Raw genomic sequence first — 246817 nt, 5'->3', positions numbered from 1 at the left:
GTGGCCCTGGAGCTTGCAAGATACAACATTGACCTAGCAGCTCTCAGCGAGACAAGACTACATGGAGAGGACTCCCTGTCAGAGGTTGGTGCTGGGTACACCTTCTTCTGGAAGTGAGTCCCCGAAGGCACTTGCTGTAATCATGGAGTTGGCTTTGCTGTGAGGTCTAAACTGCTGCAGGGCATTCCGGAATCCCCCGTTGGCATGAATGAACTGATGACATGGCGCATTCCCCTGGCAAAGGAACGCTTTGCCACCCTCATCAGTGCATATGCACCCACGCTTGATGCCGAGCATAACATCAAAGAGGATTTCTACAGAGCTCTTGAAACCGTATTACAGAAAACCCCGGCTACGGACAGGCTCATACTCATGGGAGATTTCAATGCTAGAGTGGGCACGGAGCACCTGGTATGGAGTAAAGTCATTGGCCAGCATGGAGTGGGGAAGATGAACCACAACGGGCTCAGACTCCTCTCCCTCTGTGCAGAGCACCAGCTGGTCATTACCAACACCATCTTCCAGATGAAGAACAGGCTTAAGACCACCTGGCAGCACCCCAGCTCAAAACATTGGTATCTCCTCGACTATGTGATTGTCCGTCAAAAGGACAGAAAAGATGTCCTCACCACCCGTGTCATTCGCGGATCTGAGTGCTGGACTGACCACCTCATGGTCAGATCCAAACTACTTAATAGCATTCAACCCCGGGGCCCGAGGACATCTCCAATCAAGATACTCAACCGTACAGCGCTGAACAGCCCCACCACCAAAGACAACCTTCGACGGCTCCTTACTGAAAACCTCTATAAGATCCCGGAGGAATCAGCCGACTGGCCAGCCCTGCGCCAGGTTATTCATAGCGCAGCTATAGAGGTGCTCGGTCAGTCAAGGAAACGTCACCAGGACTGGTTTGACTGTACCTCAACTGAGATACAGTCACTTCTAATAACCAAGCATGAGGCCCACAAAGCTCTCCTGTCCTGCCCTGGATCTCCCACCCTTAAAACCACCTTTACTGCTGCAAGAACAGCAACCCAGCGAGCCCTCCGGAATATGGAGGACACCTGGTGGGTGCAAAAGTTGCAAGAGATCCAGAACCTGGCAGATTGCAACAACATTCAAGGCTTTTACAATTCCATAAAAACATTGTACGGCCCCAGGAAGCGGGCGACCCAGTCCGATCAGCTGATGGACCCAGTCCGATCAGCTGATGGGTCCACACTCTTCAAGGACCGCCACGAGATTCTTGCCCGTTGGGCAAATCATTTTGAGAGTCTCCTCAACCACACCAACCCTGTCGATCCACATATTCTGGATAATCTCCCAGACCTCCCGCCAACCACGCACCTGGACACCCCAACACTGTACTCAGAAATCCAGCGAGCCATTGCAGGGCTGAAGAACAATAAAAGCGCTGGACCCGATGGAATCCCTGCAGAGGTTTTCAAAAACGGAGGATACATCCTCACGCGTCGCCTGCACCTCCTTATCCAGAACATCTGGGAACATGGGACCCTCCCACAGTACTGGAAGAATGCTAACATCGTGGTCATTTATAAACAGAGAGGAGGCAGAGCAGTATGCGGCAACAACCGCAGAATATCTCTCCTCTCCATCGCAGGGAAAGTCCTGGCCAAGATCAAGCTCAGCCGATTGGTTGAGCACATCTCAGAAGTTGTGATTCCGGAAACACAGTGTGGTTTCCGGACGACCAGATCCACAACAGATATGGTTTTTGTCTTGAGGCAGCTGCTGGAGAAGAGCCAAGAGCATCACAAAGACCTTTACATAGCCTTCATCAACCTCATCAAAGCTTTTGACACCGTCAACCGTGAGTTGCTCTGGAAATACCTCCGCAAACTTGGGGTACCACCCAAGTTTCTTAGCATCCTACAGCAGCTGCATGATGGGATGCAAGCCAGAGTGCTCACAGGAGAACTCCAGTCAGAGTTTTTCAAGGTAAACGTTGGGGTGTCTTGGCTCCGGTGCTCTTTAACATCCTCCTCTCTGCTATTACCTGCCTCTTTCACAGTGTCATGGGACATGAAGACGGTGTCCATGTGGAATACCGCCTTGATGGAAGCCTCTTCAACATCCGTCGGCTCCAGGCCCACCCAAAGACAAAGACCCGCCAAATCTGTGAGCTTCAGTATGCTGATGACAGCCCGGACTCTATGCAGCACGCCCTCAACACAATATCCAGTCTGTACCAATCCTTTGGCCTACAGGTTAACATTCAAAAAACCGAGGTCATGTCCCATCTCAACACCCCCGCCCCCATCCCCCCCGGTTTACACATACATGGTGTTCCAATTAAAACAGTGGTTCACTTCACTTAACTTGGCTCCACTTTGTCCTCATGCTGCTCCCTTGACACAGAAATACACACCCGGATCAATAAAGCCTCATCATCTTTTTCTTTTTCGACGCCTGCGCAGCAGGGTTTTTGAAAACCGCAACCTGAAGGTCAGTACCAAGGTCGCTGTATACAACGCGCTATGTTTCTCCACTCTGCTTCATGGGGCAGAGTCATGGACCCCATACCGCCGACACATCAGCAACCTAGAGGCCTTCCATATCCGCTGCCTACAGAAGATCCTCGTCTGTCCTGGGAAGATCGAATCCCCCATACAGACATCCTCAGCAACACCGGCTCAATCTGTATGGAAGCAGCTTTGGCCAAAAAACATCTGCGCTGGTTAGGGCACACCATACGCATGCCTGAGCACCGCCTGCCCTGCCAAGTCCTCTACAGCCAACTAATGGGCGCAAAGCGCTCCGCTGGAGGGCAAAAGCGGCGCTTTAAGGACTACACCAGGGACCTCCTAAAGCGCGCAAACATCCCCCTCACACAGCTTGAAACTCTGGCACTCAACAGACCAGCCTGGCAGGTAACTTGTGTCACTGCAGTTTGTCAAATTCACCAAACTAACCAAGACTGACGTTCCGAGAGGCGCATCCAGAGACACCAGCGGGCGGCTGGTACCTTTCTGGCATCTGGTTTCCCTTGCTCCATCTGCGGACGAATGTGTGGCTCAAGGATCGGACTCTACGCCCATGAGAAGTGGCACCAGCGGTCAATGTCATTGAACCCCCCCCCCCTCCCCCACCCCCATCCCGGGAGCAAGCGTCATCATCGGACACGATGGACAGCTAAGGGTGTGTGTGTGTGTGTGTGTATGTGTGTATGTGTGTGTGTGTGTGTGTTTTGTGAGAGAGGAATTATAGCCCAGGACTCAAGCAATGCCAGACTCAGAAAATAAAACAGCTGTCAGACAATGAATTACTGTTCTGTGAACCGTCCAGTACTTTTTTGAGGAGGGGATGAGGACGTTCTGGGAGGGCGTCAACAACCACCCACGCGCAAACATACATACGCACACACATTACACACATGCAAACACACGCACGCGCACGCACACACACACACACACACATATGTACACACACACAAACCACACAACCAAGTGGACGCACACACACACATGTGTGAATGGGGGGGGGGGGGGTCTTAGCCCTCCTCCACTGAGATTCTGTTGCTAAATAACCTGAGTTTGATTTGAGCATAATGTCATCTTGGACAGCGATACAGCTGATGATCCCGGTGCCTCCAGCACAGTGATTCAGGGGCAGATTCTGTGTCGGTAGTCTTCAACCTCTCCCCATCCACAGGAGAATTGTCTTTCATCTCTTCACCGGTGCCTCGTATTACCCTGCTCTTTTGTCAGTGCTGCCATCTGGGCCCTTGCCTGGTCACTGAGGAGCAGGCCGAAACAGGGTTTATTTGTCTCCTAAACAAATGTTGTCGGTTGAGGTTGTTTTCTCTGAGCAAACTATTGTGTCGGCTATACACAAGTCAGGCAAAACACAGTCGCCCGGCTCTTATTCGGTCAAGTCAAATCCCCTCATCCATTTGTAAATATAAAGCAATTTTGAGAGCTCTTTCAGGCATATAGTTGACGATTAAATGGTTGCATGTGGATGAAAATGAACTCTGCATGATGGTCATCCAGATAAGAAACAGACGGCTGAAGTACATTGGGAAGTTGCGGCGAATGTCGTTTATTTAATTATGATTACTTTCCCACATGAACCGTCGCCAAAGATATCCATTAGTAATAGCAGAACACAGTGCGCCGTCCTAATTGCAGTAAAGTGCTTATAAATATATATATATATATATAACTTTTTTTTACGTGCATGGCTTGTGTTATGCATCACGCTAAAGTGTTCCAGACAGTCGCTGAGGTCATTGAAGCGTTGTGTGAGCAGTGACCTCACTCATGACTGTTCCTGACCATTTCACTGCGAGGCTTTTACTTTGTAAGGTCACCGGAGGAACCGCAGCGGTACCTCACCGTCGTAGACTCGACTGGCATGCAGATCCATTAGGATAGGGCAGACAGGACCAGAAAAGAGGAGAACATGGATAGAGGACGCAGCATAATACAACAGTACAGAAAAAAACACACACAATACAATGCAGAATACACCACGACTGATTCCCTAAGCAGCAGAACGATTTAATCACATAAAGACCTTAAGTTTCAGTGTAGGCCTATTGTACCATTTCCATTCCCCGTCTATTTTTCTTCCCACTGCAGAATACAAATTATAGTGTGTCTAAAGGAGATATTGTTCAATGTGCAAATAGGACCCAAACACCGCAATCAGACTGGATCAAGCTGGGAGTCATTCATTCACTTTGATCAGTGTTGTTCTCAAGGCATTTAATGAACCGCGCCAGGACTCTGAGCCGATCAGCATCAGAACAATAACTTTTGAATGAAGTGCTTGAATGATAGGATTAAAGTAATATGAATAAAGTCAGTATATTTTACATACAAAAGCTGGATGAATATAATGGCTACAAATAAGTATTTAAATCACAATAAAACACTCAAAACAAGGAAAGCAAATGCAAACAGCTTGATGTTTGGGAGATCACACGATAAAATCTTGATCTCACACATACACATACACACATGCACACTGATGCAGATTGACTAATGTCATCCCTGACATTTGGAAACACAAGTTGCATTAAGGTTTCTACATGTGGAGGAACTTCGAGGGGCGAAGTGCGGTCAGATATAATGATTTAACTTCTCTCTGTGTGACATACACACACACACACACATACACACACACACACACACACACACACACACACACACACACACACACACACACACACACACACACACACACACACACACACACACACACACACACCCACTAACATGCACACACACACACACTAACACGCACACACACACACACACACACAAACACACACACACACACACACACACACACACACACACACACACACACACACACACACACACACACACACACACACACACACACACACACACACACACACACACACACACACCAACACAATACCCTTACATGTACAGTCTATCATTCATCTCTGGCAAACATTTTCTCTAGTGACGATAATCCTTGTGATTTCGTCCCGGTACAAATCAATAACACGCCCCTCACAACTCATCAGCCAATTACAGGGACTTTAACCTTCTATGGATCCGACCCGCGCTCACCTTTGCCCTCGTCCTTTGAACGACTTTGCTCGGAATTCGTGTTTTCGTGCCTGTTGTGTGTTTTTGTCTGAATTGTTTCCACAAGCATATCGGGGAAATCCACGGGTAGCACATTTGAAGAGTGCACAGCTGTGACACACATACCGCTGTCCTCCTGCATCTTGTATTGGTTTGTTTTTACACATATCGCTACAGAAAAGGAGGCTTGATTGGGATAAATATATACTTTAAAAATATATATGTATTCAACATTTCAAATAATTTCAATGTTTCTAACATTGGTTGATTTATGGGAGGACCACACACAGTGTCGGCGCGCTGTGTCGGGCTGGACTGAGCTGCTGCAGGGGGGAGGGAGAACAGGGATGCGGACAGTGCCACAGTTGGGTCCGGTCAATTGTTAGAGGCTCAGAGTATGAGGCGGGACTTACTTGACCAGAAAAACATAGTGCGGTAGGTCTCTGACCTACCGCACTCCGACAGCCCCCCCCCCCCCGCCCCGCACTGTTAACAACAAACATGATGAATGCTGCTTTGACTGTATAAACTCACCATACTGCAATATGTCCACTCGCTTGACTTGGGTGTTTGTGTATGTTTATGTGTGTGTATGTGTATGTGTATGTGTATGTGTATGTGTGTTTGTGTGTGTGTGTGTGTGTGTGTGTGTGTGTGTGTGTGTGTGTGTGTGTGTGTGTGTGTGTGTGTGTGTGTGTGTGTGTGTGTGTGTGTGTGTGTGTGTGTGTGTGTGTCGCTCTCTTTACGTATGTATAAACGTGTGTGTTTTTCTTGTGTGTTTGGCTGTCCATAAGTGTGAAATACATGTGCTCATTTCTGTTCTTTAACATATTGAAATGAAGTCCAGTTCAGTAGCCCCCAGCACTTCACAGATGAGGCAGAAAATGCAACAACAATGGGCTTTCACTCACCAAAGCCTAAACATAAACCACCAACAATAGCGACCCCCCCCGCCCTCCCCAGTCCTTCATTTGATTTTGCAACCATCAGCAGAATGAAGTAGTCCCAACTAAATGTGCCAAATCCGGGCCGTTTCTTTTCTAAGTGGAAATCATTTGCCAAATGTCCTCACTTATTTCATTAAAAGATTCATGACGAGAAAAATGTCAAAAAAGATGTCTGATCTCACTCGGTTTTCATGCCGCAGAGATGCTATAAGCGGGCAGCCAGGCGCTCAGGATGATGGAAAATTAATATGTTTCCAAGTTATGCAATAGCCCATCTGTAAGAGTCTGTAAACACACCCTTCAAATGGAACGCGGAATTCCCTGTGTTTGCTTGGGATGGCGAGGGCTCTGTATCTGTGGGCGATATTCGAAACATGTAGGATGATGTTTCGGGGTTGTGGTATTCGACTCTGTTGATGTGATTCTTTTCTTATACACATTACTATTAACGGAAATTCTTACACATTTCGTTGTTAATTTGCTCCATCGTTACGCCAGGTTAGATGTGTGAGGGTATGTGGGGGTTCTCTTGTTTACAGCGAATATGTGCTCATTGTAGCTACAATACTGCTGCTGGAATTGCTTTCCAATAACAGTGGCAACACAAGGATTAACAGGCCGTGACAAGGAGCTGATGGAGTGATGCCCTATGTTCGGGTCCAGCTTCACTGCTAAGATGATAGTTCAACCCATAACAACTCTGTTTGGTAAGAGTAGTGGAAACACCATTCAAACCATGAATTTTAAGTAACAATTGTAACAATTTGGAATGGTTGTAAGCTTCCATGTTTGTCTTAAAATGTGTGCACACTGCATACAATGGGTTTCTCTGTGTATAAACCAATAAGTGTGTGTGTGTGTGTGTGTGTGTGTGTGTGTGTGTGTGTGTGTGTGTGTGTGTGTGTGTGTGTGTGTGTGTGTGTGTGTGTGTGTGTGTGTGTGTGTGTGTGTGTGTGTGTGAGTGTGTTTGTGTATGTGTGAGTGTGTATTTGTGTATGGGTGTGAGTATTTTTTGTGCAATTGTGGGAGTGTGTGGTGTATTTGTGTGTGTGTGTGTGTGTGTGTGTGTGTATATGTGAGTTTGTGTTTGTGTATTTGTGTCTGTATTTGTGTGCATTTGTGTGAGTGTGTGTGCGTGTGTGTTTGTCTGTTGGCTGGATCTGCCATGTCATTCATCTTGTGGCCTATATTAATCATCTTAGATGCTTAAGTGACAGTGATAATGACATTACCATTGCTGCTAAATATATCCGTCCCTCACCTCCTCTGCATACATGTTTCTCACTTCACGCCCTGCCCCAAGGCACCCCATAATAAACGGTTCCTTCTGCATCAAAACCCGTTTTATCTCACCTACAGCATAGAAATGCTGAATCTGTTGGGGAGTATTTGAAACTGTCCTAAAAAGAGAGACGTGTGTGTGTCTGTGGGACTTTGTGGTTGTGTTTGTGGGTGTTTGGGCGTGTATTTGTGAGTTTGTGTGTGGGTGTGTGTGTTTATGTGCGTAGGTGTGTGTGTTTGTGTGCCTGGCTGTGTGTGTTTGTGTGTCAATGTGTGCACAACCCGGGGGAGTGTGTGCGAAACGAGGTGTTGTGTGTGCGGGGAAATCGAGAAAATTTGCTGAGCGAGCAAAGATATTCATTAGGCACAAAAAGCGCTTTCAGGCGTTTTCGCTTTTTTGGGAGGACATATGCAGGTCCAACCACTATCACCAGCAGGTCTTTCCCTGCAGTCGTAGCCCAGGGCTTGAGATCTGAATGGGCCTATAAATCCTGTAGGTCCCTGGCATGGGAGGGCCTCTGATTAGTCGACCATCAGAACCCTGCTAAGAGCCGATAAGGAAAAATTAAAGAAATATATATTTCACAGTATGTGTCTCTGTGGTTTGGGTTTTATCAGTCATATCAATGTTGTGTCTTGTCCATTTTATTATTAACCACAAATAAAAAACACTCTTGATTAAAAAGAAAACACACGTATATATGAAAACATAATCCATGCATGTGAAGAAGATGGATCAATTCACAATAAGGTAGTAAACAGCCGGTAGCTTATGTGGCTTTGCATTATGAAGTGCACTCAACGTCATATGTGTGGTACTAAAGTCAGGAAGGGCCAACTCAGGAGGTTAGAACACACGACACAGCGGAGTTTAGTTATCTTTTTTTTTATTGATTGAAATGTTTTTCTCATCAGCAACAAAAAGTATAAGAACTGCAAAAAAAGGAGAAAAAAACGAACAGAAGGCTATTGGGAACTTATCCGTTGCAGTCTGATCACAGATTCAAAAGCGCTGCAATGGCTGCAGTGTCCGATAAATGTTTTTTTAAAAATGACAATCATAAAAAATATACTTACAAGACCGGATTGTTTTCCGTGTATCTTTAAGGTTCATTGTAAAGACTGCATCAGCCGAAAATTGACATTTTAAACAATGCATGTACAAGACAATGCAGAAACCAACAATCTCTAAACCGACAGGCACAGTACTAAAAGACAGGCAGACTAGAGCTAGCTAGAAAGTCAACTCTGTACAGAGCTTTTAAAACGACAACACATTGCCCACACAATCCACAGGTTAGTGTCAAAAATGGATGGTCCTTCGGAAAGAAATCAATAAAGCAGATTATAATCGGGAGTATGTAAGACCGAGCAAACAAAACAGAATTCCTATTGGATGAGAGAACACCACCAGACGCACAGACACACACATGGACGCGCGCACACACACACACGTATATGCAAAATCTGATTCAAGAAAAAAACCGGAGATCACTCTGGTTTCCCCCAAAAAGATGAAGACCTGCAGCATAAACTAAAGTTAGCACCCTTACTTTAAGCGGGACAGCAAGTGCCAAAAAGCAAGGGGGCCTGGGGGTCTGAACCCCAGCACCAGCTGCACCCATCTCTCCAGGCCTCTCTTTCAAACTCTTCCATTGTCCACGCTGTCCTGCGCTCACTCTCCCCCTTCAATCTCTCCCTGCATCTACCCCCTCTCTTTAGCTCAGTCTCAATATCAACATCAAAATGTCTCACTTTTTTTAACCAATGAGATCACATTCAAGCGTACTGTGGCTTATTTGGCACTTTAGTTTCCTGTTCTTTTCCTTCCTTCCTCAATTCAAGGGCCTCCTCTCTCCATATCCAATAAGTGACAGAGACACAGCAGGGCTCAGTCCTACGCCTTGGTCAGCACCTGCGGAATTCCCTGCTTGGGTGCTACAGCAAATACTGTCCCCTCATCTGAGGTGTCTCTGCAAATATGGCTGAGTGAGGGAGTGCATGGGCAGCACACCAGGCTCTCTGTCTACTGATTTCTGTGAACACAGCCATTCTCTCTCTTAACCAATCTAGCTCGGTCTCTCTTTCGGGTACTTCCTTCAAGTTTGGTGGTGAGCGCAATACATGAGATATGTGATTCACGGATACAGACTATACAGGAACTATATATGGAGCTACGCCTGGAGCTTAGCCTACTGTGAACCAATCATATTGAATGATTGGCCCTGTTCACCATTGACCAATGAGTAAGATCCTTCTTGTCTAGGTATATATCTAGTACCGTTCCAGAGGTTTTAGTTTTCTTAAGAGGTGTATTTGCTTGATGGAAAAATATAAACAGACTATTTGTTATAAACAGGATTTTGCAACAACCAATCAATCCCATACTTTGCTGCTCCAAAAAAGTATTATCTGCACCTTTAACTATAAAACAGTAACACAGGGCACCCTATTTTTCTTGGTCTTTGTCCATGGCCACATCGACCACAACTGCGCACGAAATGTAATTTCACACGTACATTCACAGGCCAAGGGTGCTGCTGTTGTGTGTGTGACGGTTAGCAGAGTGTGAGGCTTCACCATACACACGCCCCTTTTAAACCTTTATCTCCTTTTCAGCCTACAGAAAGGCCTTAGGCACTTATTATTAAACACATATGAACATATACAAATACATTTTACATTATATATATATATATATATATAAATATATATAATGTTTCATTCTTCCCATGAAAACCTGGGTATTATCTTTTAGAAATAATCAAAATCTTTGGTCTGTAAACAACCATCATTATATCCAAATGAATAGTAAAGAGGTTTTGCCATTCTGCCTCATAATGACAACCTTTCCTCTGCTCATCTAGAGAGAGAGAGAGAGAGAGAGAGAGAGAGAGAGAGAGAGAGAGAGAGAGAGAGAGAGAGAGAGAGATTAATGAATACATGAATGAAAACACCAAATGAGGCTACAGAGCGACCGTCCACCCCTGAGAAGAAACGGGCCTGTTTGTAGTTGAGTTGTTTGACGAACAAGTGTTGCCTCCAGGTAAGGAGTGTTGGCCCTGCTATGGAGATGTGTTGGCTAATCGCTTTCTGGACAGCATCAGTCCTTCTGGGACAGAGTCAGTGGAAATTCTGCAGCGACTCAGAATTTTAAGCCATCACAGGTTGATTTTTTTCCCCAATTTCGATAATTACTTAAAAATCGCCCCTAGGGCGGCAAATCGGTTATATTCACAGTGACTATTCTGCTTGGAGAGCCAACTGTTCTTCGCTTAGCATTCAAACTCAAAGTATGAACAACAAAAAGACAAGCTTTGATGCAAAACATTAAGATGCAGAGTCATTTTCTTCCTTTCTTCCTTTTAGCTGCTTCTTTTAGCTGCAAAAAATAAAAATAAAAATACGAACAAAAACATCACTGGGGGGAGGGGGGGGGGGGGGGGGGGGGTTCAAGGTTTGGCCGGCACTTCCTCAAAACCAACCGCTCTGACTCTCCCTTGCGTTTTCCCTCGGCCGGAACCGGAGCTCAGTTACACGGCAGCCAGGTGGAGTAGGCGGGCTGCTGGCAGGCGAACATGGGCTGCACCTGCGCTATGTAGTAGTTGCTAAAGTTGCCGTCTGCCACGTAGGGGGCGGGCTGGTAGTAGCAGGTGACGTTGGCCACGTTGGGGATAACGTTCTGCTCGGCCAGCACGCGCACCGCCAGCATGGCGATCAGCCCCAGGGTCTGGCGCCTCTCGTGCCCCATCAGGCACACGGTGCTCTCGTTGACCACGCCGTGCAGCGTCATCAGGTAGTCGTACTTGCGGTCCTCCAGCCCCACAAAGTGGTTCTGCAGGTAGGACTCGAGCTTGCGCTGCTGCTCGCCGATGTCCGAGAAGTCGATGAAGAAGCGGGAGCACATGTAGCGCTGCAGCGACTTCATCTCCGTCTCTGACTCCGCCCGGAAGTCCCTCACCAGCAGGTGGCAGTACTTGAGGAGCCCCCCGCCGCGGATCTCCTCGGGGTTGCGCGTGCAGATAACCTTGTGACACAGGTGGTCCAGGGCCGCGCCGAAGTCGCCGTAAACACTCTCGCCCACGACGGTGGGGTGGAAGGTCTCAGCCATGGGGTTCTCGGAGCACTCGTAGAACTGCAGCAGGGAGTCCAGGCGGATCTGGAAGGAGTCCACGCTGAACTCAAACTGCCGCCGGAGAGAGTCCACGAACTTTAGCTCCACGTTCTTCCCCCGGTTGTTGGAGAGCGAGATGAGGCTCCAACGGTCCGAGTCGTTGCACACTTTCACCATCTTTTGCACATATGCTTCCTGAGTGATTCAGTTTGTGTGTGTGTGTGTGTGTGTGTGTGTGTGTGTGTGTGTGTGTGTGTGTGTGTGTGTGTGTGTGTGTGTGTGTGTGTGTGTGTGTGTGTGTGTGTGTGTGTGTGTGTGTGTGTGTGTCATGGAGAGAAGAAGAGAGAAGAGGAGAGTGAGTACATGATTCCATATGCCATTCAATATTCATTGAATATAAAGACATGTGATTTCCCTAAAAAATCCTGCGACATCTCTGAATTCTGAATGATGCTGTGCGGCCGAAATAAACAGTTTTTATTTGTAATACACTTTAAACACCCTTAATAGGCTATAAACCGAAACCGAATCATGGGATGAGTGAACTGAATAAAGGCAAACAAATTGGAACTATCTTGCGGTCAAGACCCATGTCCGACTTCTACACTTTAACTTTTTATTTATAGCCTATATTTGTACGGTGTTTTTTATTTGATTTGGGACCCAAGATGGCGCCAGTGTGACATGTGTTTACACTGTGACGTCTGCTGCAACTGGGGAATAAAACGACACTTGATCTGCCACACACACAACTGATCTGACAATCATTGCTATTTTGTGCCATTCTCACGTCAGGTTATATTTATTCCCAGTTTGATTGACGCCATTAAAGCCCATAAGGTATACTTGCCCTAGAATGTGGGATCTAGGTGGCTCAAGGCAATTGGTTTAACGTCATCCTCTTAACCACAGAAACCCAACTATAGGCCTATCACTCGGCTAATCTAATTGTAAAGCAAGCCATGCGCACCTTATCGCTGAACGGTGCAGATGGATCGAGTTTCTATAATCGGTTCATTACTGCATTAATTAAACGGACCCATTTAGGGTGGTCGTGTTGGCCTACCTTTAACGTTAACGGCGATATTCTCTCTTTGTTGACGCAGTCGGGCAGAAAATCTAGAAGACAGTCCAAAACAATGTCCTTCACGATCTGGAAATCACTTTCCCCCTTCATGTCTGCGCAGAAGATGAGGTCCAGGTCCTTGTAGCCCAGCCCGCTGTCCTCGTGGAGGACGTGGCTGGCGGCGGAGCCGTTCAGCCGCACGTCGCGGACGTGGATGTGCTTCTCCTCCATCCGACTACGCACCACCTTGACGATCTGCCCTGGCTTCACCTCCAGGGTGGGGAAGTTGCCCCGGCCGTGGATGGGGATGGTCTCCGTGAGGATGGCGTCGAGACGCTGCACTTGCTCCCAGCTCAGGACGCTGACGTTGCTGCTGCTGCTGCTGCTGCTGCTTCTGCTGCCGTCGGGCAGCCCGGGCACCGAGCTGCCGGTGGCGGCGGAGCTGATGTCGTCCTCGGACATCGTGGGAAGATAATTCAAAGTGTACAGTGATATTAAGTGGATCTGGTGGAAGTTTTTCAAGAAGTTAAGGGAGATAGACTGGGAGCGAGTTGTATTAAGTTGACCGCTGCTTGTTGGGCTTCATCAGCGAGACTCGCTACAGTATAATCTAAACCCACCTCGACTAAATCGCTGATTTTTTAAAAATAATTTAGTCAAGTAATTTAAAATGGCACACTACACCAAGAAATTGGGGGTATGGAAGGCTGTCAACGGAACGTATAAAATCCTTGCGAGTGTGTCGCAGAACGAAGGAGGCTCGACTCGATGGTCAAGAAGAGTTGTAGAGAGAAGTGTGCCCGTCTCGTCTTTCCTTTCGCCTTTTTTTAGAACTTGCGAAACATGTCCGAGGTGCTGCTGCTGCTGATGTCAATGTGTCCGAACACTGCACTGTCTGCACATCACAGGCTTTGCAGATCGCTGATGTTCCTCCAAGGGGTATGGTCGTCCGACTGTGACTCCATCGCCCAAAGGCACGCCTATGATGACTTTATGAATTTGCATGAATAAGATAGCAAGTCGCACTTGGTTGGCATGCACCCCAACTATCGCTTCTCCGGTTCTTCCAACGCGTCGATCCTAAATGTTATCTCTCGCTCAATATCAAAAAGATATATATTCCAAATTAAATGGGCTGAATACGTAAAATCAGCACTCTTCCTCCTCTATATTTAAAAAAAATGGTGATAAAGTTAACTGTTATGAGCGCTGGACCTGTTCGCTTTCTTCTGCGTAAAGGGAGCTCTTTGGACTGGATGTCAGCTGTACTTCACCCCGCCCATCTCTTATCCGTCCTCAGAGAGAAAGAGGGGGGGGGGGGGGTGTGAGTCAGAGAGAGAGCGAGTGACACCGATAGAGAGAGGGAGCACCACAGTACTGCATACCACTGTTTCCAACCACTGTACATTTTAACACGATGAGCAACCAACTGCATTTAGAACTTTCTCATGCGCTGCTATTACCAGTAGGCCTATCTATAGCGATCTCAATCACCCTGGTCAACAATGTGCTCATCGGCATTTTCTTTTCTCATAGCTAATAAGGTGTATACATTAAATATGACGTGTTTCAAATGATATTCAGTTCACACAGTTCGTATTAAGGCTGAAACTCTATTTGTATAGGTCTACATGGCTATTGTTTTTATTCAGGTCAATTTTCTATTCGTTCTTTATAAAGCTTGACCAGCGCATCTAGCCCGTACTAAGTTACTGGATGTTGCCGTGTTGCCATATCGCCCTCTGTGGGTCGGATGGGAAAGTTTGGATTTTTTGGGGGGACACACCAGTTACTGCGGTAGCAAAATTATACAGCACGACAGTGGGTGTAGGCCTACACCAATCCTCTTCCCTCACCATAATCCTCCATAATGAAGCATATATATTTTAGACCCCTAAACTCAAAAGGTCATGCACTTAAGATTACTTGAAAGACCACCAGTATTATTGTGATTTACTTGGATGTGTTGTAACCAACCTGTGAAGCAATTTTCCACATTTGTGTACAATAGTTAATCAAATCAACGAATGACATCTCAATATCCTGTCTACTAAGACTGTAGTGTATATTCCATTTTATAGCATCATGCTCTTTTTTTTTTTTTTAAATAGCATTGGTTGACCCTTTTAAGTTGATGTATTTGCAGAAATCTTCCCAGATGCTTTGAGCTATACAGCAACGGATCAAAGACTGTAATAAAAACCGGATCCAAAGATACCCTTCGTATGCTTCTATCCTCATCATGCCAGAAGAGAGAGCACATACTGTTAACAGCTGAGAAGCTTAAATCGAAAGAAAAATAGAAGGACAGACATATAGAGTGAGAGGGAGATTAATGGGAGTGGGCTGTCAAAGAACCATCTTAACACAGTCTCCCCAAGACATGCCTTTGATGATGGAAAAGGGGTTGGAAAATCAGGCATTTTATCATTCTCCAATCGATTACATCATACAAAAGCCGCTGATGGCCATGTCGGTTTAATCAGAGCCCTGAATGCCGTTGTATCTTTATTATGTAGTTAACGTCTTCTCTGGCGGTCGGGAAGGGCCAGGGGTGAGATTTGAATGCAGCGCCCCACAGCTGGCCTAAGGAAGTTGGGCAAGGAAGGCTGTGGTGGTCAGGGAGAGGGCAGGTGTCACTGAGTATCCATTAGGGCAACGTAAAGCCCTGCGTCACCACTCCCAGCTCTTTAAACCCAGATTATCCCATTTACTATATGGCTTGGTCTTAACTTCATGGCCTATTCAGCACGTCTAGCGTCTGAGTGGTGAAGCGCCTCCCCTAGGCTTTTCTGGGGCACTACAACGTATAAAGCAAGTCAAGGCAGATTAAGTGGGTGGTGGTAGTATATGTCTATATGATACAATCACACCGTTGCTCTTGTGGCTTTTCCAAACTTTAGTATGCGCTTTAAACCTGTTAGCACACATTTATCGCACATTGAGTAGCTATTATAGTTGTGTGGTGAACCCTTTTTCCTTTTACTTTTGCTTCTTAGAACTGTCTGTTGATTGGCAGGCGTCATCGAGGTCACATCTCTGTGTAATAGAATTTCACATCTGGAAAAGTGCGTGGAACTATCACTTTGCTCCAATGGACAGAATGCCGGTTTCACCAATGTGTTTCCCAGGTGTGGAATGAAGGTAAGTATGGATTGGCTGGCTCTTGAACTCCAGTGCATTTGTACATGAGCCATCTTAAGTGGTAAATCAGAGATCTAACCATGGACCCATTCGTAATACGATTAAATAGCCATGAAGCCCCAGTGATCAGGTGCCCAGGAGCCATGGTAGCATCACACCCAGCCACCTCAAGGTCAAATTCATTGACCCGTCGTCAATATTTTGTCCGTAGGCTTTTTTTTTCTGCACTTGTGTATCTGTTTTCTCTCAAACTGTCTCTGTGTTTTCTCCTCAATCTCAACAGTTTTTGTTCATACTGTTCCATTTACTATTTTTCGATTGTAATTAATAAGGATCGAGCAAAGTTATCCGGACGACTGCTTCAGAACCCCCCTTCCCCTCTCCCCACCGTCCCAGGAGCAGCTTGTGTGTTCAAGTTGATTTAGGATTTAGGATGGAAACTCCCCAAAGGGCTCTGTCTCCCGTCGTCCCTTACTCTACTGCACCAAAATACTGTTGACATCCTAAAAAAATAGATTAGTTGGGAATATGTCCACTTACAGTTTCCCAGTGCATCGGGTCGAGTGTCCCTACGGGAGCTGCCTATTATCTGGGTCCTGCTGGAAACTTAGAACCCCACAAAAAAATAAACCTGTCTTGCCCTGCTTTGATCATTTACGAGTCTAAGCATCCAATAACCACAAGGTTGATGCACTTAAGTAGGCCTACATCCACTCTGGCCTGCGCGTCCTTTCGCATCTTTCGCCCAGGGCAAAGATGCATCCGCTGTGAGCCTCTTCAGACGAGCTATGCCTCTCACAACACTTCTGCGCTGCTGTTCATTCGAGTAGGGACCCTTCTTTTTATTCAATTAGGGTACTAATGTGTCACATAAGATGCATGGGTAGCCACCGTCTGCCTGGGATTACCCGGAGTAAAAACGTTGGGGTCTGGAAGTACTCCCGGCACCACTTCTTTAATTTCTATCTCATTAGGAGCCAATCAGAGGAGCCCTCTGTTGACCTCACTTTAGAGAGCAGACGATTGCGCTCATTAGGCAGCAGGGATGAGTAACCAGGGGAAAGTGAACGTTGATGAGCTGCAAAGTGGGGACGGAGAAGATCACCCAGGCGAGGCGGAAACATCTGCTGCTGCGGGTGTCTGCGTGTCACAAGATGGAAAGAAAAATAAGAGGAGAAACTCAATTCATTCACAATTGTGTCCCAATAGTGAAAACTGATCAGTCTCCTCAGCTGCTGGATCAGACCTGTCAGCAGAGGCTCAAATTATCTGAATTATGACATGTTATGTTGAGATCCATCTTAAAACTGTGCTCATATATTTAGGCATTATCTCTCCAAACCACTTTCCTGTCAGTTTTAGGGTTGGAAGAAGATGAATCTTCTTGCTGTGTGAAAACTTCGTCCATTGGGCTGGAAAACTGAATGCTGAAAAGAAACACTACCTCAGATAGTTACATTGTGCTCTAATAAATATGGTGGCTTTTTTTTGGGGGGGGGGGGATATTGACTCATAACTGGATGAAATGCATTGAATTAAAATGCATCACAAAACTGCAAATGACAATAAAAATATGTCCAGTGCTATCATCATCTTCTCCATTTCATCTCTGTTCATCGTGGCCTCTAACCTGTCCGTTAGACGGCCTGTCGTCTCTCTGTCGTCTCAACTTTCGCTTGCCTTCACGGCCATCACCAATGAGCTAACTGCATATCCAGGTGGCTTGAGTTAGTTTGCGCTATGGATAAATACTACAGCTGCTGACGGCATAGTTGGTTTTGGATGCGGATCAAGAGCTTGTGGATTGAATTGGATTTCCAGAGTCGGAGTGAGAAAAAAAGGAAGGAACCTGCTTTCTTGCTGCTGCTAGACTAGGAATCTGTCACAATAACGCAGATGTTTTTTTACATGATGTGTTTGTGTGTGTATGCATGTGTGTTTGGTTGTGTTTTATTTATGTGTGTGTGTGTGTGTTTTATTTGTGTCCGTATCTGTGTGTACAATTTGTGTGTGAATATGTGTGCATGTGTGTGTATGCATGTTTGTGCATGGTAACTGCACTGTTTTTTACCCTGCACTCTGTAATCTGAAGTGGTGTCAGGTCCCCTGGGCAGATAGAGTGACGGGCCGGAGAGGCTCCCCCAGGACCCCTTATTATGGGGTGTTTGTGATCCATGACACGCAGAGTTTTTTTTTTAATCCAACGGTAGCCAGAAAAAAGATCAGGAATCTGCTGAAACCATTTAGGGAGCTAATGGCCACTGGAGACTCCACATGGATTGATGAGTGGATGAGTGGGATTGTTAAAACACGACCCTATGGAGTTGTTATCTGCAAAGAAGGATTTTAGTGGGTTTTGTTTTGATAAGCTGTGGTTTACTAACCTTGCAAAGCAGCTGGATTCATGAGGTTACGATCAAGAAAAATAATCTCTCTTGTCAGGCGTCAGTAGTTCGGCCCAATCAGTGTCCTATGAGTAACTAGGTGAACTAGGGAAAACTTGATAAGACAGATGGTTCATCCAATCACCTGCCAAGTATTTTAAGCGCCTTTCCATGTCCAAAAAGTTTCACAATTCTAAGTAGCCTATTCATGCTTGGGGAATGAAGTATTCGGATGGGGCTTTAAACCTGTGTTTCTAAAGTGGACTAAGACGCGTATGAATAACTCTTAAATCAGGAATCATGGGGGTGCATCCTCTGCCAGAGAGTGAGATAAGGGTGATGGGTCAGTTCATTGGTTCTTCTCTGCCAAGGTACTTAGCTGTTTTAAAGAAGTTAACTAGTGTAACCAGTACCTACAACACGAAATGTAACCACAGAGAGCTTGGGGATACAGCTGCCAGATATCCGCTAGTTAATGCAAAGGCAATGTAAGCTGCCTTGCGTACAAGGCCAATTGAAATGGCATGTACTGTCATTTTGCTGCAGTGACGTGACCACATTTCTGCTGAATAGTGTATGCAGTGGCTCTGTTCAAACGGTGCTACTTTTGCCCTATAGGCACTACCTAATAGCCATAATGCACAGCGAAATGATGCACACTTATTCAGCACTGTATACCATGATGCATAATAGCATAGTAATAGGTTTCATAGTTATCGGCTTGTCTATGCGACCAATACACATAGTCCAGATGGATATTCTGGACTATGATAAGATACAATAATAAGATAGAAGTTCTAAGCCAGAGAATAAGGAAATGACGGAAGACGTGTTTCAAAGGTATCCGCTAAAAACAGGAAAGCCACAACTACATGGGAAGCCTGAACAAATTATTATTTTCCAGGAAAAGAAGGATTCATCAATCCAATCTGTTTAGCGAGCCAATAGGAAGAGACCATATCCCGTAGATTTGCATGATGGCTGATGAGATACATCCTGTTCATATGCCCTTTAATTACAGAGTAAGACTCAAGTCAACACAACTTTAGATGTAGTGTTAGTCAAGCTAATCTGCCAGTAAACCAAACCTCACAGGGAACATAATTATTAAAGATCAGCTGATAAAGGTCAAAACACTAAATCAAATAAAAAATCCCAAAAAGTTGTAGCTTTTATAAATCAGAGAAATAGAATACGTCTTTTAACAGCTGCAAGGGTATCATACTGTAAACAGTTAACGATTACAGTAGTTTATCCTGATAATGGATATCCCAGCATTTGCCCCCCAATCAATCAAAAGAGCATCCTCAGCACCACGAAGAATCAAGATGTATTGACAAGGCAGTTGGACTTGTGGGAGGCAGTTCAGAGTTCTACATTAGCCGCTTGGTCCCTTCCCACCTACTCCATAAACAGATATAGGGTGAGTATATTCACTGTTTGTACAACCGCCTCCATGATTTTACCATCTGTCTGGACAGGAATCCAATAAGAAGTCTCTATTCCACTCTACACCAACAGTTTGTAAAATAAAATATGCATTTATTTTCTTTCACACCAATCTCTCTTATGACTTCAGGCTACACTATGCCCCCCAAAATAAGGGCACGTAGAGTAATGGGTTGAACATATCTCATTGCGTGGCGTATCCAAGATGCGGTCTGGAAATTGAAGAGCTCCCTCCATGTTTAAATTCCCTGAGTTGAGGGCAACGGTAGCTGAACGTGCACGGCCAATAGCAAACCACCTCTCTGGAAAAGGGTTTTAGTTGAAGAAGCAAAGGATTCGGTTTGGGTAACTATAATGGTTTCATTTGGGTTAGTAGAAATGATAGACATTATATTATGGTGGTTTAATTAGGGATGATAGACTTGTTTAATTAGGGTTAGTTGAACATTTAATTTGGTTAAGTTAGGGTCAGTAGACAGGTTTAGTTGAAGTCAGTAGACTAGTCGAGTTAGGGTTTGAATTAGGGTTATTACTAGTGGACTGGTTTAGTTGGAGTAAATACTAGTAGACTGGTTTAGTTAGGGATAGAACACTGGTTAAGTTGGCGTTTTTACTAGTAGACTGGTTTAGTTAGTTAGCTGGGTTGACTGGGGCTTCCACACTCTTCGCTCCTAAATCATGAAGTTGATAACGCCCTGATGCATTAATTTGCTTTGACTGATCAATACGTTTTTTTTCACAATTGTCTTGGAAACAGGATTGATATTAAATCTGGAGTCCTGCCATCTCTCACCCACAAGTCTTACATTTTTATGCACTATGAATGAATACATTTTAAGCTATACATTATTACTTGGCTGCCTTTGCGCCATTTCCATTATGAAATACTAGATGTCAACTCTAGGCACCTTTAGTCTTTGATTATGGTGTCATTTAGTGCAAGTATTCTAATGAGTCAAAATTATTATTCACACACAAACCATCTCTGACTTCTAATTTGGTGCTCTTCTAATTACGGCCATAGAGGCCCTAAGTTGTCACACTCACTTCCCAGAGCAAGGTTATTATCTCTAATCAGAGGCTAGGACTTCATAATGACTTCATCATTTGCTCATGCAGAGGAGATGAAGAATCAGTAGATGAATGCAAAATTAAATGTTATCTTTATTAGATGTGATGAAACATTTTTTATATATTATTCGCTTTTTATTCAGCGACATATCGAGTCTCGGGAAACTCGCTGCAATTAAGGAGCTGCCAGAAAAAGGGAAAAAAGTTCAATGTTAAATCTGGTCCATTTTATCCAGTCTGCTGCTCTAAAGCACATCGGTAATCGAATTAAAACAGAGACAAGGGACAGCTTTTCCCTACAAAGGGGCTCTTTTTATTGAATGGTGTTTGCTTTGCACAGCTACCAGTCTTCTGCTCACAAAGTCAACTAGAGTCCTGCAGTAAAGTCATCATGGAATGGAGGGCATGTAACCATGTAGAATGTACTTATCCGGCTGTAGAATCAATTAGCTCCACGAGAATAAACGAATAGGAGCAACCGATGAAATCATGTGGTTATGTCGGGTTTGTTAAATGCTGTACACACACACACACACACACACACACACACACACACACACACACACACACACACACACACACACACACACACACACACACACACACACACACACACACACACACACACACACACACGTCTGTGTACATGCGGTAAAGGCACATAACTTGCTCTTATTAATATAGTAAGTCTACCGTGAGCATCTGCTGGACTTATAACACAAGAGACCAATTCATCAAGATTCAAGCAAACTATGGGCTTTTGGTCCAGCATGACATATTACTACTGTTGACTGTAAAATAAATAGAGCTAAGATTACAAGTTGTATGGGGAGGGGAAAAAACAGACTTTGCTCAATAGTTTGCAGGTGGCACAGTCTCACTCTTGACACATCTGTATATACACATGGCACTCCTCGACTACCTGCACACATCTGGCTGATGTGCTTCTCAATAGACCTAATAGACTCCAGCACTGACAATCTTTGGCAGACCAACATCGCTAAACACTAACAGTGGTAAACTTGACCCCCACCATGTCCTCAAAAACCCCTTTTGCTACAAGTATTATGCATTATATTCTTCTCTTGCATCACATTCCTTTAACAATTGGGGAAAAAGTTAGCGTCTGCATTCTATTACTTGGACCACACACACACACACACACACACACACACACACAACAGCTGATGTCTCAGCTCGGGTCTACAGGGCTTGCAGTTGCAGCGTCGCCATGGAGCCCGTGTGCAATCTAGCGTGAGGTGGGCTGGGGAGGGGTGGGACAGGGGGGGCCCTGCGTTTCACCTGACTGCAGGGTGATCGTCGTCAGTGTTGTTTGTTCCAGGTGGGCGTGGCGATCGGACCCATCGACGACCGCTCCACCACGATCAGCTCGTCTGGGTTGTCCCGCGCTTTGTAGTGGATCAGCAGCTGCTGGATGGCACACTCCTCGATCTAGACGGACAAGAGGAGCGGGGACGCGGGAGGATGAGTCGTGTTTCATGTAGAGACGAGGACGGCTGTGTCAGAAACCCTGGAACCACTATTAAGGACCGCTTTGGTTTTGCAGAGGGGTTACGAAAACTGATGACATTGAATGCAGAATGCTAATCAGAGCTCTGGACATAATCGCTAGCAGAGGCCCCTAAAAGAGGAGGAAGACTTGATTGAATTGGGAGGTTCTCTTTCCCTTGAGGTGTTGACAGTGACACGGAAGTGTTCCAAAGTCGGCGGCCATAAAAACACAAAAGACAAACATCCTAGAGGGGATGTTTGTCGTGCCTCAGACACATTATTTCTGGTGTACGTATTCAGCAATGCTAAATATGGAATCCAATGACGCCCTCCTGGTCCCTTTGCAGTAAAAGTATGAATGAGACAAACTTACACCGAAACACAAGCCTGAGAACACATTAACAGGGTTTCTTCACATTATTCAGTCAATGTTTCCCAGACTTGAATCTAAAGATCTCTTGAAGTGCAGTACATCAGGATATTGATGCATGAATTGCAAATCCATGGAAATGACCATCAAATTCCACAGCTTTCCATACCTGCACTTCTCACACACACGCACACACACACACACACACCTGGATGAGCGCCAGGGGCTTCTCCCGGCTGCGGATCAGAGCGGCCTCCTGCTGCTTCTCCTCCTCCAGGATGGCGGTGAAGGGGACGGTGGAGGCCCGGGGGGGGCTGCCCACCGCTCCCAGCACCCATGGCCTAGGGGGAGAGAGAGGCCGACAGACGTGTTAGCGTGATTCAGTGGCCGTGGTGTGCTTTCCACGCACGGCCATGCCATTTATAGTGGTTGCCGTAACAATGCTACTTCACGCAGTGCTTGCGCTCTGCACACGGACAATAAAAAAATATCAGAGGCTCGTGACACGCAACAAATCGCCGTATAAACCCTGCATGAGACCGGTGATGGCGCACAGTACGTGCACGGCAACTATGGATTTTATTTTGGGCGGCACGCCCTGGGAGACACCGGCACCAGCTTTGAGTAAACCAATGCAGACAGGCGGGTGTGTGTGTTGTTGGCAGTGAATCTAAAAAAAAAGATAGACATTTTTATTTAGGGGAATGGAAAATAGGTGCTTTGATGACTTTCGATTTGGCAACGGTGGCACATTCCGGATGGTTTGGGGTGTGGTAGTGTGGACAGTTTCTCTCTGATAATAATGTTGCTAGGCATGCAGTTCCCTTTCTTTAGTGCCGAACCCGCTAGCCTCCTGAGCTCATCCAGACACACTAGGATCCTGCACATCCTCCTCAGTGATGTGTTGTGACACGCGCCCTTGCCCTTATCGATTGTGATTACCATCACTGTTTTCACCACCACCCCAGCTGCTCTGAGCACTATGGATGTTTTCGGGGTGTAAACTGGGTCGCCTACGGATTCTCACGGAATTGTTGGCATCAACAAAAAAACACAGAAAATGTGTCCATCATCACCAACCCTCGCTTTGAATTTATCTCAATTCCTTCAGCCTCAATATATATATAAATGATACGATCGCTGAATATGAAGCTGGACCAGAGTCAGAAATGAAGAGGGTCTCGGGGCAATAAAAATATAGGAATTGCGAAATTTAAGGGGTTTTACATATCTAAACTACAGTTTTTCCGTATTTAAACATTTATCAATCTCAATTGACATGAAAATATGACTTTGTAGAACAAATACATATTTGGATTTTTGAGACTTTGAGAGATGTGCATGGCGGTATAATAACTTAGTTATACATCAAATGCATATAATCAATTCAAACGCTCAAGAGCTAAAATCTACTTTCAGTTGAGAAGAAGAGTAGTAGGCTAGATTTTATTTTTTTTAGCCCCATCGATAGTACCGCATCTAAAACGATATAGTTTCTACCCTGGTCAACATGCATTCATGCACATGAAAGACAGCAAGTTAAACGGAACGCAGGTCTACAGATCAACAGTCGGCTGCCCTATCCAATTCAGTCATGTGTGGTTCTCCATGGACTGTCCATGGCTCAGGCGTGTTCTTACCGGGGGGGGGGTTGACAACGATGGCCGGAGTGAAAGTCAATTGTCATTGTAATCCCCAACCAGCCCCTAAGACACAAACTATCAGTGTGTGTGCTTGTGCGTGTCCCTTCTGCGTCTATCCAGCATACAGCTCAGAGAATAAAGCGTCACACCAAGCGGATTTTGTTGGATACTAAACTTAAAGTAGAATGTGTGCAGATTAGCTTTTTTAGCGACAACATTTTATTGATTTGCTTTAGAAAAAAATAACGCATTTAAATAAATACAAATCCCCCCATTACATTCTCAACAGCCATATACATTAGTTAACACCTCAACATTGCCATCCAGTGGACAAAAAAGGTCCCCATGTGCTTCAGCTGTCAAGGACTCTCTTTCTGGATCTGTGATTGTTGTTATTATTTAGACATTGAATATAACTATGAAACAATTCTAATGAAAGTTGAAGATATGCAATATTCTAAATACAAAATAAAGTTTGAGTCTGCCCCTCCCCAAAATTCTTAAGTATTTATAGCTAGTTGCTGCAAATGCTGGTTTAATTGTAGCCACAACCGTTTGTATTGTTAAGTTATGGGCCCATGACTACAACTTTGATCGTCTCAGCGCAGATCTCTCCTAGCTAGTCCCTCCAAAACGTGCTGAACAATGCTTTGATTCAGAGTACGCTCATTTTGTAGAGTGTGTGTGTGTTATATAATACACTCCGAATGCGAGAGAATGTGAGAGTGTGAGAATGTGTGTTTGTGTGTGACTGGGTGTGTTTTTTTGTGTGTGTAAGTTTGACTGTGTGTGGTCACCTACCCAGACGTTTTTTCAAGCTCACTTGGTTCAGCACATTTGAAAGTGACCCTTCTCTGGGTCGTCATGGTAACCGGGCTCCCTTGTGTTGCTTGGCCGCCGCTGCCCCCCCTCATCTGCCCCGCTCCACTACCCACAATGCTCTCCTCCTCTGCCAGGAGGTCCCGGAAAGACCGGGAGGCAGGGGGCGACTTCACTGGTGTTGCCCTGGAGACAGGGGTGGGAGAAGATTGGTTTCTGATTACAAGGGAGTTCTAACAAAAAAAAAGTCAGCACACCAATTCACTTCCACGTTAAGTTATGTGCATATTTTATATTTAGGGTGTGTATCCGAACACGACTGATCACGGACAACAGCATCGTACGGCTGCTTTTTAATTGTTTTGTAATGTTTGCAATGTCTCTTTTAATGTTTATTTGGGTCATATATAAATATGTGTAATATATTTGTTTGTTAACGTCAATCCCAATTAAGCAGAGGGCAATTTTCCAGATTGGTTGGGCAATAAAGTGGTATTGTATTAGAAGTCCCTCTCTTCTGTCATATTTCTCTCACCAGGCCATGGCTCCGCCCTTAGAGGGGGTCACCACAGCGACGGCTCTGGACACGCCCGGTTCCCTGGGGGGTTCCTTGGCAGCCTGGGCGATCATCTTTCTCTGCTTCTGGGACAGCTTGGCTGGGACAGGGGACAGCTTACTGCTACCGCCCACACTGGAGCCAAAAAACACACACACACATATTTTATTTTTAGAAGATATTCAAGCTCATGATTTTGGTTCCTAGACAGTAACGACAAAGATAAAGGCCTATAAATAACAAATAAACACCAGCAGAATGAGCCTAGACTGATTAATCCTATTGCATCTTCGGGAGTAATATTACTTTGTTGCCGTATTGTGAAACTGCTGCTTAGTTACTCAAGAAATGACAAGACAAAGAGACAAAAAAGCATGAAATTAAAATATTTCCCCAAACCTTCCAGGGCTTCTGGGCGTGGCTCCAGGTGCGGGAAAAGAGCCAGCCTCCAGGTGCATGATGGTTCTGAGGTCCAAGATCGGTAATGGCCCTGCAGGCCTGGCCAGGGGAGAGAAGCACTCTTCAGGTTTGGGAAAGCATCTATTGTTGTTGGTCCGTGTATCTGTCTCCCCCCCACCCCTCCAGAGGCAGTGTAGTGTAGACAGGAATCTGGACAGAAGCTCCACATCTCCCCGTCAAGTAGTCAATACCGACCCGGCCCAGAGTCAATAGTCCCTTATGAATTTCTCTCGGGATGAGTATTGGAATTAAAATAAAAGGATATAAAAAGGAGGGATCCGCCTTACCAAACCACGCTCATATGTTCCACTGGACCAGGAGTGGGTTTTAGTATCAGTCTCAGAAGGATGGGGATGAGGTCTTACCAAACCCCTGCTCATATGTTCCACTGGATCAAGAGTGGGTTTGAATATTGGTCTCAGCAGGAAGGGGATGAGGTCTTACCTGGCCCGGGTCTTGGGGATGGGTTCTGGTGCTGCGCTACCGGGAGAGCAGTGAAGTCCGTTGTCCAGCGAGGTCGGGGAGCAGGGCACGGTCAGCGCCTTCTGACAGACGGCCTTCTCCACCTGTCACCCGGGGTCAAGCCACGCTGTTATAATACTGGAGCGATATTGAGCAGGATACAGTCCACTCTTTGTATTGACATCGGGAAAGAGCCCCGACACACTTTCTTTCGAAACACCAAATTGATGGATTCATGAAAATGTATTTCTTGGAGGGTGACAACTTTAGCCGTGTCCACACTAAAAGAGATAGATTTTCTGAATGATTGTTGGTTGTCCACACTATCGAAAATATTGTCAATTGAAGAAATTATATGTGTGCGTGTGTGTTGGGGTGGGGGGGGAGTGATCAGACAGTCCTGTGCAGCAGAATAGAGAATGCCTTTACTCAATCATAGAAAACTTAGAGAATAGTGCTGAAAAATAAATTTCACGGAAAAACTTCCGTAGACTAAGAGAATGGATGGCTGGTAATGCCTTCAGAGACCTCGGCCTTGTCGTGGAAGACGGGTGACTGCAGATCTCGGGGGCTGGCGGCCCCGGTAAAGCTGCCGTCTGAGTCAGAGGTCATTAGCTCCTGCAGTGAGTCACTGGAGGTGGCGACGCAGGACGTCACCAGGCACGGGGCGACCACTGAGGACAAAAGACACAAATAGAACCGCACACTTCATTATTGCATGCCATAGGTTTTAGTATTATTTTGTTGTTGTGAATGTATTTGGGGAGGGGGGGGGGGGGGGTTGAGGAGGCTGCAGGCACAAGCAATTGGTTCCCCTGAGAATTAAACCCAAATCCATCTAAAACTGGACGAAAGGAGATAGGAAGGCCATTGCCGAATAATAGCCGGGTTCGGTGGTGTGAAAAATTACCCCGGAGAATGGTTATTAAAATTGAATTTCCGAGAGCGAGAAAATCACACGTGATTCATTGTAATGTCATCGTAGGCCAAATAATTGATTGGATTCATGGTCGAATTTCAATTTAACTTGGGGCTTTTCCGTGAGACGATGATGTACCTGTGGACGAGGCGGGAGAGCAGTGTGAACGGCAGCCTAACAACCAATCTCACTTTAAATGAGATGTGTTAATCATACCTGCCACGGGAGGACACTGGATCCTATCGGAGATGGTGTAACCTCCGGAACTTTCCGATCGTCGTCGTGGTTTCTTCTTAGCCTTCACCTTGGCCTTCTTCAACAGAGTTTCTCTGAGGGGGAAGCATTTCCCTCCGGTGAGCCAACATTTCATTGTTTTTTAACAAAGGAAACCTGGTCTGGGATTAGACTTGGTAACCAAATGAAGATTTTTTGCGGTACAATCAATTAGCGTTTCTAGCGGGGCCAACCTGCAGGAGGGTTCCAATTCGCTTTGTGTTTTGGGACTGAACACAACAGACTCCGAGTCCTCCTCCTCGTATGGGCGGAGGTCTGGGGCATCTGGGTAGGGCGTAATGACTCTCTTCTGCATGGCTGGGATCTGATCACACGCAACAGAGTGAAGAGCTCAGCGGAAGACATCGGCCAACCCGCCGGATAACGGGCTGATTTGACACGCATGAATGCTCCGACGGAATACGACCAACGCACGGACCATTAACCCAAACAGTAACTTCCAGGGGGCAGTGCAGCTGATGAATAGCAGACCAGCAGTACCATCAAGGTGCAATCAGCATAACGCTGAGCCTGCATACTGCACACATCTGAATACATTAAATGGAGCAGTACGCAAGATTTAAGGTGGATTTCAGAAACTGACAAGAATTTGAAAAGAAGAAATCCCCCATCTCTTAGCCACAGCTATTTGGATTTACATTAAGAGTTAACTCCTCGAATGTTAAGAGAAATTTGACTTAATTATTTTACAGAAATATAGCCTACTGCTCCTTTAATAGCCACCGTTCAAAGAATGCCAGTCAAGAGAGAAATCATAACACATTTGAACAAACATTTGATTATCATTATTCAACATAAAACAAACTATTTTTGTTTGTGCAGTTGAACTCCAGAGTCCTAGCAGGGTGTGTGTGGGGTCAACCCGGGAGATGACTCACCATCCGCCTGTAGGATGCAGACAGCTCCAGCAACACTTCATCACTGAGAACATCAAGCGCTCTGAACACACACACACACACACACACACACACACACACACACACACACACACACACACACACACACACACACACACACACACACACACACACACACACACACACACACACACACACACACACACACACACACACATCATTCCCATGATATTCAAACTATGCCAAGAAGTCTTGCTAAGGAGGTGATTGTTATCTATCACGCGGCCAGAAGCAGATTGCCATACCTTTTGTCCCCCCTGACCAATGCATTTCTCCCCACAGCCTGACTTGGCAGAACAAACAAATGACTGCATGAAATTCAGATTCTTCTTGTGGCCACTCACTTGGCTTCTAGGAGTGCGGCCATGTTGAGGACAATGAACTGGAGGCAGGACAGCTTCAGCTGCTCAGCATTGTACATGGCTGCAAACTCCAGCAGCTCTGCAGCATTCTTCAGGGTCACTGACCACAGAAAAACCAAAAAAGGTGAAGAACAAAGCGCAAAACTGACCGATGCAAGACACAAAAAATAGGATAAAAAAGGGCCCCCATTTGTCAACCAGCTGTGATTGAGATTAGCCCTGCCCCGTCTCATCACAAGTAGAAGTTTCCATCTATATGCATGCTCGATAGATCAGTCTTTCAGCCCACCCACTGGACTGTACAGCCTGGAAGGCTAATCTATCCATAACACATCTAGATGGACACCTATGTGTAGCATGGCTGCAGAAAAACAACAAAATATTGTGCTACATTCACACTCCGTGGGCGTTCCTCCTTTTAAATTAATAATTATATCAATGTTTTGGGCATGCTAAAAATATGCAGCGAAACTCGCGCGCTGTTAAAAGACATGATGGTACGATAGGAGAAGCTGATAAAGTGACCTACAGTTCTCTGTGATGGCAGTCTCACTCATCTCCTTGAGACGTGTGATGAGCAGCTGGTCAGCCACCACCAGGACGCTGCACACAAACTCTACATTCAGACACTCTGAGGGACAGAGCAAAGGACATCCAGTGAGAACAAACAAGGCATAACGTTACGGATTGAATATAATGCAATATTAAATAACACACTATTTGAAATGTGCAGCATAGCGCTGAATAACACACCTTTGATGGTGGGGGATTCGTCAGTGTAAACATACTCCAGAATGACCTGCAGAATTTCTGAGCTTGTTGGCATTTCTAGTGCAGTACACGATGTTGCCTGAAGGGGGCACAAGACAAAAGTATTTCTTAGAGTCACTGAGAAGGTAATAATACTGCTATATACACAATGTGTTCAATAAAGTAATCTTCATACCTCAACCCATGGATTTCCAAGCATACTTTGGAAGTATTCTGTAAAATAACAAGACATGGGTTACCCACAATCAACAGAACACCTATAACCATCTCTAAAAGTGCCTTCAAATATTGTAGGGCCCTTGTAGAAACCCAAAACATAAAAAGAGTAATGAAATGAAAACATTGGTTTGTATTCAACATGGATGTTACAGTAGGAGCTGGAATAAGGTACAACAACATTTAAAAGGAAAACCAAACTTTGTTGTTCAAGAAAGTCTGGTTCCACTATCAAAATTTACATTTCTGTTCTGGTTCTCGCCATCTCAGCTCACTACAATCAGATCGGGGGGTTGTCCTAGACCATGTGACTGACATTTCCTCGGAAACTACAACTACTAGTCACAAATAAAGCATTTGCCCCAGGATCAATCCATAGCCCTTCTATGTTACCCACTACATCACTATACATCCAAGAGTAGTCGTCTTAGGGTTTGGTTTTCCTTACAAAATAAGAAAAAAGGGTTTTACCTAGTCGGGCACACAGCACACTCTTGTGACAGCGAAACTCTTTTCCTTCTTCAGACTTCAGAGTGACGTCACATAGGTATGCGCTGGGGGAGGGCGGGGGAAGGAAAAGTAAAGAAATAAAACATTTATTCAGGGTTAAAAATATATTGTTAATGTCACTCACTTTAGTAAACCGACGGTGACCATGCGGTGACATGGATGAAAAATTAAATGCAGAAGTCACACTTGCCACTTTTTCTGGTTGAACTTGAGTTTGTTGCCCGTCTTTTTGTGAACAACGTTGATCCTCCCGTTTTCATACTTGACTCCGTCCAGTCTGCAGGAGCCATGTAAGAAAAGCAAGATTATTGATCTCCATTAACTCAATTATTTTGTAGAAACCCCCCCAGTAGGCAGGTCTTGCTGCTCCCCGCACCTTGCAGACAGACTGGCCAGGCCAAGCTTTTTGGCGATGCCCTGTAAGGCCTTCACAGGGTTGGAGCCTCCCCCGTTGGCTCCGGCCTTGTCGTCGCCTCTGGCCCCCTTGGCCTTCTTGCCAGGCTTGGGGGCCTTCTTCTTGGTCTTGTCGGCGTCTCTTTGGCTGCCGGGGACCAGGGAACGGTAGACGTCCAGGGCCGAGCGACCCCTCAAATCCATCTCCTGCAGACTGCTGATCAGCCTCTCCTGCTCCGTGTCCTGGACCGGGAGATGGGTCACGACTGAATAACCACCACTTCCATTTAATCTAAAAGGTTATCAATGGACATGTTCAATTCAATTAGCTGAAGACATAGCAAAAACATGTATAAATGTTTATTAAGTTAATTTAATGTAAAAAAAAATCTAGTTCATATGCCTACATTATTTTTAGAACAAAAGGATTCAGACATTTAGGATTTGATGATTAACTCGTGCACATGTCTGCTATAATATCGGGACGAAACATTCAGTGCAGTCACTACGTAACAATTAGAAAGATGGCTCCAATTTGAAAAACAATAAAACCCCTTTGAAATCCCTTCTTCCACATCTCCATACCTGGTCCTGGTAGTGGCTGTGGTCCGGCGTGGCCACCGAGCCCGTGGGCCTGGTACCGTGCAGCAGCAGCTCACAGGAGTCGGTGTAGATGAAGCTGAGGGCGTGCTCCAGCATGTCTGCGGGTATCTTCTCCAGGAGGACCAGGTCGCAGCCCACCGCGTCCTCGCTCACCTGCACCTCGCCGTCTGCCTCCGCCTCCTCCATGCCGCCGCCGCCGCCTTCGCACATGAACAGCTTCCGGAAGAACTCGGACCTCATGGACAGGATGTACTTGTGGGCGGGGAAGGTGCGGTCGCCGGCCTGCAGCGTCACGTCGTGGATGCTGTCCGTCTCGTCGGCCTCCTGCAACAGGCAGCCGAAGTGTTGGGAGAAGGAGGACGGGGAGACGATGGGGATCTCAAACAGGCTGCGGAGAAGGAACGAGGAAAACAGTTAGGGATTAAGATGGAGAAGGGATTTGTTTTTCCCCATTCCATCTTTTTCTGATGAGCTGGAGAGCTTTTATTGATCCGCTTTAGAAAAAAAGGCCAGGAGCATATATCTTTCCTCTACAAAATGAGCATCATTGCGAATCATTCTATTTTCACCCCGGTATAGACAGAGACAGACCGTGATTACAGTATCGAATCTTATAGATAGAACATATAGCAGGAATGTCCCAAGATTAGGTGTCATTGATCCAGAAGATGGATGTGTAAAAATAAGAGGAAAAATGGAGACCTGATGCCTACCTTGTTTTTGGGTCCGACTGTAGCACTCCAAAGTTGCTTCCTTTAGAGTCCGACGTGATGCCGACTGCTCGGTGGACATACGGGAGCTTCTCCAGGCGAATGCGTTCGTACACCGTGGCGGCGCTGGAATGGCCGCCGCACACCTCCACACTGCCATCTGGAACAAAACCGAGGTCTGTGAACCTCCAGCTACTCCCATTGCAAAACAGCAGCAGTTCAGTCATTTAAAACTGAATTGGAATCCATTACTCAATTCTATACCATAAGCATATTACCTTTAGCATGAACAACATGTGTTCTGTTTAATGTTATTAAACCGTGTGGCAAGTTATACCAGTTTGAAGACATTGCAGTCATGCCTGTTGGCAATCATTCTACTGTTGTGTAATGTTTGATAGCTCAACCGGTACATATTTAGCGTATTGACTGTGCTTGTTTCCTGGTGTTCTTCGGGCTTCACATAGCAAACAGTTCCTCACCCTTCTTCCCATCAAACTTCTTGTATTCTCCAGCCCAGACGCCGCTAAAGCCCTCTCCCTCCTGGGTGACAAACATCATGTTGTTCTTGCTGAGGGCGATGTCGGACACAAAGACCTGCCGTCCGTACGCCCACCTGCACTGTCGCACTGAGCCGCTGAAGGAACGCCAGCAGAACACCTAGACACACGGGAGGAACGCCACAACAAAAACAGTTTGCACACCAACGCTTCCTTCAACCGCCAAAAATATGATTGGATGATTTTAACTGTTCCTGGTTGGGAGGCGCACTCACCCTTCCAGCTTCATCCAGGGCCAAAATGGCAATCTTCTCTCCCACTCCCTCGTTCAGCGTCTGTGGGGCCACGCGGTGATCCAGGCTGCCTCCACTCACCAGGACCTTCTTGATGTTCAGTTGCCTTTCAGGGACCGCCGCAGTAAATTAAAGCAGGAAGAAAACCCTCAACATCAGCGTGAACATTAATCTATATTGAACTGCTTTTGGATACAGCAGCGCAAAACTGAGCTGCATGGCTGAGGATCAAGCCCTCATCATCGCTCACCTGGACGCTAGCTTCTTGCACTGGTAGTCGGCCAGCAGGTAGAGGTCGCCCTTCTCTGTGGCAACGACGGTGGCGCCGTTACTTGCCGCTACCATGGCGATGGAGACATCCTTGTGGTGCAGGGCAGACACCTGCCTCGGGGCCGTCACACACTTCTCCCCGTTGGGGTCCAGCAGGTAACCTGGTAGGGGTACGACCAGACGTCAAGGCCTTGCTTAACCCCTCGAGCAACCGGGCTCTATGAGCACCGTGGTCAAATCAATGTTAAGCAATACATCAAGTTAATGTTGTAAATACTTTCAAACCTTGCACTTCCTTCATGTGTTAACATCTTTTGCAATCATCTCATGCAACTTTTTCAGATATAAAGACTACATAATCGTACACACTTTATCCTGCTTTCAAGACACAATTTGCAACCCCGCATTTCTTAGCACACAGCGCACAAGAGCAGACCTTGAAATTAGCAACCTTAGGTATTGAACAGAGAATACATTTTGAATCGTGACTCGAATAGTGAGAATAGGGGGGATAGAGAGAATCAGGGGAATAGAGAGAATCGAATAGTGAGATACCGAAAGTTTGAGACACCTGAGGGAAATTCCACAGACAATTTGCAATCGATCTACAGGGGGTCCTTTAACAGGACCTGGCATGTTGACCCTCACCCAAGTGTCCTCCATTGAGGCCCATCGTGTAGACAGCCTCCCTGGTCCACAGTACTGTGTGGAACCTTCCGGCAGCCACACCAATCACAGTCCTGCCTTTCAGGTTCTTTGAGAACACCTGCACACAGCAATTAACAGTTCAAACCACTGAAGCAGGACCCTCCCAAAAGGATGGGCTCAGCGCCAATACTTAACATTTCAGCCAATCGGTTAAATCACATGTTTTGATTGAATAACCCTAAAATGTAAAATAAAACTAAAATGTACTGTATTAAGAAAGTGCTGCGTGGAGGAATGCTTTCAGATGCACCGGGTTGACTGGCTCGAACTTGACCCGGGGGTTATAGTTAAGACACATGGCAGTTCTTGAAATTATCGTAAAACCAGCCTGTTATCAGCATTTCTAAATACATTTTGCTCTCTTTTAAAACATTGAAAATGCTGCTAAAAACATCAATTGTTAACACCATTACCCCACACGCAACCATTAAAAAAAATCCTTAACCCCTCTACGTAATGAACGTCTAATCAATACATCGATCTCATCAAGAGCAATTCCCTTGTGTCAACGGCCGGTTGTAAAGTACGCACTGTGTGTTCTTTCCGAGGTACACTCCTAGAACAGCCTGAATCTCACTGTACAACGTATCTCCCCCCCTGCCCCCCACCGCAACAAACCACCCGCTTCCACTACCTGCTTCGGGACGTAAGCGGAGGCAGGCGGAGGAGAGAGGCCCAGCTGGTGGAAGGTGTTGAGGCCAAATGTGTAGACGTAGCCCCCCTCGGTGAGCACCACCGTGTGGTCTTTGGCCGCGGCCACCTGGGTGCAGTGGTGGGACGTCAAGCCCTCCACCATGCGGGGAACCTGGGGAGGACAAACGGCAGGACTCTCAGGCGCTAAGCATGTATATCGGGGCCAAGGAGTATTAATCGGCCTCCACGGGTTAAGCAGCGGTGCAATTTAATTATAATCCCAAGACCAAAGGTCAGGAGACAATTGGAAAACTCTGGTGGGTACAAGTATTGGCGAAAGTCAAATGCAGAGAACAGATGAAAGGGGAAATACGTCAGAGGATTAGTAGCCCCGCTGAATGGATTCTTTAAGGTGACCTTTGGAGCCATCCATCAGAGTCATTTAAAAGCAGACCCCATCAACATTAATCAACACCACCCTTTTATATTTAGTCCAGTCTGTACCAGGTATGTCTGTTCGTCCCCGTGCCCGAGGCGACCACCTTGACCGTGTCCACAGGTGAACACCTGGCCTTTCTGGGACAGGAACACAGAGTGGAACTTGGACAGCACCACCTGGGGAGACAAAGACACCTGCACATTAGTAAACATGATTCTATCAGCCATCACTTGATATGTTATAATAGAGGGTGGCCCGTTTAACATATTCAACTTCAGGAAAATATTGCTTTTGTTGTTGCTAATGAGGTGGCCATATCTTGCCCCCCCGTCCATCTTTTTCCATGGCCACGGCCAAGCTCACTCGTAGTAATAGTAAAAGGCAGTGCCAACAAAGAGTGCGTCCCAAGTGGAAAAGCAAACATCATTACTAATACATGGCTCCTATCGAGCACTCAAAAGGCCGTAGTGATGTTTCCTTGAGTATCGCATAGAGGGGAACATCCACCCACACAAGGGTGGCTCATTTAATTAAAAACATGTCATTGTGGAATTAATATTTAACCTCCAGCCCCTGCCAGATTGGTGAAGAGGACAAAGGCTCCGAGGCCGTGCACGGAGCACCCCTCGGCTGTCGGGTGGCCGTGAAACGGGATCCACCTGACCCCCAATAAGTATCATGAAGTTGGGGAAGACACCCATCCCCCAATACCCCACCCCCATTCCCATTCCAAAAATAAGCACCAATTCATTGAGTTTTTAGTGTGAAACAACCACATGGCAGCCCATAGCTTAAACTGCTCAATGGATCAACAGAAAACGTTTAAAAAAATGACATTTTATTATGCCATTTATTTTCTATACATACATCATTTGACTGTAACCATTAATAATAATAACTAGCGGTTAATAGTCTATTGAGAGACGCGGGCACGGTGACCGACAGCTTTAATAACCCTTGATAAAGAGCAAGCACAGGACAAGTGGCATGAAATTGTAGCCCTGCTGGCAGGACAGGCTAGTGTGGCATTAGCCAGACGGTGTGGTCTACACACAATGATAGAAATTAACCTTTACATGAGGCACTTGGCCAACCGGCCCCGAAGGTGTATACACCTGCCGTACGCTCCTTCACTTAGGAGAATGAACTTACAGATGGCCTCCAATTTCTCATTAGCCAGCCATGTTCTGTATTGAAAGGCAAACACTGTTGGTGCTTATAAAAGGTTTTAGATTACCTGTAGTGTGACCATATTAGTAATAACCACCTAATTTGCCCTAAGTGCAATGAGTTAACATTAGGTATCCAAGCAAATACCTTTCGGCTACCTTAGTCCTCCTGAAAAGCGCTCTCAATTCCGAGAGCAGACAGTGCTTCGAAGAAAGAAAACAATATCCATTTTCTGGGATAGTCTTTACGCGTCAAGGGGCTTGCTACTAAACAGGCATCAGGGGACGGACTGTTTTGCAGGGTGGCCTGGGTAACACGTTGGATTTACCCGAGGGGCAATTTTTCAAATGTAACACGTTGTTATAGAGTTGATGCAGAGTACAAGGTAGCAGAGCGAGAACACCACAGGAGAACAGATTTGAAGGTGTGAAAGCCATATCCCGTAACCTTATATAGATTGGTAGTTAACAGTTCCTTGCTCCCTGAGGAAAGGAAAAAAAAAATGAACAAACAAAGCTACCTGCTTGACGTAAACTCCACTCCTGGCAAAGAAGTCAACAAGTTCCGGGTGCTGCCTGCTTTCCTGGTTGCCCTGGCCTAGACTGAAGTTAGTGTTGTTGCCCCATGTGTATACCTCCATTGGGTCTGGGAGAGGGAAGAAAATTATATTTACATTCCGAGCCATACCATCATTGGCGCCCCTACCCTCTTAAACTGCTATCAGCATTTTTTGCCCACTCCACTTTGTTTGGATTAAATTGTGTTTTGATTGAGTCTCATGGTTTTCATGCATTTGGCATGAAAAACAAGCACAATATAATCAATGTGGGGGAAGTAAAAATTGCTTATCACTGCTTTACGATGTAATTAAGGCTGCATACATAAGAAAATTAATCGATCAACAGTAAAAGAAAACAGCAAATTAATCTAATCATATATTGATAATCGATTAATCATTTAAATCACTTAATAAGAACATAGGACAAAAATGTGATTCTTAATTGCCTTTCAATTCAAATATTTGGACAATGGATCTTTATAAAAGGAACAGTATCAGATAAAGCAAGCATATTTGAGACTTCACTTCTGCCAATTGTGATCTAACCTCATCATTTATGACATTTTACATCTACCGGTAATTAATTTTACTAGATCATAAATCAAAAAGTAATCTTTACAGTCATCGACTATAAAACTAATTTCATCCCTAGACATAATCACACACAATACCTGTGTTTTTGAAGACCACGTGTTCTGGTCTGTCCTTCACAGTTAAGTCCAAGACGGAGAGACCCTCCCGGTCCTGTGAGGACAGCAGACCTCCATGCTGGAACAGCACAAGGACACACTTCATTATTATTATTTTAAGGTTTAGAGTAGCTTGTGTTTTGCATCTCGTCTCTCGTATCAACGCTACCTTCTTCAAATATACAATATTCAAGACCCTGGATAAACATGTATCTTTGATTGCATTGTAGGGGCCCTTGGCTATTTCTTGCCCTCTACCATTGCCTCAAACCCCATTTAAACAATGAGCACCTACCTTGACTAGAGCCATTAGGCAGTGGATCTGTCCATAGAAGACACTGCGGTGCAAAGGTGTCCATCCAGACTCCTTGTCCTTAGCCAGCAGGTCCGCGTTCTTACTCTCCACCAGCCACTCCAGCAGGGCCTTCTTGCCCGTTGACGCCGCTAGATGCAGGGCGGTGCGTCCGAAGGCGTCCTTCAGGGTGGCTGAGTTGTAGCAGTGTGCGCTCAGAAACGCCTGAAGACGCTTCTCTGAGCAGCAGGTCAGCACCGCCACCACTTCGTCTGCGTGTTGCGTTGAGCGGCACTTCGCTGTGCATTCAGGTATTAGCGGACTCATCCCGGCGGCTCCAGGCACAACACCAAGCTTCCCTTCACTATCAAAGAGCTTTTACCTAGTGACAGCAAGATACCCACCGCCCACAAACTCTATCAACCCTAAGTAATGCCAAGAATACTTTGTGATTATGAAAACCTGAACATTTACCTGAGTCCTTCAACTCAAACTTTCAATAACTTTTTTTTTTTTTTTTTTAAAGCTGCACTCATGAAGAAGTACTAAAATATAAATAATAATAAGGGGTAGGTTGAGATAGTTTTGGGGTGCTAGAATTGTGCTTGTGTTGAAATTTCACTGCACCCTAGCAACCCCAGAGCCTTGTTGGCTCAACTCAGTCTACCATCCTAACAGACAATGAAGTACAACCTAAGGTACTTGTAGTGTAAAACGCCATGTAGTAACCTATATCACTAATTGATATAGGTTTTAATAAAAAAAGTGTACAAACACCTGAATCAGTTACCAAAAAATTACTTGTATTTCAACTCACTTTTTTTTGCATTGTTATTATTTACAAAAGGCAACAATTTTACCAACCCTCTGATATTTACATAACAGGACTACACAGCAGTCCAATCGTCCAACTTGAGGGGAAAGGGCCCTTCCCCCCCAAAATCCAATGTTTTTTTTAGAACTCCATAATTAAATTGAGAACCTAAGAGAAAACAAATAGTGATATTAATATTTATAAAAGAAAGTGGCACACAGATAATAATTGTTTGCATGTTTTAACTTTCTGGGAGAACAGGGTACAACTACCCATAAGTTGTGAGGGAAATCTGCTACTGAAAGTGCAAGGGGTAAAGTAGCAGTAGAGTTTACAGTACTTTGCATTTCGTATGCAAAATACTGTCAGATCTAGAGCTGAATATTTGAGTTTGGAGCCAAGGGTCAAGATTAACGAGATCACCCATTATCCAACAAATAGACTCATTGTCGTCGTTGTTGGGTGGCGTGTTGCGTTTCAGTTTATCAGTCCTTACGCCATACGAGTACATTACATAATCTCATCAAATTTCGTTCAACATTAGGCATCATGCTAATGAGTTAGCACCGGTAGCTAGCCCCAGCAGCCCACTACACGTATAACAACAACCGATATTGATAACTGGGACTGGCTTTAACACTGCTATTCTGCAACCGATCAGATCCATCTGATGATCAAGCGCTCCGGAGCATCAACACAGCATGTGGAATGCACGTGAAAGACAACGTTGTCTGTGTATGGACGAATCTGGACTGGTTCAAACTTGGCTCTCTAGTCTAAACCATACTGAGAGGACCACCAGTATAGTTGCACTGAGGCGTATAAACCACTTCACGGAGGGAGGGTCGTGGTTTTGGTCTATGATGCAACGTTTACTATAAGCAGACAGCTGACACATGAAGCTAGCAGGCACTGGCTATCAGGCTACAGTCCGTCTTATACGTATACATATGCAAATAACAGTTCTCACCTCAAGCTACACAACACAGACACGGGTCATGAGTCTTGCATCCACGCAGAATACGTTCTGTTCCATTACTGAATATACAAAATACTTGTTATATATATATGTATATATAGTGGTCGGAAGAGCCAGTACAAGATGCAGTTGAAAGAGGAAGGTTGGGATTTAAAAGGCGGGGTGATCAGTCCTACGGAGGCTTCTCAGTGGTTGATGGCAGATACGTCCCCAACCGCTATTGGTTGGTTCTGCCGCACCTCGATGCGTCGGAGCTATCGTCGAACGCACCAAACCTCGTTCCAAGCATGGTTCCACGCCGTTCTCGTCTCAAACTCCTGGAACGAGAGCTCTATTGGCAAGAGAGAGGGCGGATCATCCAGTAACATCGGTTTAGCGGCGAGAGAGGGAGGGACTTTCGATATCCGTGTCCTTTACATGTTTCGGATTATGATTTGTCAAATGAGGTGTAAAAAATAAATATATATATTTACTCTACTAACTGTGGTTGTTTTCCCTTTTGTTAATCGTATTGGTCCGTCTGACGCACACAGCTCATAGGAAGGAAGAGACCGGAAATTCTGTAATGGAAGACCGGAATAACGCTTAGGTTCAGGATTCTCTCTCAGTTTAGCACTTTAAGGTATTTTAATAAAGGCCAATCCGTAAAATATTGAAGTTTTCTTTTTGTTTATTTGCCTTTACCCTTTTAATGGTGTGTTTTTAACATGTGTTGGCAAATATTCGAAACTCTTTGATATTGAAATAATAAAAGGCTATACAAGTGAACTTGATTTGACCTGATTTGATTTGTCCTGACTTGACACCATGGCCCACGTCTACTGTCTAAATTATTGGTGGATAATATATAACACAATAAAGGACAGGTAATTGTGTTTTGCCAAATTCAGTATCTAGACAATAAAAAAAGATTACAATTATTAATATTTATTCATTCAATCAATCATTCAATTTAAGAGTGACAGGGTAGTAAAAAAATCGCAATGAAAATCTCACACCTCAAAGCTTCACTTATGAAAGATGACTTTTTCTCAATGCGCTTGTACTTGATGTAATAGGGCCTATTTTGCATCGGGTCAAGAAAGGGCAACAGCAGGGCTTCACTGAGACTAATCCTTCATTAATAAAGAAGTGATAAGTGAATAAGGATTGTCTATTCAACTCTTTGTGCGGTTGTGTATGGGGGGGGGGGGGGGGGTTCTTTGATGAACACATTAATTCTGTATTTAGTCTACTGTATACAGAATTGTGTATTCAAATGATATAACACTAGGTGGGGACAATTCCATCTGATATCTTTGTGAAACCGTAAAGGTCGAAATCACATTTCAACAGGGCCAATGAGCTAGAATTGGATCTTGTGAACACAGGCCCGAGACTTTAGGGACTAAGCATAATCATAAATCTTCTCAGAATAACATTTGGCCATTGGATTAGGTTTGAGTAAGGATTTTGTTGCCATCCTGATAATCGAGTAAATCTTCTGAAAAAGGTCTGCTCCTGAAATGTCATTCATCATTTAAATTAAAGGATATGTCAAAGTCCTATGTGTTTCCAACAGATAATGACAGTAACCAAATACATGTGCAGGCCTAGGTTAGAGCCTAGAGAACTGGTTAGGGTGACAACATTTATAATAGGCCTATATATCAAACTGGTTTACCCATGGGGGGCACAATCTCATATCACCACCACTCGAAAAGTGAAATTGGAGCAAACCAAGATTTCTGTGTGCATCATTCTGGTCCCTTTGGCATGTGTGCTGCTTTTCAAGATAAACGTTATACAGTTAATCAGTTAAACCTATATTAAAGGGTATAAAGGTCTTTCATTGCAAGAGGATTTGAGGTACATAATGAATTTGACTGAAAGTAAAGTTAGTTGTAGCTCCCCCTCGTACGAAAAGAGGTTGGTCCCTTCCTTCTGGTTTGCACCGTGGCATCATATCAGAAGCTCCCCTGGTATCCCACTGTCTTGGAACCGGCGTGCAGAACGAGAAGGCACAAACGATAGCGTCATGTGGATTTAAGGCTTGATTGTTGTTTTTCATCCTTAGAAATAAGTTGTCTTGCAACGACAAAAGCTAAACGAAACGCGCAGTTCGTTTTTAAATGAGACAATATTGTGTCTTGGTATTTATTTCAAGTTTGGGATCAGGAATAGCGTGCTGTAAGTAACTCAAATAATTTACCACGTAGCGGTGATACCATTCAAGGAAATGTAGACTTATATAGTTATGGTTTGGGGCCAATTCTTTGGATCTATCCCATCAAGTTTGATTCGGAACTGAGGACCACAGCTACGCAGAGTCGGGGGCGAACCGCTGAAAAGTTTCCCGTCTCGGCACGGATCGAGGTCGTGACTGAGTCGGGTCCAATCGCAATTTTTACGTGCGGTATTCTTATCAGTTTTGGTCATCCTTGGAGTCAAAATGTGTACTACGCGTGTGAAAAGGGGTGGACAGCCCCAGGACGGACCGACACATCTCGGTCTGATTCGTGTGCTGTTTTTCTTCGCCGTGGTGTCGACCTGTGAAGGTTGCCCAGACATGTGTTTGTGCGCCACACAGACTGTTAAATGCCAAAATCGGGACTTGGACTCAATTCCACAACCATTACCAGACAATACTAAATCCTTGTTTGTTACAGGAAACAACATTACTAACCTCGGCGTGGAGTCGTTTCCTACCCGCCTTGAGCTGTTAACAGATCTCTATCTTAATGGGAACGAGATAAAATCTGTGGATTCAACGGTGTTTGACAATTTGCCAAACCTTTTAAGGCTGGATTTAACCAACAACAAAATCCTGCACTTTAGCGCTAGAGCTTTCCCTGTAAACAATACATTGCAAGTCCTAAACCTCAGCAGTGCTTTCCACAACCGCTCCTCCCTGGATGTACTCCTGAGTGTCCTGCAGAGTGGAATCCTCTCACAGCTCACCAGCCTGGACCTGTCCAACAATGACTTTGTCATCTTCCCGGGGGGCATATTCACCAGCCTCCCCAAGATGACTACCCTGAGCCTGCGAAATGGCTCCCTCATAGCTGTTCTGAACGGAACCCTCACTGGCCCCCCACTACGGGACCTGGACCTGAGGGACAACAGTTTGAGGGAGCTCCCCAACACCACCCTGGCAGAATTCAGCCTCAAGCCCGGCCTACGAGTTCTCCTAGCGGGCAACCCCTGGCGCTGTGACTGCTTCCTGGAGGACCTGGTGGAGTGGCTGAAGGACTCGGAGCTAGTGACTGACCGGCAGAACCTCACCTGCGTGGACCCGGCCAACATGAAGCACGTGCCTCTACTGAAGCTTGACGCTTCGCGGCTAGAGTGCAACTTTTCGGGCGACATGAAGGGGGTCCTGGAGACGTCCTACGTGTTCTTGGGTCTGGTGCTGGCCCTAATCGGGGTCATCTTCTTGCTGGTGCTCTACCTAAACCGCAAGGGCATCAAGCGGTGGATGTACAACATCCGTGACGCGTGCCGGGACCACATGGAGGGCTACCACTACCGGTACGAGATCAACTCGGACCCTCGACTAGCCAATCTCAGCATCAACTCTGATGTTTAAGGGAGGTGGGGACACTGTCTTTGATGCCCTGCAGTGAGCGAAAGGCAATATGTTATTATGGTCTGCATGAGAGGGTGCTTGCTCTTGCTTCTCTTACTCCCTGTGGAAATAACAGAAAACAATTGTCTGCCATGATGGCGCCTTAATCCCACCCCAATAAAGAAGAAGTAAAATAAAAAACACATGACTTCCATTGGAAGAATATACGCATGCTCCCGCATCTGGTAGCTGTGATGTCAATTTGTACTTTTTTATATACTTGAACATTGCATGGACAATGTGTCATTGCATCAACCTTGGGGGTGTAACTATGTTGTTGTGGTTTTCTAACTTAACTTAAAGGAGAACCGGGACAGAAATGACTTTTATGGCTTTTATAGGTAAATGGGTAGGAGTGCAAATAATTTATTGTCATTATTCCTGACTGTACTATACTGCTTGTCTATTAATCTATTGCTTTTATTGTATTTGGAAAGGCCTACTTATTGTGCTAATTACATAGTTTTTTGCATTGAGTAAAGATCTTTTTTTTTTCTGTGAAAAATGTTCCATCCTAAATAAAATGCCTCATCGGTGATTTTTATATTCATCTTTTTTCTCTGGCAAGAGTGAGTAGTTTGAGGAATTTGGGAACACACACACTCGGTTTGAGCTCAATGTTACTTTAAACACATCAGAAGCGCCTTAAGGAATGTTACAACTTGTATGAACCATACCACTAAAAACATCCTTTATTCACACTACACATCATGCTACAAGGTTTTCCAATGTGCTTTTTCTAAATAGGGTTAGAAACAAAAAAAATAAACGTCCAACATTATTACAGCCAAATAAGGTAAAACCATTCCAAAGATGTCAAAGGTACAGCTGATGAAGTGTTTTTTAGATGAATGCAATGCAAATGGCACAATTGAATCCAAATCATATAGGGAAAGAAGCGTAAAAGCCTTTCCTTTGTTGGAATGCTTCCCCCTTTGTTTATATGATCTATCCCCTGGATTGCTAGTGTCGTGTGGATAAATATGCATTTTGCTAAATAAGAATCGTTTTTACTTCAGAGAAAAAAAGCTGGCATTACACTATTACATAGCCCGTATTTTGTATATATATCCGTCACAGATTTAAATGTATGCCAGTTGTCTAGGTACGGAAATTAGCAAATTTCCCCAGGCCTTTTAGAGTCAATCAACGCGAGATGACAATGTGTATCTCTTGTGCATACTCTAACATTTTTAACAATCTCTTTAATGTAGTCTGCAGCAACATGTCGCCTGCAGCAATCCTTGTTTGGACCTGCCCTTGGTGCCCCTAACAGATCTGAGAATTGGAGCAAACCTGTCACCGACCAGAATGTCAAACCTCTCACTATGGTTGCTAAGTGTGGTACTGCCCAGGTTCCTACCACTTCTCTGTGTTTAAAATAAGCTGACGATGTTGCATCATGGCAATAGCTATGAAATGTGGTTCTGTATTATTTTGTATCTGTATTAAGAATACAATGCTGTGGTGTTGTGTACCCCCATGCCGTCTCTCTCCTATGGTTTTAACAGGTCCAACTGCTACGGCATGCCAAAGGCAGTGAGCATAGGCTCTTTGCTGGTGGTAAACCGAGGGCAACCTACAAAGGAGCAATTCTCAGAGGGCTGGCATAGACACCGTTCCCTGAAGGTGAAGTCTGCTTGCTGCTTCATCCCAGGAGCGAGGCCCATGTGCAGTTTGCTCACAATCTAATGTTTCCACAGTTACGGCGTGAGACTGTTCTTGTACGCATGTGGCGCGTGCTGTGAAATGTGTCATAAAAGAGGGGGCTGGGGTGTGGAGGAAGATACAGGTGAAGGAGAAACCCGACTCAGGGTAAGGATTGTTTTTCCAGCTCCTATTATAGATTGCATGGGTCTATTGCCATTGGTAAAACGGGTCCCCTGGACCCGTTTGAAGTTTAAATAGGTAGGATCTGAGCTCTGATGTGGGCTCGGGGCGAGAAGGGCCAGGGTCTGCTTGCCCACCTTCTGCCAAACAGGCATTGATGTTCGTCCTTGCTTAGCCAAGGCCTTGGTCTACTTACATCAGTTCAGTTTTGTTATAATGTCCTCTAAATATTTATTTATTGATGTGTGTGTGTGTTTTTATTTTCTATGGAAGCAATATTTGCACAGCAGGCTAGATTTGCTCTGCCGTTTCTGACCTTTAAGAGAACGCCGTTTTCTAAATTGACAGCATTGTTAAATTCCCCCCAATGTGCACAGCATGTCATACATGCTTCATACAAAATTTGATATAAGGTCTATATATATATATATGTGTGTGTGTGTAGGTGTATGGACCATTTACATAAAATAACTATGAAAAAAATACATAGGCCTTCTAACATGTGTCTATAACCGCTGCCCTACGTCACACTCTGAACTCCCTCTTGTCCACTTCATGAATAAGTTCTCCATTTACTCTACCATGTTTGCTGAATCCCATTCAATATGCCGGGGTTCTTTCCTCGTGTTGAGAGGCAGAGTGGCAGGTTATCAGATGGCCAGAGTGCCGTAATTACATTCACTGTGCTGGTCTGCTGCTCCACAAACACCTGGAGAGCTGCCGGGCCCACCGAGCGGTGCTCATGTAATGGCGCTTTGTGTGCTGACATTCAGGTCAACCGTAGAAATTCCCGACTTTATAACGTCGGCCAATAGATATAATAAAAAAGCAGAAATACCTCAAATGTCCCTATAAACCATGCAATGTTCTTAATGTTCAGTCGTTGGAGGGGGCATTTTATGCTCCGTCGCTCTCAGGTTTCTATGGTAATGTGATGATGGCTATTCGGCATCTGGGTTGGTCAACTGTGACCGACCCTCTGTCCCCCCACCCCCACCCACATACACACATTGTTGGTCGCCTTCCTCTCTAATGTGAATTTATGATGCAAGTGCTGCTGCTGGCGCGATTGCAGCGCGAATACAGTTGCATCACACTGGGCTTGATGTAGAAGCCCACCCTACAGACACACATACACACTCACGAACACACACACAAACGAAGACAGATCTAGACTGACAGCCCCACGGCCCACCCTGTGAGGGATGTCTTTCCACAAGTGCGCTCCAGAGGAAGAATCCAGATAACCACTGGACAGGAAGGAAGCCGCGGCCAGAAGACACTGGCACAGTAACATGCTGGTTGTGGTGGGATGGAGTATCTGGTGCCTTATGCGTGCGTTGTTTAAAATGTAGAAATTAAATTCATAGAGAGAATTACCTTTTCATGAGACTTGGATTGCCAGTGTCGAGGGTCAGGTGAGGTATAGCTGGCGGGTATTACAAACTTTTGAATGAGTCAGGTGCGCGATTGTTGATGATGTATAATGTTAATTACATGCTGACCTTTACTCTGTGACCTTTCCTATAGGACACTCTTGAGAGGGCTTTTTTTAACTTGTAAAAAAAGGAGAAACAACAATGCAACAACACACTACTATTCCCCATGTATGTTTTCTACCTGTGGCCCAACATTGTGTGGGTGTCTGCTCCCACTAACTTGTATGTCCAATGTTACTGGGGGCCCAGCCTTGTGTGTGGGTGTATGCTCACCAACTTGTACGTCCAATGTGCTAAATCCAGATTCATCCGAAGGCCTATCGCTCAAGACCATCAAAAACATCCTCAATCGTATTGTGGTACATATGAATAAATGAACCACCACTGTTGGAATGAGTGAATATCAGCACTTCACATTCACAGACCCATTGAACAAGACGGAAATATACTGTGGCTGTATTTAATCAGTTTCATGACGCCATTACGGGTAAATAATTTATGGTCCATAGGGAGTGGTATTTTATTGGCAGTGGCGACCTAAAAGCTGCCTCAAATCAGTAATATTATTTTTGTAGAGACCATCTAACCAAAACATTGCCTCAGTCTTGTGTGTGTGGGAAGGGGGGGGGATGCTCTGCTTAATTTCAGTTCTCAGGGATTCAGGGAAGTATGGTGTCCCAAAAATGAGTTTTATATAGGTTTAGTATAATAAGAAGTGAAGGTTAAGGAAGTGAATACGGTGATTAAGGAGGAGAGTAAGTCATAATACATTATCAAAGTGCCTGAGGTGTCTTGGTTAGATCATCATTCAAAGAAAAGCCGAAGTGTAACAGTAGAGAGTTTCTTACTCTTAAGGGCTGATGTACACTCTTGCTGGCCATCCTTGTGAAGCTTATTTTGGAGCATTAGTATGTTAAACTTAACGTGAAATAATGCTCAATTAAATACGTTGAAGATCGAGCATAGTACAAGCAAAGCTAACATGATTAAAAGTCTAAGTAGATTAACTTTTTAAGACATTTAAAAACAAATATATTATATATATATATATATATATATATATATATATAGATAAATACATCAATATTTATATTTTGCATTATCTTTTTTAAATAACAAACACATTATTCAATTGTTCAACTTTGTAAATAAGTAATCTGTATTAGTAACTATTGAGGGAGACCATGGCAACATAAGACTACACAAAGTAATTCCTTCTAACAGAGTGTTTGGTTGCTATGATTGTTTGCCGTTCAGCCTTGTTTTTTGCTTGAACATGGTCAGCGAAGAGGCGTTTACCTAAAATAACCTTAAAAATAACCCAACCATAAATCACTTTGCATGCTGGATACGTCATAAGTCCTAATGCAACAACGCTCTGATGGTTCACAGCTGAACTAAAGTCTTCCCTGAGCCATATCTCACCAGTAGACCTACTGCTCTTAAACTGCCTTGTATTTGAGCATTGCAAATCACTCTTCTTGAATGTTTTAATAAAGGCTCTCACTTGCGTTTAGTTAACATGGATCACACAGGTCCTGGGTTCCCACAAGTCTTTAATATAAAATAATAAACTGGGTGTATGTGTGTGTGCCATTTACCTTTCTTTGGTAATGATCACAACCCACCTTAGCCAATTGTGCCCACACCCTTGTCAACATGTTTTATTCACTTTAAAAGGAGACGAGTCCTAAATGCCAGCGAGGCGGGTAACAGAGGTGATGAGGATAATAGGTAAACAACCTCACTGCGCCCGACACACACACACACACACACACACACACACACACACACACACACACACACACACACACACACACACACACACACACACACACACACACAGACACACAGCAGAATGGAATACAATATTCTAAATGCCCTGTGTAACATGACCTCCATGGTTAGCAATCAGATAGTACTTGCAGATACCGTTATTAGCAAGCATAAGCCAACGCATCGGGCAATTAGGCTCTCTCCAGTTACCCTTCGGTACATGAGCCAGGTCGGGAGATAAGACGGATAAAAGCTCATTTAGCGATAGCTTATTCGAACTCTACCCAGCCGCCGGCTCGCATGCTCCACACACCACGGCGCGGTAGAAATACTCTTTGAATCTTTATTTTTACGATCCATTGTATCTGATGAGGCGTCACAAGCTAACGCAACGTTAAGGCTTTGAAATAGTCATCCCTCAAAGGCCAATTAAAGGCCAAATTCCAGCAATGCGCTCAAGTACACAGAAGCACTAGGCCTACATGCCAGGGGAGGATTAATCTAATCTATCTGACTCGCCCCAAATCCCTTGAACAGTGTAGAAGGGGAGAAAAGCATGAATAAAGCCCTGCATGTTGGAAGGGTAATTCACTGCTTCTGGTCAGGGGTGGTCATGATGTACACGAGACAGCAGGCCCTGTAAGATTATGTCCTACAGCGGCTTTTACATATGAAATACTCAAAGATTGCTTACTAGTCACATCCATGCAGGGTAGCTAGCTCTGGTTGCTTATGGTTTAACGAAAGCGGCAGTCCCCCTCTCATGTAGAACTCTGAGTGCGGGGTTGGGTACATCCGATTTATCATAATTGTGTTGTGTAATTGTGTTGCAGACGTATCATTCTGTCATTCCTGAGTCTCCATGGAATAGTCATTTACAGTGGAGTTACTCAAAAGTCATTTAAATGGAACACAAAATGTGTGTTCTCTGCTGCAAAATCATATCGCACAATGTTACAAATCATTTACTATTTCTCTGTGACACATTCCATTGTTTTTCCCCTGTCCTCAACAACACATTATGCTGATTTCAAGTAGACTTGTTAATGAGGAATATCCAAGCCACTTCCAGGGCTGAAAAACAGAAAATATCCCTGCAGGGCCTTATCGTTTAATGTAGATTTCCGGGGAAAATGTGAAGGTTAAAGGGAAATAAGCAAGGCTTACTTCACTGCCCATTGGCCTTCTGTTCTTTGGCCTTGTGTTTTATACATGGAGTGCTTTCAAGTTACTTGAGTTGAATTATAAAGCTGCATACAGTCTCCTCATTTAGCCTCACAATAAAGAGCCAACCTGAATCAGCGAGAGAGAGAACAAATATTTGATATGTACGACATGTGTAAGTATGCGTGTAAAATAAGGAGAAAGGTCGAGGAAAATCATGATCATTTAGAAATTTCACTTGGGACAAAGTTTGTCATCTGGTATGAAAAGAAACACGGTTTATTTTTCCCTACATCTGCTCATTAACTTAATATTATGACATCCCATCATCAACAAGGGTTTTGTGTATAGCACTGCACAGTGGGGTGGGGTATCTGTCTACTATGTGTGCACGCACGGACGCACACAGATGCAGACACACATCAAATGGTCTCTATGTTTTCTTGTGTATCTTTTGTGTAAAGAAGTAAATGTCTATTGTGATGAAGTGTTGATGACAGTCTGGATAACGCGTTGCCCCTTCTTTTATGGTCGATGGCAGCAAGCGCAGTCACAAGACGGTGCTTAAAACAATGTCTGTTGCTGAAGCCCATGGATCTTTTTGTGTCGCTTCCCTCTGAGGTGCTGTTTGTGAAGATTGGTGCTTGTGCTAGATCAAGCAGATTCTGGATAACAAGCAGGGAGCCAGGCAGAAGGGGCGGATTTGTCGCCCCTTTTCAATGGGCTTCTCAAGGGACACAGACAAGCCTTATGAGAAGCCTGTGACTGGGGTGTGTGTGTGTTTGGGTGTGTGTGTGTGTGTTTGTGTGTGTGTGTGTGTGTTTGTGTGTGTCTGTGTCTGTTTTTGTGTGTGTGTGTGTGTGTGTGTATGTGTTTTTGTGTGTGTGTCTGTATGTGTGTGTGTTTGTGTGTGTGTGTGTGTATGTGTGTGTGTGTGTGTGTGTGTGTGTGTGTGTGTGTGTGTGTGTGTGTGTGTGTGTGTGTGTGTGTGTGTGTGTGTGTGAATGACGGTCAGACATTAATGGCCGGTAGCCAAAAGGTAAATTAGGTTCTGTGAGTGAGGAATGGCTCGCTGCCAAAAGTGCGTCCTCAGGTCACTGTATGGTAATGTAAAGTAGAGCCCAGAGTCAAACCTTGGAGATAATGCCACGCTATTGGATGACTGCTTGGCTATCCCATTGCCACCCTGGGTGATCTAGATTAAAAAGTAATTGATAGTTCACACCATGATACATACAGTGCAGAGGACAAAATAATGGGATTGTCAATCACTTCTGTAGTACACCGTTTCCTGCTAGTTTTCCTTGCATGAGGAATACCACAGTACACCACAAATCTCTGACTTAAGTGAAATGAACAGAGGAAACCAGAGCACACGTTGAGATGGACTTTCTGGCCACAAGGCAATTACATGGAAGAAATGCATATGGATGGAAAACAATAAGACAACACCTACCCAGCATGCACACGCCTACCAAGTGAGGCTGCAGGGACACGCATGCACGCACGCACGCACGCACGCACACACGCACGCACGCACGCACGCACGCACGCACGCACGCACGCACGCACGCACGCACGCACGCACACACGCACCCTCCCACCCTCCCTCCCTCCCTCCCTCCCTCCCTCCCTCCCTCACTCACTCACTCACTCACTCACTCACTCACTCACTCACTCACTGACTCACTCACTCACTCACTCACTCACTCACTCACTCACTCCCTCCCTCCCTCCCTCCCTCCCTCCCTCCCTCCCTCCCTCCTACCTGGAGCCATTGCCCCAAACTATACTTCCCTTTACCCATTCCTTCCTCCCCGCGCTGCCACGCAAGTCAAGGTTTTATTTTTCTTTATATCAACAAGCTACACAAGTTTAATTAAACAAGCTACACTTGACACATTAGGTGGTAAACAGTCATTTAGGATGAGGTAGCGGGAGCGGAACCTTTCGTGTTTATGCCTCGGGTGCTCATCGTGTTACTGAGCGGCAGGATTTAAAAAAGTTAGAGACTGTCTGGCTGAGCACATCCACACCACTGCACACATACAGACACACACACACACACACACACACACACATACACACACACACACACATACACACACACACACACACAAATGCATACAAGGACACAAACACACACACGCACGCACGCACGCACGCACGCACGCACGCACGCACGCACGCACGCACGCACGCACGCACGCACGCACGCACGCACGCACGCACGCACGCACGCACGCACGCACGCACACACACACACACACGCACACACACACAACAGCTGTCAGCCAACACGGTTGTTCCGAGGTAATAAGGTGAAGATACGTATATTGCTGGGGAGTCCTAGGGACCGGGATGCCTACACAAACACAAGGCCCTTTCGCCGAAGGGCAACACGGTTTGAAAACCATGAAGGAAGGGAAGGAAAAGACAAGGGAAAAATGAGCATGGCAGAGGTTTGATAAACTGCTCACGTGGCAACAAATATTTTGCACATATTGTTGATAGCAACTGCAAACACTCAAGTTGAAAGTAGAAACCGTCGACACACAGAAACCTATTTAAGTCAACAAAGGCTTTTGAGTCATTTGTTAGTTGGAGATAGATCTCTCATCAGGAGCATTGACAAATGATTAAACGTTTCTGGACCATTGCAATTGCAGTGTCAAATCATACTCTAAACATATTTTTGGGTTTGTGTTTAATCCTACAGTGTATAGTCAGCTTTGCAGCTCCTGCTACAAGTATGCTTGGCATTACCTTGATCTTGCCTATAGGTAACACAGATGCTCTCTGACACCAATAGGCGAACTAATGAGTCCCAGAAGGCTTTCACTGATATACCCTAGTGGGCTTGTTAGAAAATAGTCAGGGAGAAGAGGGCATTGTACGGGTACATAGAGCGAGACTGAGTTACAGATCTGAGTGGTTTGCTTCAGTGTTTGATATGAGGAGAGAAAGGACCTATGGAAGAGAAAGAGGAGAGACGCTTTCCTTTGACCACAAACACATTCCTGGGGATCAACGGAGACGAGAGATTGAGAGAGTAGGATTGTGTGGTTCTTGGGGAACTTTGTTCCCCGCTAAGCCATGTTTAGTTGCAATATTAAACACTTGAAGCCTTTTAAATCTATCATGCCAACCAGTTCCACTTAAATTGGAGCAAGTATTTTTCTATGATTGCATTTAACAAATAAGTAGAATATACAATTAGGCATGTTTCAAACAAAGGCAGGTCACATGTTTTGTTTAATGAGCTTGTTATTCAAGCTTGGTGCACTCGCATATAAAAAATAACAACAGTGTTTGTATTAGTAAAAAAGGTTGACCGTTAATTATTGCAAATCTAGATTAAAAACATTGAATAGTATCTATTTCTGGTCCACGTAATTAATTCAGTTAGCAAAGCCACTGTAGTCATCAACTCAAACTCAAATACGCTGATCCTCTGCATATTTATTTTTATCCCCACTGCCGAGATTGTCATCGAGCTCCATACACTAACAATTTTATAGATGCTTTATTAATGAACTGTTGTGATCCCCAGCCGAGGACTATATATACTAGACTCAATTTGTTTGTACACGGCAACAAATCACTTAAAAATAGAAGGCGTTCTGGCAGTCACTCTTTCGCTGCATTGACCCAGAGGACTCGGAGACAGATGACCCATTAGGATTGGGTGACCAAAACGGGAACTCAATCTAATGGCTCATTTACCTTCAGAGATGAGCCCGGCTTTATAGCACGACCTCTCCCAAAGAACCCTCTGCCACATGTAATCTCACACATCACTGTCCAGCTCAATCACAAAATAATATCATACACATTAGCGTAGGCAAAGACCATGAAAATCCCATTTTAAATGTGTGCCGTTATTCTCTGTGGCGATTTCGTGATTGGGAAGCTGAAACTTCAGCTGATGAGAGGAAGTGGAAAAAGTTGTTGAAGGTAAAAGGGCCACATTCATTTCAACTTCTAATGGAGGTATTTTCTTTTCATTTAATTGTAAACTCTTGGAAATAGATTAAAACCACATCATTAAATTGTAATGTATTCAGTCCTGGTGACCCTAGTCTCCAGCAGCAGCTATAGTTAACAGTGGGCCTATATGAACGGCTCCACTGGGCTTTTTTCTCAGCTTATTTTATATTTCTGTTCATGAATTAATTAAGATGAAATTTTGTCACACAACTTTCCATGCCAACTAAGATGATCCATAAAGGCAAATTAAGCAATTATGGCATTGTCTTATTGATGCCTGACTCATATATATAAATATGGATTGCTTTTAAAACCCTCTTGCCCTACTTGTTGTGTGTGTGTGTGTGTGTGTGTGTGTGTGTGTGTGTGTGTGTGTGTGTGTGTGTGTGTGTGTGTGTGTGTGTGTGTGTGTGTGTGTGTGTGTGTGTGTGTGTGTGTGTGTGAAAGAATGGGGAGTTGGAGCAGAGAACATGGGTAAAGCAGGGAGAATATAAGGTGCAGTCCTCTTAAGGCAATTACCGCCGGATCTCGTCTCCATCTCCCTCCATACCTATAGCTATTATATGCACGCAGAATATATAAACGGGAGGCAAGAAAAGAAACTGTCAAGCAAATCCTCCAACTCCAACCATAATTACAATGGCTCAATATGGACACGCTCCTTTGTTCAGACAGATAGCTCTCCCCAAGATAACTTGGGTAAGAAAAGGCTAATGAGCCCCACACACCGTCAACAGAACTGCCCCCCCTTATCCCCAAGCTCCCCTCCCCAGCATCAAACAGAGAAAAGCAAAGACATCTGGCAACTCTTAACAAGCATTTCCTTACTGACAAGTGTCTGTCAGCGCCTTCAAAGTACCACAGGCAGCAGCATCAGGTACCATACCACGCCTTCCTCTGCTCAGCAGGCGAGAGGCAAATGGGTTATTAGAGCCTACTCCATTTACACTTGTTGGGAAAGGATGGAGAAGAAATGCAAGGCCCCCCCCCCCCCCCTTTTATGCTTTAGTTCTGGTTGTATTTAATTAGCCAATTCACTGGCTGCTTCGCCGCCTCAGCGGGCACAATGCTTCCTTGTATATTTGAAAGGAATTTGTCAGTTGCTGCATCGGCATCGCAGCGTATCCAGGCATGCAGACTGAAATGGTACATAAAAAGTCCCCCTTCCTTCTTCTCTGGCAAGAGCTGGTGGAAAGCAGATCACGTTGGCAGGCGGATTCTGGTATTTTGTTGGTCCAAGATAACCTTTACAGAATGGATGTTTGGGTTTCTATGCATAAATTGATGTTGAGCTCAGCCTTTAAACCGTCGGTGAGGAATGCTTCGGATAGATCAGCTTTGAAGTCCTTTTCCGTAGCAAAACAGTAATGATAAGAAATCTGATGAATCAATATACTAGTCCATTTGATATTCCACCTAGCCTAAATTTAAACATAATGTTAATGTTATCCCTCCATTAACTTCCAAATGGTGGTTTAAATTTTATATCTTGTTTTCCACAGTTACTGTTTGCCGTCGGTTTCACACACTGGTGCGATTATTATAGTGAAGTGGATTGGCCCTTCTCTTTTCAAGTAAGCCTACTTAATTTATCAACTGGCACAAGGACACAATACTGCAATTCAATTAGGTTTATTTATTTGAAGATTGGCAAAATATAAAAATACACCGTATTCACAATAGATGAAAACATTTGTTTTAGGCATTGGAATGATGTTTCATACACATCTGTACATGAACAAATATTGGAGATGGAACTTTTTACTAGCTTGGTAGTGAAAGATGGTTTGCTCATTGGCCACAACCAAGTAGAAAAACAAAAAAACGAAATCAACCAGCTTAACTGTGTTAGGGAGTTTCAAACGGCCCCTCAAGAAACAAAAAATATCCACAAAAAAACTAAAAATAGTAACGCAGCATCCCAACGGTAGGTTCCAGGCGTCAACATTATGCCATGCAATTGACGACATGATCTCCAAATGCAGATCGACGTGGGGTGGCACTTCCTCACAGCCTCAGATAGGACACCTGCAGAGAAGGGTCAGTACATTTAGGAGATTGGTTTTGAATTTAAGGTAAAAGCATGAAGGACAAAGAGAAATTAAAAAAACACAAGGACATGGTTTTATTGTGATTTCACATCAAAAGCCAAAAAGTGATAGAAGTCACTTATTTCTGCTGCATTGTAACCATTACAATTTATGCCATTTTAGCATTTCATTCCATCACACAGGAGGGAGCAATTAAGGCAAATGCTGCCTCACAAAGAAACAAAGAAATACAACATAGGGATGGGAAAGAGAAAAACATTTGATGATAATGTTTCTTTATGTATGTGCGACCCGACCCCGGATAAGTGGTTTTGAAGATGAGGATGATTCTTTGATGTGCCTTTCTCAATAAAAGGTGATGAAAAAAAGACTTAAAAACACATACAGACTCCCTTCCTCCCTCCCATTAGCCCTCCCTCCCCAGACCATCTGCTAATCCTGGGCGCTCGCCGGCTACAGCCTCTGCTGCTGCTCCACCGAGAGCTCTATATCGGGATGATGGATGAGGGCATTTGCCACTCTCAAGGCCTTGTCTACGCTGTCCCAGTGCCCCTGTCTGCTCAGCAGCCAGGCGCAACAGTGGTAATTCATCCAAATGATAACAAACTGCGTCCGGGGGTGAGTCACCGCAGGCATACATCACCGGGACGCCCGGGCCAACATCAAAAGGGGGAATCAGGGGAGAATGTTAGCAGTCATTAAGATTCACTCAAATTCAGCTTCTACACGCCGTGTATAAAACTGTTATGTAGAGGCCCGTAGAGAATGTTAGCAGTCATTATGATTCACTCAAATTCAGCTTCTACACGCCGTGTATAAAAGTGTTATGTAGAGGCCCGTAGAGGCAGACACACCCCTCCTATCAGCGGATTGGCTGGAGTCTGTGTCCCTCCTCCATCCCATTGACATATATTAGCTCTATTTGAGATTAGTCTCACCAATCTGAGTTTAGATTTATATCTTAAGCCTGCCAAGCTAAAATCTCAAATCTCTGTGAACTTTACTTTCTTTTGCGTCACACTTGTTTCGCCCAATCATGTTGCTGGATCTTTAAGCGTGTAATTGGCAAACACAAACTCGGAATTGTCAACTGTAAAACGGTGTCTAAAGATGTCAAATCACGGCGCGCAGAGTGCAGACTGGCAACTCTAGAGAAACTAATTAAAATGCCCCTTTGAAAGGTTCATCCACTCACCAAATTAGTTTCCTTTGGTGGAATATCTCTAAAAATAAAAACGGGAATCACCCGTCACCTGCAGTTTTTGGTTTGCGGCCCAGTTCTGTTACAACAAAGTAGGACTGGGACAGGGACCACAATGGAAATAAACTTTCGGGCTTCAATGTGTCATCCCAGACTATTAATGAATTTTAATGCATGACACAGAGTGCTTGTTCATATTTTAAATCAAAATGGTCAAATAAAATCAATGAATCACTGCTGGATCCAAGATGAATTCATAATAGACGTTGAACCATTGAGACGGGAGAGGCCCGAGGACAGTGCCACTGGTCCCTGCTAACCCATGACCAGCTCTGCTCTTCAGAACTCACCGCCGACAGCCGTTTATCTTTTCAATCGGATCCGGGCGAGGGTGCAGGGAGAATATTTCTGAACTTAAGGAGAGCGATTGAGATCAAGTACAACCCTGGGGAACGGTGGTGATGTTGGTGGAGGTGGGGGCAGGATGATCATTATGGGGATACAACCTGAACATTTAGGACGTGATGGAATCACAGGATTAGCACTTAAGGGATTTGGTTAATTGGTGACGTTAACTGTGTCCAGATTTAAATCAGCCATGAATTTTGTTCATCTCACTTTTTGGGCAGCTTGTGCGACATTGACAATTATATTTCAAAGGAGCGTTTAACAGCTCTCCTAGCCTCTTACCTTCTTTCTTTTCGTCCAACCCACTAAAGCACACACAAACTGCCCTGGCTACGCTGCTTTCTCCGATAGTAACCACAAACAAACAATTCTCCAAGTTACAATTCTGTGTTTACGTGCCACGGCGCATGCTCACAAATGTACAATTCTGAGCGAAGACAGTGGCTTAGGGAACTGAATGCTTAGGCCACGTTCCAAACAGTTGAACTCACTTCCTTCGCCTACCCTCACAACTTATTGAAATGTTGCTCTGCACTCATGCAATTATCAGATACAGGGTGCTGCTAAACACTCGTTTGGAATATCATGCATGTCAATTGCTCACCATCTGCCCAATTTCAGAACTCGAGGCTTGAGCGTGAGGGGGTGAGTAAACAAAAATCATGGCTGATTTACATCTAGGCATAGACAATGACTCGTAAAGACCTAAGCCCAGGGTCTTTACACACCGGCCAAAACCTTAACGTCTTTGCTGACATTATATGGTTTACCAGAAATAAACAGAGACAAAGGAGTCTTCGTAGCTACACTGATATGGCAGACTATTTCCGCCAAACAAAGAAGAACTAATGGATGTTTGAATAAATATTCAAACAGTGTTATCTTAGATAAAACAATATTTAAATATTTTTTGTGACTTCAAGAATGTGCCGTGTCAATTGCTGACAAAACTCAGGACGCCCTAGCCAGAAGAATGTGATCTTTACAGCGAGGTTGTCCTGCCAATGTTAGGCTTGGGCTTAAGGGAAGGATTAGCTACACAAATGGCATTGTACTGTCCAAGCAGAGGTGTTTAAGAAGAGGGAATCACCATTGGGAGCCATTCGCAGAGAAAACCTGGGCTGTTTTGTCAGTCGGTGGTGTGCATGTAAAACACTGAATCTTGAGTGACTCTGATTTGCCTTTCCCAGTGTTCCATCAAACAGGCACAAGGGCTCCAATAAGGGCACCGTGATTAAAAACGTCTCTCTTGACTCTCCTTCTGGAATCTGGCGCAAACACACGCATGCAGGCTCAGCCTCAGAACCTCGCCGTCACTTTCTCCCATTGTTATGGCGAGCGTTCTGCCTGCACCCTCTCACATTTAATGAATCCAGCGGGCATGTTGGGTGAGGCATCGAGTTTCCACAATGTGCGGTGGTGTGATGCGCAGATGGGACCGTGGTTATGCATCAATCACATTCCAACGCCGTTCTAACGGCTGGAAACCATTTCTGGCCGCGGATTAACGTGTGAAAGTGTGTGAAAAGCATTGTGCGGGTGTCGTCTGTCCTCCAGTAAGAGGGTTGCACTTAAGAGCCTGAAAATACTCTCATTACACTGGCGAGGAATAGGGCAATGGGTGGGCAGGGGGAAGGGTCAGGAACAGTAGCAGAACATTCTACGTAATAGCAGAGAACATAATAACCAGGGGGTGGGGGGGAAGAGGGAGAGCAAGCTTTGATCAAGTTACGGAGCACAGATGCCCCAAGCCTGCAAGCGCAACAAGACCCCACACACACACACACACACACACACACACACACACACACACACACACACACACACACACACACACACACACACACACACACACACACACACACACACACACACACACAGGTCTACAACTGTGGTGCCCCCTGGAGTCGCCTAAGGCCCTCTGGCCGTCCCCGTCTTTTCCATTTCCAGCACGACCCTCACCCCCATCCTCCAGCGGATGAAGCCCACCCTCTCAGATCCTTATCGCAGCCTCGCACAGCGCCATCACTCTGAATGCACCAGCCCAGCCCTCGCCCTGCTGTCCCTGGCGCGGCTCTCTCAGACCATCTCTGGTAACACGGGATGACTTCGTGATCGCATTACCCCCCCCCCCCCCCCCCCCCCTGTGGTCTGTGGTTGCGGGGAGTTCTGCTCCCTGGGAACCAGAGAGTATGGTCTGTTTATTAGCAATGTTTTACGGCCCCAACGCTGCATATGTTCAGGATAAACCCACAAGGGTTCCTTTGTGTAACCGCAGAGTTGTCCTTCTTGCGGTCTCCCTGATGAACCACAGTGTGTGCAGAGGGCTTCAGGTCCTCGGTGTGAGGGGGAAGCTTTGGGTAACAGCGGAGCTCGCTGTGGAAGTGTGCGTTGCGCCGCAGTGAGACGGCACCAAGCCTGGAAATTGAATTACGACACCATCCTGGGGGTGGGGGTGGGGGGTTGGTATGAGGAAAGGAAACCAGTAGTAATTGTCTGCCCAGAGCATTCTACCTTTATGATACGAGCCAGGCGGCAGCAGTGGAAACAGGTATATAGCATTCTGCACGCCTCACCCAATGCACAGAAACCTTACTATGTTTTGAGAGAATCTGATTCCACAGAGAAAAGGACTTTAGGGGGGTGGTTTGGGATGTGGGTTTGAGAGATCTGTTCAGATTGACCGACGTTAGAGCTGCAAACACACATGAACACACCCAGATATATACTGAACATCAATACATATTTGAATCCGCGCAGTTTCAAGGATATAACATTATTTCGGGGGATCGACAATTGTTGGATTGCGGCATTGCTTACCACATGAGAATCATCTTGGGGCCGCAACTTTTTGGAGAGTAAGCACAAGCAAATAAGTCCAAGCATGTGTGTGTGTGTGAACGCTTTCTTATGCAATGTACTTTTATTTCTTCAAGCGACAGTGCCGGATGAAATCCAACAAAAGATAAAAGAACAGCAGGACCAGCATGTGCTAGCTGTACATTATTCTGCAAGGAGTCTCATTCAATTAAAGGCAAAAAAAAAGGGCCTGGAGTCTCCTCTCCAAGACGTTCTTCAACAGGTAATGATGATAATTACTTGGTAACTGTCGGAAGGAGAAAAACAGCCCAGGCACAGCTAGGCAGCGCTTATTTTCGAGTCAAACGGTTTCTTAAGGCAGTTCCCGCTAATTATACTCTCGGTATCCCCACAGGTGCATAGAGTTGAAATCCTGACAAAAGTACAAACTCAAAACCATACCCAGCAAATTCAGTATGTTTTTTTTTTTTATCCACTAACGGCTCTGAATCCTGAAATTAATAAATTCCACAGCAGTAAGCCGTCGACGGGCAAGTCTTTATCACGGCGAGACATTCCAGCTATATGAACTAAATGATCTCTGGCAGCTGGACGAGTGTCTGAAGGCCCACTAATGGGCTGCGTTTTGTCCTGCTCAACCAGGGAGCTGTCAGAAACCTGCTAATTACATATGATAACCCAATATATGCCATTTTACGAGCACACTTCCTTGCTAGGAGCAAAACATAATTAGGGCTGCCTAGTAGCTCACAATGCATAGGAAACCAAGGTGTGCGTGCCTAGGATGGAACCTGCAGTACTCGCCTGATAAGACTGTGTGTGTGTGTGTGTGTGTGTGTGTGTGTGTGTGTGTGTGTGTGTGTGTGTGTGTGTGTGTGTGTGTGTGTGTGTGTGTGTGTGTGTGTGTGTGTGTGTGTGTGTGTGTGTGTGTGTGTGTGTGTGTGTCCTCACCTGGTAGGACCTCATGTGTCGCAGCACGGACGGCAGCAGGGCGTTGGTGTCCTCCATGGCCTGCAGCAGCTCCTCACACACCGTCAGTGGCAGGATGAGGGGGTGGCCGATGGCGTTGGTCTCCCAGCTCCCAACGATTCTGAAACCCAAAACACAATGCATGTTATGCACTGCCGTGTAATCTCGCAGATGCTGCTTTACTTGAAGGCAGACGAGGTGAAATCTTTGTGAATGCGGCGTTTCACTTCTTATTTGTTTTCGACCAATCATGTTGCTGGAGGCGCTTGATTGGAAAACACAAACCTGGCCAGCACTAGTAGTAAAATGCAAAAAAGAAAAAGAAAGAAATCTCCAGATTTCTTTGGGAGAAAAGCTTTGTAACGAAACATGGTGTCCCCACCCCATGCCTTGCCTCATCTCCCCCAAGAAAGCAAAGTAGGACTGCTGGATGCCAGAGGAGCACTGATGTACCCAGCCTCATGGTGACTGGTACCTCTACAGCAGCAGCCAGTGGCTAGAACCAGACATTATATCACCGTTGCAGTTCTCATCCAAATGACGTACAAGCCTTCCCCAGTGGAGGTTTACCAGTGCTGCATTAAAACAGGACTGATGTTGTGTGATAATGTCAGCCCTGCTGAGTGTACGAGTCAGATAAGAGGAAGACAGCAGGGGGCGGCGGGGCGGGGGGGTCAAGGATGGATGCCTTGTCAGAATATGTGGCAGGCTCTGGGTTTCATTGAGGTGACATTTAACCATGTGTGCGTTGTTATCCTGAAAGGACCTGGCCCTGCCAGATAAAGGCCCCGGCAATATCTCACACAGTCCTCTAATAAGGCCCACCGCAACACGGCCCTTAATCACGACCCCACACACCACCGCTGTACACACACACACACACACACACACACACACACACACACACACACACACACACACACACACACACACACACACACACACACACACACACACACACACACACACACACACGAAAATAGATTTTTTACGACCTATCATTTGGTTTCAGGGATCTTTCATCCTATAGGCTCAGGTTAAGCACTAAATACCACCAGCGATTATCATGAAAACAAAATCTTGCATTATCAGAAACACTTTCTCCCCCCCCACCCATTTGGTGTATACTACCTTCAGTACAGATGCAGAGAGAATCATGTATATAAAGTGCACATTCTAAGGTTACTGCAATACATAGCACTGCCCAAACGGTTGACTGATTCTCTGGATTAGTTGGCTGACATAACAATGTTGGTGTTGCTCACGAGACTTTCAGCTTTGGCAAGTTTTAACAGGTATTTTTAGCAATGAAATTTTACAGACAGATTAATTTGATTAAGACTACTATTAAGACTAGAGGAATTAGAGGAATTGTTCGCTAGAGCTCTGCAATACACAGTATTCTAGAAAGGTGCTAAAACTACTTCCTGGGGAAGTACAAAGCTGGTCAGTCTACTGAACCCACAGCAGAATCGTAAATGTCAGCACCAAGTGCCCTATTGTGAAGCTACGTGGTACAGTACCTCAAGAGGAGTCTCATCATGCTCAAATGAGCAATGCTTTTAATAGGGTCGGAAGAAAAGCTCAAACCTATCCTCTGAGCATCGTCCCAGCGGGGGATTCTGGCTGCCAATCTTTAGAGCATTCCCATTAACAACACTAATTTGCCAGAAGTGGAGCAGCTCTGCACTGGGAGCACTACCTACCTACGAGCAGACTCTTAATTCTGCAGTCACATCAAGGGACGTACGGCTTTCAAGCGAGTAGTAAAAGTAACTGACAAGCTGAGTTTACTTAAAACGGAGCCATTGATCCTCGAGCCAAATCCTTTAAAAAACGCAGCCGGTTCCCTTATGTCGCTCACGTGGGATTTGCATTTTTCCTCAGCTGTCACACACATTGCCGACTTTGTGCCAGGAAAAAGAGTTGAATGATATCAAAGTTTCTCAGCATTAAAGCCTGTCAAGCCTATAAATAAAACACTTAGAAAACAAGCAAGAAAATGCGTCCTTTTCTTTGCCATCAGCCTTGGAACAAATAATGGCACACCGGCCTCTAGGTACTGCCAGTTTTTTTCCCCCGGATATCCCTTTGAACAACTAATGGGATTTTAATTATTCATCAACTTTACGTCATTATTCATCCTTATTTAGCAGTTGGGCTCCTCTGCGTGTCCCCTCGTTCTGGATGGGACCGGCCTATCTTTCAAAGAACATGTTAGCCCTAATGAACCCCTGTCTGCTCGGAGGGCCTGACGTAGACCGAGGGGAGCTTGTCAGGAGGCTGCGGGGAAACGCCGATTTCCCCCCCCCCATCCCTTCCCCACCGCCCCCCGCCCGTCCTCAACGTCCGCTGTGGGACGAGGGGGTGGAGGGCCGGATAAGCAAGCGAGTGAACGTCGGGTCGGAGTAATGAGGATGGAGCGTTATTTTGGAACCGCGTTGGCACCGCGAGGCGGCAGGACATCCAATCCCTCCCACACTCTCTCCTCTGGTGGATCACCGCAGTCGTACGGCGACTCCCCCCTGTTTGTTGTAGTGGCGGGCTGGGGACAGGCGGTGCCGGTGGGGGGGGGGGCTTACTTGTGTGATGGCCCGGAAAAGGCAGTAAATACCCACTTGATGGCGGCCTGAGTCTCCAAAGTAATGAGGCGGTTGGGTCAGAAGAGAACGGTTGCAAAAAAGAAAAGAAAAGGAGTGTGGGCTATGGAGTCGTCTTTCATCCTTTGTCGGGAGGGGGTCGTAACGAGACGGCGGCTGATGGAGTAGCTCACGCGCCCGGGGAGAGATGGCAGGACGAGATTAAGGAGAGCCAATCGGAGACGGATGGTGTTGGCGGGGGAGGGGAGGCGGGATGATTCCGGACTTACTCTCTCTGAGCAAATCCCTCGTCGGAGCATACGATCCAGAGGAGTTTGAGGGCCGGACGGGCCTGGCTCGACAGACACTCCCCGTCAGCCTCTTCGGGCCCCGGGGAGACGGAGCCATCAACCTGGCGGACAGACGCCTCCGCCACCGACACCATGACGGAGTCTGTGTTCAGCAACCAGATCTGGGAGAAGACGGGGGTGTGGGAACTACCGTGAGTTTCTAGTTGGAGGAAAGCATGCAACTGCAGGGTAATGAGAACCAAACCAACTTGCATATGGGTATAAATACACAGATACACTTGCAAATATAAAGCGACACCCCTCCACTTTAACATAATGACTAAGGTTGGAACGTTAAAACGAGTGCTGGCCGGTAGTTTTTCCAGGCAAAAAGACATTCGACATTTAAAAAGTGAATTGTGGACCCTGACTCCACTTTTATAGAGCACTCAGCACGAGGAGTTCAGAGTGGTTGCAGCCAATTCCCATGTTAGCGTGGGCCCACACGCAGCACTCAGATACCGTGCGGTGAGGGACCGAAGAAGGGTGCGCACAGACGACTCAATCCCGTCTCCCTGATCACGCGGCGGCCCTACCAGTAAGAAGGGCTTTTCATCAGGGGTCTGGATGGCGAAGTGGAAGACACTCAGTGTGTTGGAGAGCTCCAGCATCCTGGCCGCGACGCTCTGCTCCAGGAACAGAGATCTGGGATGATGGGATGGAGAGAACCAGACAGTGGTGAGCGGGGGAACGAAAGTAAGAACATCCAATATGCACTGACAGGAGAGTAAAAAGTAAGGATGCGTTCATTTTTAAAAAATGTATCCGTCATCAGCCGAGACAAAGCCTAGTGCTATCCCGGTTAGACTCCCCGGTCCCCCACCCTTCAGCATAAGACAGGCCTTTGTGAGCCACCCACCTGCTGACAGCGGCCTCTACCTGGCTCCCGCCCACGGTGAGATCCACCACCACCTGGGTGATGTAAAACTTCAGGCTGTCTGCGGAGGGAACGACCGGGACACAGCGGTGGACGGGGAGGAAGAGAGGTCCGTTAGGTTAGCACACATTGACTTCATGCAGCCCGTGGTCATGGATGTTATTGGAAACCCGACACACTATGAGGACTGGGAGGGGAAAATCTGGGGTAGAAAAAAAAAAAAAAAAGAAACTAAACAAATCTTCTATGTACCGTGTATATTTTCTGCGTGGGTGTATATGAGAAAAGAGTGGAGCGGTTGCGTTGGAGAGTGGCTGACTGTACCTGGAGCGAGGGCCTCTCCCAGCACCGCTGAACAACTCTGGCAGGAGATGCTCACCAGTCTGCGGCAGGATTTCTAAATACAGACACAAAGCAAAGGAATTATATAAATATCTCTCTCTCCAACACACACACACACACACACACACACACACACACAAATCAATAATTTCTGTCTCATTGTTGGAGACAGGGCAGTCATCTTCTATTCCCCTCTCAGTCGTGCACTCATGTCACTTATGGAGAAAGTGAATAATGGAGAAGGGGACATATCAATCCTCCCTTTGCAGACTGCCAGAGAGTTTGACTTTGAAGATGGCAATTAGAAAAATGATGGTCACCGTGGCGACGTGCTTGCGTCACACCAGGCCACGTGTGAGTGTTAGATAAGTGTTTCTGAATTGGGTGGTTAGCACAGGATTGCAAATAGTGGTACAACACATTTTCAAAATCACATTTGTTTCATCTGCAGTACTTATTTTAAACACATGGGGGTTGACCGTTTCTACCAATAGACACTCAGGAATCAGGATTGGATCCTGGGAACCAGACGGACCTCGTGAGGTCATGTTTGGCTCTGTGGATAAGGTCAGGCTCCCCTCCCTTCCATACAAAAGACTTCTGCCTGGTACGAGGCAGATCGACCAATCCAAAACCTTAGATCTATTCATCCGTCGGTCTATCTCGTACCCCGCAGAGATCTTTTGGTATGAGAGAAAAGCCCGACCTTATCTGCATAGCAAAAGACACTTGAGCTCTCGAGATCAGGATTGCCGCTGCACTCTTCTTCAGCCAAAATCTCCCTGGCTTACAACGTTATGTTTATGCCTTACAATATTATACAATTGATTCTTAATACGCTAAAAATATTAATATATATTAAATGTGCTGCTATGATTATTATTATAAAATTAATCCAACATTAATGCTGGATGCTACAGGCTCAATTTAGTTTGTTGTACTTATTATGAAAAATGTGAGCCTGAAATCTGATAACTTAATGCCTTTATTTAAGTATGAAGATTTTTGATTTTGTTCACCTAAAGTGCAATACATTAATTAATCAAAGGAATTACTCTGTGACATGCGCAGCTCATCAATTCAGTAGGTCTGTAATTCAATAAGCCCAGTATAAAGTGATGGGTAAATGGCACTGATAAATGTCAAAGTTACATCATGTGCAACGTGTCACTTCTCATCGCTAGGCCTATTGTGAATTGGGTCGCGATGATGGGCCCTCTCTAAAAAGTGTGTCTCGAGAAATAAATGTTGGGAAACACTGTCGGGTCGCTGACACGTTGTTAAATCACCTTTGGATCCTGGCTGGCATCGGTTCCGGCACAGGTCACTTCCTCCACCAGAGTGTCCTGGCAACTGGCGTCTCTGGTGAGGAGGAAGAAGGTGTCGCCCAGCAGGCAGTCCTGGGCCCGGGGCAGCAGCTTCAGGTTGGCGAAGGGGTCCGGGTGGCAGCACCAGTCGTCCACGATGGCGTTCCAGTTGCCGTTGGGGAGGGGGAGCACGCGCTGGAACACCCTAAGATGGACGAGGTTAAGGAACGCCAGAACAGGCAGTGTGTCAAGAGAAGAGGCGCCATTGTGCTTTTCAATAATAGTCTGGTGGAGTTATTTCAACCGCAACTCCCGTTGTGCAGGAGTCTTTTCAAAGAGAGATCGAGAGAAGAGAAACAAAACGGGGAACTTGGCAGCAATACAAAGATATTTGAAGGCTATCTGGAAAGTACATTCAGGATGAAAGGACATATTTCATATTACGTTCCTTTGGGGAAATGTAGACAGCTTGCCATTTTTAGACGCCTATTTTATAATCACTTAGCCAGTGGAAGCGTCTCGATGGAGCCAGCGCAAGTGACATTCAGAGAAAATACAACGTAGCCTTTTTAACTACGCCCACTAATCACCCACTAAATCCAGCTTCGCCCGACCTATTCGGGACAAAGTCATCACAGACTCTTCTCTAGCTTGTCTTCACTTTATGAATCTCTTGCTCCCTGCAGCTGGGTCACAACTATCAATAAGTGCTCCTCTTCTCAAAGACAAGGTCATTAATAAATCAGGGTTTCCCGGAACACACCCACCCCAACCCCCCATCTCACCTGTCATCCAGCAGCCGGGTCCTGCAGCCCTGACAGTGGAAGCAGTAACTATCCTTGGTCTGGAGCCTCTCTATCGGGCTGCCAATGCCCTCTGGTGGGGTGGAGAGGTGAGGTGGGGTCGGCAGGGTGGTGAAGAGAGGGGAAGTGGGGGGGAGGGATGGAGTGGGGGTGGGGTGGGGATGAGTTGGGGTCAGATGGGATGGTGTGGAGAGGTGAGATGGGTTGGAGAGGGAGGGTTGGGTAGGACGGAGAGTTGTGGTGGAGAGATGAGGAGTAGAGGTGGGGTTTGGTGGGCCGAAGAGGAGATGTGAGGGGGGGTTGAGGGAAGGGGGGGGGAAGAGGTGGGATGGAAACATTAGGTGGGATGGAGTGGGGTGGAGATGTGAGGTTTGTGGAGTGGTGATGGGATTAAGGAACATTAGCGGATAAACAAGTTCAAGGTTTTCAAAGTGTGGGCTCATTTTTGTACTACAGAGCACCACAGTCAATAAAACCCTGGGTAGCGATTGCTAGCCCTGGTAGGGTGCTGCCATCAATCTGGCGGGGATTCGATTTGTCACAGCTCTCCAGGCTGTTGTTAACTTCTTTGTGGGGACCTGCTTGGAGCGGAGGATCATATATCTTATTGAACGTTTTTGTTTATTTTCGGGCAAATAGCTGTGACCGTTTTAAATTGTGTAAAGACTTGGCTAGTTATGTACTCAGAATTAATCTTTTCCTTGCATGTTGGCACTCTCAAATAGAGTATACATGATTACAAATAGTACTGGCTAAGATGACCCCCGTTTGTAATCGCACAAAAATAACATTAGGTTACAAATACATCAAGTCATGACACAAGGATTATATATATTGTTTGGTGTGCGCGTGTTGGTGCTTGGGGTCCATTATTGTGAAGATTACCGTCATCTGTGCTTTGGTCTACATTGATACGCATTCTGAAATGCAGCTCCTCGTCGCAGGCTGCGGTCTGCACGCAACTTCCCGGCTCAAGGCTGACACCTGCTGGCAGCGCAAGGCTTAACAGGCCGTGGGCCGTGGAAATATCAAGAGATCCATCGCCTCCTGCCACGCTCACCTCAGTTGGGTCGTTGACAAGATCTTTCCTGGAGGACGCAAGAGACACGAGTTTATTGTATTGTATTGTGTATTTTATGTCTGCAGTGTATTTGCAGTGCAACTCAACCCTAGTTAGTTGCACTGCAAATTCATTTAAAATAAATGCAGTCGTCATGGATTCCACACACCATATTGCAGATGTGTTATTCAATATTGTGGGTGCTACTACCTACTGCCATATACATCCCTAGCGAAATCACCGAGCAAAAATGTAATACCATATTTGTAGTCTCAAAGTGGAAACACTTGATGCAATCATTGCGTTAAACAGGTTAAACACCAATGCCAGGTTTAAGAACGAAGACTTTAAATCTAATAAAAAAAAGGAAAACAACTCATGTACAGTATGATCGACTCGATCGTACAGTATGATCAAAACTCTACCGCCATCTAGTGTCCGTTTGAGCTCATACAACGTGAGATTCATGCAACTTATTGATCCACAAAGACAACTTTACGTTAACGCAAAAAGTCTCCAGGGACTAAATCTTGGGATTTCTATCAACATCTGAAGAAAAAATAACTATTAAATGTTGCATAATGAATGTACATATCTAGGGTAAGACTGTAGCATCCATGGATGGACCAGCTTGCTATTAGCTTAGCTCGCCTGGTCTCCAAGACAAGACTAGGAACAAGACCTCAATGGCAAACGTTTTTTACCCGATAATAAGCATCCCCGTTTTCAGTCTCTTTCTGAGCTCTACGAATAGTCCAACTCTACTTGTTGTTCTTGTTGCTGCCATCCCCACGCTTGTGTTGGGCCTCAGCCACACGATCTGTAACACGCACTACCACTCAATCCGGTGCAAAAAATAACGGAAACACAAACCACCGTCAAAAATTGACTATCCGTAATGGCGTGTTTTGAAAAATAAAACGATCAGAATCACGGTTAAAAACGAAATCACGGACAATGCAAAGTTATCTCCACGCTTGAACGTCCAACCACACAATTCATTCAATGGGACGTAGTATCTACCGACTACCGTCCCTGAAACTAGCCCTGAGAAGATACTGAATTGTAGCGTTATCCCGGGCTAGCGCAATGCTACGTCCGGCCTCTTACAACTTCCGATAAGCTGTGTGCTCCACATAACAATTTTGGGGCAGTTAGGAAGTATACGAGCATGGCAATAAAAACAAGGAGATGACAAATGGACTTCTGGCCATAACATTTAAAATGCAATATCCGAAAGCATAACATGACATGGAATGGAAGCGGATATGATATGATATCCCTTGATCAAAGGTCCCGCCCACTCTCTCACATGCTGCTAAACCAATGGAACGAAAAGGCCCGCCCTCTCTCTCTCCCGCCTCTAAAACAACCAAACTGAAAGTCCCACCCTCTCTGTCTCTCTCACCGATAACGCTCATTGTGAGCATTCCGTTTCAGGCTTTCTTATGTCAGACGAGAACGCCTGGGAACAAGGTAGATACGCCCACTACGTAGCGTACGCGCAACCAATCCGCAATGCAGCCTGGGAGCTGTCAATCGCTTTGTGTTTCTTCCTTCCTGGCCGCTGAACTACGGTGATGTCTAGGGTCGTTTTTTTAATAACCGATAAGGAATCTCTTAAAATGCTGACACTATGTAGAGCACAGTGAGCCATATCTCCACCACGTGACCTGTGAAGTCGTGTTATGCAACACACAGGTAGTTAAATTGAGCGACATTTTAGCCGGGGCCCAGAAGCTGAGCCACCGCAGCATCTTGCGTCTCTTGGATATACTGTCGCTCACATTGGCTAGCTGCCGGATTCAGGCTTTGACAGCCCTTTTTTAAAGTGACGTAGTGTACGTACGAATGCAGGACAGCGCTGGACCGAAATTCAATAGCGGTGAGCTTGAATGCTGGTCGCGTTATGGATGATGAGTGATGTTGGAATCGCTGGTTACAGCATATGTGAGGTAGCTTGGGTGTACCCAGCTAACCGAAAGCAGCGCCTCCCCCTTAGCGTCTCAAATGGCCCTCAATTCACCTGCGTGTAACTTAGTTTGCTCAACCCATTTATTTTCTATCCCGCAGGCGATGAATGTTCTGTCGATGATAACAGGTGATCTGCTGGTACGTCGAACTGCTACTGGTCTCTGAATGTTTGTTTATCTCTGAACTGCCTTTTTTCATAATGTATGTTTCTGAAAACACTGACCCTAACCCTTTACCTAGTAATCCATATTTATTTTTGGTTCACATTTTAAGTGATATCCCAACGTGATTGTCATTGCATTATTTTTTATAAAGTTTTAATTGCATGGTTTGTCATATACTTGTCTGAAGACCGAGCACACGAACACATACCATGATCCAACAACTTTCACTTTTTAATGAGTGTCTACCTGTTAATCTTTGATCTATTTTCTTCGTCATCTTCTTTGCCCTTTACAGGTGTGATGCACAATTGCTTGCTTAGTGTCGTGCAGTATCAGAATCGTCACCCGGGAGAATGAACACAGAGGAAGTGGAGCTGCTCAGCGACTCCAAGTACAGGAACTATGTGGCAGCTGTGGACAAGGCCTTGAAGAACTTTGAGTACTCCAGTGAATGGGCCGATCTCATCTCTGCACTGGGCAAGCTTAACAAGGTACACCTGATCCTTTTTACTTGTGTCTCGTCGCCGTGTAGTTACCCATTCATAAAGGTCTTGATTTCTTTCACTCACAGTTACATGAATGTAATGTGAAAAGGCTTGGCTAATAGTCCATATTTGTGGGGATTGGGTTTCCAAGGTATTGCAGAACAATGCAAAATACCAGGTGGTTCCCAAGAAGCTGACGATTGGCAAACGTCTGGCCCAATGCCTGCACCCGGCCCTGCCCAGCGGGGTCCACCGCAAGGCGCTGGAGACCTACGAGATCATCTTCAAGATCATAGGACCCAAGAGGCTGGCCAAAGATCTCTTTCTTTACAGGTAGGTCACCACCGATACCTGTATCTAAAGACACGCTAAATACAAGGCTGCTCCGATTCCATCAGCCCCCGATTGCGGTTGAGTTCCGTCGTCAGTGTGTACTTAATACCAAATGTTGATAAGAATAGTTAGATGAATAAATAATGCTACACGATATTTTCAGAAGTTAATGCAGTACTTCCCCTTCTGCCACTGTAGTGCCGGGCTGTTCCCTTTACTGTCCAATGCGGCGATGTCCGTGAAACCAGCCCTTCTGGGTCTCTACGAAACCTACTACCTCCCCCTGGGCAAGACGCTGAAACCGGGTCTCCAAGGCCTGCTGACGGGGGTCCTGCCGGGCCTGGAGGAGGGGTCAGAGTACTATGACAGGTGGGCAGAGCAATAACACAATTCATACTCAAATCGAAAAAAGAGTTGAGAAGCGCTGATGGTAGTTTTGATGTATTTTTGTTCTACTGTTGGTGAACAAAAGTAAACTACAAACTAACTAAGCTTGCATACTAATCCTGCTAGGTGCTCACAGAAAGCAGTACGCAAATCATTAATTCTAGTTGGAGTATGTGTTTTACTGTTGAGCCACGCAAAGGAATATGATTGTTACTTGTAGTCGGTGAATATGTGTTTTTTTTTACATCCCTTGCATGCAACTGTTGTATAAAAGTAAGCAGACATCTATCAAGCTCACTGCAGCCAGTTGAGATTGCTCACTATTACAGTAGTCAGTACCGCCCAGTAATTGCTAACCTTGTTTACGTTCAGAAACCAGCTCACTCTGGGCTATTGACTGTATGATATCAATAGCACAACTTGACCACGCCCTAACCGTGTAGATAACAGCCCAGAGCCCTGCCTGAAAAGTACACCAGAATAAACCCTATCAGAAATTCTCAGATAAACCTTTTCTACACACAGACATTTTATGACTTTGCGCATTTTCACAAGTATATCTTTCCACTTCCTGTCCTCCATATCTGATGAACCCCAAGGCAGTCCCAGGGCCCCCAGAGCTCTGTTGTGTCTTGGGTAACAATAGCCTACTATTGTGTTCCCCCACCCTGCCTCTCCCTCCTACAGAACCAACACCCTGCTGGAGAAGGTGGCGGCGGCTGTGGAGCAGTCGGCCTTCTACAGCGCCCTGTGGGGCAGCATCCTGACCAGCCCCGCCGTGCGCCTGCCTGGGGTCACCTTCGTGCTGTTGCACCTCAACCGCAAGCTGACCATGGAGGACCAGCTCTACGTCATGGGCAGCGACATCGAACTCATGGTGCCCACGTCACGTCTTTCTATCATACTTTCGTTTTTGATTTGATTCAACTAATGCTACACGTGTTGACATGCTATAGTTGAAATAGAACATCAATCAAAATAAATAACCAAGCGCAAATAACCAATAATTGACGTCACCATAACCGTCAATGATCACTGACTTTAGGTTTAAATTTATTGAGAAAAACAATGTTGTCTCACTCGATTTCCATTCCATTAACTCTGGACGGGGCTAGCATGTTAATAAGCTGTGCGTGTCTGTACATGTGTGTGCTGTCCCTGATGCGCCCTGCAGGTGGAGGCAGTGAGCACCTCGGTCCAGGACTCCAGTGTGTTGGTGCAGCGCAGCACCCTTGACCTGATCCTCTTCTGCTTCCCCTTCCACATGAGCCAGGTCAGCACTGCTGTGTGTGTCTGTGTGTGTGTGTGTGTGTGTGTGTGTGTGTGTGTGTGTGTGTGTGTGTGTGTGTGTGTGTGTGTGTGTGTGTGTGTGTGTGTGTGTGTGTGTGTGTGTGTGTGTGTGTGTGTGTGTGTGGTTATTTAGCAGATGATCGTTATACTCCGTTGTGTGTGTTTGGTGTTCAGGTGACGAGACCGGACATGATTCGGATCCTGTGTGCTGCTCTGCATGTCGTTCTGAGGAGAGACATGTCGCTTAACCGCAGACTCTACGCGTGGCTGCTGGGTGGGACACACACACACACACACACACACACACACACACACACACACACACACACACACACACACACACACACACACACACACACACACACACACACACACACACACACACACACACTATGTCTGTATATATTGTATGTAATTGCATATTATATGTGTGTGTGTATATATATATATGTGTTTTGCATTAACTAACATTCTTGTAATAGTCACTACTAAAGACTAATGCACACAAATGCCATAGTACACCAAAAGGACAGCCCTGTTATTTAAAATGTAATCCATATACAGGTGGGAGCCTAGTGTATACCTCTGTAACCTGTTCCTGCATCATTCCAAAAACCAATAGTAAAAGTAACCTGTGGTAATTATAAATGAATAGATCTGACCTTAATTGACAATTCGCAATGTCTGTGCATAGGTCTTAACGTGACTTTCATTGTTGTGGTCTCGTGATCATTGTCTTTAACTGTGTTCTCTCTGTGTTGATTTGCAACTTGCTTGCACTGGATAAAAAAATCATAAACAAACGGTAAGTGTCTGCTTGGCTGATCGATTCTAGATTTCAACAACCATTACGAACCACTTAAATGCACTCTCAGATGCACTGCATACCTGGCCTTGGTCCTAACATCTATGATGCCGGTGAACCATGTAAAGAAGCGTGATGTTTTGTACTCTTGTGTTCTTCCACAGGCTTTGACAACAACGGTGTGAGGACAGGACCTCGCAGTACACGGCAGAGCAACCCTGAGGAGCACGCTAGCCACTACTTTAACACCTTCTCCAAAGACATGCTTGTTCAGGTAGAACTCAGACTCGCTCACTTACTCACTCGCACATACACCTACACATGCACACACACCTCGAATCCAGGTCACCGATAAACACAGCTGCTGTCATGTTTGAAATCGGCCTAAAATAAAAAACAAAGTTGAAAATCCCAAATCGTAAGGCTTCAGAGAAATACTTGAATGAAGGAGAGGGAGGTCCTTAATGTGTGTCACACCCACACACACACACACACACACACACACACACACACACACACACACACACACACACACACACACACACACACACACACACACACACACACACACACACACACACACACACACACACACACACACACACACACACAGCGACTCTCTCTGTCCCAGGGGCCTTCCCTTTGAAGCCGTCTGCCCAGTGTGCTTCATGACTGGGTCAGATACACACCACACTCACACCCCCTTATGTAAGTCCCCCGTGGCTACAACAATGGCTCCCCCATCGTGCAGCTGGGGTGTGATGCGTCCCAGGCCCCCAAGGGAAGTGAGTCGGACCGTTGCAGGAAAAAAGAGAGCGATCACCAGGGAGATTTTTTTTTTTTCTATTTTTTTCTGTGTTTTTGTACTTTCACCAACCTATACGTTAATATAGGCTGCGTGTTTTCCAAATATTTTCCCTGCCATCTGGCGTTCCGCATGCCACTTGTTGCAAGCACCCCTGGGGGGGGTGTCTGTGGGTGCTGCCGGGAACGTCTGTTCCCGGGTATGCGGCTCATTTTGTGGCAGACGAAGCGTGAAACATGAGGCGTGCTCACACGGCACAGGTGGATGGGCCCGCACCGATTCCAAACACGCTGGCGCTCCTGTAGAATTTAGCCAGGAATGATCTAATTAGCAATCCTGGGCAACTCTAAATATCGTGTGTGTGTGTGTGTGTGTGTGTGTGTGTGTGTGTGTGTGTGTGTGTGTGTGTGTGTGTGTGTGTGTGTGTGTGTGTGTGTGTGTGTGTGTGTGTGTGTGTGTGTGTGTGTGTGTGTGTGTGTGTGGTCCCCGGTCCCCCAGGCGATGGTGAGGATCCTGCAGGGGAAGGCCCGAGGTGGGGAGGAGGAGAGCGTACTGATGCACGACCTCAAGCCCTTCCGGATCCTCATCAGTCTGCTGGACAAGCCTGAGCTGGGTGAGTCAATTTGTGAAGGTGCCGATATATTCTGTACTGTTTCTCTACTGCAGGGGTTCCAACCTTATTTGGGGGCAAAGACACACCTTGACCCATCCAGAAATTCAAAGAACACCAAATTAAAGTTTTAGGGCATGATGGGCATAAATGTTCCATATATTATTTCCAGGATACTATATATACTAGGTTATTAGCAGTTGGCACTCAATATGTTATACTTTCGACAGACATGCATTACATGGAAGAAGATATTGTAAAGATGACCAATTATAGAGATTCCCTATGTCTGGATGGTGGACTGTACTCCTAGACCAACCTGGTGTGCCCGCCCTGACACCCTCGTTGGGCACCATTGCTCTCGTGTTTAGAGCTGATGACCCACAGATCAATGCTGCTGTGGTTTGATGTGCTGTAGTACGGGCCTGTGAACCCGCTCTGTTCATAACGACCTGTTCCAAACATATTCAGGTCAGATGTCCTCGGCAAGTTCTGCTGCTGGCAATCCCACCCTTTAGAGTCCATTCTGAGTAAATGGATCCAAATAAACAACCGTAAAACTTTTGCAAACTGCCTAGTAGTAGTTGTTGTACAATGAATAACTTCCATGTAATATATTCAACCCAAACCCATTTCCTCTTGTTCCCCCCTCAGGGCCGGCCATCCTGGAAGACGTTCTGATCGAGGTGTTCCGCACGCTGCACACCCAGTGCCGAACAGAGCTGGACCTGCAGAACCAGAGCCCCTTCAGCAAGGATCATTCCCACCTCAGCAGGTTGGCCCTGCCTCATGTTTCAGCCTCCTTAATGTTTTCGGTGCAGCCTGAGCCTGTTGTTAATGCCGGCCTCTCTGATCGATCCCCCCAGTAAGCTCAGGGAGAATAAGAAGACTGCAGAGCTGATCAAAACAGCCAACCTCCTCTTCAACTCCTTCGAGCCCTACTACATGTGGGACTACATCGCCCGCTGGTTTGAGGAGTGCTGCAGGTAGCGTGTTTGCTTGTGGAACGACGTCGATGGCGAGGTTTTGTATGGATGTCAAGTCAATGTAGTTGTTTTTCGTCTTTAGCTATTTGTTTTTTTAGTCCTGGCTTGAGTTATATCTCCAGATATATTTGGTCAATTGTCTTGAGGTATTGACTCGTTGATGTTTGTGTATTATTATTGAGAAACTTTCTATTTAACTTTTCAGTTAAATTTGTTAACCGTGGAAGCAAGCAGACCTGATTATCACATTAATAGATGAATGGACTGCAGGAGGGAACCAAACCTGGGTCGCCACTGGGCACACTCCCTGCTTGGTTAGCGCACTAGCGGGTTTAGCCACAGAGCTGGCCAACCTCATATATCTTTGATGTGGTTGGTGGCTGCGGTAGAAACATGTCATGCTGCGGTCTAACCCACTCTTCCTTGCAGGAGGACGGTGAACGGTGGTGCCAGTGATGTGCCGCGGAACGCCTATAGCATAGATTCCCCATCGCTCTCCTTGCTGGAGTTCTGCCAGCTGGTGGACTTCCTACTGGACATCGTGTCCTTGGTGAGATCCACACGCCTCAGCCCTGAGCTCTGACCTTCTGCGTTTTATTACCGGCGTGTTACCGGTTGTTCCTGATGGGATCTTGTCCACTCCCTTTATTCTTTCAGTTTAAAGAGGCTACTTTGAGTCTTTCTTTTTATGTTGTCCTCCTGCTCTGGGCCCACTTGCAGTGTAATTAAAGCATCACTGCAAGGTTGATCCTAAAGCTGCAAGGATTTTTTACTCCGTATTCTTGCAGAATGCTGGACATTCCTGGCTAAAGGATGTGTGTTTCTCCCCTGTGTGTGTGTGTGTGTGTGTGTGTGTGTGTGTGCGGGCAAAGCCTTTCTGAATGCCAGGTTCAGAAATTAAATCATTTACGTAGCTTGCTGCCAAATTTATTTTTGCTTTCTATTCGAACTATGCAAGCTCCTTCTATAGTGTTTCCAATGAATACAGTTTGGAAATTCCTTACACCACGTGTGTGTGCGTGTGTGTGTGTGTGTGTGTGCGTGTGTGGTCGCGTGGTGTGTGCCCTTTGCTCTGCTTGCTCCTGTCTGTTGAATCTCTCTGCTCTCTCTCTCTCTCTCTCCTTGAAGCCTACTAGAAGCATGAGGGTAATATGCCAGGTAAAGTACTGCTCTTTCCTGCTTCTTCACCTCATCCTGCTTCACTTAAGGCTGCGATAACATTTCCACAAATCCGGCCAAAAACATCCCCCCATAAAAAACACTGCTTTAACATCTCTGTGCTACATTTCAACATTTCATATTCACTTACACTAGAAGTGATAATGACACAATATTTCCACCACCAATTTGATTGGTGGTGGAAAAAGGCCAACGTGGCTATGCCTTTGTGAAAATGAAATCGACGCTCTGTATGTGTGTGTTCTGTCTGTCCGTCATTTATGTGTTAATTTGCTCCCTCATTCCTTCACATATTTAAGAAATATGATCCTTAATTCTATGTTAATTTCCTGACTTTGTTTCCCCAACTCTGAATTCTCATCATTTTCCTGGGCCATTTAGAATTGAACTAGTTTTATTCTCCAACAGATATAGAAAGCAAACCGTATCATATATCCCTCTTAATTCATTATAAAATGTATTAGTATCGAGGTAGAAGAGAGACGGGTGATCTAAATTAAGATCCCAGACTGTACGGTAAGTATCATCTACAACAGTGAGGAATCATCGATCGCAGCATCAGAGTCTGTTTGTCAGTGTGGGACTCCCACATCGCAGTCTCCGCCACCCTTCTCCCCCGAGTCCTCACCCTGCCCTGCTCTGCCCCCCCCCCCCACAGGAGACCTACATCGAGATCCAGACGGAGCACCTCCCCCAGCTGCTGCTCCGCATGGTGGCGGCGCTGACCGGCCACCTCCAGGCGCTGGGGCTGGAGGAGCTCACCCACTGCCTGTGCCTCTGCTCCAAGATCCTCAGCAAGGTGCAGCCGCCCCTGGTGTCCCCTCTGTCCCTTCCCCCCCTCCGCGGCTCGAGGGCCCAGGGCCACGGCGCGCCCGCTAACACCCCCACGACCTCAACCACCCAGGACATGGCCGGCGGCGAGGGGAATGGACAGGTGAGACAGAAAAGAGACAAGATAAGAAAGAGAACGTTTTACTTTTACTCTGACTGATGTAATACTTTGGTGTGTTTGGGGAACTGCGGTTCTCCTTTTGATTCCTCCACAAAGAACGCAACTCCATCGGTCGGCCTGAGTTTACCTTCATGTAGTCGCACTCGTACGCAAGCAGGGCTTGGTGAACGACATGATCAACATGAAAGACACGAGGGGCATCACAGAATTAGTCATTTAGCCCTTGTTCCCCTGCATCACTAAACCTGTTTTATCTTGTCCTCGGCCGAAAACAAGTGCTTCCAAGCACTTGAAGTAGCGTCTGATATTTGGAAGCTGATGACTCATTCCTCTCATCATGTGGGCTTTATAGTCTAACACAACCCTCCCTGCCCCCTGTGGTGCAGCCCCGGTAGGGGCAAGACCCAGTTTGGCCCCTTATGCTCTGATGGCGTCCCCTCTTCCCAGGGCAGGCTCCGGTTGGCACCCTGCACGCCTCTGCTCTGTGTTGCTTTTGGCTTGGTGGTCAAGCGCCTGGGCCTGGCCATCTCCTACTCTCGCTCTTTGTCTCTTTCTCTCTCTCGCTCTCTCTTTCGCTGAGCACAAGGCTTTTGAAGATCCACTCAGAGGATATAACTCTGGGCCTCAGAGGTCCTCCTGGTCCCTGTCCATCTACCTGGCTGTTTCAAGTGCTTTGTGAGCGCACTGAAGCCTCACCAAAAGCTCACACCCAGGGGACAGGACAGATGGACCGCAGGCAGGCCCATTAGAGACCGGGAATTGGTCTCTCATGGATGGTTCAGCAGCACCTGAGTCCCTCTCTTCCTCTCTCTGTCTCTGTGTGTCTCTCTTCCTCTCTCTGTGTCTCTGTGTGGCTAGAGTAATGGAAACAAAAGCAATATACTGGCATATGGTGCCACATAGGTGCGCCGTTTCAAATCACGTTTAGCATTGCCTCCCCCCCCCCCCCCCTCCAAACCCTCATCGTCTCTCTGAACTGCAATCAAAGTCGCTCTAAAGGGACATTAAAGTACTATGGATCGACCATCTGAGTCAAGGCTCTATGACTGGAGTCCTGCCTCAACTCAGATGCGTTTTAGAACGCCTGTAACGGCCACTTGTAGCAAAGCATTGTGGGATTCAACCCGCAAAGACAGTCTGTGGGTCTGTCTGCGGCTGCAGACCTGATTTGCAAATTGCTCCAGATTTAGCTGCAGAGGGAGAACAACCAAACGGCTGTGCTGTACTTATCTAAGTGTTTGTATTCGTCTGTATGATGGGCTCATATCAACTACCTTGAAGCCCAGACATGAGACATGTTCTGCTCCTACAAAGCACTTGTTTCTGAATGCGAGACGCTATAGAGGTGCATCATGTCGAAATGCTCACTCCGCCCTCCCTCCGCTCGGTTGTCCTCTGCCACAGGCCACCTCCCCGGTCTTCCCCGGGAACGGGGAGGTGTTCCAGGACAACAACGCGGAGCCCCCGGCGGGCAGCCGCTCCTCGGAGTGCGGCTTCAGCGACTTTGTGCAGTACCGCGCCGGCGGGTCCGAGGAGGTGGACCCCCCCGTCGGCCCCCCCCCGGCCCGGCCCCAGGAGAGGCCCGTGATGCAGCGCTGCCTGGAGCACTTCCAGCGGTTCCTCTCCCACCTCATCACCCTGTACATCGTCCCCCAGCGGGCGGGCCGCGACCGGCGGGCCGACAGCTGCGAGCCGGAGCCCGCCGCGGTGGGTGGGCCGCAGGGGGCCTGCGTGCGGCCGGGGGGGCAGACGGAGGCGGGGGCCGCTCCCGGGGGGCCGGGGTCCCGGCAGACGGAGTACGTGCGGGCGTTCGCGGCCGGCTGTCAGCTGTTCCTGGAGTGCTCCAGCTTCCCCGTTTACATCGCCGAGGGCAACCTCCAGTCCTCCCCCTCACAGGAGGAGCAGCGAGGTGAGACGGGTTCATTACCTGTTATTGTGGAGGACCACCGATACAGAGGTGGATGCTGGGAATAAAGGATAAGGTCCAAGGGTTTATTTTGCCATTTGTTGAACTACAGGTGCACAGGGGCATTGGAATTTTTGTACTGTTCACTCAGTCAATGAATTTATATTATTAAACACGTAGTAAAACATCCCACAGAGTAAAAAGGTCCACGCTCTAATATATATACTAATATGATAAATATGTAGTGCAAAAGCTGCCATAAAAATCACTTAAATTAGATGATTCATCTCTTTTAAGTATAGGGTAGTATAGTGTCAAATACCAAACGGGCCATTTTCTACTTTATGAACTTTTGAGTATCAATAATACATCGGCAACAGTGGAAACCCTTCAATAATTCAACCCCTACACTGTCTGCTCCTCTCCCTCCTCTTTCTCCCCTCCCCTCCCTCCTCTTCCTCCTCTCCCTCCTCTTCCTGCCCTCCCCTCCCTCCTCTTCCTCTCTCCCCTCCATCTCCTCCCTCCCTCCTCTTCCTCCCCTCCCTCCCCTCCCTCCTCTTCCTCCCCTCCCTCCTCTTCCTCCCTCCCCTCCCTCCTCTTCCTCCCTCCTCCCCTCCCTCCTCTTCCTACCCTCCCTCCTCTTCCTCCCTCCTCCCCTCCCTCCTCTTCCTACCCTCCCTCCTCTTCCTCCCTCCCCTCTCTCCCCTCCCTCCTCTTCCTACCCTCCCTCCTCTTCCTCCCCCTGCAGAGAGCGACCAGGCGGTGCCGCCCGCCTGGCTGCAGACCCTGATGGACGCCTGCTGCCTGGACGTGGACTTCAGCCTGCAGGGCGTGGCCATCTCCCTGCTCATGGACCTGGTGGGGCTCACCCAGTCTGTCGCAATGGTCACGGCCGAGAGCGAGGGCCCCCCGGGCGGCGGGGGCCCCGAGTCGGCCCAGCAGCCCATGAGTCCCAGCCAGGGCCGCGTTGCCGTGGTGATCCGCCCGCCACTCACTCAGGGAATACTCAAGTACATGGCGCACAAGACAGACTTCTTCAAGGTAACCCACCAAGAATCCTATTATAATGTGGACTTGTTCAGGCCACACTCCTGTCAAACTCAGACTTCTAACTTCTTTATAGTGCATAACAAAGCTATTTGAAACAATTTGTGTTTGCTCGAATATCATAGACAGACATGTATATTAATCATTGTTATTATACCACACAATAATATAAATATACAATCAGAAAGCCCACATTAACACTACTACACCACACCTTCCACTTAGTTCCCAGGAGAATCAAGCACTTATTGTTGTAATACGATAATAAGCAGGGTATGATGTTACCGTTTGACTACACTAGTAGCCTTGGTAGAACTATCTTCCCCCAGCCTAGCTTAGCCTAGCCTAGCCTTGCTAATCCTGCCCCCTCCTTGTCCCCCTTGCCAGAGCGTGGCTGTGATCCTGTGGGAGCAGCTAGGCGAGGGCACGCCACAGCACCACCAGCGCAGCGTGGAGCTCTTCTACCAGCTCCACAACCTGGTGCCCTCCTCCAGCATCTGCGAGGACGTCATCAGCCAGCAGCTCATGCACCGGGACAAGGTTCGGCTACGCCCTAACATGATAACCTTCTGACGCATTCTCCCTGCAGTTCAGCATGCTTGACCTCATTGCACGTGTGGCCGTCATGCAACGTACAGGGTAGCCGCATGAGAGATGGATACACAGCCATGTAATAAAGGGAACTGACCTATATATAATATGATTTAACATTGGTCGTCGTGAACAAAACGCACGCAGTCGCCCTTTAAGGAACACTTCCTGGCCATTATTTGTTTGTTGTCTTAATTTGCATTCCTTACAATCATGATGATATTTATAATACTGACAACACAGTCAACTTATATAGCGCTTTTGTAGGTACTGAACGTTGCTTTCTCAGGTTAAAATAATATAATGGTGAACTGGGGGGAATAAAGAGAGGAGAGAGAATTCCGGTCTGCAAATAAAATAACTGCATAAACACAAAGCATACAGAGCCGTGCAGTGTGACACATACATGCGCTCAGCAGAGGATAATATGGCTGTCGTGTGTGTGTGTTCTATTTGCTGTCTAATTGTGATCCTGATCCCTTCACAGAGAATTCGCCTGGAGGCTCACGTCAAGTTCTCGGTGCTGTGGCACCTGACAAGAGACTTGAACATCACAAAGTCTTCCCCTTTCACCCGGACATTTGACCGGTAAAACCCTGTCCCCGATGAAACATGTCTGTCGTTTGGTTCTTACGGCTCATTTAAACCGAGGCTCATTCAAGGTCGTTTAAATGCCAGTTCTGTATTCCATGACATGCGTCACTCTCTCTCTAACTTCACATGTATCTTCCTCTACCCCTCTCCCCCTCTCTCCCTCTATATCTCTCCATCTACCCCTCTCTCTCTCCCTCTATCTTCCTCTACCCCTCTTTCCCTCTACCCCTCTCTTCCTCCATCCCTCTACCCCTCTCTCCATGGACCCCTCTCTCTCCCTCTATCTTCCTCTACCCCTCTCTTCCTCTACCCCTCTCTCTCCATGGACCCCTCTCTCTCCCTCTATCTTCCTCTACCCCTCTCTTCCTCTACCCCTCTCTCTCCATCGACCCCTCTCTCTCCCTCTATCTTCCTCTACCCCTCTCTTCCTCCATCCCTCTACCCCCCCTCTCTACATCTCTCCCTCTCCCACCCTCTCCCCCCTGTCCTCCTCCCCCCAGGTCTCTGTTCATCATGCTGGACAGCCTGAGTTACTGGGACCCGTCGGCCAGCTCGGTGGGCCGGGCCTGGCTCAACCAGGTGCTGCAGAGGCACGACATCGCCCGGGTCCTGGAGCCGCTGCTCCTGCTCCTGCTGCACCCCAAGACCCACCGCGTCTCCATCCAGAGGGTCCAGGCCCAGCGCCACTGGGCCCAGACCCTCCCCACGCCCCCCACCGAGCAGGACACCCCGGAGGACTTCTACATCAGGGATTCTGGCTTCTCCGATGGTAAGCAATGTTCTTGTTGTTATTAACAATGCATTTTAAAAAGTAGCTTTTCTGAATTCTTTAAGACACTTTCTGAATTCTTTGAGACACTAAATACATAACGTAAAAGGGTGAAGATTACAAAAGGACGATAAACATTTTAAGTATTCTTATTTAATTAAAGTTATGTACGTGCTGATCTGTTATCAACACACACCACTGTATATAACATTGATCAATGTAGAGTACAGCAACACTTTTTCTAATTGATTTGTTCTCATCGTAGCGTTCAGCCAAAGGGAGGATCAGCCGCCCGGAAGCCTGCCGCTGGGGGACCTGGAACCCTTCTGTCTGACCGTCAACCCCCTCAGCGACAGCCTGTCTGTTCTCAGCATGAGCCTCGAGAACCTGCAGCTGGCCAGCGAGTATTCCTCGGCCGACCAGCAGGGGGAGCCCAAGAGCTTGGAGTCCTGCGGCTCTCAGTCCTCCGCCGTTGGCAAGGGCAGCTTCAAAGAGCCCGACGCCGGCGGCAGTCACCTGGTCAACGGATCGGACCCCTCGGCAGAGGAGGGGGACCCCATAGAGGAGGTCGTTGCCTGCTTGCTGGAGGAGCTGATCGACCGGGTGGTGAGTTTAGCTGAGGAGGAGGAGGAGGAAGAGGAGGAGGAGGAGGAGGAGGAGTTGGACGAGGAGGAGGAGGAAGCGCCCGCCGAGACCCCGTCCCCGCCCGAAGCCTGGACGCACACGGACTCGGACAGCACCAGCTCCTCCGACACCTCCACGGGGACCCGCCTGGACGCGGCCCCGGCCCCCGACGTGCCCCACCAGAGCCTGCCGGAGATGGTGGCGGGGGGCACCCTGGAGTTCCTGTCGGTGGGCGCGGCGGAGGGCGTCTCGGAGGAGGAGCAGCAGCAGCAGCAGCAGCGGGAGGGCATCACCCGCCACAGCTCGTCGCCCTCCATCGTCACGCTGCCGGACAGCCTGGGCCCCCCGGCGGCGGACCTCCGCCTGCAGGTGGAGGACCCCCAGCAGGCCCGCAAGCGCAGCCACAGCAGCACCCAGCTCAGCCTGAAGGGCAAGATCATGGAGCGGCTGTCGGACAAATCCCCCGGCGCCAAGCCCAAGGTGAAGAAGGCCAAGAGGAAGGAGGAGGAGAGGCTGCGCAAGGCCGCCATCCAGGCTGAGAAGACCCGGCCGCCCAACATCTTCTTCGGCGACAGCCTGGACCTGGAGAACTGGTACAGCTGCGGGGAGGGCGACGTGTCGGAGATCGAGAGCGACACGGGATCGCCCTGTGGCGGGACCGGCGCTAGCGGCGGGGGCGGCGGCGGCGGCAGCGGCGCACCTCTCTCTGCTACGAGCGGCGGGGTCGGCGCAGCGGGAGCGCGCCGGCCATCGCCCGCCCTGCCCCGCTTCAACATCCACCCCCTCTACCAGCACGTCCTGCTCTACCTGCAGCTCTACGACTCGTCGCGCTCGCTCCACGCCCTGTCGGCGGTCGCCGCCATGCTGCGGGCGTCGCCCGCCGGCTTCGTCAGCGCCATCTCCACCACCAGCGTCAACAACACCTACACTCCGCAGCTGTCCCTGCTGCAGAACCTGCTGGCCCGGCACCGGGTGTCGGTCATGGGCAAGGACTTCTACTGCCCCCTGCCGCAGGACTCCCACACGCACTCCTTCCGCAGCGCCATGTACCTGGAGATCGTCATCTCCCTCTGCCTGTACTTCCTGCGCAGCTACTACTCTGCGCACGTGGCGGCGGGCGCCCAGGAGCTGGCGGGCAACCGCGCCATGCAGCTGACCAGCGTGGAGGTGCTCACGCTGCTGTTCGGCGAGCTGGCCAAGGCCACGGGCGGCTCGGCCAAGGGCTTCGCCTCCTTCATCGGCGACGTGCTGTCCAAGTGCAAGGTGCAGAAGGTGGTGCTCCACTGCCTGCTCTCCACCATCTTCAGCGCGCAGAAGTGGCACGAGCAGCGGGCGTCGGGCGCCAGCGCGGCCGCCACGGAGGAGGGCCTGTCGGAGGACAGCGTGATCAACCTGACGGAGGAGCGCATCGACGGCTGCTGCGCCGTGCAGTCGCAGCTGCTGCGGCTGCTGCAGAGCCTGGTGGAGCTGGAGCACCGCGTGCTGCTGCCGCAGGAGGAGGGCGGCGAGGGCGGGCTGGGCGTCGGGGCCGGGGGCGTTGGCGGGGCCGGCGGCGGGGCCGGGGGCGGCGGCGGGATAGGGGCGGCGGCGGGGCCCGGGTTCGAGCTGCTGGGCTGCAGCGAGGTGGAGCACGTGAACCCTCAGCAGCCCATGACCTCGCTGCAGTACCTCCACGGGCAGCCCATCACGGCGCAGGGCATGTTCCTGTGCGCGGTGATCCGGGCACTGCATCAGCACCACGCCTGCAAGATGCACCCGCAGTGGATGGGGCTGATCACGGCCACGCTGCCCTACATGGGGCGCGTGCTGCGCCGCGTGGTGGCCTCGGTCACGCTGCAGCTCTGCCGGAACCTGGACAACCTGCTGCAGCAGTACCGCTACGAGAGCGGCATCACCGACGTCAGGTGAGGCCGGGAGGCTTTGACCTTTTTGACTCCTTTCATAATCAGTAAATGATATTAATACAGTTAGTCTGCAGCGTTGTGGGTATACATATACACATCTTAACTCGCATGGCCCAGGTAGTTGAATTGAGTGCTTGTTTATTGGTACATCAGCATTGGCACATGTGCTTCATAGATGTATGTTCTTCGTAACGATTCTTAAAGATTCTTGAATTATTCATAAAGTCCGTTCCCTGTCGTTGCTTGTTGCTCCAGACCTCAGTGGATGGCTCTGTGCATCCCTCCGGACTTGATTCTGACTGTGCTCGAGGGGGTGACTGCAATCATCCACTACTGTCTCCTGGACCCATCTTCCCAGTACCATCAGGTGGGGGCGCTGTCTACCACCAATGTGCTGATGGCTGACGATGTAACCTTTTCACAGAGGCAACCTCATCACGCGGGGGTTGGCAACTAGCTGCCAGCCGGCTGTAGCCGTCTGGAGGTGACCTCTGGCGTCTCCTCGCTTGAACTATAAAGTACTCCTGTGACGTCGTATTTGCTTATCCATTAGGCCATAAGGCCGACTTATGGTTTGTATCTGATGCGATTTCAGGTTGACGACGTTTGTGGTCTAATTAATCCACTGTCACGCTGGCTTGTGAATAATTAGGAAAGATGATGTGGACTTAATTGTTTTTTATTAGGCTGAGTGTGATGTTGAGTGGTAGGCTATCGGGAGCATGTTAAATTAATCTGGTTGATATTGCAACACGCTCAATTGACATTGCTTATAATTGCAGGAGCGGAAATTTCGCCCTGATATTTGTAGAATCACATCGTTTCAACAGAGCAGAGCACAAGCAGTGCATACCTGGCTGTATTTGGAAGCTCGCTTCAAATATGACTCAAGTCTATTTTGGAATGCATTCATTCATTCAACATTCTGTGTTTGTGATAACAAGGCTGTGTGGTTTGGACTTTACCTTACAATATATTTAAGATACAATCTAAACTTAGAGTTACTAAAAATGCATGTCTGCTTCTTAAATGTAGCGGGGCGCAGTCAGCAGACTAAACTAGAGACGATTACACACATTAAACTTGGACCATGTTTCCTGGTACATTAGAGTATAAGACCCATAGCATCATTAGCAACGCCTGTGTGTGTGTCCTAAGACCTCTGAAAGGGTCTATCGCTCCAGACACGCCCCTTCTCATGTGTGTTTGTGTGTGTCTGTGGTACCTGTGGTGTGTGTGTGTGTGCCCCCTCCTCAGCTGAAGGTCAACGTGGACCAGAAGCACCTTGCGGAGGCGCGGGCCGGCATCCTGTCCATCCTGCACACCATCATGTCCTCGGTCACCCTGCTGTGGAGCGTCCTCCACCAGGCAGACAGCTCCGACAAGCCCGCCGTGGCCTCGGGCTGCTCCACCTCCCTCATCAACCTGGGCTCCACCAAGGTACCGCCCCGCCTCTACAGCACCAACACACAGGTTCAGTCTGGAGCAGGCCAGCACCGAGACGACACTCGAAGCCCTCAAACCGATTGGTCATTTTAGGGCTTTTCTTTACTTTGAAAGTGTAAACTTCTTCCCACCCCTTTTCGAACATGTTACAATTATCAAGTATTTATCATTTATGTATCGAATTATGCTTTCTATTTTGTTTAACATCAATAATTTGTGTATGATATATATTTTTTGTTTTCTTTTACATGTTCGAAATAAATTTCAATCAAATCAAATCAAATCAAATCAAAGTTTGATTAATTGTTAAAAAATATATATTTTCATCGTTTTTTTGTGCCTTTTATGGTCAGGACAGTGAAGCGACAGGAACGTGTGTTAGATAAGACAGTGACTTGTAGGATGGGAACAGGTGGGAGTGGACCCTGGGTCGCCACAAGGTGTTCTGTCTAGCAAATGGTTAGCGTACTAGCGGGTTGGGCCTGCTGCCTTTTTCATGATAAATTAAAAAAATACAACCAACCCAACAAACTGCCCCCTGCTGACAACCGTCTCTCGCCATGATCACTTCTGTGAGAATTGTATCGGGACCACCGTTTGAGCGTTTTACTGTCGTGACATATTATGACTTATTCCTGGCCCTGGACCACTGGACGGCCCTGCTTGTTGAAGCCTGTACACTCTGAGGGAGCGAGGGAGGGAGGCAGTTATTTAACACTGGCAATAAAACCTCAGAATCATCTGGGACTTATCTGTGATGGTTGTACCCTACAGTTGAATCCAGATCAAAGCAAGCACCATTCCTTCACAAAGCCCTATGGAGGTTGTCGGTTAAACGGCTCAATCGTGTGCCCTTATTCAGGCTATAAATCCTTTGACGTACGCCCGCCAGCATGCACACATACACACTCACACACCTGCACACACACACATCGATTGCCTTGCTCTGAGCAACACTCCAGTACTTAACCAGCCATAAGTCTGCTATTTGACAGGTGGAGGTTGTATTTTCAGTCCGTGAAAATACAACCTCATGGTGCCCAATTAATCCATCACTAGCGTCTGTGTCTGTGTCTCTGTTGGTTTAAAATGAGGTACGGTGATGGAAGAAGTGCTGTACGTGCCGTATCTGTTAAGCGCCTGTCTGTGTTCGGTACCGAGCTCTGAGCCCTCTGACGCCTGGACACTCACATCACACCTTTCACAATGAGAATAAACTGGTCCTGACGAGACTGAGTGGTGCAGGCAGCTGCTGTCTTCACTTCCATTCCCCTTCAAAGACTACAGCTGGTTCTTCAACTGAATTGGATCACTCCAACTGAAGCCCTCAGCCCAAAGCACATGGCCGCAATGCATAGCCTCGCCACATTTGCGTGTTCTTTTCGCTGTGAAAAACGATATGACTTTCTTTATGGCTCGCACTGCAAATATGAAGCCAGATTCCTGCTCTGCGTTCGAGACTTGAGATGTTAGGTCCTTCTAGGTATTCCTACCAACATGTGGATCCATCTCTTCACTGTATGTCCCTCCCCCCCTCCAGAATCTCCGGCAGCAGGTCCTGGAGCTGCTCGGGCCCATCTCCATGAACCACGGGGCCCACTTCATGGCCGCTATTGCCTATGTTTGGAACGAGAGGAAACACACCAAGGCCCCAGTCAGGAATAAGGTCAGTAAATGTGTGTTGGCCTCACCGGTGCAGAAGACCTTCCTGTTCTTATTGAAGGATTTTACTCTTGGTTACTTTAACATCCACTTGACTTTATTCATTTAGGTTGCAGTGTTTCCCCTCGATTTTTTTTTTGTAGCAGTGGTGCTGTGAGTTGGTAACCTAGCAACTCTAGGGGGGTCTGGGGGCATGCCCCCCCGGAAGAAAATGTTGAAAAATAACCCTTTTAATGGTTACTGCTGGTGAGTTTTTTAGGGGAAAATGTACAGATTGAGCTTCCAAATATGACCAAACAACCAACAGAGTCAAGGCATCTGCTGAGACCAGATCATTTCGCAAATGTGCCTTGAACTTGGCAGTATTATAAAGTATATATATATTTGCAGTGGTGCTGACGATCCAGCAGTGGCGGTGTGCCACTGCGTATAGGGGAAGCACTGGGTTGATTTGGATGAAGGGCCCACTTTGGACTTGCAATGACCATATAATAGAGTGGTGATTATATAAGATCCACTCATTGTCCTTTCTGTTTGGCTTCACCGCACCGTACTACGTGATGCATCTAAATAATAATTGAAGGATTTGTATGTAATTATTCAGTTTGCATTTGGTTTTTGCATGTTTGTGGGAACGCATCGGAGGATGGAATTGCACTGCACTATTTTGAGCTTGGAAATTAAACTACTTAAATCCATCTATACCATCTATCCATCTGTACAGTCTCTTCAAACGTTCATCTTGCCGCTCTTCTGAGATTGTCCATCTGTCTGTGTGTTTCCGTCTGCCCGCCCGTCCGTGTGTCTGTGCCTCCCCCCTCGGTCTCCCAGGTGATCCCGGCGGCCAGCGAGGAGCAGCTGCTGCTGGTGGAGCTGGTACGGTCGGTCAGCGCCATGCGCACCGAGACGGTCATGCAGACGGTGAAGGAGGTCCTCAAGCAGCCCCCGGCCATCGCCAAGGAGAAGGTGGGCGCAGCCCGCCCCTCCAACCCCCCCACCCCCCCACCCCTCCCCCACCAAGTGTAAATTAATCCAGTAGATGGCAGCAAACAAACCAAACAGGAAATATCTGCTTAGGTGTGGTGCAGACACAGTATCTATACAAAGGCGCACACAGGTGGATCAGACGGATTCAAAGGCTGGTAAATAGAAGTGGGTGTAGGACGTCATTTGAATAGATGAATTATAGTGGGAAGATTTGATGGAGATGGGGAGGCGGTTCCACAGCTGCCACAGAAAATGCGTTCTCCCTTGAGCATCAATCTAGCACTTGTAGAAATATAACACCGTTTAATTTTATCCTTCCTTGCCGCTTGCTCTCAATTCCACGATTCTTGTTAATGAAGTGCCAGGTTTTGCCTTGCATTCGTCACACTTTTGTGTTTCCGAGTGGTGTCATTTCAGTCGTTTTTCAAGATCAGTCCCATAAAACCGAATCAGATTACCTCATTAATCCAGAGGGAGGCGTATTAGAAGGCGGCTCATTCTGTTTCTGTGTCCCCAGAAGCACCTCTCTCTGGAGGTGTGCATGCTGCAGTTCTTCTACGCCTACGTGCAGAGGTGAGGCCGTCCGTCTCTGAGTTATCTGCATGCTGTGATGTTCTCCTCCCCTACCCCAGCGTTTTAGTATAAATGAAACACTCCTCCGAACCTTTTCCCCAGGATCCCCGTTTCCAGTCTGGTGGACAGCTGGCTGTCACTGCTGGCGCTGCTCAAAGACTCGGTTCAGCTGGGCCTGCCCGCTCCCGGACAGTTCCTCCTACTGGGGTGGGTGGTTCCCCTGTCCCAATCGCCCTTCGTGCACACACGGACGCACGCATGCGCACCACCGTGTTTACAAACACACAAATACACTTGTACACACACCACACATACAATACACGCACGCACGCACGCACGCGCGCGCGCGCATGCGCACACAGCTCATACATACACAGCTCACACATACATACACAGCTCACACATACATACACAGCTCACACATACATACACAGCTCACACATACATACACAGCTCACACATACATACACAGCTCACACATACATACACACAAAACGCACACACAGCTTTTTTCTTTTCACAGAGTATTATTTTTCCAAGGGATAGCATAGCAGCATATTGTTTGTGTCGTGCCGACAATGTGCCCATTGGGCCTGGGGAAAATTCACGCAGAGCTGAGTATCGATCAAGCAACTGTCATCAGACCCTGAATTTGTAATATCCTAAAAGTATATGGGTGGGTATTCAGGGGCTGGAACCAGGCATGGGTCTCTCAGAACAGTCAAACCCTCCCTTGCATGAGCGTGTATTTGCTCGAACCCCCTAACCCAACAGGCGGCACACAGGATTAACAGCTCAGAGCATAGCACTTCATCAGCAGGGGTCTCTCTGGGGAGCTCTCTGCGGCTGCTCCCTCTCTCGCTCTCTGTTACGTGACACCACCTTCCCTCTGCCCGCCCCCCTCTGGTCCCCAGGGTTTTGAACGAGTTCATCTTGAAGAACCCGAACCTGGAGAGCAAGAAGGACCAACGAGAGCTACAGGTAAACATGCCTGGAACAGCGTGTCATGGTGTCTCAAGTAATTTAACCCAATCCTCAGCATGTGCTGTTTATTTAGGCTTTGTAAAACCTGCAGAATCTATATTCTGTGCGGGTTTTTAGCAGTCCACATTGATAAATTCCCATCTTTGTATGTCTCCCAATTAACACAATGTTTCATTGGGTGCGAATAAATTCCACATCCATAAAATTCAAATTCTAAATAAAGTCAGTCATGAATCTAAAAGTATTTGATTCCTCCTTTAAAAACGGTGGCATGCAGATTTGACTAGTAAGAGACGAGGAACTGTGCCGATCAAAGCTTGGTGCGTGTGTGCCTTCCGTTCAGGATGTGACCCATAAGGTGGTGGAGGCCATCGGGACCATCGCGGGCTCCTCCCTGGAGCAGACCACATGGCTGAGGAGGAACCTGGAGGTGAAGGCCTCGCCGCAGATTGTGGTGGACGGAGGCAACCTGGAGGCCGACGTAGAAGGTGTGAGATCCGACGCTCGTCTGTTTGGTTTGGTTTGGTTTTCGACCTACACTGTACTGCTTTTCATATATATATTCTGATATAGTCCTTTAGTTCTTTAAAGTTTGGCTCCCGGTTTGTGGAGAAACTGGTGAGGGAATCGCATTTGACACGTTAGGTGATGGCTGCCGTGGAAAAGTGGCATAGTGTCGCTTTGTATATTTATAAAATCCAAATATATAAAAATGAATTTATTTGGGGTTGTAATTCAGTGACACAGTCCATCTGTCTCTGTTGGTGTTTCTATGAAACACCCTTCACCCCCCCCCCCAGGACAAGTCGAGGTGTGATCATCAGCTGAATAACTTAAAGCATTCCCCGTTGAGCTCCCAGCACACAGCCTTAAGCCTTTATCAATTGACTAATGAATAATGCTAGTGGAAAGGTCGTGGTACCTCTATCTACATACAGATGTGGTTTCTAACAAGGACCATGGAATGTTTGTTAACCCACACTGGATACACAGAGCTTAGAGGTTTGGCATGTTCCTGCATTACAACATGTACATTTTGGTCTAGCTTCTACTAATGGTGTGTGTGTGTGTGTGTGTGTGTGTGTGTGTGTGTGTGTGTGTGTGTGTGTGTGTGTGTGTTGTGTGTTGTGTGTTGTGTGTTGTGTGTTGTGTGTTGTGTCTTTGCCTCGCCTCTCTTCCTTTAGATTTAATGCTCACAGTGATGGAGGCCTCCAGCTTCACTCCATCTGTGTACAGCGTGCACGCTCTCACGCTGCTGGCCGAGGTAACCACGCCAACCCAGCCTCCTCCTCCTTCTCCTGCTTATATCCCCTTCCCAGCCCACCCCTTCCCCTCCTCTCTATCTCACACGCCAGCAGCATGTGTCTGTAGCATGACCTCCCAGTGCTCACTAACAGCGTTGGTGAGCACTGGGAGCCTCAAGACTTTACACCCACCAACAGCCCCCCCGCCATCACCATCACCATCTCCTGGTGGGGGATTTATGCCCGAACCCTCTGAGTGTTTCTGAGTCAAACCAATAAATCCATCCGCTTTGGTCTTTCAGAGCAGCAGGCGGAAGGAGGCGGGGGATAGAATACACTCTCTTTGCCTCTTCTTAGCCTCCATGGTTCAGACTAGCTGCATTGATCTCTAGACTATTCAAGGCGATGAGTCACAGTTTGGTCTATGCTGCATTACATTATGCTATTGCTAGTGTACATTTTATTGGTGTTGCAGTGTTAGCCGGGCCTTTTGTATGATGGAAAGTTTCGATGAAGTCTAAAGTTGCATTACTTGTGTTTCTGTGTGTGTGTGTGTGTGTGTGTGTGTGTGTGTGTGTGTGTGTGTGTGTGTGTGTGTGTGTGTGTGTGTTTGTGTGTCCAGGTGCTGGCTCACCTCCTGGACATGGTGTTCTACAGTGATGAGAAGGAGAGGGTGATCCCCTTGCTGGTCAACATCATGCACTATGTTGTGCCCTACCTCCGCAACCACAGGTAAACCCAGCACGTTTTGATCAGGAAACAGGGACCTCTGTCCATGGTTCACCTTTTAAAGTGTGTGGTGTAGATCATCCACATCCATTAACTGCACACAGAAGCTGGTTTTCACTGCGATATCCCCCAAAAAGAAAAGATTAAAAAAGCAAAAGAACAAAGGTGCTACATCAAAAGATTCAGATGAGTCATGGTTCTGTTATTGATGTGTCCTGCTTACTATGCGTTGTGCCGTGGTGTTTGGTCGTGTGCCGCAGTGCCCACAACGCCCCCAGCTACCGGGCGTGCATCCAGCTGCTGAGCAGCCTGAGTGGGTACCAGTACACCCGGCGCGCCTGGAAGAAGGAGGCCTTTGATCTCTTCATGGACCACACCTTCTTCCAGATGGACTCCTCCTGCGTCAGCCAGTGAGTGGAGCGAGGCTTCGGGATGCCAGAGTTTGATTTATCAGACGCACAGGAAAGAACATTGGGTGGTTCTGAGCGGGGAAAGTCTTAAGACGAGGCACGCAAAAAGGGAACAAGGCAAATGTTCACAATAATAAAAAAGAATGATCGATGTATGTGTGTGTGTCTAACATTGATGAATAATTACTGAAACGTAACGATGTGGTCTAATTGCCTTGCTTTCAGTTGGAGAGCCATCATCGATCACTTGATGACCCATGATAAGACCACATTCCGGGACCTCATGAGTAAGCCCCAAACACTCCTTCCCCTCAGGCTCTCTTTGGAGAGAGTTACCATTACAACCCCCCCCCCCCCCCCCCCATTTCAGAGCTCATTCAACTATTGAAATTGATGTATGTCATCGGCAACAAGGTATTGATTCATTTAAAATGAATCTGCTCTTATTAATATTAAAACCTCGACGCTGGAGGCGCCATCATTTTTTCAAACAGGTAATCAATTGACCGGATCAATAGACTAGATCAGATTTTAGTAAAAGGATTGTGTGGTCGATAAATCTACCCATGTGCCATTCTCAATATAGGCTGCGTTGCACATAGTCCCATAGCACACATTCCAAGCCCACCTGGATAGTATTTCATGATGTCATCGCGGTGGCTTTGTCCTTGTTTTAGCGCGCGTGGCCGTAGCCCAGAGCAGCTCCCTCAGTCTGTTCACCAACCGCGACGCTGAGCTGGAGCAAAGGGCTATGCTGCTGAAACGGCTGGCCTTCACCATCTACAGCAGCGAGGTGGACCAGTACCAGAAGTACCTGCCAGACATCCAGGGTACATAGACACGGGCACAGACAAGCACACATACAAGCACACACACACGCGTGCATCTACACACACACGTAATCACATTCTCATAGGCGAGACATAGCTAACAGCAGGCAAAGCCTGAATGAACACCGTTTCACATGTTGGCAACACGCGCATGCATTACATTCACAGTCAAAGTTCGAGCTTTCTATCACACTTGTAGTGCTTCACACAGAGATACTCTCATACACACTCACTCACACCAATTTGTACGCATACACACACAGTATACATTCAGATAGTAGTCAGATCACACACACATGCACGCACGCATGCAAACACACACACAGACAGGCAGACAGACAGACAGACAGACAGACAGACAGACACCCCCAGTGTTGCGGCGGCCTGCATCATGTGACCTATATGTGTGTGTGTGGCGGCGGCCTGCATCATGTGACCTGTGTGTGTGTTGCCCGTGCAGAGCGGCTGGTGGAGAGTCTGCGGCTGCCCGCGGTGCCCATCCTCCACGCACAGGTCTTCCTCTTCTTCAGGGTGCTGCTGCTCCGCATGTCCCCCCAGCACCTCACCTCGCTGTGGCCCACCATGATCACAGAGCTGGTGAGAGAGCACACACACTGGGGACTCAACAACGTTTGGTAGAGGCTCTTCTTTTTGCTAGCCTTACAATAAAGGATAGCAAATCTATAAGGCTAGATTTATAATGGGATCCCTGCGCCTCCATACACACACAAACACAAACACACACACACACACACACACACACACACCCTGTCTCTGCCTCAGTATTGCTGCGAGTCATTTACTCTTTATGTTCATCATTTTCTCTGATTCTCATGTGCTTGCTGCCTCTCTCTCTGACAAAGGTTTTCAAGAATTTGTCAGCATTTTTTTTGTGTCCTCCATTGTGTCCACTCCATTTCCTTGACTATCTATCCATTGGTCTATGTCTCTCATTCTCATTCTCTCTATCTTATACCGTCAGAGTCCTCTGACTATATAATTTCCTCTAATGTCATGCAGTATAGTTCATCCCACCCTCTCTTCCTCTCTAACATTATATCTCTCTTTCTCCCTCCCTCTCCGTTGCGTCTGACTGCTCCACTAACACTGCCACTCCTTTCCTGGTTGTTAGAAACTGGTCCGCTGGGTAATCTGTGGCATGAGGACTAAATGCTAAAGGACTAAAGTGTTCCTTTGGTGTCCTGGCTGGCTGTAGGTGACGGTGTTCCTCCTGATGGAGCAGGAGCTTACGGCCGACGAGGACATCTCAAGGTAACGCCGGAGCTCTGCTGGAACTCAGTGTTCGGGTCACCCAGTTATCTGCCCTCAAAGGTGTTTGTGGGGGGAATGGGGCTCACCCAGTTCTCCAATGTGGTGGTGGGGGGATTGGGGGTAGGCGTTGAATTCAAGGTGAAACTTATCAACCATCTCTATAACAACAATTCTCCCTCTGGATATAAGCTCTGTCATGCAAACCGTTATATATATGTATTTTTTATATATTAGTTTGGGCTTGTGCCTTTATGGACAGGACAGTGAGTAACGAATAAAAGTGGGTACAGTGCCTACACTAGCGCTGTTGTAAATCAGATTCAGGATCAAAGTAAAAAAAATACTTAATAGAAGAAGATAAATAGAAGGCATGACAATCTTCAGAAGCACCGGTTCCTTTGGTAAAGTTCTTTGTTCTCTACCTAGAACGTCGGGCCCTTCGGTGGCGGGGCTAGAGACCACCTACTCCGGGGGGAACGGCTTCTCCACCTCGTACAACAGCCAGCGCTGGCTCAACCTCTACCTGTCGGCCTGCAAGCTGCTGGACCTGGCCCTGGCCCTGCCCTCCGAGAGCCTGCCGCAGTTCCAGATGTCAGTGCAGCATGCATAAGCCGCTTTGCATGGTCCTGCTTATGGGAAGATAAAAACAGAGGGAATTTGAAGTAGTGGTTGGGGGGGGGAAATCTGTTGGTTTTCTTTTTCATGAGGGGATGTACCAAAGGTTTATTGAGTCACAGACATAAAAGAGAAGTGATAATGTTTTTGATAATTTGTGCTAATCTTCATCTGCATTTACTCCTGCGTTCATTGGCTGTGAAACTAGTCAACCTTTTTGTACGTGTGGGTTGGGATCAAAACCACTGCAGCGATGTCGGCAATGTGCATGCTTGTTGTGTTCAAAATATATTGTTGATGCTCAGGAAGGATGGACTTGCCTGCGGAGCTATTGGGATGATCTCCAGATCATTGTGTTGAGGGTTGTGTTTGACGCCGTCTCTGGTCTCTCTTTCGGCCCGGTCTCTACCCAGGTACCGCTGGGCCTTCATCCCAGAGGCCTCTGACGACTCTGGGCTAGAAGTGAGGCGCCAGGGGACCCACCAGAGAGAGTTTAAGCCCTACGTGGTCCGACTGGCCAAGTTGCTGAGGAAACGGGCCAAGGTAATTCACGTTCTGACCTCAGTGGAGGACCGGAACTAGACATGGTTAAGGGGTTGGGCGAATTTTGAAAGTTTTCGGTTTGAGTCCCACCAAGGCTTTTTAACAGATGGGGGGGGTCATTTTGTCATTGTTATCATCGGCAACCAAGCGTTTTGTGCGCTGCTTTTTCTTTGCTGACAGCTCTTTTTCTGGGTTTTTGCCTGGATTTGTATTTTTTCTAACCTGTTTTTTACAGGCACAGTAGCATAAGGCTACCGTGACAGCATATGGCAGCGTTATGCTACTGATTCTTAAAAAATGTTGGTAGCTCCCCTAGTCACACATCCTATATTGTCTTTGATCTACTGCAGTGTTACTGTACTGAATAGACCTAAAAGGCAAACGTAACATATTTTTGTTACCATTCTGCACTGCCCAGAATAGGCTTGGTACAGAAAGCAGGATTCAGTTGGTTGGTTTAGCAGTGTCGCTATAATGGAGTGCAGTGTAATTCCCTTATTATTCAGTTCGACACAGAAGTGCCGTCAGTAATCAATCCGAGAGTCCCTTTAGTACAATAATTAATTCTAATAATTAATTCTAATAATTATTGCTAAAATTAATTTGAAGAAGTCACTCCAGTACACCCCTCAAAGCACAGGGAGCTCAACCCCCTCACTCCTTCCACCCGATCCTGTGATCTGCAGAAAAACCCGGAGGAGGACTTCTCGATCCGCACCCTCTCCTGGGAGCCGGGCCACCTGCTGCTCACGCTGTACGTGATCCGCAGCATGGACCAGCTGCTGCCCTTCTTCAACCTGCTCAGCCAGGTCTTCAATTGTAAGTCCGGGAGCCGCCTTGGTCCGGCCTGCGGCCGCCCAGCACCAGGCGAGGGAGACTTTCCGGGTCAAAAGGACGCTGGCCACAAGCTAGAGAGCCAGAAGGTGTTCTGGAGCCGCGCCCGGCAGAACATCGAGGAGATGGTGGAGAAGGACTTTCTGGAGGGACTGATCAAGACGTGAGAAGGGCCAAAAAGAGAAAGGAGTATTTAAAAAACATATGTATATCACGGGGGGAGGGGATGGGTTATACGGATCAACACTAGTGAAACACCTCAGTCTGTACAGATAGATATGGGTAAACTAAGGGAGAAAAAAAACATAATCAAGTTTGTAGATTTTTTTTTTGTATTTCTAATGACTTTTACTTCTTAAATGCTATTTAATTTTAATTATTTGTATATACGGAGATGCTTTGATGACTGACTTTAACATTTGTGAATTTGAGTTATTTTGGAAAATGTAAAGATGCTGTGCCATTCCATATCGATGTGACTTAATAAAATAAATGCTTTCAAATTGTGAGGCTTTGGTGTGCATTCAGTGTCTGCAGGACTAACTGACTACAAGCTTTAAAGGGTTGATGGAGGATAATTTATTTTTCGTCTTTTTATATCTAAAAAGAACCACTATAAAACTGCTTGGTGTAGTACTGCTGGTTCACGCTACCTAACTACTGTCATCAATTTGGGTTTAGTGGCTACATGGAAGAAATAGTCCCCGGTTGTAAATTCAGAACCCTGGACAGCGACCATCTGGCTCCACTGGAGCGCTGTATGCCAACTGTGGTTCCATCCTAGGCATCGGCATTACTCAATTCTGTAATGCTAGACATCACCCACTATCTAGGCTACTTTATTAGTTATTCATTGAACATTGGCTATTTATTTATCTACTGACACGTTACACAGCGTGAGCTTTAGCCTATTATAGGAAAATGAAACCAGAACCTCGTTGGTTAAAGTTTTATTTAAATAAAATCTCAAATAGGGTTTGAGCGCGTGATTGACTGCTATCGTGACCTTCATAACATGTACTGAGCCTCTACCAAAACCGGCTTACCCCCACCCCTACATTCTGGGTGGGCTTGCCCATTGGCTGATTCGTGCTTCACGTTTATGACGTCAAGAAGATCTTTTGCGTGGTTGGCTGTTTCGCTCCCGCGAGAAGTGCAGAAAAAGACGCAGTTCGGGTTGATGACGTAGAGGAATATGTGTTGGCAGTCGCGTGTCACCTGACTTCGACGAGAGGGGCGGGGATAGATAGATGTGAGGAAAATAAATAAATTAATAAGTGAGAGGAAGCGAATCAAGTAAAAAAAAAAAAAACGCCACCATCCCCCGATCCCGTTTGAAATACTGTCGGTGGTTGGTTTGAATTGGTGGCTCCTGGAAGGACACGATCTGTGGGGATAAACTAAAGTGTTGTAGATGGGGGATGCTGCAAACCAGGGACCCTATCCGTCTCTCCATCCAAGCTCACCACAAAACGGGTCGCAGTGAGGAGGATTAGGAAGGTGGAGGATAATCGAGCTGATCACTGGAGGACCAGGGAACACTCTCCACATATGAACGTCCGTTAGAATACAGTAAGCATACAGCACAGCCTGCACGGAAACATAAGACAGTAGGATAGATTTTTTTTTGAGTATGCTGTGATAAAATATTCCAAATCAGCCTTTTCTGTTTTTCCCAAACGGGGTTACCACGAAGGAAATTTAACATGCCTGATTTCCTACTACAACCAGCCGATGATTGTTCCAGAAGGACATGAGCAATTCGTCACAAAACATTCCCTTATTGCGATCGTATAGAGATACCCTCTTTCTAATGATACCTAGGACACTCTGGGTCAAGTCAACCTAATTAAAGCGACGGTGAACATTACACGCCGTAAAGATAGAAACTAGTTAATTCAGGTCCTATGTTTGTTTTTCTTTTTCAAGCCTATTATATAGTATTAAGTACATAGTATATAGTATACATAGTAGTAGGCCTGCCTCTCTCAGTGGGTACGTGGAGGGAACCTGGGAGGACGTTCTTTGGGGGGGGTGGGGGGGGAGCGTATTTGACGTTGCTTCTCGAGGTTCGTAACGCCGGGGAGAGAAGATGTCGGGCCAGACACTGACCGACCGCATTGCCGCGGCCCAGTACACGTTGACGGGCTCCGACGTGTGCCGAGCTGTATGCAAGGCTACCACACACGAACAGACTGCACCAAAAAAGAAGCACCTGGAATGTAAGTATGAATGCCCTTCCATCCTTTATCCGAACCCCTCCACCTTCTCCACCTCCTACTCCTCTGTTCCCTCTGACAGCCAGCCCCCCGTGGATACCATGCAAGTTACACACTCGCCACTGTGTGCCTGGGTGGGTGTGTGGGTGTGTGTGTGTGTGTGTGTGTGTGTGTGTGTGTGTGTGTGTGTGTGTGTGTGTGTGTGTGTGTGTGTGTGTGTGTGTGTGTGTGTGTGTGTGTGTGTGTGTGTGTGCCTGGGGGGGGGGGGGGGGGGGGATGTGTTTGTGTCTCTGCGTGCATGTGTGTAATACAATTAATGGACATTTTCGAGTTAGATTTAATCAACGAAAAACAGACCTGATGTGAAACAGAGGAACAGGACACTTAATAATCATGAGATCGTTTTTGGCATTCCCTTCTCGTTCCCAGGTTGACTCACAGGCTGCTTAATGAGTTGGTTCCTGCTTCAGACCGGCAGGGAATACACAGCCAGGGCTGATGTAGGTGTAGCTGCCTCAAATGCTACTCCACATGCACATCCAACCAGTTGATGTGCAGGGAGCTACCATCTGTCCAGAACGGATGGTATAGGATAAAGTTTTCTTTGAACGCTTCTAAAACTACACACAGATGGTTGGCAACCATAATGCAAGTCAACCATATACCTGATGTACAGTATGGGCAGTTGGAATCCATACCCTAATTGTTGTGTGTATGTGTGTTTGACATGTGGGCGTGGCGCAACGTGTGTGTGTGTGTGTGTGTGTGTGTGTGTGTGTGTGTGTGTGTGTGTGTGTGTGTGTGTGTGTGTGTGTGTGTGTGTGTGTGTGTGTGTGTGTGTGTGTGTGACTCCTGTCTTACAGTGCCCCACTGAGAGTTTTCTATTCAGTCTTTAGGCTGAATATAGATTTAGAGAGGCTGTCTGATAAGAAGAAGAGCAGTGATGAAATGCTGGAACAGGTCCTCTGGTGAGATACTCAGCATATCTTACAGCTACCACTAGTGTTGAGGACATCCATATACAAGCCAAAAGTCTGTCACGTTGAAATATCAATCCTCTCCTATAACCACAAGCACTCTGTATTACTGATCGTGATTACACCCGCCCATGGATTTCACAAGAGCCTCTGGCGTCTGTGCTCTCTGCGTTAACACATTCAAATAGTTCACAGCCCAATCCATTCTGCATGCTATAGTACTGCAACTGAACGGTTTACCATAACTTAACAATAGTTTAGACTTTAAGGACGTTTACTGGACTGAGGAAGACCATTTCTGACAGACCCAGCCTCTTTATTACACCGTTGGCAGTGATTGGATAACGTGACTGGTTGTGTTTTTGATAAGAGGTTGTGTGAATTGCAAGGTGATATACTAACATAATTACACCTGGAAATGCAGTTTTGAGTATAGGTATGTCCTCCGAATTACAAACTGCAGTGGGTCTGGAACCTCTCCGTTCATTTTCAATTTTGTCAAGGGGTGTCACCAACAGGCACAGATCAAAATGCCTCTGGCAGCCAAATGGATAGGCCTACGACCAATCACAGCAGTGAAACGGGTGACGCAGCACGGAGCGACGAAAACATTGTAAACAGAGAAGAGCTGCCACTACATCGGCGGCAGCCAGCTTTGTCGAAAATGCCTCTACGGTCCTCCCATGCAACATCATCGTATTTATCCCGCCTCATATTAGATAAACGGTTGTGATTGGTCGGCCTATCTCATACTGGGTAGAAATATTTTTTGTATGAGGGGGAAAGTGAATGAGCTAGCAAGATTCGTCTGGCTAATTCCGCCTCGGTGCTATAGAGTGGATTTTGACTCTCAATATGAGGGATATAGGAGCATTGGCAAGAATTCAATCTTAAAGGTGTGTGTGTCTGTGTGTGTGTGTGTCTGAAAGTGTGTCTGTGTGTATGGGAGGGAGGGAGATGGGGTCATTTCCCAGCTGTTTATCATGGTTTTAATCATTCGCAAACCTACTAGCCGAGGATGTGTCAGCATTTATTTTGCATCTCAAAGTGCATATTAAGCAGCTCCTCCCTTCTCCCACGGCGATTGGCAAGCTACAGCAGTCAGCCATTTTTACACAATCAGTCTTGAGTCTGGTGTCAACGAGTTCACCTGCTAGACTGAAGACATTCCCATCAGTGGGGTTCCTGTTAAAAGGATTCAAAGTGGATTCAGTCGACGATGTGTAGTTCCGTACGGATTACTTAACTTTTTATGTTTGGACGTTCATTCTTTTTATTCATAACTTGTCTGTGTGACCTTCATGTTTGTATTTAGAGGTCAGAAAACGAGGGTGCCGTCTAGTTCAATATGGACCACATCGTAGAATCACCACCAATGAAATGCTCAGTAGTAGGCCTACCTTAGTGGTCACATAGGGTGTGCTTCATGGCAGCTAAGGAATAATGCCTTTCTTTAAAGTATACTATATAAGGTAAAGAAATACCTAAATGAATTACACAGTGACTGTTAAGCCGCTTGTATCTATAGTTTGTTGGAAGGATACAGCTATTGTTGAGGTTTACTTCTGAGTTACTACAGTAGTGGATTTATTTTCTGTTGCTGTATTGATCTTTGGGAAATTCACCCTGCCTTTCTCCTCCAAGAGAAAGTGCCCTGTGGAGGAGATGATGTCACTTTAGTTTCAAATGAGATAACATTATGGTCTGAGCTGGGTTGACAGTGACCCTCCATACAAATTAAAAATTACAAAGTGATGTCAATAAAATCTAAGTAGTTGTTTGGTGTCTATCCAAACCCTACATTTTCATATTTCGTATTCATTTCATTTTTGGATGCCAAAAGTTCTGGCCTGGATAGAGATCTGAGGACAGGGAGCCAGCCCGAGATCCATCCCACGGTAGGGTACAGTAGCAGCACTTTGGGTGACTGCCAAAGGAAGAATGCACCCCATGACCCATCCCATGCCCTCCTCTATGGCCAATCAGACCGTTCTTCTTAAGCTCCCTTGTGAACTCTGTGGCCTTGCTGCCCTCACGGTAAAGGGAGCCATGATTTAATGTGAAAGGTTAACATTCCCAAAGGTTGGGCCTGTTTTTTGCTTGTTTTTTGTATGGTTGATAACCCCTGTTGCTTTCCTCTTTTCCCGTTCCGGCAACCCTTCTCTTGCTAACACAACCTTCAGAGGGACCCACTTTTCATGGTCATCATCTGCATCATCACCATCATCCTCTTCATCCTGTTCTTGTTCCTGTGCTTGTCTGTGATGAAAATTCTGATTCACAGACAGGGCTTAACACCTATCATTGTGTGCATGTGGAAGAGTGTGAGTGGGAGTGTGTACAATACAGAGCCAAGGAAGGGAAGCTGGTTAGCATTAGCCATGGGTGCAATCTCATCCCGCATACGATGGATCACTGAAACAGGAATGCATTCATTAATGCAAAGCACCAAAGCATTGTCGCCAGCGATGATATGACCCGAAGCGTCTGATCGTCAGCCTGAGCATTCACACCAGCCCTGAGCTAATTATTTACTGCTCACATTACGAGACTGTCAGTCGCCCGTGACAAGCCCTTCCATTCAGGACAATCGGTGTCTGTTTTTTCCACAATGACCCGGTGAAACATGAATCGGTGTGGGTTAATTTACCTCACCTTACTTTTGTTCTTCTTTGGGGCCCCACCAGCAACCAAGTTGAAACATACCTAGACATACTTCTACAATGACAAACAACCCTTACAGATAAAGTGAAGGCCTATCCTGCGATAATTATGCAATTAGCCAAGTCAATGGACTACTAGTTTACTTGCAGTTGTAAATTACCTCCATTACTAACTGATTATGTCTATCACAACCGTCATCACTTCATCATCATCACCAGCATCATCACTTCACCCTCCCCTAACATTATTGACAACGCTATGTTGCTGCAAATTTGCCCATATTTATCTGGCTATGATTGCATACCCTTACGACTTACCGTGGTACCTCTGAGCACATGGCCCCCTGGGCAGACAGTGGCGAAGGGCCTTGTCTGCACCCAGGCCGGGTATCAATAATGCAGGAAGGTCTAGGGTTTCCTGCTGTTTAATCAGTCGATTCAACTTCTGATCTCTGCCTCGCGACAGGGTTGCCTCTTTGCCAGGGAGCTCAATCACTGTGGGAAAAGTTCTCTCTATTTTGTGCTGCGGCAGTGCATCGCTGTGCTGTAAACATCCAACAGTGCATCGCTGTGCTGTAAACATCCAACAGTGCATCGCTGTGTTGTAAACATCCAACAGTGCATCGCTGTGCTGTAAACATCCAACAGTGCATCGCTGTGCTGTAAACACGAGTGTCAGCATTAACGCTCCTTGGCGAGACTTGTTTCCTTTTTGTCAAGGGCACTCGCAAATCGAGAAATCAAATAGAAAAAAGAATACTATAGTAGAAGAAGAAGCAAACTTAAAATGAGGATAAAGACAGATTCTGCTGTTTAAAAAAAGTAGGAGGGATCAGTCAGGAAAAAAGAAAGAAAGAGTTGCGCGACATAAACAGACCATGAAGGCCCGTTGTATTCACACTGTGATGGCACAGTCTCACCGGATACTACAGTCTCAGAGGGCTGTGGGCACACAGGAGATGTCACCTCAGGCGCACACCATGCTTGGCCCAGGCGCCGCACGTGAGGCTCGTGGCTCCCTTGGCGGGGCATGAGAATCTTGCGACACCCTTGCAACACCCTAGGTGCCGGCAAGGCAGGGGAGGCTTCCACCTCACTAGACCCGAGCATGGCACTGGAGGATGGCAACCCACCCTAGGCTCCGTCACAGCATGGAAGGCTCACACGGCTCTAATGCGCACAGGCACAGAATAGGAAGCTCGCACCACCTTAGGGCATGGCTCGGTTTGTGAGGGCTAGCGGTAAATTGCTAGCACTCCGGGCTACAACATTTGGTGGGAGGAGATGGTGGAAAACTATCAAGAGTTGATGAGTGACGGAGAATACTCATCAACTCAAAAGGATTACGAGGATATTTGCTAGCAAAGGAAGCAAGCTGGCTTATTGAAGGCTTATGTGGCTGCTATGTGCTGTGAGTAAAGAGCACAGTAAGATAGCAGAGGATATTTCATAGTTTTGACATTGCCTCTGCCCTGCAGTAAACTAAAATAAATGTGATATTCTATCCTGAGATGAGAGGAACAAAGGATGTGATGGACTTCCCTGCTTCAACAGTAACCCTATTAGTAACAGCAGTAGTCATTAAAGCAGCATCGATAGCACTAGATGTAGCTGTAGACATAGCACTAGATGTAGCTGTAAACGCAGCACTAGATGTAGCTATAGCACTCGATGTAGCTGTAAACATAGCACTAGATGTAGCTGTAAACGTAGCACTAGATGTAGCTGTAGCTATAGCACTAGATGTAGCTGTAGACATAGCACTAGATGTAGCTGTAAACATAGCACTAGATACGGTTGTAGCTATAGCAGTAGATGCATTTGTAGCCAAAGCACTAGCTGTAGCTGTAAACATAGCACTAGATGCAGTTGTAGCGATAGCACTAGTCTCAGAAATAGGAGCAGCATTTGCAGCTGTGGTTGTAGCAGTAGCTGTAGCTTAAAGCTGTAGCAATAGCCCTACTAGATGTAGCCATACTAGTAGTGTAGTGTTTCCCCTACGAAAAATACTGACTAGTGCTCTGCTATAGAAGAATAAAAAAACACATGATGATGATGTAGGTGGCATAAGCTCATGAATGTCTTTGGATTGTATGTAGGACCCGTAAAGAGTGAAATTAACACATACGTGACCCTATCAAAAAGAGGGAGCCTACATCTTTGATTGTGTTGGCTCGATGCAACAGTGTTATCAAACCCGGACAATGGTAAGTCTACACCTTGCAGACCGACAATTGTATTTACGCTAACATTAATGCCAAACAAATGCCTGCTATTTCTAGTTAGGTTATATTGTTATATATGGGACTGCCTCACATATACAGTAGCTCTACTGGCATCAGTGATCACATTCATCCTCTGCATCCGCTCAAATCACAATTGTGCACGCCCACATCAGCTACGTGCACGCCCACATCAGCAACGTCCAAGACCACCATCAGCACCGTGCACGACCAACATCCGCACCGCCCACTCCCACACCAGAACCGTGTATGCCCCACATCAGCACTGTGATCACACACATCAGCACTGTGATCATCATCACACACATCAGCACTGTGCACGCGCACATCAACAAAGTGCACATCACACACAGCTCAGCCAGGTTGCTGGAAAATATGCATAGGGAAAAGACTGAGTGTCATTAGCTACAGTAGTAACATTAGCTACAGGCGTAGCTTACACACTTAGCGTAGCTTGCGTCATAAACCCAGTAGCAGCAGAAGATCATATGGCCACGTGTCTTCCTGCCTCTCTGGTCTTTGCATTGTAGTGTTCCTCTGCTTTACTGTTGCACTGGCTCTCTGGATGGGTAATTATGAGTAATTTCCCCCCCCCGGCAGCATCTGTGTGCTGCTCAAGGGGGGAGAAGAGCTATATATAAACATGGTGCTTTCACTGTTCATTCATTTGAGTTCCAACAATCCCCCCCCCCCCCCCCTTCCCAATGGCATGGCTGCATGTCATCATGTGCTGCAAGGCTGCATGGTTGCACGGCTGCATGGCTGCATGGATGCGTGACTGGATGGATGCATGGCTACATGGCTACATAGGTGGGGCTTGAGCTTTGCACACACGCACACCATAAGATGTATGCCATTCAATTATAATATTCTTTATCTGCAATCCAAATAAGCATTGACAGAAATAGTTATACAATTAAAAGATGTGGATTAGTGTGTCACACAAAATATGTTAAGAAAATATATGCCTGGCTTCAAATTGATATAAAGTAGTCAGCCAGGTAGTTATCTAGCATTTTTCTTATTGGTACTATCATATCCTTAAAGAATCGATGTTCCATTATTGCCACCGAACCTGCTCGACAGTGGAATGGCTCACTCTGCGTTTGGCTTTTGTTTCTACTGCGTGAGGACTTTGGCTGCGGCCATTTAGCTTTTGTCTGTGATTCACCACCGGCATTGTGACCACATCATTCCTGTCTGATTGTCCGGAATACAAAATGTACTTTACTTTACGGAATCCTTGAGTTCCAATGACTAAGTGTGATAGATGGTTGCCCAGGCAACCATCTTGGCACGTCCTCACTGGTACTCTGGTGTGTACGACATTCTGAACAGATTCTGCTGTCTCCGTTCTTGTGCCTGTGGCTGTTGAGGAGTGTCATGTGGGGATGTGCACTTGCTCAGTGAATCGTCTCCTGTTTCTTGGTTTTGATATCGGTTACTCATTTGTAAATGTGCGATAGCGGTGCACTATCTGCAATCGATGACCCTTCCCCCTTCCCCTTCTTCAGGGTCTTGGTCTTACTCCACATACTACTATATACAAGGTATATAATGACAGGGTATATAATGACAGCCTCTGTAAGGTTCTATAAATAAGGCATTACTTACTCATAAGTCTTTTTGGGTTAAAGGATCTTCGTAATGACCAAATGTGATTATCTGGTTGTGCAGTAATGTAAGTTACAGCTTCTTTTGTTGTGGATGAGCATTGGTCATGGGTTTGGTTCGGGTTAGAATGTGACCCTGTTACTTCACTCAAGTCTGCCGTTTTGGGTTCTTCTTCCCCACTGATGCATTCGGAAATGGTTGATCACACAGTGCTTTTCTATGTTCATCAGATCGGGAAGGGATCAGCCTGTCCCTGGGTCTCTCGGTGTTGCACCTGGCTGGCGGTCTGTCCATCCGTTGGCGTATAGGCCTGCATCTCATTTCCTTCCCCGAACCAAGAGATGCTGGCTCTGGTCAGCAGTGGGAGAGGAGGTTGTGACAGCATGATGATGTCAGCATGACTTTTCATATGCTTTTCTGTGGGAGTTTCATATGTTGTTTTCTGTGTGTCATGACTCACAGAAAAAACAAACATTGTGATAAATATATTGTACTAAATCTCTCTCTCTCTGTACCTAAGGGAATAGGTGTACAAACATTTGGGCATTTTATCCTTGTCTATTTTGCAGTCCCAGTTATAGCTACTTTAGTCTGGTCTTCAGCCAGAATCCCTGTAATGAGGAATGCTGGTTCTATTGAAGCCTATACACAGTGTGACAGTATGTATGTCTGATTGCTTGATTGCATACAGAGAGAGTACAGGAAATCACACTGCCAGGGTTACGGGTTTGATTCCCATTTCCCACGCTAACACCACCCATGCTAAGACTATGTAAACATAGAGCTCACCGAGTGGGGATAGCATGTATTAAAATGGTGACAGTTTGAGTGTGGTAGGCTATCTATTTATAACTCCTCTATGCTGCAGTTAAACACACGTGCACACACGGGGCTGTGACACACACATCATGCTAGGACGTGGCCCTTCTCCTTCCTGCTTTGCTGCACAATGATGCCTCAGGTACTCTAGCTCTCTCTCTCAGTCTGCCTCTCTCTCTGCCTCTTTCTCTGCCTCTCTCTCCCTCTCTCTTAGCCTTGCTCTCTCTTGCTCTCTCTCTATCTTTGCTTGCTCTCTCACTCTCGCTCTCTCTCTCTCCTCTGTAGAACGACAGATCATGTTAGAGATTGTCGTTCTCCCTGGGATGCATGACCTTGTGTCGGCGGGCCTTAAATGTGTGTGGGCGGCGCTACAGATTCTGTAAAGGACACTCAAGGAGGAACACGACATTATACCGTTTTATAAATATCAGATACCACCCTCAATCCAAATCAAATATAATATATCAGCAAAACAGCAAATGTTGCTTGCCGTTTAGTTTGTGATAGGTGTGTGTGTTGGACTTTGGCGATTGGTAATCTCTCGCTGTTGAACCCACGGCTATTGCAATCACTTAATGTCCATCATAAGACTGCAACAGCCGGGCTTGACCAAGACTGAACTATAATGCATTATACCACAGCATTGGTTAATACTTAATCCTGATTGTTTCAAAAAATTTAAACTGTGCAAGCTGAAGTCAATACACAAATTACATTAGGCCTATAGAGGAAAGTTACTAATATTTTATGTATTATGTTTCATTGTAAGTAACTGTGGTGTAAGCAGAATATACCACAACCGGTTATTGGTACATAGTGTTCGTTAGTGTTATCCTGCTTTGCCTCGGTATAAGCACAATAAACCACGAACCGTTATTGGGACATAATGTAATTTAGCAGTACTTTAAATCTCCATCGCGTCACATGGTTCAGCTTGAGATCTTTGCAAACATAATCTTAAAACCAAGCTGGTGGAGGAATTCATTTTCCATTAAAATTAGATTGTTATTATTTAGGTTAAATGATGGTTGTTTGTTTGTTGTCATAAGGTTAGTTTGCTGCCTGCATGTCTGTCAGTCTGTGTGTCTCCGGGATTATCCTAAATATTGTGTGTGTGTGTGTGTGTGTGTGTGTGTGTGTGTGTGTGTGTGTGTGTGTGTGTGTGTGTGTGTGTGTGTGTGTGTGTGTGTGTGTGTGTGTGTGTGTGTGTGTGTGTGTTTACAGATCATAGTTTGTGCTTCTGGGTTCTCGTTCCTAGAAATCGTATAGCAATGGTAGATGTCGAGTAGATGAAGTGGGAGGTGGTAGATGGATGGATGGATGGTTGCTCAGAATGACTGAAAGATGGATGGATGGAAGGATGGAAGGGGAGGAGAGTGCACTGTGGCGTGCATGGTTGCTTGTCCTTGTTCTTCTTACTTGTCCACATCTCTATCATCATCATCTTCGTTGACATAACATTGACAGTTTTTTTTTACGTTTTTTCTTTTTATGAAATATACATAGAATAACAATTATATACATCAATGAATGATATGAATGATTACAATATATATAATTTATGCAAAAAGTTGTACTAAGTCAGTAAGTAAGTAGGGCTTTGTTTATATAGCACTTCCTATGCACACAGTTACAAAGGGTTCTACATACACACCCATAAAAATAAACATCATTAAAAGAACTAAGTACAAATAAATAACAAAATCAGAGACCAAACTAAAACTTAAACTAAACCATATTTAAAAGACAAGACTGAGATGCAGATCTAAAGAAGACTTGCCTTTCAAGATGTACTTCTAGAAGCTGCTTAAAACAATCCAAAGATTCAGCGAATCGGATAGATGGGGGAAGATGGTTCCGGAGAGTTGAGGCTAAAATTGAAAAAGTCACCTTTAGTTTTGCGATTGGAGCGAGGGATGTATACACAGGTCAATGTGTGTAATTAACACAATTACATAAGACTAATGTCATTGTGTTAAACGTTTATCTCCTGTGCCAACTCGTTGAGGACGGGATCCATCCAGGCGTGTCCCCTTTGGCCGCAGCAGTTACGACTGAAAGGACCTAAATGTCTCAACCAAAGTGACGGATGGGTATGGACACGTACGTGTATTGGTAATGACGGACGCTATTATGCCCGTGAGGAAAAATCAATAGCAATCTCCTCTGTCTGGCCTTGTGCCTGGGCAGTGTATGGAACAGATAGGGGCGTGGCACGGCTAACAGGACAGAGAGACTTGACCACCGGCTCTCCTCTGTGCCCTACTCAGCCGAACCCCAAGCCCTCATGAAACAACTAGAGTCACGGACCGGAGTTCTAAATCTAAACCCACGTCTATTTGCTTTGGTTTTCCTCCTTGTTATCCGCCCCCTCGCTCTGTCCTTCATGACTCCACAGTGGAGGGCTGGGCTGCTGGCGTCGCTGGAGCTTGATATTGTGATGCGGCGACAGGGTCAGGGGGTTTGGTTACATGCCGGGAATCTCTTCTGGTTTTGATCCCTTGTCCATGGGGAGATTATTCAGAGATACTCTGTAGGCAGTTGACGATGGATCAAGCCTGTAGATGGAGGTGTTTTTTCTATTCAATGCTGGCTGTCAGGAAGGAAACGTGGCTTGTTATCTCTTTAACCGCATCTCTCTTATCTATTCCTTCAGCTTGCCGTGTGTGTCTCTCTTAGAAGGACAGGGCAGCTTCCCTTCTGACGCACCATGTTGCCCTTACACCTCTCCATCCCTCTCCTTCTCTCCCTGTCCCTCTTATAAACTCCATCCTGGTTAATATGCCTTGTATCTCTCTCCCTCCCTCCATCTCCCTCCCTCTCTTTATTTATCTGCTATGGAATATTCCATTCCTCTTCCATTCGGGTTTATAGCGAAAAGACTCAATTCTGATATTAAGAATTGTACAAACTCATTTGTCGTCTTGCTTAAAATGAAGAAAACTATTATGTTATTTATGTTATGTCTATATGTTATTTTGAATATATCCATGCTTTTTGCAAATGCATAGATGTACTTAGAAATGTGCTCAGGTCATTAGTGAATTAAGCAATAGATCACGACAGGCTGTGGTATGTGCTCATTATACCATTGTTGACCCCCTTCACAGTGGTATAATGAGCACATACCACTGACTGAAGTGATCTATTGCTTTTATACAACGGTTACTATTATGGCAAAACGAAAGTCATAGACACTCTACATTTAAAAATAAACCAAGAAAGTCAAAGTGACCGTTTTATTAAAGAATACAAAAAAGTAGTCCCTCCTGGCTGCCTTCAAAATGCACGACGGTCGCTATGCAACACACTTTAGCGTCCCTCCGAGAGAAGGCTCCGATAGAGCGGTTTGCCGGCAATTTATCCTATGGAGCAGTTCACTCGGCGTGTGCCTAAGCTTTCGTTAGTCTCTCCATCGTCTTGCTCACTCCCGGAGTAACAACATTACACCCTCTCCATCATTCAACATATTTTTTACTTTATAACTGTTTCTACTTCCAGGCGCGAGTGATATGCAAACTTTCACAAAATGATTGGGCATCATAGCAGTTATGTATACGCTCATTATACAACAGTTAGGAACCAATCAGATCACTGGATTCAAGCCACCCGTTGTATAAAGTGTATTATAGCGCTTTTGGTCACCGCGTACCACCATGTAGGACCCTGGGACCACCATGTTGGACCCTAGGACCACCATGTTGGACCCTGGGACCACCATGTTGGACCCTGGGACCACCAGTGTGGTATCCTGGGGGGACCCACATGAAATATGGTGAACTGGCAGTACAAGCCAGAGATAACTGATTGCCTAACTACCAAGTAGTTAATATGTGGAACTAAGGCTGGGGCAACCCATCCTGGCCATGTAGGCAGGATGGTAGAGACATCAATATTTTCCCAGGACTACTCAAGCATGAATGGAATATCATCAGATATATATTTTTGAATGTATTTGGATTTTTTGTTTCAATGATTTTACAAAGTTCAGTACAACATCTGAAAATCAAAGTTTCGTAATCATTCCTAAGTACAACCTCAAATCCCTAAGGTATAAAAATCAAAGAAAACGCAATAAAGGTATACGTATACACCCAATAAACACAGCAATGAGTCACACATTGTACATCTTAACATTATCCTGTGTTCCCCTTCTCTCCTTCCTCCTCCTCCTCCTCCTCCTCCTCCTCCTCCTCCTCCTCCTCCTCCTCCTCCTCCTCAGGTCTGATCCAGGCCACCCAGGAGAACACAGTCATTGTCCCCACAATGGCGGACACGCTGTTGGAGAGGGTGGGCAATGCCAGCTGGGTGGTGGTCTTCAAAGCTCTGATCACCACCCACCACCTTATGGTGCACGGCAACGAGGTGAGCTGGGATTGTGTGTGGATGGTGCATATATACCGGTATGCATACTGCGTGATATGGTGCAAAAATTACGACACCAACAGGAACCTAAATGCCTCCTATTTTATTGGAAGAATGTGTGTAGGAGGAGAGAGTTTAATTATTCCAAAGATTCGTACAAACATTTCGATTTAAAGTATTTTCAATTTTCTGCATGCGTCCTTCTTTACCTGTACCTTTTGACCACTGGCATAAGGGATAACAATACAATAGCACACACACACACACACACACACACACACACACACACACACACACACACACACACACACACACACACACACACACACACACACACACACACACACACACACACACACACCACACACACACACACACACACAAACACACACACACTGGGAGGAACCAGCATAATATAGTAACACACTTTACCTCCAGCTTCTCCAGTACTGCTCTGAGCACCGCTGCATTCCTGCATACCACTTATTGCCTTGATGACAGCTGTACCAGGGCCGCCTCGGCGGTCCAGACAAACCCTCTCCTCTGCTCTCACATAACTGATACCCGCCCCCACACACACACACACACACACACACACACACACACACACACACACACACACACACACACACACACACACACACACACACACACACACACACACACACACACGCACGCACGCACGCACGCGCGCGCGCAAGAAGAGGAGGACTAGAGCAGATTATAGACTAGAGAATGGGATGGTTCAAAGAAATCCAGAGAGAACCGGATCATGTGGAGGAGAGGGAAAAGAATGTTCAGAAACAAACAACCATGCAAACAGGCGATGCACAGTGGGAATATGTGAGAGAAAGAGGAAGAACCGATGTATGGAGCACTTTGGCTGAGCACCCAAAGCGTCTTCGGGAGAGAGCTTTAGAAATCCAAAGTATTAGTATGATTATTATTATGGGGGGTCGACCTCTGAATCAGAATAAGGGAGGATGAACAGAGGTGACACTGTGTAAGCTAGAGAGAGAGAGAGAGAGAGCGTAGGAGGGAGATAGAATACATTTCTTACAGATGCTGCTATGGGCAACAGAGCTTAACCCATAATGAGCTTGATTAAACTAGCTATGCCTCGTTCTATTGGTTTGCCATCGTGAAATGCAATCCCCTCTCTTTCACTTGGATAAGACTATATAAATTTGTGTGCAAGTGTGTGGCTCGCCCACCTTCTCCACTGTCATGGCAGGGACCCATTGCTGTACTGTGAAAGGTAAATAGTAGAGCAAGGGGCTCCAGATGGAGCAGGATTGTTCCCCCCTCTCCCTGTGTCACTGCTGTAATGAAACCCTTCTATCAGTGACCAGGGGTAATTGAAGCGCCAGGACGTTCTGTTCCACTAGCCTCCCATGCAACAGGAGTGGGTGTGCTGGCTGTTGACAGCGGTGTTGTGACTGTATGTGTGTAGCTCCACGGTAAGCCTGCCTATAGGGTTAGGCTTGGCGTGGATTTACACTCCATGCATGAAGCCATGTGTCGCTTTGTGTATGTATGGTTGGGTGTTATTAGAGTCCTGCTCTTGAGAGTGGTCCTTGGGGAGGTATTATTATATAGTGAGTGTCGGTACCTATATAATGGGCCAGGGACTTGGCTCTATTATTGGAGTTCAATGTCTAAGTTGAAACCGTATACCAATGTTAATTCCGTGCCATTTTAGTTCAATCTTGCATTTGTTCATCCTTTTCTTCATCCCGATCAATCACTTAGAAAGTGTTGTAAATATCACATCTTAATCACTATGAACCTTCAATTTATTTTCAGAGCCCCTTTATTTAAAACGATTGTGTCTGAGCTTGCATATTTGGGGCTGTTGGATAACAGAACCATTAAACATTATGAGCAGTTCATGTGCCTATAGCTCCCCCTGTAGCAGAGTGAACTAACCTTGTGTATCTGTGATCTCCAACAGAGGTTCCTCCAGTTCCTGGCCTCCAGAAACACCCTCTTCAACCTCAGCAACTTCCTGGATAAAACTGGTTCACATGGTGAGTAGAGATGCACATATCTGACTGGAGCCTACAGTCCATTCAGCAAGCCTTCATTTTATTTTGACACGTGTACCGTTTAATCTAATATGCATGCTAATGCTCCCGCTCAAACCCTTAACCCTTTTGAGTTCTCTCCATGCATCATTTAATTTGATAAAATCTGATTGGACTACGCTACTTTGTTCCACGATGCTAGACTCGCATGTCTCTAGCACTGTCAACACTTTTCCCCTCTTAAATATGCTGTAGATACGAAAAAAGATTTTGAAAGTAGACAACCTAAAATAAATCCCCTCCCCTTATGCTCCAAGCCTCACCACGTTTGTCCACCATTGAGAAGAGTTGCATTTCACATACCTCTAATTGACCGGCAAGAGGGATCCACCCCCCCAATCACAGAAGAAATTCCCTGTTGGTCAGAAAAAAGGCGGGAGAGGTGTACATACAGACACAGACTCATTCAACTCTAAACAGATTTTGTCCACTCACATGGCATTTTCACTCATTAGTTGTTAGCTGACAGATGGCTGTGCCAATGACACTCCCATAAATGCTCTTCAATCTCACCTACAGCACCCTTGAGCATTGCCACTTCTGCTCTGTGTCACACCATCCATTCAACAGCTTTTTGTTTGGTTTTTAACTTTATTTATCTCTTCATCCAATAACTCATCTGATTTCTAGACACCAGGCTCTCCCTGCGGCGATGTCAAACGATAATCAGTCGCTCCGTTGTAAATTTATTCATGTTTGTTCATTGTGGCAGTGCTGCCATGTTCTCACTTTTGTACCCCCTCCTCCCCCCCAGGCTACGACATGTCCACGTTTATCAGGCGCTACAGCCGCTATCTCAACGAGAAGGCCTTCGCCTACAGACAGATGTCCTTCGACTTCGGCCGAGTGAAGAAGGGGTGTGTGTTGTATTTCATCTCCAGAATTCTCCCTGTGTTATCCTGTTGCATGTGCTTAGAGAGAGAGAGAGAGAGAGAGAGAGAGAGAGAGAGAGAGAGAGAGAGAGAGAGAGAGAGAGAGAGAGAGAGAGAGAGAGAGAGAGAGAGAGAGAGAGAGAGAGAGAGAGAGAGAGAGAGAGATAATCACGTGAGAAGGTTGATTTTCTGTCTCTCGGCAACACACTGTCTAGTCTATCTGAACGCGGTTTCTGCCTTCCGCAGCTTCATGCATACTGAGCAGGCTGTTAGTTGTACTTAAAGCCCGGCACGCTCCGTACCTCTGGCACACACAAGGTCAACCTCTACAGAGGTGCAGAACTGAGGTGGATAGAGTTGAGCATTGGTGCTGTGGGCTTGGATAACCCAAGCCCCATCAGTGGTTCGCTGGCATACAGCTAGCATAGAACAGACTCCATTAACCGGGAAATCGACTGTCTGGCTGAATGGGCTGCATTTCTCTAGAGACTAGGAAATCGTTACTGGGAATTTAAGCCTGTGTATCTCAAATGGGAGGACCCTACATTGAAGCCCCTAGGGTTGCTTTTATGTACTGCTGTGGGGGGTTTGTCTTTGGAAAATGCTGGTTCAAGCAATAATGTCATTAACCCCCGTCCCGGGCCTTACGCCATCACATACTTCTCCCTCTCACGTCCTCGCCCCTCTGCCTCTCCTTCCCCGGTTCCAGTGCGGACGGAGCCATGAGGACCATGTCCGTGGAGAAGCTGCTGAAAGGGATGCCCACCCTGCAGAGCCAGATAGACGCGCTGATGGAGTTTGACGTGAGTGACAGTAACTATTACGTTGGATCTGAATGGACGTTGTTTCCAATAACATGGGAAAAAATGGTTTTGCGTACAATACTGCAAGTCATACTTTGTTTTTGCTTGTCAAAGGTTTACAAATGCAACTACACTCTTATGACATCAAACCTCTTGATAGTACTAACTTAAGTTTTTTCGGAAGTCAAATACACATCAGGGGTAAAACTGTCATTGTCAATTCCATAACTCAATGTGCTATCTGTAAACCAAAATCAATTGTGTATATTTATCTAGGTCCAGCCAAAAGATATGAACAACGCAGTGATCAACTGCTGCTTTCTGATGCTCTTCAAAGATCTGATCAAGCTGTACGCCTGCTACAACGATGGCATCATCAACCTCCTAGGTGCCCCAGTCACTCTTCTCCCAACAGATTTAAAGAAAAAGTCACTTGGGTTGCAGTTGTAGACACAACAATTGTCTGTTTTGCTTTCCAGAGAAATTCTTCCAGATGAAGAGAAGTCAGTGCAAAGACGGTCTTGAGATCTACAAGAGGTTCCTCACGCGAATGACCCGTGTCTCAGAGTTCTTCAAAGTCGCACAGGTAGGAGCGAAGATTAGTCTCACAAATCAGACATAGTGAACTGGGATTTTTCACTTTCTTTTGCTTCATATTTGTTCTGGACCAATCATGTTCCTGTAGGCGGGGATTTGTAACCTCAGTGAAGGTTTTTACTGAACACCATAAAGACTGGACAAAATCTGTAACATAGTAGGACTGCTGGATGACAAGTTCTGCTGTAACATAGAAGGATTGCTGGATCCTTGAACAAATGCAGATGGACATTCCAATCATATAACTGTAGATAAGCAAAAGTATTGACGAAAACCTTTCTAAAATGCCCGTATCTCTTCTTTTACAGCAAATGGGAATTGACAAGAACGACATACCGGAGCACACTCAGGTACACCCTGCTGTTGATCAGAAAGGCTCAGTTTTGGTTTTCCTTCCTGTTTATATAGTGCACAGTTCTTCCTTCTGGCACGACAATGGTATGGTGTTTATTTCTATCACCTGCTGCATGATTGGATCTTACTAATAGGCCCCGCCTCAGCGAAACAAAAGCAATAACCAGGCATGAATCAAAACATCACAGCACGGTGGGAGGTAGGGGGGAGAGGGGGGTCCCCAATGGATCCCCACTTCCTCCTGCGGCCCATGAGTTGTGCAGTCTGTCCCTGAGAGATGACACATCTTCTGCCAACTTCTCCTTCTTATTTGCAGAGATGCAGATTGATCGTACAGGCTGAGCGTGTGAGTAGCGTCTAGCGCACAGTATGTGCTAGCCTTGCGCGGGAGGGAGCTGCCAGCAAAGCTAATGCGGGAGGCATGGACATTTGAGGACTTGAGTGTTGAGCGCAACTGAATTGAGAGTGCGCTATGCGGTTGGTGGGTTTGTGAATGCTTAAAGCGTGCAGAAAGCAAACGGACGAAATGCGGACAGGGAGTGAAACGGATGAATGATGCGACTGAGAGGGAAGCAAACAGAGAATCCGAAACAGGATATTAGCTGTTGAGCTGCCGCGTGAGCATCTGCTTTCTACGGATCTGAACTAAACGCAGTTTTATTAGCTTGACGAAAGTGTCTTGTCACCACCGAGGGATTTCATATTCTGCGCATGGAGAGTTTTCATAATGTTTTGCATGTATGTTTTTTTAATGCTATACAGTAGGCTGTATAACAATGGAGCGTTTAATGATGACCAAATTAATTTCCTACATGGATAATAAAGTTTATCTTGATCTTTACCGTGACCAATTATTTGGTGCATTCAAATACAAATTTGAAAGTGAAAAATGGGAGATGTTTAACACTTCTCATATTGTTATTCAATACAGTATTCCCCAGCCTTCAATATACTAATTACCAATGTAGCATGTATTCACACATATATATATATTTGAAAATAATGTTCATTAAACAGTGACTGTGTCCGACCCCGATCTGCTTGGTCTGATCCACTGCTCCACTTGTCATGTTGTGGAAACTCTACAGCTAAGATTGGCTTGTGAAACCAAAAGCCCAGCAGTATCGATGACTCGCATTCAGAGCATGCTCTGGTCTTGGGCTGACTTATTTCCACAGAATGAGGTTGAACTATGAGTGGTTAATATGTCCATCTGACCTTTTTCTACGTGTTCATTTCATATTAGAAATAATTTTTGACATTTTGATAAACGTTAAATGAATCCAGTTAGGGTTATAAAGATGCACGACTGGCCTAAAACCTAGTCAAATGTAAATCGTGCATCGGATGTAACTGAAGCCTCGGCTGGAGAAGATGGATAATGGATGAGGCCCCAGTGTGTTTGTACAGGGAAGGAGCATGGGGAGGCCACTGTGCTGCTGGGCCTGACTGCATGAACCTGAGCTCTGGTCTCTAGGTGCAGCTTTTGGCAAGTTTCGGAAATGCAATCAACATTTTACTATGTTCTCTGCAAGATCCCGGAAGGATGCCCACATAAGGCTTTGGGGGATGTTAAAATAGAAAAGTAACTGAATCTGAAGACATGATTTAAATGGAGAGAAAGTTTTGAAAGTCACAGAATTCTGTGCCTTAATTGAATCAGCTTTATCGCTCCGCTTATTAACATCACAGTGTTGGAGGGATGGATTGAGATGATTCAAAGGATAAAGTTTTCTCAGAGGAGCACACATTACAAATATCCCTGCTCCGTGACAATATTACAAACCAGTCGGTTATTTTCACCTGGAGCAGACCAATTCTGGTCTGATCTCTGTGTGTGCTTATGAATGGACCACAGGGACACATCGTATAATACCTCTGGGCAGGTTTAACAAATGCTCTCTATTCCAGTACAGGCTCCCTGGAGCCTAGTTACCATGGAAGAAACTGCAGCAGGATCAGCATATGAAATAAGTGATGTACTACACCCAGTTCAGGTCCACTTGTCAGAGCTTGGGTCTTGTACCTTCTCAACGGATAGATCAAATAAAACACGGCTCGTTATCTATGAGGAAAAGTATGGCAGTCCGTCTCTGGATGGTTTGAGTGGGTGTGTTAGGAGTGTGGGTGCTTGATGTTCATTGACGCCACTGCCAACCCACAAGAGTTGTTTGTATTTCTGTGTTCACAATATATAGTCGGGCAACGGAGCAAGGAAATAAGTGGCGGTGGAGGATTTAGGGCGGCGTAGTCTAGAAGCCGTTTGTCAGTGCGATCCATTTAACTTCAACACTTTAAAACCCCATTAGCTGGTGGCCGACTGGCAGCAGACCTGCTGTTTTTTCTGTGTTGTTCTTACTGCTGCATGTTTTCCGGCGAAAAACTGCCTTTAGCAACTCAGCTGGGGCATGCTGTCACATGTGCATTGTGGATTTCCCATATTTTATTTTGTCCCTTAACAAGGTATATGTGCAAGTGTGATTAGCCGTTACAAGCCGGTAATCTGCCTCTTCTGACATCACAAGTGGGTGTGTCCACCTAGATGTGTGCTGGATAGATCAGACACACACACACACACCTGCTGGTATAATATGTCACCTTTAATATTGTCGCCCCCGCCGTGGTCCTCCTGACGGCAGAGAGGTCAGGTGGTGCTCCGTCCCTACACCCCACATACCCTGCCCACTCTCAGGACCTTGGAACCCTCCAGTAGCTCCTAGTTACTACTCCCCCTTTTTTACTTTCATCATCTCAGTGGACATATATCCATCTGATCCCAGCTATCCAACAGTGCCTTTGTTTCTAGGTAACTGTGTCAGGTGCATCTCCATGTCAATGTTAAACTCTCTCATGGGCCTCACTGTGTTCTCTATGGGTTCTACATGTATGGGTTGCATATGTAAGTGCTCTCTCCGCTGTGTGTGTGCTTCTACAGGCCCCACAGAGTCTTCTGGAGTCCTTGGAGACTCATCTCAACACTCTGGAGGGCAAGAAGCCGTGAGTAGACAGTCAAATCACTTCATTTGAGATTCATGTACGCAGCATGTGTGTCTGCTGAAATGTAAATTTGCAGTATTGTTAATATGATCTATCCTTTATTTTTTTCTACCTTCAGAGAGGACAAGTAAGTTTGTGAATGACGAAACCTATTAAAGATCCCGTTAACATTGTACTTTCATGTTAACATTTTCACTCTAATCCATGGAAGCAATTTGTCCTCATATTGCTGTTTAATGTTGACTGTTGTCAAGACAACAGATCAAGACTAAACAGAACGAGAGGTTCCCTTTAGTTTCTATGTTCTTTTGAGTTTGATATTTTGTTGTGCTTTTAAAAGATACGTGCATCATTTATTAACCCTGCAATATGTCTTAACATATTACGATGCATTCCCTTCACATACATGTACTGAAAGCTCTTCATCGTTGCCATTGACTTCATGACCATAGCCGTAACTTCCTACAAAGTCTCCGGGAGCATGTTCCGTGAGATCATGAAACTGTACAGAAAGTAAAGCTTTGCATTAAGTCGGTGGTACTGTCATCTGTCAAAGTGATTTGGCCACTTAAAGGTCTGATGGTAAGATTTGAGAGAAATAGTGTGGAGGCGAGCGTCAGAGGGCAAGATTGTGAAAATGAACAAGCCAGAAATCATACACTTCATCTCTCCCCACATTTGAGAGGATAACGCAGAGTGATTACTGTGAACCCCAATGTGATTGACAGGAAAGATGGGTTCCCAAGACCATTAGAAATGAACTGAACTGAACCAGAACTGATATTCTCACAGAGCATTATCCTCACTGTTGCAGCTGAGGGATGACTATACCATTGCAACAGATTACACGAAAATACAGCTCTTAAATCTTACCTACAGCACCTTTAATCCCTTTATTTAACTTTTCCCCCCTCTTTACCTCCCTTAACAATAAAAGCCACAATAAATCATAAGCTGTTCAACTTTAACTATACTGTTATCCTTTATTTGGCAGGTCACCAAACAAGGTAAGCCGCCTATTCTTCGCATACACTTCAAATGTTCCCCTATGATTGTCAATTGATGTTAATTGTGTAGGTCACCACAGTGATGAATGGGTGGGATTCTCTCTCTCCTCTCTCTCTCTCTCTCTCTCTCTCTCTCTCTCTCTCTCTCTCTCTCTCTCTCTCTCGCTCTCTTTCTCTGTGTATCTCTCTCTCTCTCTCCCTGTATCTCTCTCTGTCAGGATTCCACAGAGAACAACGGCACGCCGATGGCTGCTGCTGCTACACCTACAGCCACAGCTCCACCCAGACCCGTGGCGGCTGCGGCTGCAGCTGCAGCTGCTGCTGCTGCTGCTGCTGCTTCAGCGGCGGGCCCACCCGCCTCCGGTGGCCCGCCGGCCCGCCCCGGACCCCCCCCACGACCCGGCCACCGACCAGCCGTGACTCCCACTGCCCCCCCTCCAGCCCTGGCCCCGACCAGCAGCAAGTAGGAGTCCCCTCGCTATCAGGACCTCACACAACGGGACGATAACCTGCTGTCGGTCCAATGCTCCTGCCTTTGTGACAATGGCACCATGGTTATGGATGTTATCCATCTTCGGTGGTTGGGGGGGATAGTAGATACTATCGTCCACCAGCTCACCCTGGGGGGACCAAAGTGTTCCCAGGACAGCTGGGAGATATAATCCCTCCCTGTTGTTGTCATGGTGACCAATGTTATCATGTATTGACCAACCTGATGTATTGACCACAAACCGATTGGTTCCTTCATGCCAATTTTGTTGTGCTAAGGACTCTCACTTGTCATTATCAAATCTCCCACACCATCTCTGCACCAACCCTAACCCTTAAAATCGTCTTCCCTGATGCCACCATTGACTAGGCATCTTTCTTATTTGTGGAAAAGGGCCAAGATATAACATATATCCCAGCTTTAAATATAATTTAAATACTTAATATACCTAAGTATTTATTAATTTTACTCAGTCCCACATCTTCCTCCTTTAATCAAATTATTCTTCCTCCCTCTCTCTTCCTGCCTGCCTCCCTCCCTCTCTCCCTCTCTCCCTCTCTCCCTCTCTCCCTCTCTCCCTCCCTTCCTCCCTCCCTCCCTCCCTCCCTCCCTCTCTCCCTCCCTCCCTCCCCCCAGTGTCCTGGATGATGGCTTCCTGCTGGACCTGGATCCCATGTCCTCCTCAGCAGCAGGGGGCGCTGCGGCTGGCTCCTCTACTACAGCCTGGGGAGGTGAGACCCCCTGGCTGGGCTCCGGGCCATAGGACTAGCTGTTTAATATCACAAATGGTTTCATTATAGATCTTTTAAACAAACCCTTGGAATGACACTAACTTTGTTGTAGACTTTTGTGAGCGTGTGTGTGTGTGTGTGTGTGTGTGTGTGTGTGTGTGTGTGTGTGTGTGTGTGTGTGTGTGTGTGTGTGTGTGTGTGTGTGTGTGTGTGTGTGTGTGTGTGTGTGTGTGTGTGCGTGTTTGGCATTCCCTCCTATCTGGCCCCATTGCTCTTGGCCAGGCTTCTCATCAGGCCTGAGCCATAATGGGCCTTTTAGTCTTATGAGTCTGACTTCAGGAGGGCAGAGCTTTGTCATGTTGGCACCATGAAAACTATTGATTGGATCCTCTGTGTGCCCACCATGAATCATCTCTGTCTCTCATCTCTCCATCTCTCTCTGTCTCTCATCTTCCCCCCCCCCCCCCCTCTCTCTCTCTCTCTCTCTCTCTCTCCCTCTCCCCCTCTCTGCAGATCTCCTGGCAGGGGGTGAGTGTGAACAATTTCCTTCTGCAGTATAAATAGGAGGGATGACTAAGAACTACTTGTTGGCATACCAACTTGTTTCCGTTCTCAGGTCGCAGCAGTATATTGTGGGTAGAGCTGCCCTGCTCAATGGTTTGAGTCAGTTCCCTGGAATCCTTTTCATTTGTCTTTATGCTCTTGGGATATACGAGTGCATCGTTATTCCTCTCACTTTGTCATCGCTTTGACACCTCTTCTCTTTCTCTTATATCCTCCTTCTTATCCTCCCTTCCTTTCACTATTCCTCTCCTTGTCCCTTTTGTACGTGTCTTTGACTCTCTTTCTCCCTCTCTCTTGCTCTCTGTTTCTGTCTCTCACTCTCTCCCTCTCTGTCTGTCTCTCCTTCTCTGCGTCCCTCTCTCTCCCTCTCTCTCTCTCTCTCTCTCCCTCTCCCTCTCCCTCTCCCTCTCCCTCTCCCTCTCCCTCTCCCTCTCCCTCTCCCTCTCTCTCTCCCTGTCTGTCTGTTTCCCACTGTTCCGTGGTTACGATCTGGCTGTTGTCGTTGGGTGGGTGTGTTTGGTTGCGGGGGTGGGTTTGCGCTTCTCGCCTGCTTAGCCACTCCGGCGGCTGCTTCTGACGGTGCATCTGACGGAGATGCTACCACCACCCCCGCCGCCACTACCACCCCCTCCACCACCCCCTCCACCACCACCACCACCACCTCCTCCTCCACCTCCGCAGGGGCTGTAGCTGCCGCCGCCGCTCCTGCTACTCCTGCCAAGACAGCCCCTCCCACTGCACTAGCCCCGCCCACTCCGGCCACCCTGCCCCCGCCAGCCTCTGCCACCTCTGACATGGACCTGTTTGGAGGTCAGTGGGGTCGTAGTTCAACAGATACAGGCGTGACGGACACGGGCACAAACCCATGCTGCAGATGTTGCTCGCTGTCTGCCTGACTACGCTATGTCCTCAGTTATAGGACAGGAAAGCATGAGATTGTGTTCTACTGGTATTTACTGCTTCCCATGTCAAGCTTAACCTTTTCGTAGGAATTAAATACTGGAAATACAATGGCGGTGAGTAGCCTAGTTTGTGAAGTGTTGACGTCATCAATCTCACCAATTACAGCAGTAATGGGGATATTGTTATAATACGTTAAAATAATATTAGGATGATAAAAATGCACTTGTGCACTTTCCGCTGAAAAGGCCGGCGCTTGCCGTCAAAGAGAGATTTTATTATTTGCTTTGTTGTTCATCGCTGAACCCAGTTCGCCTTCTCTGTCACAAAGTACCATTTGTGACAATGATGAGTCCATCCCCATCTCCCCCTCCCTCCATGGCAACTTACAAGCTCATCGAATGCAGCATTATGCAGCCCCTGTCACTCTCCAAAAGAGCGACGCCCCGCCAGCCTAAGACCAGACAGATCTTATGAATTGATCCACATGGGCTGCATATTTCTTGTATTCTATGCTTTAATTTTCTCCCTCCTAACACAGACTTTTTTGTATTCGTTCATTGTTCCTCTTCGTTTTATGTGTTGTCCCTCGTGCGTCCATGCGTTTTCTATTTTCCATCCTTGCTCTTTTTATTTTCCTCATACTTAATCTCCTTCTGTCCAATGTCGCTGTGTACATTTTTCTTTTCGCGTTTCATTATGCATACCCCCTTTCAAACTCTCCACTTCCCCGCCAACTCCTTCTCCACCCACCATCCATCCACGCTCTCCTCCTCCGCGTCATTGCCACTCCTACTCCTCCTCCGAACCCCCCTTCTACCTCCTGCTCCTCCACCTCTATCTCCTGCTCCTCCACCTCTATCTCCTGCTCCTCCACCTCTATCTCCTGCTCCTCCACCCCACCTCCTCTTCCTTCTCCACTTTCACCCCCTCCTCCAATCATTCCCCTCCCCTCTTCAACCCCCACCTCCTCTTCCTCCTCCACCTTCCCCTCCTTCTCCCCGCTTCCACCTCCTCCATCTCCTCTCTCCTCCACCTCCTCCTCCTGCTCCTCCACCCTTACCTCCTCTTCCTTCTCCATCTTCCCCCCCCTCTTCCCATCATTCTCATTGTCCTCCTCCATCTCCTCCTCCTCCTCCACCTCCACCTCCCATCATTCTCCTCCTCCACCTCCTCCTCCTCCTCCCATCATTCTCCTCCTCCTCCTCCACCTCCTCCTCCTCCCATCATTCTCCTCCATCTCCTCCTCCTCCTCCACCTCCTCCTCCACCTCCTCCTCCTCTCCCCCTCTCCTCCACCTCCTCCTCCTCTCCCCCTCTCCTCCACCTCCTCCTCCTCCTCCTCCTCCACCTCCTCCTCCTCCTCCACCTATAGATGCATTTGCTCCCTCCCCAGGAGATGGTCCTGCAGCTGCGGCCGCCGGTCCTGCTGCCGATGCCTTCGGTGGATCTGGTGGGTGACAAAACAGCCAGTGTGTGTGTGTGTGTGTGTGTGTGTGTGTGTGTGTGTGTGTGTGTGTGTGTGTGTGTGTGTGTGTGTGTGTGTGTGTGTGTGTGTGTGTGTGTGTGTGTGTGTGTGTGTGTGTGTCTGTGTGTCTGTGTATGTGTGTGTTTGTGAGTCTGTCCGTCTGTGTCTGAGTGTATGAGTGGCAGGAGTCTGTTTTGTACCAGCTTTCTTTGCTTACATTTGAGGAAAACAGTGGGATCCTTTGCCCTGACTGTGTGTCCTGGCAGAAGGATACTGTTTCGTCCCCAAACACCCCCCGCCCCAACCCCTGCCCCCCCTATAGGGTCTGTCATGAATCCTCGCGCAGCCCCCCCCCCCCCCCCCCCCCCCCCCCGCAGCCCTCACTCTGTGATTTACCAACATGGGACATTCACCTGGTGAACACGGAAACACAGTTTGCATGCTAATAGTTTCTATTAGTAGCTGCTGCTGACTGTTCCACACTCTCCTGGAGCTCCGCCTCCATCCGATACCAACGCAAGCTAGCCCCGAAGACGATGATAGGGATAATCATCGCTCAGGCCTTTTCCTTTATTTAAGGACAATGATTTGTGTCCTTTCTCTCTTTGACCTGGTTGTGTAAGTATGAGGGCAGGGCAGAGGAACCATCTTTTTTTTGTTCTTCTTTAAATCAATAACAATTCATGTAACTCCTGTACATAACTCATGTCATAACGTGTGTAAGCCAGAATAACCACAAAGGTTACCGGGCTGCCTGTATCTAACACGCCTCCACATTAACTTTGTTCTGCAACCTGAGACAGTGTTCGTAATAGGAGAGCACTGCAGTAATTGAAATGGTCAAAATGTAAATGGGAATATTCGATTTGTAAAAGCTGGACTTCAGACAGAGCCTTTTGTTAAAAAAACGATTAACATTTGGTAATCAAAAGAGTGTGTGTCTGTGTGTGGGTGCGGCTGTGTGTGCGTGGGTCCGTGTGTGTATGTGTGTGTGAGTGCCTTTCTGTCTGTTCAAGCCTGTGGTTGCAGGACAGAAGTTAATGCGGGATGCAGCCTTTTACTTTACCTCCCAACTAACCCTGGATCGGGGGCTTTCCCTTTTTTAATTATATGATTGTTAATTATCCCCCCCCCACCCCCCTCCTCTGGTCATCACCCTTACCCTCCACCCTAACCCCCTACCAACCCCCACCTCCGTCCGCCTGAAGACCCCTTCGCCACGACCGAGGGCAGTGCCAGCATGGCCCCAGAGATGGACCTGTTCGCCATGAGGCCTTCGGACCCCCCGTCCGCGGAGACCCCCGCCACGCCCACCGCCGTCGCCACCGTGGTCGTCACCCCCGCCCCCAGTGAGGCGCCGGCCCCCGCAGCGGCCCCCACCCCTTCTTTATCTTCTTCTTCTTCCTCCTCTACCACCACCTCCACCACCACCACCACCACAACCACCACCACCGCTAGTCACAACACCACCACAGAGTCTGCAGCAGCACCCGCTCTAGATATCTTTGGTGGTAAAGTCGCTCTCCCGCTCTCTCTCTCTCTCTCTCTCTTTCTCTCTCCCTCTCTCTCTCTAGCTCTCATTAAGCCTCTCGCTCTGCATTGCCCTGCATTTTGACTATGACCATGACATGGTGATGATGCTGATGATGATGATTATGGTAACCCGCATACCCAAATCCCTACATTTCTGTTTTGATTTGAGTTTCCGTCATGATCACTTGAATTGGCCACATGACGGCAACTGAACCCAATTATTTGAAATATTCTGAAAATATTCACACATTGTTGAAGCCACCATGAGTTTTAACGGTGGGACACATCGGTGCCACAGACATGGTCAGTTATTACGACATTGTCCTATATCCTACCTTTGTGATGTATATCCTATCCAAAGACGTGACACAACCTAATTTGATTGGTCGCGTGATAACTAACAAACTAACACACACGCCGTCCAACGTTTGGGCGAAGAAAGAAGCTGTTGTCTCTCACAACAGTTGACCAATAACACGCTAACAATGCTTTCTTCGCCTCGGACTTCTGGATGGTGTGGTTGTAGGCACGTGGACTGCTAGCTGCTAGCGGTAGTTTGTAGTGCTTCGCCTGAGCCTGTGCATCGCTTAAAGGGAATACCACTCAGTTTCAAGGGCCATGTGTAATACTGCTTATTTTGTGTCACTATAACTTAGAAATGAGAAAAATATATATATATTTCAGTGACACCATGACAAGCTATTAATGCGTGACTACTGTGAAAAGCTATTCAACCTTTTTATGCTTAATCAAATTTATTTTGATATCAGTAATATCTTTAAATGATTGCTCAGAGGGCCTCATGGCATCCAATGCAATTTAGTGGTTTCCTTCTCTTTAACTGATGCTCCCTTATTTTCTCACCACAATAAATGAATCCTTGCACCTCAGACAAAGACAGAGAGAGTTTTTAGTTCATATATGCATTCCTTTCCATCCGTCTATTTTTCTTACTTATCCATCATGTCCTGAATGCACTTGGCCTGGGAATCTGACCTGTGTGTCTTTGTTTGTAGATATGTTTGATTCTATGCCTGAGCAAAGCCCGAGCGCTGAATCCAAAGCTGCTACCACACCTAGCGTAGACCTGTTTGGTTCAGGTACAGGAGCCCATGTCCACCACCTTTCTGTACCTCATGTTCTTGCTCTCACTCTTTTGTTCGCACTTGGTCTTTACCTGCTCCACTCTTTCTCTGACTCTTTTCTTCTGTAGTGCAATCTATCTCTCTTTTCCACTTTATTTTGCTCTAACTTCTCTCTCTCTATCTCTCTCTATCTCTCTCTCTCTCTCTCTCTCTCTCTCTCTCTCTCTCTCTCTCTCTCTCTCTCTCTCTCTCTCGCTCTCGCTCTCGCTCTCTCTTTCTCTAAGAGCAACCCTCCCCTATCGTCCATCGGTCACTGGACCTTCACTGCTCCCTGTCGTCTCTCATGTCGTTTGTTAGTCGTGGCGGCATGTGTCTTGATCCGTCCATTGTGGTATGACAACTGTGACTGTGCACGCCAAACCCTTCCCCTTCCCCTCCCCCACACGGCCACTAGGAGCAACTTCTCCAGTCTGTGCTTCTATCGATCTCTCTCTCTCTCCTTTCTGTTTGTCTCTGTCTCTATCTGTTCCCCTGTCTCTGTCTCTCCCTCTCTCTGTCTCTGTTTCTGTCCCTCTGTCTCTGTCTATCTCTCTTTTCTGTCTCTCTCTCGTTCCCTATCTGTCTCTCTGTCTTTCCCTGGCTCTCTTACTCTCTCTTTAATTTCTGTTTCTCTCTGTCTCTCTCTGTCTCTTTCCCCTCTCTGTCCCTCTTTCTGTCTCTGTATCTCTCTATCCATATAACTCTCTCCTCTCTGTTGATCTCTTTCTATGTCTAACTCTCTCTCTGTCTCAATCTCTTGTTGTCTCTGTCCCCCCGTTTCCCCCTGTCTACGCTAACGCCTTTACTATGCTTCCACCTTTTCTTCCTCCTCCTCCTCTTACTCTTCCTCCTCCTATGCTGCTGCTGCTCCTCCCTTGCACTGCCACTGCCTGTCCTTCGCTGGCTGCTGTAGACCTCCCTGCCGTGTCTCGCGGGCCTTCTCCTCTGCCCGAGGAGCCCGCTCTGGCTGGGGACATCGTGACGGGTGAGTTTAGGCCTCTGCTTCCTCCCCTACTACTCTCTTTCCTCCCCCCCCCTTCCTCCTTCTGCACACTGCAAGGGGGGGCTTACCCGGACGTTAAGGCCTGGCATGGCGGATCTCTGTGTGTAGGTTTAGTCCTCGGTGCGTGCGGTTGTCCGGATCACGTCAGGCGTGTCAGAGTAGCGTGCTTGTGTAGCACAGAGAGGCATGCCTTCCTCTTTTGTGACCTCCTGTCTGAGCAGGATGCCTTTCCTTTGCTCTCGGCTTGTTCTAACAAGAGAGGACACAAATGAATCCGTCCACTTGAATGAACGTGGATTTGTCTTGTTCTGAGTAATCCTTACCGCTCTATCCTTCTACCTGTCTCGTCATCTTCTGGGTCTCGGGCTCCAGATACCTTCTCCTCCTCCTCCTCTCCTACTACTGCTGCAGCTCCTGCAGCCTCTCCTGCTCCAGCTCCACTGCCAGACGTCCCCTCTCCACCCAAAGCAGAGCCAGCAGCCGTCATTGACTTGCTGGGTACTGGCACTGACGAGAAGTCAAATGACCTCACAGCCAATCGGATGCATACAATCATATGCCGATACACATGGATATTAACACACTCACACGCACACATGCACTCACACGCAGAATTACTCACAAAGCCTGGATCCTCCATTTGATCTATTCTCCTCCATTATTTGTTTCTTAACCGTTGTATTGATAATTTCACCTTTCTCTACGCTTCTACAACTTGCATTGTTCTCCTATCGGTAGTCTGGCTGTTAGGACCGGAACAGGTACCCCATCACCAGGGATGATGTTGATGTCATTGAAGGTAGTGTCCTAACCGCCCCTTAGATAGATCCCTGTAGTATATAGAGAGATAATAGAGTGTGATTTAGACAGGAGCAGATCAGCTCGTAGATAGCTTCCTATAGTAAGAGAGAACAGAGCAGAGTTTAGACATTAGAAGTACAGGTCATTTATAGTATAGGACGATATCACATGATGTCACGCACATTCCAAGCCACCATCTTGGTATGTTTTCACCACTATTACAACAATGACAACAACATGGCTGCTTGGTCATTCTAGAATGTTTGGTCAAGATTCCCACGACCGCGGGCTTGAACTTCCTTTATGGCTACTTCAGGTCACATGATTGAAACTTTCCTCTACTGTGCGGAGTGGCTGTGTGTGGCCACACAGTACAACAACACACCCTGTGCGACCTGGTGTTCCCCCTCACTTGTCCCAGTGGGAAAGTCCCGAGGCTGACTGCTTCTGAACCCCTTTTCTCCCTCCATGTGGCCCTCTGGCGAACGGGACGACCCTTACAGATGACTTCAGCGGTCCCAGCGACGCAGCACCCAGCTCAGCACCCACTGGCCCTGTGGAAGCCGTGGACCTGCTGGGAGGTGTGTGTGTTTCTGTCAGTCTGTCAGTCTGGTGCTCCTTCTCAGCCGTCAGTCTGCGATTGCGAACTTTTAGATTTTAGAACTTTTAGACTTTTTACCGGTTGTGGTTTTACTGTAAACATGAGCCTGCTACGCTTGCGTGTCTGATTCATTTTCAGAATGTGTTGTAATTAAAGTTTGGATCGCTCAAACATCACGTGGAACACAAATTGGAGCGCTCATCGTAATCTGGTTGTAGTACAGTTGAAGTACCTTTCTATTACAGTTGCTTATTAGCCGGGATATGTCATTTTTAATCCCAAATCCTCATGTAATACTTTGTTATCATCGTTATAAGTTATAATATGTTAGGATACTCATTTATTTGACCCTATTACTGACTGTAATTCATTGCTTTTTCAGATTCGATTTCTCAACCTTTCTGATTGAAGCCTGTCTGTTATTTAATGTTATATATTACTGTATTTATTGATGTATATTTCTATTGGCTTCACCCAGGACTGATCTCCCCCAGTCTGGCGCCAACAGCTGCCCCGGCCCTGACCCTAGCCCCGGCCCTGGCTCCGGCCCTGGCCCCCCTCCAGAACGACCTCCTGGAGTCTGGTTTTGAGGCCCTGGGCTCCTTGCCTTCCCCCACGCCCCCGATGCCAGCTTCAGTTCCCGTGGTCCCCATCATGGTACCTGCAGCTACCATGGAGCCCACGATGGCTCCAGCGCCCTCTGGTGGCTTTGATGCTTCGAGTAAGTGGAGGATTAATGAGCGTGAAAAAATGTTCTTCTTCATTTGTATCAACGATTATTCTGTTACAACACCTTTGTGGCACAATATGTAGAATAGCATTACATTTATTCAGTCCAATGTTGTATTCAGTCCAAAGTCATTGAAGCCTTTCTATTTTTAAATGTGTTTTACATCTGTGAATTGGTTTGTAAAGTAAGCCTGGCGCTTTGTCTTAGCCGTGGTCTGTTAGCCTAGCGGTTCTGGTGCTTTGTCTTAGTCGTGGTCTGTTAGCCTAGCGGTTCTGGTGCTTTGTCTTAGCCGTGGTCTGTTAGCCTAGCGGTTCTGGCGCTTTGTCATAGCTGTAGTCTGTTAGCCTAGCGGTTCGGTTGCTCTGCTCTTGACTCACTGCATTTTTTCTTTGCGCATGAGTGGTGCGAGGGGTCCTCGTTACCTCAGAGCATGGCAAGCCACGGTCACTGACCACGGTCACAGCAAGCTAACGCCTTACTGCTGCTGCCTCCCTTTAGTCGCAAACGTTCTCCCCATCTCTCTGGCTTTCTACATCGCTTTCACTCCATTGCTTTCTCATTCCCTCCATCACTTTCTCTCAATCGCTCTCTATCCATCTCTCTCACTCTGTCTCCATAGAATTGATCCATAATTCTAGCCCTCGCAATTCCATTCTCTCCTGATCTGCGGATCTGTCGATCAACTCTCTCTCCCCCTTCTCGCTGGCCAACAAACGGCCCGCTCTGCTTATTTTCTTGCTCCACATATGTAACTCAAATCTGCCTTTCTTCCTCTTCTTCTTCTTCTTCTTCTTCTTCTTCTTCTTCTTCATCTTCTGCTGCTGCAACCCCCCCCCCCGTACACCCACCACCACTCACTCCCTCCCCTCTGTTCTGTCTCTCTCTGCTGAGGGCTTTCTGCTTGCTTGCTTACTTCTAATATATAATGGGTGAGTTTCTATGCCCCCCCCCCCCCAGCCCCCCAAACGCTATGGAACGTGCAGCATGGGTACTTTAAGCTAGACCACACACAGACACACATACGGAACCATATTCCTTTTAAGCAAGTATTTGTAGCCCTGTTTGGCATGTATGACTGCATTCCCCTCCCTTCCTTCAGATGCATGAGACAGGCTGCACTGCTCTTCCTCATTTGCCCCCCAACCTATTCAGGGAATGACTCACAGATTGAATCGTGCTCTCTCATGGATACCAGACAAATGGCATTGCAGTCATTTTTTGTGTGTCCCCCCCTTCCCTCATGTAAATGCCGCATGCAGTGTGTAGCCGACTTGGTGGGGCTGTGTAGCGTGGACATTTGACCCCCTTACCTAAAGCGCAGCCTGGTCCTACCCCTGTTCTACCCTGCTTACAGGACCATCAGTTTGGGGGATGGAACCATCGTAGCTGTTTCTCCTGGCTTCACTAAATCAGTGATCTACCGATATAATTGTCTACGTTTATGTATGAATGTCAGTCTGAGAATTGGTGGACAATAGGACAGCGAATTACAATTCAAGTACTTTACGAAACAACTTATTAAAAAAGACAAAAGTGCCACTGAGGTTGTATACTCTCAAGACTGGCGCATGCATGTTAAATGCCCGCTCAGGCTAAATGTGCTAAAGAGTAATAACATTGGTAAAAGAAGTCTTGGTGAAGCCTTGAGCGATGGTTTCAATGGTATAATCTGCAAGACCGGTGTTGTTCTTTATAGGGGTTACTTCTCTGTACCTCCATGCCTCCTTGTATTTCATGCTTGTCCTTCCTGTCCTCCTAAGTGTTTGGTGGAATAGGTGACCTGCTGATGCCCGCCATAACACCCCAGAGCACCGGGGGCAGCACCGGGGGTGGGAGCGTGTCAGGCAGCCTCGGGACCCCCGTCTCGGGCATGGGTATGGGCATGGGCATGGGCATGGGCATGGGCATGTCGGCGGCCCCCCCACCGACGCCTCCACCTACTAAAACCATCGTAGGGGACCTGGACTCGTCCCTGGCCAACCTTGTGGGAGGTAGGCAGTGTGGATGACCTGGGGGTAGGCAGTGTGGAGGATCTGGGGGTAGGCAGTGTGGAGGACCTGGGGATAGGAAGTGTGGATGACCTGGGGGTAGGCAGTGTGGAGGACCTGGGGGTAGGCAGTGTGGATGACCTGGGGATAGGCAGTGTGGAGGACCTGGGGGTAGGCAGTGTGGAGGACCTGGGGGTAGGCAGTGTGGGTGACCTGGGGGTAGGCAGTGTGGGTGACCTGGGGGTAAGCAGTGTGGGTGACCTGGGGGTAGGCAGTGTGGGTGACCTGGAGGTAGGCAGTGTGGAGGACCTGAGGGTAAGCAGTGTGGGTGACCTGGGGGTAGGCAGTGTGGAGGACCTGGGGGTAGGCAGTGTGGATGAACTGGGGATAGGCAGTGTGGAGGACCTGGGGGTAGGCAGTGTGGAGGACCTGGGGGTAGGCAGTGTGGGTGACCTGGGGGTAGGCAGTGTGGAGAGGCAGTAATGGGAAATGTAACTGATATGTAACTGAAATAAACCAACAAACAAAACCAGAGTTGGCCAGTTGTTGGTTGTCTTCGGTTGATCCCTGTTTCTATTTTTTATTATGCAGACCTCGGAATGAAGAAAAGGTAAGTTAATGTGTTGTTTTGCGTGTGTTTTTTTGATTTTTTGATCAAGTAGCTTTAGTAATTAATGGAATTATATACTGTAATAATTTCAATGCAACTACCCTGTGTTTTATTGGTCCTTTGATGAAAACAACTCTGGAATCTTGTACACAGTGATCCATAGCTCCTTGATGTACAGTAAGGCTCCACCATTTGACACAGCTTGGCTAAATGGTTCTCCTTCCAGGGACCCAAACAGTGAGAAGAAACTCACAGGAGGGGCCAACTGGACCCCCAAGGTCGCCCCTTCCAGCTGGGGTACACCTGCAGCCCCGTTGGTATGAGCCCGCATTTCACTCTAGATATTATTCATAGTGGATAGTAACATTTTAGTTGTGGTTGTTTTTTTTCTGTAGTGACAATCTTTTTTTTTATATATAATTTTTTTTATAAAAACCTAATGAAAATGTTTCATGGTTTCGCACCATAATGAAAGAACATAATAATTAAATAATTACCGGGGTATTTTAAAAAAAGTAGTCTGAATGTAGTCTGTATTTTAAAATGGAGTATTGTTAATGTCTCTTCTTCCTTGGAATCCTAGGCCGGTGCCACCTCTGCAGCGCCCCCTGCTGGAGCCATGGGACCACCGCTTGGCTCACAGCCTGGTTATGGCATGGTGAGCATTTATGATATAATGAAGCATTTTTGTAAACCATAACCAGAGGTTCTTCCTGCCTTCAATACATGTTTCACCTTCATCAGTGTTTTTTGTGTTTTTTCTCCTCACTGATAAGTTGTATGATATATGTGTCGGCCAAATGATAGAATGTTAATTCGTTTTTTGTATGCATTCAGTATCTTTATCAAAGTTACAATTCCTAGCCTCCTCAGGGCAACTCTGTGGCGCCCCCTTGTGGAAATGGGCCAACTGCTCTAGAGTTTCTGTAGCTGAAAGTCTGATGGTTTCTGTTCTTCCGCTCCAGCCCATGATGGGTCAGACGATGATGGGCCAGCCCATGATGAGACCACCCTTCACTGGCATGGCCTCGGCACCAGGGGCTCCGGTAAACCACACACACACACACACAAACACACACACACACGCACACGCACACGCACGCGCACGCGCGCGCGCACACACACACACACACACACACACACACACACACACGTACAGACACGCACACACACACACACACACACAGACACACACACTACATGTAACGGCCTACATATACACTACAGATTTTATAGGACTTTACACTGTGCAGTTATATTATACATAGTGTGTATTTTTTATTGATCATAACCACTAGTCGTTTGCTCTCTCTATCAAGCAGATTTCTCAAGGACCTGCCGGCCTAAGTCCCAAGAAACCCAAGGACCCTCTGGCAGAACTGGACCTCAAAGACTTCTTATAAAGCCCCAGGTGGGTGCTGAGCACAGTCAGGACCTTTGGTTTTCAACAGAAGATAAGAATAATAAAGGTCATGTAGAGAAGATTTGAAAAGAGAGAGGGCCGAAAAGAGTTAGCAAGTTTTGGACGGCAACCCCACCCCAAAGAACACCTCTCCACTCTCAGATAGGGAGTAATTCTAACGGAGCATGCACTCACTAATAGCCGATGGATTGCTACGGCATTTCTACGGCGTTTCACTCAAATAATAAATCTCACCTAGACCACCTTTAAATCAACAGTTTGAATGACTGTATCTCTCCCTCTCTCTTTTAGATACTGCTGTTTGGGGAGCAGACTGAGCTCTCATCCCGTTTGCCGGGTGTCGCTGTTAATCCCAAGATACCAGAGACCCCCCCCAACATCCCCTTTAGCTTCTTAAAAACCCTTTTCTTCATCCCCGGCCCGGTATCCCCCTGACCCCAGCCCTACCCCTCCCTCATTCCAGTGTGATGTCGTAGCACAAAATGTGAAAGTGAACACTAGCGGTTTATCTATATATAAAAGATGGAGAAAAAAATACTAAACTACAAGCGTGTGCTTATGTCAATGTAATAATCCTTGGTCTAAGCCAAAGCTGAGAAAACACAGAAAAAATATATACAAAAGTAACTGAGAGAAGGTTAAGGAGTGTGTGTTTTCTGATTCTTCGTTACCAGTGTTTGCCGTTTGAATTTGGTTCGGATGTGCGTCATGTGTCCTAAACCCCACCCATAATCCCGTCTAACTCTGCGTACTTTGCGAATGTGAGGGCAACTCTTTTCCTTTTCCTGCTCTTCTTGGGCAATGGTAAAAAAAACGAAAAAAAAAACTCACATTCGTTTGGAAACAAACAGCAGAACAGACCAACAAACAAAACGTGTAGTGTGTCGTTTACAAAAGGGTCTTTTTTGATGTACATACATTTCTCTGACAAATGTAAGGATTGTGTCTGTATTCTGTATGTCTGTGGAGAAGAAATATACATGTGATCCGATAGGAATTTATGAAATCTTGTGAGAATTATCTGATTTTCTGTCATTGTTTGGGAGAATTAAGTGACAAATATGAATCCTGATAGATGGTATCTGTATAGTAAGAAACATTTATGGGCTTCTAAAGCTAATTGTACAAGATAATTGTATGTTTCATCCATTTGTTATTTTTCATCCACAGCCTTTAAAATGTTTCGGTCAATATTGTGCTCCATGATTTGTCGTGTCTTTTTTTTAGTATCACATATTGTTAATATTCACTAACATTGGTATTTATCCTCAACATATTTCCTCAACATATAATCTCTTCAAAACAATATAGAATAACTCATTCACGCCGGTCAATTGGATCACGGTTGCCATGTGAACAACTGACCCGTGTGACTCATCTACACTCACACACAACTTGCCATTTTTTATACTGTCCATGACATCGTTTTTGTTTTATCCATAACCATTGTATGTGCTTTAAAGAAAAATGGCTCTTAACTGGTCATGGTGCGTGTGATTGGATGCGTTGAAGAAAGGACACAGCAGATTGATGAGCCATCAGGTACCCCTTTCCTTTTCTACATGTTTCTTTGAACCCCCTGGTCCTGCTTCTGTCCAGCCGTCGTCAGTAACAGTGAACCAGTGAAACGCTGTGTATTGTGGGACTCTTCGGGAGGGGGTAGGGGCTTCAAACGAATCATCCTCATGCACAGTGTGTCACAGTTCCATGAACTTTTCAATAGACCCAACTTTGTTCTTGGCGTTGACCTGTGTTTGAATGGCTGTGTATTACCAGCGAGTACCAAGTCCTGTGGTGTATACCTCTTTATATACCCCCGTTAATATAAACATTTGTGTGCGTATTGTTGTGTAACTTCAATGGACCATTTTAGCAACTGGTGGGAAGACAATTGGATGACTAAATGGTGGGATGAAAAAATGCTATTTTTATGTTTTATTTTGTTTATTTTATTTACGATGGCCCTACCCAGTGCATGTAAGCCCTATGAAATGCAATAAACCCGATGACGGAACAAACTGCCCACGGATGCTCACTATTCCTAATGACAATTTAGTCCGAAATCTGATTTTCATCTCACATGCTAAGTAGGGAAGTTCTTTAAAGGCTACCTATAAGGAACCAAGTTCAATGAGAGTCCCTTTGCGACATACAGGATGGGAACCACATGCTGACCGAATAAATCGGACTCAAGTATGTTTTTGCGGGTTCGGGCCGAGGGGTCACGTAGACGGAAGAGGATTAGGGCCACAAGTGATTTTATATGGTAAGAATTCTGGCTTTATTCTCAGAATTCTGATTATAAACTCAGAACTCAAAAAATAAAATCACTTGTGGCCCTAATCCCCTTCCGTGCACACAATTAATTATCTATTGCACAATTAAATTGATTAATCTGCAATATTTGTTAAAAAAATTAAAAAAGGTAACGGAAGCAGGTTAAAGTGACTGGCATGAAAGATCCAACCATTACATTATATGAAATAATGCATTGCTATTAAAGAATGTACTGTAGCAAAAACTCAAGCCACTACAAGCTGCAAATGGAAAAACGTACACAGTGACGTTTTAGATTAGTAGTAAGAGGTTGTTTGCTTTCAATTGCAACAAGTGGAATAACCAGCCAGAGGTATATTTAATTTGCTGAGCAATGCTTTGCAATTTATTTGAAATGAGAATAGAAAATATTAATTTGAGACGAGAAGAGGAGATGAAAGAGGGAGACAGGAGTTCAAAGTGATGCTAAAAGTCGCCATCTTGTTCATAGATAAAAGGCTGCATTGTCCTGCAATCCTTTGTGCATAGAATGTCAACAAAACATAGAATTTCATAATATACCGAATTTCCATGAATAAATATAGAACTTTGACGTTAGGCAAGAAGGTGTTCATGAACACACAAATTAACAAGCTATATTGTAATCTTGGTTTAATGGTTGGTCTGTTTCACTCTGCATCAACACTGTTAGGAAATCAAAATGAATTATGGAACTTCATTGAACAATATCTTAAGCCTATACAATACAGGAGTTGAAATTTAACACACACTGGGATTTTTTTTAAATTTGACCATAGGATTTAGTTTAACTATATACCTAATACGGCAATCTAAAAAGTTGATGTGAAAATTGAGTTTTACAGTGCTGTGTGACAAACCTCCACATGAGGGAGCCAAAATGTAAATATTATCTGACAAGTCTACTCAAGTACACTCTCCCCCAAAACACTTAATAAACAAATAAACTAAACATTAGCACCATTTATCTTGATAAGCACCACTGAAACAACAATGAATCCGCAGTTCACCTCTTTGCAGGAGCAGAGACTAAGTGATGAGTTTCATACCATAACCAGTCTGGGAATATTTACTTAATTATTTGGAAAGAAATATAAATGATGGTCTCAAAGGTGGTTGACAAACAAAAACGGATAAAACAAACAAAGAAGAGAAAAATATGCTTAAAGCTAGATATACAGAAAACACTGGACTTCGAGTATAAAAAATCATCATAAAAACGTTTCTCTTTTCAATATTTGAATATAGTAAATTCATAAGAAAAAATAAATTTTCCTGGGTCTTGTTGTGTTGGCTTGTGTTAAGGCCAATGCATTTGCTTTGTATGAATTATGCTCCCCACCAAAAAAATGCAGAATAGTAAAACTTTTATTGGAAACATTGCTGTTATGTGAGGATTTGCCAATATAGAGCAATTTATAACATTTAAATATATACATTTTTTAAAAAAGGCACCTAATTTATCTGTAAATACATAATAATGATATTTTTAGTTTTTTGTTTGTTTAAATAAATTAGAAGAGCTGCTAAGCCTTAGCACCCGTTGAGTTTGCAAGTTCCTGGTATTGTCAACATGGAGTCTTTGCGGCTTTGTGTCTGTGAAGGGATGCATGTGTGAATGTAAGCGCATATGTGTTCGCATTTGGGACACTTTGTTTTTCTGAATGTCGGTCTGTAGATGCCGTGGGTTGTCTGCTTGCATGTGCTACACGCATACAGGTTTCTGTGACATATTGATATTGATACCGTAAATTAGTGTGACAAGTCCCCTTTTCTGCTGAGGGAGTTTAGATTGACAGTAAAGTGACCTAGCACTGCTTTCTTTATGAGTGCTCCGATCGTAGTGAGATGTCTGGTGAATGGTTTTTGAGGCGTGTTTGTTTGTGTTTGTGTTTGTCTCTGTATACGTATTTGTACGCATGTGTGTTTCCTGAATATGTGTCTGTGTTTGCTTTTGAGTGTGTGTGTGTGTGTGTGTGTGTGTGTAAGAGTGTTTGTAAATGTGTGTGTATACATGTGTATCTGGCCAATGTGTGTGTCCTTAGGCGGCCCGGCACTGGCTGGAGTCCCCGTGCACCCAGTAGCAGATCTGGGCATACTTGAGCGGTGTAATCCTCACGGCCACGTTGAAGTCCTGCTGCTGCCCGTTCCCGTTGGCGTCCACCCAACGGTGGCCCGTGAACACCCCGATGATCTTCCTCTTCCACCTCTTCTTGCCGGGCTCCTTGAGGCGGACGTAGACCCCGGAGCCGCTGGAGCCCGCCTCGGCGTCGCAGTACTGGTACAGCAGGTCCTTGGACTCCTCCGACACTGAGCAGAACCGGTACACCAGGTTGCCGGGCCGATCGTCGTCGAAGCCTGAGAAGTGGATCCTGCTGGCCGGGAGCTTCTTCACCGAGGGCACCACGCCCAGATCCATGTGCTTCACCTTCTGGGCCTTCTTCAGCTCCAGGACCGCGTAGTCGTAGTCTGCCGCAACCCCCTCGGACGCGCCTCCTTTGAACCAGCCCTTGGGGACCTGAGTCTGCTTGACCCGGGTCCACTTGAACGAGGGCTTGTCCGCCTTGTCGGCGCTGCGGCGACTGCGGCTCTTCCTCCCCTTCCCCTTTCCCTTCTTCCCCTTCTCTTGGTTCTCCTCGGGCTGCTCCTCGTCTTTGCCCTCCTCCTCCTTCCTCCTCTTGCCCTTCCCTCCTCGTCCTCCTTTTCCCTTGCCTCCCTTCCCTCTCCTGGACTTCTCCTTCAGGATGCCCACTCTGAGCTTCTGCGCCCCGCTGAGGTAGTCCCGCCCGTCGTGGATGCAGTGGGCGGCCGTCAGCACGTGCTTGGGCGACAGCAGGACCCCCGAGCAGCCGGTGGAGATCTTGACGGTGGTGGAGAAGGGGTACTTGGTGGAGTACAGCTTGTCGGCGATGGTGAAGCGGGTGTCCATGCCGTACACCTCGCGCTTGCGGCGGGACTTGGCCGAGGAGGCGGGTTGGGAGGAGGAGTTCCGGGCGGGGGCGTCGAGGCCCTGCACGCTGACGGAGGTCAGGGTGCGCGTGCCGTTCTCGTACACCGTCTCGTAGGAGAGGAACTGCTCCAGGTCCAGCAGCGAGGGCTCGGGGAGGCGCCGCTGGCACTCGATCCCGCAGGTGGCGCTCAGCTCCGCCTGGGGGCGGGCGGAGAAGCTGGGGCTGCTGAGGGGCACCGTGCGCCTGGTCCTCACCAGGGGAAGCTCCCACTGTGGCCAGGTGTACTCATCTTCTGCTGGGGCTTGTTCTGCCAGCGAGGCTGCCACCACCACAGCCAGCACTGCCAACGGGACCAGGAGGGACCGCGTTACGAGGCCCATTGTTAAGGTGGGCCTGGCTCTGAAATGAGGAAGGAAAAACAGCGGGGGTTGGAGGAGTTGACATAGTGACACACTGACACATAGTTGACACTGGTCAACGTACTTTCGCATCCGTCTGACATTTTGCTTTTCGCTTTTTACATTTCAGTATTTTGATTTCCAATATCATTATGGATTCATTATTTATATATAATTCTGATCTGATCCTAATTATTTTTAATTGGATTGTTTACCGAGCAAGAAGTTTATTTGTCTGCTTCTGTACTCTACGATTTTGGTCCACAAGAGGGCGCTACACACCAGAGTAGAGTATACTGCACTATGGAGCTCGACACAACCAAAGGAAGCCCAGGGGGAGTCATCTACGCTCTCCCACAAATTAACCACAAGCCAGCCAAGCAAGTATCCTGCGGTTCCTGCTTAACCCTCGGCACGTTCCAGGCATGTTCTCCACCGGTCTGCTATATTGTCTTCTGCACAAAACCAGACGGCTGCCTTGCTTCCAAAAGGCCTATGGTTAAAAGTGAAACGATCATCACTTCTCTGGAAATGCATACATTAACTTTGCGGTTTGGAGAGGATTTATGAAGTGGTTCCCTGAGCTGTGGTCCGGGAACAGGGCAGAAGATGATCCCCTCGCTGGGCTGAGACAGTGGCTTGGAGCATTCTCCACAGCGGTTAACCTTCTCAGCAATGACCATCGTATCTGGTTTCTCAGCGCTGAGCAGCTTCCCGGCCGCATGGCCAGGCAATCAAAGCACAGTTTAGCTACAGTGAACGTCAGCTCATGAGAACGTATCCTCTGATTGTGCCTGATGCGTTAAAGCATTGAGCAGACTACAGAGAGCGAAGCTTCTCATTTTGTCTGTCTCCCGCATTGGTCAGCAATGGCCTGCCACTTAGCACACTGACCATTCTTAATAAATAAAAAGTATAACAGCAAACCAAAACCACAATTAGAAACCATGGAAACTGTATAGCCTAAATCGTGGTACAATGTGGCGCCATGGAGTTGCTTAAGGGAGGACGAAGAAGACGTCATAGTAGCTGAATAGTGTGGGCTAGCCAGGGTTCACCGGCAGGACGCTGCCAGAGAAAACCATTCATGCTTCACCCCTAGAAAGACTGCCATCTGCCTCATACCTGGGGAGCTTAGGGTCGACAATGCATTGTATAAATACTATAGAACTAAAGGTAGTTAATGCATTATAGCAATACCATTGATTAAGAATCACATTTCAATTTTAAAACTTTTTCCCAATTACTGCTACATTTTTACGATTGCCACAGTGACTATAGCATATGTAAACAAGGCCTTATATTAATTTAAGCTGCTACATCTGATACCCTTCCATGAGGAATCAAGCTGGTTTCCAAACCAAACTGGCAAGCCCATCCTAGATCCAAGAGATTTACCACACCATTAAGGATATTTACAGAATCACCAACAGATGGCACTATAGTTCAATGTTCAATATTTTTTTTCAATAAAGCATCGTTAATCAATGCCTTGCAACACGCTGAATTCGTTAATAGTTTATAGTCGTGCTGGACTTACTCAGTTAATCTAAACAGGACAGCATTTTAAGTGATTTGTTTGCCTGTTTTATCAATGTGGGTTAACAGAATAAAATATGTGTATCAATGTCTGCAAATCTCGTCATCAAATAGAATTGGTTATCCCTCATAAACTAGCATTATTGTATATTTAATTCAATGGACGCAATTGATCCTGAATTGTCTTCCATCGATTTTCTCCATTGATGCATATAATGAAAAACTGTTAATGTGTTGCTATATTATTCAAACTAAACGCAACTTAGTTTGAATAATTGAATGAAGTTGATTCCAGGGACATTTCTACAACATTTTATCTTAGTTTGTAAAAAATTGTCACAATTGACATTGGTACATTCCCTACTCATAAGCCTGTCTCTGCAAACTATAGGCAAACTTTGCAAAATGTCGCTGAACTTATTCCATTCCAAAATAAGTAAGTCTTCAAAAGACAACCGTGGCCAGTATTGACAACGGGATTTTCTGCAAGAGAAAATCCTGCAAATATCCAAACATCCACCGAAAATTTCAATGCCAATCCAAAGAGATGGACCTTTTTCCCGCTGCTCTTCCAAGAAGTCGGACAACAAGAAGACTTCATCATACCTGCTTGCATCCGGTTGACGGATACGCCAAAATCCGCTCTCTATTGTTTGTCTTCAAAACAAAAATATTTCAGTTCGTTTTCAAGAAAGTAAAACAAAGTAGTACTGCATCCCAGACGTCCTGTGCTCGGTGCGGTGCTGATGCTGCCCTTCTCCTCAGTGCGTTGAAAAGAGGCTGGGAGAAGTCGCAGCCAGGACGGTCCGCCTGGGCTGCACTTGATGCTGAGGAAGGGAGGAGAGAGGGGGGGGGGGGGGGGGGGGGGGGGGAAGGAAAAGCTTTTTTTCTTCACCATGAGCGAAAAAAGCTGTTCACAAATGGGTGGGACCAAACAATTTCACTGAAGGCTGTACTAGGCGAAGTCAGCGGCGCGCAACAGCCCATTTAGAAGTTAGGAGGTCCCCTCGTCGGCGCGCCCGTGGGCGCAAACAGGCAGGCACAAACGCACGTAAGCGCCTGTATTTTAGAGCTATTTGTGCTCGATGGCATTTTGAGGTCTTTCATTATTGTTCTGAAGGATTGAGTTGGTCCACAATATAGGCCATGTCCATTTTAGCTCCAACAAACACAGCCGTTTTAGTGTTTTGCATGCCCTGGGCCACAATAGACACGTGGGGAAAATAAACAACAAAACCAGTGTCAATTGAGTATGAATTTTTATTTTATGATCGGAGGAAGAAAGTGTGTCATTTCATAAATACCGCTGTGTAGTATAACTTTTTTTCTTGCTGTATCGTGTTGTATTGGAACTCAACAATTGAGAATAACTGTTTTAAAGCCAACTGATAATATCCACAGCATGTTATGTCCCGTCTTGGCCGTTCCAGTCCGGACAAGCATCGCCAATCAGCCACACAATGATGTGCATGACTTGTTCCTAACATAGAACACAATGTGTTTAACACAGAGGCCAACATAAATACACAGTGTGATTCCCCCTGACCGTCTCAACCCAAATATATATTGAAAAGAAATATGAGCCGTCACATGATCTTAGATGAAGTTGGCAGTGTTTTCATAAATATTTGGATCTTTATTGTTAGGGGACCAAATTCCATAAATCATGAAACGGGGTGACGCAATTTGTCTGTGCTTCTCAGTGGACTCACAGAGCACCAGAGCTCAATCCCAAACAGGGGGTGGGGGGTGGGGTAGACGTTGGAAGTATGCATGTGTAATGAGGGAGAACGGCCGTCAGGGATGGAGGAGGGCGTGGAAGGAAGGGTGGGCTGTTGGTTACGACCCTGGACTCCGAGATGAGGTGGTCGATAACAGCCAGACATTTGGATTACTGATTGGATTCATTTTCTATTGAATCCACTCTCCGTCCCTCAGACGGATCACACAGCAGGAGGGGCTTGGGGGTTCACCAGGACACCCTGTTCAGCGATTGGTGCTCATCAACAGTGTCAAGTGCGCCTGTGGAGGAATAATGTAGCTTGGCTCCCCCCGCCTAAGTACTTCCGCTTAATTTTCCTTTCCCTTCAGTCTGGGTCTGCGGTATGTTAGGGTGCACTCACACTAGGCCATCTGGCCGTGGCCGTTGGCCGTTTTCACACCTAACCGTGCTCAAATGGCCCCATTGTTCTCTGGTCTGCACTCACACTAGGCCATCTGGCCGTGGCCGTTGGGCGTCGCAACTGTGGCCTGGCCACGGTAGGCTCTTGTACATACGTCATCACGTCGTAAGTAACACGTCATCACCAAGCGTCCGCTGCATGGACCATAATAAAGTCTGCCGCCAGTCAGAGTTCTAACAACAATGGACAACAACACACAGAACACAGTTCGCACTTTACTGAGTCTGTTGCTTATTTGGATATATGTTTACCGTTTAATGGGAAAGAAGGCTCGTCGCCTTTATTATGTCCGTGGTCGTCGCATGGTCTATACGTCATCCAGCTCAGGTTGCGTAGCCGTGCGTGTGCGCGTGTCGGCTCATTAGCATCTGTACCGTAGCGGCCCGTGCCGTAGCAGCAAACCTCTCCCAAGTGGCCAAATTGGCCCGGCCTGGCCAGACTGGCCACACTCACACTGGCAGATTTGAGCACGGTTAGGTGCTAAAACGGCCACGGCCACGGCCAGATGGCCAAGTTCGAGTGCACCCTTACGCCTCGTGCCCACTACCTCCGTCCGTTGACTGATCCCCATTGACTTTGAATGGGGACGGACGCGCAATGCATTGTGGATCCGACCGTTCCGTTGGAGCCTTCGGCTCCGTCAAAAAGTTGAACAATTTTCAACTTTTTCGGCAGCGACGGATCCGTCATCCAATCAGATCGCGTGTGCAAATTTAAGCACTGTGACGCGACTCGGGCTCTGACGATACTGGAAAGCGGGAAAGCGGGTCATCTTGCATCGCAAAAAGTAGGAAGAAGCGGGAAGAACCCGGCGAAGCGATTTGATTGGCTGACGGATGCCTCTGCAAAGACTACTCCCCCATCCGTCAGCCACGCCTTCCCACGTCCGTTGACTGACGGTGCAGTGGGCATGTAGGGTTACCCTACATGCCCACTGCACCGAGTATATCTAAAAAAATAGATATAATTTTAAAGTGGCATGGGGAGGTGGAATGCGTATGCTTTTGAATCACTCACGGTGGACAGACTTATATAATGGTAGTCACAGATAGTAAATGAAGTGGATATTGGCAGAAACCTAGCACATCCATGCATACACACGCACACAAAGAACTAAACTACTTTCAAACACTTTCACTTTCATTAGATACTGGTGTCAGGATAGAGGAACACAGCCCTGTTGTCCAGGTTCATGGTTACGAGAGCAGCATGGGAGAGGGACATGGATGCACCCTATGACCTCCACTATAAGTCACTCTCTGGGATGTTTCTGTTGCAGACTGGATAGTCAAGTGTTTGGCCAGGTTAGATCCCCCTGCCAGAAAATACGCTTGAGAAGAAATTGTCCTGAGTTGAATTGCAGTAAAGTTGCATTTTAATGGATTGGCTTGGGCATTGCCTTTTGTTCCTTGGTAGCAGGAGTACATGTAAGAAGAGTACTTTCATGGGCAAAAATTGGGCTTTTATTCTGTTGATTGATAGTCGACAGAACATTACCTAATTTGTAGAGTGTCGTTTTTAGTATTTTTTTCTAGAGAGCAGAACGCTTTGTGTCTTGTGAATGTCACCCGTTTAAATTGATGCTCTCTATGGAGCTCATTGCATTCTGGCTCTACTCAGAAGTCTACAGAAGACAGTCAGTTTTCTCTGGACAAACCACACTAATAAACCAAGGCGCAGAGCTGCGACGACCAGCAGCTTACTTCCACATGCTTTATTTAGACCACTAAGCAGCCTTTTAATGCACCCTCCCAACTGAACAGACTACTATTGATTAGATAGGTCTCCCTCAATCCCACTCATTTTCCCCCACTCTCTCCCCCTCACTCTCCCTCTCTCACTCTCTCTCCCTCTCTATGTCTCTTTCTCTTTACCTTGCACTCACTCTTCCCCTCACTATCTCTCTCTCTCTCTCTCTCTCTCTCTCTCTCTCTCTCTCTCTCTCTCTCTCTCTCCCTCTCTCTCTCCCCTCCCTCTCTCCCTCCCTCTCTCCCTCTCCCTCTCCCTCTCTCTCTCTCTCTCTTTCTCTTTCTTTCTCTCTCTCTCTCTCTCTCTCTCTCTCTCTCTCTCTCTCTCTCTCTCTCTCTCTCTCTCTCTCTCTCTCTCTCTCTCTCTCTCTCTCTCTCTCTCTCTCTCTCTCTCTCTCTCTCTCTCTCTCTCTCTCTCTCCCCTAGAAAGCTCTCTCTCCCCACAATCTTGATTGCCTTCTTTAGCTCGCCTTGGTACTCTCCCTCGCTCTCTTTCTCTACACACACACAAACAAACAAACAAACACACACGCACACACACACACACACACACACACACACACACACACACACACACACACACACACACACACACACACACACACACACACACACACACACACACACACACACAAGCACACACACACACACACGCAAACAGCTGTCGAACCATAGATAAAGGTCTCACTTAGAACAACATACAGTATATACATTCTTGTTTTATTTTTACTGTAAATGTTTGGGTTGTAAAGAATAACATTGCATAGTGACACAGAGTGAGTAATATTAAAAGCGATGAAACGCTGCTCTTGAACGCGTCTGTGCAGTCTGTGCATGCACACGAAGAGGAACAAACATTCATGATCCTCCTAAAAGGACGAGAGGCGAAAGCCCTACACATGAAAGCCTTCTGAGACACTGTGTCAATAGAAGAAGGGTTGGATAGAACCGATGGATTAAACATCAGGAATTTATTCAAAGATATGAGCCATATGTTTTTTTATCTGGATTTATTAAACTGTGTTGACATTAAACATTAAAAGAGTAAAATGTCAGTTTGTGGAATTAGCCTTTTCATGTGGGCGCAATGATGCATGAAAACAAGATGGAGGATACCATTAAGTTGAACCATGCTGTGGTATGCAGATTACAGCTCTGCATCCTATTTTCTAATAAAACAACTGACCTTACATGCTTGTGGGCCTTATATTTACTAAAGCATCCCTGTATCCTTGCAAGTCGTAAAAAAGTGAAATATTGGCCCACATCACTCGCCCAGAACTCACCTGAAACATCCGCCCAAGTACGGGCCGTCTGCCTCATGAATATGGCTATTGAAGAAAAAATGGCCTGAAAACAGAGCGGCTGTATCTTGGCGAGTGACTGAGGACATTGTTTGGACATCTGAGGTTTACCAAACCGCCGTGATTGATGAGCTTGCATGTGCTCAGGTACAGTATTCACTATACCTCAGACAGCTCTGGGGCCCAGTAAGGAACAGACAGCTAGGCGAAAAAGGGAACTTAATTAAACACGATGCCATTGCGTTCTAGGAACTTAACGTTTTCTATGAACTCCACCTCATTAAGGTTTCCGTTAATGTTGTAAAATCATTAATGAAAGACCTGGAATTTGCCTCAAAACCCTGTTAATGCTTTGATTTTTCTTTGGATTTTTGGTTATTGTAGTCTGTCGAAACAGTATGTGACTTACTGTGTAGTTTTATCTTGGCCGGAATACTTTTTTTATTTATTTTTATTAGTAATCTTAAAAGGCAAAATAAAGTGAAAATACAAATACATAAATAAAAGGAGTTTGATTTTCCAATTGTTTTGGTATTTAAACAAATTTTCCTTGGCATCCACAGACATTCACCAACCTCCACTGAAAACGCTGTTAAATTGATCAAATGGAGCCTTCATCAAAATAATATTTAGCACTGTAACCCTGGGTATATATTTATATATGTTTTAATTGCTCTCTCCTTGCCCACAACACAACGAGGCAAAACCAGAAGATTGACCCTGTACACATTATGGCCTGCAGAAAAACCCGATGCCCGTTACATCGCAGCACACACAAGAACTGCAACAGGGTTTCTGAAACTATTTATTCAGAAGAACGAGATTATTCATATGTGTGAGAGCATGCATGCTGGATGGTGACTTGATCATAACCACTTGAGCCAAGGATTTGAGCGATGTGGAACGTGTCCTCACTGGGATTCAAGTGTTTATACAGACGGAAACAAACAAGAAGTGACATTTTACTCCTGACGGGAGGATTGTTTACAGCGCTGATTTTGGACGGAGGACGCACTTTCACATCTCACAGTCTAGAGTGCCAGGAACAAGAAGTCACATGAAAGGAGTGAAGTCCAAGGGCTGGACATTAAAGTACTCAGAGGTCCATATTAGAAAGCAGGCTAAACTCATTGCACCAGAATTTTGGAACGTGAAGTAACAAGAAGACCGGCCCATCGACAGAGACTAAATAAGGTCCAACTGGGGAAGGTGCTTGAGTACTAGCTGTATGTTTTAACTATTTGTCCTTTGGTTGAGTCGTTATCTTTTGAGGGACGTTATACATACCATTCCATTCCAAAGAAATAATTACTCCTCACACCATTTGTCTTACACCTGTAAGCAGTATTTTTGTTTCCAGTCCAAGCAATTTTACAGCTCTTTCATTCTGGCAATATAATCAGCTTTTTAACAATGATGTTTCATTCCCTAACAATAAATGCTTCTCTGTTGAGTACTCTTACGAAATATTGTTTTGTTTTAGGGAATTATTTTTACCTAAGGATTTGAGCTTTTCTCACCATTTAAAACACACACACACACACTCACACACACACACACACACACACACACACACACACACACACACACACACACACACACACACACACACACACACACACACACACACACACACATACAGAGAGAGAGAGAGAGAGAGAGAGAAAGAAAGAGGAAGAGAAAGGTCAAAAGTTAAGTAAACACACACACACACACACACACACACACACACACACACACACACACACACACACACACACACACACACACACACACACACACACACACACACACACACACACACACAATACCCCAATAGCTTGTTAACATCCATGCTATGGAGAGAAACTTTCTGTGCTCCGGTAACGACTGCCAGCTTATTCTGATGCAACGCTTTCATGCTGTGGGTTCATGTCGACTCACCTTGCTCTAATAAAAATGGACAGTGAACGTGAGGCTTAGGGGTCTCTGTTTTTCCACCTTCCTCCGTGATCTCCTCCAACAGTGGACCATTATGGAGCGGGATCAGTGAAAGGGCCCATTGATTTAGGGGACCGGGTGAAGGTCATGTATGGACAAACACTGAAGTAGTTGTAACTAAGAAAAAAAGAAAAAAGGAGGTCGGGAGTTGATGATATGGGGGCTGGGGGGAGGGGGTGAATTGCAAATGGCTGAGGGGGCAGCTGATGTATAGTCGGTGCCCCGGACCCACAACACTCACACCCCTAGAGACTTTTACTCCCACAAAAAACATTCCCCCCCTCCCCACCCCCCAACCACTTCCACTGCTAGGACATGCTGAGCTGGCCATCCTCCGGCGTGGCACTCCTGCTCCACTTTCGTGGATGCCTTGTGATGAGTCAAAATAGCAACAGCCCACCACAAATACCTGTCTGGAAGGGCTAGTTGCTTCCTCACTGGGAGGATCAAACAAGGATTATTGAGGGTGCCGCCTGTGGCCAGTTGCTCATGTGTAAATCCTCTGAATCGTTTAGAACGAAGGTGAGATCATTGCACCAGATATCATCAGTTACCTAAACATGGTTCAATACAATTTAGGATAGATCGGTGGTGGTGGATGGGGGGTTGTTAAAGGAACCCACAAAATAAAAGAGGAAGACATCATTAATTATTATTTAACTAATTTAAAAGATTCAATGCAGTCACAGTAATAATGCTGGTGAAGTACATGATGGCATTTCTTGAAATGCAATGTAATAGGTGTTAGCTGTAGGGAAACCAGGGGGGATAGGCATATCTATGAATGGTTAATAAGTAATAAGGGTTCATTCAAGTCCAAGGTAAAGGCAATAAAGAGGCAATTCTTGTGAACTCACTTTGACCCACTGAAGGAAGCAGCTTCATTGAGACGATGACTTGAGCATGAATCATTGTCTGACCCTATGGGCAAACTTCCTTTCCTCCTTTATGCACTAAGATTAACCATTTATTTCATATTTTAGGTTAACCAGGATATAACAGTTGTAATGCTTCATTGTGTGCTATTGTAAAGTTCACCTTGTCTTCTGTATGGTTTGGTCTGATGGATCATAACCATTACTCCCTAATTGAGAGCCTGAGTTGTGTAATTTTCTCTGCAGTTTACACTGGCAGGTGCAGAGGCAATCTGGTTATGGGTATGGTTTACCCATTACCCCCGTCTGGCAATAATCCTATATAATGAGGGGCTTTGGCAAAACATTATATTGCTTAGGATTCACTAAAGGAGCCCAGGTATTCCTAGTGTGTCTCAGATTTGAATTGCAGCCAATCCTTTGTTTTTGAATGATTTGGTCGACTGTAATTCATATTTGTCTTTGTCTGTCTCCTCCTCTTCCTGGCCACAAAAACCACACCAGGATTTGTATAAAAAAACAGAGACAGCCAGTGGTTCTGTGTTCTGTCAGTCAGGAGAGTGTCTGCTATTAAATAGAGATAAGTGCAGATCCAGTTTGTCAGACATCAGCTTTGGCAAAGGACAGGTAAAAGCTGCCAAGAGATGCATATATCTATGTATATCGAAAAAAGTATGCTAGCTATTTTAAAATCAGAAATATAATGAGTTGTTTATTTCAATGCTAAGGTTAATCCTGCTTTCCCTTAACCATGATACCAAACTTGAAAGCATGGGTACCAAGCCATCATTAAAACGGTCTGTGCAATGTCCTGGCATGGTTGAAAGTGTTTTTGAATTGCAGGTTCTTATATAATTTTATATCAGCATAAGAAGTCGCTGTGCATCAATACTTTTCAAGCGCCACTTGGCACTTGCTTGTAAATCGAACAAACTCACCCCACATGGATCAAGGTGCAATTTCCATTTAATCACTATAATTCCATGCATCACTCTGGATGAAAAGCGGAGAATGCAATCTATTGAAACTATTTTTTTGTGCATAATACAGTTGTGAACGGCATCCTTTAAGAAAAGGCCTCTGGTCAGTTCTACTCCTGCACAACCTGATTATTTGACAGGGTTGGTGGAAGGTGCTCCTCTATGCTCCGAATCCTTCCTTGCATTCCAACAGTCTTTCCGCAGCAATTTAACACACCGCCCTCCACTTCAAAAACAACCTCTGCCCTTCCTGGCCTCGCAGCAGCAGCGAGACACAACAGATGTTTTTCATCCCGATACGTCAGGGTTGAGGCCTCCCGGCATTATGGAGCCCTCTTATCTCCTGCTTCTGGTTCAGTGTCTATGTCTTCCCCTCCCACCACCAAACACCCACCCGCTGACCCCTGCACGAGAGCAGCCCTTCAGCTCACCCGACAGTCCTGTGGGGCTTTGGGGCGCTTGACCAAAAACTGCTCGTTAAAGTGTTTTTCAGGGAATGTACCACTTTGGTGGGTGTGCGTCTTCAGACTTCAATGTGATTTTAGGATGGTGAGTGTGAAACCTGAGGGATAAGATAGCCGCAGTGCACTTGATTGTGATCAAATCCCAGATTGTTTTTTAGATGTATTCACCTGACTTTAATCAGTCTCCCCTCTTCTCAACATGTTCCGTTAAAAAGGTTACTGGGCTTGGTTTAACACCTGGTTAGCTATAATAGCACATGGTTAATGCTAATGTAGTTATAGCCGTTTGGCAATAGACAAAACACATGGTGTGTCTTAAAGCAATTATGTTAAACACATCCCATATTACCTCTAATTATCTCATGTCCTGAAATTAGACACTGATATTGAAGACATATGAAGTAAATATAATATTTGCTACTGTATATAGACGTAGGATTATGCTATTACATGTCTATTAGGCCTATATGTAGGCCTATATTAATTTAATATTGTACGGATATTAAAAGTATCCACTCAAAGAGAGCCCTTCTCAGACCCTCTTCTCAGACCGAAGTGAGTGAAGTATTAATTTTATCGCTAAGCCTAGTGTGATCGCCAATATTTAATCTTCAGGACCTTCATCATGTCCTTCAGCAGTATGATTGATGAAGATAGGCCATAAAGCTAGATAACTGCTTGATAATATTAATCAACACACAAGCGTACACACACGCACACACACGCACACACACACACACACACACGCACTTTTCATTTCTTTACTTATCTTTTCATTGGAAAAGCTACTTGCTAGGGCATCGTCTACCCATATGTACTATTCATTGGATATAAAAATGTATTGCTGTGAAGGCTTTGTTGAATGTATAAAACTTGGATCAAGTAGTTTAACAATTGGAGCAATAAAGCGGCCTACAGATAACCGGATTTCGTCATCATCATCATCATCATCATTATCATCACGCGGGGCAATTGTCTCGCAGCAGAAGCAGCAGCTGTCACGGTCGGTGACATAGGTAGCGTCTGAACGGCACGTCCACTAGCTGTATTACCGGCAGTCCTACGGTGCGTCTATTTAAAGAGAGGGGCAACATGGCGGCACGCGGCTTAGTCCGACGAGAGTCCATAGAGACGGAGATGCATACAGCCGAAGACAAAAGTAAAACCTTTGTTTACACAAAGAAAAGGGGGTATGACGTGACCCGCAACCCCCACCTCAACAAGGTAAAACGAAACGAGCCTTTAGTTTATTTTTGTTTCTAACTACCAGTAAGATGTCCTGCCTGTTGCCGGCGAGGTTAGAAGTATCAGCTTTAGAGCGGGGCTATAATTAGATTTAAAGTGACCGGACACTGAGCCGTCTCGACAAGGCCACAGGTGTTCCTAGAGACGCTGATCGGTTGCCCTGGTACCGACCGTCGTCATGGCGGGGGGAGCTCCTTCGCCAACCCGCTGGTTCAACTTCAGTCTTCTTTCAGTTCTATTCTATCAGCCTAAATGTTGTTTACCATTCTCAAATATGTTGGCCTTTTTATACTTAATCGATATATAATATGCTCTAGATAGAGATCCATGCCGTTGTCCTAACGATAAACACTGTTGTTGCACAAATCATTTGCATTATCATTCTCAATCTTCATCAACATTTTGATGAAGATTGATCATACGAAGGAAGGTGCGAAGGATTGAATATAAGCATTGTTTATATGCATAACGTGTACGCTATATATAGGATTTAATTTGACTATATAGATAGTCAAATTATCTATTGACTTCACCTTTTCCAGATCTTTTTCCGGCTTGCCTGTTTTGTTACAATGAGCTTCTGGTAGCCTGTTGACTTTCCAGTGTGTTCCTTTGTTTGGATGTTGGAGGGGGCGAGGGGGGCAAACAGGTCTAAATGACAGCCTGGGGTGAGGGCTCTCTGTCCAAGGTCCTGGAAGACCATACCATTGAAGATCCTCTGCGTCATTAAGGTCGTTCAGACCCTCAAAGCTTTTTTGTTATTTCTCAGGCCTCCAATGTTGAATCACACTGGATAACTTGACCTTTGAATGATCAGTAGCGTTCTTTATGATCAGTTATGGTAAACTGTTACCTCGGAACAGTTTGCAATTAAGCACAGAGATCTACAGAACTCTAAAGAAAAGCTTGAGAAAATGTGTGAAATGTTCTCAAGTAGACCTTGAACGCAGCCGTTCTATGTGTTTAGTCTATAATTAAGACTGACATTTAACTTTTCATTGAGCTGTGAACCTTGGCTGTTGAAATCATCTCTTTCCCACCCCTCTGCGGTCCATGTTTCCTTTCTAATTGCTAACTTCACACACACTACAACTACAACTTTCTTCTGCCTCCTAGGGTTCAGGTGAAAGCTCTTCCTGTCCGATGGGAGGCTGGCATTGGCCAAGTTTAAGTATCTGCCAGCCGGGACGGGAGCGTGCCTTATGTTGATAAGTTGGTCAGTGCAGTTCAAACTTCATCGTTTCCACAGGGGACTGAGGTCAGGTATTTTCACTGACTGCATAGAGACATGCTTGTTTGGCAAGTTAATGACTCCACTCTGGAGACTTCAAGACCAGCTCTCTCTCTCTCTCTCTCTCTCTCTCTCTCTCTCTCTCTCTCTCTCTCTCTCTCTCTCTCTCTCTCTCTCTCTCTCTCTCTCTCTCTCTCTCTCTCTCTCTCTCTCTCTCTCTCTCTCTCTCTCTCTCTCTCTCTCTCTCTCTCTCTCTCTCTCTCTCTCTCTCTCTCTCTCTCTCTCTCTCTCTCTCTCTCTCTCTCTCTGTGTGTGTGTGTGTGTGTGTGTGTGTGTGTGTGTGTGTGTGTGTGTGTGTGTGTGTGTGTGTGTGTGTGTGTGTGTGTGTGTGTGTGTGTGTGTGTGTGTGTTTGTGGCTGTAGTACGACTGAAATGAATGATCTTTTCGGAAATGTTCGCCAGACCACACAACTGGTTCCAGCAATGACTGGGGCCTGACAATGCTGTGTGTGAGTGGTGTTCTGAGTTCTGATGATGGGGGGAAATTAAGCTGTCACGTGTCTGATAATGGATGTCATGTTTTTTAAAGCGCCAGAGGCCCTAGCTGGCGGTGTGCTGCTCTGGTTACTCTGTCAATTTGGCTCAACAGAACCGAATTCAAACACTTCTCTAGGGAAAGTGAAAGCGAGTGCTGTTGGTCAATCTGGGTGTTTAGCCCCCTAATCCAAAAGCTGTCATTGGTTTTATTTTGGATTTACACCTAAGGGCCTCTGTGTGGTTCCTGGGAACAGGTCAATGCTTGATTCAAAATTCAAGATTGTGGTTGTATGGAGTGTTACCCTCCTGGATCAACGGGTAACGCTGTCTCGAATGTACGTTGAAACAGTTTTGGGTGCATTGATGCTATTTTTCTTGACTTGAATCACGGGCATCTGAGGCATCAAAGAACTTTAAGATATATGAAACCGGTAGAAGGACATCAACACAAGCACGCACGCACACACACACACAAGAACTTAACTTAGATGTAGGAGTCAGCAACACTTTACACTGCTGCTTCTCCCTTTCCAACCTCCGCATGCTGTTCCATGCTTTCCTTTCACTCTTCCACTTGTTTGTTGCTAGGAAGAGTAAGTGCTCCAAGCCCTGCATGTCTTTCATGTTTTATGGTGCGGTTTTGTGTTCTTATAAGCCAGGGAGGGGCACATTATTTGTTAGCGTTTTGGAAGGATCTGGTGTTTAATGAGATTCATGAAAAACTGTTGGAACACAGACAGCATAGTTTGGATTAAACACGGTTTGGGTTGTTTCTGTTAGATATAAATCTGCTCTTAATCCAGTCAATCTCATCATGTTAATCAAAATAAGAAGCATGGAAGATGTAAGAAACAACTTTTTCGGTGCTGACTGGTCTGTTTTTTAAAAGATATAATGCAACCACTGAGAACCAGTGATATCAGTAGTAGAATTTCTGCCTACATTGGGTTCCATAAGAAGAAGTGCCAGAGGCGTTGTCAAACATTGTCAAAACCAAGTTTATGCACACTGTTGAAAACGTCAGTTTCATCTCCCTTCTATTCATTCGGCTAGAAGTACTTACCCATGGCACCTTACTTTATTCCACAGCTGCCAGAGTATAGATTAGCCAACTTCTTTTCTAAGTTCAGTATTTAAACGAAAGTTCCTGCAGCAGAGTTGGGGGGGGGGGGGGGGGGGGGGGGGGGGGGGGGGGGGGGGGGGGGGGTGTGTGTGTGTGTGTGTGTGTGTGTGTGTGTGTGTGTGTGTGTGTGTGTGTGTGTGTGTGTGTGTGTGTGTGTGTGTGTGTGTGTGTGTGTGTGTGTCATCTACCCGATACTTTAATCAGTCGCGCAAAACACCTCTCGAACACAGGGCCTGTCAAATGCCCATTCCGGGGCGAAGGAGGAGGAAAAAAGGCTTCTTATGTATGCAGTGAGGTGTACTGTCCACTGTCAGCCCGGTCCGTGAACCAGAGCACGGAAATTGGATGAGAAGGTCGGAAATGACTGCTAAAGCGTGTTAGCTGGCAGGCACAGGCGGCCGTCTGTGATTTCAGCAGTGGCACATTGTTGCTGTGCCGCTGATTTCAGCGCGCCCAGGGGATGTGTGTTTACCTCTCTCACCTGGCCCACTTTAGCCCCCCATAACAGGAGTCAGTCATGGGACAACTCACTAATTGATGCTGAGGGCCGCAGCGCTGAAGGCAGCCTGTCCTCACATCTACACAGCTTGATTTCCTTTTAATTACCTTACCCGCCCCCCACCCCCCCGCCCTCCCCAGCACCCCCCTAAAGTATACACATACTCAAACACACCCCAAAGTACACAAATAGCCACACAAACACAGTCCCCAAAGTACACACTCATTCACACGCACACAAATACATACGTACACACACACACACCTCAAAGTACACACACGCACATGCACAAGCACAAACACACACCCCAAAGTACACACATGCACACAAACACACACACTCACACACACACTTAAACCGTAACAACACCACCTCTTTGCTTGGTACTATCTCCTCCCTCCCAAAAGGGGGAGCAGTGTAGTGTAGTGTAGTGTAGTGTAGTGTAGTGTAGTGTAGTGTAGTGTTGTGTGTGTGTGTGTGTGTGTGTGTGTGTGTGTGTGTGTGTGTGTGTGTGTGTGTGTGTGTGTGTGTGTGTGTGTGTGTGTGTGTGTGTGTGTGTGTGTGTGTGTGTGTGTGTGTGTGTGTGTGTGTGTGTGTTTGTTGAGTGCTCCCACCGTCCGGCGAGGAGATGAAGTGCGGGCCACGTGGTGGAGAAAGGCTCCTCTGTGGGGAGGAGGAGGAGGGGGGAGGTGAGAGCTGGCCCAGCTCCACAGACAGGCTTCTGTATGTCCGCCGGATCGCACATTAATGAGGGTTCTGTGTTCAGATCCTGAGATCCTTTACTGCGACCCTGTGACGCTGGTCACCCCAGCCTTGAAAAATAACAACAACCAAAAAGAAACAGCAGCCCGTCTAAAGTGTACCATCAAGGATGCTGTTTCACGTCGACACACTGACGTGAGCTGTTGCCGTTTTTGGGGTGGACGGCGGGCTTCGTCGTCTAGGGCTGAGTGAGCGGAGGTCTGTGAACAGATGACCATTCACGGCTTCCATACTGTAGTGTGATAGATGGATCAGGCCTGAATTACACTTGAAGGCACCTACCTGGCATGCCCGATCAAGTGGGCATGAAATGGGCATCAATCAGACACAATTGAAACAGGTCACCTGTGTCAGTCTGTATCACGTTGAGGTCATTCATTCGATTGATTCAAGGTGATGATTCATATTTGTTTCAGAATGGACTGCAATTTAAAGGAGAAACTGGCTATAGGAGGCCATTACCTTGGCTGCCCTTTTATACTGACCTTTCCTAACAGAGTTACAGAGAGAAAAACTAGACCTGGCATTGGGGAACTCTGATCAAACCATTAACAATCGAAACTCTCAATCGAAACACCACATTTTCTCCCCAGCCTATTCCTTCTGGTTCTATTGGCTCTCATGATAGTTATGCTGGGTTCACATTACAGGATAAATAGCCTTATTTTGTGCCTAGGTTATATGATGCTTAATGGCCACCATTTCACTTATGCATAATGCATTGTATTGTAACCCAGATCTAACCCTATGCCGTCTCCCACGGTGGGATTAAGGACTTGTGAGGCAGATGTCAGGGTATCAGGTTCAATCCCGTACATTGTGGATGACAGTGGCTACGTAAGGTGCAGAAAGGTGATGTCCCTTGATTGCTAACAAGGTAGAGTTTAAGTGAGCACTAGAAAATTATACAAACCTCACTTTGTTCAGACTTCTTTTTTTGTACACCAGCTGCGTTTGTCAGTGATCCGCGCTAGGTGGGCCGGTGTGCGTGCGTGTGTTTGTGTGCGAGTCTGTATGTGAGTGTGTGTGTGTGTGTGTGTGTGTGCACACGGGCCAGGTATCCCAGGAGGCAGTAAGACCGCACACATGGCTGGTGACCAGACATTCCACTGATGGACTGGAGTGAAGCCGGCAGACAGAGTACACAGTCTCTCTCCCCTCCCCAAAACCAAGCTCACTAGGCACCTGCCAGCCTGCAGCTCTCTCTCTCTAATTCACTCAGACACTCAGACACTCACTCACTCACTCACTCACTCACTCACTCACTCACTCACTCACTCACTCACTCACTCACTCACTCACTCACTCACTCACTCACTCACTCACTCACTCACTCACTCACTCACTCACTCACTCACTCACTCACTCACTCACTCACCCACCCACCCACCCGTCTATGCACTCACACACACAGTACCGTCTCACAGCAGACACATCCTTAATGGCCCTTGTCCAGGCTCAGGTTCATTTATTTTCTTCCTTCACAAGATGGACCTCATTGTACCCAGGACAATGCAGAAGCCATTAGACTGTCTCAGTCATGGCTTTCGTTCATTACACTTGCTATAAGTGAGTCTCAAGGGCTCCACTCCAAGTACCCTCCTGTCTTTCTAAGTAATTTTATATCTACTCCTCAATGCTCCTTTTGTCCACTGTGTTTGAATGAAGATGTCACACAATCGCCACCCAGGCATGTCACTATGGAAGTGCAACCAGACGTATTGGTGTGTATCCTTGCACAGAGCTGAAGCCATATATTATTGTACATTCATTTTATTTTTTGCCACACTGACTTCTTGACTCTGCACAAGGTGTAACTGGGTTCCTAGTTCAGCAATTTTAACCGATTTCTTCAGGCCTGATATGAGGAAGCATGTTTTTTTTTTCCTCTGCTGTTGAGATCGCTCCTTCTGGTGAAAGTATCACTTCCTTGAAACTGAAAATGTGTTTTCCTCACCATGAGACAGCTTTTTTCTTTAACCCTATTTCCTGTGTGTTTTGAAATGTCTCCATACAAGGAGCTTGCTTTCATGAGTTTGGCCAATCGGTGATAAGGAAATCTTTTTTAAGGCAGTCCCTTTTGTTTGATTTTTCTTGCCTATATTTTACAATGACATTGATCCCAAACCTCGATAGGTAATTACAAGTATCTTAGCTAAAGAGGGCCATAGAGCCCTGTGTGGTCCTATGCTGTCAGGTGATCTGATTTGTCCTAACGTTTCTTTCCAGTTTACCCTACAGTATTATAGTATTATAGTTACAGAATTTATGAATGGGGGATTTCATGTGCTATTTAAACTAATCGGAGCAGAGATGTTATTCAGTGTTCATCATTTTATTGTCAGCCAATGACACTGTTACTTTCCTTTTTCAAAATTTCATAGAACACAGACTTTCTTGTCACCCTTGCTTTCACATATGTCAGCACAGAGGTTTTGTACAAGATATAAACCTTGGAAATAAAGTGTCTGGTGTCAACAGGCATGTCATTGAGAAAGACGGTCCCCACAGATTTAGCATACAAAGGGTTGGCTTTGAATGAACTGAAGAGTCATCAAGTAAAATATGTTAATGATTGGACTCGAGGCTTCAGAGATCCTGATCCGTGCAGACCATTGGACTCTTGCCTGGCAACACTCAGGCTCCTCCGGGACCTGAACGCAAGAGTGTGAAACGTGTGTCTCGGCAGGGGAGCGGATAGGCTTCGAATAGCAAAAGCATAGCCTGCATCTCTGCTCCCTTTAAACCCTCCGCTCCCTCTCCCCTTAAGTAAACAGTGGCTCAATTTTCAAGGCTGTGTAACCAACAAGCATGCCCATACATTCATTCACAGGTCAACACCCTCTGACTTAAAGAAGCTGTTGCACACTTCTTTAAGCACGGAATCCATCGTGACGTCAGTCTTTGAGCGACCATGACACTCACCGTGGCAGCAGGTCAAAAGGGTTAAGGGTTTGATGTTGATAACCTAGACGCATTGGAGTCAGAAGTAAATAATAACCTGTTTTCCCCCCCGCCCCCATACTCCAAATGGTAAACAAATTGAACCAGATGATTTGCTGTTGCATTCCACGTGGTGAGGCCGTCGAGAGATGGTTGTTTATTGTCACTGCCTGTTGCCAGGTGGTCTCTGTGGGATATCTGTGTTTTCTGCCATTAGCCGCCAGTCAGGGTCGCCGCTTGATCGGAGCCCCTTGGCATCGTTCCATTCATCTGGAACACATACTGAGCTCGTACCGGTCAATTAGGGTCAACCAATCTGGGATCGTATCAACTGAACCGGGAATATGGCTGCGTTTTTGACGCTGTACTTGATTTAACCCGCAGTCTGCTATTAGTCTAGCGTTTTCTTCTCCCTGCATACCAGTGTCGCACTGAGAGCCTCCCAATGACATTCATCATGTCATTCATACTCTTATTTTAAAGTCTGGAAGGCAAAGAAACAGCTCCCTCTCAAACGACTATTATAATCCAGCCTTGTTATCTCACATAAAGAGTTACATGCTCTCGGTTCACATCAGTGGGTCTCTATGCTAAAGAACAGCCATGTTGCACACCTATGCTATGATAATCAGCTTGTTAAGGTCTGAAGGGTGATCCTGTGGCCTACATGGCATGTTTAGTGGATGAACTCCATGAGGGAAAAGTGAGGGAGGATCTAAGGACACTGAGAATATGAACTGAGAAAAAGATGGCTTTACCATTGTTTTCAGTCTTCTTGAATCCAGCAAGAGGAGTAAAATCCCCCGCCATTTTAGCAGGAACCACATGAGGGAATATTTGTCCTGGGTAGGGAGAGACTTTCCCTGGTTCTTCACACTGTGGAAATGCATTCCAACCTGAGAGTGCTAGAGAAAATGATTTAGGGCCTACAAAAAAAGAAATGGAACGGCAAAAATTGTTTTGCAGTATTCGAAAAAAATGTACCAACCTTTCAAGGCAGTAGCCTATTTATAGAACCCAACGGCAAATATTTGAGTTGAGGCCATTAAAATTAGGTATAGACCAGTCTGTATTTTTCCTCTATGAATTATTTATGACATCTATGTAACATGCTTAACATGACTTCCAGCTCGAATGGTGGTGCCACTGACACGTTGTGAAACATTAGGGACGGACATTTATTATGGCTTGACATGAGCACACCAAGAAAAGCAGCCATGAAACACCAAACACAGACAAATTAATGATATGACTTTGGGGTGTTCACTTGTAGTCTTCCTGTGGAAATCTTAAATGCCTTTGTGATCTTTTGAGCTGTTTTATTGTTCAACTTTAAATAATGAACAATAATCTAACATATAGGTTGCTTTGAGTCAATGTTGATAGTTGTTTTCAGTTGATTCAACATGCATTTTCTCTTGTAGCTTAAATTCACTTTAGAGAAATACAAAAACACCAAAAGAGACATTAAAACTTCCAAACTGTGCATGGAGGTTGATGTTGGTATATATTTTGTCATTCAATTATTCTCTAATAATGATAGCAGTCTGTTATATTCAGGGATATAAAACCTTGCTTTACTGGTAAGGTTAAAGCAGAGAAAACATCGTCATTGGCACAAAGAAGGAACTAAGCAAAATGGCGAATTGGTGAGGGATTGCGTAAAGATCCTTCTGAAGAGGTGGGTTTTGAGGCCGTCTTAAAGGTTGTGATACATTCTGAGTCTCTAAAGGATGGTGGTTATGAATTCCATTGTTTAGGGTCGAAGGCACAGTTGGCCCAGGTGTGCAGTCTGGCTGGTGAGGCGTGCAGATTTTGAGGGAGTAGTTCAGAGTATTGAGGGAGCAGTTCAGAGAGGTGATCTGTATACTATATGGATATCTTCCTTGTGGCTGTTGCAGTGCTATTGTTGTACACCTGGCAAGGCAATGATCTTTGTTGAACGGTGTGCACATAGCCTGTTCTTTTGGTTGCCGCAATTTCTTCTGATCTTAGTACGCCATCGGTCAATGAGCTTGCATAATATTCATACCACTGTGAACATTACACAAAGTTAGATAGAGAAGCACTTGCTTTGATCACCGCTGAGGTATTGTGTAGCAGGGATACTCCATGAACTTGATGGATATAGAGGTTCCCAATTAGTGTTAAAAGCAAGGATAAATACACAAAAATAGAAATGCAGTGTATTGAAGAAGTTCAACATCACAACAATTTAGAGATACTCATTTGAATGACTTTGAATGACTAATTTGAAAGACAGGATTTTGCTGCATGCCGCATTCATTAAAAATGTCTTTCAATTTCCAACAGAAAGCATTGAGACGGCAAGATGCACGCATAGCTTCTCAAGGGAAATTTGGCTGAAATGTTGCTTGTCTAGTCATCATATCGATTCTTATTCTCAGCTGCATTTGCAAAACCTGTTGGCTTGAATTGCATTGAAAAGGATAAACCAAAATCAAAAATAATGTTCATCAGGTGTGGCACATGAGTCAACTTATGTGAAAGATTGATTCTGGCCAGTGGTTGTGGAATATCCACAGCAGAAAGGGGACTTACCGGACTGGACCGGCCTGGGCCCGGGTCTGGAATGTTTCAACGTTTACTCCAGAGTTTCTTGGTTCAGAATCATCATTGTATTTATTATTTGGCCTGCTAAACTGGCCTGGTGCATTACAATGTTTAACACAATACTAAACAAATAAAGAAAACAAAGAAGAGAGAGACTGTATGCAGGTAAAAAAAAACTTTGCCTGCAGTCCAGTGTTGCCGGGGAGAATGAGAAACTACACTAAACACAGCTTACCGCTTCATTATTGGAAGCTTTGTTTGTGAAGTTGTAATGTATTTAATAAAGTAGCCTATTCACAGACTAATCGCTATGTTTATTACCATGATGTTGTTAAGCCTTCTAATGCACTTAGGCTGTTAAGTAAGCCAAAAGATGAATAAAGTCATGATTCGGACAAGGAAAAACCTGGACGGTGAGTATGATTGTAAGCAAATATGTATTTTAATGTGTGAATGTGTCTACGTGAGTGTGTGTGTGTTCAGTAGCATGTGTGTGCCTTGTACTTGTGTGTGTGTGAGTTGACTTGGTTGAGGCCATCGTTGTTTTGCATTGCATGCGTGATAATCAATATCTATTATTTATTTTACCAATTACACAGTTACTATTTCCCATTATAAAAATCATCTAAATGGACATGATGCATAATAATAACACCCAAATCATCTCACCGCCTGGTTTCAACTCAGGGTGTACTGTCTGCCTGTGTCTGCCAGCGGATTAGTGATCGACCGATATATCGGCCGGCCGATATAATCGGTTTTATCGTGTATCGTATCGGCAGATTTTTCTTTCGGTATTGTGCTTTCGCGACAACTCTGGATCTCCAGGGTAGTATCGGCTTCCATTATGGACTCAAAAAAATCGGAATCGGCGTATCGGTTATCGGCTAAGGCTGATGAAAAAAGATCGGTATCGGCCCTAGGGTTGCCGCGGTGTGGACATTTTCACACCGAGTAATACGCTCGTGTCAACACCGGTATTACCGGTATAAACGGTATTAACTTTGAAACTATAGGTCAACCGCCATCTTCTCCGTCAACTCTCCTCTCACACTCGGTGACAGCGGCTGGCAGCGCGCCAATTCTCGGCGTCTTATAACGTTCTATATATAATAGTATAATATAATTTTATATATCATAATATCACGGCCAAAAGCTCTGTGCGCCTCCGGATGGCCGTATCGCGGGGAGCTCACGTAGGGATTGGGCTTCGCGGGGTTTGTTTACCGGCGTTGCTATGGTAACCAGTCTTGTAAGGAAGCACGTCAATTCTCGGCGCGACAATTCTCCCGCACAGAGCAGAACTGTGGCCTATTCTACACATTTTTATTTTCTTAATTATAATTATATTATTCATTTTTACTGAATTTGTTTTTTATTACTAAACAAAACAAAAAAAAACTCGGTGTTGCCGGTGTGCAACACCGAGTAATCGGTGTTGGCCTCAACACCGGTAACACCGGTAATACCGTATACCGCGGCAACCCTAATCGGCCCTAAAAAATCCATATCGGCCGATCCCTACTGCTGATACAGCCCATTCTCTGGAAAATGATGTGGTCTCCTGACCTAGGTTCTCCTGGAGGACCGGATAAGGCCAAACCACTCTTGTCATTCTCCAATCATTGGAGTAACTTTTGTCCAATCCAATATCAGAGGGGTCAGAACTGAAAGCTGAGGACATTTGCTCAGGAGAAGGAAGTGGTCAAAGCAGATGGAGGGAGACCATTCAGTGTCTTCTTTACTTAAGTTCAACATGGAGAATTTTCTACAGGGATATTCTGGGCTGTTTTTGCGTTACCTAGAGCTATAGAATTGGATCTCTTTGGTTGTCTTTGTGACATAACTCCTGATAATAACACCCAAATCATGAATCGTGCATGCATTTTATCAAACCAACTGCCATCGACAACACAGAGAACTATAACAGGATGTCTTCTTTCTACTGGACGTACGGCCAGTTCCACTTCACGGCTGAAGCTTGCAGGATTCATATGGTGTAGGTGGACTGGAGTGACCGTTCGGAACAACGCTTCCATTGATCCCATGTCAGCCTTCCTTGACCAATGGCGACCTAAGCGACCCCATGTGGTGCGGCCCGAATACGTTACTAGAAATATGGTTTCGGTTTCCGACGGCACCCCACGGAGCACGCTTTGTTAAGCTCCAGGAACATCCGCTCCTGGCGTCTTCCTTAGGTAGCCTCCGTAAAGCTGACCCCCTGCACTGACCCTAAACTCTGCGGTAGCTGTGTGTGCGCTCCTTCAGCCTAACAGCTGGCTGATTGATGGCAGCCAGTGGGCGGAAGCATTCTCCTGTCCAAACTCAACCCACGGACATGCATTCCTGCACTGATCACAATGACACACACACACGCACACACACAGGCACACACACAGGAACGCAAGAAAACACATACGACTGCATGCACACACACACAGGCACAGACACATACACGCATGGAAACACACACGACTGCCTGCACACATATGCGGGTGCACACACGCACTCGTTGAATAGTTTTTGCCAAATTGGATTTTGTCCTCTGGGGGTGTAATGTGACAACACTCATTTGCATATTTTGTGTTTCGTGTATGTCGTTGCAAAAAAGACCAAACAGGAAACATGAAATGAAAGTTTAGAGGCGATGAAAAACCGGAGAGAAAGTGTGTGTGAGAGCGGGACCCGAGAGTGGTGTTGGAGAGTAACGCTCAGTTGATGAGGGTCAATATTTGTGTTGGATGGAGATCAAGACCAGCGCTCCGCTCCACAGAGAGGCTGAGCGTTTCTGGGCATCCAACCTAAAGACACGCACACACACGCACGCACGCACATATGCGCACACACACACACACACACACACACACTGTCTGGAATGAAACGCATTGATCTGTCTATCGCTCTTTCTGTGTCTTTATCTTTTTTATCTCTAACTCCTTCTTTGAAATTTGCCTCCATTGGTGCTTCAGCATGTCTTATGCAAAACCCCGATTTATATTTATCTGTAGATTTGGAATTGCCACGTTCGCTTAGGCTTGTGAAATGCTGTAGAGTACGGCAAATTCGACTGGGTACACTGTTGTCACTGCGATGTGTATGCCGTTCGTTTAAGGACACCAGGCGTTTCCTATCGTCTCTGTTTACTTGCAATCTCTGCTTGAGTTACAGATGTGCATAATCCCAAGAAACAGGTCTTTCTTCCTACTGATTCATCTTGAAATAAACTGAGAGCGACGCAATAGGCCGTTCTTTACAGATACCGAATATTTACAGATAGCAGATTCTTCTGACATTCATTCGCCTGGTACTGATGAACCATTGCAGGCAGACAGGGGTGTATCAGGGAGTGTGTGGGAAAAAGTTGACTATTTAAACCGAGCACTCTTTGGGCTCACTTTGTGTCGCAATTTGGGACACACACTGGCCATTTTCTTTGTGTGAACACACCAATTTCGTTTTCCAACATATCCGGGCTCTTGATGTGTGAGTGAGGGAGTATGTGTTGGTTGCTTTGCCTCCAGGACGTTCCATGAGGACGGGTGGTCAGGGCGTCTCCTCTGCTGAGGTAGGTGGCCCCGAGGGAGGGGGTGACACCTCGATCACCTCCTTCTAATCCATTTCCACTATTTGTCTGTCTCGTTCCTACTGTCTCATTTCCTTCTCTCGCTCGGCCTCTTTACGGGTGATCCTTGCTCTCTCCGTCTCTCGCGCTCTCTCTCTGTGATACGCACACACTCGCCAAACACATGTTATTAAATCCCTTCTTTAATGTCGCCTCTCACTTCACTGCCGCCAGGAAGCAGCAGAAGGTTTTCGTGTTTCTAATTACTCCGACCCAAAGGAGGCTATGCAAGCCTTCCAGTCTTGTGGGCCCCATACACTGTGATCTAGTAGCCTGGAACTGGCGGTTGTCCCCGCCCAGCTAATGTAGGGCGGAGAGCAGGTCATAGCTATCCCTGCTCTGCAACACTCCCTGATCCGGCCAGTCACTCAGGACTACGAGGTCGACCCAGCACCGGCTATAGATCACACAACTGTCCTGATCCTCAGCTTTTTTTGTGTGTTTTTTTTCACCCTGTAGGCTTATATGATAAAGTAGTTGCCATTCAAGTGAATAATAGGTATTGGGGGAGGCATGTACGCACGGACCCCCATCTCCGCTTGTCATTCTTACTTTGAGACCACCACCAGCCCCCCTGCAGCTCTCCCCCTCTCTCCCCCGCGGCCGGTAGAACAGGGATTAGTTCCCCCAATTGTCTCGGGAAAGGGTTGACAAGTTCAGCAGCCAGGCACTCGTCTCATTGAGCCTGGGGGTATTCAGAATCCGTGTCTGTCGTTCATCACACACTCTGACATTCAAAACACTGCAGTGCTGAGAGATCCTTGTGGAAAGGTGTGGATGGGATCACAAATGAAAGCAGGATACTGGAAGGTTCCCATTGAGCCCAACACTCTGATACACCGAGCCCCAAGTTTATTCATACAGTATTTCACTTTTCACCAGTGAATTTCCCCCCCACCACCCATGCACTCCTGCATGTCCTGCACTACGTGGCAGTGGTGTGTCTGGCTGTAGTGTGGTTCTTTGTGGTGCTGTGGTTTTGCCATTATATAACTGGGTCAGGCTCAGGGCCGGGCCGGCTGCTGCCTATTCTTCTTCACAAGGGCTGGCGATACTGGCTGTCTCTGCCGGTTTCACCGCAATCAACTGAAAGACAGCAGGCCACCCCGGCCAATAACTCTCGCAGGTTTAACGCAATTCATGAGCATGAGTCGAACAAATGAAGTGAAACTTGCACACATGCATTCAAAACCTCCCAAGGAATTTACAATCACACATGCACGCTCACACACACACACACACACACACACATTAACGCGCACACATTCAGTACAGCTGCAGCACCACTGTTTTCTCAGGGTCTAGACTCACATTCTGCTATTGATAAAACAGTTGGATGGCGATCGAACCACCCTGCCCTGAATGCTAACAAGATTATTATGGACTGTCGCAATGGAATAGACTCTCAACTGCCTTTTCTCTGGTCGGATTGCTTGGACTGGTGAGAGATATTTTGGTTTGTATTAAATGTTTGTTGTGTGTGTGTGAGAGAGAGTGAGGGAGCGAGAAGGGGGAGAGGGGGGGTGGGCTGTGTGTATGAGTGAGTGGGAAGAAGAAAAGGGGACGTATGTGTGTGCGTTTGTGTGCGTTTGTGTGTTTATAAACAATGGAGCAGAGGGCTCTGTGAGTCAGTCTCTCCCCCAGCTGTTGGCCAGAGCTTCCCCCAGAGTGGTCTGCCAGACCAGGCAAGACCAGACCACTCATCATGAAGATGATAGCAAGCTTCTAATTCACTTTCTGCTGACTCTGGCTTCACCGACCTTCGCCTCTTTTAGCTCCCTGCCGAAATCGCACTAAACGCCTCGAACACACATGCAGTGCAAGGCTCTGAAATTAAAAACATCATTTTATTTGTCACTTTCCTCTTTGGGAGACGTCTGTTGTTAAAATGGCAATATTTGCAGACCAGTGCAGATAGCTAATGCTGACTTGAATCAGCAATCTTGTTAAAATGATCTAGAGCTGCAGTTTGAGTGCAACACATGGCATTCATTAGGGCCGTGAACGTGGATGTCATGGATGGCAGGGGTTTGGGGAGAGAACGGACCATATCATTCCTCCACTCCAGAGTATTTGGTCAGCTGGATGCTGGAGGGTTTCTGCCTGCTGACATCACAGCTGCACCCATGCCTTTCTCACACACAGTCCCCACCTCTCAGACCACTCAGACAACTCCAGCGCTTTTAATTTGAAGTTGAGGTTCATTCATTCATTCGCTCATAGACTCTTAAAAAACATCAAAGGTGCAGGGGGGTTAGTGATACCGCCAGTGGGATACACCTCCAACACTTTGGCATTTCCGCAGGGTGGATAAAAGTATATAGAATTATAAGTTTTCGTCTTCTCAGTTGCAAGTCCTGGCTTACTACCGTTTAGAAGCATGTTATTTAGCGAAATAGTGTGCCAGAAAAATGACCTGAAATTGCACATTTGAAAATATCTTATAATACCTCAATTTCCTCAAGCTTTTAAAAGACGGACAATCTGTGGAGAGCTCCTCGCCCTGTGACGCATTTTCTCTTGAAAATAGGTCCTTCTGGCATTTCATAAAGGCCTCCCTGAATATCTACCTAAGGCCACACACATCAATGCCTGAGGCCAATGTCATGCACTTGAGTTTGAAGCGCCAGCTCTGCTCTAGCATCTATTGTGTGTGGGATCCAGAGAAAAGGAACATGTCTCCCTATGCAGAAGGCTCTGCCCTCCCTCTAATGAAGCCGCTACTACCACAATATCAAAGTCTTCAGTTTCCGAGATATCGCAACAAGGGAATTTCTTTGATCCGATTCCATGTATATTTGTTTTGGTTAGTCAGCGTTATTCAGTTGTGAGTTGTTACACATTTTAATTGAAATATGACGAACACAAACACACATGTAAGGGGCACACCCCTTGTAGTAAACATTTCAAGGATGGATAAGCCTTCATTTTGGCCAAGGGTGTGGCGTCGCTGTCTTTACAGCCTCTGTCGGCCTTGCCCTTCGATAGCCAACTGTTTAGACATTCCTCCCTATGGTCATGACTGATGTAGATTACAAGGTCAAGGCTGTGGAGTGGTGAAGTTTCTGTATCTCAAGACCAAAAGGTTTGAACATAAATGCTCAACTTGCCGGAGCAAAGAAAATGTGACTTATTAAAATGCCTACCTTCGATCTTCCTCATGTTGAACCATCCGTTGAGCTAATTACCTATTACCCTCAGCGTTTGTTGTCTTCTTTGATTTTTAGTTTTTTGTGTGTGTGTGTGTGTGTGTGTGTGTGTGTGTGTGTGTGTGTGTGTGTGTGTGTGTGTGTGTGTGTGTGTGTGTGTGTGTGTGTGTGTGTGTGTGTGTGTGTGTGTGTGTGTGTGTGTGTGTGTGTGTGTGTGTGTGTGTGAGTGTGGCGGGAGATATGGGCAAGGCAGTGGTTAGAGTTACCCGGGCAGCACAGGCCAGTGGGCAGATTACAGGTTTGGTCGGTAACCACGGCTTCTGGAACATGTCGCCGCGGCAACGCACACGTGTTGGCACAGGGGGCAGGCCTTTCTGATGTGGTCCCGAGCATTTGGAAAAGTTCTGCTGTTTAATTAGCCTGGTAGGCCCAGCCCAGGTCGGACAAGCCCAGCTCAGCCCAGCTCAACCCATTGGAGAACAGTGTGAAGCCCAACCCTTGCTCACTGTGTGTGTGTGTGTGTGTGTGTGTGTGTGTGTGTGTGTGTGTGTGTGTGTGTGTGTGTGTGTGTGTGTGTGTGTGTGTGTGTGTGTGTGTGTGTGTGTGTGTGTGTGTGTGTGTGTGTGTGTGTGTGTGTGTGTGTGTGTGTGTGTGTTCGAACACAGAAGAAAACTAAAGTTTCATGCTTGTATTGTTTTTTATTGTCATTTAATGTAAGGCCTATTACATTTAGTGTGCAACACCCCAATAAAACTCTTGCATGTCAACTGCACCCAGGCCTGCTGGCCCATATCCACCACCCCATATGACCCAAAGCATTCACAGCTTTCTCTCCCTGCGTGTTTATGGAGTCAGCCTGATTGACAAATAGATTGACCAAAAAGACAAACAGAGCGTCATAGTATCTGGGCTATGGACTTAAAAAATTTTGGCAGCTATGAGCCGAGTGACCCAGTCGAAGGTGGACACACTATATAACGTCAAACAAGATCGTTCCCACGGTGTCCCTGCCAAGTGTGTGGGCCATATTGTGTTAATCTCTCTTCCATCACCACCTCCAACCCCCAACCCCGAAGGCCAGGGCCTTACCCTTGGTTAACTGTGCATGTCTTCAATTAGAAAGTAATTTTTTAGTGAACCGGGTTTTCCCTCTGTCCTCACAAACCCTGTTGCTCTATTGTGGGGGGCGGTTTATCGGTCGCTCTTAGGAAAGGCTCTACGGCTGCCCTCTGTTACACTTCTGACACTGGCAGCCTTTGAGGGCCGACGTTGCACTGTTGGTAATGATTGTTAATGAGGCCTAGGTAACCTTTCAGTTCACGGTCCCTTTCATTAACTTTGCACAGGCCCCCTGAAGTACAAAGGCTCACCCCTGGCAGAACAACCGGCTCATTGTGTTTTTACACTGATGTGATGCCTGATTCTTGTTTGTGCGTGTTTGTATGCATGTTTGTTCAAATGCGCTGAGGTTGGGTTTTTACAAATGTTTTTTGTGTTTGTGTGTGTGTGTGTGTGTGTGTGTGTGTGTGTGTGTGTGTGTGTGTGTGTGTGTGTGTGTGTGTGTGTGTGTGTGTGTGTGTGTGTGTGTTTGTGTGGGGGCACGTACTGTGTGTTGCATTGCTAGATGTAGCTTTATTCCTGAAATAACAGAAAGCAGCAAGCGGACATGGATTTAGATTAACTAAATGTATGTCAGTTAATGAAAGAGTAGTGCTGCACGTGTGTGGTGTCATTTCACAGGCCCTTATTAAAACCGGGGCCAACTTCATGTGTTTAAAAGGGCTCCTTTAATTTCTGTGCACTCTTCTCTCTAATATGTCCATTGGTTAGCGTTGGGAGTGGGACACTGTGTATTGGACTATGATGGCCTAAGCGTGTCCCAAACCTCTAGGCCAACACTTGTTGAGAGATGCCTGATGGCAACCACCAACTCTCTTGAAAACGTTGAGGTTATATTTAGAGGTAGTAATTCCAAGTGCTGTGTCTATTTGAGATGCACTTAAGTACAGACTGCGACAGGCACCAAAGTGGACTCGAGAATCCAGTCATTGATTTTTGAATATAGCTCCCACTCTTGCTTAAATAGTTTTGTCCATCGAATGAAATGAAAGGTCATGGTGATTCGTGTTTGGTTCCCTGTGTCATTTGACGCGGACTGTATTGACGTACACTGAAAACTACCTTGCAACACATTGTCAGGGATGTTCATCTAGGGCCTTCAGTGTCTTCTTTGCTGAGGCCCCCCCTGTTGGGAGTGATACGGCATCTTGGCATGATACCCTAGAGTGGCACTTGGTACACTGTTGAAAATAGAAATTAAAATGAAACCTAAGAAATGAATGTTTGGACCTAGCATATTGCCAAAGCCTCCTGTGGATGCTTGAAAAGAAAAACAAGAATGTTCCAATAAACTTCATATTGATTCAATTGAGTTTCTTCCATAACCCAACAGATCATTAAGTAACCTCATCGCTTGAGGTGACTTTATAACCCTGCTTCTTTAGTTCACTTACATGGAAGTAAGCAGAAAGGAATTTAAAGTGTAATGTGGTTACGGCAGTCTCTGTTGGTTGGACATCAAGACAATTGTGCATGGCTGCATGTTGTATGTTTTTCTGTTTTCCTCAAACCTATTTTCCTCTGCCTTATGTGTGATCAAGCACATTTCATAGCAACCTCAAAAGCCTCTTTAGAGCAACCAGATACAGCAAAAGTGCTGGTTCCGTGTATACCGGGTTTCAATTGTGGTTTGCCCGGGCCAAGCCAGCGTGGCGGACTTCCAGAGCCCGGTGGTCGCTTAGCGGTCTCCGGGCTCTCTGATTGGCGCTGTGACTTCCCCAGTCGCCAGTCCGGGGAACAGAACGGTAGCCGGGCAGGCTGAGCGTGACGCTCTTTCACGGAGACCAGAGATGACACCTAGCCCAGATGACCTCATAGACCACTGAGCGAGATTTGGGGGATGTTGGGGTCTTCTCAAACAAGTTTATATTTTTAGAATGACCGATTCGCCATTGAGTCTGCTGGATGCTGTGCCGTGTTTCCCAGGCATTTGCTTGTATTTTTTTTAAACCACTCTCTTTCCCTGTATCTGTGTCTCTCTGTCTGCTGTGTGTCATCTCCTCCATTGGAGCACACAGGGTCACACAACCCATGTATTTTAGGGTGGCCACCCTGACATTTAACGAGCCATCGTCTTCATCAGAAGGTCACCATGGGGAACGCGATAAAATCCATGCTTCTCACCTGCTCTGCTGTGATCAGCGAAGTGGGTAAAAAGAGGCGTGTGTGTCGTGTGTTTGCGCACGTGTGTGTGTGCACGTGTGTGCATACGTGGGTGCCCGCCTGTGTGTGTGCATGTGTGCGGACGTCCCGCGGGGGGAAGGGGGGGGGCCTCGCTGAAGACAGGTTGTCTGGCAGGGTTAATCCGGGGAAAGGAGCCCCTCTGTCAGAGCAAACACAACGCAGCAGAACACAGGACACGTTTGGACAGTGCTGCTCCTCTCATCTTTCTGGAATGCTCAAACAGAATGGATGGATGGAGATTTTCCAAATTGTTCCGTTGTTCAAAGGTCAAACATAGTTTTTCCAGAGAAGAGTTTTAGCCAGCGGCTGTGAATGCCCGCAGGCCGAAGAGGATGAGATGATGGACAATTCTCCGACGCACACAGTGTCCTTTCATTAGCTCTCCAGTGGGTGTCATGTCGTGGCACAGTCACCGCTGACTGACTTGACTCATTACGGACGGCATGCGTCAAATGTTTCCCCCATGGCACAAATGTTGCAAAACCTTCCCAATATCATATTGTGAATAATGGTATTATTATAATGGTCACTCATATAATGGAGCACTTATAATTTCCATAGTTGTAGCTATAATGTATGCAAAGAATGACTTCTGTAAGAGACCTGTCTGCACACAAACAGATCTCTTGACATTCCATTGTGATCAATATACCGGTAATACAGTTGAGGAATCACCAATCTATCAGTCACCTTGCATGGCTCTCCTTCCTGCCATGCTTTGAAAGCAGTTTAAACACATACAGTATTGTATATAAATTACAAGCGGGTCCATCTCTGGTGACAAATGAAGACTAACGAAGTGTGATGTGTGTCGGGTCCAAAATGAACACCTGCCACCAGTCAATGCTGAAATATTAACACAGTGCTTGGCCAGTAGCTTTTTCCACTCTGGCAAGTCAATTTTTGTATCCAGTGTGACCGAGTGTTAGTTACAGTAAATGATTCAAAAGGAAACAATTTGAAACGGCCATTGCATATCCTGTGTTTGTTAGTCCAAATCTGTTTTTTTGTTGGTGTTCAAATAGCCTAGCATCGGCAAACAAATTGCAAACTGCAATTATTCTGGAACCGCTTTGTTCATTTTCGATTTCCAAGGGCCATCATCACCGGGCGCAGACCACATGCCACTGGACGCAATTGAATTGGTCTAAAACCAATCATACCATTGAAGCGAAAAAATATCTTTCTTCTTAAATGTCCCTGGCGTTCATCATCCCTCCTTCTTGTGTTCAGGGCATGGCCTTCTCCCTGGAGGAGCGCCAGCAGCTGGGGATCCATGGCCTGCTGCCTCCCTGCTTCATCAACCAGGACATCCAGCTGCTCCAGGTGCAACGCAACTATGACATGAAGAAGGACGACCTGGACAGGTGAGTGGAGGGTTCCTTTCGGCACACGTGGATGCATGTGGATGCACACACACATTCGCTGAGCTAAGCTAAGCTAAGTTACAAACACACACACACACACACACACACTGAGCTACGCAGACACACACACACACGCGCACACACACACACACACACACACACACACACACACACACAAACTGACTTACGCAGTCACACACACACATACGTACACTGAGCTACGCCACCACACAGACACACACACACTGAGCTACGCAGACACACACGCATACACACCCACTGAGCTACACACACAAATTCACACTGAGCTATGCAGACACACAGCGTAATCCATGCTTTGTTTCTTCTCTATTGTAAGAGTTTTCTGTTTTTGATTAGCTATAGTTCTCTCCAATTTCAGCTCCTTGCGGGGTTTCTGAAGGTCTCATGATGCCTTCTCAGTGTTTATCTTGTCTTTCTCGGTCTTGAAAATACATGGGAAGTCAAACCAGCATATCATGAGTCTGCAGTTTGTATCAGCCCAATGTCAGTGTGTTGTTTCACTCGTCAATATCGGTTCCAAAGAGTCGCATCTGGAAGACTTCAACAGGAGGAGAGGTAGGGATTACAGGCGAGATTTACATCCGTCCCCAAACACCTTACTGTTTACTGAACAAATCTCTGCTCTGCTTTTCTTCTCCTTGTCTTCTCCATCTCCTCCCTGCACTCCTCCTGCCTCCTGTAGCGCTGTTAGATCCTCCAGAGAGACCACGTCAAAGTGTCAATTGAATCGCTTGCATTTCAATTATTTCACTGAGCGGTGTCCCTATGGTAATATAGAGTTATAATACAGAGATTATTTCACCCCAATGCATCCTTTAGTATTTCTTTGACCAATTTTCACCTATAAAAGATTTCTGTGAGAAATACGTATATGCTTGGGTTCACAGGGTTGATGTGTTCCTAGTATTGTTGATTTGAATTATTAGCCCTAAAGCATTCCTTACCGAACATAATGTGACTTCAAGCAGCCCTTCATTTGTGACTCATCGCATCGAGACAGTTGTGTGAAGTGGATGTCATATCACAATGTTCCGTTCAGCCTCCCACCTTTTCCGAACCCTATTACTTTTTCTCCATTTGACCGTGGCACAGCGAAAACACAGCCTGTTGGTACAATTCAAAAGCTATTACAAGCTCTATGTGGCCATTCCCATGCCCTATCCATGTCACTTTGGCGATCTGTCTGCTTGATGCTGAGTGCCTTCCAGCTGCAGGCTTTGGTCCAGCAGGACTAAAGACGGATATTTGTCTGCTGTTTCTCAACCCAGGCCGTGTTTGCATGCAATCTGTTTTCCCCCAGCCCTTTTTTGGTATTTTGTTGTCACTTGGCCTAATGGCCAGATCTCAGGCTCACTGAATGTTATGCATCGCTCCTTTCCAAAATACCAACCGTCTTGGGAATTAAAGAAAAGGAAAACGAAGCAGCCCCAAGGCATTTCTCAAGCCCTTTTTTTAAGAAGATTTCAAACAAGCTCGCAATCCTTTCAAGTTGAAACGATAATTGACTGGAATGAAAGAGTGGGCTAAGTGTGTACAATGAACGTTTTGTCGACCGGAGGAAACGTTTATTTGCGAGGTTAGGCCAACAAAAACATTGCATCGGGGAATATGGTAATATGGGAAACCCCGGAATTCACAATCCCCTCTTGGAAAAATGGTTGCGTTCACACAAGTTAAGAATGAGTGTGGAAAAGCCGGTTCCCGTGGTGCGTTCCACTTAATTGATTGAGATTTCTTCTGGCAGCATCAGTGGAATACCTACAAAGGGCAGGCCAGAGTTGCTAAGGAAACATCGATCCCGTGTCCACGTTTAAATGCCATATGTTCCTGTCTCCTGGGCGGGACAAGCTCCTTCTACAGTTACTAAACCTAGGAAGCTGAAGGACTTCTCTAGGGGCTTGGACACACTTGCATGCTCGCCAACAATAAGATCCACAATAGGTCAACCCCACCGCTCATTGGCTCATTGGCCCCGCTAACTTCATGACAGCGAGTGTCATGAATTGTTTTCCCGGTCTACTGCAACACAATTAAGTTTCTCTTTCTTCCCTATGAGCTGTGCATGCCAGTACACAGTCCCCGGAGTGAGAAGAACAAGAACAGGACGAGAAGGACAAAAGCAAAGACAAGGAGAAGGAACATGGAGTTTCTTTTACGTAGAAATTGAAGGAGCAATAGCCGAAACAAGTGAAGGAGACGGATATCCCTCAATCGGAAGTCCCCCCCTCTTTCTCAGCGCTAAACCCATGTAACTGAACGTCCCACCCTCTATCTCAGCACTAAACCCCTTGTAACTGAACTTCACTCCCTCTATCTCAGCAGTAAACCCATGTTAGGAGCACCCTGTTTGAGGTTTCATGATAGAACGCCTGGAACAAGATGAATGTGTGCGTACCTGTGTATGTGTGTGTGGGGGGGGGTTGTCATCAAAGAACTGCTGTCAGTAGCATGTACAGCATGGCTGCTTCACACTGGCCAATAGCAGAAAGGCTTAGTATGTTTTTTCTTACCACAAGAGGCTTCTTGTTCTCAGGCCTTGAGTGAAAGTTCTGTGATAAAGATGCCCCCATTCTAGCATAGTTCTGCTGCCCATGTTGGGCCAGAGGCAGCAGCCCTACTATGTTACAGCAGAACTTCTGATCCAGCTGTCCTACTATTGCAGGGCAGAACCATTCACCCAGAAGTCCTACTATGTTACAGCCGAACTTCTGATCCAGCAATCCTACTATGACATGACAGGCCTCTTCAAGGTCACACGCGTATGCATCTGTGTTTGATGAAACCCTCGGTCTCCAGATTTTGTACTGGAATGTTGGAGATTAACATTACGGTGTGATCCCCTTCCCTGTCGTCATGTTCTGTTCTCCTAGATACGTGTTTCTGATGGGGCTCCAGGATCGCAACGAGAAACTCTTCTACAGGGTGCTCACGTCTGACATCGAGAAGTACATGCCTATCGTGTACACACCCACTGTGGGCCTGGCCTGCCAGCTCTACGGCCTGACATTCCGGAGACCTAGGTGAGGAACAACGCACGCACGCATGCACACACACACGCACGCACGCACGCACACACACACACACACACACACACACACACACACACGCACGCACGCACGCACGCACGCACGCACGCACGCGCGCGCACACTTACTCACATGTGATGTGACCCTATTCCTCTGATTGTATGCACTTGACTAGAAGTGTTAGTTAACTGCAATGGAGGGAAGGCAGACCACCCTAGTCAACCGTCTGTCATCGGCATGCTCATGTTCCGCTGTCAGTGCACTGAAATACCTGCTGAATGACTCACTGCCCAGAAGCCTGCAGAGTCCCAATGTAACTGTATTCACATACAAAAGGCAACTTATGGGTGGTGTAAAACAAATTGGATCAGGCAGCCGTTGATAAGCAGTTAAGAAATCAAGCACACCACACAAGTCTCTACAGTCTTAACTTATTCATATAAAACAGACAATGCTGGATCACGACTGTGTATTTTGAATGCGTAACTTGGATACAGGTAAATAACCAGGCCACCATATCCATCCCCGGTCATGCAACCAAATGTTAGCGGACAACCCAGCTTTTTTCCTCCTCCCAACCTTCTCAGAGCCACGTGGAAAATATTCTTCTGAGTGTATTCCCTAACCGATGCTCCCGGGCGGAGGAATGGTTTTATTCTCCCCCCTCGGCTTGAAGAGCAGCACGCCAGCAGCCACTGCCAGGGTGCGTGGGCTGGAAGGTTAGGACTCTGGGTATCAGGCATCTAGGGGGCTCGGTGAACAGCACACCAGCGAGAAAACAACACAGGCCTCGCTGGCTCCAGCGGCCGGTTCGGAGCCAATACGCAGTACTCTTCTCATGCGGGGGCCCTGTGGAAAGAGACGGAGGAGGAGTGAAAGTTGATTTGTTGGTTAGTGACAACCGTTCGCCCCTTTACTACCCTGTGTAGAAATCGTATACATATGGACTATTAGCAAGGGTAGTAGTTCATCAGTCTCAAGGGCTCGGTTAAGTGTCTCCACTCATTTCAATGTTGATCTTTTCCCTGAAAAAATTGTCAAAGCTCTTTGAGCCTCATTAAAAAAAGACAAGCTGATATTATTTTAGTATTTTATTATGTGTAGCCCTTTTCCTTTACATAAAATTTCAAACAGGCTGTACATTCCTACATCTGACAGCCTCTCCTAAGCCTCCTGATGGACAAGAGAACGCTTCCATGAACAGAGAGGGAAGCACTAACAAGGAGAAGGAATGCTGGCATGAGTGTGGGGGAGGCAGGCGAGAGGATAGGACTGTCAGAAGTGCAGACAACTTCATTCAATGGGAGACCGAGAATACCTCACACATATAAAGACAATATGCATGAAGATATGCTACAGAGACAAATTGGGATGCGGGGGTACAGTACATTAAGGCAAAGAGGATAGCCAGCCTATATATAACACTACAGAATCAATAACGTTAATGGGGACAAACAAGAGACAAACAAATATTTATATTTACTCTGAGTGTAAATCTTGCTGTGAACACAAGTTTAGTTTCAGTAATTTGAATAGTGTTTGTTTGCATGGTTGATGTGGAGACACTACCCATGTAAAAGGGACCTATTTCCTTCCGATTTTTATAACCACTACAAGAATTGATGAGGTTCCAACTCCTGAAGACCGGATAAGGCTGGGAAATCATTCAGGATGTGATAAAAAAAAAAAGAATGTTCAGATGCTCTGATTGTGATAACCTGTGTGTAGAGTTAGCAGATGTATGAACAAATCTGATCTGGCACAGCTTGAAAGCCCTTGGAGTGATGGGAGAGTTGGTCGTAACATGTGGTTCTTGAGCATTCATAATAAGAGGAGGGATTGCTCGTATCAAGACAGGGTTCATGTATCTTAGTTTCATCCATGAATCAATTTAAATGTAGGCATAATTACTAAGTGTGCTTCAAATGTTCATGTCATGTGCATTATTTAATAAGGTTGTCCATCTTTAATTTACTGGTAAAAATGCTGGCCATGTCCTCCTAATTGTTTTCCAGAAATGTTGCAATCTAATAATACACACTATAAATCATTAGGGCTGAGGGGGAATTGGTATATGTGGCTAGCTTGAGATGATGTCAGCCGTACACTAAAACCTTTCCTGCAGATACTTTGAATGGGTTCAAAACACTTATCTTCTGACAACTGAGCAATAACGTGGCTGCCGTACTGTCATGGTATTGGGAAAAGAAGAGAAAATTCAAATGTTCCTCCATTGATATTGTATGTTGGACCAGCTGTGTTTGAGTGCATGCATACATGCGTGCACGTATGCGCACACGCACGCATACACCAGAGAACAGAGGTCTTACTTCTCAGATCAGACCACTCTAATCGCTGGCTCGTGGGTATAAAGGACGCTTTGTGTGCGAGACACCCTCTTTCTGGTGAACCTGACTACTGCACGCTTTCATCTGTCCCTTGCAGACTAAACACTCAAATGCCAGGCTCCAAGGAAAAAGTTCAAGTGTCATTAAGCGTTAAAAGATGCTTGATTCACTGATCCCGATGGGCGCGAGGCAGGGTTACAAGGAAAATTGAATCTGTGAAAGAAATACATTCATATCGTCATGCGATTAGTGGACATGGGTATTGCTTTTAATTGGTTTAGGGGCTAATGGGTTTACACAGTCAAAAATACTTACCTAAGTCATTTTGACTTCATTGCACAAATTATGTTGTGTGTCAATGTCTGTTCTGAGCATAAATGGGGTCTCTGTTCCCTTGGAGGCATTGGTTAGTACACCATTGTGATGCAAGGTACTGAATAGGTTATAACTTATACATTGTGGCCGGTCACAGCTTCCGAGTGGTCGCATCTTGAATCAATTTGAGTGTCATTATTATAGCTGCAGGATAGATTGGTGGGGTAGGGGATTTGACAGGCTTCTGAAAGGTGCTGGGTTTGATTCTCAATGTCCTAGTCTAATGCCCGCAGTCAGATCCTTTGGGAAGATGCCTAACCTCTAGTTGCTTGCCAACCAAGTTCCCAAGACAACCAGATACAAGTATAGGCTAGCTAGAGAAATCAGGGTAGCCTGGGACAGGCTATTTGAACACAGTTGCTTAGCGGCACAGATCCAAATTCAATTCAATTCAAAATCTAATTGTTTTTTTCATTCTTAATTTATAAATTATTTTATTTATTTCCATCGTGCCTTTGTATCGCTTAACGGCAGCGCTACAGATCAGCTGCTGGTAATGGCTACTATCAGGTAAAATCGCAAGAATGTGAAAATGTGTAAGTAAACCCCTGTGAATACTATGAAGAAAAAATTAAGTGTTTTGGGCTGAGAGTTCAAGGAAGGAGGGGGCGGTGTTATCCAGATGGCTACTGCCCAAAGCAACTTTGTGATACTTTCTTTTAAGCTTGTACACTTTCTTGAGGAGGCTTTGAGCAATGTTGTATATGAAATGCACGACGGGACCTGAGTTCGGAGCACAGTAGAAAGAATAGGAGAAACTTTTTTAAGGTAAATGGCATTAACTAACCTATTCACGATCATATAAGACACACTTTAAACAAAGAAAAACATGATTTTGCCTTATCAGCCATGCAGACGATTTTGCCTTCTATTGAGGGCCAGAGGAGATTCAGGTCATTGTAAACATCTATTGATAGCCATGCGGATCATCTAACCTTCTGTTGGTGAGATGCAGGCCATTATTAATATCTAACGAAAGGTAGATCACTACCAAAGTGCATGGGCACTTTGATAGTGGCGTGTGGAGTCAAGTGTGGCCTTGCTGATAATAAGCTTAACAATAGGGTTGTTAACGCAGAGTAATCAGGCTCAAGCCTACATGGAGGCAAGTGTCTGAGATAAGCGCTTCATTATGATTACAGAGGACCTGTTTTGAGCACCACGCAGCTCCTCACTCCGTATCGATAAAACTGAAAAGGGCAATGAATTTAAACAGCTGGATTATACTTAACAATCCGAAATAAACATTCTAAGACACATTTCCAGATTCAAAAGTAATTTGCTGTGTGTATGAAACCAAATCTGATTGATCTCATAATCAGTAAAAACAATTGAAAACATTTTTTTTATTCAATGTACTACTATGAAGTGTGCAGCTGTTAGCAGTGATTTTTTTACATGAAATTTGTTATGTGGAAGTATTTGGTATGAGTGACTAGTCCATTTTGTCATGCCAGGCTTTGGAAACATGTTGAATGAAGTATTGTTTCCCAACCATGAAAATTGGTGGAAAAACTCACCCCAGTAACTTGCAATTTCTGGCTTTGTGTTTAATTTGTGCTTCAACGGTTTAATGTTGTCCCTGCCGAATCTGTTGTTTAAAATACAACATCTAAGTGGCTCTTTACAAATGTGCCTGTTGCTCTCCATTCCGTCTGAGGTCTTGCTTCCATGACACCTTTACAGAGAACAGTGGTGGTAGTGGTAGAGGGAAGTTTAGAAGCCATGGTTGTTATGAGAAGTTTGACCTATGTAGTGAGGATAATGCGAGCTGAAAGACAGACAGTCACACAATCCAACTGTCCATAGATTTACTGGACTGGCTAGGCTTTTTCCGGTAAAACTTTTTATTCTATTACCAATACTTAGCACCGGCCTCGTGACAGAAAGTAAATTCCTCCACAGGTCTGCAAAAACTCTTCTGTGACTAGCCTCCACTGTCATGGAGATGATTTCACAGTCTGCTCAGGAGCGGTTAATGTTTTATGTTTGGGTCTATGGTTGTATGATTGTGCGTCGTTTAGCCTGTCTGTGTGAACTGAAGATAGTCAAGATCTGAACTCATTGCTCTTATTGATATACTGCGAAGTGACGCAATTCAGATTCCAAACCTCTGCGGGGCCCTCCTCACTACTGATAACACTGAGGCCACCAGATGCAACCACTATAATCGGCCCTTAGATAAACACCTTTGGAGATATGACAATATTTCTGTAATCATTAACTAATAAGATATATTTGATATCCATGCTTAGCACTTGGCATATTCTTACCTCCTTCCAGGTAGCATTGATCTCCGTCCAATGGCTTGCACAAAAGAGGTTGAAAACCAAATTTCTTGGTTTTGACATTCAATCCTGACTGGAATTGTATTGACTCAAGAGCAACCAATTCAATTTGTGGACCTTTCTGAAACACTACAAACAATTTAGACATTTATCAAATGCTACGGTCAGACTCAATACCCCACACTCGCCACAATTCACACACACTATGCAGAGAGAGCAGCACTGTTTACGTGAGACCTTCCCAGCAACACTAACCCTGACGTTGATTTACAATGCTCTTTTATTGGGACAGTGTCAACAATGCAGTTGTTTATTTGATCAAAACCTATTTAATGCATTTCTCGTCAGTCAACCCATAGTTGGTTTCATGGCTGGCAGGGCTGTTGGAAATGGGTTTCAGCGGGCCTGGAGGCGGGCCATCTCCCTGCACCCTGCTCGACCTGTCCATGTAAGTTCCTGTGCAGGTTTTATGACAGGGTTTAAAGTTTTCTCAATGTAAACACGCCAATGACTCGTACTTGATGGTGGAAAACCACAACAGCCAAAACCTTATTTCAAATGGACTATAAATTGAACAGGTTAACATGACCTCACCTCCCAAGGTCCCTATAAACTATGGGAACACAGAGTGAACTGAGTAAGTCCCTGGATCAGACCTGTGTTATAATTAGAACCTCCTCGATGTTTTACAACACACAAACTGCTTTTACATTTGTTCTTAAGAGTTCAAGTTAATTCTAAACTGCTCCATGGGAATAGAAGTTCTTAAAAAATGTATTATATTAAGCTTAGTCTGATCTCTTTTTCAGTTAGCCAAGGATGCTATAGAGGTCAAAGGTCAGGTTTTATGAAGTTGTTAAGTACACTGTTTAATAGACACCGAGAACGATTGAGTCCACAGGCATCAATTCTGTGGACTTGGGGTTGAATATGACCACCCATGGTGATATATTTGTCAGTGCACATTTTTCTGGGTGAAATAAATTGTATGGAAAGAAACGTTGAAACTAATCAGTCTCTCTATTCCACAATTTATTATTTGGGTTGCATGAAGTAGCTGTGACATAAAAGTGACACCAGTGATGGGTATTTTGCAATGTTAATTGGCTTCCCATTGCTATAGGTTGAAATGGATTATGTTAAAAGAAATTGGTTATCTTTTACATATCCCTGTATATTTATGCATACTATTTGTTTTCCTAATATTCTGGTTTCTGTTTACAGTCAGTGACATACCCCAACTGATTATCCTAGATTGATTATATTGATGTGATACTATATCAATGAGTTTAAAGTCCTTCTACTCAATCTTAGATTCTATTGCTTTGACTGAAAGGTATAGCCTAGCTATACCTAATGCCATAGCGCTCAATTTGTTAATCAGTAAGCCTATGGAGTATGGAATTCATAAAATAATTCTTGAATGGAAAATGAGGCATGATGAGTCATTATCGATGAGTGCAAATGTTTTGCCAAATGTTCAAAAGGAAAAATTCAATTTTACCCTTCTGTTTTAAATCAGACCTAGCAGTATCTTCCATACAATCTTCCCAGACAACCGCAAATCATTGAATCCGCTTTCATAACATGAGCTACTGAGACTTTTGAGCCCCAAACCATTGTTTCTGTAAAATTATTATTTGATATTAATTTGATGGGAAAACAGCTTTCCATTGTCTTTCTGATATGAGTGACTATTTTATTTATTTATTTACTGCTAATAGCATTTTTTTCCTATTCCTGCCCTTTACCGGCCCATCACCACCATGGTTGCTAAAATTAAACAACCTTCACCAATAAACCTTTCTGCAGTCAGTCCTGGCACAACGGCTGGCACGCAAGCCCCAAAGTCCCTGAATAAACCCCTCTTCTAGGAATGTGACATTAAATGTGACTCAGCAGCCCACACAAAAACCTAATTTTGCCTAACTGTGTGTGTGTGTGTGTGTGTGTGTGTGTGTGTGTGTGTGTGTGTGTGTGTGTGTGTGTGTGTGTGTGTGTGTGTGTGTGTGTGTGTGTGTGTGTGTGTGTGTGTGTGTGTGTGTGTGTGTGTGTGTGTGTGTGTGTGTGTGTGTGGGGTGGAGGAGAAGGAGCAAGTGAATGGAAAACTCAACACGGCTGATTCTCATCTAGTTCCCCAGGTTCAGCCGGGCTTAATTTCTTCAACAGGAATCTCTCAGGCAATGGGGATTTTTCCTTGTTTTAAGTAAGGTTTGCCCAGAAAGCATGTGGGCATCCACATGCAGTCCTGGATGCCTGTATTTCCTTTCTCAATTCTCTATTGTCTTCCTCTGAATTGAAGCAGAGGAGGAACCCCAATGCATTGCATTCTCAAAGTGCCTTGGTTCGTATCCTTGAAAGGACCCATATTTTACCCCAAGCTGTGTGATAAGCTGCTACAGCCAGTGCCCACCCTGATTATATGATGGTAGATCAGCTTCAAGGCTGATCTATCCATCATACGTCTGTTCGCTCCCATTTGCAATGCAATGGGATTGTTATATTTGCATTTCATTTTTACTGCAGATTGTTTGCTCAGTATTCTGATGTGGAAACAGCTGTGGGTCCTTCTGCTCTCACAGATTTGGAAATAAATAAATATGTGGTTTCTTTTCTCCTATGTTTTGTTTCCCACTTTCCATTAGGCCCCCATCCCCTCTGTGACCTTTTCTTGATTATGTTGCAGTACAGTTGCCTTGTAATTAGCTATTTTTAAGTTCTTGAATAGCATTTGATTGGGTGTCTCCATTTTGAGCTCTGTTATGAGGACTGACCCGTTCTGTCTCTCTCTCTCACCCACGTTGGGTTCACTTTAACAATCGAACTTAGTTTTACTTACTTTAGGCATAGTTTACCCTGAATGTGTTGCAACAGCTGCACTATTAAATGTCCCCTGGTCCGTAAAAGAAATGGCCTGGAAGCCAAACCTCCTGGATCTGTCTCAGAAGAGGTGCAAAGAGCATTGGGGTGTTGCTTATTAGTTTTACCTCCAGTTTGTAAAATCTTAGCGGGGTGATAGCGGAAGCCCGTAATAACAGCATCCCGCCCTTTAACTTGTCTCGATTGGCAAGCAGAGCAACGATTTACAGGCCTCTTTCTTTCCGTCTTTAACTGTGCACACAGCCCTTCACAGGGGGAGAGTTGGTCTGCATTGGCATATTAGGCAGACTTTAACTATGCTCTGCTGAGGCCATTATATTATTAAGTTGCACTCAGGCACTCCGAGACGCTGGGGAGAAATGTGAGTCCCCTAACCTCACGTCTGAAATACCGTGCCGTCAGTCCTTCTGCGCGGCCGGTCAGCCACCGCATCCGGCCCAAGAGGAGATTCTTTGCAGATCCTTTTTGTGTGTGTGTGTGTGTGTGTGTGTGTGTGTGTGTGTGTGTGTGTGTGTGTGTGTGTGTGTGTGTGTGTGTGTGTGTGTGTGTGTGTGTGTGTGTGTGTGTGTGTGTGGTGTGACGGGTGGGTAATGTGTTTAGATGGTTTGCTGGATCTCTGTATTGGAAAAAATATCAAATACAGTTAGTAATCGAGGACAGTAAAGAAATCGAGGACAGTGATACATACATTTATAGATTTCTCTTATTATAGTTGGTTCTATCGTGATGTGAGGGCTCTCATTGAAAATAATGGTTTTGAATGTATAGAACGTTGTATGTCGACGGGACGGTGCACCCTTTGCACCCTTTTGTTTCTCTGTTCATGTTCCATCAAACAGAAGTGTCTTAAGAAAAGTTCACTTTTCATCAGTGGCCAATGGTACATTAGCACACTATGTCAGTAGTGTGAGTTGTTCTTCTTTGGAGATGCTCTGTAAGATAAGTCTCTTTCAGAGAGGTGCAGCACCATCGTCACTGACCTAGATCAGATACCAATTTGCAGAATGTGTTATAGTTTAAGATACGTTTTCTCGGAACTGTCTGACATTTATTTTCTCTCCCCTCTTCCTTCTGGTGTGTTCAATTGTCGAATGGCCTAGCTGTAATAAAATGTTATTTCAGACTGGTCTGGGAATCCACTGTGTTAATGTTGGAGTAAAGCTCCTACAAAGTCAAAGAGCTCAACATGGAAAATGACCTATCCCATCTTCTTTTTAGTAAACTTTTTTGGACAAAGGGTGGTGATTTCTCGGATTACATTTGTGCTTTTTCCAATTACAGTATGAAGCCTCAGACTGAACTAAAATCAAAAGAACTGTGCAGTTTAATTGTTTATTGTTTCTGTGGTGACAGCATCGGAACATTCTTTTCCATTCTTTTGCTGTGTGTACAGAAATCTGAATTGCATGTCGGAGCCTGCTAACCCTCTCACTCACTCAAAAACATACTTTTGTCCAGCTCAAACTCAAACAGGATCCATGACATTGTCCAAGCATACAATTGGCCAAAGCAATGACAGCAGCATCGGATAGGATCAAAGTCAGGGTGCTACATGTCTCTATCTACACTATTGGTGTGGAGTTACATCATGTTACCCGTCCAACAGACGCAGGGCTGTGAGTGCTTTCTCTGGGCGACCTGGCTGGATGTCCAGTATTAGGACATTGGTGGGCAGTTTCCAGCTTAATGGAAATAATTAGTGTGGCGGGAACAGCTGTTGGGGAAAGATGACTGTGTGGGGCAGGTGGCTGATGGTTGCTGGAGAGGTCCCGGTTTATTCTGGACGTGGGAAGTTACTCTCTCACTACTTCCAATTAGATTGAAAATTAAAATATCACCCAGAATGTTCTGTGGGAAATATCTGCTTTCACAATTTATAGTTGTGGGCTTGGATTGAATTGTATGAATTCCTGAAACAGGGAACAGCCTTACGAAATTATTTTCTATACTGGCTCCCATGTTGCCAGTGCTCACCAATTTGATGTGTAATGTTTTTTTCACTGTAGGGTTCCATTTCATAACTATTCCCTTTGGTAATGGGCAGAAAACAGGCCAATCTGTATTTCCAGCGATACACATTTTTCTAAATCTGTTCATTATGCTGCATTATGACGGACAGCCAACAGACAACACTGCAGCACCTTTGGGGATTTGTCAAAATATCTTCCCTGAGGGGTTTCTTAATCTCGCTTACCTAGATTTACGACACTTTTTTGCAGATATTTCCACAGTCCCCCCGTCACCGTTTGGGTAATCTGTGCCCATTCTGTCAGCAAACGTCATTTGTGATCTTGCATCTTGCAAACAGGGCCTGAGAGGTTTCCATGCCCGGCGCTGGTTTGGCGGGGTGTGAGACTGTGTTGTGGGTTGAGGGCCACTCCTCCCCCCGCCATAGACATGGGTCAGCACTCGGGGCCCAAGTGTCTTTGTTTGGCCAGGAAGCGGTTCTTGGGTCACAGTGCTGGGTGTTGCTCTGGCCCCTGGCTGGCTGCTACATGGCTTTGCAAGGTTGCCGGCATTCCCACGTTTGAGCACTCACACAGTTGCCACTGTTTCCCCAACAGAGGGCTTAGATCTTTAAAGGACACTCTTAACATACTCCACACCACAGGGTAATCTGGCAAGAAAATCGGGAGAACCATTAAGAAATTAGGGCTTTGCTGGCCGGAATTGACCAAATCTGGCTAATTATCCTGTAGTGTGAACCCAGCATAAGAAAGGGCCCTGATGTTTTTCAGACTTTATACAATGATTTATTGTTCAAGCTTGTCCAGTATAGAGGACAGAGTAGCCACAGTAATGATGCATTCACAGATACATGTATTTAAGGATCTTCCCTGCTGGCATATTAGACCAGATGATTACAATATTAGACATTGTTAACAGTGTGTGTGTCTATATGCACTTTAGGGTTTTTCATGACGCAAACACTGGAATGTGTCACTGACATTCCAAACCCCCTCCTCCCATCCTCTTATCATCTCTGCTTTGCCTCCCCATTTTCCTCTGGGCTGTCAAGGGTAAAAAGATAAATGGTTCCCCCGATGGCAGTTCTCCTGATGGCCCCAATAAATGTTGCTTCGCAAGGAGTAACGACGAGTAAAAATGTTGCTTCTTGTATATTTTGGCATGATGAATAGAGGGATAACAAGATCTGCATTGATCTTCCTCAAAGAGACATTTCCTGACCATCAGGTTGTTGGGTCACCAGCCGATCCTTCAGCTCCAGCACCTCCATTTCCATCAGAATCACTCATAACCCTGTAATTGATTGCTTTCGATTTTTGGTCAACAACAATGTGAAGCCCGCTGGAAGATCTGGGTACACATCCTGTGTGTGGATCAAGAAAGGCTGCCCTAACGCATATAAAATAATTGTTTTTCTGGAGCTCAGGCCTATTCAATTCCTTCAATTCAATAAATTAAAGTAAACAACAATAAAGTGTTTGATGTCTATTTTTCGGATCTGACGGGAAAAGTCTAATCTAAGGCGTCTCTATTTTTCCCGTTGTATTTATCTATTCTTTCTACATACCAGCCTCTTTTCAAATGTGTATTTGAAGTTTTTTTTTTCACCACCAGCATAGCCCGCGAATGGCTCAGTAGATGCACCTTAAAAGCTGTTACTTGTACAAAGGTGCTGTTTATGTTGTCGACATGTCGCCATGGGGCCCAGTCACCAGATGGGTTTGGTGGGTAGTGTCAGACCTCCCACACATGCTTCCCTCTTTCATCCTACAGTTAAGGGCACCTCCACCTGTTTTTTTGAGAATTTGGGGGACACTCATTGATTCTTATAGGTAGGCCTTATGTCCAGCCTTGATGTCCAAAATGCACGCCCAACTGTTATTTCAATTGCTTTTGTTGATTGAGAAAAGGGGCGATGCAGAAAGGTAGCATACAAGTAAACAAACTTCAAAGTATTCAATGAAAGCTTTTGAATGTTTGATTCAAGGTGGCTTTTGTGAAAATACCAGGTTTGTGTTTAATAAAATGGGGGACCCTTCACCAAAGCGATCTTGGTTTTGTTTCCATAGGGGCCTGTTCATCACTATTCATGACCGCGGCCACATCGCCAACGTGCTCCAGAGCTGGCCAGAGAAAGACATCCGGGTAAGCAAACCTCACCGCGTGCACGTTAACAGCCGCAACTCGACTGGGTTTCAACTCGCTCACGTTCCAGCCGATGACCCAAGACATAGCTCCAGCAACAACATGGTACGGGCCTTATTCACCTAGCGGCCATCTTGGTTCTAACCCATAGCTGGGTGGGGGGGGGAACTGAATATGGATGATGGGACCGAAATGCCTCTGGGCGCAATTTGATAGACTAACAACCAATCGGAGCAGCGAAACGTGTGACATACGTCTTCAGCCATCTTGGTAGTTCATGAAAATGCCTCAATATCGCTCCGATTGGAGCATTCCTCCGTCATATTATCAACCCGCCCCATATTAAATAAACGGTTGTAATCACCCTGACCTGGACCAGGTCTGCCCGAAATCTGTCTGATCGGGAGGGCAGCCAGACGCTTATGGCAGAGCAACACAAACATTCATCCGGCATTAATGTTAGGTAAGACCCTTATGCACCAGGAGTCGGGCGTTCCACAGAGCTGGCTGTATTATCAGTATGTATAAGTATTAACCCTATGATGAGTCCCGAAGGTGTACATTTTTTCATGGCATGCAGCTGAGCCTCGCTGCGGGTACACCTGACATGCCGGGCATACCTGCAGCGTGAGCCACCTGCTAACTGCTGTCAACAGGTAGGCATTTACCCCGGCGCTGTCTCGGTGCTCTCCGCTCCCCACTTAATCTGGAAATAAAGTCTTATCAGAGACTCAGGCTAATATGACCTACACACGATGGCATTTCAACCCCAGACAAAAACAGGAGGGCGAAAGACAGGGTGACCAGGGTCAGATGTTGTTGCGGTATACGGTCACTGTGGGTCGCTTCACTGTAATTATCGACATGCAAGTGTTGCACTATACCGTTATTATGTTATTATTCCATCCATACACTGACTCGGCCTAATGTGCTTTGAGTGGAAACAAACAAACAAACCAATGGAATCTGAACAGATGTTGAAATTGCCACGCTAATGATCTCGTTAAAAAAAGGTTGGCCTATTCATCATCTGCGTCACTAATCACAAGAATAAGCCTGCTGGTGTTGGGGCGGAACACTATGAACCAATGCCGTCTGCTAACAATATAAAGTGTGGCACAATTGATTGCTTTTACTCACTGAAAACCCTCAGAGGAACAACATCTTTGCTGTTATTGTGAATACATCGCCGGGAGAGCGGAAAGCGTCAACCTTGGAAATGTTTTCCAAGGTTGGGCAGCAGGGAAAGGGTGCCAAAAATGCGGGATGCTCTCCCAAGCGAATGGAATACAGAAGCACATGTTTACAGGTTTTAGCACCACATTGAGTAGGTCATTGTGGGCAAAGCGTCCCATCTGTTGTGTTCTGTTGAGTATATCATTCAATCAGTATGCAAAACAAACAGTTGTTGTTGAAAGAGAGAACGGTGATATTGACGGATGGGATTGTTCACAGGCCGTGTGCGTGACGGACGGAGAGAGGATCCTGGGGCTGGGGGACCTGGGCTGCTACGGCATGGGTATCCCGGTGGGGAAGCTGGCTCTCTACACGGCCTGTGGGGGCATGCCACCCATGCAGTGCCTGCCGGTCATGCTGGACGTGGGCACAGACAACGAGGTAGGCACGACTACCGCACCAGCAGCCTTTTGGGGGAAATCTATTGAACATTTCTTAAATCAGAAAGTATCCTTCAAAACTTTAAAATAAAGAGGATAAACCCCCCAAAAAGAGAAAGTAGAAATTCTTTGCAGGGAAGACACTTGCAGATGCCAAAATGCCCAGTGATCCTGCCTATACAGGTGTGGCAGGTCAGTCAAAACTGGCAGGTTATTTAATGCTTTGCCCATGTACAAGGAGGCTAAAGAGTTGCAGCGGTTTTCAGTCATGGGCCAAATTTCATGCTGTGTGTTGCCTAAAAAAGGTACCTCCACACTTCAATTACTTTATTTCTAGAAGCAAAAATTAAACAAGTGCCACAAAATATATTATAATATTAGAAGTGCAGAGAATTTCAAATGAAACAAAAAGAAATTGGCACCTTTTAATGATAATAACACATTTAATTTAACATAGAAATCGAAAAAAACATAATCAAATATTACGCAAGGAGACGAGCAGACGAACAAGAGGGGGGGGTCACTGGCAGTAGGAAAGGTTGAACAGGGGAGTTTTGGGAAGAGTTTAGATCCTGCAAACTTATCATCAGGAGTAACGCAACGAATTCCATTTACATTCTGCAAACATTTCAACAGGAGTGGGGAGGTAGTGCAACCTGCCAGATCGGATTGCATTTCTCAGTCTTCTGACCACTGCCTGCTAAATATCTATTGTTTCCCTATTGGTTCTACTCAATATCTATTGGGTCTCTGTTGTGTATGCTTAATATCTATCTATTAATAGCTGCACAACCTTTGTGTGACAGACACACACACACACTGCCACAGATACAATGTATGTGGGGAATATGGGGACTAGTAATATAAGGCATATTGTGCTCCTCAATGTCATCCGAGCTCTGGCCTAGGGTGTGGTGGAAATCCCCAAATAAATGTTGCTGAGGCACCGGCTCTCTTCAGCGTGGCGGCGGTCTGTTTTCCTAAACAACCTCTCCTGTTGTCAGATGACCTAACAGAGGAGCTAGTAGTCCAAGGAGCCGTCTGGTGCACATGACCAGGGGTGGAGAGCAGAGATGCAGACGGGAGTAAGGAGATATTTTGCAGACCGAGAGAGAGTTTGTGTGCGTGTGTGTGTGTGTGTGTGTGTGTGTGTGTGTGTGTGTGTGTGTGTGTGTGTGTGTGTGTGTGTGTGTGTGTGTGTGTGTGTGTGTGTGTGTGTGTGTGTGTGTGTGTGTGTGTGTGTGTGTGTGTGTGTGTGTGTGTGTCATCAAACCTCTTCAATCCCGTCCATCTTCAACAAAAACACAAAGTATTATTCAATTATATCAAGGCCCATAAAAAGTATAGCATGTCTACGTTGTTCCAGCTGGTGAAACTGGATCTGGTGTTATGATTCACACGGTTCAGTCCTGCTGCCAGGTCCTCCTCCTTATCCCCTATTCTACTTCACGCTTTGTATTCTCTGTATGTATTTCATCAATGGTCTGCAGGCTTCATTGTGAGTCTTTAGCATCGTTTCACATTCTGGTTGAGCGTGCCTTCCAAAGCACCGTGCAGGGTTAGATGGAGAACAGGCAGATGTTGCTGGCAGTGTGAGTGGGAGAAACCAAAAGTAAAAGGGGCAGAATAACAAAATCATAACCGACAATGGACCTTAAACAGACCCATAATGAATGCAAACCCCACAACAGTGGTGCATTACTGCGTGACAGACAGAATTATACCAGTGTTCAGTAAAAGTGTTTTGGTTCTCTTGCAGATACAGTTGAATATTGAACTGAAAGCCTAAAAATGATATGCTAATGCAGCCCTGGTTTTGTGTAAACCAGGCCCAGGGGTTTCACCGTGAGCAGAAGTCTTCTTTGAATGAGACCCAACAAGCAGCTTCCCTCCTTCATTACTTACAGTACTTGAACATTTTGATGATATGATATGATGATATAGTCACTACCGGTAAGGGGTTGACTTCAAGCCCCAGCAGGACTAAAGCTATATGTATCTGTAGAATCATCATTAGCCTGTTAAGTTTAAACCATATAAAGTTCCTTTTCGTTCTCTTTGGCGACAACTTTGGCGATTAGCAGTTATTGTTCAGATAGTTACCAATAGAGTTGCCACAGACAGTTAGTAACCTTCATAATACTGCAATAACAAAGGCGTTCATGCGTGGGCCATAGGCTCAATCACCATTGCGTTACCTCACCCAGCGATACAGTGACTTAGCAGACATTTATTCACATGGAAATCTTTACTATTTCCATATAAGGATTACTATTTTAGTGTTCAGACATAAAATACATGGAATGTGTGTTTATATTTTATATATAGAACATAGAATATAAATATTTCTAAAAATAGTTGTGTGTGCATGTGTATGGGTAACTGAGTGTCTAATGGCTATTTGGCATCCAACTGTAAGAGGGATTTTACGGTAACTCTGTTTTCCGGGCATCTTTCACTGGTCCATTATTCTGAGGAGACGACAGGGTGAATGAGTTGTAATTGGCTGAATAGAGCGGCTGTGTGTTTTCGAACATTGTTGTGTTCCTCTGGAACGGCTTCACATTGAGATCCCCTGGCCGGCTGTTGTTGTCCGCTGCCGGAATCTCACTGTGCTAGGAAGCATTCTCGGGGGCATGACCCAGGTACACTGGGGGCCAGAGACAGATTGGTAATTATGAACGAGAGTTGAGAGAGAGAGAGAGAGAGAGAGAGAGAGAGAGAGAGAGAGAGAGAGAGAGAGAGAGAGAGAGAGAGAGAGAGAGAGAGAGAGAGAGAGAGAGAGAGAGAGAGAGAGAGAGAGAGAGAGAGAGAGAGAGAGAGAGAGAGAGAGAGAGAGAGAGAGAGAGAGAGAGAGAGAGAGAGAGAGAGAGAGAGAGAGAGAGAGAGAGAGAGAGAGAGAGAGAGAGAGAGAGAGAGAGAGGATGTCTTGTGACTAATGGGGAAATCTTGCATAAGGAGAAATCAGGGAACTGCCAGCAGACTTCAGGAAGACATTGTTTTTTAACTGTTGGCACTGTATGGTTTGTTATATTCTCTTCACACAGTGAGCTGGAAGAAAATAAACATGAGTTGGGTCTAGACATTTCAGAAGACTTGTATGTCCAACAGGATCTCTGAATGTGTTCAACCGTGGAAATGTGGTTTTCTAAGCCATTACTGAAATCCAATTCATCATAAAATAAATAATTGCTGCTAGAACGCCAGATCTTCTGTCGTTTTTATTCAGTTTTTTGAAGGAAGCAATTTGTAGTTATCTGAAGGCGACAAGCAAGTGGGCGGCTATATAAAACATAATTTTTCTGTGGATTGAATTTACCTTTCTTTTTTTTAACACCTGCCCAGCCCGCCTCTATTCCATTTCTATCTTTTGTCTACCATTACTTTTAATCAAACTTTTTTTCCAACCTGCGGTGATGACTTTTGTGTCAAATGATGCCAAATGTTGCAGCTCTCAAATGGATTTGCTCTCCAAAACAAGTTGGCATGATGTGGCAAAAAGTCCTAGTGACAGTGAAAAGGCATCATTGTCCAGTTTCAACACAACAAGCTTAATGGTGGAAACCAAGCGAATGCCACTAACGTGTAATTCATCTAATGACCTATAAGTGGCTCACTGTCTTGTAATTAATCTAAAGGCCTATAGGTGTCTCACTGTAGATACTAACGTATAGTTCATCTAACGGCCTATAGGTGTCTCACTGTAGATACTAACGTGCAGTTCATCTAATGGCCTATTGGTGGCATGCTGTGGTTGGCTGCAAAAATACCATTCAACTGGAAAATTGTGACTCAAAGCTGTCAACAGGACCTTTCCAAAATATAACGCAGAAAGTTAAAAGTTAACTTTCTTCTTTCTTCATTCGGTTAGAATCTCCTGCGGCTAGTTCATCTCCAACTTATCTATTTTGAAAAGGTCCCGTTGTCAGCTTTAATTCATTAAAGAGATAAGTAGTAATGAGTTTTGAACTTAGACCACTGTGAGGCAGCCATTAAATTCCAGCCCTCATTGAGCCAAAAATGGACTGGTTTCACTCCTGGTTGCAATTAATATCAAGCAATGGTGGCCCCCACAATGTGTAATTTATGGCTTCGTAACGATTGTCTGTGAATCAATGAGCGACGTCACAGACGCTACGTCCATATTTTATGCGAAAAAAACTGGTTGGATTTGGTGTAATTATTAGTAATTTATTTGAAATTTGAAATTGGAAATATAAGTGTGAGCTGAACCCCCTGATGGGGATGGACAGAGGGTGCACTCACACGTACACAAATATCACACGCACGCACGCACGCACGCACGCACGCACGCACGCACGCACGCACGCACGCACGCACGCACGCACGCACGCACGCACGCACGCACGCACGCACGCACGCACGCACGCACGCACGCACGCACGCACGCACGCACGCACGCACGCACGCACACACACACGCACACACACACACACACACACACACACACACACACACACACACACACAGAAACCCCAAGCACTCACACCACACTCACACACAAAAGCACCCACTGAAATGAGAGCCTGATGATATCATCCTGGACAATGTGCTTGTTGTGTGAGTGCTGCTGGGTGGGCCTGCCCGAGTCCAGAGCACTGTGACACTCACCTTTACAGTGGTGATGTAAAGGTCCGCTGTAAAGGTTCCCAGCCACAAATTAACCCTTTGTGTTGAATTAGTAACCAATCAATCTGATTCAACAGAACATGAACGACCATATACGAAAACGAATACCTCTCTAGCCATTCAACGTTCTATTCACTATTCACCACTCTAGCCCCCATTTACTACTCTAGCCACTATTCCCCACTATAGCCCCTTTTCATCACTCTAGCCCCTATTCACCGCTATAGCCAATTTTCACCACTCTTGCCCCTATAAACCACTCTAGCCCCTGTTCAAGACTCTAGTAATTATTCACCGCTCTAGCCCCTATTCACCGCTCTAGCCCCTATTCACCGCTCTAGCCCCTATTCACTGTTCTAGCCCCTATTCACCACTCTAGCAACTATTCAATGTTGTAGCCCCTATTCCCCACTCTAGTAACTATTCAACGTTCTAGCCCCTATTCCCCACCCTAGCCCCTATTAGGGAGAGGGAGAGAGGGAGAGAGAGACAGAGAAACAGAAAGCGAGAGGGAGGGTGAGAAACAGATACCCATCATCTCCAGAGGCACCAGAGGCACGCCATGTTTTCTGTTGTGCTTTCCAGCTGTCAGAAGACATTTCCACACATCCCTCTCTCGCCGGTGTGTGACGTAGCCCATTCTCAGGGTAAAAAGTATTGCTTGACAGAGGTGGCTGCCTGCGGAGCCATGGCCCCCCCGCCTCGGGTCTTTTGATACAAAGGTTTTCAGTTTCAATCCACATTCCACAGAGGGACCTATGCCCCTCTTCACCTTTAAACAGGCGGTGTTGATTGCGTTTGGCTTCAGGCGCAGCGAGCACCAAAACAGGCTTATCAGAGAGCCAAGCAATGGCACGCTCACCCCTTTTGCTCATGAGATCACAGAGGGGAAGGGGCCCTGTATGTGTACAGACCCTCGGGTAGGGGTTGGACAACGCTGTGTGTTTACGTTGACTGTGGGGTGTAAGAAAGAAATCACTGAGGCTGTAATGATAGGGTCCCGCTTGGCTCTTACATTCGGAGCGTATTTTGAAACGGTGAGATGTGTTTGGGTCGGCTGTGTCTTCCAGAGCTGACCGCATACCGTACGGAGGGAAACGAAGCTGTCTCGGCTGTCTCAGCTAATTACGGTGCAGTTTTACTAAACACTCTTTGTCCAAATGTGTCTCTCTTGCTCTCACACTCGCTCTCTCTGTCTATTCATTTCTATCTCTGTGTCTCTTCCACTGTTTATTTTTTCTCCCATAAATACATGTCATGCAACCACACAATCATACACACGCGCATGCGTCTGTACACACCCACACAAACACACACGTTTGCACACACAAAACACTTACCTTAAAACCATTAATATCTACTGCCTACCTCTCCTATCCACTGAAAGGTTCTTGGTATTAAAATAAGTTGTCCCCCGTTTCTCTTCTTCTTTGTCTTACTTCTGTTTCCAACTCGGCTGGGGTTTACGTGCATAAGGAGTTTAATCTCCCCCCTCCCAAAATGCAAATGTACAAATGCAAAATTGCGTACCATCTACAGCCTCTCCGAACGTATTCACTGCACCAGATGGGCTTGGTTAGAGTACGTCTATGGTGTTGGGGAGCCATGGGGTGGTGAGGTGTTGGACTCGGACAAAAATGCGTACTACCTATTGCATTTTAACAAAGAGTTATGAATTCATGCATAGAGATGGTGAAAAATATGCATACCAATTTGCATACCATGCATGGTATGAGCATGGACCAGAGGAGAACCCACGCAGGTCATTAGTTAGTAGTTGTGTGTGCATGCCGTCCACAACACATGGTAAGCAATGGGCCTTCTTTGAAGTGGAAGCAACAGGGGGTGTTCCTCCGAATGATCCTTGGGTTAGAGTTGAAGACAGGAATAGAGCTGGGGTCCCAGCATGGAAGGGCTTCAAGTCTATTATTCCTTTTCAGTCAGGCGTTCCTGTCATCTTAAACGATAATTCTTTAAAGAGTATGTTTATTTTGGCCTCACATCTGTCTGCTCCTCATCAGCTGAGCCTTAGGAGTAGTGTGCTGAATCTAACAGCCAAGGGAGTGTTAATCCTCCCCCCTCTTTGGTTAGGTGCCAGAGATCCCAGACTTTGGAAAAATATTGGGGTGTGGTCAAAAATAAGTAGAGAAAAGCATGATATGTACAGAGTGTAAATTACAGCAAACCACTTTTAATAAGTGGGAAGGATACATGGTAACGATGCTGTTGTAGCCGTCTACGTCTCAGGCGTGGGACGAATGAGCTTTTACTGTTCCCTCCTCGGAGGCGCGTGACCTCAATGATGTGCTGGTAGAATACCAAAACGGGAGGAGCAGCTCAGTTCTGCTCCTCTCTCCTCCAACCTCCTCCAAGTAGTTTGTTTCACGTGGGTTGATTTCCACCCGTCGCTGCTACCTCTCGTCATCTCTGTCGGTCTCATCTCTGCCTTTGTCACCTTCCTCTTTTCATGCCCTCACTACACCACTCTGTGTGTGTGTGTGTGTGTGTGTGTGTGTGTGTGTGTGTGTGTGTGTGTGTGTGTGTGTGTGTGTGTGTGTGTGTGTGTGTGTGTGTGTGTGTGTGTGTGTGTGTGTGTGTGTGTGTGTGTGTGTGTGTGTGTGTGTGTGTGTGTGTGTGTGTTCTGCAGGAGCTGCTGAAGGACCCTCTGTACATCGGGCTGAGACACAAGCGAGTGCGGGGCCAGGCCTACGATGACCTGCTGGACGAGTTCATGAAGGCTGTGACCGACAGGTGGGAGTTGCACTGCACTCCCCCCTCTCCCCTCTTTCTCCCCCCCTCCCTCCCTCCTTCCACACACATATTACCTCGTATAACTCCTCCGATGATGTCTGCTGCTGTCACCGATACTGATTCAACTTACAGCTGTACGGGGATCAACAGGTTATGCAGAGCATATTTGATAGATGAGTTGGTCCAGACGAGCGATGACCTGGTCTCGACCAACGGATCATGGCCTGTCTGGTCCCTCTCATCAAATAATGGATCCCTTGCACTTGATCCGCACAGAGCAATGACCTGAATTACATAAATCAAATGAACTCCATCGGAATTCGAAAGGGTTCGAGAAATATATTGAGGCACATGAAGAAGGTGCTTGCTGCAGTGTTGGACAACACCAGTTCAACACCTTTGCTAACAAGAATCAGCCGGCCACCACCAACGCGTCTGGTACCCTATAGAGCACCCTGGCCCAATGGTCGTTTTTGTTGGTCTCTGTTGGTGTTGATGTGTTTTATCCTGCATGGCGCCTCTCTCGCTCAGATGCCACCTCTCGCTCAGAGAGTAAGAGAAAAGTAAGTGAAAGTGAAATAAAGGGAGAGAGAGAGAGAGACTGAGAATAAGAGCAAGATAGACTGAGAGAAAGAGGGACTGAGAGAGAGAAAGAGAGAGAGAGACTCTTGGTCTGGGGCCTCTCCAGCTGGCTTCAGAAGAACCAGCCGCCACTCTTTAATAACCGGGTCGCCTTTTCAAACTATAGGGAGGTGCAATGGTTTTTCCCGAAAAGACGACGCATTGGTTGAAAATAAATAATGATAGGGTTCGATTTCAATGAATAATTACTGTCCCTCAGAAAAACATTTGTATGTTTGGCTTTCTAAGAAACCGGGGGAAAGAGTTCAGGTAATTTGAAGCCCCACAGCTCATCAGCAATGAGCATAGGACCATTTTGTCCAACAAAAGGCCACCTTGAAGATACATGCTTTTGTATTGAAGTTCTTGAAACGTCTTTAAGGTCTGCTAACCAGTCCTCCTATTGAGAACATAAATCGTTCTTTATTTTTTCTCACCTGTACAAGCAGAGGTCTGTGGTTGTTGTTCTTCAGCATGGTGTCTGCTGCCATTCACAGTGACAGCTCGGGAATTGTTATTTTCTTCACCCATTGAAAGTGAAAGGGGACAATATAAGTATTGGTTCTACTAGGAGGGAGACAACAGGCTCCTCTGGTCTCACTGAGTTCAGGGGTCGCTACCGTCCTGTCAGAAAGCAGAAATACCGAAACTTGGACCAAATTAGTTTTTTTACCGATATATGCCGTTGTTGTTTTTGTGGGTTTTTGTCGTAGTTCAAAAACTGTCTGTTAAAAAACGGAGCCATGACCCGGACTTTTGATGATATCCGTTCCCATCGATCAAACATTCCTTGCTTCCTAGCTGTATTGAAGATCAATGATGACCGATGCGGGGCAAGGGGAAAGAATGCAGCAGTATTTGCGTCCATAATGACAGCGGCGGGATTTGAGAAATAACGTGTGCTGAGAGACGTGGGTTCTCTGGAGACCACGAAGTTGGACGGAGGATTTATTAAGAACCGGCCAATGCAGCCCGCTAGTATATGCACACACACATACACACACAGACACACCGGTCGGACAGCTGTGTTTGCACAGAGGTGCCCTTGTCTTTGACCTTCTGTGTGTGTGTGTGTGTGTGTGTGGAGGGCCTTCCTCCTCGCTCATTCCTTCCCCCGCCAACACGCACACTCTTCTTCTGGTCCTCCCCCGTGAGCCTCGGGGGTATATGGGGCTACCATGGCGATCCCCCAGACCCCGGCTCGGGTTTCATTAAAACCTCCAACGGAGCCCGACGAGTTTCCTCCAGGTTTCTGGGTCACGCGTTAAAGGACTTCTCATACGGGACCTGTCTGCGCGTGCCGACTCATTGACTTGGCACAGTCTCCGATGCTAATAATCCCATCCCAACAGTATACCATAATAACCCGAGGTTGCACCAGAGCAGCTACAAGGCATCTAGTGCCGTGGTTGGAGTGTTCTCGTCCCGTGTGGCCCTCTGTTTGGCCCTTTGTGGTCTTTTTTCCATGACGAGGGTCCGGCACCTTTAAGGTCCCTGAACACCACCTTCTCTGGTCTCTCATTCATTGCATCCACAAGGGCTGGGGAACTCTTTCTTCATCCTAGTCGTCATGGTGATTCTTTACGAGATATTGGGTCTAGGACAGACTCCTAAATGCAAAGAAGCATGGATAACCATGGATAACCCTGTTTGGATTTTTGCATACACCAGTCTCCTCTCTGGTCGAGTGAGCAATGAGAACTCTACCAGCCTTTAATATTTAATGATCCAGAATAGGCTAAGGGATTTTCCATTACAACATCTACTAGCAAAACAAAAGCAGAGGGGAGGTCAGTTTCTCATGTTTTAGATTGGCTTTGTACCTTACCGGTGCAGGGGGGTTATTCTCATCCAAATGCCGGACCGAAGGTCGTTCCCTAGTTGTGTTGTCCTGGCCTGCTGGCAGGGCCAGAATATATAGCTGTTGACATTACACTGGAAGAGGAGAATGTAGAAGTTCTGAATCTGTAATCTGTCTTGGGTAGATAATAATACTTCTTCTTTCCAAACCAAAATGTGTTCGACCAATATAGTCAGTTATATAGTTACTTATAAATATGAGATCGCTTTCCACAAAGGCCATGGAAGAGGAGAGTTGTACAGAGTTAATTCCAATATATCCCTTCTCTTATCAGACAGGTAGCACTTGAACTTCTTTACTTATTTCTTTCTTATTTTCTTTCTAAACAATATGAGGCAGAGAGAAAGAAGTGAACCGTTCCTTCTTTCTCTTCCTACTATTCTCTCATGGTTAAAGTTACAAATCAATGAGTGTCTCGGCTTTGTCCTCTGTGGGGTTCTGTGAGGTTGCCGGTTCCATTCAGACAGGGGAAAAAGTGACGGCTTTGGGAACGTGAGAAAAAGTTTCTCTCTGTCTCTCTTTCTCTCTCTCTCTCTCTCTGCATTTCACCCCAGCGAGAGTCGATGCGAAAATAAACAGTAAATCCCGCAATATCTATTTTCTCTTTTCCCCGTTCGATGTCCAAGCCTCAAACTCCAGCCCTTGACAGCTGGAAGAGGCGTGACATCATCGCTGTCATTCGCCCCGCAGATGACAGAGCAGTCGCCGGGTTTTGTTCCGCGACTGCCGCGTTGGCCCGTGGACGCGGGGAAACATGTCCCCCTGCTGCCGAACCGAGATGACCCCTGTGGTGCAGGGGTAGATCCACACACTAGGGGGCGCTGTGATGAGTGGGCCGGCGCCATGGCAACGCAGGGCGAGCGGTACCGCCGGCCCCCCACACCGTCGCCGGTCCCCAAAAGCTCATGAAAACATTATGCCTCCGCTCTGGGCTCCATTGTTTGGTCTCCACGCATGCAGCCCTTCACCGCCCGTTCCTGACTTCTCTCAGCCCCGATGGGAGACACATTTAACTCGACCGTGGGCAGCTGGGCAGCCTCTCGGCGGTGCGGGCCCCCTGCGGTGCCCGTTACTAACACACAGAGACTGACCCATGAGGGACTGTGTGACGTGTGAAAGCCATTTCTGCACTTGATGGCTTTTGCTTCTGCACCCCTGTACTCGTTTGATTGACAGGCCTGCACCTGGCTGTAGCGCTACCGAAGGCTGTTGATCTACCGGTATTAGCCTGGCTCGGTTCCAACTTTCTCATTCACTTGGCCACTGAAAAGGCTGTTTTACAGCTCAAAGAGTTTCTTCTGTCGTCGCTTTAATACTGGGCTTTGACTGCCATAAAGGTTTTACTACCTGTTTTGTTGCTTTGAGATTTACAGTGCATTAGGGCAACGGCCAGAGCATTTTAACGCTATTCGGGAGGAATGTAAGGGCTTCAGTAGAGCATTGAAGGGGATTTCATCATCCACAAATGCTCTATACGAACCAAAGAGCTTTCGTACACATAGTCCAAGTGGTGCAATAATAGTCAAAATACAGTAAAGTGGTATTGTACAAGGCCACTGCCCGACAATAAACTGATTAATTCAATGATTCTTTAAAATCCATGACACAACGCACACCATGAATGTACAGAACAGTTCCACATCTGTCCTATAAAGATGACATCTGTGGAAGATGCTGCTTCGCTGTCTGGAATATACCCTTTTACAGTCTAACAAAGCTGTGCTTGTTTCTGTTTGACAACACTTTGCGTGGCACACACACAAGCACACAAACACACTCATGCTCACACGCGAGCACCTCAGCATTGCTGCTGTGACTCTGCGTTGGGATGTGAGTGGTAGGTTATCCGTGAGAGCGGACGGTAAAGGCAGCACCCTGCTGGTTTAAACAGGCCACTGGGTGGGCTCAGTATTGTTCCATGTCCTCTATGAGGTATAGGAGAGTTCTGCGAGTGTGTTTGTGTGTATGTGTGTGGGGGGGGGGGGAGGTTCTGCCAATGAGGGAGATAAAGCACTGACCTCTGTCTCGGTCAACAGCCATTATCAGGTGCTAACATAAAGCCAGGCGAGCAGGTGTCCGCCTGTTAAATCTAAATTGAGTTGTATTGAAGTGTCCCTGCTGCGCGTCCGTGGGCCGTGGCGCGCTGCAGCGTCAAAGGTGACCTCCTCACACAACCTTTGGTTCTCTGCTGCTCCGGGGATCTTTAGGGCCGTGGGAGGGCGCCCCCCGCAGGACGGAGCACTCAAGTGATTTAAAACCCCACTATGTCCTCGGAGACCAGGCACAACCTGCCTCCCATTCAATCTAAACGAGTCAAATAACACAACTTAAACTTTGTGTGTGTGTGTGTGTGTGTGTGTGTGTGTGTGTGTGTGTGTGTGTGTGTTTGTGTGTGTGTGTGTGTGTGTGTGTGTGTGTGTGTGTGTGTGTGTGTGTGTGTGTGTGTGTGTGTGTGTGTGTGTGTGTGTGTGTGTGTGTGTGTGTGTGTGTGTGTGTGTGGAGGTGGGGGGGATGAGTGTTTGTATGTGTTTGTGTGTGTCTGTGTGTGTGTGGGGGTGTGTGGGGGGCGATTGGGTGTTCCATGTTTATATATTTATGTTCCATTAATCCCTGGTTGGTAGTTGGCAAGATAATTGTATGTAAATTAGTACATTTAAGAGGGACATGCTGTTTGAAAGCCAAGGCTCTAATATCCATCGGATATGCATTTTGTTTTTTTCTTCTGTGCTGCATCTCTAATGACCAAAAGGTACGGCATGGACTGCCTCATTCAGTTTGAAGACTTTGCCAATGTCAACGCATTCCGTCTGCTCAACAAGTACCGGGACCAGTATTGCACGTTCAACGACGACATTCAAGGTACACACACACTCTTGTGCACACAGGATCAAGCTGAGAGGCAGCTATTCCTCAAATGCAACCCTGTATCTGCATACCCACAGACATCATCGTTCCTTGTACAGATCCATGTATTTGTTGTTGTCCGGTCATTCATCCATTTTGCCAAACAATCTATTCATCTGCCACCTGTGGTCTATCTACCACCATTCATTCCTGTACTGTTCTCCTCAAATGCTTTTATTCTCAATGTTTTGCTTCCATTGTTGAGCTGGACACAAAAAAGCGTCTCACATGGCATCTCATTATGCCTCTGAAAGCCCACCAACACAGGTTTTTATTTGTTCTGCTCCTGTTCAATGTCACCCACAGCATTGTGGTACTGACAATCGACCCAAACACAAGCCGTAATATCCACCGTCCTCATTCCTCATCCTCAATCTTTTCAATAACCAAGAAGGTCTTAAAATGAGCATCACGCTGTCCGCCACTCCCTCCAATAACGCCTCCATTGTTTCGTCTGTGTTTTCACAGACTAATATTCCTCATGTTAACGTTAATGGAGATTAATGTTGTCCTGCAGGCACCGCTGCCGTGGCCGTGGCCGGCCTCCTGGCCGCCCTGCGCATCACCAAGAGCAAGATGGGCGATCACACCATCGTCTTCCAGGGAGCCGGGGAGGTATGAGAGCTGTCCCGCGGGTGGAAGGCGTCCTGATAAGGACGCATAGGAAGGGATGCACAGGCTGCTCAGACGCAAGAGCTATTATGACATCTCACCCAGTGATAATCCGGAGCAGACTCATCAATGTCAAGATGTGATCCTATCTACGGCGGTTCAGTCCCGCAGTATCTCGCTGATGATTTACTGCCGCTGATCGTTCTGAGATTGGGTCAACGGGTATTTTTTGATGTGTATAGGGAAATGCTTGTCTCACACTTCAATCAAATGCAACCGAGCTGCGGTACTCAGCTCTGACCTCATTGTGGGAATAATAATGACAGTAATTGCCGTGTTTGCGTTAAGTTGGAGAAAAAGGGGAAGTGGGAAGAGTTTCTGTTGCTCCAACTTGAACGCGTTCGCGCATCAACGCAGATGAGACACTTCGGAAGGTGACGTTGTACGATAACGGTGAGATTGTACTATAATGGTAACGTTGTACGATAACGGTAATGTTGTGCGATAACGGTAACGTTGTTCGATAACGGTAACGTTGTACGATAACGGTAACGTTGTACGATAACGGTAACGTTGTACGACCTTGTTGAAACTATCGGTCATCCGGCAAAACACGTATGGCTGGGAAGGGGGCTTATATATTTGGGCTTCCTTGTTGAATCGCTTTTGTTAACATAATGACTTTTCTATGAATTGAACAATTAACCACAGTAAAAAAAAGGTATAAAAAGAAATATAAATATAAAGGAAGGCTTGCCCCATCTGAGAAATAGTTTGTGACGCCATTTTGAGTCAATCAGCTTTGCCCAACTCGGAGATATTGAACCGTCTGAAAGTTCCCAAAGATATTTTAAAAAAAAATACTAAAAGTTTAGTTAGCTGAACCCATACAATGTGCTCTAAAATATAAATATACATTTACAGTATAAGTGTGCTCACTCTGTGCTAATGGAACGTGTTGAAACCTTTGTCAGAGCAAAAAGCAATGTTGAATGGGAGGTATTAGAATAATAGAACATTGTGCATTAGCATTTGTTGTTGACAAATGCTAATGCATTAAAAATATATATATTTATACATTTGTGCTTACTCTGTGCTACTGGTACATGTTGAAACCTTTGTTGGAGCTTGTCTTTCCTATAAAAGCCTGGTCAGTTGACCAATGTTGAGTATTACATTGTGTGTTATATCCAGTGTCACGGTATATCTCTTATATAGATACGGTCAGCAGTGGACAAACTCACTTGCATTCTTTACCTAGGCAGCCATGGGAATCGCTGACCTCATCACCATGGCGATGGAAAAGGAAGGACTTGCCAAGGAGCTTTGTCTGAAAAAGATCTGGATGGTGGACTCCAAGGGGCTCATTGTGAAGGTAGTCTGACTCTATGGTTCTGTGCATGCAGAGTTTGCAGACACACACGCATACACATGCACACACTTAACCAACCAATCCCTCTCTCCCGTTACGTACACATTTGACGTTTGAATAAACCTTTTGATGGAAAATTGCACCACCTCCATACTCTTATTATTAGATTCTTGAGCATGGAGAGCTAAAGAGCTGTATTGAATTTGTCACATTAATGTTTTATGGCAGTCTCACTCTATCAAGTATTGGGTTGCTGCGTACAATATGCAGTCAACCAAAATGAGTAGCAGGTGGCACAAGCTAAGGGAAATATATCGGGAGGAAAGCAGAGTGCAAGAGAAGAGAGCCAGACCCTGCCCGTCTGTTACATAAAAAAAGGATTAGAAATGCATTAACTCATATGCTGAAGCTGAGCTTCCCGCCGAATTAGCTGAGACAAAGTTGAATGTGGGGTTCTGTGTTGAGCCCATGAGCCCGGACGCTGATCTTCGGTCTTCCATTGAACGGTGAACATGTTATGTATAATACCAACCAAAGGTCTATATCAGTCATCTCCAGAAAGGTTTGCGGTGTGGAGCAGGATATCAGATAATATGAAGTCATGGATTGGACTTTAATGTTCTTTCATTCTTAATGTCAACCCGACCATTGTGTGGGCACGATTTGGGAAAGTCAGTTGAGTGAAAACCCTCTTTCGAAGATGAAACAATTTAATCAAACGTTGATTTTTATATATTTTTCATTAGCACCCTTACATTGGTGTGACTTTAGAGTTTAATCTTGCACACATAAATTGTTTGCAAGTTGTTGACATTGCCTTTTTTACACCTCTCACAGCCTAAGCCTTTGAACGTTTGCACACTCACTCTCTCACTCACACAAACAATCAATAACTCACTTCTTCACTCACCCACTCTTTCCATTCACCAGTCGTCTTTACACATATGCAAATCCTTCCTGTTCTCTGACTATGTCTCTGTCACTGCCTCTGTGTTTGTCTCTGTCTTTGTCTCTGTGCGTTAGGGACGAGATAGCCTGACCCATGAAAAGCTGAGGTTTGCTCATGAACATCCCCAAATGAGGAGACTGGAGGAGGTGGTGAAGGAGCTAAAACCCACGGCCATCATCGGTAGGTAACACGTTTCCTTTCCATTATTCTGTAGAGCCAAAAGACGGTCTTGTGAGGATTGGGGGAAGTGAAGAATGTAGAAGGACATTTAGTAAGGAAAGCACCCTTTTTTTTAATGAACCAATAATTTTAAGAAGAGAGACATTTGTCTTACCAGAATCCTTCAAAAGGGCAACAAAGATTTCAATGGTGAGTTTTGTTGGTGAAAGGCACCAAATTTCAAGCGAAGGGATAAAGCTGGGACCTGTGTAATTCCTCTATCAGGGACACCTGGTTCTCTGCTGAGTTTAATTGAGAAGCAGCCTTACCCCTTTCTAGTGCTTTCAGTGATGGGGGCATTGTGTAGGACATGTTTGCCTATAAACATAGTTAGTAGTCTATTTTGACCGTCAAGGCAGGGACCGTCTCATTCATCTGCCAGGGACATCCTTGATAACAGCCCCTTAAGCGTTCATGTTTTTCTCCTGTCTACAGGCTTTGTGTAGTTAGCTGTAATAGATTTATATAATAATAATAATGTATACATAATATTTTTACATTGTGACCATTAACAGTCTGGAGAGAAAGTACATCATACTTTCTGTACAAATCATCCAAAACACATCCATCTTAGTAAATGCATGCAAATATTGGCGATTTATGAACTCAATGGACCCTATTTTAACGGTCTGAAACGCAAGTGAGAAGCGCCAAGCGCAAGTCGCTTTGCGAGCGGTTCTATGGCGATGTTGCTATTTTACCGGCGCATAAATGACTCTTGTGCCCGGCGCAAATCTAAAAAAGGTTGGACTGAAGTAGCCTAATTACCCGTAGGTAGATTTTATAAGTAGCCTTCTTGCGTGGTTTTTATTTTTCATGTTTTACAGGACAAAGTTTGAGAAACATTAATATATTATAGAATGATACTACCCCTGAAGATGAGTTGTCAACCTGTGTTCCGTTTATACAGGCATGATTAGTAATTTATAATTTTTATAAATTGTAGACAAAAAAATATGATATATATTTTAATTTAAATAACATATATAACCACATAGCTGGCTACGGCCATGAACTGATTTTTAAAAAGCGCTTTTGTAGCCTGTGGCAACTCAAAGTGTTTTGAAGTTTGTGCCTCACATTCACCCATTCATACACACATTGACACACAGACGGCGCGGTCAAGCATGCAAGGCAACAGCCAGCTCGTCGTGAGCAGTTATCACGAGGTGTCTTGCTCAGGGGCACCTCGACACTGAGCTAGGAGGAGCCGGAGATCGAACCAGCAGCCTTACTTTTGATTCGATTATTACTTGCATTATAATTCAATGATGATGGTCCCCTTCTGGTAGGTGTGGCGGCGATCCCAGGGGCCTTCACAGAGCAGATCATCATGGACATGGCTTCCTTCAACCAACGGCCCATCATCTTCGCCCTCAGTAACCCCACCAGTAAAGCGGAGTGCACGGCTGAGCAGTGTTACACCCTCACAGAGGTAGAGACCATGCTAGGCTGGCCTCACTGCCCTACACGCACACAGACACGCACACACAACCACACACACACGTACGTCATGTACCGGTGTTTGTCAGTAGGCACCCTGTTTTCTTGTGGTTATACTTTCATATTCCCCCCCACAACCAACTTTCATTCACAGTTCCTAAAACACAGGTAGAATGAAGGGAAGTTATTAGAGTTTTGCAGATTGAATAATTGGCCAGCGTGACCTGACTTGGAGCACAGTTGTACCTGGTTACAAATCAGCATTGATAACATGGAGGTGATTTGCAGGTGATTTGCAGGCGGGTGGGTTAAAGTCAGCTTCTTACCTGTTTGAGCAATTCATTAAAATATATGTATTAATATTGTGTTCACTTGAGCTCATGGTAGACAATCAAACCATTTTATACCAGTGCCATTATTAAAAAAATGATATTGTGCTATTAGGGTCGGGGCATCTTCGCCAGTGGCAGTCCGTTTGACCCCGTGACCCTGGAGGACGGCAGGAAGTTCTTCCCCGGCCAGGGAAACAACGCCTACGTGTTCCCAGGGGTGGGGCTGGGCGTCACCGCTTGTCTCCTCCGCCACATCCCCGACGAAGTGTTCCTCATCACCGCAGAGGTCAGCTGATTGGGTTCATTCCACATCTTACCATATATATATATATATATATATATATATATATATATATATACATATATGACTGATGAGTATGAGTTGGTATTCAAGAGTATCTCTCTTTGCAAAGTTGGGATTTGTTTCACTCCAATGTCAATCTTTTTGCCATAATATAATTTGCCCAAAGGGCAACAGTACCTTCTTCCTCGATTGCTTTTGTCTCCAAGAAAGTAATAGAAATGACTTTTATGAATTTATCTCAAGGTTCTTGCTGGTGCTTGTGATGTTATATACGCACACGCACACACGCACACGCACACACACACACACACACACACACACACACACACACACACACACACACACACACACACACACACACACACACACACACACAGTACTTCCTCACCAATAGTTGTGGAGTTATGAGACCCAGAGTGCCACAGAGACCCTGTCAAAGATAGAGGGATTCTGCCCTTAGATATTTCTCCTATCAGACTGCTCATTCTCCAGCTCCCTTCGCTTCTCTAGCCTCTAGCAGAATCCCATCATCAATGTATGCGTTCCTGAAAGGTATACATCTGTCAACAACACCATGTATTGAAACATTCTCCAACAACACCATGTAGTGAAAAACATTCACCAACAGCACCATGTACTGAAAACATTCGCCAACAAGACCATGTAATGAAAACATTCACTAATAATAGTGAATAAAAAATAAAAGCAAGACGTTTCACCCTGCGTGGCCCAGCAGATGTGAGGATGCCAATGCCAGTAACCTAACTTTCGAAGACAACTGGGCCCAGTTTCCCAAAAGCATCGTTAGCCTAAGTGGATCGTGAAGTGCGTCGTACGAGCATCGTACAGTTTTCACACCGTTTCCCGAAAGCATCGTTGGTAACGAACGTCGAGAAAACGCTCGTAGCTAACGAGGACTCCAGGGGTACTCGTAGGATGCTAAGAGCATCACTAGCCTACTATAGCCTCAGTGGCGTCACCAGCGGACATTCTGTGTATTGGATGTGTTTTATTCAGACACATCCAATACCACGGAATGCCCAGCTGGCGCAATTTCGCAACCAAAAACAGTGGTTTCCGCTGATATATTACTCATAGACTACTGTTAGATTTAAACAGCAAAGATAGAGACATTACTATGTCAACAACAACATAAATGATTGCAGCAATTTAAAATTCCAAAAATATGTGCGCAGCCAAAATATACCGATCAAACGCCACGTCACAAGGCATATAATAAAATCAAATGATTCCATAGCTCTTGTGTGGGAGGTCGCTTTTGAGCTGCACTTGCTGTCTCCCTCTGATTTAATTCAACCATCGTGGTTAAAATGTCCTCATATTGATCAATGACAGAAGACATAGGCTACTGTGGACATGAATCATGCTGAGACCAGCGGGTGTTGGAGAATTTCTGCAGGCGTTTTTTGTTGCGATTGTTTGAATTAAGCACTGTAAGAGCTTCGGTTAGGCTGTGATGGAGTTCACTATTTATTAGACCGTGTCTAGACAGTAACGAACATCCCTGACCATAGTTAATCGCGTTTGTAGTCTCCACTCATGTGAACTAGTCTGCACTCTACACTCATGTGAACTCGTTATTGCATGCGGGTGTCTTCATTCATAAAAAAATGTAAACGTTCGGGAGTATGCAATAGGCTAATGCAAATTATTCTAAAGAGGTCTAGACTCCGCAAGCAGCCCCGCCTTCTCCAGTGAACCAAGAAAGCCTGTGCCATGACAAACGGGGGATTTTACCCCCTCGGTTTTACACAGGAAACTTGAGATAAGAATGTGAAATCACCGGGCGTGCCAAGCTGCGACTGAACCGGCTTGGCAGTGTAAAAAGACCTATAGCCTACATCATCCTGCCCAACAATATGGGCAGGATCTAGACCAAGCTCTCCTAATTGGGTCAGCAATAGCCGTGTGTCAAAGCCTCTGCGTTTGAAAAGTATGTGTATTTCCTAAAATGGTGTCCTCTGTATAACAGACCATCGCTGAGCTGGTGACTGAGAAGGACCTGGCCGAAGGAAGACTCTACCCTCCGCTCAGCTCCATCAGGGATGTCTCCCTCAAACTGGCTGTTAAGGTGAGCTCACCCTCCTTCCTGAATCCCTAAAGGTTCCTCAGTATCCCTAAGGGCTAAAATCAGTGGCAGGTAGCATTAAAAATCAGTGAAGACAGGAAATGTCCAGCACACACACACACACACACACACACACACACACACACACACACACACACACACACACACACACACACACACACACACACACACACATCATTAGGGCATTTAGCATTTAGCTTACATCGGTTAATACACACATTGACACACCGACGGCAGAGTCAACCATGAAAGGCGACAGCCACACACAGTGGACAGAGAAGGTGGATTTGCATTTGTAAAGGTGGAGCACTCAAACCTATGACACTGAAGATCAATCAATTAACGTACACGTTTCTCGGCTCATTAAAGCAGTAGTCAAGTTGCGGGAACCAGCCAGATTGAGCTATCTTATGAAAATCCCTTCAGTCCTAATTCAAAGCCACCCCTAAAACTGCTCACTAGTGCGCCAGCTTCATCAATAGGTCTGTCCAGCCCTGTGGAAGACCGTGTTCATGGGCATGGGCACAGTGCCACGCAGGTAGCCCGGTACGTAGGTAGATAGACAGGTAGGCCTGATCGCTGCCCCCCACCCCCGCCTGCCTGTAGATCTTGGAGCAGGGGTATGCCAACGGCACGGCGACGCTGCGCCCCGAGCCGGCCGACAAGGAGGCGTTCGTCCGCTCGTTGGTCTACGGCACCGAATACCACGAGTTCTCGGTGGACACCTACCGCTGGCCCGAGCCCGCCATGGCCTTCCAGAGCTGCAAGCTGTGAACCTGACCCCCAGATTCACAGCGGAGTGGGGGAGACGAGAGGGAGGGAGGGGGGGACGCAGAGAAGAGAAGAGAAGAGTGAGGGTGGGAGTGGAAGAGGAGGCAGATGACTGTGTCATTTAATACAACTGTGCAATATGATCGCCATGCTGGAGTTTTCTTGTCTAGCTTTGTGTTTTTGAGGATCATTTTAGTGGCCGCTTATATAATGTTGTTGGGAGGATTATAGGGGTGATGATACATTTGGTATGGTTATAAAAGGTAAAAAAAAAAAAATCCATGATTACCAGCAGTGATTCGTTTAATGCTTTTTCATTTTGCCACGCTGTAACGTTATTCTCTGCGGCCCCAGTACACAGGTATGCTGGAATGGTATCATTGAATCGAATGGTGAAACTTGGGCAATATATATCCAAAAGACAGCTTCTCTCGGGGGCTGTGATGTACTTGAAATGCATGATATTGCATATTATTTCTGAAATTGCATCGGTAGAATCTTAATATTGACAGGGCACATTCATTCATAATGTCAAGAAACCTTTTTTGAACTGCCAACTATAAAATCTTTTAATATAGTGAAATAAACATTAAAAAATATTTTTCTGCTTCATCACCTTGTGGTTTTTCATCTGTCCCACATGAAAGCTAGCGTGGAAAGGCTTGTTCTTTAACTAAAGTTTATTTGTGTGTAATTGGTTTTCTTTGTCCCATACTTTTGGTTGGGTTCCTTTAATCGGCTGGTTAGCTAGCTAGTTTGTGTTTCCTATCACTTTGATGATGCTATAAGACCTAACCAGCACATCGTCAGTCATTGACTACAGCACGAGATAATGAGTTTGGTGCAATGACATTAAAATCATATTTCGTTGCAAAATCGTTCTACATCTATGGCAAAAATGTGCACACTTGAAGATTCTTCAATCCACAAGTCCCTTCAATCAGTTCATATTGATTATAAGTCCATACCCGGTCGTCTCCCCTCTTACCTGTGTGTGTTTACCTCAAGGTCAGGGAAGGGTTTGGGGACAAACTCAAATGCTCTTTAATTGCTTCCTTATTTCCACCTTTCTATATGTTTAGGCATAGTACTTTGTGGGCTGCTTAATGTTTGCTTTGAATCATGGTATTGCTTCTATCGTGGCCAAGGCTCCACTGAGATTAGGTTTATTAATAAAAGATGGGGACAGAAATTTGAGTCTAAAATTATTTTTGAATTGAACACTTTGAATTGAGTTGGATGAGACCAAACTGTGCCAAATCTGAGAACATTATCATTCATGTTTCTCTTTTTGATAAAACAATGGCTTGTTTTAAAAAACAAGCCATTGCTTGTTTTTTAAAGCTCTGCACAATTGATGTCTTTACAGCTCCTTAGAAAAGTAATCTCTATCCCCTTTTAATCGAACCGAGGAATTAGAAATGAATTGATCGTTTATAGTTCGGCCATTCTGGTACTCAAGCCATTGAGATGCTTATCTCAGGATAGAGTCCGATCTGACCCCATAAGAAATGGATTGGAGTGTGATGTGGTTGATGGTGATGGCTGGTTTAACCTGTGCACTCTGATTACTTAATGTGCAACAGATGTGCAACCTCACCCAGCCCAGAGTCCAACCAGACTCGCCCAGGTGAGGATGATAAAACCAGCCATCGGGAATGCCCCTGTATGGTAATTGTAAAAATGATGGTAAAAGTTGTTTCTATCATTCCTGTCCACTCCAAAGATAGATATCAGAATCATTTTACGCCAGTGGTTCGAGCTTTTTACTTCTGACTTGGTGGGATATTCTCAGTTTATAAAAAATCTACACCCAACAATTTTTACATAAATCCTGGACATTAACACACGGTTACTGGTGTTGTTCTTCTTGTAATTTCTGTATCAGGCTACATACATTTCCGGTTGGAGCACGATAAAGCGTTATGAGGTGCCCTCTATGCCACTGACACATGACAGTGACCCAAAAGATGCCCTTTTCAGTAAATACATGTAGTGCAGTGCCTTAAAGTGTGTACCTACATTACTATATTGGAAAAAGATTCCAATATAGTAAAGGAGCAGCAGTGCACTTAAGTCCCCGTCCCGTCCCGTCCCCGTGGGTGGGGTAAGAATAACCGATTTTTACTCATGTTGTCCTCAATGAAAACATTTACCTTTATTTCAGGATGTCCTGTGTCAATCAAAATGATAACAATGCATATAGTAAGTAAGTAAGTAAGTAAGTAAGTAAGTAAGTAAGTAAGTAGGTAAGTAGGCCTAACATATCTTTATAAGGCATTTAAACATCTAAATAAAGTTATCACTGGCCAAAGGCCGTACATGATGCAAAAAGGCATATTAAAGAACCCAGATACTTTTACATATACCTACAGTATAGACATGTCATTAAAGGGGAAGAAAGGCCAGGAAGAAGAGGTGTGTTTTGAGCCTAGATTTAAAACTGGTGACGGAAAGAGTGTCTCTGATGGAAGGCGGCAGTTTCTTCCAAAGGCCATATATGACATAGGTCTGGGTAAATATGACTTCTAAAAAAAACAGTGGTGCTGTGGCTCAACTTGTCCCAGTTTAGGGGTAAATTGAGCAATCTGGGGGTAAATTTAACAATTTCCTTTTTGAAGTTGAATGCATTTTCCTTTTCCATATAATCTTATATAGAAGTATAATTTTTAAAGTAACCTTAAGCAATATAAAACCCGTCTCTTTCTTGGCATGATAGCTTTTCTACAATGTTTAAAATAGGAAAAAATCAATCAGTTGTGTAATACTACATTGTAATATAATTTATACTTTAGAGACTTAACTAAACTTCAGTGCATCATGGTTGTAAGTTGAACGACTAACTCAATTTACCCCACAGCATGTCGCTCACTTTGCCCCACAGCCAATATTTTGGAAAAACTGAAATTAAAGTATTATTAAAATAAATTTGCTTTGACACAGCAGTCATTATACCTGATATGTTAAACACTTACTTTGACAAGCAAAAAACCGTTAATTGTAAAAAAACACAAAATACTTGCAACTTCCAACCCCCATCCTCTCAATTATTATAATACTATTTGGCGTATGGCATGATGCCAAATAGTCTACTGATTCCGCGTAAGCTTGGTTGATATCAAGCTATGCGGTCCAAGCGTGTCTTTTTCTGGTGCGTAATAAACCTTGGAGTCGCCAGTGACGTGCGCGCCATTGCTGCAGGTGCGCCGGTGAGCAGAATATGTTAACAGTCACGGTACAGAAACTCGATTTGAAGATGGATATTATCATACACAATATTTTACAAATAGTTGTGTTATGATTGATGTGTTTAAACACTAACTTCGTGCCACAATGAACGATACGATAAGCACCTTTTCGAACCGCTCTTCTCAGCACCACAATCAGTCTTGGAGCCAAAACATTTCGAAATCGTTCAATTTCGTCTATTTTACGGAGACCACCATCCTACCCTCTTTGATCGGATTACTGTGTACTACTGGGCTTATTGGCAACGTGCTCGTCTTAGTGACCATTCTTAGGTAAGTTCCCAAGTTTTTGATTTTATATGAATGTCGTTTTTATATATTTACTTTGGGATATAAGGGATCATCAAACGAGCAAATTAACAACATAACATCAAATCTTCACATGGCATAAGACAGTCTAGTGCTTTTCTTTTATTAAGTATGAAATATGTGATGGAATAATCATTAATTTCTGCGTGTCATGTGTCGGCAAAGCTTCACGCATGCAAGGATTTTTTAATAAAAATACAATCATAAGCAGCCTTATTCATAAAGATATATATGATACATGGATATATTTGCTGCGTTTGTGTGTGTGTGTGTGTGTGTGTGTGTGTGTGTGTGTGTGTGTGTGTGTGTGTGTGTGTGTGTGTGTGTGTGTGTGTGTGTGTGTGTGTGTGTGTGTGTGTGTGTGTGTGCGTGCGTGTGTGTGTGTGTGTGTGTGGTGTGTGTGTGTGTGTGTGTGTGTGTGTGTGTGTGTGTGTGTGTGTGTGTGTGTATACATACATACACATAGCTAACACACATAAACATATAGCTACGCCTACACTACAGCTACACGTATACAAAGCAGAATGTAGCATGGTTATTAACGTTTTTTCTTTTTCTTTCTTTTTTTACAATTACTGTCAATATCATACTGAGATGTTAAGCCTCCTTCTATAAAATCATGGACATTTCATATGTTTCTAATGCTTGGCTCTATTGTGAGTACATGTTGGAGAGAAATTACACTTATTCACACTCATTATACACTCATTATAGTAGTAGGCATAGCTTTCTCACTCTGCAGTTAGATAAGAGATGGCTGTCCACACGATGTTTCTGGTTGGCTGCCTCATCCGGGGGCCCTAACCTATACACACTCGGTATTCACATATTGGAGACAGTGTACGGTGATCAAAGGAGAATGTTACAGCAACTTTAAAGGCTAGAGGCTAGAGGATTTCACACTTCACGGTGCAAAGCTACACCATTAATTAATGCCAGCCGAGGCCGTCATCAGGATGACTGACTTAGGATCAGGGGCCCATCATATACGTTATCACTTTCAAAATGAGGCTTATGGCAAATAGTGGGAAACAAACTGCTCAGTGTTGATCTTCTCACATGTCAGCACTTTGAGTCACAGTCACAGACTTCTGTGAGGCTGGAGTCTAATGGGAATAACGACAAAGTTAATGTAAAAAAGCACTAACTTGAAAACAAGTAGTCTTTCGACACACATCAGGAAGCACACATATCGTGTTTATCAGTTTAACTATGAAAGCAACAAAAAAGGCAAACAATACATCAGCTTGCCTCACCTTGCCAGAGCAATTAGCAAATGTAGATTAGTCTGGAACCTCTCAGGTAATTTCTAATCCTCAAGGGGTGTAATCAATGTGCAGACAAAAATGCGCCTGGACGTGATTGAATGGACCAAATACCAATCAAGGCAACGGACCCGGAACGCATGACACTTCAGAAGCAGCCATCGTGGTTGTTTATGAAAATGCCTAAATGGCGCATAGGGCTCTCCTCCAGTAGCAATCAAACCTACCCCCTTTTTAATTAACCGGTTGTGATTAGCCCGACCCACGCAAGGTCTGCTAGAAATCATCTGTTCAATGCAGAATAAACCTACTAGATTGCTGTTGTAAAATAGGATGCAAATCATCTGGGTAGAACGCTGTCTTCCTTCACACAGGCTTCACTGCCACCTGTGATTTGATTGGATAGCTGCATTGGCTGCTTGTTAAAATTCCTGTCATTCCGAGTCATAATGTAATTAATGTCCTCAAAAACAGCACTTTTGACAGAGCTTCTGCAGCCGTCCTGTTGATTTTTCTAACTGTTGTCTCTACGAATTGGGCTTGTGGTGCATCACTCAGACTTGGTGCCACAGGTTCTTGAAGACCACACATTTAAGGTGGTACATCACAGTTGTAATGCTTAAAGAGGTGGATCCAACATTGGAAACATCAGCTATTAATGCCCCCCCACACAGACATCTCTTCACTTGCTGTGTCTTCTGAATGGCAGTAAGTGGTTAGTGTAGAAAAGTTGTTGTAGAAACTGCTGCCTATTAACCCCTGCCTGGGCCTTTTAATTATAGAATCCAAAGAAATCATCATAATGAGCTTTGGATTAATAGCATCTACTAAGTAGATGCTTACAAACTGACAGAACAAGGAATTTCTATCTTAAATCAGCCTGTGAGGGAATTCCCTTAAGGCTGTTTTGTTTGATATTTTCTACATTCATACATACACCACATTTTGGTGGTCCCTTGAAGGGCTTGAATTCTCAATGCTTAAATGCTGCGGTGACAAAATAAGCTGTGGTCTCAGGGATAAGTCATCCAGGGTTTAATCACTTACCTTAGCTCAAGGTAAGCTACCACACTGTCTCAACCTTCTCCACAGCAAACAGAAAAACAAATAACATTATAGAAACATATTCAGAAATTATACAAATGGTGAAACCAGAGAGCCATGGTAGGCTATAGGCTTTTCTCCTTTTGTATCTATAAATCGAGGCCCATCCCCTGGAATAGTAAACAGGCAGCATGGCCATTAGGCTCCTCGTGAAAGGAGTCCTGACCTCCGAAAGAGCTGGGCAAAGGACAGACTGGAGAGCCAAGAAAGTGTTTGCCTGTTTTTGATCCTACCTGGGGAATTATTCTGAGAGTGCAGCCACAATGTGTTGCTGGTGGTGCCCCAAATGTCTTCCATGATATATTTAATAGCTTCCAGCTCAGACAGCATACATACAAGGATATAATCCGCGGTCTTTTCAAGAGTTATTTAAATAGCTGACATCAAGACGTATATAAACATACTTTTTGACATTTTCCGGTCAAGAAAACGTGTAGTGGCTACACCCCTCGATGTGATAGGTGACGGTTATTTAACGTATTTAAATCCTGCGGCTCAAACTTTAAAATCAAACAATGCATAATGTCACCATGAGTTTGTTGACTATTGTCACTTTTTTGACAACAGATTAAGGAAAAGTCAGAGTTTAGAGAGTTAAATTCAAACATGAATCATCCAAGGGGCATGGAACCGGCCAATGTTTTGTTGTGGTGGGCAGGGCAGTGAAGAAGACGGTGCCGGACGTGTACATCTGTAACCTGGCGGTGGCCGACGTGGTCCATGTGACCGTCATGCCCTTCCTCATCCACCAGTGGGCGCGCGGTGGCCATTGGGTCTTTGGCAGTACGCTGTGCCGCGTCATCACCTCCCTGGACAACTGCAACCAGGTGGCGTGTGCAGCGGTGATGACCGCTGTCAGTGTGGACAGGTGAGTCCTGCAGTGGCAGTCACTTCAGGTGCTGTGGATATGAAGAGCTACCTTTCGTTTGAAATGCCGTAGCCATCTCATCTGTAAGCTTTTAATGTGAAAGAAATATAAAGAGAATGAAGAGAATATCTAGTACGGGTTGACGGCCCCTAACTCTGTAAAGAGCCTATTTCGATTTTGCAACACTTCCCAATAGCAGAGAAACTCTTTTCTGTTCTTTCTCTACAGAACTCACAAATCTTACCATGCAGAACCTTTAAAGGAGCAAAAGTTTAAAATGGAAGAAAGGCTAAGACACAGTCTTTGACCTCATTATATATTAACTTTCCTTCCTAAGAGACTCAACTGCCTAGATTTAAGATTATGAGCGAACAATTTACTTTCAAGCAAAAGCCCAAAGAAACTCCAGCGCCACATGGACTGCAAGGGAGTGTTTTGTTTTGGAGTCCTCCTTGATCCTCCAGGTGCAGATTGTGTATGTTTTAGGACTGGGATTCATTGTAGTCACTCATACGGACAATCATCTTTTATCTAATAAGATAAGATAAGATAGAACTTTAGAGCCCAAAGACTCTAAAGTTACTGGAGAGGGCGGGGGCTAATAAAAGGTTCAGGCTAACGCACCACCTGTATCTGCATTAACATGAACCTCCAAACTGACAGCTTACAAGACCATCAAATGGCTTATCTTGTGCGTGGGGGACCACAATATATGCTGCACCATGTGGAATAGAGTCAGACTCAGCCCACTCTTCTTGCCTGACATCGAGAAGCAGAAAGGTTACACAGATGCCCACAGGCCATTAAGTAGTAATTGTAGGGCTGGGCACCTCAGACCTGCTTGTTCTCACAATGAAAACATGAGTACTACAGTGCACAATTGTAGGAATTTATTGTTCCTGTCACCCACACCCATTTTCTTCTAACCAGTGGCTGTCATACTCTACACCAGCACAAAGTCAGCCCTTGATGTTGGACAACCTTGATTTGGATATCTCACCAGTCTATGTGCAATCTTAACATACTTTTTTTTTTGTGTGATACCACATTTAGCCTAGACTCATTCTTGATAAGTGGAAAGGGCAATCCCTCCTCCAGCTATGTAAGATGCAAAGAAATTCTGAGCATAAACCATTTTAGATTCAATTGTCCTCCATTCTCCTCACAGGCGGCCCTCACTCACCATCTGGCTGCCAATCTTGTTATAGCAAGCATACAAACTAACCATGGTTACCTGTGTTGAAAGAGCTGGATGACATGTGTGGCAGCCAGCCACATGCATTTCCTTTGGGATTAGGAATTTGGCTTATGTCTCAATCTTATCGTGTTAAGGAACTGTTGTAATGTTATAAATACTGTTGTTACACTGGTGCAGCAAATACTGGTGCTACAGTTACAGAGGTTAAAATTGACAACACAAAACCCCTAAACACACAAGTTCCTTGGAAACCTTTTTTAGTGGCCTGCTTTAGATTATAAGGTAAACTTTATAATAAAGAGGGTGTGTGTGTGCATGTCTCGGTAACAATCTGAGTTTATAGTACTTTCATTTGGTGTGAGCCACATAAAGATGACTTTTGGTCATCCCTGTAATAGACAACGAGTTACGTAAAATCTGCATCATGTTATGGTTTAGCACATTGCTAGTTATGGTTTACAAATGGTACAGGAAAGCTGACATCCTAAGTTCTTTCAAAAGTACATCTGAGCTCTGAAGTACATAGTCACATCAATTTATATAATTTATTTGTCAGACAAATCATCGGATTTAAGAATTTAGGAATAGTACTGACTGATTTTCATGATTTCAATCGAAATATATTCTCTAAGAAGAATCCCTGTTCTAACTGGTTCCCCTTTAAGGTTTGCTTAACAAAGTCTTTGCTCACCATAACATCACTCCCTTTGTTGTGTCAGGCATATATTAAGCCTTAATCTTCCCTTGTGAGTCATTGTTATTCGATGTCTTATTTTTTTCTTCTCTGAGGTACTGTGCCGTTGTCCATCCGTTTCGCCTGCTGGCTTTGAGGACCAAATCCAGGACCATGGGTCTCAACCTGCTGGTGTGGGGGGTCTCCGTGCTGCTGGTGGTGCCGGTCTGGCTCCACTCCAAGGTCATCCGCTTCCCTGATGGCCTGGAGAGCTGCAGCATTAACCTGGTCTCCCCCAGCGCGGTCCTCTGGTGAGATCAGGGAGTCCTCTTCCCACACGTTCCCCTCTCCCAACATTTTACATGTAATGGGGTGCTTTGATTGGGATTCGATATTGATCGTTGAATATAGATCGTCGATTCTATATTCAAAATTATTCCCGATTCAAAGTAGATTCTCGATTCAGTACATAAGGGTGTTGATTCCCGGATCTTCTCCAGTCCACTCTGTGCTAGAGGTGCAAATTCAGGCATGAAAGCACTGAAAATTCTGTCTAAGTTACATGGGTCTCCTGGCTACGTATCCCCTGCATCCCAGTCCCTGTCCCCCCCGGATACTAAGCCTATGCGTGTGGGTGTGTGTGAGTGAGTTAAAGCAAGTGCTTGTCTCCCAGTGTACCTTGTTTTCTGACACCCCTGGATGGTGCCTATAAGTGAAGGGCGTAGGAGAGATGAAGGCACATTAAATGATTGCAATTGGTGATGTTAGGTAATTAAACACTTGCACACTTATGTCCCTCATAAGCATAGGAGAGCCAAGGATTATGTCTCTCCACTATCACCCAGCCAGTGTGCTGTTCAGAATCCTTACCTTATAAAATGCACGAGTCAGTGGGCAATCAACTTGAAATTGATTTTATCACAGCGCATTTCACACATCAATTTATTTTAGCTATATGCTCAATTTGTTCATTGGGCAATGACAATATGGCAATGACTCTGTAGAGTTTATAATCTCTCTCTCTCTGTATCTCTGTCACTCTTTATCACTGTCCATCTGTCTCTCTCTACTGCACAGGTACACTTTATATCAGACCATTACGTCGTTCTTTCTGCCTCTGCCCCTCATTCTGACCTGCTACATCCTCATCGTGGTTCACACCTGGAGGATGTACATGAAGAACAAGCAGGCCCAGCGGTGAGCCAGCCTCAGCTCTTTACAGGCGTGTATCCATGACATAATGAAAGCCCTAGCCTGTTGAAAGTGAGGCTGCTGCTGCTGCACCACCTTCATAGTGGGCATGGTCGACACATTGCTTCCTTTGAAAGTTGTAAGATGAAGCAATACACCCACATGCTAGCTAGATGAAGTGTTTATTACATTTTTTGTGATTCAGGCCTGTTCATTCATGAATTCGCGTTTCAAATATGAATGTTAGCTTGTGAAAAAAAAAAAAAAAAAAAAAAAAACATGTCAAAGTCAGCTGCAAAATTCAATGTATGAAATTCAGCGTTAACATCGGGGGACCCAAGTAAGAGCAATCGATCCTTGATGCTAGATCGTGGTCAAGCAAGGAGAGCGAGTGAGTGGGTGTTAAAAAAGAAAAACGGTGTGCATTATAACAAAAACATAAATAAAAGATAAGACCCCCCCACCCCCCCACTCACCTTGACATTAAATGTGATGAATAAGGACATAGATTTCATTAGCATTTAACAGACCGATACAATGGATAGGGCGTTTAATAAGGTCCACCACCGTTGCTTCTCTCCCCATAGAAAACTACAGTCAGTGTTTAATGATTTACCTTTCAGCATCTCCTATTATAGGCTATTGTGTAAAATGCTGTTTAGAATTAACGTTGTATCAAGAATGAAAGAACCAGCGAGTGACGCTCTTATTCCCGCTGTCCTTGCTTGACCGCGATAGAGCATCTAGGATAGATTGCTCTTCCCTGGGTCCCCGGATGTTTACGCTGAATTTCATACATTGAATTTTGCAGGTGACTGGCATTTTGAATTTTGGGACGTTGAAAATATTTAAGTTGAATTTTTTAACGTTGAATTTTTTAACTTTGAAAAATAAAGGTGAAAATGTTTGGTTGAAAATGTAAAGTTATATTATGAGGCAAAATCCTACGTTTTTTCAATGCATAAATATTCAGTGCATAATTCAATGGCTTTTTATTTTTCGAATTCCAATGGCACAGATTTACTTCCATATATAATCGGGTAATCCCACCTAGGAGATTGAATTGACCCATTGGGTCATTGGATCAGGGGCGTCACGCTAACTCAAGCTCGGGCACGCTCTCTAATTATGCCGCTTTTCCACTGCATGGTACCAGCTCGACACGACTCGACTCGACTCGACTCAGCTCGCATTTTTTGCGTTTCCACCGCGAAAACATGGTATCTGGTACCTGAAGTGGCTGCTTTTTCTAGTACCGCCTCGCTCTAGGTTCCAAGCGGCTGAGCCGATGCTAAAAGGTGACGTCGGCAGACGGCCGGCCACTGATTGGCCAGAGAGTGTGACGAAGTCACGAGAGCGACATGGCAACCATGCTGGTAACAGCCATAGCAGCGCCGCAGCCAACATATTCCACTTCTTCAACTTCTTCAACATGCCAGCTAATAATAGTAATGTTATCGATGTCCTCCATTGTTGTTAGGTGGGTTCTGTGAGCTGTGTTCGAAATCGTTCCCTATACACTCGTTCCCTATTCCCTATATAGTGTACATGATATAGTGCACTATATAGGGAATAGGGAACGAGAATTTGGACGCTACGCTGAACATTTCTAAACGTCATTTGCGTCAGTAAATGCGCCGGGTATTTGTGTGACGCAGACAGATGCGCCCACATCATGTAAACAAACCGGGCACTCACGAGAAAGCTGGAGGTTGTATTGATGTTGAATGTTACATTTCCTTGTTCAAGTTTTTTTTAACTAATTCTGAATGTTACATTTTCTATGTTAAATCCCAAATAAATTGTTGACATTTCTATACGAAAGCCGGAGACTCCATCATTAAATGGATTCGTTTTCGCGGTTATTCAGCTTCTTCTTCTCCTCCGGAAAAACACGACCGCATTGCATTGTGGTATACGGGAGTAACATGTAGGGTACATCGTATGTACCCTATTTTAAAGGCACCCAGTGCAACTTTATGTAAACATTCAATGAAAAATAAACATTCAATTTCTAGTCTTTTTTACACGTAGTAAGTTTCAATAACTCCATACCATTACATATCGACATTCAAGGAGCAAAGATGAGACGTCGCTGTGTGGTGAGAACTGATAGAAAATCGTAAACAACAACAATCGCCGGCGGGGAGAAGCCATTTTTCCATTGACTGGAAGCCTGCTTTATTTATTGTAGGTTACAAAAAATAAAGAAAATGGCGGCATTGTTGTTGTTATCGATTTTCTATCAGTTCTCACCACACAACGACGTCTCATCTTTGCTGCTTGAATGTCGGTATGTAATGGTATGGAGTTATTGAAACTTACTACGTGTAAAAAAGACTAGAAATTGAATGTTTATTTTTAAGCCTCGAAAGTTGCACTGGGTGCCTTTAAGTCCACTATATAGTGCCCTATATAGTGGACCACTGAGAATTCGAACACCCTACAAAATGGCGTGCACCCTATTTAGTGCACTACATCCATGATAGGGAACGATTTCGAACACAGCTGGGTTGCGTAGGTGTTGTTTGAGTCGCGTACAAAAATACGTCACAGCCCTTTCGCGCAGCCGACCCCGCCCACGTCCAGGAGGTACTATTTGCGGTGGAAAACGACCCGTGCTGCTACCGTGTCGAGTCGAGTCGAGTCGAGTCGAGCTACATGTGCGGTGGAAAAGCGGCATAAATAGCCGCGGGCCCCATTAATTCACATAGAATCTTACCTGTTGTAACAATTTTACAAATGTTACAGCTACAGCAGCAACTTGCCCCGCGCCCGGGCCATCCGCCTGACCAAGATGGTGCTGGTTCTGGTGGGGGTGTTCCTGCTGAGCGTGGGGCCCTACCACATCCTGCAGCTGGTCAACCTGACGGTGCGGAGGCCCTCGCTGGCCTACCACACCTGCTACTACCTGTCCGTGTGTCTGAGCTACGCCGCCAGCAGCATCAACCCCTTCATCTACATCCTGCTTAGCGGACACTTCAGGCGTCGGCTGACCGGGCCCCGCATCCCCGGCGGACGAAGCGCCGTCGAGAAAGAGCGCACGTGGCATGCCCACACACCGCACTCAAGCTACGCGTGAAAGCCAGCCCCCCCTCCCCCTTTTGTTTGAGCTAGACCCCGCATGTTATTGTTTTGTTGCGTTCCCGACTTTTTAATTGACTTTCTTTTTAATTGAAGGGGCGGGGCAATATTGCTCATCAGTCATTCGCTCTCTTGCACAAGCAAGTCCCGTTTGCAGCAGATCAGTAACAGGGTGCATGCAATAGCACACGTGTTACCCTTAGAGCGCCATTTGAGTCGATATTTATATTGTAGCCTATACTATGTTTTTAAACCTTTGTGCATTTCAGTCAAGTTTGGATCAGGATCCCTCTATAGCAGTACTATGCAACCCACTGCATATATATATATATATATATATATATATATATATATATATATATATATATATATATATACGTCGCCCGTAACAGATAAAGACATAACGAATAGTCTACTTATTTTCGTATGTAAATAGTTTTTAGTTACAACTTTTCAAATGTGCTACTCGGTACCATGAAAGACTGATATTATCTGTTGAATGTATCTCATGGTGTTATGGGGCCCCCTAGAGTCAAATTGTAAACATTGCAAGAAATGCATTTCATGCAAAATGAAAAAGTGTTACAGCGCTTATGAATACGTGTATTATGAATCATTCTGAATTATATGATTCAATTTATCATTATTTATGATTCACCAAATTGATTTTGTTGATAGGCTACTTAAACTTTTCTCCAGCAGATGAATGAAGCTGACCCAGAAAATCTCTGAAGAATAAAATATTCCAATCAACGGGTCAATCGCTTCATGGATTTTTTTTTTCTCCTGGTAACCAAGCACCCGTCTAGACTGGCTGCTGGCCAGTGTTTCTCTGGTTAGCTGTGGCCGAACGGCTGGTTGACTCTGGCTGGTCGGATCTCATCTTCTCTCAAGGGCAGTGGCCCAGAGCAAATCATGTGATCAATATCAAGGCAGCCAGACCAGACATGTTGTGGAGCTATGCCTCAGGTCAGGAGTTCGGGGGACCCCCCCCCCAAAAAAAAAACACACACACACACACACACTCAGTGATCAATATGTCTCAATGTCAACACGATGCAGCGGTGACATCGGGGCTTTCAGGTGTCCGTATATCAGGGGTTAATGCACATCCTGCAGCCAATCAGAATCGAACATTCCCCCAGACCATGGTATAATAATATTTTTTCCCTTTGTGGGTGGTATAATTTCATTGTGATTATTTTCTGTTATTAGCTATTAACAGAGTACAGGGTAACAGTAAAATAGTATATATTGTTATTATGTTATCATTATTGTATTACTATAGTATTTTATTTCATTTGTTTGGATCAATACTGCCGAATCTTTGTATCAACAACTAACTAACTAGAAAATGCATTTCCTGTAGAAATGCGGTTAGTAGGCCTACTGTAGTGCAATGTGAGGTTGAAAATATATAACAATAATATTTCCAATCGATTAATCATCTTTGCGCCAGTGTAACAAGACATAACATAACTATTTAAGCTTGACATAGTGTTTCTAAGTTAAATAGGCCTATTGACGTTTTTAGGCTCTGGAACAACAAAAGCTGTGATCCGCTCTAGCCGAAGCTAGAGCGTGTGAAGTTTGACGTCATCACGCTCTAGACTTAACCGAAGTTCAACTGAAAATATACCAAATTTAACAGATTCTGAAAAAAATACAAATTATGTCAAGATTCTGTTTAGATATAATTGAAGACACAAGTGTGTTGATTTGTTAAACGTTTGAAAAAATTTAATGGTTAAAAATGTAACAAGTTACGAAGTCTGAAGTAGTTGAAGGAGGACCAGGCTAGCACTCACCTAACTATTGGCAAATTATTGGACTCTGATGAATGCCTACTTTCAGAGCTTTGTTGACCCCTGTTGTTCAGGTGTGGAATTACACCAAGACACGGCGGCCCCTTCTGATGGCGTCACGCCATTTAAGACAACCAGGCAAGTTGTTTTCGCGTGATACATCAAGCTGAAATAGTTTTTTTACAGGATTTAGACGAGTTCACCAACCAGCCAATATTTAGATACAGACATGTATTTTATTTTAGTTGCAGCCTGCACAAGGTCCATTATTGCTTTGCTTTTTTTTTTACTTGGTAGACCTATATCATTTTTGATAGGGCCACAATGAAACAGATAGGAAGATCTTCCTGATAACCGTGAGTTGAACAGTCTTGTAATGTTTGAGAAGGAAATTGCATTAGAATTAAAGCCAAAATAGTATCCTTGTTCGACAAAATCACCTTTTACAGGATGACTTTGATAGTCTTCGTCTTATGACCTCCCCCGCTCAGCACTGGTGCTGCATAGACCTCTACTTCAACAATATCGTAGGTAAGGAGTCTATTAAAGAAACCAGATTTGTATCAAAGTGCTGCAAATTTACAGATTGCATCGGACAAATGCAGAAATCACATTAAGTACACCGACATAGAGTTTGGTTTTACAATAGGCCTATGTACCAATTAAACAATAAATTAAAGCAATGGATAAAGTGCCATAAGCCAGCATATAAAAATAAATTGGAAAACGAAAAGCTAATTTAGATTCTGTCTGTGGACCCTGAGGACCTTGATGAACAATGACAACTATTTGCCCCAACCTTTGGTCTTCCCAATCCTGACTCGCACTCTCACTGAGGGATGCACACAGCTGTACCCAAACATCGTTGTGACCTTGTTGTTTACATTCGCTTGTCCATATGTCTTGGGAGATCACCTTTACATCTCTCTCCATCTCCTTCATATAAAATACATCCCCACACGAGAGTTGGCCGGAATCCTTTGTGAACAGCAGATGGCGATGTCTGAGAGGCCTCGAAGGCCAACAAGCTCGGTGAGCGGGAGACTGGTGAACCGAACGGTTGGGCAGCTGGTACGTAAATATATATTATATCTATATCCATACAGTTTATTATCAGAAAATACATTTCCACATTTAGTAATTATCTTTATAGGCAGATGCAGAAGTGGGAATGTTCCCTTTCCACAAAAATGTTTTTTTTAAATAATAGCCTAATAACAACAGTCCTCTAACATCTATGTTGATCAATAAATATTGACAATTTCAAAAGTGGAAGATCCAATATGGCAGTTCTACTCGTCAATGCTTTGCATTAAGGGTCATTAAGGGTCGAGGTCATCTATGGCCAAATCAGGGGTGTTTATCCCATTGTGGTCTATGTTGACCAGACCAACAATTGTGAGGCTCTTAAATCCTGTAGGATGGGCTCTAAACCATGTCTTCACCAAGAAGTAACAATACCCTTACATTCTGAGGTGTTGTTGAGTGTGTGAGTGTCCTCAGCAGCTGGGCGAGGGAGCATAGAGTTTCCATTGGAGGACTCATAGGAAGCCTTCTCACTTCGCACTTGGTAAGCCTTCTCCTAATACCTGGTGACTACAAGAGACTGCAAGTAAATAGAATGAGGACTTCAATAGTGGCCAACGCCAGTATGATGATTGAATATCATTTAGTGGAGATATACAGATACTGATTATTAGGTGTCAAATTTCATTTGATCTAATTTATCCCATTTGAAGTAATTTGCTGTGTGTATGTGCGTGTGTTTGCATCCATCCATCCATCCATCCATCCATCCATCCATCCATCCATCCATCCATCCATCCATCCATCCATCCATCCATCCATCCATCCATCCATCCATCCATCCATCCAGTGAGAGAACTGAACGTGAACTGAATAACCTCCATTATTTAGTGACGCTGAACTGGTTACGAGTCTCTGTCCAGATTTTTCTTCTTCCAAGTCCATTTTTTTTCAGCACCCTGCTCACAGCCTGCACCCCAGACGGGTGTTTTGAGCGGTGCTGTGACTAATCGACTAAGACATCGGACTAGGGGAGGACCGCATTCAGCACAGGTTGCAGCCCGCGAGGCTGAGCCGGGTGCAGGTTTTGCGACAGCCTGTTGTTTTGCGGGCGGGTACCACGCGCCGATACCCAGCGCGAGCGTGTGAACGTCCTGACAACTTATTCTGTAATTAGATGCGGCTTCGCGCCCTGCGTGGGATTCAGCGCTAAAATGCTAGGTGACACGTGTGAACACGGCCCAAATCTTATTTAATTAATGTTGCTACAAGTGTAGCAGGCTGACAACAGCCCCCCGGCCCCCCCCATCATCAAGTGAAAACCTGTCTATATGTATTTGCTAATGAAGGCCTATAGCCCATTTCGAGGGAACATGCAGGCAACATTGGAGGCTAGCATGTTGATTAGCACGCAGGTCTAAGGCCAATCGCCTTATGTAGAACTATTGTTTTTCTCAAGAGATTATTTGTATTAGCATGTTATCCAGAGCCAGCACGTGTCACCCCTGGTTCCCTCCCGCCTCCTGAATAGCTTCACATGCAAGCCGTGCCCGTGCTCATTATTCTGTTGCCAGCTCCAGATGGATCAACACATGCTGAAAATATGACAAGTAAGACATTTACATTTGACCTCAATACATCACTTCTGCTCCACCATGCAAACACGTCCTGTCCTTCAGAAAATTTGGGCAATGCTGGATTGGATAATTCCTGTTATTTCGTAAAATAATTCCCAGAGATCCATAGTCAATGGTATTTCCATTTGAAACAGTCATTGCAAAGGATTTACAAACAATTGAGAATTAAGTAGGGCTAACGGTTAATTACACATTTCTCACTGCAATATCTGTTAAATTAAGAAAGAAAATCATAAAAGATAAGCCTCATTTGAGATCAATAGACAATTTAATACCAGTTTCCCGAATAGCCTTCTAATAAAATGTTTATGAAATGATTGTTGTAATTATATCGTTTCTTTCATACAGCATTGGCGTCTGAGTGCTTCTCAGAGGTATTCAGAACGTTTCTCAATGAAATCTATTTAACTACGTAAGGAGAAAAAATGGGTTCTAGCCCAACGCAATTCAAAAGACATGCAACATAACAAAGTGTGGCCTACCTTGAACACATGCACTGTTTCAAACATATTTTTAGAAATGCAGACATAGGATTAGGATTTTTTTCTAAATATCGGGGTCTGGTATTCCAAAACTTAAGTTATGATGTACAAGAGGGGCAGAGGATCTGAACTACAAAGAGTGGCTGTCCCATTAACAGCATTGTGAACACAAGTGACCTCAAAAGCAGTTCTAAAAGAGGCAAAAAAAAAATTTCAAGTGCATTTGGAAGATCGAAAAGAAAAAAAAGAAGTACTCTGAAAAAAAAAAAATTCAATATCATTGCGAGGCATCTTGTTTCATTGCCTTACTTGTGAGACTTTATTGTGAGTTAGCATAAGTTGTCTGTCAAACATGACATCAACAATACATACATTTATCGTTAATTGTGATCTGCATTGATAAGTGCATCAAAATGCTACCAAAAATATTGTTATACTAGGCAAAATGGTTACAATAATTCTAGAAAAGTGGGCCTACTAACATGAACACGTATGTAAAATACAGAAGGATTGGGTTCTTCAGAAGGACACACAATAGACCCGTTGTCTTTTTTTCTAATCGTTCTTCTTTTCTTTGATATCTTGTGAGCTCCTTAGTCATGGTCCACGGTGTTGCTTTATCTTGAGCGCATGTGTTTGAAGAAACTCATTATTCAGCATTGTGGTCAACCAGAATGTGAATGTAGGGCAGGCAACACACATCATTCATACCCTCAAGACCAGCAAACAGGCATGGACAATGAGCAGGCATACATACACAGTGCATCACTGATGTCCCATCTACATGAATGCCTTTCAGGCGCATTAGCATGCTTGCATTTGAAACAATAACCGTTGCTGCTGTTTGCCTGTTCTTCATTAATTCTGTGATTGTCCGCGGCCGACGATTTTCTGCCAAGTATTGTGCACATCAAAGCATGCCCCCCCCCCTCCCCTTCTGCCTCCGCAACCATATCGAGAACCCATTCAATTAACATGCATATTGCTTCTTGAGCTCAGTAAGTTGCCCTAATTAATGTAGAGGAGAAATGATAACCTCTTCTGGTCGCATGGGGTTTAGACACTAGTTTGGGCTTCTTTCTTCTCGCCCTCACGCCCCTCAGTGCTCCCAAGGGTGCCATGGTCCCTACCATATAGATTGTGTTGTTGGTTGATAATAAAGCAGTGCGTGTGTTGTTAAGTTGGCCTCCTGGGCTCTCCAAGCCTCGTTACAGGCCAGGTCTTCTTTGATGTGGTCACGACGGGCGACGTGGCTCTGTGCTCTCATTCACCGACGGCATGCAAATCTGTCGGCCGTGTTATGCCCTGATACCTGCTCAAGGGTCCACCTGTGTTGTAGTTCGGTTTCGCTATACAAAGCCTTAGCCCCTACGCTTCCGCTGCCCGCCATGCAACCTTATTCCGAAAACAATAAACATGTGGTCAACGGCGAGAGACAAATATTGTTTTGATCCCTTTTGAGTAGGGCTATATGTTTGTCAGTGGAGCAAAGATCATTTTGCAAGACAAGTCGCAGTTATTCATGATTCCATAAAGTAGAACATAGTTTTGTGTGAAACCGCACAGTGCACTACATCTCTCGTGTTGCACAATATACCTCACCAAGACCAACAGGTTTCTAACCTGATGGGTTTTTCTAGCGACTCATGGTGCTTTTATCAGCCGGGAGGCGAAGAGAGCAAGACCTGCTGCTCTTGTGGGTAGCTAGGTGGAGCAAGAAAGTTGTGACACAACTTACGCAACTTTTGAGTTTCTAGTCTTTCTAATTAGGTATTTTCAAAGTCTAATTTTTCAACACTTTTAATTTGGAAAACATGTGTTATTCATGCTACAATTCAGACGGGACCAAAACATTATTTTTCAGTCCTATATCATTCGCTACAGGACGTCCGGTTCGGTATGGTCCAAATTAATTATTATTAGGCCGGTTATTTACTGGGTTTATTTTATTATTGCAATTATACAATAATATAAACGACAATTACAACTGAAAACATGCACTTACGCGAAAAGGAAAAAATGAATGTTTAACCCCCAAGTTTAACCCCGCCCACCACATGCACCATTTTCTTGTGTAAAAACTAAGCTTCCACCCAGAACCTGGAGATCTAGCTTAGCAACTGAAGTAGCAAATGTGATGCAGCAGCAAATATGTTGAACGCAAACGACAAGCCAGGGCTTGAGGACCCTGCAATATCCTTCAGGCCTCCTTGTTTGGAATATTATGTTCTTCCAGTGAACGACAGTGGCAATGGGCAAAAACAAGGCAACAAGGCATCGGGAATGTCGCTGGTGTACGAAGAAAAGATCCACCTGAGAAAGCATCATCCAAACGTGCATGTCACTGATGCTTTCAGAAAATTGAGTGCAAAGCCTTTTCCGTGTTGCACATGAGGAACCTCTCTCTAATTCAGACCACGCGAAAGCAATAACAAACAACATTTTTTGTTTTTTTCATTACAATGGTTCTGTGACCGTACTCTGTTGTAGAGAACACTGTTTTTTGGGGAAAAGTAATTGTATGAGGCTCCCTCTAGTCCGTATTTCAGCTGGAAAGTAATGCCAGCCCTTTAAAAATAAGCACAAGCTAGCTAACCATGATTTTTCCGAGGCATGTGCCCACCGGTAGTGAAGGTGAAATAAAGAGTTCCTATGTTCAGGAAGTTAGCCACTGTTGACAAGTTAAAAACTTTGTAATACATGAAAGGAAATTTTCTCCTAGCCACTACCTTTTGTCATGCTGACAAGTGAATGGTACACAAAGTTTACATTTATAATAGGCCATTCCAAAACGCATGACCTTGGCTTGACTTCTCGGAACACCAATTGTGTTAAGAAATAATTGAAACCAAGAATTGTGTAAAGAAAAAACGGCAATGACCTCAGTAAGCCGAATTCTTTCCTTAATCGCTTTTGACTGCATTACCTCAACTATAAGGTACAGGCTGTCTTGTTATTCAGGTGAGGTTGTAGCATGGCGAAAACCACATCGCTTTGGAATACCAACAGCAAGGTTAGGGTGAGGTTCACTGAGGAGGATTCTGTTCGGCTCAATCTTACACTTTCCATGTCATTTAATTATTTCATAAAATTACTAATGAAAACTATTGCAATCACTTCAACATGAACATTGTTATCTAAGCACATGAATAACACAGACAAACATGCAACCCATGCAGGTTAATATGATGCACAGCTGTCGGGCTGGTCATTTAACATTTCTTGTGGCTGCGGATCAGGTCCTTGACCTCCGGTTGAATGTTCAGTCGTCTTTCTTCTTCACCAAGCACTGTTCTCCATGTAAATGCACTTAGGAGAAGTTCACGCCAGGTTATTTGATCTTATACAACAAATGATTGCAGACGGCATAGTTCAAAGCTTTACGTTCATCCTCACACTGCCTTTAGTATTCTGTTTGGTTACTAGTAGAAGAGCCTAGCTCATGGTCCATGGTTCTCTCTTGCTTGCTTGTGTGTCTGTGATTCTTTGAGTGCATTTATGTATCATTGTGTGTGTGTGTGTGTGTGTGTGTGTGTGTGTGTGTGTGTGTGTGTGTGTGTGTGTGTGTGTGTGTGTGTGTGTGTGTGTGTGTGTGTGTGTGTGTGTGTGTGTGTGTGTGTGTATATGCCAGTGCACCATACATGTGTGTGTTTCCTCTTGCCTGGTGAACAAGGGCTGATTGCTCATTATCCATTGTCCTGCACAACAATACCCTGTAGGCTGGGCCATGCTAGCCCAGCGACCCAGAGCACAATACCTGTAAACAGCAAGCGACAGAATGGAGAACTGGGATGAGGATCACCAGGCTATCTCATCATAACAAAGCCAATGAATAGGAGGGTGGGCTTCCAAAAGAAAAACCCTTTTTCATAGATACACATAAAAGATGTGATTGTTGGCTGCATGAAGTGGATAGGAGAGGGAGTAGCAGTGGGAGTATCTGTAGTGTTGGGAGAGAGGACTGGTTCTTATTTAAAATGAGTTATTAACAACAGTACTGTATATTTGTTTGTGTTTATTTAAGGACCGCATTAGCTGAAAATGCTATAGTCTGTTTTCTTCCACAACACGTAAGACATGAACAACAATCCAGAATTGTAAAAGCAAAGAAATGAATTCATTAATATTAAATGTCATTGAAATCACATGATGACAAAGGTGGATGTGTCAAAGAAAGAACATGATTTGTGTCTTATTTTTATTTTTTATTGTTGTTCTTTGGAACCTGTGGCCACATGCATAGAACTCTGGAGTTGTCTCAGAGATTTCTCAGATGTTCAAACCAATTTATACAAATCAATGGACCAGCCATTGTGCGCCTGTGAGGGAGCTTAGATTGAATCATTCAGAATTATTGGCGTTTGTTTCATTCATTGATGCTACAATGGGTAGGTAAAAAAGTTCTATGGCCGATAACATTTCAAAAACCTGTTGCCACTGCAAAAATGAAACGGCAGTGTAGAAAACAAATGTAGCGTGGAGTCCGGTAGATAAAGCCATACCAAACACCGGCCATCACATGGCTAAGAGTGGACCGGCATATCCCTCACCTGTCTGTTATTTCTGTAATGTTGCTGAATTCATGCAATAGATGCGCAATAGAATGACTGATGGGGAAAACAATGCCTTATGTTATTCTAGCTAAGATACTGGAGGGTAAACTGCCTTTTTGTTTTTGCACTACATACTCGTATAACGCTGATCTCCAAAACTACGTCCGCAGAGTGTCTAAGGTGCCTAGAATTGAACTTATTCCCAGCTCAGGTTTTTTTATGCCTCCATTATTTGGTGTGAATCCCGAACATGTATGTTTCAGCTATCTGTGCTGCACCGTTTATACATCTGACCCTGGTGTTCTTACTTTCCCATGATATATCACCACAAGTCAATGCACTTTGAATGCTGTATCTCCTGAATGAATAGTACCAGGGTATTTGCTGTGCGGTACTTGCATTCTTACTGTTGAATGAAAACGTTACGTTATGGTTGATCTAGTATTTTTCTCACTTGATGCAGTATGAATTGACCAACAAAAGGTTCACCACTCGCAGCATTCCCTCTTTTCTTCATATACATACACACACTCACAAAGTAATCACTCACAAAGTAGAAGCAAGTGAGCATGGCATCAAGCCTGTTAAGACGTAACAGGCTTGATGCCATGCTCACTTGCTTCCTTCTAGAGGCCCATGAAGCTCTCAGGCTCATCCTGGCGTTTGTCCTTCAGGGAATCAGAGCAGTTGCTGCCGCAGGCCTTTGGAGGGGGACGGGGCTCCCGGTGGAGCCCAGGGAGGCAGAGAATGCCAGGCTGTCGCCACCATTCAGGGGCTATTCCAGGTTAGCCACAGAAATCATAGGAGCTCAATGCTAGACCTGCTGGGGCTGTCTTCTTTGAGCTCACTGAGGAGATTACAGCGAGGCTCCGGCCTCTGCTGATAGAGGACAGGGAAGACGAGGAGCAGGGCTCATCCGGGTGTTTGTTGGCCACATAACATGTAGGTTCATGTCAGTCAACTTCTTGTGGCTCTTTCTTTTCAATTAGAAGGTATAGTGTAAAAGCCCGACTGATCCGGGGACCATTGTTTACATGGGCGAACCAGGGAATTTCACATTTACACCTCAAAATGCTCTTAAAAACTTTGAAGGGTAAGCAATTTCCACACCATAAACAATCTTTGCTCAATGACAAACTGACACAATCTACAACCGATCAAAAAAGAGTTTCACGTCCATTTCGGCTTAATTGGTCCATTAAATATCCTTGACATTCCTCTTCGGCTGTCATCCCTGATCTTCCTTGTCCCACTTTCTCTTACCAACCAGCTCCGCACGAAGACGAGAGAGAGGGAAGCATACTCCTCTGGGCTCTCATGCTCATGACTTCGTCCAGATGTTTTCTGGTCCAGATCCTTGACCAGGCATAATCGTGCTGGTCTTCTAGGTTGGTCGACCTCTCTTTCTCTTTCTACCCCCCGGGAGGTATATCTAAGCTGGCCTGTGATGTCATGAACACATGACCCCGAGGGCATTGGTAAACCCGGGCAGGTCGCTGGTCCCGAAGTGCCACCTCGGATTTGCAACTCTTTGCTACGAGGGGCCCTTGTGACGGGCCTGGCCGTTATTGGTTCAGAGTAGCTCTAATTCGATGGACTGGTCGGGGCGGGTTGGGACTCTGGTGCCCCATTAAGTTTGCCTTTAGGATCATAAGGTTACAAGTTCAAGCGCTCAGGGTCTGCACTAGCCTTGGGTAATGTGATCTGAACTCTCACGGTGAGGATACACTTCTACCAGCACGATAGCAAAGAGATGGGCTATTAGCCTATTATAGTGACAGAGAGAGAGAGAAAGGGAGAAAGAAGGGGATAGGGAAGAAACAGCAGGGGGAGGTTTTAGGATGAGGGTATTCCGAAAGGAGTTTAACATTGGTTAAACTCCCTTCCGAATACCCTCATCTTAAAAGGAGTTTAACCTTGATTAGCCGAGCCTCAAAGCTTGGCAATAAAGAGCAGTTTGAATGAAACTGCAACAAAGAGTCTGGGTAATGCTGGAATTCTACTGCATACCTCATCATTAGGACAGCCTGTAACTCTACATGTCTTCAAAATGAAGGCGCTTGACAAATTGGCTGCTTGTCTTTAGACTGGATTTAATACCCAAAAGTTGATCAAACCTAGTGTTGGTTATCTTTTGTGCGGTTCTTGCGTTAACCCAATACAAAGACACTTATGTTTTCCCACAAAAGTTGGTAGAAAGAGGGAAAAAACAAGCCCTTGTAATGACGGCTGTAAACTTTCTTTATTAGCTTCAATGTCGCAAACGATACCAACAATACTAGTAGTTTCCTTTTGTGGATAAAGTAACTTTGTATCCATTTTGCAAACATAATTTCAACGTCTTTCTTCAAAGTTCAAAGGCTAATTAAATTCTGATAATAAGCTGCTAGCAACAAGTTTAAAATAATAATATAAGATTCGATAGGTACAATAATGGTCCAAAGAAAGTATGCTGTGTAATGTTTAAATACAGTTTTACCAGACTTCGCCCTCAGGACAAACTTGCATCGGAGTGTCAGGCCTGCAGGCAGCACTTTTTAAATTAAACCCGGTGTCACGTTCCATTATGTCCCCAGGCCATGTCCCCTTTATCTCCCAGTTCCCCCTCTTGTTTTAGGGTTCAACTACCAGTGTTAATTGGGTCCCTTCATGAGCCGCTTTATCGAACATGACACTCTGAAGAGGAGCGTTGGCCTGGTATTTATCTTTGTGGAGGAAACAGCAGAAATTAGAATAAAAAGGGGAGGGGACAAAACATAGAAAATGAAAAATTAATTAGCTACCAGTTTACTTAGCGGTCATGGTCAATTAAACGGCACGTGTTAAGTGATGGTAAGGGTGTTGAGGCTCCAAAATTAGTGGTTTTACACTGACCTATTTCTTCTTCTAAGTGGATTCACTCAAGAATGCAGTGGAGCACACGTCTTACAGTTCATACACACTCACACTTCCAAAGAGAATTTCAATCATCATTAACAAAACAACGTCAACAACCTGATGACTACATAAACGGGTTTCTTCAGCATTCCTAAAAATTGCTGTGAAAGGTATGGAAATTTGCTAAGATTTCCACTTTGTTAAAGACGTTTCATGCACCATGTTTCAGTGTAATACTAATTATTATTAGAAATATAATATAATAATTAATGTCTTTAATGAGGTAAAAAGAATCGGGAAGTGACATCACAAGGTTCATATCACAAAAGTTTCAAAGGTGCAATGAATTAATCGACACAAAGAAACAACAGATAATGAAGTAGAATTGAAGGTAACCGGGAAATGTCATTTTGTTAGTGGGGGACCAACGAATGTGTTCTGTAATACAAATATATATTTTTGGAAATAATTCTACTTAAATTAGGTTTGCCTTAAATATGCTTTTGACAAGATTTAAGAGCTATAATTTGAGTACAATTTGTTTGAAATTCCATAGCCATCCATCGGCTAATTGTGAGTGAATTACTGTGAGCGAATATCTGTACAGGTTTACTGGACCTGATTAATTACGAGACAATGTTGTTTTCAAACAGCGCCCAGCTCCTATCTGACCAATCATGGCCCATCTATTTTGGTTGGTTCAGGGAATCCATCTTGCCATTCAATTTCATGCAGGCACACGCACAGGTTATCGTAGCTCCACTACAGATTCATGCGTACAACACAAGTTGAACTCATAATAATTGTAATGATAATTATAATATTTCATAATCATGTTTTAATTTAGGAATAAATTCATATATTTGCGTCCTGAGCAGGATAAACTACCCGCCATTAAAGGCTGTAGCATTGTGCTGTGGCTTTCTCACACAAGTGCTTTTAATGAATGGCTCCTAGAATACTGAAGAGCTGAATATTATATGCCCCAGTTCCCCACAGTAATTAGCACTGGTGAATCGTCACAGACATCAATATAATGAAAGTCTGCACCCACAAAAAATATTTTTTTCATTCTGGTTATTTTTGTGTAGACTTGTGTATTTCTATTTAATGTTTTCCCCGGTTAGGAGAGAGACCAAGGGCCGGAAGAATAAACTATGCTGTGCAGAGTTAGAGATCAGTGTGATATGGCGACACTGAGAGAAAGGCAGAGAGAGAGAGAGTGCATGTAAAATACATAATGAAAAATGCCCTTTGGAGTAGACAGACAGGTCTGGGATGTGCCATCCACCCTTAGCTGTGTGTTGGCCGGGGTCTGGGATGCCTAACCCCACCCTACTTTCATCTCCCGTACGCTGTAGATTACCAGCCCAACATTTATAACGCAATTTGCAGCTGCAACAGGTTTTCCAAATGTAATCGACCCAAAACCACTTTTCTTCACTATTGCCATTTGTTTCTATTTTTTAATATAAAAGATTTGATCAAACGCCTAATTCTGAATGAGCTATCTGTTGATTGAAAAATCAATGTTATTATAGGCATTGACTTGGTGTGTAACTCTAAGCGTGTTCACGTGCGCACAATAACGGTACAATTGGTATGTTTAAACTGAAAACCTCATACCGTTTTCCTACGTATCATTTGAACTGCTCGTGAAATTCTCTGCTCACGCAGATTTTCAACTTTCTTGCTGAGCATTCATTAGCACAGAGACCCACAGAGAGTTATGCATGCGGCTCAACAATGGCGCTACTTATTGAAGGTGCAGACATATCTGTGAACAAAGACGGAAGGGAGTTCTTTAATGAATATCTTACCCCTTCATAGCTGAGTCAAAGACATGCTGAAACAAGCTAATACAAATTTCTAGTCGGGCTTCAGTCATCTAGTGATGTGGAGAATAAAGTCCTGCTGAGGGTTACTTGACATTCTGCAAGAATACAAAAATCTGCCAATCTGTGAAATCTCAAGAATTGCTTTGTTCCAGCTTTTTCTTGACGAAAAGACAATTTGAGATTTGATCTTGCAGTGTTTTGGTATATAAAACATTTTGCCACTCAAGGGACTTTCAAGGGATTCCATTTGAGCGGTCCTTGGTCAAGTTCTACAAAAAGGGCATTATGGACTTGCAGAATAAAATTAAGAGGTTCTCTTTTGTCTCGCCTCTGATTCATATCCGAGGAAGTCAGTCATGTTGCTATGTGTCTAGACGCGAGACAGGTCAGAAAGGTCATTAACTAAGGCTAATGGTCAGGAAGAATCCAGCTTTACTCATGAGACAGACACCCACACATGCAACCACACAACCATGCATATATATTTGCACAAATGCATCCAGTGCACACATAAATACAAACGACGCACACACACAGATATGCATACATATATATATATATATATATATAATATAAATACTGTTTATATATGCAGAAACATACATAATCAAACGCACGCACACACAAACAAATACACAAACACGGCCCTCCGGTGGCTCACAGGGTAGAGTGCGTACCATTAAGGCTCAGTCCTTACGGCAGCGACCCGGGTACGAATCCTCCCCTCTCTCTCTCCCATAGCTTCCTGTCTAACTCACTGTATCTTCAGAAATAAAGCATACAAATGCAAAAATAAATCCTTAAAGAAAGACAGAAACACACATTACACACAAATAGCACACACGGACACGCTCAAACATAGCAACCACAAACTTAATTTGGTTGGCGTACCATTAGGTGTAACGATAAAATAAGACGGGTCTGTGTGGGAAAAAAGCCTTGTTGTAGTTTTCTGTAAATGTTGTGGCACGAACCTTGAGGCAGTTGCAGGCTTTATTTTCTCTTGGATAAAGGAAGACTTGTACCACAGGCCCAGAGTGTGACCTCCCACAAAGCTCCTAAATGGATTTCATTTAAAAGTGGAGAATTAGCAAGGCCAGTATATTTTCCATTGTTGAAAAAGAAAATCCCACCCCCCAAAAAAATACAATAAATACATTATCAAAATTGCCTTTTTGCGTTGGAATTTCTTAATCCTTGAGGCAATTTTGTTCATGCAGGCATACAAGTCCTTCCCCGGTAGGCGTGTTTCAATGGGGATGAATGGGCCTGCTGGATCAGGCCTGTTGCCGAGGTCAGGGGCAACAAGCGCGATTTCTCCTTTCACCCGCCTCTCGCCAAGTCAAACCTAGAAGCGTCAGGGGCCGGGCCTAGATTCTAGACTTCCTTTGACAACAACTCTGACCTGCAGGGTCTCAGGGGAGGGCTGGCGGGGGTTACGTCCTCGCACACAGAGTGCATGGCCATGGGGCAAGGTGACGGATGCGCGTAACAGGGCGAGGAGATGGCAAGGACATCTTCCTAATCACCCCAATGCCAAAGACGTGTTGCCCCTACGTGACCTTGATACCTTAGGCACCCATGACCCCAGCAGACCAGCCCCGGGGCAGATCCTCCCCCCCCAAGAATAACTAGCGCTTCGATGATTATCATTATTCACTACTTGGAATATGGAAAGCATTATTATTGTTATTGTGCAAAGGAAAAAAACGTTTTAGAAACATTCTGCTTCTAAAATTGAGCAATGTTGTATACATTTTCTTAATACGACATTACAAATTTTCTGACACACTAGTAGTTACATTGCTAATTATCATTTTGCAATTAGTGATATGATATTTATTAAAGGATCAAATATGTGCAAGATATTATGTTGATATATAATGTATCATTAACATATTTTAACTTCATTGAATTTAATAATTTAGCTATTGACTCAATTACCATGGCATCGCTGGATTTGCCAATTTGGTTATCTTGTCCTCTTTGAAGAGTAGGTTCCAAATGTAATTAATTTGGTTATCTGTGTCCATGGAATTGAAGAAGGGATCTGTCACAACCCATCAAGCCAGTCATTTGCTTTCAGTCAGCTTAACTAAAGCACCAATTACAGTGACGCGACACAGGTTGCAAAAAGCTGGTTTAAAGTTTGTGGAGATTACGGAGCTTGTTCCCATTCTGTAAGATTCCCTGGAAGAGACTCGACTTTGGAACCAATTATGCTAACAAGAAGTTCCCCCTGTGGGAAGACATGGAAAATAACGACAGCAGCCTCCCTGTGACGTTATTCTGCTTCAATTCCTTTGGTTTGTTGGGGACAAAATATACAAAAAGCGCACTCACAGCCTCAAGCTGCATTATTAATTTTCAATAAAAACGAAGGAGAAAAAAATCAACAACGTCAAGAATAGCGATAAAAAAAAAAAAAAAAAGCCTTTGTCGGCATGCGCTCGGATTCGCTCCAGTGCGCTTTTGTGCCGCGCTACAATAATGCATGTCTGAGCTCCCGAGTCAGTGTTCCCCCCAGGTATGGGAACTGTGAGGGCCTCGCTTACACACCCCAGGGCTGCCCGTCCGTGTATAGGAGGAGCTCCGTATTAGACACATATGGTGCCGAGACAAATTTAGGAAATAAGCTGTCATCAAATAATTCAATCATGCATGTTTCACAGAGCAATAACGCAGAGGTATATGCGAGCGGATTTGCGGAGGTCCTTCCATGTGGGAAGCCTTTGTTTTTTGCTTGGAGTGCCTGTGGACAAAGGCCAGTGATTCTGTGATTCTCTCCCATGTCTCGCTCTGTTGGTCTCGGGGAAAATGTGTTGAATGCAATGAATGATCTCGGTCCAACAGATGCCACATGTGTAGGTTGGTTAAATATATTAACATGTTATGCATTAATGGTCATTTATTAATACTTTGACGGTCATCTTAAGAGAAATACGCTGAAATCCATTTTCAACCTTCATAAAAAAAATTCAACAATTATATGGCATATTGCAGTCCAGTCCCACTGCACATTGGTATTTTCTAGATATCTAAAGATATAATTTTTTATATTCAGAAAAAATTTGAGTTTTGTCAGATGCTGGTTTAAAGAAAATATTGACCTTCTAGTGTTCACCATAAAAAGCATTCCTCAATGGAGAGACCAGCAACTATTTCAATACACGTTATGCACAATGTGTGGATTTTAAGGTGAATAAGTATTTCATATCATGTCATGGAATTCATTTTCATAAAGAAATGCACTAAATCTCGAATGGGCAGCACTGGCATCTGGGAAAAATGGTCGAATCTCATACAACTGATGAGCGACTAATTGTTGAGTTGGTGGTTGTTGTTTTCCTTCCGTCAAAAGCACTGAAAGGCGCTTCTCGTCGCTGATTAGATGACTGCTGATCAATCCCCACTGGTCCAGTTCGGCACGTCTGGGAGTGAATCAGAGCCTGGTTGGAGTGCAGGCGGGGTGCAGCAGCAGACGCAGCAAGCACTAGGAAAGACAAGCCGAGCGCCCTGTGCCCTGTCGGCACTCATTCCATCAACGTCAACAGATCGCAGCCTCCGCGCCGAGCAAACAAGCCAGCAGAGAGAGAGAGAGAGAGAGAGAGAGAGAGAGAGAGAGAGAGAGAGAGAGAGAGAGAGAGAGAGAGAGAGAGAGAGAGAGAGAGAGAGAGAGAGAGAGAGAGAGAGAGAGAGAGAGAGAGAGAGAGAGAGAGAGAGAGAGAGAGAGAGAGAGAGAGAGAGAGAGAGAGAGAGAGAATAACATGTACCATTCTGCCCACCAAACCCCAGGCTGTGCTTTCTTTAACCCGGATTTCTGCCTCACCCTCCCCAACTCTCTCACACACACACACGCACACAGAGAGCACCCATTCTTTGCAACAGAAGGCAATGTGTCCAGGATGTGCTCAACCATTCCCTGCCACAAATGTTTGCCCCAACACGTCTATCCATGACCCCGTCCCTAGCCAGGACCTCCCCTGACGCAGCACCCCTTGCACAGCCTCTCCTTCTACTTCTTCTCTGCTGTGTGTGTATTATGTTTGCAGTGTGTGTTTGTGTTTGTGCAGTGTATGTGTGTGTTTTTTTTGCAGCATGCGTCATTGAAGTGTTTGTGTGTGAGTGGTCTTGTTGCACTTTGTGTGCAGTGTGCGTGTTCAGTGTGTGTTTTCAACGCGTGTGTGGTTGCATGCCCCCGTGCTGGTGCAAGCGTCTTGTCGCGGTCGGTCGGGCTTATGTTGTGCGCTTTGTGTTCACGTCATACGCTCTGCAGCCGGGACGGGGTTACGTGTGCGCGCTTTTGTTTATTTGTGTCTGGCCTGTTGTCGGTTGTTTCCTCCCTTTCTCCCCCCGTGTCTCCCCCCCTCCCCCCGACCGGGCCACGTCATCCTCCCACAGCGTAATCAGTAGCTACACAGCGCAGCGGGCCGCGGCAGCAGAGACCCCCTCATCACGTTAATGAGGAGCGCTGCCGGCCGCGCTCATTGAAGTATAATTGACTCGTTCGTCTCTTATTTTCCTAATGGACACTCTGACCCAGAGCGCATTTATTTTTTGCGCTACGAGAAATGTCAAGAAGGATTGAAAGTTTCCCCGGCGTGCCCATTAAAACGGAAGGCGTGCCACCCGGTTACCCCCGCCAGCCCGCGCTCCCATTGGCCCGTCGTCTCATTATGCAGATGCCAACCGTAAATAAGGCAGTCGCAGATCCCCCCCCCCCCCCCCCCCCCCTCCCTTCCTTCCTGTTACCTCTACACACACACACACACACACACACACACACACACACACACACACACACACACACACACACACACACACACACACACACACACACACACACACACACACACACACACACACACACACACACACACAAACACACGTGCTGAGACTGCGTCGACCACCACTGCCAACACAACTGTGGTGGTCCTTGGCCCCCCATTTGTTCTGAGGAGAACCAGTACATGGAGGAGAATTGCAAAAGAACAGTCAAACTGACTGTACGGCCAGGCTGTTTATAAGGAAGAAAAATAAGAGGCTGCATATAAATAAATATAATTATGATAAGACATGTCTGTGTCTTGAAAACCTGGCGAAGCGCGTTGATGTTGTTATGGCGAAGTACATCCCCCAGCTTTCAGGACGCATCAGAGTCAAGTGGCGCCGCGCGTATGATGTCGCCAGGACCAAGAGGAGAGGCAGGCGCCTGGGCCGGGCGCCGGGCAGGGGCGTTCGGTACGCCACGCGGTCACATGCTCGCGGACGTGAGGGGAAACATCTGTGTCCATCATCATCCTACCGTGCCCTGCGTGTACGCCTGGGCAGCCAATCACAGAGCCCCAATGAAACCGCAGTTTCCCTCCGAGCAAACGGTGTGGGTTGGCGATGTGCTCAATGTGCAGCCTGGAGGCTTTAGATATTAAGAAGAGGATACGGCTGTTGGTTTATCTATGTGAAATATATAAAGGTGTAAGGTAAATGTTTGGTCCATTTGTGATACGGCTTGATCTGTTTTTACACCAGTAAGACGATGCTATCGCTCAACCCAAACGTGTCATGGTTGTCTGGTCAGATTTTCTATTTTCACCTTATTTGTTAAACGCTCGCAAGAGCAAGAGAGCCGTTCATCATCTCCGTTCATTTTCAGATGGGTTCTTAAGAAGCGTGTCTCGCTTCCACCCTCTGCAGGGTTGTGTGTGTTCATTCGAGGACTGACTGGGCCCTGCCTGCCTTGTGTCCCCCTCTGCACACAGTTCCTGTTGCCCTGGCTGTTCCCTGACTTGGAGACATCATTATAGTAATTACCACAAGCTCTAGTAGTTGCGACCAAATAATTCTGCCGGGGCCCTGTTTTATTTGTCTCTGGCTTCAGTAGAGGAGGGTGGGGGAGGTAGCGGGTTGAATAATATTTTTCACCAAGGCTCTTGGCCGTCTCTATTGTGACAGCGGTCATAACCATCACATTGCTCCTCTTTCAGCTATGGGTCTGCTACAATCGCAATAATGGTGAATAGGATGAAAAAAAGACTGAAAGCAAGGCCTATTAACCAGGCCGTTCCGTGCTACCCCATTCACTGATGAATCCGGTATGGACAGTACCCTACCAGCACCCCCACCCCACTAAGTCCCATTTATATTTAATTAATTTGTGGGTTTATGGCCCAACAGCGAAATGAAAACCTGTGAGTTTCATGTATCCTTAAAAAAAGCAAAGTCTGATTTTCTTTTTCAACTTGACTGTTGAAAGATGAATGTTGAAATGTTGACTGATTTCCGTTTGCGTCTAACATTTTTCACCGGTCACACTGTTTTAGTGAGGGCCATGATTGAGTGAAAAAGCATGTCAAGTTCTAACATTCTTCGACATTTCCAAATTTAAAAACAGAAAACTTGCTTTAAGGATGGAACAATTCCAGAGGTGAAAGAAAAAAATGAAATCAGCAAGGAATAACTGAGAAGAAAACCATGATCATTTTTTTATCTGCTTGTGACCGTGAAAGTACTGGTACACGGTAGACCAACACCCCCAGCTTGGGGCAGTGTCTGGTCAAGGAAGGACAGGCAAAAGAAACACTGCCATGGAGGTGAACAGACCACTAGTGATTACAACACATTAGGAAGACTGTCAAACTTTTCAAATACAAATATCATATTTTGCTGAAGAAAAATGACTAACTCTTGTCTGGTCTACTCTCAAAATATAAAAAAAAAAAAATTATATATTTTTGTTGTCACTGAATGATTCACAAACTGAAACATATTATTCCAGCCTCCTTTCTATTTTCTATAATTACAAAAAAGTATGTATTGTTGTTCTCTGTTGTGTCCCTGTGCTCGTCATGAGCCTTTGTCTTTATATTATTATTATTTTGATTATCCCCCGCTATTTATCCAACAGGGCAGGTTTCATTCCACAATGATGAGCAGGGAGAGGGGGGGGGGGGAAAGAAAGAAAAATATATAATTAACATAGCCTTTTATTTTTTAAATTGATTTTTGATTAAGCACTAAAAACTGCACTTAATGACAACTGAGAAGGGCACTTGAGTGTTAGCTTGCATGTAGCATCGCTGGAGTGTCATTGTGGTGGCTCCCCCTCCATGGGTCTGTGCTACGCTAACGTTCTGTTCACCACACAACCATCTCGGCAAGAGGCAATTAATGCAGAAACGGGATAAAGGAGAGCTGGTGAAAAGAAAAGCCTAAAGACTGAACAATGGCCAGGTAATTGTGGATGGAAATCACATTATGTGGACCTAAATATCACGAGCCCTTCATGATCACACACACACATGCATACATGTAAAGATGCGTTCACATGTATGCCTCTGCTGCAGCCCACCGTCACACAAGCAAGAGGGGGGTGGTGCCGGGGAGAGGCGGTCCCGTGACATAT

At 45.5% G+C, this 246817-nt stretch overlaps 10 protein-coding genes across 13 annotated transcripts; 6 read left to right on the top strand and 4 right to left on the bottom strand.

The window, feature by feature from the left end:
- Window positions 1-11256: 11256 nt before the first annotated feature.
- Window positions 11257-14283, bottom strand: tent5aa (terminal nucleotidyltransferase 5Aa). The gene is made up of 2 exons (XM_056601592.1): window positions 13000-14283; window positions 11257-12128 (listed from the first exon to the last, which is right to left on the bottom strand). Exons 1-2 carry the CDS (start codon window positions 13459-13461, stop codon window positions 11349-11351), a joined length of 1242 nt encoding a protein of 413 aa, XP_056457567.1. The 5' UTR covers window positions 13462-14283; the 3' UTR covers window positions 11257-11348.
- A 5048-nt stretch (window positions 14284-19331) lies between these two features.
- Window positions 19332-40437, bottom strand: ibtk (inhibitor of Bruton agammaglobulinemia tyrosine kinase). Its single transcript, XM_056601591.1, has 30 exons — window positions 39901-40437; window positions 38981-39098; window positions 38120-38498; window positions 37807-37903; window positions 37097-37221; window positions 35472-35582; window positions 34969-35139; window positions 34275-34392; window positions 33607-33787; window positions 33339-33462; window positions 33046-33223; window positions 32567-32723; window positions 31836-32241; window positions 31234-31493; window positions 31048-31134; window positions 30819-30901; window positions 30307-30344; window positions 30114-30210; window positions 29890-29991; window positions 29343-29460; window positions 28960-29020; window positions 28255-28385; window positions 28004-28116; window positions 27397-27542; window positions 26851-26972; window positions 26347-26445; window positions 25927-26082; window positions 25374-25577; window positions 23138-23270; window positions 19332-22499 (listed from the first exon to the last, which is right to left on the bottom strand). Exons 3-30 carry the CDS (start codon window positions 38441-38443, stop codon window positions 22371-22373), a joined length of 4071 nt encoding a protein of 1356 aa, XP_056457566.1. The 5' UTR covers window positions 38444-38498; window positions 38981-39098; window positions 39901-40437; the 3' UTR covers window positions 19332-22370.
- Window positions 40438-41871: 1434 nt separating this feature from the next.
- tpbgb (trophoblast glycoprotein b) lies at window positions 41872-43642 on the top strand. Of its 2 annotated transcripts, XM_056602372.1 has the most exons (2): window positions 41872-42078; window positions 42558-43642. In XM_056602372.1, the coding sequence occupies exon 2, from the start codon at window positions 42917-42919 to the stop codon at window positions 43475-43477; it is 561 nt and encodes a 186-aa protein (XP_056458347.1). In that variant the 5' UTR covers window positions 41872-42078; window positions 42558-42916; the 3' UTR covers window positions 43478-43642. The 2 variants fall into 2 exon arrangements, with proteins under 2 accessions (XP_056458347.1, XP_056458346.1); XM_056602371.1 differs by having other exon boundaries at window positions 41872-43642.
- Window positions 43643-55332: 11690 nt separating this feature from the next.
- ube3d (ubiquitin protein ligase E3D) lies at window positions 55333-69743 on the bottom strand. Its single transcript, XM_056601996.1, has 10 exons — window positions 69187-69743; window positions 68308-68510; window positions 67405-67495; window positions 66602-66824; window positions 65295-65367; window positions 64953-65031; window positions 64630-64738; window positions 64034-64215; window positions 61147-61285; window positions 55333-55743 (listed from the first exon to the last, which is right to left on the bottom strand). The coding sequence occupies exons 1-10, from the start codon at window positions 69267-69269 to the stop codon at window positions 55723-55725; spliced, it is 1203 nt and encodes a 400-aa protein (XP_056457971.1). The 5' UTR covers window positions 69270-69743; the 3' UTR covers window positions 55333-55722.
- A 159-nt stretch (window positions 69744-69902) lies between these two features.
- dop1a (DOP1 leucine zipper like protein A) lies at window positions 69903-98590 on the top strand. Of its 3 annotated transcripts, XM_056601995.1 has the most exons (39): window positions 69903-70367; window positions 70556-70594; window positions 70916-71111; window positions 71257-71438; window positions 71637-71807; window positions 72513-72702; window positions 73000-73098; window positions 73290-73389; window positions 74085-74194; window positions 75224-75338; window positions 75990-76110; window positions 76202-76321; window positions 76751-76871; window positions 77450-77479; window positions 78159-78434; window positions 79857-80361; window positions 81107-81399; window positions 81793-81945; window positions 82484-82584; window positions 83091-83359; window positions 83625-85887; window positions 86143-86254; window positions 87145-87327; window positions 88874-88999; window positions 89827-89961; window positions 90500-90555; window positions 90658-90762; window positions 91470-91536; window positions 91883-92027; window positions 92724-92803; window positions 93406-93515; window positions 93773-93922; window positions 94148-94209; window positions 94600-94752; window positions 95213-95349; window positions 95969-96024; window positions 96451-96615; window positions 97053-97182; window positions 97869-98590. In XM_056601995.1, the coding sequence occupies exons 3-39, from the start codon at window positions 70974-70976 to the stop codon at window positions 98181-98183; spliced, it is 7644 nt and encodes a 2547-aa protein (XP_056457970.1). In that variant the 5' UTR covers window positions 69903-70367; window positions 70556-70594; window positions 70916-70973; the 3' UTR covers window positions 98184-98590. The 3 variants fall into 3 exon arrangements, with proteins under 3 accessions (XP_056457970.1, XP_056457969.1, XP_056457967.1); XM_056601994.1 differs by lacking the exon at window positions 77450-77479 and having other exon boundaries at window positions 69903-70183; window positions 97869-98589; XM_056601992.1 differs by lacking the exon at window positions 77450-77479 and having other exon boundaries at window positions 97869-98589.
- Window positions 98591-100100: 1510 nt separating this feature from the next.
- On the top strand, window positions 100101-120648 carry LOC130392082 (clathrin coat assembly protein AP180-like). The gene is made up of 9 exons (XM_056602505.1): window positions 100101-100238; window positions 112774-112916; window positions 114871-114946; window positions 115758-115860; window positions 116585-116678; window positions 116955-117066; window positions 117158-117264; window positions 117584-117625; window positions 120565-120648. The coding sequence occupies exons 1-9, from the start codon at window positions 100109-100111 to the stop codon at window positions 120628-120630; spliced, it is 873 nt and encodes a 290-aa protein (XP_056458480.1). The 5' UTR covers window positions 100101-100108; the 3' UTR covers window positions 120631-120648.
- Window positions 120649-121107: 459 nt separating this feature from the next.
- Window positions 121108-136033, top strand: LOC130391756 (clathrin coat assembly protein AP180-like). The gene is made up of 13 exons (XM_056602014.1): window positions 121108-121139; window positions 121852-122049; window positions 122760-122854; window positions 124163-124228; window positions 126994-127134; window positions 130750-130827; window positions 131356-131568; window positions 133338-133568; window positions 134157-134175; window positions 134414-134492; window positions 134759-134833; window positions 135141-135221; window positions 135956-136033. The coding sequence occupies exons 1-13, from the start codon at window positions 121108-121110 to the stop codon at window positions 136031-136033; spliced, it is 1386 nt and encodes a 461-aa protein (XP_056457989.1).
- Window positions 136034-137929: 1896 nt separating this feature from the next.
- Window positions 137930-143602, bottom strand: prss35 (serine protease 35). Its single transcript, XM_056602504.1, has 2 exons — window positions 143388-143602; window positions 137930-141243 (listed from the first exon to the last, which is right to left on the bottom strand). The coding sequence occupies exon 2, from the start codon at window positions 141222-141224 to the stop codon at window positions 139935-139937; it is 1290 nt and encodes a 429-aa protein (XP_056458479.1). The 5' UTR covers window positions 141225-141243; window positions 143388-143602; the 3' UTR covers window positions 137930-139934.
- Window positions 143603-153300: 9698 nt separating this feature from the next.
- Window positions 153301-213479, top strand: me1 (malic enzyme 1, NADP(+)-dependent, cytosolic). Its single transcript, XM_056601773.1, has 14 exons — window positions 153301-153539; window positions 174537-174670; window positions 177583-177732; window positions 189667-189742; window positions 191198-191359; window positions 198656-198759; window positions 203991-204100; window positions 204663-204760; window positions 206019-206132; window positions 207153-207258; window positions 208590-208732; window positions 209185-209358; window positions 211370-211468; window positions 212093-213479. Exons 1-14 carry the CDS (start codon window positions 153408-153410, stop codon window positions 212258-212260), a joined length of 1770 nt encoding a protein of 589 aa, XP_056457748.1. The 5' UTR covers window positions 153301-153407; the 3' UTR covers window positions 212261-213479.
- Window positions 213480-215005: 1526 nt separating this feature from the next.
- On the top strand, window positions 215006-225430 carry mchr2a (melanin concentrating hormone receptor 2a). Its single transcript, XM_056601775.1, has 5 exons — window positions 215006-215778; window positions 218842-219051; window positions 221039-221233; window positions 222000-222119; window positions 224865-225430. Exons 1-5 carry the CDS (start codon window positions 215591-215593, stop codon window positions 225193-225195), a joined length of 1044 nt encoding a protein of 347 aa, XP_056457750.1. The 5' UTR covers window positions 215006-215590; the 3' UTR covers window positions 225196-225430.
- The last annotated feature ends 21387 nt before the right edge of the window (window positions 225431-246817 follow it).

This window comes from Gadus chalcogrammus, chromosome 11 (genome assembly GCF_026213295.1).
Source record: "Gadus chalcogrammus isolate NIFS_2021 chromosome 11, NIFS_Gcha_1.0, whole genome shotgun sequence".
NCBI lineage: Eukaryota > Metazoa > Chordata > Actinopteri > Gadiformes > Gadidae > Gadus > Gadus chalcogrammus.
The sequence above is the reverse complement of the archived record's forward strand: the minus strand, read 5'-3'. Positions and strand labels throughout refer to the sequence as shown.

Coding starts and splice junctions, on each gene's coding strand:
- tent5aa (XM_056601592.1), bottom strand. CDS start 13,461: ATGTCCGAGGACGACATCAGCTCCGCCGCCACCGGCAGCTCGGTGCCC. Junction 12,129..12,999: donor TATCGCCGTTAACGTTAAAG/GTAGGCCAACAC, acceptor TGAATCACTCAG/GAAGCATATGTGCAAAAGAT.
- ibtk (XM_056601591.1), bottom strand. CDS start 38,443: ATGAGTCCGCTAATACCTGAATGCACAGCGAAGTGCCGCTCAACGCAA. Junction 32,242..32,566: donor CAGTCGGACCCAAAAACAAG/GTAGGCATCAGG, acceptor CCTTCTCCGCAG/CCTGTTTGAGATCCCCATCG. Junction 31,135..31,233: donor CTGGCCAGTCTGTCTGCAAG/GTGCGGGGAGCA, acceptor TGGCTCCTGCAG/ACTGGACGGAGTCAAGTATG.
- tpbgb (XM_056602371.1), top strand. CDS start 42,341: ATGTGTACTACGCGTGTGAAAAGGGGTGGACAGCCCCAGGACGGACCG.
- ube3d (XM_056601996.1), bottom strand. CDS start 69,269: ATGGCAGCAACAAGAACAACAAGTAGAGTTGGACTATTCGTAGAGCTC. Junction 64,739..64,952: donor GTAGAGGCCGCTGTCAGCAG/GTGGGTGGCTCA, acceptor CCATCATCCCAG/ATCTCTGTTCCTGGAGCAGA. Junction 61,286..64,033: donor GAGGGATTTGCTCAGAGAGA/GTAAGTCCGGAA, acceptor TTTGGGTTTCAG/AATCGTTGGGAGCTGGGAGA.
- dop1a (XM_056601995.1), top strand. CDS start 70,974: ATGAACACAGAGGAAGTGGAGCTGCTCAGCGACTCCAAGTACAGGAAC. Junction 75,339..75,989: donor GCTGGACAAGCCTGAGCTGG/GTGAGTCAATTT, acceptor TTCCCCCCTCAG/GGCCGGCCATCCTGGAAGAC. Junction 94,753..95,212: donor GTACCTGCCAGACATCCAGG/GTACATAGACAC, acceptor TTGCCCGTGCAG/AGCGGCTGGTGGAGAGTCTG.
- LOC130392082 (XM_056602505.1), top strand. CDS start 100,109: ATGTCGGGCCAGACACTGACCGACCGCATTGCCGCGGCCCAGTACACG. Junction 112,917..114,870: donor TTATGGTGCACGGCAACGAG/GTGAGCTGGGAT, acceptor GATCTCCAACAG/AGGTTCCTCCAGTTCCTGGC. Junction 117,067..117,157: donor TGGCATCATCAACCTCCTAG/GTGCCCCAGTCA, acceptor TTTGCTTTCCAG/AGAAATTCTTCCAGATGAAG.
- LOC130391756 (XM_056602014.1), top strand. CDS start 121,108: ATGTTCCGTGAGATCATGAAACTGTACAGAAA. Junction 121,140..121,851: donor ATCATGAAACTGTACAGAAA/GTAAAGCTTTGC, acceptor TCTCTCTGTCAG/GATTCCACAGAGAACAACGG. Junction 124,229..126,993: donor TGACATGGACCTGTTTGGAG/GTCAGTGGGGTC, acceptor GTCCGCCTGAAG/ACCCCTTCGCCACGACCGAG.
- prss35 (XM_056602504.1), bottom strand. CDS start 141,224: ATGGGCCTCGTAACGCGGTCCCTCCTGGTCCCGTTGGCAGTGCTGGCT.
- me1 (XM_056601773.1), top strand. CDS start 153,408: ATGGCGGCACGCGGCTTAGTCCGACGAGAGTCCATAGAGACGGAGATG. Junction 153,540..174,536: donor GCAACCCCCACCTCAACAAG/GTAAAACGAAAC, acceptor TCTTGTGTTCAG/GGCATGGCCTTCTCCCTGGA. Junction 208,733..209,184: donor AGTGTTACACCCTCACAGAG/GTAGAGACCATG, acceptor TTGTGCTATTAG/GGTCGGGGCATCTTCGCCAG.
- mchr2a (XM_056601775.1), top strand. CDS start 215,591: ATGAACGATACGATAAGCACCTTTTCGAACCGCTCTTCTCAGCACCAC. Junction 219,052..221,038: donor ACCGCTGTCAGTGTGGACAG/GTGAGTCCTGCA, acceptor TTCTTCTCTGAG/GTACTGTGCCGTTGTCCATC. Junction 221,234..221,999: donor TCCCCCAGCGCGGTCCTCTG/GTGAGATCAGGG, acceptor TCTACTGCACAG/GTACACTTTATATCAGACCA.